This window comes from Pithys albifrons, chromosome 25, assembly GCF_047495875.1.
Source record: "Pithys albifrons albifrons isolate INPA30051 chromosome 25, PitAlb_v1, whole genome shotgun sequence".
NCBI classification, from domain to species: domain Eukaryota; kingdom Metazoa; phylum Chordata; class Aves; order Passeriformes; family Thamnophilidae; genus Pithys; species Pithys albifrons.
Window position 1 is genome coordinate 977211 of NC_092482.1, and position 237412 is coordinate 1214622.

At 61.1% G+C, this 237412-nt stretch overlaps 24 protein-coding genes and 1 long non-coding RNA gene across 37 annotated transcripts; 10 read left to right on the plus strand and 15 right to left on the minus strand.

The window, feature by feature from the left end:
• Positions 1–1562: 1562 nt before the first annotated feature.
• On the plus strand, positions 1563–18896 carry TNS4 (tensin 4). Its single transcript, XM_071577248.1, has 13 exons — positions 1563–1652; positions 7664–8285; positions 11723–12143; positions 12328–12734; positions 13538–13624; positions 14084–14203; positions 14521–14613; positions 14877–14954; positions 15346–15417; positions 16370–16538; positions 16851–16919; positions 17136–17162; positions 17696–18896. Exons 2-13 carry the CDS (start codon positions 7781–7783, stop codon positions 17823–17825), a joined length of 2178 nt encoding a protein of 725 aa, XP_071433349.1. The 5' UTR covers positions 1563–1652; positions 7664–7780; the 3' UTR covers positions 17826–18896.
• Positions 18897–19950: 1054 nt separating this feature from the next.
• IGFBP4 (insulin like growth factor binding protein 4) lies at positions 19951–28833 on the minus strand. The gene is made up of 4 exons (XM_071577249.1): positions 28385–28833; positions 22446–22600; positions 22194–22328; positions 19951–21960 (listed from the first exon to the last, which is right to left on the minus strand). The coding sequence occupies exons 1-4, from the start codon at positions 28755–28757 to the stop codon at positions 21832–21834; spliced, it is 792 nt and encodes a 263-aa protein (XP_071433350.1). The 5' UTR covers positions 28758–28833; the 3' UTR covers positions 19951–21831.
• Positions 28834–31360: 2527 nt separating this feature from the next.
• Positions 31361–35429, plus strand: LOC139682965 (collagen alpha-1(VIII) chain-like). Its single transcript, XM_071577682.1, has 15 exons — positions 31361–31526; positions 31717–31856; positions 32204–32263; positions 32414–32476; positions 32560–32634; positions 32881–33096; positions 33291–33653; positions 33855–33974; positions 34050–34103; positions 34277–34303; positions 34617–34718; positions 34919–34963; positions 35130–35210; positions 35314–35355; positions 35424–35429. The coding sequence occupies exons 1-15, from the start codon at positions 31361–31363 to the stop codon at positions 35427–35429; spliced, it is 1560 nt and encodes a 519-aa protein (XP_071433783.1).
• A 274-nt stretch (positions 35430–35703) lies between these two features.
• LOC139682867 (uncharacterized) lies at positions 35704–36155 on the plus strand. Its single transcript, XR_011699684.1, has 3 exons — positions 35704–35757; positions 35841–35975; positions 36092–36155. It is a non-coding gene; the product is annotated as an uncharacterized lncRNA (long non-coding RNA).
• Positions 36156–36289: 134 nt separating this feature from the next.
• LOC139682966 (collagen alpha-1(XV) chain-like) lies at positions 36290–37737 on the plus strand. Its single transcript, XM_071577683.1, has 4 exons — positions 36290–36355; positions 36496–36564; positions 36700–37217; positions 37356–37737. The coding sequence occupies exons 1-4, from the start codon at positions 36320–36322 to the stop codon at positions 37564–37566; spliced, it is 834 nt and encodes a 277-aa protein (XP_071433784.1). The 5' UTR covers positions 36290–36319; the 3' UTR covers positions 37567–37737.
• A 1123-nt stretch (positions 37738–38860) lies between these two features.
• On the plus strand, positions 38861–56258 carry TOP2A (DNA topoisomerase II alpha). Its single transcript, XM_071577104.1, has 35 exons — positions 38861–38965; positions 39377–39520; positions 39661–39751; positions 40142–40205; positions 40620–40765; positions 40925–41022; positions 41339–41551; positions 41742–41915; positions 42108–42209; positions 42494–42631; positions 42744–42882; positions 43148–43305; positions 43697–43822; positions 44257–44367; positions 44460–44565; positions 44941–45050; positions 45785–45877; positions 46327–46441; positions 46749–46870; positions 47444–47592; positions 47885–48116; positions 48245–48379; positions 48475–48675; positions 49230–49425; positions 50692–50783; positions 50964–51107; positions 51226–51309; positions 51409–51606; positions 52495–52600; positions 52888–53028; positions 53470–53614; positions 53747–53808; positions 53916–54029; positions 55012–55172; positions 55627–56258. The coding sequence occupies exons 1-35, from the start codon at positions 38933–38935 to the stop codon at positions 55765–55767; spliced, it is 4584 nt and encodes a 1527-aa protein (XP_071433205.1). The 5' UTR covers positions 38861–38932; the 3' UTR covers positions 55768–56258.
• Positions 56259–57359: 1101 nt separating this feature from the next.
• GJD3 (gap junction protein delta 3) lies at positions 57360–58502 on the plus strand. Its single transcript, XM_071577517.1, has 2 exons — positions 57360–57465; positions 57766–58502. The coding sequence occupies exon 2, from the start codon at positions 57783–57785 to the stop codon at positions 58500–58502; it is 720 nt and encodes a 239-aa protein (XP_071433618.1). The 5' UTR covers positions 57360–57465; positions 57766–57782.
• A 628-nt stretch (positions 58503–59130) lies between these two features.
• Positions 59131–80406, minus strand: RARA (retinoic acid receptor alpha). Its single transcript, XM_071577105.1, is given in 11 exon segments — positions 59131–59767; positions 59769–59847; positions 59850–59996; positions 60298–60456; positions 60621–60825; positions 60901–61077; positions 61163–61323; positions 62188–62329; positions 62433–62581; positions 73318–73607; positions 80218–80406. Coding segments are annotated over 10 exon segments (1542 nt in total). The 5' UTR covers positions 73496–73607; positions 80218–80406; the 3' UTR covers positions 59131–59622.
• Positions 80407–83647: 3241 nt separating this feature from the next.
• On the minus strand, positions 83648–87334 carry CDC6 (cell division cycle 6). The gene is made up of 11 exons (XM_071577367.1): positions 87102–87334; positions 86768–86986; positions 86205–86404; positions 85958–86121; positions 85712–85818; positions 85433–85572; positions 85161–85261; positions 84979–85043; positions 84640–84839; positions 84391–84531; positions 83648–84267 (listed from the first exon to the last, which is right to left on the minus strand). Exons 1-11 carry the CDS (start codon positions 87328–87330, stop codon positions 84178–84180), a joined length of 1656 nt encoding a protein of 551 aa, XP_071433468.1. The 5' UTR covers positions 87331–87334; the 3' UTR covers positions 83648–84177.
• Positions 87335–89591: 2257 nt separating this feature from the next.
• On the minus strand, positions 89592–99343 carry WIPF2 (WAS/WASL interacting protein family member 2). 3 transcript variants are annotated; one of them, XM_071577370.1, is made up of 9 exons: positions 99273–99343; positions 93703–93826; positions 93392–93524; positions 93134–93253; positions 92063–92719; positions 92026–92027; positions 90645–90855; positions 90433–90534; positions 89592–89718 (listed from the first exon to the last, which is right to left on the minus strand). In XM_071577370.1, the coding sequence occupies exons 2-9, from the start codon at positions 93763–93765 to the stop codon at positions 89678–89680; spliced, it is 1329 nt and encodes a 442-aa protein (XP_071433471.1). In that variant the 5' UTR covers positions 93766–93826; positions 99273–99343; the 3' UTR covers positions 89592–89677. The 3 variants fall into 3 exon arrangements, with proteins under 3 accessions (XP_071433471.1, XP_071433469.1, XP_071433470.1); XM_071577368.1 differs by lacking the exons at positions 89592–89718; positions 92026–92027 and having other exon boundaries at positions 90445–90534; XM_071577369.1 differs by lacking the exons at positions 89592–89718; positions 92026–92027 and having other exon boundaries at positions 90445–90534; positions 99269–99332.
• A 472-nt stretch (positions 99344–99815) lies between these two features.
• RAPGEFL1 (Rap guanine nucleotide exchange factor like 1) lies at positions 99816–107305 on the minus strand. The gene is made up of 15 exons (XM_071577569.1): positions 106745–107305; positions 105098–105176; positions 104405–104555; positions 104238–104335; positions 103730–103842; positions 103420–103587; positions 103241–103338; positions 102852–102974; positions 102587–102765; positions 102284–102374; positions 102100–102150; positions 101827–101914; positions 101670–101734; positions 101347–101401; positions 99816–100529 (listed from the first exon to the last, which is right to left on the minus strand). The coding sequence occupies exons 1-15, from the start codon at positions 107166–107168 to the stop codon at positions 100405–100407; spliced, it is 1908 nt and encodes a 635-aa protein (XP_071433670.1). The 5' UTR covers positions 107169–107305; the 3' UTR covers positions 99816–100404.
• Positions 107306–111193: 3888 nt separating this feature from the next.
• CASC3 (CASC3 exon junction complex subunit) lies at positions 111194–122810 on the minus strand. Of its 7 annotated transcripts, XM_071577506.1 has the most exons (14): positions 122512–122810; positions 120836–120863; positions 120494–120531; positions 118685–118843; positions 118458–118609; positions 117868–118044; positions 116814–117490; positions 115368–115432; positions 115079–115193; positions 114396–114494; positions 113611–113825; positions 112440–112562; positions 112213–112275; positions 111194–111621 (listed from the first exon to the last, which is right to left on the minus strand). In XM_071577506.1, exons 1-13 carry the CDS (start codon positions 122752–122754, stop codon positions 112249–112251), a joined length of 2118 nt encoding a protein of 705 aa, XP_071433607.1. In that variant the 5' UTR covers positions 122755–122810; the 3' UTR covers positions 111194–111621; positions 112213–112248. The 7 variants fall into 7 exon arrangements, 5 of the variants coding, with proteins under 5 accessions (XP_071433607.1, XP_071433606.1, XP_071433608.1 ...); XR_011699683.1 differs by having other exon boundaries at positions 111782–112562; XR_011699682.1 differs by having other exon boundaries at positions 111750–112562.
• A 98-nt stretch (positions 122811–122908) lies between these two features.
• Positions 122909–129565, minus strand: MSL1 (MSL complex subunit 1). Its single transcript, XM_071577258.1, has 8 exons — positions 129329–129565; positions 127094–127317; positions 126408–126790; positions 125730–125794; positions 125481–125548; positions 125132–125256; positions 124647–124719; positions 122909–124524 (listed from the first exon to the last, which is right to left on the minus strand). Exons 1-8 carry the CDS (start codon positions 129470–129472, stop codon positions 124434–124436), a joined length of 1173 nt encoding a protein of 390 aa, XP_071433359.1. The 5' UTR covers positions 129473–129565; the 3' UTR covers positions 122909–124433.
• Positions 129566–136719: 7154 nt separating this feature from the next.
• NR1D1 (nuclear receptor subfamily 1 group D member 1) lies at positions 136720–143230 on the plus strand. The gene is made up of 8 exons (XM_071577280.1): positions 136720–136864; positions 139572–139916; positions 140004–140092; positions 140172–140316; positions 140751–141214; positions 141342–141527; positions 142063–142273; positions 142754–143230. Exons 1-8 carry the CDS (start codon positions 136837–136839, stop codon positions 142951–142953), a joined length of 1668 nt encoding a protein of 555 aa, XP_071433381.1. The 5' UTR covers positions 136720–136836; the 3' UTR covers positions 142954–143230.
• A 41-nt stretch (positions 143231–143271) lies between these two features.
• Positions 143272–158319, minus strand: THRA (thyroid hormone receptor alpha). Of its 2 annotated transcripts, XM_071577282.1 has the most exons (10): positions 158185–158319; positions 152915–152963; positions 151765–151977; positions 150402–150463; positions 148888–149002; positions 148667–148815; positions 148117–148322; positions 147299–147445; positions 146954–147212; positions 143272–146349 (listed from the first exon to the last, which is right to left on the minus strand). In XM_071577282.1, exons 3-10 carry the CDS (start codon positions 151815–151817, stop codon positions 146099–146101), a joined length of 1242 nt encoding a protein of 413 aa, XP_071433383.1. In that variant the 5' UTR covers positions 151818–151977; positions 152915–152963; positions 158185–158319; the 3' UTR covers positions 143272–146098. The 2 variants fall into 2 exon arrangements, with proteins under 2 accessions (XP_071433383.1, XP_071433382.1); XM_071577281.1 differs by lacking the exons at positions 151765–151977; positions 152915–152963; positions 158185–158319 and having other exon boundaries at positions 148902–149002; positions 150402–150458.
• LOC139682968 (collagen, type I, alpha 1a-like) lies at positions 154295–158511 on the plus strand. The gene is made up of 4 exons (XM_071577684.1): positions 154295–154758; positions 156090–156175; positions 156230–157019; positions 157074–158511. Exons 1-4 carry the CDS (start codon positions 154295–154297, stop codon positions 158509–158511), a joined length of 2778 nt encoding a protein of 925 aa, XP_071433785.1.
• Positions 158512–163019: 4508 nt separating this feature from the next.
• MED24 (mediator complex subunit 24) lies at positions 163020–180255 on the plus strand. The gene is made up of 26 exons (XM_071577182.1): positions 163020–163075; positions 163295–163431; positions 165586–165668; positions 166215–166253; positions 167551–167624; positions 168624–168847; positions 169341–169452; positions 169954–170104; positions 170320–170433; positions 171108–171155; positions 171354–171436; positions 171770–171856; positions 172139–172250; positions 172789–172931; positions 173593–173630; positions 174266–174348; positions 175578–175756; positions 175837–175936; positions 176203–176378; positions 176584–176848; positions 177064–177245; positions 177531–177624; positions 177941–178040; positions 179451–179528; positions 179648–179796; positions 179942–180255. The coding sequence occupies exons 2-26, from the start codon at positions 163302–163304 to the stop codon at positions 180056–180058; spliced, it is 2961 nt and encodes a 986-aa protein (XP_071433283.1). The 5' UTR covers positions 163020–163075; positions 163295–163301; the 3' UTR covers positions 180059–180255.
• A 2829-nt stretch (positions 180256–183084) lies between these two features.
• On the minus strand, positions 183085–184884 carry CSF3 (colony stimulating factor 3). Its single transcript, XM_071577559.1, has 5 exons — positions 184869–184884; positions 184287–184453; positions 183886–183993; positions 183630–183776; positions 183085–183255 (listed from the first exon to the last, which is right to left on the minus strand). Exons 1-5 carry the CDS (start codon positions 184882–184884, stop codon positions 183085–183087), a joined length of 609 nt encoding a protein of 202 aa, XP_071433660.1.
• Positions 184885–186786: 1902 nt separating this feature from the next.
• On the minus strand, positions 186787–192568 carry PSMD3 (proteasome 26S subunit, non-ATPase 3). Its single transcript, XM_071577260.1, has 12 exons — positions 192344–192568; positions 191067–191257; positions 190203–190340; positions 189920–190056; positions 189650–189840; positions 189371–189474; positions 188273–188387; positions 187942–188061; positions 187768–187871; positions 187452–187607; positions 187301–187351; positions 186787–187218 (listed from the first exon to the last, which is right to left on the minus strand). The coding sequence occupies exons 1-12, from the start codon at positions 192510–192512 to the stop codon at positions 187141–187143; spliced, it is 1554 nt and encodes a 517-aa protein (XP_071433361.1). The 5' UTR covers positions 192513–192568; the 3' UTR covers positions 186787–187140.
• A 766-nt stretch (positions 192569–193334) lies between these two features.
• GSDMA (gasdermin A) lies at positions 193335–198582 on the minus strand. 2 transcript variants are annotated; one of them, XM_071577302.1, is made up of 10 exons: positions 198525–198582; positions 197210–197475; positions 196834–197044; positions 196427–196592; positions 196249–196342; positions 195799–195852; positions 195420–195613; positions 195080–195230; positions 194348–194421; positions 193335–194210 (listed from the first exon to the last, which is right to left on the minus strand). In XM_071577302.1, the coding sequence occupies exons 2-10, from the start codon at positions 197424–197426 to the stop codon at positions 193974–193976; spliced, it is 1398 nt and encodes a 465-aa protein (XP_071433403.1). In that variant the 5' UTR covers positions 197427–197475; positions 198525–198582; the 3' UTR covers positions 193335–193973. The 2 variants fall into 2 exon arrangements, with proteins under 2 accessions (XP_071433403.1, XP_071433404.1); XM_071577303.1 differs by having other exon boundaries at positions 197210–197432; positions 198525–198542.
• A 704-nt stretch (positions 198583–199286) lies between these two features.
• On the minus strand, positions 199287–204543 carry LOC139682753 (gasdermin-A2-like). 2 transcript variants are annotated; one of them, XM_071577306.1, is made up of 10 exons: positions 204399–204543; positions 203237–203462; positions 202861–203071; positions 202454–202619; positions 202276–202369; positions 201770–201850; positions 201367–201521; positions 201027–201177; positions 200295–200368; positions 199287–200157 (listed from the first exon to the last, which is right to left on the minus strand). In XM_071577306.1, the coding sequence occupies exons 2-10, from the start codon at positions 203454–203456 to the stop codon at positions 199921–199923; spliced, it is 1389 nt and encodes a 462-aa protein (XP_071433407.1). In that variant the 5' UTR covers positions 203457–203462; positions 204399–204543; the 3' UTR covers positions 199287–199920. The 2 variants fall into 2 exon arrangements, with proteins under 2 accessions (XP_071433407.1, XP_071433406.1); XM_071577305.1 differs by having other exon boundaries at positions 203237–203505.
• Positions 204544–205989: 1446 nt separating this feature from the next.
• On the minus strand, positions 205990–215275 carry ORMDL3 (ORMDL sphingolipid biosynthesis regulator 3). Of its 2 annotated transcripts, none has more exons than XM_071577488.1 (4): positions 215195–215275; positions 211297–211494; positions 210096–210247; positions 205990–209975 (listed from the first exon to the last, which is right to left on the minus strand). In XM_071577488.1, the coding sequence occupies exons 2-4, from the start codon at positions 211468–211470 to the stop codon at positions 209840–209842; spliced, it is 462 nt and encodes a 153-aa protein (XP_071433589.1). In that variant the 5' UTR covers positions 211471–211494; positions 215195–215275; the 3' UTR covers positions 205990–209839. The 2 variants fall into 2 exon arrangements, with proteins under 2 accessions (XP_071433589.1, XP_071433588.1); XM_071577487.1 differs by lacking the exon at positions 215195–215275 and adding an exon at positions 212809–213134.
• A 2484-nt stretch (positions 215276–217759) lies between these two features.
• On the minus strand, positions 217760–220162 carry LOC139682969 (basic proline-rich protein-like). Its single transcript, XM_071577685.1, has 2 exons — positions 219534–220162; positions 217760–219239 (listed from the first exon to the last, which is right to left on the minus strand). The coding sequence occupies exons 1-2, from the start codon at positions 220160–220162 to the stop codon at positions 217760–217762; spliced, it is 2109 nt and encodes a 702-aa protein (XP_071433786.1).
• LRRC3C (leucine rich repeat containing 3C) lies at positions 218479–222831 on the plus strand. Its single transcript, XM_071577405.1, has 2 exons — positions 218479–218565; positions 220255–222831. Exon 2 carries the CDS (start codon positions 220307–220309, stop codon positions 221105–221107), a length of 801 nt encoding a protein of 266 aa, XP_071433506.1. The 5' UTR covers positions 218479–218565; positions 220255–220306; the 3' UTR covers positions 221108–222831.
• Positions 222832–228201: 5370 nt separating this feature from the next.
• Positions 228202–234145, minus strand: ZPBP2 (zona pellucida binding protein 2). The gene is made up of 8 exons (XM_071577489.1): positions 234079–234145; positions 232826–232906; positions 232240–232365; positions 231745–231906; positions 230694–230912; positions 229771–229856; positions 228962–229139; positions 228202–228433 (listed from the first exon to the last, which is right to left on the minus strand). Exons 1-8 carry the CDS (start codon positions 234143–234145, stop codon positions 228333–228335), a joined length of 1020 nt encoding a protein of 339 aa, XP_071433590.1. The 3' UTR covers positions 228202–228332.
• Positions 234146–237412: the final 3267 nt, after the last annotated feature.

Consider the following 237412-nt stretch of genomic DNA (forward strand, 5'->3'; position numbering starts at 1 on the left):
CCTCCAGAACAGAGTCAAAGCCTGGGTGTTCTCAGAGCAGACTGCAAACAAAAGGACCTGAGTGTGGAGACACTTTGTTCTACTGCCAAAACCTCCCCTCTCTGGTGTTTCCCCATCCTCTACAACTGCCCAAGAATTCCAGGAGGGAGAAGATGCTCAGCTCGAGGGACCCAACACAGGTCATGGTCCCCCAGTGTTACCTCCCCATCTGCTCCCTCCAGCTGGAGTCAGGCCCCAGTGATGTGTGTGTGACACTGAACATCCTCCAGGTTAGAAATTCCATCTGTCAAGGGTCTCATCCAGGTGAGTTTCACCAGCCAGGAAAAGGAAAGCTTCTGGGAAATCACTGCCACTGCCATCTCACAGCCATCACAGATGGAAAGGGGCTGTGCTGGTGGTGTAAAACTGTTTTCCCAGGGATGTAAGGACAGGAAAAAACAATGGCTGACAGGAAAAAACAGTAAATTAAACATTGGAAAGATTGTAAGGCGACATGAAGGAATTTAAAGGCAGGGAGTTTATATGCCCTATTTCCTGATAAAATCAGATGTTTCAAAGTGTCACTTCATAGTGTGGCAACACAGCAATGAGCCCAAGGCATTTATGGGCAGAATAGGCAGTTTCCTTGTAAAAGAGCATTTCAGGGACACGGTTTCAAAGGTTGCTACATGGCCCTGTGCCCACAGAAACTGGAAGAAACCCTTTGAGCCAAGATGTGCAGCAATCCAGAAGGATGCTTGGGGGTTATTTATTATCCCCCATTCCCAATGAGGAAATGCTGAGTGCAGCAGTCAGGCCTGGACACTGCAAACAAGTGTTAGAGACATGATTGCCTTTAAACACATTTTTCAATCTTCTCCCTGTACTTCACCAGGGATAACACTCCAGTGATGATGGTGAGGGCAGATCAAAGCATCTTGGAAGGTGGTAAAGGTTCTTTAGCCAGACAGAAGATAATTTCTTTCCCTTTGGACCAGTTCCCCTCCTTAATGCAGCAGCACCGTTGCCACGAGGCAGTGACACAGGCCAGACTGTCCCATCTTCAGCTGCTCCTCCCAGCAACGGGTCTGTGGGAGCAGCTGGAACCTCTGGAAAGGAGCAGGAGGAACCACAGCTCTGATGTTCCAGCCAGAGAGGAGTGTGAGCTTGTTGTTCCCTTTCATTTACTGTCACAGCCAACAGCCGAGGTTCGGGGAGGCTCAAGCACAGTCCCCATCAGTTGTCCTCCCACAGACAGTGCCATGCCTGGGGGCAGGGACGGGGCTGCTGCTGGTCCCGGTGGGTGCAGGGGCTGGGCACAATCCTTGGCAGCTGCAGCACCAACCCCTCACCTTCCCCTTGCTGTGCTCCACCTGAGAGCCGTGCCCGGAGCAGCCTGGCCCGTGCCAGGCCCTGCCCCTGCTCTGCCCAAACCCGGCGCCTGGGGCTTCCCTCTTGCATCACACCTGGCCCGGGCCTGGCTGCCCCCGAGGGCACGGAGGGCGGCGAAGCTCAGCCCAGGTGGGAGGGACTGCGCTCCCGTTAAATCGCAGCTCCCGCAGGACCCGCTCCTTGCACAGACCCACCCCTGTGGTTTATGAGCTCAAGGTGCGGTGGAGGTGTTTGAGGAGCTGAGCCGTGCACGGGAGTGGGGACGAGCTGCTGCAGCGCAGGTACCTCCGAGTGCTGATGCCCAGGGCCATCTCTGCCTTTGCCCTGCCTCTTCCAAGTCCTTTCTCCCCTTCACTTCTCATGCTAATGCTACGAGCAGTTCCCATCAGTTCCTCCTTTCAATCACTCCTCTTGCTGCTGCTTTGCATTTCACTGGGATTATCCTGTGCCTTAGGAGGAATCTGCTGCAGGGATCTCGAATGAGCAGAACGTGGTTGTTCCTGCACGGGCAGTCCCACTGGTGGGCACAGACCGAGCAGCCCCGAGCTGGGGAAGGCTGTTGGAAGTGCTGGGGGGAATGGTTGGGATTATGCTTATTGCTCTGGCTAAGATTTTGGGGGGTTCTCAGTAGTCTCCGGGGTTTTTGACATTAGCATTTACCTTTCTTACCGTTTTGAAGCCTATTTAAGATTTCCAGTGGTGTTTGTTGTCTGCTTGTGTGTCCAAGTGAATATTTCCTTCACTGCCTCGAGTGAGCTCTGCCAGGGGGATGCAGCTGGGATCGTGCACTGTGCCAGTGCCTGTGCCAGTGCCAGTGCCAGTGCCTGCTCCAGAGCCTGCTCCAGAGCCTGCTCCAGTGCCTCCTGCCTCCTCGTGGGAGACTGTGGGGCAGGCACTGTGGAGAGTCCCAGGCAATAAAAGTGCCACGTGGGAGCATAAATTGTGAGTGGCTGAGACAGAGGTTCCCGTGGGACTGTGTGAGTTACTCAGGGTGTTGTTTTACTGCTGAACCTTCTCCAGTCGCAGTCAGGGAGGTCAAGGCACTGGGAATCAGGTCAGTAACAGAAATGCTGTGAAACCAAAACCAAACCCAGGTTCTGGGGCTCTGTCCTTGTGTCAGAGGAGAGGGAGCATCAGGAGGATGGTGTGGAAGCTCCAGGCGGGAGCACTGCGGATCCACCAATGGTGTAGGTGGATGTACTGAGAGGAAAAGGGAGGTCTGGGGAGGCAAGGAAGAGAATCTAATCCCACCTTGTGCTGCCTAGGCCCAAGGGAAGAGCCTGAAGCATGTTCTGCTGCTTCACAAGGTTTCAAGCCCTACAGGAGATGTGCCTGGGGGAGTGCAGGGGTACAGGGCTCTTCTGAAACACCTGGAGTGTGCAGAGTCCCCCATGCAGCAACTCCCATCCTCTCCCTTCCCTTGGCACCCCTGAAATACAGGAAAACAGCCTCTTATGCTGCAGCTTCCTTTGTCTAACACTAGTGATTACCTCAAGGGATGAAAGGAGGTGTGCACATGGTCACAGAAGGGAAAAATCCTGGCTGGTGCTCCAAGGAACTTGTTAGTGTGTCTTGAAAGTCTCATGTTCTTGTAATTCATCTCAAATGTTCTTAGGATTTGCTAATTGAGTCTGTTTTTGGACAGACATCCTGTTCTAAAAATGCTGTTGTCCCTGAGCCTCCCACATCCACTGCTCACCCACAAAGAGGGGAAGGGAAACTCCTCCTGGCTATGCTGGGACCTCTCCTGGGTAAAGGGGACCAGGCTCTGTTGCTCATCTCATACCCAGAGCAGCTTTTGCCAAAGGGGAAAGAACCATCCCAGGAGAGGGAAAGGGAGGAAGGCAGTGGGAGGGGGAGATGTCAGAGGAGTGATTTCAACATTACTAATAACCGTCCTCCTCCAAAGCCCTGGAGACCCTTCCAGAAGCCTGAAATGTTGCTAAACAAGCAGTGCACTGGGGGGGTCTGCAGGGGGGTCGCTGGGGGTGGATGGTGTCTGCTGTGGATGCTCTCGGGTTGTGTTGAAGAGCAGAACATCCTCCTCTGGCACCGGACACAGAGATGCTGCCCCGTCGTGCGGCCGCTCCAGGGGCTGGTCAGATACCAAGATGCTGCCCGGGGTTTCACAAACACTTCTGTTTGCTGCTGAGCTTCCTAATTGCTCATGTTTGAGCAAGGAAGGAGGCTCTGACAGCCACTCTTCTCCCCCAGTGAGGGAGGGCAGCCCTTCCTCGGGCATCAGCTGCCCCACGCCCCAGGTGCTGGAACCCCGGAGCTGGGGGGGTATTAATATCTGCCATGTGATACCACAGCTCTCCCTGCTCTGCAGGCAAAACACAGCATAACCATGGGAACTGTTTTCCTCAGCCCCCTCAGCATGTCCTGCTAATCCAGGCAGGTCGCCCGCAGCCCTCGCCGCGATTAAGTTGGGTGTAATGAGCTCTGGAAATCCTGGGTGTCCCTGCAGTCCCCTCTGCCCTTCCTGGCAAGGGGATGCGTAACAGGCTTGTCATCGGGAGGCTCTCAGGGCTCATGTTGCAAGGAAAAACAACCAGACTTGGCAGCTGCCTGAGCTGTTTTGGGGTCTGTGCAGGCAGGGAAGGAGGCTCTGTCCCAGCTCGGATGTCTGAGCTCCAAATATCCGCACTGGGACACCCGGGGCTCTGCTGCAGCTGCTGGGCCACACTCTGCTCTTACCCTGCTCTATCTGATGCCAGGGCAGAGCCAGTGCTTGGCCTGGGGGTCCCTCTGGGCTCCCTGAGCTCCAGCAGATGAAGCAGGAGGGACTTTACTCTGTGTGGATCCTCGGGCTGGGCCCATGAGGTGTCACGGGTATGGCGGGTTTGGGAAGGGTGTTATCACCCAGCCAGGGTGTGCCCACTTAGCCCTGGCCCCAGGGCACCTGGCTGCTCCCACCGCGCCCAGGGGCACCCTGCAGCCCTCCAAATCCACACCCTCCTCCTGCCCCACGTGGGTGCTCCAATTGCAGTCCTCACACCCCGAGCCCTGCTCCTTTCCCTGGCACAGGGCTTGTGTTTTCATGTCAGGGGGCTGCCTGCCAAGCTGGGCTGGAGCTGGAGAGGAGAACTGGAGTTACTGGGCTGAACTGCAGCTCCTGCCCCACAGCTGTGTCTCTTGGTGCAACAGGGATCTGCCTCGCCAAGGGTCTTTCTAAGAGTGTCCATCTGCATCCAAAATGTGTGACTTGTCCCCTTCCTCTTAGGGGGAAATCTGTTCCACAGTCTGCTTCCAGAAGCAGAAACTGTCATTTCCAGTCTGGATGTCTGTGCCAGCTGATTTCCATCTCTCTTTGTGCCACCCTTGTCTTAGTTTAAACAAGAGAGCCCCTTCCCTGGTGTTTCCATGCAGCCAGGAGATCTCCCAGCCCTGGCTGTGGTGCCGGGGTTCCCTCTGCCAGGGCTGCCCTGATTCTGCCACAGCACTCACTCTGCTGCTGCCACAGAGCCCGGGGCACAGTGTGGGGGTGTGTGATATGGGCTCCCTGCCTGTGCCCATGCCTGGCCCCTCTTCCCAGCCTGGGGGGCACAGCCAGACGCTGCCCAGCCCTCACCAGAGGGGCACTGTCATTCCAAATTGCTCTTGGAAAGTCCTGATGCCTGTCCCATGGCTCTGCCACTCTGGTGACCAACAGACCACAGGCCCCCCTGTGATTCCCCTCCTTCTCCTTCTCCTCTGCTCCTCCAAGCAGAAGAGCCCACAGCCGAGGCTCAAAATTCCTGTGAGGAGCCTGGGAGACCTCTCACTCCAACCCAGAGAAGGGAAGGGAGGAAAAATGAGGTTTGGAGGCTAATTCTGGCAGCACCAGGCATAAGAAAGATCAAAAACTCAGGGCAGGAGTACAAGAGAGGAGGGAAGCTGTTGCGTGCATGCTCCTGGAAGCCCCGGCAGCCCCGGTTCATGCATCCTGCACGTTATTTCTGTACCTACTTAAATTAAAACCAGCCTTGTCTTGCGGCCGCTGACTGGAGCCAGGCAGTTCTTCTCCCCAGGGGAGAATCCAATTTTCACTCCATCTCGCTTGCGTTTTTGACCTGGAATGACTCTTCTTTTTATATTTAACCAACGCTCCCTCCGAGCCTTGTACCACTCTGCGCTTCTCACGCAGAGCTGGTGGTGTGATGGCACACAGAGCTCCAGGGCAGGGACCAAGGTGGGCATCCTGATCACCTGGGATCCGACTGCCCCCTGGCAGAGCCGTGCTGTGACCCCACCAGAGGCCACATGTGCTCTGCAGGCAGAGTCCTGGCACAGCCAGGCTGGGTGCTGGTGGGAGAGGGGAGCCAGGGTCCCAGTCTGCTCCTGCATCCTCTGCACCTTGGGATTGGGGTCCAGAAATGCCAAGGAAGAGCCACGTGCTGGTGCCAGCCATGGCATGGCCAGCAGGGAGGACACCGGGGGCTGCTGGGCTGTGACACTGCTGTGGTCACAGAAGGGACCCCAACACCTGCAGCCCCTCACCCATCTGCCTCCCAGTTTCTGACAGATCAATTCACAGCTGGGTCTCCACAGGGATAACCACTCCAGACTCCCTCAGTGCTGGGGCAGACCTGGCCCCAAGAGGGTAGGATTAACTAATTGTCTAAGCCAGGCTCCAGAGGTGTTTCCCTTCCTGCAGCACAGCCCTTGGTGCAGGCACATCCCTGCTCTGAGCCTTTCCTACACACCAACCTGTCAATCCTGTAAGTTAAACCTCTCGGAGGCTCAGGAGACACCGGCAGGGCTGGGCTGGCAGGGAGGTAAATGGGGTTGAGGTATTTATTCACTCCTGCAGCCCTCAGAGCTCTGGAGAGGCCTTTACCTGCCGTGCCAAGCTGTGCTGACAGCAGCAGCCGCCAACAGCAGCAATGCTTCGCTCCTGACTCCCTAACCCTCATGAGTCCAACGTATTCCAGGTGTCTCTCCAGCAAGAAGTGAGGCTTCTCCAGGGTTATATAACTCATCCAGACCAAACCTGGCCTGTTTTGAGCCCCCTGTGTACTAGCTCTCAACACCTGGCATGGCAATGAGTCACCAGTTGCAGAGGTGACTCAGGGCAGGAGCCCAGCCCTGCTGCGCCCGCGGGCGGGAGGGCCCGGCTGCCTCGGAGCAACTGTCTCCTTCCTAATCCTGTGACTCCATCCTTAATCAGGCCGGGATAGGCCAGTCAATAAGTCTACCATTGGAGACTGGTGCAGGGAAGGACAAATATTTTGTGGAGTGTAGCCCACTGCTTGTGTGTGTCACACACCTGATCCTCACAGGGCACGGACAGGGAGCCCTGAGCTGTGGGATTATCTCCTGCCAGCAAACCTTTGGCTCTGGATCTCTGGATACCACGTGGTCCCCCCAGCACAGTCATTCCTGGGGACTGAAGGGGACAGGAATGATCCCATGTGGCTGGTGCAGTGTGGGGACATAGGGAATGTGCTGGGCTTGGATGTCCCCACATGGAGTCTCTGAGCTTGGCTGCTGCAGTGAGTGTGGAGCAGGACAGGGTTGTTGTTCTTACCCTGAGCCAAAGGAGTGAAGGTCCCTCTGTGTTTGGTGGCAGAGGGACAGCTCCTGACAAGCAGGAGGGGAGCAGCAGCCAGAGGGGATCCCACTTGGTGCTGGATGCAGCGGGACAACTTCCCCACCTCCAAACAGTGTCCCAAGACCCTTTTTCCCAGAATCCTGAGACCCACCTCATGCCATGGGGGTTTATAATGGAGAATTAAAAAATACTTTCTGTCTAAAGCAAAGCCCAGGAGTCTTCAAAGTCTATTAACAGTCAGATTCCTCAAGCAGTGCCATGGCTGAGGCAGCAGCCACGTCCTCAGGCTTCCAGGCTTGCCTTGTACCAGGAAAATGAAATCCTGGATTAGCTGTACACCCACTCCAGGACACTGCCCTGGCAGGCAGCTCCGGCTCTGTGCCCGCGGGGCTCTGGGCTCACCAGCTGCCCTCGGGTGGCTTCCGAGGGGCAGGGACCCATGGGAAGGCTGTTAGAGTGAGACTTCATTTCAGTCTTAATCCAGAAAACTAGTAAATAAAGCAGGATGTCATTTTCAGGCCTCTGAATCCTGAAAAGCTGTCGCCAGTGAGTCCTCGGTGCGCTTGCCCAGCTGTGCTGTGGCACCAGGACCAGAGGCTGGAGGGGGTGGAAAAGCACGACAGGGTGACTTGTTTTCTTATTCGCTGAATTCCAGCTTTGCGCTCCAAATCCCCGTTTTTATAGACTTTTCCGCTCAAGTCTGCTCCTGCCCGGGGCATGCCTGTGTAACCGCTCGCTCCTCTCTGCATTCCTCAGATTCTTCTTCTGCTGGAGACTGGACTGGGCTCTGAGGTCCCCGCGCAGGAAGGAGGCGAGGAGCAGCAGGAGGAGGTTTCCCTTGGACTCTAAGCTGTCAAACCAGAAAACCAAACCATGTCACAGGTCATACAAAACCACGTGTTGCGTGTTGGACAGAGTGTGTGTGTTTCCTCCCCCGAGGAGAGCAAGAGCCTGTGCCCGCCGGGGTACCCGGGATGCTCCGCACTGCCCGGCAAGTACGTCTACTACTCCACGGAATCCTGGGCTGGCACAGCCTCCGTGGGGCACCCCAAGGCTCACCTGCTGCCCAGAGGGAGGCTGTATGGAGCCCACCCCGTGCTGGAGCATGTGGGAGCTCACACGCAGGGGAAGGGGCAGCCGGAGTCCTCCTTGGAGAGACCCACTGCCCAGTGCCAGCCAAAGCAGGAGGAGAGCACCAGCACGGATCCTGAGGCTCAGCTGATGTCTCCTTCCCTGGACATATCCATAGAGACTCTCAACCAGCTGATCCTAGAAATCGATCCGACCTTCCAGCCGCTGCCACACAGGCCGGTGAAGGACCCAGCCCAGCCTTCAGGTGACACTGCAGCCACCAAGAAACAGGACCCAGAGGCAATAGGTGAGGAAAGGGCACCAATGGAGCCAGAGCAGCTCCAGCCTGGTGAAAACGTTCTGTCAGGGGCACTGGGAGCCCAGGACAGAGAGGTCAGGGGCACACCTGTCCCCATGGGCAGCACAAGGTCCTGTGCTCCTGGAGAGGCTGGAAATGGGCATCAGGGACATACCACACTGTCCCCAGTGGGATCAGTGTGGGGGATGGTCTTCTGACATCAGGGCTCTGTACTAAGGAGCAGGACAGGCTGTGTGTCCAGATTCTGCCTAATTCTGGTGCTTCCATGGCCTTGGTCTGATCACTGTTGACACATCTCATGCCCAGCCAGCTCAAAGGGATCCAGAAGGGAACAGGGAAAGCAGCCTTTAATTCAATCTCACATTTGTTTCCCTGTGTTTGGAGAAAACATTTCTCATTGGAAACGGGACTTGCAGCTCTCTGAAAACTCCTGATCCCAGTTATCACCACCACTGACAGGCCCTGGGCTCTGGGTGCTCCCCCATTCCCTCAAAGCCTGCAGAGCCTTTCCCAGAGTCACACTTGACCTCTGGGAGCAAAAGGATTTGCAGGCGTATTTCCAGAGCCCTGGGCTAAGGTACCAAGTGTTACACAACCATCCCATTGAAATGTTCCCAATCACTTTGCCAGGGAAATTCTTTTTCCAGGGCTTGTGCACTCCTCGGGCAGCATACCTGGCATAGGCAAGGCAGCAGCAGCACATACCAGCCTGTTCTCAGCTCACGGGTGCCTTACGTGAACCTTGTGCAACACTCCCCTGTCATCCCTGCAATCCAGGCTCTGATCTGGGAGTTGCTCCTGATCCTCTGCTGCTTTCAGCTGTTCAGCACCCTGTGCACAGGGCAGCCCCACAGTGCTGGCACTGCTGGCACTGTCCTGGGGCACCAGGGACAGGGCTGGGGTGGCTCAGGTGCCTGAGGACACAGACTCTCTGCTTCCCAAAAGCCTTATTGCCTGTCCCTGTCTTTACACATGGAAATACCTCGACAATCTGTCCCCAGTCCTCTTGCCCGAGGAAGATGAAATGAGAGGATGTTAAAGGCATGAAAAAAATTCTGTTCTCCCTGAGCCCTCGTGCAAACATGAGGACCACAGGGTCAGGAGAGGATGAGGTACCTGTGAGGGGCAGCAGCACTGCCAGAGCCAGGCAATGCCAGTCCAGAGAGTGTCCCTGCTTCCCTCTGGGATGGACAGAGCAGCCTTGCAGATGAAGTACTGTGACAAAGTGCAAGTTCAGCTCTGGCTGCTCAGTGCCTGAGCCATTCCTCTGCCTCCCTTCAGGCACTGCTCAGGGGCTTGAGCCCCCAGCAGCTCCACAGGTAGTGCTTTGGAAAATCTGGCTCCAAGTGTGGAACTGAACATCTGGAAATCTGGCCACAAATGCAGTGGGGAAAGCCTCACTTTAGCTGTCATTTTCTTTTAGCAGCTTTTGGATTTCACATAAACTTCTTTCCACTGAGCAGGATCCCTGTTCAACCACCCTCTCCCACTCTAGCCCTGTGTCCTGTGCCCTGATGTGAGGGTGGCAGGGACTGGTGGTGATCACAGAGGCGAGAGGGGCTTGGGTTTGGTTATTGGAGCCCCCGAGGAAGGGGGCATGACAAATGCTGCAGCAGCAGGAGACACGTTCATGAGAGTCACAAATCCCTCTGGAATCTGCTCCGGGATCTCAGCCCTCGGCTTGCGTGACTTCTGGGCTCTGTGTTTGTGGCGCTTTTGCCACTCCTTGGTGCTGGAAAACTTGCCAAGGTCTTGAGCAAATATTTGAGGTTTAACCACAGGTGATAAGAAGAGCAAAGGCAGAGAAGTAGGAGGTAAAAGGCCTCCTGAGCCCAGTTCATAGATGCTTTAAAGGACAATTAAAATCCCCATTTCTTTTTCCTTTTGAGGGACCTTGACAAAAAGCATCCGGCCAGGAGCTCTCTGCAAGGGTTTGTGAGCTGATAGCGGCACACGTGTCTGCGGAGCTGCTGGAGGAGCTGCTGCTGGCGGGGGCTGTGCAGGGGGAAGGCTCTGGCTCCCTCCTGGCAGGGGGAAGGCTCTGGCTCCATCCTGGCGAGGTCCAGCTGTGGCCCCGCTGGGGACCAGCCCGCCCGGCTCACCCGGCGCCTCCTCGGCGCTGGCTGTGCCGATCCAACCCTGCGCTGGGGTTGGCATGGACAAGGGGCTCAGGGAGTAACTTTTGTACAGACTTGTGCTTATCCTGCTCATCCAGCTCTATGCCCCAGAGGTCTGCTCGTTCCTTGCAGTAACAGGGGTCAGCAGCACGTGGCTGGAATCGGCTGCTCTGCCTGTCCAGCTCCCACACGGTGGGTCCATCGAGGCCCCTTCCCCAAGGCCAGGGAGCTTGGGGTTGTCAGAGCCGTTTGTCTTTGCTGCAGCAAAAAGCTTTTCCCTCCCCAAGACACACCTTTGAGGAGGGGAATTTTCCTGAACTCCATGGCAGGGGCGAGAATGAGGTGATGAAAGCAAAGCTGGGCAGGTCCAGACTGGAAGGGAGGGGCAAACCTCTGGCACTGCAGTGATTAACCACTGGAGCGGCTGCCCTGGTGGGGGATTCCACCGTCACTGCCAGTGCTTAAATCGAGTCTGAGTGTTCCAGCTCAGCCAGAAATTAGGGCTTTGTCCAGGGAAGCCAAGGCCTGATCTGCAGCAGGCACAAGGGGAACCAGGCACGCTTTGTCCTGGCTGTGAGGCTGCACTGAGGGGCTTGGACAAGAGATGCTCTGTCAGGTGTGTTCCCTGGTGACTAATGCCAAGCAGAGGGGCTGGACATGCCTGGCCTGCTCTCAGCACAAATGGAAGAGCAGGAAGAATCCCACAGCAGGCACAGGCACAGGCACAGAAACTACCTTGGAAGTGACTTCTCTCGAGAGACTTGCACAGGTGGATTCCCTCTGCTTCCTGCCCCACTGCCACTCCAGCAGTACCTGGGGCCAGGTGACATCCCCCTGCTCCTCTGCCCAGCCAGGGGGTGCAGGGCCACCCTTCTGCTGCCCTGGGCACCCTCCAAACCTGGCGTCATCCCCGGGGGGAGCAGCCAGATGTTTTTCTCTTGACTCAGGTACAAACACAGCGGCTGCTGGAGGGAACACCCATCCCTGGCTGCAGGTTTCGACAGGTCCTGGCTGGGTAACACTGGCAAGGGGGGTCTGAGCAGCCAGACATGACCGTGGGTAACCCCCTTCCCTGGGAGCCTGCCAGTGCTGGGGGGTCAATGCACTTCGGGGTCTGTGGAGTCAGCCTTCATTGAACCTCAGCAAAAGGCATGGAGGTGTCCCCTGGGACCCTCCCAGCCCTGCAGGGAGGGAAACCCAGAGCCAAAATTCACAGCAGGAAGAATAGACGTGTGTCCCCCATGGAGCTTTACTGAGGAACCCAGTTAGAACACCAGATTGTTAATAACCTTCTCTCTCTCCCTGCAGACTTCAAGTACATAGAGCTGACACCGGGCAGAGCCACAGGGCCCGAGCAGCCACAGGGCTCCCCCAGCCCTTCAGGCACCCCCTTCTCCAGGTCCCCACAGGCCAACAGCTTCCTGACCCAGAAAGGGGCACTCGGGGGCAAATACAGCACCAGTGACAGTGTGGTCTTCTCGAGCCCACCCAAACCCTCGAGCCCTGGGTCAGCCTCCCCGAGCTGCAGCAAAGCATCACAGAGCATCTCCGTGCCCCAGCAGTGCCCGGCCAGGCACACCGACACCACCCCCTGCGGTACCCTCGGCTCCTCCCCGGCCTCTGACAACCTGCTGAAGCCCATGCATGTGGTGAGGGCCCAGCAGCGGGGCAGTTGGGTGTCCCAGCTCTCCACGAGCCCTGGCTCCGACACCAGTTACATCCTGGGCAGGTAAATGCCATCTGTGTCCCGGGCTCGGGGTGGTGGTGGGGATGGGAGGGGCACAGGGCAGTACCCTGGGTCTCTCAATCCTCATACTGGGAGCTGATGGGTTGGTGGGGCTGGAGCAGTCCCTGGGGTGGGCTTTGCATGTGAACACCCCTCTGATCTTCTCTGCTCTGTCTCCCTCTTGCAGCAGCACTCACTCACTCCACAACGAGGACTCGGATGCTCCCACCGCTGCCTGCCCATCCCCTGCCAGCTCCCTGGGCAGCCCCTGCCCACCTTCCCCTGGCACTGCACCTCACTCCAGAGAAGCTTTTGGCCAGAGCCTCCCCCAGCCCAGGGCAGGCAGCTCCCCCAGCACCAGCACCTCCCTGTGCCAGAAGGGACAGGCCAGCAGCTGCCCACCCTCCATCCTCACGTCGGCAGCCGACATCCCGGTGCTGCTGGTGAACGGGTGCCTGGAAGGAGGGGCTGGGTACCCCCAGCCAGCCCAGGCCACCCCTGGCTGTGCCACACAGCTGCCCCCTCCCACCTGCAGCCCCCCGAGGCTCCTCAACACTGCGCTGTCGGCCCCTGCCCTCGCCTGCATCCCCGACAGTGAGTGCTACGTGGGGTGGGGTGGGAGCTCACCCCCCAACAGCTGCTGGGAGAGGGAGAACAAGCCCCATGTTCCCTCTGGTTTAGCTGTGGGTTATAGGCACGAAGGATGGGAAGGTCTTGCTCGAGCTGGAGCTCCTTGCTGTGTTCCCCCAGGGTTCCATGGTGGTCTCCAGCTCCTGACTGGTGACCCATAGCTATCTACCCACTGGGTGCCAGGGCTCAGCAGGCAGGATCTCCCTGCTCCTTCAAGGAGATGCAGATACACCTATTTATAGAACCTGAGAGTGAGAACCACCATTCTGTCCCATCCTGCTTGTCTGTGGGCCCAGACTGGGTGTGGAGGAGGAGTTTGGGTTCCTGTTTGCTCTGAGGACACCAAAAGGTACCAGAGTTGAGAAGGTCCCTCATTCAAGGGCAAACACTGGGACTATTGTTCTTTGGAGGAGATGAGCAGAGGCAGCTCTCAGGGCAGAGGGTTTTAATTGGGATCCTTATGAGAATAGCAGGAGGGTGTGTGGGTCAGATCCTCAGCTGGTGTAAAGCCCATGGACCAGTGCATTGTGCAGGGCTGGGCAGGCTGGCACTGCCAAGGGATTCCATGTGCCCCTCTCTGCACTGCATCACAGCCTGCCAAGAGAGATAATTACATGGAGAATGAGTTATTTGGAGGAGTGGGGAGGAAAGGATTCAAAAAACCCTCAGCCTTGGCCAGCCTGAAAGAGAAATGACTTTGCTGAGCTCTGTCACCTCTGGAGGTCCTTCAGGTCCTACTGGGCTTGACATCATGGGGTCTCTTCCAGGTGCCCTCAGGGCTGGGCAGCCCACCATGAAGTTTGTGATGGACACATCGAAATACTGGTTCAAGCCAAGCATCAGCAGGGACCGAGGTAAGGCAGTGAGGGGCTCTGCAGGGGTGACCCCACCTCAGACTCCTGCCTGCACCCTGGGACAGAGTCCTCCTGTGTCCCTGGGGGCACTTGGAGGGGGTGATTCAAAACCTTCTGGGGGCTGGTGGGGATGGAGAGACCCTCTTACTCTGAGGGGGATGACTCAGGAACATGGGCTGTACCACAGCCCCTCTGTGATCCCCTCAAGCCCAGAAAAACTTCTGCTGTCCCACAGCATGGCCTGGGCAGGGACTGAGTGTCCTGGGGACCACAGGGACCTGCAGGACCGAGCTGGGGCCCTGCAGGGACACAGCTGGTGCCACACAAGGGATGTGCACATCCTCGGCAAATGCTCCAGCGTCCTTCCTGCTGCTGCCAAGGAGAGACTGCCCACAGAGCGCAGGAGTGGGGAGGTCACACCTGTTGTGTTTGGCTGAGCCCCTGCCTGTGCTCTGACAGCAATCCAGCTCCTGAGGGACAAGGAGCCAGGCACGTTCCTTGTTCGGGACAGCACTTCATTCCGGGGCTCCTTTGGACTGGCCATGAAGGTTCCTGGTTCTCCCTCTGGCAGCCAAACAGGTACAGGGTCTCTTTTGGAAAGGGAGGGCTTTCTTCAATGGTTTAACTGAAACTGGCAAACTAAAGCCAGGTGAGAAGCCACAGGTTTCTGACTGTGTGGGAGGTGCTGACAGGGTCTGCGGGTGCCCATCCCACCCCTCACAGGGGCTGGCACCACACTGGCATCACAGAGAAGCTCTGGTGATGCCCTGAGATGGGCAGGGGTGGGAAGGCACAGGTAGGAGAAGACAGGAGTGGGCAGGGGAGGGCAGGGACACATGGAGGTGAAACAGCAGTGCTGGGGCCGGTGCTGACGCTGTTTTCGGTCCCTCTTGCAGGTCAGGAGAGCAGTGACCTCGTCCGGCACTTCCTCATCGAGTCCTCTACCAAAGGGGTGCACCTGAAGGGGGCCAGCGAGGAGCTGTACTTTGGTAAGGATGGTGCCACCACCCACAGTGGCCCTGGCAGCCCCAGGAGCTGTTTCCCAAACTCCTGGAAGCACTGGGGTGACTGGGTGAGCATCCTGCATGCCCACTGGCACAGGGACCCTCAAACCCCGGTCCTGCCTGCACTTCCCTGTCAGTGAGACCATGATAGTAGGAGCACAACCTCCCTGGGACAGTGTTGCAGGGTGGAGACACTTGGGGGACGTTTCAGGCACCAGCCCCCCCAACTCATGGCTCTTGTGTTTCAGGGAGCCTCTCTGCCTTTGTCTACCAGCACGCCATCACCCCCCTGGCACTGCCCTGCAGGCTCAGCATCCCCACCCGAGGTAGGTGACAGACACAAGGGATACTCTGAGGGTCCCTCCTGCCCTCAGGGGCGCTGGGGAAGGTCCTGTGATGGGCAGGGGCCTGAGCCCTGTGGGTGCCCTGCGAGGGGCTGCTGCCCTGGCTGCAGGGGGAGCAGGGACTGCAGAGCTGACCCAAGGACAGGACAGTGGTGACCCCTCCTGCTGAGGGTGAGGGTGGGCAAGGGAAGGCAGAATGGGCACATCAGAGGTGAACAGAGCCAGGAGAGGGAGGTGGAGTACAATTAAGTTAATTACTGCTCTAAGTCCCTGCAATTAGAGCAGTCCTGGGCCTCTGTGAGATAAGGAATGGCCAAAGAGGTGACGAGCACAGGCCCTGTGTCCTCATTGCTCCTGCTTGTCCTTGGTGCAGATCTCGCTGACGGAGAAGACAGCCCTGACTGTGCTCCCGAATCCGTGCTGTCCCTGGCAAAGAAAACTGCAGGTGAGGGCAGGAGCCAGGTGCTGGCTCTGGGCACAGCCCAGCTGGCCAGAGCTGGAGCCCTGGGCACGCTGTGGCAGCAGCAGGTCACCCCCACACACTGGCAGGGACCTGTGTGACATCCCCCTTCAGATTCCAGGCTACCTGCAGGATTTCTCCACATCCCCAGCTCTTGGGCTCCAAGGGAACCTGATATTTTTAAGGAAAGGAGATTTTGGGTCCTCAAGATACTTGAAAACACAGTTCTTGAGGTCACAAGGCTGATTAAAGACCCCATTTCCCACAGTTTTAAATAGGTCCTGATCTTTAAGCCCCTCCTCTGATGTGCTTCAGTGGGGATTGAACATCTGGAGCTTTAGGAGAGGGATGAGGCAGTTGGGGACTGCTTAAATTGCTGAGGGACCTTGTGGGGGGACACGTGGGCACTGCAGAGCAGGACAGGGAGGGGTCTGTGCACCCCAGCCTGGGTGGGCTCCAGGTGAGAGCAGAGAGGGAAGGGCAGCAGACCACATGGGAGGGTCACAGCACAGGCTGGGGAACCAGGAACTGCTTTGTTTAGCTGGAAATTCTGAAAAATCAGTTGGCAAGCTGGAAAGTTTAGTTTGACCCAGAACAGCCCTTTAAACAGCTCAATCAGCCTGAAATGTCATGTTTTAGGCTGGCCTTCAGCCCTTAGTTGGCTTGGGGTATTTCTGCTTTTCATTAAAGGAAATATGTAATAAACAGGGAAAAAAGCCCCAAATGTGACATTTAGAAACGGGAAATTAAATACTTTGACTTTTACAACAATTAGTGCAAAGAATTAAAGTAAACCAAACTAAATTGGTGAAGAATTTGTGAGTCACCAAATCTTTTAATTTTCATCAAAACAAACCCTGACCCAGGTTCTGTGTGAGGGCTCTGCAGGATGACCCCTGGGACCCAGCCCTGGAGCTCATCTGTGCTGTCCTTGCAGTGTGCAACGTCCTGTACCTCAGCTCAGTGAATGTGGAGACGCTGACAGGAGCCCCTGCCATCCTGAAGGGCATCTCCTGCACCCTGGACCTGGACACGCTGCCCACGCCCACCCTGGTGCACTTCAGGGTGACAGAGCAGGGCGTCACCCTGACCGACATCCAGAGGAAGTAAGAGCCCAGGGGGTGACCAGGGGGGCTCATGGAGACACAGCCCCCTCCCTGCCTCCCAGCCCCAGGGAAAACTGCCCTGCTTGGACAGACCCTTGCCCCGACTCAGGGATGGACTCGCCCCTTGTTCCAGGCAGGGCTGCAGTGGCAGCGCCTCGGGGTGGGACACAGGGGGCAGCTGCACTCAGGGGTGGGATTTTGGGATGCCATTTGGGACACCCGTTTCCCAGCAGCCATGGCAGGGCTTGGATTTGTGAATTGCTGTTCCTGCCTGGGCCTTTCCCTCCCAAACACTTCCCTCTCCTCTTCCAGGGTGTTTTTCAGGCGACACTACCCTTTGGCTGCCATCAGGTTCTGCGGGATGGACCCTGAGAACAGAAAGTGAGTTTTGGGTGGCGGTGCCTGTCAGAGCCACCCTAGCTGTGCTCCCTTCCCTGCAGTTCCCAGCACCTCTGCCCTGCTTCAGATCCCAAATCCCAAAAAACTGCCCTGGGCATAACATGCTGGGGTGGATCTAAACCTAACCCTTGGCTTTGCAGCTGATGGAATGAATTAAACATCAGCCCTTGAGCAACTCCAATTCTGTTCTTCCCTCAGGTGGCAGAAGTACTGCAAGTCCTCCAGGTAAGACCTGTGCAGGGACCTCCCACATGGAGCTGGGGGCTGGAATCTGGGAGGGAGTGATGCTGCTTTGGGAAGCAGCTGTACTGCAGAGCAACAAAGAAGCAGCTTAAAAATGAAGAGGGGATTCACTAGAAATTACCGTGGTGGCCAGATGAGGGGTGGGACTGGTGGGTGAAGTTTTAGGGCAGGTTTGCTCTGGATTTGGGCAAGAGGTTTGGCTGAGCCCTGTTCTCCACATGGCCTCATGCAAAACCCCCACATCCAAATCCCAAAGCCTTCCCAGGGACTCACACTGGGCTCAGGAAGAGAGTTTATATCTGGCTCTACCTTGTGCTCAAGAATCTTTTCACAGCTGGGGAAGCCTTGCCAGAAACGCTCCTCCCAGCTGCTTGGCTTCCACGGAAACGTGATTGGGGAGCGGGCCAAGGTGGAATTGCTGGAACTGGGATTTGGCTTTGTGGCTGGGGCTGGTTTCAGCCTATTCCTTCAGATTCCTGGATGCAAACTGAATAAGCCTCTCTCCTTTTTCAAAGGATCTTTGGGTTCGTGGCCAAAAGCCAGACAGACTCGGAGAACCTCTGTCACCTGTTTGCAGAGTACGACACGGTGCAGCCGGTGTCGCTCGTCATCGACCTGCTCCGCCAGCTCCTGCCTGGCCCCTAAAGATGGCACCTGGGGATGCCCAGGGCTGGCAGCTGCCCACACACTGCCGAGCTTCTCCTGCTCCCCTGCTCCTGCTTCTGGGTTGCATTTTGGCAACACCTCATATTTATACTCTTTTTATTACATACCATCACATCAGAAGTCTCAGATAGAGATTTTCAGCTCTGGTGGGGTGAGCTGCCCACGAGGAACTGTGCTGGTCTGGGACAGAGTGGTGGGATGGGACTTGTGCTCTGTATGCAACCACTGCCCCTCACCTGGCACCCACCATCTGCTTTGAAGGGCCCCAGAGCTCTGGCTGAGGTTCCCACCAGCCAAGGGGGACCCCAGTGCTCTGGTTGAGGGACAAGGGAGACCCCAGTGCTCTGGTTGAGGTTCCCACCAGCCAAGGGGGACCCCTGTGCTCGGGGTGTCTGGGTTGAGGTGGGTCACGGAGCTGAGCTGAGCTCCCACCATCAGGGACTCAGCCTTGACCACCGCAGTGCCACAGGAGGGGAGGTCTGGGGCAGGCAGAGGGGACTCACCCCCTGAGCAGCACCAGGAGGCAGCTTTGCAAGTCAAAGTGTATAAAATCACCAATTCCTGCTGGAAACCTTCTTCCCTCAAGGAGCAAGCAGCACCCGCAGGCAGGAATGTCAGAGCAGCACATTTTTCCCGGTGCTGGGAAATTCTCCTGCCCTTTTTCACAGAGCAGGGTCATGGGCAGGCTCAACCTCCAGCACCGCAGAGAGCTGGGAGAGAAACAGTGACATTTGCATGACAGTGAAACACGGGGTTTTTGGAAATGACTTGCCTGAATTTGGGCCAGCTCCTCGGATGACGTAAATTGGCACAGCCTCGAGGAAGCCGCCGCCGCCACCACGATCTGCAGCAGCTGAAGGGTCAGACTGTGCTGCAGCTCCGAGCAGGGAGCGGCTCCGAGGCCACCACACTCTCAGGTACCTTAGTTCTCGCTTACCTGGAGCCTCTGCATTGGTTTCACTGTGCACTCTGTTATAAACCCACACAGGGGTATTTTCAATAAAGCAGTGGAGCGTTTATCCTGCGCAGACACCGCAGGGATGTCAGCAATGGGGTCCCTCTCTCTACTCTGGAATGGCCAAGCAGATGCTGGACTCTACTGTGGTTATCACGATGCTGGTCAGGATCAGCACAAGGAGAATGGGAACAGGCAAAGGCTTTTGCTCCACATGGTGCTTTGAAGGGATCACTCTGCCCCCCAAGCCCAACCAGCCCTGACAGCCGTGGGCACAGGGCCAGGGTCCAGGAGCACTGACATCTGCCCTGGATGGACAGTTGATGTCCTGGGCCAGCAGATTTCTGGGCAGTCTCTATTGGCTGCGTGTTGGCCCCATCCTGGGGGTGTTTGCACAACCCCAACCCCACAGTAACCCTTAACCACTGCACCTCTGGATGGCACTGCCAGCCCTGGGAGCCACCAGGCAAGGACCTGGTGATCTCCTGTGCCATCACCACGGGCAGCACCAGCTGCAGACATGGGGAGACAGCTGAGCTGCAGTCAGGAGCACTGGGAGGTGACAGCTGTAGCAATTCCTGAGCCTGGGAATCTCCAGCTGCATCCCAACACCTTCCAAAACACCGAGCAGAGCTGGTGGTTGCTGGTGCACCTTGGCACTGGCACCTGTATCTGTGCCATGGGCTGTGCCTCATCAAGGCCAGCAGCACTGCCTGGCCACAAGCCCATTTCCCCAGAGTAGCTGGTGCCTGTCTCTGTCTGCCCCTGAACTTTGAAGCCTGTCCAGGGTCCCCTCCCAGCCTGGCGCCATCTCCGGCCCCGCCGCTGCTCCGTGTCACTGTGTAGGGTCGATGGTGACAATTCTCCCGGTGGCACCACTGGAGGCTGAGCTGGGAGTCATGAGGAGGCAAGAAATCATTTGCTTTCCTGCTTGTGAAGCTCTTCCAGAGGCTTGAGGGCATCTGGGTTTCCAGGGTTGCTGAACCCCAAGCCCAACCACAGGACCAGAAGAGCAGGTCCTTGGGCAAGGGTGGTGAAAGGACTCTGTCCCCACACCAGTGGGATCCCACAGACCTCTCACTCCTGCCCTGCCTCCCCCCAGTCACATAATTTAAAACCATAGAAAATAAACCACACAGTAGAAAAACATCAGATAACAGGAAATTAAATACAGTAATTACCATTTTTCTTTTTGAGGATACAAAGGTTCAAGTGTACTGTAAAAGGGTCGGTGCTACACAGGAGTCCAACAGGACGGGCTTGGCCCAGGAGGGACAGACAGGGACCCCTTGGGTGCAGGGGGACACCGTGGGGGTGGGGGACACTGGTACATGGTCGTGTGTAAATACAGCCCTAAACTACAGGAGAGATGCTATGAAACACTGCAGCCCTCTGAGCAGGACACAGGCTGTGCCCTGGTGCACTGGCATTCCCAGGAACCCCTAAACTGGTATGGGCAGGGAGGGGCCAAGTGGCCAAGGGCACTGGACTAGCACTGCCACCACACCCTGTGCCCCACAATGGGATTGGCTCCATGCCTGTCTGTGGTCCCCAGCAGCACCTCCTGTACCCTGGGAAAACCATCCTTGGCACAGGGGGGACTGGGGGAGAAGCAGAGGCAGGGACCCCCTCCCCTCCAAAGACTGTCCTGGCAAATTGACTCGGTTTAGAAGCTGTGTGTGAGCAGAGCCATGGGGGCAGCTGGGACATCTGGGGGTTTCCAGGGCAGGCAGGGATCTGGCAGGGCAGGGGGACAGGCAGGCGGTCAGGAGGGCAGAGGATGTTTCATTAAAACTGAAACATTTCATTCCCATCAGGGGGCCCTGGCCAGGGCAAATTCACATGAGCTTCCACTGAGGCCGCAGAGCTGGGGTGGGTCAGGAGGGGATCAGGAAAGTCCCTCCATCTTTGGCATGGCATTTGTACATGAAAAATTTTCAGCTTAAGGGAAAAAAGATGAAAAAAGAAGAAAAAAGAATAGCTACAAAACCAGTGACAATTTCTCAGCTGAGAACTTTGTGCTGGTGAAATCTGCAGAACCCATCATGGAGACATTCCAGAATCCATCCTGGTTTTTGTCATGTTGGCCAAGCCCAGAAGACAAGAGCCATTGCCACAGTGCCCTGGTCCCTGGGGTTGGAGAATTCCACCCTCGGGGCCACACGGTCACTTTTGAGATCCCAACAATGACATTTTTTAAAATATTTTTTAAAAATTGGGAAAGAAAGCAAAAAGTGAGACAAAAAACTCTTCCTGCTGGGATGAATTTGCTGGACATCCCTCATGCCCTCCACCCTCCCCGTGGACTCAATGGCTCTGGGGACTGCCCTCACCCCGGGGGATGGGGCAAGGGGGACAGGATGGATGGGAGGCTTTGGCCCTGCACAGGGAACAGGGTGGGGCTGGGCTGTGGGGCAGGGGGACTCCAGTGGGGAGGGGAAGGGCTCCCATTGCTCTATGGGCCGCGCTGCCCATCGCACACACGCGCTCTGGGTGAGATGCAAGCAGGGAGGGTGGGCAGCAGTGGAGAGATCTCTCCGGGCCCCCTGTCCTTGCCTGGGCAGTCTCTCACTGCCAGGAAGGGCAGCATGAGGCACTTCTCCTGCTGCCCATGCAGAGGTCTGGCATGCACAGCACTGCACTGCCACAGCTCCTCACGGTGTCTGGGGCTGCCCAAGGGGCCGGGCTGAAAACTGGGGGGCACCGCAGGGCAATGGCAGCAGTGTGGAGGGTGATGCCCACCAGCTCTACCCAGGCAGCCCAACACCAGCCCCAGGGCAGCATCATCCAGGCTGTGTCCGTGTGGGATGGAGGTGCTGCTGGTGCATGCTGGGCATCCCAGCAGTGGTGGGTAGTGGTCATGGCACAGGTCATGGGCAGCCCGTGGCACAGAGCAGCACAGTCCAGAGTGTATCCTGATGTCCCCTGGCACCAGGGCACTGCTCGGTGGTCACAGCCCCTCTCCTCCTCTCCCGGGCAGCCCCGGCAGGGTCCTGGCTGCTGCTTGGCACGGGGCTGCCGCAGTCACACTCACATGCTGTCTGCCAGCTGGTGACAGTCCAAGTCCCCCTTCAGCTCCAGGAAGCCTGGCAGCTTCACCCCCGTCTTGCGGTCCACACACCAACACTTGCCGCGCTGCCCATCCAGCGCCGGGTGACACTGTGGGGACAGGTTCACTGAGGGACACCCAGCCTGGCTTCACCACCCCCATCCCACCTCGGGGCTTTTGCCAAGGGCCCTCAGCACCCAAGGGGTGATTCCCACAGAAGGTGGGAGCTGGGTGGGCTCTGCCATGCCCTGTCACTGTCTATCCATCCGTTTCTCCCTCCCAGGCTCACTCTGGTTCTACAAAATGCCCCCCAGCCCCCCCCCCCAGGTGAGAGCCCACCTACCTGCTTGGGGTGAAAGTTGCCGTTGCGGTCGCAGTTGGGGATGGGGATGACGTACAGGTCCTCATGGGTGCGGGTCTGTGACGCCGCCAGCCGCTCCAGCGCGCGGTGCAGCTCGCTCTGGCACGAGCCCTGTGCCTGCAGGAAGGGGGGGGCTGAGCCAACCACGGGGCTGGCACGTGCCACCACCCCAGCACCCCGGGACCCCCACCATGGAGCGCCCACCCTGCCCTCCCCAGCCCTGCCGGTGCTCACGATGGGCCGCGCGTCCTCGCGGGGGTGGGGGCTCCCACTGCTGCGCATCTTGTTGCCGTTGTTGACCCTCTTCGCCTGCTGCTTCTGCAGGCACTTGCGGTCGTGGATGCTGCAGGGGCTGAAACTGTTGTTGGGGTGGTCGATCTCCTCCTTCTCTGCAGGGACACAGACCGAGGGGGCTCAGTGCCAGTTGCACCCTCTGGAACAACGAGCAGGGGGTGCTGCCAGACCCCACATCACACTCTTGAGTCCCCACAGATGTCACCCCCAGCCCTGGCTCCCCTCCTGCCCCTGCCACTGCACTGGGCCGACTCTCTGCAGCACTGGAAAGACACTTGGAAGTTCTTCCAACTCATTAGCCATGATTAACAACTTGTCGCCATTCGTCTGTTATTGTAGGGTTGAAAATGCCCGCTGTGAGTGCTGGGCAGTGGCTCCAGAGTGCTGGGCCTGGCTGTGTCCCTGCCAGCCATGTGCCACCAGGCACCTGGTGCTCACCCGCAGCACCGGAGCCACAGGGCTGGAAGGTGACCACGCAGCCAGGGAGACCCAGGAAGCCCCTGGTGCCCCCCAAAGCTGCCTTTGAGGAGCTGCAGTGGGAACGGGGCACTGGGGCGGTGCCGAGCCCCCGCCAGGCCCGGGGCGGCACCGGGCGCCGCAGCCGGGAGTGGAGCCGCGCTCTGCCGCGGGGCACGGCCCCCGCCAAGACATGAAAGGAGAAATTCCTGGAATAAGAAAGTTAATCTCCCGTGGGGCCGATCCCGAAAGGCGGTGCTTGGCATCCCCTCCTGCGCCAGGAGCGCAGCCAAGTTGCCGGCCCAGATGTTGGCAGCTGGACGGAGCGTCATGAGACAAGCGCTTGGTGTGACTTTAACTTTCAAAAAGCTGCCGGTCCCTCCAGCCTGGGGCCCGTTTACATTCTGTGGAGGGAGAACACCCCAGGAACTGAGCCCCACCTGTGCTCAGAGCTGCATCAGGCACAACCCGAGCAGAGTTTTGCCCCCGGCCCGCCTGAGCTGTCCAGGAAAGCAGCCAGGGCTCCCTGCCCGAGGTTATCCTGGGGTTGGACTTAAATGAATCAATATTGCAACTGGCAGCAGTGAAAGGCTTCCCAAACCCAGCCAGGAGTGGTCACCATCAGAGGTGGCACCCAGGAGCTCACAGCACCGGGGCAGAGGCTGCTGGGTGATGTCCAGCACTGGCCCTTCCTGCAGGCAGGCAGTGGGGGCAGAGCCACAGTCCCCTGCCTGCCACATCCCGCAGGACCCGGGCTCTGCTCTGCCCTGAGCACCTCCTGCCATGGCTCCTGCAGCCCAGGGCTCCTGGCCCAGCTCCCGGGGCCTGGGTGAAGTCCACAGCGAAGCCCCAAGCAAAGCCCCCTCCCTTGTGGGTGTTATTTGCTCTTTGTTTAATCTGTCCATTTTTTCCAGGAAATGGCTCATGCCCTTGAAATGTGAAACACGAACCCAAAGGGACCCAGAGGACCCTGCACAGAGCAGTGCCAGCACCAGCCCTGACGGCACCAACCACGGGGCCGTGGCGCAATGCAGGCACTGGTGGCAGAGCCCAGACAGGGGCTCAGGCAGGGATGCTCTTTCCTTCCTCTGCATTTCCATGGGGAGACACACAAGTAAGGGCTGGACAGAAGATTTGGCACCAGTGGGGACCACCATGCTGAATTCCTGGCGCCTCCACACGTTTCTTCCACGCCATGGAAAGGCAGGACCAGGAGGCACCGGCAGTGCCCGCTCTGCCCCTGCAGGGGAAGCCCTCACCGATCCCAGCACAGCCAAACCCCCTCCTCCCTCCACCAGAGGCCTCCAGAGCATCAAATCTCCCAGCTTAAATAAAACCAGATGCCAATAACATTTTCATAAGGTCACATGAAAATCTGGTGCCTCCAGGCAGTGAAACAGCTCCTGCCAGTGCTCGGGACCCGCAGCCCCCACCTCGCAGGCTCCAGCGTCACTCCCTGCCACAGGGAACTCTGCTGTTCTTAGGGTGACTGTTCCCTTGCTAAGTGACACACAGCAGCTCAGGGAACCTCTCTCCTCCCTGGCAATTCATCTGGACCAGAAAACTCCTCACACTCAGCAAAAAAGTATGGGAAAAGAAATTTGTGTGGAGCCCACAGTTGCCACCCGCCACCCTGCCCTGGTGCAGCCCAATCTGCCACCCCATGCATGGCCACCACCACCCTGGAGGGATAGAGGGCAGGTGGCTCCCTGCTTGACTGAGGGAAGCCCCTCTGACAGTCTGGGATGGAAGTGGGTGCCAAGGACTGGGTAGGGGTGCTGCCCTCACCAGCCGAGCAGAGCAGCCACCCATCCCGGCAGGAGGAGCAATCCTGCCCGGCCTCCTGCTCGGCCTGTGGACCAGGGACACAAACGAGTCATTCAGCACTGCCTTCAATTAACGGGAGCTGCAAATGAGGCTGGTCACGTGCCGAACTTGTGATTTACGGCTCTGAGCCCGAGGGAGCGGTGAAGGGCTCCGGCTCCACCGCGCGGATCCTGTGGGAGAAGAGCCTGGGGCAGCCAAAGAAATCCTGGGACTTGCTGTGTGTGTCCCTGGGGAGGGACAAGTGTCAGGGACCCCCAGAGCTCCCACCCTGCTCCCCCCTATGCCACCAGCCCCATAGGAAGGGTCCCATGTGCTTCAAGGGCCAGAAGGGACACATCCATGTGTCTGTGGCCAATGTGACACATGAGCCGTGGTGACCTCAGCATCCTCCACGTCCCTGCAGAATCACCTGAGGGTGGTCCTGGCAGGGCCATGGCAGTGCCAGCTCTTGTGCTCATCTTGCCACACACTGGCCCTGGCAGAGGGTGGGGAGTCAGGTACTGGGGTGCCGAGGGCACAGGCACCAGGCACCTACTGCCCTCTGGCATGGGATACCAGCTGGGAACTGGCCTGTCCCCACCCTGCAGAGACACCATCCTGTGTTCAAACATGGCTGAGCACCTCCTGCCGCAGGGTCCAACATGGGTCCCATGGAGAGGAGGTCGGGATGCAGGAGAGGGAGTGAGGGTTGCAAATGCAGATGACTCCCTGCAGCGACCAGAGCCTTGCCAGGAGCAGCACCCAGCCTGGAGAAACCTAAGCATGGATGAACCCCCATCCCAGGGAACAGATGGGACATGGCAACAGCCTCGCCTGCCTGAACACAGCCTGTCCTCCCTGTCCATGAGCTGTCCAGCCAGGGCTCAGCCACTGCTGTTCTTCCTGGTCACTTCACACAGGAAGGATCTGTCCCAGTTTACAGACCACACGGGATGAACACAGCTCCCATGGGGTCAGGTTATTCCAGACATAACCATTTATCCAGCATTAAATCACTCCTCATGTGTGCTGGGGAGTATGTCCTCACCTCCTCCTGGCTGCCACACGCGGGCTCAGCCACCACCACCCACTGGCTGTGCCGGAAAGCCATGGCTGAGACCTCCTGGAGCCAGCCCCAAGACAGGACTCTGGCCGAGGAGGGGGAGCCCAGAGCCAGACAGGAGCTGGCAGGACTGGGAGCAGGAGGCAGGGACAGGGCCCAGCACAAGGTCCCACAACTGCAGGAGAGGGTCTGGGGTCAGCAGAGCAGCCACCCCCTCCCTCACTTCCTCAGAGTGCTGTGCTGTGGGCGCCGCGGTCCTGGGTGAGCAGAGAGGCTCTTTCCTGGCGCTGGAGCTGGGAGCCATGTCCAACCCTTGGAAAGCCCGGCCTCAGCCCAGCCCCCCGATCCCAGCCTCTTCCCTGGAATGCAGAGCCCCCCGGACAGAGCCCCCAGACAAAGTGTTTACTGTACGAGCTGTGCGTTAACTGCTTCCCGGCCGCCGGCAACGCTCCCCAGCACCCACTCAGCGCCGGGGCCGCGGCACAGCCGGGGGCACCTGCTCCCTGTGCCCCTGCCCCTAAAGAGGCATTTAATGTCCTTCTGCTCATCCAGAGAGTAGCCATCAGAGTCTGGGCTGCCCTCGCTCTGTGGGAGCAATGAAGTCTGCAGCCCCCAGCCCCACTCACCCACTGGCTCTGGGCTGCTGGAGTGGGTCAAGGACCCACAACTGGGTGTCCCACCAGACTGAGCAATGAGATATGGGTCTCCTGCCCTCATCCCACTGGGCTGTCCTGGACACAGGGGCTCGCAGTGCCCTCTCGCCCATCCTGCCACCTGTGACCCTGCTGGCCATGACAGTGTCCGGTGGGTGACCTGGCTCCCACGGCCACCCACCCATCCCCAGCCAGGCCAAAACACCGCGGGAAGGAAGGGAAAAAATGCAAGTCTGTTTCCTAAAGGCTCTGGGAAAAAATGTTGCATTACACGGGGCACAGCCAAAACCAACAGGGCTTGGCAGCTCGGCGCAGCCCCGGGCCAGGGAGCCCAGACAGCTCCTGCAGGATGTGGGATGAGGACAGACAGGCAGGGCAGGGGGGCTCCGCAGTGGACCCCATGCCAAGCACTCCCATAGAGCTCCTGTCCCTGCAGGGGCCCATTCGTGAAGGGCACTTTGCATGGTGGGGATACTGGTGAAGCTGCCATGGACCAGCCATGCGAGGAGAGAATGGAGCTCAGATCCAGCCCTCAGAGTAGACAGGGACAGACACTGCTCCAGTCCCTTTTGCCCCTCAGGGACCTCCAGGTGACCCCACATGGGGACTCAGGGCCAGGTCAACTCATGGACCATCCCATGGTGGGATGCTCCATCCTGGTCACAGCCTATAGGATGGGAAAGGGGGAGCATGGCATCCAGACCCACAGATGGACCAGGTCCCCACCCTCATCCCCCAGGAGAGGCTCCATGCCCACAGTGCAACCTGCACAGCTCTGGGCTGAGCTCCCACTGCCAGCTCCACTCCTGGCTCCCAGAACCTTCCCAGCCACCAGGGGCATGGCAAGACACCTGCAAGAGGGTTCTGGGACAGACAGTTGTAGGCAGAGAGTACAGGAAGCAGCTCCTCCAGCCTGGTGCTGCCTGCACCCCACTGTCCTGCCCAGCACGGGACAGAGACAGCTCCTGGCAGAGTCTGGCACAGCGCCCGGGCAGACTTGCCTGCAAGGGAAGCAGGTGCCCCGCGGCCTCTTTCCTGTTTCCTGCTGGTGGTGCAGGCAGAGCTCCCGGCAGCGTCCCAGGGAAGGGGCAGTGCAGGGGTCACTGTGCAACAGGAGCTTCCCCAGTAGCTGAGACATCTCCCCAGGGCCTGCAGGTGCCCGTGGGACCCCGGGCTTCCCCTCGGTCCAGGGCCATGTTGCAGCCAGGAGGGCACAGCAGGTGACAAGTCCTTGTGATGTTCCCCACTGCAGCACATGCGGTGCCACTTGGCTGTGGCACTGCTGTGCCCACGGTGGGTAAGGATGGCACAAACATCAATCACATGTACCGGGTCTCCTGTAGCCCACTCTGCTCCCTCCCCTGAACACACTCCCTGTATTCCCATCCTTTGGCTGTCCAGTCCCATTCTGCATCTTGGGGTCATTGGGTTGGAAGGGACTTTAAAGACCACCCAGTTTCACTCCCTGCCAGAGGCAGAGACACCTTCCACCAGACCAGGCTGTTCCAAGCCCCATCCCACCTGGCTTTGAACACTTCCAGGATGGGATATCCAGAAATATTCTCGGCAACCTCTGCCAGTGCCTCTCCACCCTCACAGGGAAGAATTTCCTTCTTTGATCTAATTTTAATCTCCACTCTTCAGTTTAAAACCTTCCCCCCGCCTTGTCAAAATCTACCCGTGTAAAAGTCACTTATTATTCTTAAAAGCTTTCTTTAAGTATGGGAAGGTCCCTGACGAGACCCCATCCCACGGCTCCAGCTCATGTGGAGTGAGCGGGGAGCAAATTGGTGCCAACAGGGGGGTGTGCCATTGCCCCTGACAGGGAAAAGAGCCCCCAGGCATCCACCCCGGGTACCGACGCTGGGCACCCACCCACGGCCGCCCCTCCGCCGCCTCACCTGGGGGCTGGAGGCTCTCCTGGATGGCCTCGACGTCGGCCAGGTCGGTGCAAATGCCCTGGCCGTGCATGAGGGTGCGGAGGGGCCGCGGCTCTCCGCGGGGCGGGTAGCAGCGCAGCCCCGCTCCGCAGCGCGCGGTGTAGACGCCGCAGGCGGTGCCGCGGGGCAGAGCGCAGGTCGCGCAGCACCCGCAGCCCGGCTCCCGCACCAGCTCCGCGCAGCCCTGCGGCGCCTTGCACCGCGCCAGCCGCTCCTCCGAGCACGGCGGGCACTGGATCGCCTCCTCGCCGCCGCCCGGCCGCGCTGCCGCCGCCAGCAGCGCCAGCAGCACCGGCAGCACCGGTAGCCCCGGCAGCCCCGGCCCCGGGCGCATGGCGGCCCCGCTCCGGCCCCGGCCCCGCTCCGCGGCGCTCGGCTGGCGGCGGGCGCGGGGCGGCGGCGGCCGCTTTATGCGGCTTTATGCGGCCCCTGGCCACACCTCCCGCCGCCGCCACCGGGGCCACCGGCGGGGCCGCCCCCGCCGCCACCGGGAACCCACCGGACGGCGACGCTCCCCTCGGCGGCGGCCGCATCGCCACCGATGGCGGTTTCGGCAGCGGGGCCACCGGCGGGGCAGCTCCGGCGCCGGGCAAAGCGGAGAGCCGGATCGGAGCCCTTCGGCCCCGCGCCCCCTCAGCAGACCACCCGCCGCCCCGACACCCTGCCCCGTCCCGAGAGCAACCGGGATGAACTGGGGGACACACACACCGTGCGGGTCTTCACCGCGCGGGATGCGGCCAAGACCCCGGGTTGGGCTCCGGGCTCTGGACTCCGGGCGCGGGGGGCCCGGCGGGAGCAAAAGGGCTGCTGGCAATAGATCATCCCGGGCCGTTCGGCCCCGGGCCCCGCCGGCTCCCCGCGCCCACCTGCCCCCGGTTTCCTGCACCCGCGCCCCCTGCGCCCTGCACAGCCCGGGATGGGTTGAAGGCTGCCGGCACCTAGTGGCTGCTCGGGAACAGCGGGAGCGCGGGGAGCACCGGCATCCCCCGGGACCCCGGTCCCTCCAGTCCCGCAGCGCTGGGCAAGGGCGGCACGGCGGGAGACGGCGGGGAATCATAGAATCATGGAATGAACTGGGTTGGAAGAGACTTCCGAGATCATCCAATCCAACCCTTAATCCAACACCACTGTGATTACCAGATCATGGCACTAAGTGCCACATCCAGTCTCATCTTAAAAACCTCCGGAGACAGAGAATCCACCACCTCTCTGGGCAGCCCATTCCAATGCCTGATTACTCTCTCTGCAAAGAATTTCTTTCTAATAGCCAACCTAAACCTCCCCTGGCAGAGCTTAAGCCCGGGAGCAGTGCCTGTGCCAGGGGTGACAGTCCCCGAGCAACACCTGGGGCTGGTGACTTCCAAGCTGTGCCCTGGGGCATCTCACCCAGCACCGGGCTTGGGGCAGTTGGGGGAACCAGTCTGGATGCAGCAAGGGGTTTGTGGGCACTGCAGGGGGACATGACAGGGGGGACACTGTGGGGCCCTGGTGTGGGGGCCAGTCTAGTGGGTGGGACAAGAGGAGCAAAGCCGCCTGTAATGCCAGGCCTGGGCCTAGAACTCCAGACTTGTCTCATGGGTGAGCACAGCTAATACTTAAACTGGCATTTTGAGGTTGGAGTGCCAGCACTGGTGGCACTGGTGGCCCTGCCACAGTTGGTCTCAGGACCATCTTCTCTCTCCTGTGCAGGTCAGCTGGGCAGCACCAAGGGCAAGCAGGACAGGGACAGGCAGGGGCTGTGTCCCCTATGTCCCCCAGCCCCGCTTCTCCCCTCTCAGCCCTGTCAGGGGCCCCATAGGGCATCATCACATGGTGCAGCTCTGAGCCCCTGCCCTGCCTGGCACTGCCACACAATGGCCATGACTTGGGGCAGAGGCACCAGCCTTGACTCGGTGTCCCAGTGGGGACTAAACCCAAACAGGTGCCCAGCCCTGCTCAGGCTGCAGCACCTTATCAGGCCTTGGCAGCTCTGTGTGCCCGTGGGGGAGATTGTTGTGTCTGCGGGCAGAGGCACCACCAGCAGCTAGTGGAGCATGTGGGGGACAGGAACAGGGTCCCCCCCCTCTGCCCAGGCACTGCTCCTCCAGGTCCCTGTTCCAGCACCATCCTGCAACATGGAGTGGGGCTGGGCTGGTGCCCCCCTCAGCCATGCTGCCCCCACCCACCCACAGCCCTGCAGCAGGGAGAGGCCTAAGTGCTGGTTTGGTGCTGCTGTGATGGGACAGCCCTGTGCCCCCCGCCCATGGTGGGGGGTTCTTTGGGGTTCCCAAATCTCTGGAGGCACAGAATGGCTGTAGTTTGCCCCAGTGAGGTCTGGAGCCACCTGAGGCCTGGGGAGATGCTGCAGGTCAGCAGGAGGCAGGAGCAGAAGTGGAGCTGGGCATCAGAGAGGGCTGGAGACCCCCAGCCAAGGGTGGCTGTGAAGGAACCAGTGAGACCCCAAGCCCTTTGCACACACTGTGGGGCACGGTGCCTGCACACGCCACAGGGCACAGGTATTGCAGGGGCTGCAGGTCTCTGTCACCTCCTGGCTCCAGCACCAGCATCTGGGCAGACCCCAGGGAACACCCATGGCTGATGCTCCTTGATCTCAGACAGCCCCTTCCTCCAGTGCATTTACTCCCCATTTCCAGGCAGTTCTCCCCCCCAGCCCTTCCTCACCTCTGTTTTAACAGCAGTTTCTGGCCCTGGCTCCTTTCCGTGGTTCTCGCTGCCCTCTCTCCCTGGCTGGCAGGACAGACGGTGACCCGTGTGGGTGGGTGCTCAGCACCCGCCGGATGCGGTGCGTGGGGTGCGGGTGCCGGGGCGGGCCGGGGGCGTGTCGGGGCCGCCGTGATAACTGCGGGCGCCGTGCCGGGGCCGCGAGAGCAGACGGCACAGGACAGCAGCATGAGCCAAGGCCCCCCATCCTGGGCAGTTGCCCTCCGAGGCAGCGCCATGGGGTCCGGCAGACCCCGGGGCCTCCTCCGCGCCCTTTGCATCCTCCTGGTGCTGGCCGGGCACCTGTGCCCTGTCACGGCCCAGTGGTTCTCGCTGGGCTCGGAGGACACCACCCCGGATCCCAGCACCAGCCTCACGGCCCCCACCCTGGATGGGGGGGAAGGTAGGCAGAGTGGGATGGAGCCATGGAGGGGGCACCTGGAGGGTGGAGGGTGAGGTGTGGGGTGCTGGGGTCTGGGACTGCTGTGGCACTGCTGTGACCATGGCAGGTGCTGGGAACTGAGAGTGCTGTGCCACCCCGATCCCCCTCCAGCCATTCCACCTTTTGCCTCATCACTCCTTCGTTCCTGCAGATGCAGAGACCACCAGGGAGCCCATAAGGAAGGTGCTGCTGAGCAAACCCCCACTGGCAACAGCCCCAAGACGTCGGGACCACCTCGCCAGGGGGGCAGCGAAGGGGCCAGGCCATGCCCCAGCACGCACACGGAGCCAGGTGCCTTTCCCTGGGCAGCATCCCTTCTCTGGCTTCTCCAGCCCTCCCAAAACTCTCCAGATGCTGCTGGGCTCCTTGCCATGTCCTTCCCCTTATCCATTCCCTGCCTGCACACACCAGCCTGGGCACCGTGCCCTGCTCTGGCCCTGAGCATGACTCTGCCCCCTCTGCGCCCTTGGAAAGGAGCCACAGCAGCTCCTGGTGTCCCCCCACATGGCACAGCCCCATGGCAGTGCCGGGGCTGGGCCCCCACCCCGGGCTGGTGGCAGCCACAACTGTGGGAGGGTCGCCCTGTCCCCCGGGATCCCCCCGAACCCTGCACTGAGCACTGCTGTCCATCCCAGCAGCACCGACCCACAGAGATCTTCGAGGGGAGTGCCGTGGAAGAGGAGTTCCTGCAGATCCAGGTGGTGGAGGGGTCCTGGCCACCAGGAGGGTGTGTGGGGCAGCCTGGGATGGGCACCCTGGCAAGGGGCTCTGGAGAAGAGGGGTTAGCAGGGAGGGACAGGGATGGTGCTCAGGGATCTCACATTCAGCCCCTCCTCTCCTCCACACAGACGACAGCGAAGGGGCTGCCCCAGTGGGTGCCCCCGGCCCCAGAGAAGGATCCTGCCCTCCAGGTGAGGGGTGGGCACAGAGCACCCGTGTTGGACCAGGCAGCAGGGGCTGTGGTCTCTCAGCTCACCACTCTCTCCCTGTCCAGGTGCACAACAGCTCCAGCTGCGTCTGCCCTGCACGCCCTGGCCCTCCTGGTCCTCCTGGTTCTCCTGGCATGAAGGTGGGGTGGTCCTCCCCAGGGAGGGGCAGAGATTTGTGGGGGCCCACAAGGACACGCTGGGAGAAATCCTGATGCTCTTTAATCTGTGCAAAACCCTTTTTGCTCGGGATTTGGACTGTCACTTTGGGGTCTGGGTTGGGGGGTGTCTCAAGTGACCACTGACAGGAGGGCCAAAGGTCTCCATGGTGGGCTCCAGCGGAGAGAGGTGCCAGGAGCCCAGAGCCAGGGTCTGTCTTTCCCCTACAGGGAGAGAAAGGTGACCGAGGGTACCCGGGAGAGAGAGGCCAGCCTGGAATCTCTGGGGAGAAGGGGAAGTCTGGCAGCCCAGGACAGCCAGGTCACCAGGGTCCCCGGGGCCCCCCAGGTCCTCCAGGACCACCGGGGCCCCCGGGCCCCCCAGGCACCTGGGGAGCCAGGAGCCCACCTGCGCCTGCCACCCTCCTTGAGGGATCAGAGAATGAGGTGAGCGCTGGGCAGGGACATGGGCAGGTGATGCCAGAGCTGGCTGTGGTGTCAGTCCCAGTGGGACCAGCAGGGATGGGGAGGGTTGGGGTGCAAGGCCGTGTGGGTGGGCAGCCCAGAGAGGGGGACCAGGGGTGGGACATTCCGGTTCACTGACTGCTCTCTTTCCTTTTTTCCTCCAACCTGACAAGCAGCTGGGACCCTCCAGCCCTGTGGGACACCCGGGACCCCCAGGTCCCCCTGGCCTGCCTGGCATGCCTGGACCCCCAGGCTATCCAGGCCATGATGGTCCCCCAGGGATCCCTGGGCGAGAGGGAAAGCCAGGACCCCCCGGCCCTCCCGGGGCTGTGGGACCACCCGGTTTCCCTGGGCCTGAAGGAACTCCAGGATCTCCAGGCTCAGCTGGGCCAGATGGACCCCCAGGGGCACCAGGGCTCCCAGGGCCTCAGGGTCCTCCCGGGGTGCCAGGGCATGAAGGACCCCCTGGTCCCACAGGACCTGCATCACTCCCTGGCAAACCGGGGCTCCGAGGGGAGCCAGGATTCCCAGGACTCAAGGTAAGGGTGGCCCAGCCCAGCCCATCCATGGCCCTGGGTCAGATGGGGCACCTGCACTCACCAGGCTCTCACCCTGCTGTGGGGGGAGCAGCCCCCAGCACCGAACCCTCAGAGGGCTCTGGGGCAGCCCCAGCCCTGCCATTGTGGGGCAATACAGGGGCTCAGCTCCCATGGTCACCACCCCATGCCGTGTGCCCGCAGGGCGAGAAGGGCGAGCACGGACTGCCAGGCATGCCAGGGAACCCTGGCCGGACGGGAGACATGGGGCCTCCGGGCATGCCCGGTCCCATGGGGCCACCAGGACCACCTGGAGACTACAGGGTGAGTAAGGGGTCCTGGACTGGGGGTTCTGGGGAGGGGGCACCCCACGCTCATCCCAATGTCCTCTCCTTGCAGTGCGACTCACGCCATGGAGGACACCACGGATCAGCCGGGACACCGGGCCCCAAGGTGAGCCAGGCAGGGGGCACTGTGAGTGGGGGTCCTGGGGACAGTGCTGGCCAAAACAGCTTCATGGTGGGTGGGACCCCGAAGGGCAGCACAGTGTGGTGGGGCTGGGGGCCTTGGGGGGCCTGGGGACCCTCAGAGCTTGGTGCTGAAAGGATCTCTCTCTTTCCTTCCAGGGAGAAAAGGGTGATCCCGGAGAGCCGGTTTGTAGCAGGAGCAGGGGTGTGGGGGGAACTGGCTGGGGGGTCCTGTCCCCACACCTGAGTGTGCACCCCTGAGTGCCCCGTGCTGCCTCTGCTCCCCCAACACCCTCTACCCCACCCTGGCAGCAGCACCAGAGACCCCAAAGGGGCTGGGGCAGGGGGTGGGGGCAGAGTGACACCAACCCCTGCGGCACATGCAAACACACACATGTGCACACATGTGTGCACACTTGTGCCAGCATGCAATGCACCCACACAGGCACCCAGCACCCAGCTCAGGCTCTAATCCTGCCTCTCTCTGCAACCCACCCAGGGGTGCTGCTACGGAGAACATGGGTGCAAACCGGGCCACCTCCCCTTCCCCAGCACAGGCAGCCAGCCTGGCTCCTGGGGGTCCATCAGCACGTACCAAAGGGTGAGTGCTCAGGGTGAGGGGGGCCCAGGGACCCCAGCCCAGCCTTGGGGACAGAGTTTACCCCACCAGAAATCCCACAGGTGGAGGGATGGAGGATGGAGAGGGGGAGGATGGAGAATGAAAGGATGGAGAATGGAGGTGGGGAGGATGGAGGGATGGAGGGTGAAGATCAGTCTCAATTTTTCCCTCTGTCTCTGCAGGACAGCAAAGAGGAAGCAGAGATTTACGGAGCAATCATCCCCCATGTGAGAGTCACTGCCTGCCTGGGGTCTGCACTGCCCCAACCCCAGGACCTTCAGCCCTGGGAGGGAATAGGAAGGATGAAGGACAGCAACGGGCTGTCTTACAGCTGCCCCCACACAGGGCAACACTGAAAGAGCCCAGTCCAATCTCCACACTGATGTCCTGCAGGGTCTTCGAGGTCCCCCCGGGAACCCTGGCCCTCCTGGGCCCCCAGGCCCCCCTGGCCCACCAGGTCTTCTCTACTTCAATGTAAGGCCCAGGACAGGTGTGCCCACACCTTTGTCAGAGCACAGACATGTGTGAGCGTGCACAGCACCAGGGCCCCCCCAAACCTGCCTGTCTTTGCTTCCAGAGGATGTACCCAACCCGTGCCCAGCCTCCATGCAAGCAGCCAGTAAGCCTTGGGCTCCCTGCCCCTTCCCCATGCACCAGGAAGGGTGTCCCTGTCCCCATGCCCGACAGGAGTAACAAGCCCCGTTTGCCTTCGCAGGCAGCCACAGATCCAGGCTGGGCAGCAGGTGAGGACATTTCCCAGGTGTTTCAGGGGCTCCAGCCTGCTGGCACCACCTTTCCTGAAGTCTTGCCTCCCTTCCTGGGTGATGGGGCCATGTCAGCACAGGTCCTTGGCACTGCTGCTGGCATTCCCATCCTCTCCCACTGCATCCCTGCAGGGCCAGCTCCCACAGGAGCATCCAGGCCCTGTGCTGGGACCCCTTGTGACCCCCGACCCCCTCTGGGCTCTGCAGATGCTGACACCCCTCAGACGGAGCCATCGGACTCCCGCACTGCTCTCCAGGTGTGTCCTGGCTGTGGCCATGGGTGAGCCCCCCTGCCCTCCCCTGCCCCACAGCAGGGCCCTGACCTTCTGTACCCCCCCAGCGCCAGACGTGGGTCTTCAGGTCCAAGGAGCTGATGGTGAAGGCGAGCGGGGCCATGCCCGAGGGCAGCCTGGTCTATGTGCAGGAAGGGAGCAGCGCCTTCCTCCGGACCCCCAGGGGCTGGAGCCGCCTCCTGGTACTGTGAGGGGCTGGAAGGGCAGAATCCAGGGCTGGATTTGGTGCTGGGACAGCAGACCCCCAGGAAGGAGCAGGTTCCCCCTAACCTGTCCCTCTGCTCGTGTCATTGAGCAGCTGGAGGATTCACAGTCGGTCTTTGCTGGTGACGACCCTTCTGCCTCCACCCCACAGTACCAGGTGAGGCCTGTGAGCAGATGTGGGGTCTGCTCATGTCCCTGCAAGGGGACAGAACCCTCCTCTGTCTGCCAGGTGGAATAGACATCACAGGACTGTCCTTTCCCTCATCCTCCTCCTCTTCTCTCCATCCAGGAGGTGAAGCGGGTGCAGACAAGAGGTCCCAGCATGGTGTCACCTGTGCAGTCACCAGTGGGCTCACTGGTGAGCCCTGCTGAGGGAGGGACGTGCCATGGGGATGGGCTGGATGTCAGTGGGGCAGTGCCAGCCTGGCACGTGCAGAGCCTGGGGTTGTGTTGTTCTGGGAACAGGGATGGGCACAGACCTGAGCTGTGTTATTCCAGGTCCAGAAGAAGGAGGAACAAGAGCTGCCCCAAATCCCACCAACCACCATCACCCCACGGATCCCATCCGTAAGGAATGCCTGGCCCTGGGGGTGGGAGAAGGGCAGAGGTGCCCAGGGGACCCCCGATCCTGGCCAGCCCCCCAGAGCCTCACACCCTCTGGGGAGGGGGAGCACAGCCCCAACACCTCCCTGCCGCCCCCAGCTCCGTCTGGCTGCCCTCAATGTGCCCCTGCCCGGCGACATGAGCGGGCTGCGGGGCGCAGACCTGCAGTGCTACCGGCAGTCACAGGAGGCCAAACTCTACGGCACCTTCCGCGCCTTCCTGTCGGGCCCCGCGCAGGACCTGCTCAGCATCGTCAAGCGCACGGACAGGACCCTCCCCATCGTCAACCTGAAGGCAGGTACCCCCGTCCCGGGGGGGCTGCGGGTGGCAGACCCTCCAGCCCTCCTGAGTGGTGGCGGGTGGGGGACCCACCCCAGTCCTGCTCTGCTCGGTGATGGTGTTTTTGGGGAGCTGCTGGAGCTGAGAGCCAGTTATTGCCCACACCTGATGGGGACAAGGGCAACCCCACGGCCCCTGGCTCAGCACCATGGCTCGTGCCCACAGGGCCAGCTGCTGGCCAAGTCCTGGAGCTCACTCTTCGAGGGTCAGTCTGGTGCCACCCTACAGAGCCCCATCTACTCCTTCAACGGGCGCAACATCCTGACGGACCCGCTCTGGTGAGTCCTGAATGGCTCCCCTGGCATGGGACGGGGCTGGGGGGCTGTGGTGGGTCCCTCCCTGCTCCAGTGCAGGAGCAAAGGGCAGGGGGTGCCCCAGAGTGCCCCCAGCCCTGCTGACCCCATGCCCACCCACAGGCCCCACCGGCTGGCCTGGCACGGCTCCACACCGCGGGGCGGCCGTGCCCGCCGGCGGGACTGCCAGGGCTGGCATGGCTCTGGCACAGACGAGGGCATGGCCACCCCCCTGGGCCAGGGCCGGCTGCTGGCCGGGCACCGCCACAACTGCTCCACACCACTGGCCGTGCTCTGCGTCGAGGTGGCCTTTCCCTACCGCCACATGTGGTGACAACGGTGACACCTGGCCATGGTCCTGGGAGCCTTGTGGGCAGTGCTGGAGCTGTGCCAGAGCACTGAGGGGATGCCAGCCCCACAGCCGGGCTGTGCCACCCCTGTTTGTGCCATTCCACAGATCCCTGTGCCATGGGGTGATGCCAGGCTGTGCCCACAGCCTCCCTGCACCCCCAGTGGAGCCAACACTGTCACCACCCCTAAATAAAGATACAAACCCCTTGTTTTTTATGACACCATGACGTGTTCTGGGGGGACATTGCCAGACGCAGGGAGGGGCCACCTGGGAATGGGGAGAGGGGCTGGAGGCACTGGGAACAGGCCCAGTCCCCTTGGCATTGGCAGAAACTGAGAGGGGACACTGGTGGGATGGGGGTGGCACAGGGCTGTGTGGCAGTGAGGTCGGTGCTGAGTCCCCACAAACTGAGTGTATCCCTTTGTGTGTCCATGGGGCTGCTCATTGTACTCCAGTGATGCCCAGTGTGTCCCAGTGATTCCCAGTGCATCCCAGTGATGCTCAGTGTGTGTGAGCGTATCCCAGTGGTGCCCAGTGTGTCCCAGTGATGCCCAGTGTGTCCCAGTGTACCGTGGTGATGCCCAGCGATGCCCAGCGTGTCCCAGTGATTCCCAGCGTGCCTCAGTGATGCTCAATGTGTCCCAGTGATTCCCCAGTGAGTCCCAGTGTGTCCCAGTGATGCTCAGCGTGTCCCCCAGTGATTCCCCAGTGATTCCCAGCATGGCCCAGTGATGCTCAATGTGTCCCCCAGTGATTCCCCAGTGATTCCCAGCGTGTCCCAGTGATGTTCAATGTGTCCCCCAGTGATTCCCCAGTGAGTCCCAGTGTGTCTCAGTGATTCCCAGCGTGTCCCAGTGTCCCCCAGTGATTCCCAGCGTGTCCCAGTGATGCTCAGTGTGTCCCCCAGTGATTCCCAGCGTGTCCCAGTGATGCTCAGTGTGTCCCCCAGTGATTCCCAGCGTGTCCCAGTGATTCCCAGCGTGTCCCAGTGTCCCCCAGTGATTCCCAGCGTGTCCCAGTGATGCTCAGCGTGTCCCACTGTTTCCCACCACCGCAGGACCCGCCGCGCTGTGCCCGCCCTCCCCGCTTTTCTATTGGTCAGTCGCGCTGCCAATCCCATCGCTCTCCCTCTCGAGTGGCCAGTTTGAACGCGCGGAGTGACCTTTGATTGGTCAGAGCCGTGTTGCCGCCCCCCGCGCTGTGATTGGTGGATCGCGGGAGGCCGCGGGCGGGGATTGGCGGAGCGTTTCGGCGGGACGAGCGGAGGTTTGAAGGGGTCGTTGGCGCCGCCATCGCCGCCTCAGCCGCCTCAGCCGCCTCAGCCATCGCCGCCATCGCCGCCATCGCCATGGACATCGCGCAGCCTCCATCGCCTCTCCGGGTGCGTCCGGCGACCGCCGCCAACCCCGCTCCGCGACCCCCGGTCCCGCGGGGCTTCGGGTTCCCCTGCCCCATCATCCCCTCGGTGTTCCGGGCCCCCCTTTAGATCCCACCGGGCCCCCTCAGAGTCTTCCCGGGCCCCCCTCAGGCTCTCCACAGGTCCCCCCCTCAGGCTCTCCACAGGTCCCCCCCTCAGGCTCTCCCCGGGCCCCCTCAGGCTCTCCCTGAGCCCCCCTCAGGCTCTCCCCGGGCCCCTCTCGCCGCTTCCCCCATCTCCCCTCCTCAGCTCCCCGTTTCCTCTGCGGTTTCCCCCATCCAAGGTTCTCTTGGGCCTCTCCCCCGGCCTGACCTGACCTGACCTCTCCGTGCCCTGTCTCTTCCCCGCCCGGTCCCGCCGCCTCTGCCCGCACAGCCCGCGGACGAGAACGCCCGGGTGCGCAAGGCCGATGGCCCCAAGAAGCTCTCGGTGGAGCACATCTACCAGAAGAAGACGCAGCTGGAGCACATCCTGCTCCGGCCGGACACCTACATCGGCTCCGTGGAGCTGGTCACGCAGGTAAGGGCGGACGAGAGGGCTTTAAGAGCTGTTTACAAAGCACAAAACATTTGCTTATCAAGAACAAAACATCTGCTTTACAAACGGATGGCACAGAAGGGCTGTACCAGGGCACTTACAAAGGTCTTCCTTTTTTCCAGCAAATGTGGGTTTTTGATGAAGGCGTTGGCCTCAACTGCAGAGATGTGACCTTCGTGCCTGGCTTGTACAAAATCTTTGATGAGATTCTGGGTAAGGTGACAGATCTGTTGAGTCAGTGAGTGGGGTTGAATGTCTGCAAAACTGGATCTAAACAGAAGAACTTACCAAGAACTCATTAGCCCTACTTAATAGCAAGCCATTCATGGAAACAGAAGAACTCCCCAATTTCAAAAATGCAATTACAAACCTGATTTTATTCAGCCCCAAATTCTCCCTTTCATGTTAACTCCATCCCCTCAGAGGTCATTTCCAACGTTCATAATTCTGTGATAACTTGTAGTTCTTTTAACTCACAAAGTATTTCCATGCCAAGGTGATTATTAGTAACATTGCATTGAATTTTTGTGTTCGTTTGACTGAAACACTTGGTAGTTTTGTCTTGATAGAGAATGTGATAAAATAACAATATTCTCTTTCTAGTTAATGCTGCAGACAACAAGCAGAGGGATAAAAACATGTCGTGCATTAAAGTCACAATCGATGTGTAAGTTTTATTTCATTGTTGTTCGTTGCTGTTCTGCAAAGCTGGGGTGGCACTGGAGGTGCTGATCTGAATTATCCCAAATTTAATTCACCAGTTGTGAAAGCTTTTCCCTTTGCTCAGTCCCCTGATCTCTTACAGAGCTCTGACTGAGAAATGGCTGCTCTTTCCCTGCTGTTTTCCATCTCCTCATCCCTTTTTATCCCGACCGAGCACAGCCAGGGCTCTGTGTGCTGGTCCGTTTCAGAGCAGAGCTGGGGAGTGCTGTGTTGCCTGTCCCCCCTCTGCTGGCAGCTCCTGCACTTGCTGAGCACGGCTTTGCTCCCGATGAAATGGTGCCTTTCTGTGACTTGTTTCACAGCTCAGTCATTTGCAGCCTTAAAAATGGACTTTTTTTGTTGTTGTTTTTTCCCCTAGAGAGAATAACTCAATCAGTGTGTGGAATAACGGGAAGGGTATCCCAGTGGTTGAGCACAAAGTGGAGAAGGTCTATGTGCCTGCTCTGATCTTTGGGCAGCTGCTGACATCCAGCAACTACGATGACAACGAGAAGAAAGTCACAGGTGAGGAAGGAGTTGCATATTGAGCTTGGAGAATGTTGTTGCTTGTTGACAGTTGTCTCTGGGTTGTGCTGAAGTGGCCAAACTCCTGTCAGTTTGGGGTTCTTTCAAATGGTTTTAGACAAAGATAATAACAAAAGTCTGCATTGCTTCTAATTCCAGGGGGGAGAAATGGTTATGGAGCCAAACTGTGCAACATATTCAGCACAAAATTTACTGTGGAAACTGGATGTCGTGAATACAAGAAGTTATTCAAGCAGGTAGGAGCATTTCTCACTTCAGGGAGGTTCTACCTGAGCTTTTCAGATGAGACCCTCAGTTTGTGTTTCAAAAATCCAGTCACACCCTGCATTCTGTGCACCAAGCTTGGAGTGAATGCGACCCACAGTGACTCTGCCATGAGACATAATGCAAAGGAACAATGAAATCAGCAGACAGCATCGAAATGGGGGTTCAACCAGAGTTTTGTTTGATTTGAAAGTATCTAAAACTCCTAAACCAGCTTACTGCTTTTGCAAATGAAGGTTTTCACTTGTGTGTGCTTGACTTGCAACTCACCAAAGCTCCTTTCCTCAGACCTGGACAGACAACATGGGAAAGGCTGGGGAGATGAAGCTGAAGTACTTTGATGGAGATGATTTCACCTGTGTCACCTTCCAACCTGATCTGTCCAAGTTCAAGATGACAGTGCTGGATAAGGACATTGTGGCGCTGATGTCGCGGAGAGCGTACGATATTGCCGGATCCACAAGGGATGTCAAAGTTTTCCTGAATGGACAGAGGCTGCCTGTAAGTGAGCACTGAGAACAAACACAAATATCTGCATTTCTTGTGCCATTTAACCAGTGAGATTCTGTTGGAGCCATTCCTGCCTTCACACCCAGCAAAGGGGGGATTTCTGTACCCGCCTTGCTGCAGGATGTGCATTAAGTGTTTACAGAGCTGCTGTCAAGCATTGCCTGCTCTCCTCCATGTGCAGGTGAAAGGATTCCGCAGCTACGTGGACCTCTATCTGAAGGATAAGGTCGATGAAACTGGGAATGCACTTAAGGTTATCCACGAGGAAGTCAATTCCCGCTGGGAAGTGTGTTTGACTTTGAGTGAGAAAGGCTTCCAGCAAGTCAGCTTTGTCAACAGCATTGCCACCACAAAGGTAACTTCTCAGGCTGTTTAGTCAAGCCAGTGCCATAATCTTCAACATTGCCATTCTTCAATATTTTTAAGTGTATATATTTTAGTGAGAAATACTTAATGTTGCAAAGAGTATGTTAAAAGTTTTAAATAGTTATGTATAATTTGCGGGTTTTAATGGCCTCACCCAATGTCCTTGTCCCTTTCCCCTCAGGGTGGCAGACACGTTGATTATGTAGCTGACCAGCTCGTGACCAAACTCATTGATGTTGTGAAAAAGAAGAACAAAAACGGAGTTGGGGTGAAGCCCTTCCAGGTACACCTTTGGAATTTCCCCTGTGGGAAACACAGTTTAAATCAGTGGAGATGCACTAAAACGCAGTATCTGTTGGATAACACCTTTTAGGCTGAGAGTTGGCAATTCCTCAAGATCCCAAGTCATGTAACATTGTTCATGAAGGTTCATTAGCTGTCCAAAACCTTCAGTGGAACATTTGGGGACATTCCAAGCCCTGCAGTGATAACGGGGTTTCCTCACCATGGGATGGACGGGTGAGCTGAGCCTGGACAGAGTGTGATCCATGTTGTCTTTAACTGCAGGTGAAGAACCACATGTGGATTTTCGTGAATGCCTTAATTGAAAACCCAACCTTTGACTCTCAGACTAAGGAGAACATGACTCTGCAGGCAAAGAGCTTTGGGTCCACCTGTAAGCTGAGTGAAAAATTCATTAAGGGTGTAAGTACTTACACACACAGACAATCAGGGTGTCTACAAATGTTTGTAGCAAAAAATTCTGTTATTGTCGAGGCTTTTCCCACAACTCTTCGGGTTGGTTTTTGTATTGCAGGCAGTTGGCTGTGGCATTGTTGAAAGTATCCTAAACTGGGTAAGATTTAAAGCTCAGAGCCAGCTGAATAAGAAATGTTCAGCTGTGAAACACTGCAAGATTAAGGGTGTCCCTAAGCTGGATGATGCCAACGATGCTGGTAAGTGTTTGACATCCTTTGTCACCAGTTCATTCAAAAACAGTTGAAACTTGTTTGTTAAATGAAAGATTTGTCTCCCAAGGAAAAGTGAGAAAACCTGTAATTATAGTTTTATCCCCATTTTATGGTCCTGTTTATTTATACCCATTTACTGTGTGCAGCACAACCAAACCTGTGGTAGAAGTTATTTACCCTCAGTTGTGAGTGTGCAGGCTTGGATTTCACTTCTTAGTTAGAAAACTGACTCGATTTTCTTCTTTTTTAGGCAGCAAGAATTCTCTGGATTGTACACTGATCCTGACTGAGGGAGATTCAGCCAAAACTCTGGCTGTCTCTGGTCTGGGAGTGGTTGGTAGGGACAAATATGGAGTATTTCCTCTTCGGGGGAAAATCCTCAACGTCAGAGAAGCTTCTCACAAGCAGGTTGGTTGGAAAATGGTTACAGTTCCGTGTTGGAGGGTGTGGTGTGATCTGTGTAACCAGTTGTTGCAGCTGCAGAGCTGGAGCACAGGAACTCCAAGGGGAAGTGTCTTAAACACTTGACTCTCACCTTGAGCCTGCCTTGCTGGTTAAGTGGGAATATTGATTAAGTCCTGTCTGGTGTTTCGCCTGAGGGGATAATGTTTGTGTTGCGAACTGGAAAGTGTTTGGAATGGTCTGGAGTAATTTAACAACTAAAAATGGTACGTTTCTAAACAGCAGAAAAACACTGACAAGACAGAACTCAGCCAATTACTCACAGTTAATTTTATACTTTAATGAGCTACATTTTGAGTCTGAAAGACAAGGTTTTATTCTATGTGATCTCTTTCAGATTATGGAAAATGCTGAAATCAACAACATCATCAAGATTGTTGGTTTGCAGTACAAAAAGGACTATGAAGATCGAGAGTCTTTAAAAACTCTTCGCTATGGAAAGATCATGATCATGACAGATCAGGTTAGATTCATTTAAACTGAAAATTGGGAGAAGATATTAACACTTAGAGAAAGAGAAAAGAAGAAAATACTGCTTTTCTCCCACTACCATTGTTGTCCCTAATTCACTGTGTTTGTTTCTTTTTGTCATTTTATATTTTAGTGGGTCATAATGTCATTTAAGACACAAAGCAAAAAAGTAGAGGAGGTGCTAACATCCCCAAACTGCTAAAGACTGTCTTTCCAGTCTGCTGACTCAAGATCCTTGACCAGTCCTTGTCACTTTTTTCACCAAGAATCTGCCATTTTGGTTTCTCTCAATTTTCATCAGTTACTTTTTTAGAAGGGAGTTAATAGGGTCAGTTTGGTGGAATTACAGGACCATTTGCTATTAAGCCAGCAATTGTCAATCCCATCATGCCCCTGATAAAGTATGGCTTCTCCTTTTTAATTCAGGATCAGGATGGATCACACATCAAAGGTTTGCTGATTAATTTCATCCATCACAACTGGCCATCTCTTCTAAAACACAACTTTTTGGAGGAATTCATTACTCCCATCATAAAGGTAAGGGCTGGGGGATGATCGAGTGAACAAGTGGGGATTCACTGCTCCAAATCTGTTTCTCATTTCACAGTTAAAATATTTGTCTATTGCAGGCCTTCAAAAACAAAGAAGAAATTGCATTCTACAGCATTCCTGAGTTTGAAGAATGGAAAAGCAATACACAGAACCACAACTCGTGGAAAATCAAGTACTACAAAGGTTTGTAAAAATATAGTGAAATTCAATGGTCCAAGTCAGAGCATTGATGATTTGGGTCAGTCCTGCTTTGCAGAAAGGTTTGGATCAGGTGTGCTCTGTGTCTTTTCCCTCCTAAGATATTCCAATAACATTTCACACTTCTACAGGAGTTACAGACAAAATCCCAAAGGACAATGTGCCACTGCTCACTTAATTGCAATTCTTACGATTTTTCTGATACCTCTCAGTCTGAAATAACTGAAGTTTTCAGGAAATCATCTTCATACTGTCCATTCATTTGATGCATCACAGAAACTGGACATAGCAAAATATTTCTTTGAACTGCAATTTAATTCAAGCAAAAAGTCGTTAGGATTAAGTGTCCTGTCCCTGCAGGTTTGGGTACCAGCACATCGAAGGAGGCCAAGGAATACTTTGCAGATATGGCAAAACACCGAATAGGCTTCAAATATTCTGGGCCTGAAGATGATGCTGCGATCACCCTGGTAACTAACACTTGATTTAATTGCTGACTTACTACCTTTGGTATTTCACCTTGTAAAGTGCTCTATATTTTCTCTTAAAATGCTCTTGGAGGCCTTTGGGCTGAGGCAGTCTCTGTGTTGCCAAGGCTACGGCTTTAGTCAAACCGGGAGCAGCAGATCTGCCCCCGACCTCGGGCCAAGAGTACCCTTTTAATGATGGGCTTTGAATATAGCTCGGAACAAACTAATCACTGCAAACCAATTGACATTTCCAAGCACAATAGTAAATATTTCTTTAATGTTTTTCTGCATATTCTTCTGCAGTTTTCTCCAAGTCACATCTCCCTTTTGTCCCTCAGTGCAAAACAATGGATTAAAATAGTCCTTTTTTATGTGAACTTCAGTTTAGGTAGCCCTTAACTCTTAAATATTCAGAGATGTTAGACAATGCCAAAAAAACAAGGTTTTCCCCAAAATATTAACTTTCCCCCAAATCTGCTATATTTTTCTGTTAATATATTAAAAACTTAAAAATTTTAAACTAACTCCCCTGTCTCCTACAGACTGGTGGAAATTATGCTCCTAATATGTTTAGCTACAGAAATCTTTTATTATACTTCTTGGGCTCTTAAGTCAGCCTGTTTAGCATGTTATTCTCCTGGGTAAGCTCTTCCTTTCTTTTTCTCAACTGATCCAATAGTGCACAACCACAGAACATTCTAGAATCAAGTTACTTTTCATTTTGTGACATCCAGGCCTTTAGCAAGAAGAAGATAGAAGAGCGAAAGGAGTGGCTGACTAATTTCATGGAGGATAGAAGACAACGGAAGCTGCATGGTCTGCCAGAGGTAAAGGGTTTATGTTTGTAAGGGAACTGCTTCCCAGTCTCTGCCTGGGGCTGTTCTCAGCTCCATCCCAGCACTGCACAAGGCTGAGTCTCTGAGTCAGGCCCAGAGCAGGGGACGTTCAAAATGTGTCAGGATTTTGCACAGCAGCTTCTTCTCTGCTCTTTTCAGTGTAGCCTCATTGTCAATTATCCAGGGGTTAATTTCAACTCTTATCTTTCAAATTACTGTATCAATAAGGAAATGATAACTCAAGCAGGACTAGATGAAGGCTTTGTTTCCCAAAAAATGGGAATGCATAATGGGAAACATTTCCCTTTACCATGCAAAGAGTGTCAGCACTTGAGCTGTACACAGCTGGTCTTACAGCGAGTTCCCATTTCAGTGAAACTACCCAAGAAACAGATTAGGCCCTGTTAAAATAAAGGCAATCTCCCACCTGTTTTTCTCAGGAATACCTATATGGGAAAGACACTGATTACCTGACGTACAATGACTTCATCAACAAGGAGCTGGTGCTGTTCTCAAACTCAGATAATGAGAGATCAATCCCATCACTGGTTGATGGTAAGTGATTTCTGTGTAGTGACTGCATGGTGTGTCCTCAGAACTTAACAAATGGGTGTTTGATGTCATATCAGAGTCAGGGAACCTGCTGAGGTTTCAGGTCAGTGTCCCAAAGTCTGTTTTCTGCTGTCCAAGGTTTTTCATGTTTGGATTTAATGTCTTGTCCATTTTGTAGTATATTATTGCAAGTATCTTCCTCATCTGGTGCAGAGTCTTTAGGTGTATAAGTAGTTCTGCCTCTAGAGAACAGAAGCCAAGTCAAAGACATCACATGTTCTAACCAGGAGGTCTTTTCTTTTCCATACAGGTTTGAAGCCAGGCCAGAGGAAGGTTTTATTCACCTGCTTCAAACGCAACGATAAGCGGGAGGTGAAGGTTGCTCAGCTGGCTGGCTCGGTGGCGGAGATGTCCGCATACCATCACGGTGAGGTAAGGACCTGCCTGGGGGTGCAAAGCACTTGGAAGGAAAGGCCAAAAGCCCTTCTGTTGGCGTGACAGTGACGATGCCTCTAAAGCAGAATTGGGTGTTTGAGCGTGAACACCAAACTGAAGTGGCTGTTTAGCTGCTATTAGTGTTTCAAAATTAATTTAATGTGAGGTTGGTCACTGTGCCTGCCCTGCCTGGATTTCATGGGAGCACAGTTCATTCCAAAAGCAGAACAAGAAAAACCCGCTTTATTTGGAATGGATTTAGGCAGATGTTAATAACCTTTCTGCCTGGGCCAGGAGAAGTTAAGCACTAAAACAGGATTCTCTGTGGAGACTGACAGATTCTTTCACTGAAGGTTTCAGAGCAGGTAGACAGCAATAGAGCTGTGGGTCACTAGAACATTTTGTGTCACCCAGAATGAATGGTCTTGGGATGCATTTCCCTTGAGTTTCTTCCAGTTTTTCATCAATTGACTTTACCCTCTGTATTAATTAAGTTCTTGGTGTGAGTTTTGCCTTTCTTGTCCATTCCCTGAAGCATTCTGCATGTTCAGCTTTGCACCTTCCTTGCAGGCTGCCCTGATGATGACCATCATTAACTTGGCTCAGAACTTTGTGGGCAGCAACAACCTCAACTTGCTCCAGCCCATCGGTCAGTTTGGCACGCGGCTGCACGGGGGGAAGGACTCTGCCAGCCCTCGATACATCTTCACCATGCTCAGGTTGGCACCCCAAAGTTCTTACTGTCTGAAAGATTCTTAGCAGGGCTCAATTTTACTGCAATTAGAATGAACAATGAATGGACTTTTAAAACTTTGGGCTGCTTGCATGCTGAGAGCAGCAACAACTGAAGTGAGATTTGGGTACTGGATTCAGGTGGCTATCAGAGCAGGGAATTTGGAAATGGAAGCAGAAACAAAGGGAGAAATTTGGGTGGGATAAGGAGTTTTGGGTTTGCATGGTGGTCATGTTCTGTAATGAGAATTTGGCCTCTAATTCCCTTCTCCATTCCAGTCCCCTGGCACGGCTGGTGTTCCCACCGACGGACGACAACATCCTGCGGTTCCTCTATGATGACAACCAGCGTGTGGAGCCAGAGTGGTACATGCCCATCATTCCAATGGTGCTGGTCAACGGGGCTGAAGGGATTGGCACCGGCTGGGCCTGCAAGATCCCCAACTTCGATATCAGGGAGGTTGTGAATAACATCCGTCGGCTGATGGATGGAGAGGAGCTGTTGCCAATGGTAAATAACATAATTAAAAAGCAAATGTCTCGCTTGTTAGTTTATTGAGCTCATATTGAGCATTTTATGGGAATGCTTAAAAACAGAATCATCCACACAAAATTGAATCCAGTGTTTGTTCTGCTCAGCTTCCCAGTTACAAGAATTTCAAAGGCACCATAGATGAGCTGGGGCCCAACCAGTACGTGATAAGTGGTGAAGTGTCCATCCTTGATTCTACAACCATCGAGATCACTGAGCTGCCTGTCAGAACGTGGACACAGGTAGTAAACAGGGAATTTGCCCTGGGGATGTAGTTTGCCCTGCAAAGCAAAAAGGAATTAGTGGGGTTCGAGTCTGACTTCCCTTCTTTTCTCAGACTTACAAAGAGCAGGTTCTGGAGCCGATGTTGAATGGAACTGAGAAGACCCCCCCTCTAATCACAGACTATAAAGAATATCACACAGACACCACAGTGAGGTTCGTGGTGAAGATGACTGAAGAAAAGCTAGCAGAAGCTGAAGCTGTGGGGCTGCATAAGGTCTTCAAACTCCAAACAAGTTTAACATGCAACTCCATGGTATGTGACAGATTTTGCTGAAGGAATTTCTTGGTTTAACTCAGGCTCTGTAGACAGCTGCAGTCATTGCATGGAACAAAAATCCTCTTTGGCAGTAACCTATTCACTTCGATTTTTCTGCTGTTACTGGTTTTAAATCGGCTTTCAAAGGTCAGGAGCCTGGCTTGGGAGTGGGCCCAGAGTGGATGGTTTGCCTGAAGCAAGCAAAGTGATCTGAAATCACAGTTTGCAGAGCCCTTTGAGCCAGCAGCACAGGCACTGAGCGTCTGGCTCCTGACAATGTGTGAAACTGGATGCAAGATGTTAGTCCTGAACAGAGCTTTAAGATTCAAGTAACCTTAACCCTGCTAGGGGTAGTCAAGAACATTGAAATTCTAAAATTGTCTCTGCTGCTGTGCTCACAAACTGAAGGAGTTTCTGGAACAGCCCCAAGGTTTGATAATTTGTTGGTTAATAATTCAGTGGTATCATCATACCTGTGTTACAGGCAATTTTCAGTGAGTTTGGAATCAGTTTTATCATCACAGCACCCACGTTCCTTTGTTTTCTTCCAGGTTCTCTTTGACCATGTGGGCTTTCTCAAGAAGTACGACTCTCCCCAGGACATTCTGAAGGAGTTCTTTGAGCTCCGGCTCCGCTATTACAATTTGAGGAAGGAATGGCTGCTTGGGATGTTGGGGGCTGAGTCTGCAAAGCTGAGCAACCAGGCTCGCTTCATCCTGGAGAAAATAGATGGCAAAATCGTGATTGGTGAGTGTTGTTCTTGGTGACTGGGATTGTGAGCTGGGACAGCTGGGTGCCCCTTGAGCTCTGTCAGCACCTCCTCAGCCTCGGGCTGGCTCTTACAAACCACACCAGAGCTTATCTCTGTTGCAGTGACATCCAAGGGGAAGTGCTGCCCAGAGTATCCTTGGTCTGTGTGTTCTACACACATTAATGACAATGGGATACTCATGCAGCTTTCCTGCTTTGTGTTTGACAGTTTCTGAGTAGATTTTTTTAATAATTTAGCAATAATTCCTCTCTGTTTCTGACTCAGGAGGAGTAAGGGTTTTAATTATGTGTGGTCTTAGAAAGGGGCAGTGTTTGCTATGAAATGTATTCTTAAGAACCCATATCTCTGTCCATTATCTTTGTGAACCTCTGCAAAAATATTCCAAATCATGTTCTCGGTGGATTGGAGGTTCAAACTTAGAAGATACTAAAGCAGCAGCATCTGAGAATCATGAGCTAGAAAAAGAAGCAGATCTTTGTTCCCAACATTCACATTTTTCAATCCACTTTTCCCCCTCGGTGTAAAAGACGGGCTGTGTTTCGCTGCCTTCACGGAGGATGCGGCCAGACAACGTGTCATAAGATGCTTTGTGGTTTGTGTCTGAAGGCAGCCCAGTAATCCCAGCAGCAGAGTCTGTCTGACTGAGCTCAGGAAGAGAAATAATTCCCTTGAAATGCATTTTCTTAGGTTTTTCTAATAAGTAGTTCCAAGGCTGCCGGAGCTGGTTTCATTTGTATTTGTGTCTCATGGTTGATTGCTCCTGATACCTTAAAAAGGAGCAAATTCCAGCTGAAGCATTTCCAGTGGTTGGGCACTTAGAGCATAAATTTCCCAGGTGATGTCTAATGAGGTGCAAGCTATACCAAGCTACCAGGGCTTTTTTCCTCCACCTGCTTGTTATCATGAAACATGTTTTATACCATCACACCTTTTTCTCCCCAAGTTCAAGAACTACTTAAAGCATGGAAAATGCTTATATGGAAACAGAGAAAAGTATTTGCAGTGCTCTGGCAGGTACAGGAGCAATGCTGCCCTGACAAATCACCTGCTAAGCAGGAGCTTTTCAGGTGTTAATCAGGCTCTTCCACAAGTCCCAGCTGTGGTGAGGAGAGGCTGGTTTGGAGTCCTGTAGGATGCTGAGCTGCTACAGCCACAGGATACAAAATGTACATCTGATCTGTGGCTCCTCACAGCGAGTGGCAGTGGTCACTGAGTGACAATCCTGAAATCTCTGTTTGTAGAAAACAAACCCAAGAAGGAGCTGATTCAAATTCTTATCCAGAGAGGGTACGAGTCTGATCCAGTGAAGGCTTGGAAGGAGTCACAAAACAAGGTAATGCCTCAGTTATCCTCTAAATACTCCCAAACTGGCTCTGGAGCTTTATAGTCTGCACAGAGGCCCAGGTTGCTTTTCAATTTGCAGGATTCAAGAGCTTGTGTGTTTGATCAATAGCCCTACCCTTGGGTGTTTCAGGGTATTTGTTGACAATGTTTGTTTCAAATCCATGTTCAGGAGGAAGAGAATGAGGAGGAAGAAGAGAGTGACAAAGAATCAGCTGCATCTTCCGGCCCAGACTTCAACTACCTGCTGAACATGCCCCTGTGGTATCTGACCAAGGAGAAGAAGGATGAGCTCTGCAAGCAGAGGGATAACAAAGTATGTGCCTTCCTGTCCTGGTAGAAGCATCACATTTATGTAATTTATATAATTCTCTTTTTTTTGGTGGGTGGATGGACATATGTGACTAATGATTATTGTCTGTGATTCCCTTTAGGAAAAGGAGCTGGAAAACCTTAAGCGCAAGAGTCCCTGTGACCTGTGGAAGGAAGACCTTGCTGCCTTCATTGAGGAACTCGATGTATGTCGATGCTCAGTGCACGTGCCCTGCTCCCTCTTATCCACCAGCTCTTTATTGACTTTTGTGCTTTTTTGTGTTATTTTATGCTCCCTTCTGCAGGCAGTGGAGGCCAAGCAAGCACAGGATGATGCAGCAGGGATTGCTGGCAAACCTCTGAAGGTGAAAGGAGGGAAAGCAAAGGTGAAGAAGGCCCAGCTGCCAGAAGTAATGCCATCCCCTCATGGCATCAGGGTTGTTCCTCGGATCACTGCCGAGATGAAGGCAGAGGCAGAGAAGAAAACTAAAAAGAAGATAAAGGTACAAAGGAACATTCCAAATGCTCAATCTTTCTCTACATTTTCTTCAACACAGTCCTAAAGAAATGCAAGTCCTTATTAGCTGGACTTGTCCTGCTGAAGCAGCTGTTCAGAGAGAGGGGCAGAATCTTAGGACTTGGGGAACACACTGGGAATGGGGGGTTCAGTCTAAAGGAGAATGATACACTGAGGTATCAGGAGGCTTAGAGGGAATCTTCACACATCACAATGTCAGGGATGGGTTGGTAGCTTAGAAATGGAGAGGCAGATGCAAACAAGGTTGTTCCAGGTGTCTTGGGAATTTGATAAACCCTTTAGCAGGCAGGAAGCACAGCCAGTAAATTCCCTTCTCCATAACAGCCTTTTCATTCCCAGCAATGCTTTCAGCCACTTAATGCCATCATTGTTCTCCATATCAAGGAGATAAAGAAGATTGAACTGTTTTATAGAACTAGTTGAAATTATGCCAAAATTCAGCCATTTCCAGCAGACAAAACTAACCCACCCCCTCACCTGTTTGGCCCTGGAAACCTTTGCTCCACTTGGTTCCACCCAACAGTTTTTCCAAATTACTGTCACTTGTTTTTCTCCCACCCTGCCCAGTTGTGCATCCTCATCCCGCCCAGGGCTGGACTGGAGCGCTCAGGAGCAGGGCCAGAGTTCCTGTTTTTGTTCACGTTGGGTTTTGCTTTTGTAGTCACCTGGTTTGTGGGCAGATCCTGCCTGATTTGCAGACCCTGCCTGTAGTGGATTCTACACAGTTTGTTTCACAGACTCAGATTTCTTGTATCATAACTTTTACACGTCTAAAATAAGCAGCTCCTTCCTCCACTACCCCCTGTGCCTCCTCTCCGGGTGCTGACTCACTGTTTGGTATCTGCATCTGCAGAGTGAAAAAACTGAGTTTGATGAGAATCAGGATGAAAACACATCCGGAGAGAAGGAGTCTGCAGGCCTGAAGAAGAGATTAGCACAGAAGCTGAAGACTGAGCAAGGTAAATGCTGTGATGCTACTCCCTCAGTAGAAAGGGAGGGGAAGGGTTGTCAGTCTGGTTGTCTAACCTCTTCCTGAAGGTGGTGAGCAACACCTGGGATCAGGAGTTTTGGAAAAACTAGGGGAGAACAAGATCCTGGGTAACACTCAAGCAGGACAGATTCCTGTTTCTCTTTGTTTAAGCCAGAATCCTCCAAATTCAGTGTATTTCTAAGCTGAGCTTGAGCTGCTGATCTGCAAGTACACATGAAAGTTTGCTGGCTCATCCTGCCTCCCAATATTTTTCAGGAGCCAAGAGACAGGCCACTCTACCCTTCAAACCAATAAAGAAAAGCAAGAAACAAAACCCTTGGTCTGACTCAGGGTCTGATTCAGCGTCTGATTTTGAAGCACCTCCTCAAAGGGAGCGAGTGGTTCGTCAGGCAGCAGGTGAGTGAGGACACAGCTGCAGGAGAGGGATGGTCTGTGGAGGAGAAAATGGAACAGACTATTTAGGGAGCTCCCAGAGCCTCAGATCACATTCAGAAATCGTTTTTTAAAGGCTTCTTTATTTTACTGTCTAAAACAATTAAATATTTCTACCATTTGTGCACATTTTAAAGGAAAAGCACAAATGGGCATCTAGAGAAATATGGTTATTGGTTTAATTACACAACTGTCTTGGCAAATTAAATGTGTCGTGGGTGAGGTTGGAAGACTCCAAATGACAGAACACACTTGTCATTTGGAGTCTTCTCCCTGGCAGTCTCAGCATCTGCTTGTTTTCATTCAGATCTTTATTTTTTAATAACTGCAGCTAAAATATTGAAAAAGCAACTGAGCTGCATATTGCCAAGTGTGTAAACCAACAAATCTGTGTCCTTCCATCAGCCAAAGTCAAGCCCATGGTCATTTCGGACTCGAATGACTCCAGCTCAGATGACGATCCTGAGTTCCAGGGTGACAGTGGAGGCAGCTCTGAATCAGACAAAGACTCCAAGGAAAAGCCTCCTCCCAAGCCCAGAGCTGCTCCCAAGTGAGTATTTCCCCATAGCCACTAAAGATTAGTTGTACTTAATGGTACACACAATTTCATAGCTCTGCTTTTTTTCAGTGCACCTATTAAGTGCATCATAAATTAAAAAGTACTTGGGGTTTTGTTTTCCAGGGAAACCACTGTAAAAGCAACAGAAGCTCCCAAGAAAAAGGCAGAGCCAAATGCTGTCCCTGGTGAGTGTGAGACCTCTAACCCGTGTGGATTGTCCTGAGAACCCTTGGGGCAGAGCAGAGGGGATGGTTTGGCAGTTTCAGACTGACTTTGTGCTCCCTTTCTCCAGTTCAAGTGCAGGATGTCACTGGTGCCACCCTGGGCCAGGCTCCTGCTGCTCCAGCCGTCCCCAAGGCCGGGCCCAAGAAACCTGCTGTGGCCAAGAAGGCCGGAGCCACCAAGGGTAAGGGCAGCTCAGCAGCACAATTATAATTCCTGTGGGAAATGATCTGAGGGATTTTGCTCGGTGTTCCAGGGCTGGGCAACTGGAGTTTTCATTTCAGCAAAGATCTGAGGTTTGTGGCAGGGGTTCTCTGGTTGTTGTCATGTTTGAGAGGTCTGTTTCCAAACATACCATGTTCTAGTTCATGTTGGACATGCTTGGAGGGAGGGAATCTTAGTTTGGGAACAGGAAAAGTGAATGCTTCCTACAGTGCTATGTAATACTTGGCAGGAATAATCTGGGTGGAATTTATGTCTTGCAGTCTATGTCTTACTTTGTGTCTTTTTGGGAAGAAAGCTGCCTGGGAGCTTCCCAGGAGGCAGGAAAGCTTTTGGGGTAGTTGGATCTGTTCAGTGCTGGCTCCACCTCTGGCATTTGACTTGGATTTTTTAAACTCAACTGCCCAAACTTTGTCAGAATTTGACACTGTTTAGCATATTCCAAATCGAATCAACTGGGTGTTGATCCCAGCAGGAAAACAGTGTGTTACTTCCACTTCTAACTTGAGAAAGCCTGTTATCCCTCAGCAATGGCCTGAACTGGGAGATGTGCTTTCAGATGCTCTTAAAAAGCATCAAAACATAGGTAAGAAAGAATCCCCAAATGAGTGTTTGGGAAATTCCTTCCTCCCTGTGCTGGAGTTTGAAGGTCTCAGGTGGGCTACAGATCCTTGAGAGTTCAGAACTTTTCAATCTGAAATAGTCTGTAAATTGCTTTGGGGACCTTTTAATTTGATCCTCTAAATGTAGCGGAACTGAGCAGATAAACAACCTCATTCCTCATCATCTGGGGAAGGGAGATCTTTCTGGAAAGCCCAGCTTGAAACGGCAGCGACCTGCGCGCTGACCCCGCAGCAGCGCAGCCCTGTTTGTCTTGGAAGCCATTCCCAAACTGGGAACGGGAGAGGAGCAGAGCAGGGATTTAATGCTGCGTTCTCTTCCAGACACCCAGCCCTCCATCATGGATGTCCTGGCCAAGAAAAAGGCTGCACCCAAAGCCAAGCCAGCGGCCAAGGAGGGGAGGAAGGTTGTCAAGAGGCAGCCCAGCACTTCGGATTCGGATTCAGATTTTGGCTCCAAGCCTTCCAAGTCCGTTGCATCAAAGGTTTGTGCTCTGCACCCATCAGTGCCAAGGGAACTGCAGGGATTGGGGTCAGTTCTGGCAGGAAAAGCTGGTGGAGGTCAAACCTCTACCTGGGTGTGGGGAGCAGGGTGGCCATCATGGAATATTCTGAGCCAGAAGGGACCCACAGGGATCATCCAGTCCAGGCCCTGGCCCTGCCCAGGACACCTCAACAATCCCACCCTGTCCCATTGTCCAAACCCTCCTGGAGCTCTGGCAGCCTCGGGGCCGTGCCCACTGCCCTGGGGAGCCTGGTCAGTGCCCACCACCCTCTGGGGGAAGAACCATTTCCTAATAAGTGTCAGACACCCTGGACCCTTGGTTTGGTCCCAGCACCCCGAGCAGCCACCATGCCCATGACACAGCAGGCTCTGCTGCTCGTTGCTGTTCCCTGGGGATGCTCAGATCCATCACTGCTCCGCTGCTTCCCCTGCAGAAATCCAAGCTGCAGGATGACTCCTTCACGGTGGAGCCCAGGGCTGACAGCCCTGTAGCCCAGCCCCGGGCCAGGCCTGGCCGCACCAAGAAGCCCATCCAGTACCTGGAGGATTCCTCAGAGGACGACGATTTGTTCTGAGGTTTTTGGAAAATTTTAAACTCTTGCCCGCACTGAGCCTTCAGCAGAGCTTTGGAGCTCCCACCAGAGACCACCTCAGCCTGGGAAATCTCCCAAAATGTTCATTACGGGTGAACACAGCTCATTTTTTCTTGGTTTTAAATAATATGGGTTTGTTCAAACAGGAACATCCCCTTTTTTGGTAGCGCTGGAGCCACGTGCCCAGTGAGTGCTGCTGCACTTCCCTCTTCCCCATTATTTGACACTTTGTGGTCATTTTAAAGTTGACTTCAGAACATGCCAAATCCTTTTAAATTGATACATCACTCATGAAATATCTTAAAATACTAAAATATAAAACTTTAACATCCACCACCCAACACAGGTGAACTGGAGCCATTTTTCCAGCACTTACTCATGTAAATATTTTCTGTGTTTTTCTTTGTTGTCCTGAGTTTGTCTTTTTTCATATTTGTCTAATAAAAGTGTCCTTACTGATTTTCTTCACTGAATTTGGATGTTTGTTTTTAGGAAAGTTACCACTGCAGAGCTTGTGCTAAGGCCCTCTCTTGCCAGAGCAGAGGGCTTGCCACAAGCTCTGGGGGTGTTGAACTGGTTGGCCACTTCCCCACTGGTTGTGGCCACTGTGGCTCCACAGCCAAATTCCTGTGAACACCCCTGAGGTCCCCCAGCACAGAGGGAGGTGCTGGCCCAGAGCAGATGGGGCTGCCCCGTTCCCGGGAGTGTCCAAGGCCAGGCAGGACGGGGCTTGGAGCCACCTGGTCTATGGAAGGTGTCCCTGCCCATGGCAGGGAGTGGCACTGGATGAGCTTTAAGGTCCCTTCCAACCCAACCCATTCCCTGAAGCCCCAGGGCCCCCCACACTATCGGTGCTTTGCTGGAACCCAGTCAAGTGTGGAAAGCACTGTCAGATTTTCCACTGGCTCTGGAGAGCGTCTCCGGCGCGTCCCCTCCGAGGGCAGGGCTATTTACGGCCGCTCCTGTGGCACAGCCGCTGTCAGGACCTGTGTGGGGCTGCTCCAGAGCCGGCACCACCCCAGTGTGGATGGAGAGCTCTGGGAACAGAGTGCACCAGTGTCCATACCGGGGGTTCTCCATCCCAAAACCTTGAGGTGCCAGCAAAGGCCGGGCAGGGCTGGTGGGAGCCCAGCCCCGCCACAGGGGATTTGCAGGTATCACGTGTGCCAGCACCAGGGACAAGCTGGGAAGATCCACAGGGCCCCTGGCAGCCTGGGCACAGTGTCCTGGGTCAGGGAGAGCCAGTGCCAGACATGAACATCCCCTGGGCACTGCTGGGCAAAGCCCGGACCCCAGCAGGGCCTGTGGCACCACAACTGGGCTCTGATGGGTCAGGGGGGCAAGGCCAGCACTGGCCGGGGAGCCTTCGGGGGGGGTCAAGTCCTGGGGACCCTGAGGCTCTGCAGGTTTGGGGGCGTTTCTGCACTAGGGGAGCCACTGCCCCTGCACCAACCTGTGTCCTGGGCAGCTCCCAGCCCTGGGCAGTGGCAGCCTTTGTCCTTGAGCCACCCACCAGCAGTTCCAAGCCCTTCCCTCCCCTCCAGGCGCCCCTGTGGCTGCTCTGTCCCTTTAAAAGGACTCCAGGCGTGGCTGTGGGACCGTTATTCCAGCCCAGCCGGACAAGGGACCGGACAGCCCTGGACAGCCTGCGCCAGCCGCGCTGGCACACCGTGGACCGCAGGTACCGGGGCGTTGTGGGGAGCTCTGGAAATCTGGGGGGACAAGGCACGGGGAACATGCAGGTCTTGCCCCAGCTGGTGTCTGTCTTTGCACCCATTCCTGGGGAGCGAGTCCTGAGCACAGCCATTGCCTGGGGACACCTGTGACAGGGCTGAGCTGGGCTGGCACTGTCTGTACACCCTCCCATGAGTGGGGACAATGTGGTGCATTTGGGAATGGTGGGAGGATGGAGAGCTGGAGGGGCTGTGCTGCCTCTGGGGCCCGACCTCAGGGTCACGGCATCCCCCCAGCGCTGACCCCGCTCCCGCAGCACGGCCATGGGTGAGTGGGGCTTCCTGAGCTCCCTGCTGGACGCCGTGCAGGAGCACTCGCCCATGGTGGGCCGGTTCTGGCTGGTGGTGATGCTCCTCTTCCGCATCCTGGTCCTGGCCACCGTGGGCAGCGACGTCTTTGAGGACGAGCAGGAGGAGTTTGTGTGTAACACGCAGCAGCCGGGCTGCAAACCCGTGTGCTACGATGCCGCCTTCCCCATCTCCCACTATCGCTTCCTTGTCTTCCACGTCGTCGTGCTCTCGGCGCCCGCCGCCCTCTTCGTCATCTTCGCCGTGCACCAGGCGGCCAAGCCGGGGCACGAGGGTGCCCCTGGGCAGCGCGCCCGTCGCCTCCAGCCCTTCTACGTGGGCAGTGTGGTGGTCCGGATCGCTGCCGAGCTGGGCTTCCTGCTGGGCCAGGCCCTGCTCTATGGCTTCAGGGTGCAGCCGCTCTTCGTGTGCCGCCGCCGGCCCTGCCCGCACCGCGTCGACTGCTTCGTGTCGCGCCCCACCGAGAAAACCGTCTTCATCCACTTCTACTTCGTGGTGGGACTGGTCTCGGCGCTGCTCAGCCTGGCCGAGCTCGCCCACCTCCTGCACAAGGGCCCCCCGGCGCGGCCCGGCTGCTGCCACCGGCCACAGGAGCGGGGCCTGGCACCCGGGCAGCCCGCGGGCACTGCGGGGGAGCCACATTGTCCCCCGGCACGGGGGGACCTCACCGTGTAACCCAGCCCGGGCTGCCACTGCTGCCACAAGCTGTGGCCATTCTCAGCCTGGCTATGCCAGGGAAGCCAGGCTGGGCTGTGCTGGGCCGTGCCCTGTGTCCTCAGTGTCCACAGTTCCTGTTATGGGTGTTGGATGGGCCTCACCCAGCAGCTGCTGGAAAAAAAACTATGGACAAAAGGAAAACAAACAGGTCCCATCCCTGTGCAGGGGCAGGTACATCCCTGACACCTCCAGCCCAGCACGAGGGAGCCAGGGTTGCCCCACACCCTGTGATGGTGGTGTCACGAATGCTCTGGGGCTGGCCCTGGGCAGTGGGGGACACAATTGTGGCATCAGGAATGGGAAGGACAGAGGTCTTGGGATGTTGGGGGGTTCCCAAAGGGTTCTGCCCCGGCCGAGCCTTTGGGGATGGCCAGAGCCAGAGCAGATGGGGGGGTGGGGGGGGAGGGCAGATTCCGGGGGACCCTCCTGCACCAAAGAACCCCCCTCAGGCAGGACTGGGGGTGCCACAGCCTGAGCATCTCCTCCCTCCTCCCCTGGTACCCCACAACAAGAACGAGACAGGCACTAGAATAAATAAACTTTATTCTGGAGCCAGCCCCCACCCGTACCCCCTCCCCGTCCTCCCCGTGCCGGCAGGGCCGGGCCCCCTCCCCGCGAGGCCGGGGCTGGCACCGCCACGTGCCCCCCTGCAGCCCCCTCCCCGCATGGGGGGTCCGGGGCAGGGCCCGCCCGGTGCCCCCCGACTCTAAATCCACTAAAATCTCAACAACAACAAAAAAAAAATTTAATAATAATAAACCGTGTGCCCCCCCACCTCCCCCGGCAGCGCCCGCCGTGCCCCCTCCACCTGCACAGGCCTAAAAACCCCTCCAAACTTTTACAAAGGTTTTAAAACGTATTTATAGATATTTATAGATATTTATATATATATACTTTGCTTTCTTTTCTCTTTTAAATGACTCTGCTTCCTCGGCGTGCGGGGCTGGCCGGGCCCCCCCGTGGCGGCCGGGGCGGGCTGGGGGTGGCTCGGTGGTCGCGGTCCCGCGGGTGCTGGTGCTGGTGGGGCCGGGGCGTCCCCGGGGCCGCGCCCGAGGGGCCCCACGCCCTGAAATGTGACTCAACCAACGCGCTGGGCCCGGGGCTGGGGGGGTCCCCGCGGGGGCCGCTCCGGCGCGGGGGCTGCGAGGAGTCCGCCCCCGGGGGGGCTGCAGCCGGGCCGGGCGCGGGGCCCTCCGTGCTCCGGCCACGCCGGGCTCTGTCCTGCTGCGCCGGGCGCGGGTCACGGCGAGTGCGTGGCCGGGCTGCTGCGGTTGGAGCTGGGCGAGAGGCTGGGGCTGCAGCTGCCCGGGGGGGGCCCCAGGCTGCCCCCACGGGGGCCACCTGCCTGTCCCCCCAGCGTGTCCATGCCCTCCGAATTCTCCAGCATCTCCTGGATGAGAGGTGGCATCGAGCCCGGGATCTCCATCTTCAGAGTGATCACCCGCTCGGCGCCTGCGGGAGGGTCGGGGTCAGCAGGGCACTGCCAGCACCCCCAAACTGGCACCCAAAAACCGGGACACCCAAGCCAACACCCCCAAACTGACACCCCTCACCTGCACTGGTGCATGGATGCTGAGGACAAGGGATATGGTCACATCCCCAGCATCCCTGGAAGATGCAGTGCAGGGGGTGTCCCCCCAGTCTTTATCCCCTGCAGGGGATGCTGAGTTGACCTGGAGCCCCCTCAATGTCCTTGGGATGCTCCCTTGGGACCCAGAGCCACAGGAGTGGCCACTCCCCCCATCAGCCTCACCCTTGGCGCTGATGCTGCGCAGGTCCGTGATCTTCATGAGCATCTTGGGGAACATGTGGGGCTTATTGGGCCTCCTCTTCCTCACATAGATCTTCAGCGCCTCCAGCAGCGGCTCCTGCAGCTTGTCCACCTTGTCGGGCTGCTCCAGGTCCTGGCGGTCTGGGGAGGGGGCACACAGTGGTTGGGGGCAGCAGCACATCCTGGCATTCCCCCTCGCCCCCCAGTTCAGCCCAGCCCCTGCAGGGTCACCATTTGGGCTCCGTTTGGGGTCTCCTTGCTCAGGCACTGGGTGCCCACCCCTGCGCCCCCAGCCCAGCACCCACCTCCGCAGATGAGGCAGATGGCACTGAGCAGCCCCGTCTCGGCATCGTCCATCTCCAGCGGCAGCAGCTGGTTGGCGAAGGCGAAGACCAGGTCGGTGAGGGGCCCGAACCCCGCGTTGTGCATCTGCGTGCGGTTCAGCGTCAGCCCGTCCGAGAAGGTCATGGTGTCCTGCTCCGGTGTGTAGCGCGTGCAGATCCGCAGGATCTGGGGGTGAGGCCAGGGGGGCTCAGTCTGAGGTCCCCTCCCCATCCCTGTCCCCACCCCTGTGCCCACACTCACCAGGATGTCGAGGCAGGCGGCTTTGAGGAGGGTGATCTGGTCAGCGATGGTGAGCGTGGTGAAGCCGGGGAGCTGCTTGGCGAACTCCACCGTCTTGATGATGCACTTGGTGGACAACTCGCTGAACTTGTCCCACAGGTCGATGTCCAGGGACACCCGCTGCTCCGAGCTGTTGTTCTGCAGTGGGAGGGGGCGGTGAGGGCACGGAGGGGGTGCCACCCTCCCCAGCCCCTCAGGACCCCCTGGGGCCCCCACCACTCACCGTAGTGTATTTGCCGAGCTGGCAGAGTGCGGGGAAGGTCTCCTGGTGGGCTTTGCGCACCTTCTCGATGAGCTCCTCCACCTCAGGTGTGATGATGTAGCTCTCCGAGCACTCCGGCTTGGGCACATCCTTCTTCTTCTTGTTCCGGTCATTGCGGACGGCTGTGGGGACAGCAGGGTCAGGGCCACCTGTCCCCAAGGCCACCTAGCCCTGCTGCCACCAATGGGCACACACATGGTGACAAGCATCCAGTGGAGCCACCAGACCCACAGATTCCTTTAAACAACCCCAAAGTCATTAGGAGTAATTAGGGGTGATCCTGCACCCCTGGGGGGGCACCTGCCTTGCCATGGGGACAGTGCTCTGCTCTGCAAGGCCAACACAGTAGAGAAGGACCCCAGGGACAGAAATGGCAGCTGAGCCATCATGCTGGGTGAGGGGCCCATGGAAGGGATCCAGGGGTAGCAGCTGGGAGCAGCCCCCATCCCATGGGGCTCAGCCTCTGTGGCCTGGGGGGGCCAGGACCCCCTTAGGTGCAGGGTGAGCCCCTGAAATGCTGAAACCCCTGGCAGTGCCTGGCCCCCCCAGCTTCTGCCAGCCCCTCTCGGGGGTCCCAGGCCCCCAGGGGCCGGCAGATGGGGCAGGACTCAGGGAGGCAGCTGCGCCCAGCAGCACAGGCCCCCGGGCACCCACGGTGGGGGCACAGCCGGGCACCATGACAACTGCCAGCAGAGCCAGGAGGCCTCATCAGCATCATTTATCTCTGACATTATCAATCACACGTTGCCCGGGCAACTGACGGGCGGTGACACAGTCCCAGGGGGTCCCCATCCCTCCAGGTCCTCATGGGGCACATGGTGGGGGCTGCTGGGATGGCCCATCATACCCAGAGACCCCCTGATGGGGAAACCAGGCAGGGTGCCCCCAACATTGTCCCATTCTGTTCCCATCACTGGCCCCATCCCAGCCCTGGTCTCCATCCTGTCCCCATCCCCATCCCCATCCCCACTCCCATCCCTACTCACACTCCTTGGACATTCCAACCTCGAAGCACTTCTGGAGCCGGCAGTACTGGCACCGGTTGCGCGTCACCTTGTTGATGATGCAGTTCTTGTCCCGGTGGCACGTGTACACCATGTTCTTCTGGATGCTGCGGCGGAAGAAGCCCTGGGGACCCCCCACAGCCTGGTCAGTGCCTGGCACAGGCACCCCAGGGACCCCAGGGAGCTGTGGGGCCTGTGGGGCCGGCAGGGACAGGGGCAGCGCTCACCTTGCAGCCCTCGCAGGCGCTCACCCCGTAGTGGTACCCCGAGGACTTGTCCTGGCACACAAAGCAGGGCTTGTAGATGCGGGGCAGGGGCGGGGGCGAGGGCGGGCTGGGCACGATCTCCTCTGAGCTGGTGCTCTGCGTCTCCACCGCTGTGGGGAAGGGGTTGGCACTCAGGGCACGGAGCCCCCCCAGACAGGGACCCCCCACCCTGCGCCCCAAAGCTCCTCCCTGGCTTTGGGGGTCCCGGCAGCCCCAGCCCAGCACTGCCCACCCCGGCCCTGGCGCCAGGTCGAGTGGGGCCAGCGGGGAGAGGACGTGAGCTGGGAAGATGCAACGTGACATTTCCAGGTCATGGAGACGATGTGGAATTCAGGCAGACAAAAAAACGGGAAAAAAAAGCAAAGAAAAGGGCTGGGATCCCAGGAGACCCCAGTCTGGGCGGCACTGCCAGTGCATGAGGAGACACTGGGGTGCAGAGGCAAAGAGGGCACATCCCTGAGGGCAGCCCCTGCCACCATGTGCTGCAATGGCCCTGCGAGCATGGGGGACACAGCCAGTGCCCCCTGCACCCCAAAACCTGGGGGGGCGTTGCTGTCAATTTTCCTGCACCCCAAAACCTCATGGGGTGTGCCTGTTCCCCTCCAGCACCCCAAACCCTGGTTAGGATGTGCCTGTTCCCCCTGCTGCACCCCAAAACCTCATGGGGCATTCGTGCTCCCTTCCTGCACCTGAAAACCTTGTGGCATGTGCCAGGTCTCTCCTGTCCCACCAGGATCCCCCAGACAAGCCCCAATTCCCATTCCACTGCAGCCCTGGCAGTGGGAGGGCTCTCACAGTTGGAGTACCCCCAGCACTGGGGGGGCTCTCACAGTTGGGGTGCCCCCAGGCCGGGGCACAGCCAGGCAGGGGTTAAAGAGCTCCCCGGCTGCTCCGGGATGTTTGCGAATGTTTTTCTGCAGCGGAGCCAAGCGAACCAGTCAAACAGGATATTAAAGGCCGGGCCCGGCGGGGGGAGCCCAGGTCCCCCTCCCCGCCCCGCCGGCCCCTGCACCCCAAAAGGGGCCCCAGGGCCGCCAGAGTCCCCTGGGCACGGGGAGCCGCAGGGAGCCCCGGCCAGGGACACCCACCCCGCGGGAGGGGTCCCAGGGGGAATCCGGGTGGGATGGATGGGGGTCCCCAGCCCGGCTGTGCCACCGGCCCCTTGCCAAAGGCCACGGGTGCAGATGGGGCCAGGGAGGAGACAACGCGACAAAACCACCCCTGGCACTTGTCCCCAGGCTCCAGCAGGGACGGGCGAGCGTGTGGGGTGTGACAAGAGTGTGCGGGGCACGAGCGGGGTGGGAGGGTGGGATATGGGGAGTGGGACAGGAGGGGAGCGTGTGGGGCTGGATGTGGGTGTGCAGGAAGGGATATGAGTGTGCAGGGTGGGATGTGGGGGTGCAGGGTGGGATGTGGGTGGGTAGGGTGGGATGTGGGTGGGTGTGCAGGGTGGGATGTGGGTGGGTGTGCAGGGTGGGACGCGGGCGCGGGGGCGAGCGTGCCGGGCAGAGCTCCCGGGCGGCGCTGAATAAATCACCGCTGCCACTCGAGGGAGAGGAGCCATTAAAGTGACTGAGCGAACGTCGTCTATAATTTATCGCCTCTTTTATATAATTTAAGAACTTCCTCGTGGAGAGCTGCACTCACAAAACGCGGATTTGACAAGATTCTGATGTGCTCGGTGCAGAGGGGGAGGGGACCGGCTCCCCCCGCGTCCCTGCGCTGGCAGAGCTGCGCCAGCACCCCGGGAATCCCCTGCCACCCCCGGCACCAGCACAGGCTCTGCGGTGCCACCGCGGAGGGCACAGGCACACGGGCACAGCCGCCAGCCCGGCCGGCTGCCCAGGAGCCCCTCATGGTGGCATCAGGCCTGGGTGCCCTTCAGGTCCCTGGGGAGGGCACAGAGCAGCACCCAAAGGCGCTGAGCGGGCAGGATGGGTGCAAACCTCCCACGGGGCTCGGTCAGGGGGTGCAGCTGGGGACACAGGGGACCTCAGGGCCCCGGCTCGCCCCCTCCCCCGCCGGCTGCCCCCGCAGCAGGGGGACCCCCGCGCTCCCCCGGCCGCGGCCGCTCCAGCTGCAGACCAGATGCTGCGGCTCCGCCGCGAACGCGCCGCCCCCGCCCGCGGCCCCACCGGCCGCTTCCTGCCCGCGCCGGGGGACCTCGGGGCACCCCGACACCCGCACCCCCGCCCTGGCGTGGGAAAGCGCCCGCGGGGACACCCCGCGTGCCAGAGCCCGGGGGGACACCCGGGCCGCGCCGCCGCCACCCCCGCCGGCTCCGGGACAAACCCGCCGGGGAGCGGGGACGGGGAGTGGGGATGGGGCACGGCGGGGGGCACCGGGGGTCCCCGCGAGTGGCAGTGCCATGCCAGCGGTCACAGCCCCCACAGGAGGGTGGGCGCCCACCGAGGGCTTCCCTGCGGATGAGGATCCCACGTGCCCCAGATTCCTGAGCCTCTGCAGGAGAAGGGGGAGGGAAGAGGGTCCCGGGAGCCGTGGGGCGCCCCAGTCGCGGGGTGCCCAGCCCTGTCCATGTGCCACCAGTCACTGCCGGGGCCCCATGGGGCATCCTGCCCAGAACTCGGGCTCTGCCCCGTGCCAGCACCGGGGTCTGTGCTCCCCAAAACCCAGACACACCCATCTGTGACCCACAGCTCCTGCCAGGCCATGTGAGGCCACCCTGCACCCAGCAGGGTGGTGGTGCCACACACAATGCAACCCACACAGCCCCCAAAGCCCCCACGGCACCCCAAAACCCTCTCTGCAGCACACAGCCCCACATGGGCAGGGGTGCCCACTCCCTCATGGGCTCCCACAAGCCTTTCTGTACCCCTCGAGGGCTGCCTTGTGCCTCAGTCTCCTTGCCCGTGGTGTGGCAGTGGCCTCAGCCCCACTGCAGGTGTGGGTGGGCTCCCTGTGCCCTCCGGGGCAGCTCTGCCCCCTGTGCCAGTGCAACACTGTCCCCCTGGGCAGGGCAGTGCCGGGCCAGCTGCCAGCACTGCTGGGCCAGCGGGCACAGCCACAGCTGCCCCTGGGGACACTGAGGCACAGCACGGCTGCCCCAGCACCACCAAGCCCTGCCACAGGCTGGCACCCCCAGGCTGGGGAGACATGGGTGACGTCGGGCACGAGGCACCGTGCCAGGGAGTCCCGCCAGCGCCCGCTGCCCACACGCCCGCGGGGTCACGGTCACCATGACCAGGGCCCCGAGGTGCCCCGGCATGGGCAGGGAACGCGCGTCCACCCAGGGCTGTGGCCCACGGGGAGGGGGTCCAAGGGGACACAAAGGGGGACAAACAACCCCCAGCTGCCCAGCTCAGCACAGTCGGAGCCAGGGGACCCTGCGCTAAGGGGTGGCACTGCAGCCCAGGACCCCTGCCCACCCTGCCTCGGGGGCAGCCCACCCCAGGGGCAGCAGGACACTCGCGTGTCCCCAGCACAGACAAAGGCCCCTCGGCCGCGCTCGGTGCCAGCGCAAAGGTCGAGCGGCCCCGAGACAATGAGGGGAGAGAGACGGGGAGGCCACAGCCACACACCCTCCACACAGCGCCCGCCACCCACCCCACGATGGGCCGCCCACGATGGAACCCCTGTCCTTATCGGGGGGGAAGTCCCACGGAGGAGGACCCTCCCCAGGCCCTTGTGGTGGCTCCTGGGTGCCAGGGCACCAGCTGCCCACTGTGGGGGCACAGGACCCCTCCAGCCCTCCCTGAACCTCACTCATCCCCCATGCCGTGGGCACAAAGCACAGCAGGGCTCCACATTCCCCGTGGGAGGGCACTCCTCAGGCTGGCCGGCACTTGGGGGTGCTGCCCGTGCCCCCCGCTGCCCACCCGGGTAACAGCGATGTCCTCGCACCCCCTGTGCTACCCCTCAGCACAGAGCACGGGACGGGGGGGACCCACGGGGGACACCGGGCCGTGACCCCTCAGGGACACACACAGGGCAGGATCCCGCTGGAGGGAACAGGGCTGGCCGGGCCCCACATCCACACCCAGGACCCCCCGGCCCAGGGTGGGGAGGCCAGGCTGGGGCTCCCCCTCGCCCGGGCAGGAGCGGCGGCTCCGTCTGTAGTTAATTGGATTTTCCCGGAGCCTTTATCAGGAGGGAGCGAAATTCCCGGCGGAGACGGCGCTGCCCGGACGGCGCTGCGGGGGCGAGAGGCGACCCCACGGCCCCCCCTCCCCGCGCTCGGCCCGGGGTCCCCCTGCCCCGAAATACGGGCGGGGGCGTTCCAGGGGCCCCGCGATGTGCGCAGGGAGCGAGTGGGGAGGGGGCTCGAGGGGAGATGAGCCCCGCACCCCCGAGCCCAGCACCCAGCTCAGCCTCGTGCCCGAGCCCCCGCACCCAGCCCCGCTCCCCGCACCCAGCCCCGCAGCCCCCCGCGCCCCGCCCGGGTTTGGGGGCCGCTCCCCCGGCCCGATGCGGCGCGAGGGGCCCGTCCGCCCCCGGCCCGGGTACCTACAGCGGCCGGAGCTGCTCCAGGGCGGGGGGCGGCGGGGGGCGCAGCCCCGGGGGCCCGGCCCGTAGAAATCCATGCGGAGGAAGGGGCCGGGGGGCAGCCCCGCCACCGCCGCGCCCTCGTACATGGCCCCGGGGCGGCGGGGGCGGCTCCCCCGGCCGGGGCGGCCCCGGGCGCTCAGTGCCCCCCGCCGCGCCCCCGGGGCGCCCCGCGCCGCGCGTCCATCGCCCCGCGGAGCGGCCCCGCCGCTCGCTCCGCGCCCGGGCGGCGGGAGGAGGAGGAGAACGACGAGAGGGAGGAGGAGGAGGAAAAGGAGGAGGACGAGGAGGAGGAGGCGGGGGGAGGGGAGGAAGGCGCAGCCCCGCCGGCTCTGCGGCTCCGCCAGCCCCGGTCCCTCCCGGCACCCGCCGCCTCCCCGCGCTTAACCCGCTCCGCGCCGCGGGGCCGCCCCGCACCCGCACCCGCACCGGGGGGGACACGGACACGAGACACCGACACGCGGAACGGGGGTGGCGGGGAGCGGGGGAGGGAACATGGACATGCAGGGGGGGCGAGAATGCAGTGCGGGCACGGACACACGGGATGGGACGGACACGCGTGGGGACGCGGGAGGGGACACGGACACGCAGGATGAAAAGGAACACGCAGGGGGACAAGGACACGCGGGGGAGAACTGGACACAGGGAGCGGGTACAGACACGCAAGAGGAAAGGGACACGCAGGGGGACACGGACACGCGAAGGGACACTGACACGCGGGGCAGCGCCACGCGGGAGCAGGAGGAGAAGGGGCTCCCGGCGGGTCGGGGAGGGGCTCGGGGCCTGCCCGGTGGAGAGGGGCGGGGGCTGGGGGTCCCGGGGGGGTCCCGGGGGCTGCCCGGCGGCGCAGCTCATTTGCCTAATGGGATGCGGGTGAACTGCGGGTGAACCCGTGGGAAGGGCTCACCTCGGCCTGACCCCCGGCACCCCCCCGAGGGGATGTGCGTGCCTGTGTACATGCGTGTGCATGTGTGTTCATGCGTGTTCTTGCTGTGTGATGCGTGTTTGCATCCCCACAGCAGTAGGGCCACGTGTGTTCCCAATACACGGCTGCACAGGGAGGTGTGTGTGCATGCACAGGGCTGCCTGTGTGCACACGTGTGTGTGCAACCCCCCTGCACACACATGGACATGTGTGTGACACCGTGTCCCACCGAGCACAGGAGCAGCTGAGCATGTGAACACACATGTGCGTGTCTATCCCTCTGTATCTGTGTGTGTTGCACCACGTGCCACCACTCCCCACCACGCTGCCCCTGCACACAGGTCCCAGCTGGAGGTGACACCCTGAACCAAGGAGCCCCGAGCGGTGACAGCGCTGCCCACGCAGAGCAGGGACAGTCACACGCCAAGGACAGGCCCCGGGGGTGCCACTTCCCGCCGCAGCGGTGACAGTGGTGCCCCCCCTCCCACTCCATGGTGGGCACACGGCCCCTGCCGTGCCACAGCCCCCACACTGCCAACCCCAGGGGTGCCCCTGGAGGGGAGGAGCCCCCCTGAACCCCCACAGGAAGATCACACACGTGGGCACGGCTGGACACAGGAGGGAGGATGTGGGCACTGCCACACACGCCAGCCCTGCACGGGGACATGCAGCAAGCAGGGAGGGCACACGGGATGTGCATGTGTGTGCATGTGTGTGCATGTGCACACCAGCGAGCACACATATGGCATTGTATGCACACACACACCCCCATGACCATGCACACACACTCCTGGTGCCAAGGGCCCTCTCCAACACACCCACAGGCCCCAGCCCTGCACATGCCAACATGAGCAGTCAGGGCCGCCTGCTTTTACTTCCAACTTGCTCCCCAAAGAGAGGGGGAAAGGGGAGGAACTAAAAAAAGCCTTTGGAAAAGGCCAGAGGCATCTGCATCTGCATGTGTGTGTGTGTGTGTTTGTGTGTGCCACACATATGTACATGCATGTGTGTGGTTGTGCATGAGTGTGGCTGTGTGTGTGCATGTGTGTGGCTCTGACTGCATATGTGTGTGCATGTGTGTGGCTGTACATGCATGCGTGTGTAGCTGTGCATGTACATATGTGTGTCCGTCTGTCCGTGTCTGTGTGCCCATGTGTGTGTGCCCGTGTGTGCGTGTCTGTGTGCCCGTGTGTGTGCCCGTGTGTGTGTCCGTCTGTCCGTGTCTGTGTGCCCGTGTGTGTGTCCATGTGTGCGTGTCTGTGTGTCTGTGTGCCCGTGTGTGTGTCCGTGTGTGTGTGTCCGTCTGTCCGTGTCTGTGTGCCCGTGTGTGTGTCCATGTGTGCGTGTCTGTGTGTCTGTGTGCCCGTGTGTGTGTCCGTGTGTGTGTGTCCATCTGTCCGTGTCTGTGTGCCCGTGTGTGTGCCCATGTGTGCGTGTCTGTGTGCCCGTGTGTGCGTGTCTGTGTGTCTGTGTGCCCATGTGTGCGTGTCTGTGTGCCCGTGTGTGCGTGTCTGTGTGTCTGTGTGTCCGTGTGTGCGTGTCTGTGTGTCTGTGTGCCCGTGTGTGTGCCCATGTGTGTGTGTCTGTGTGCCCGTGTGTGTGCCCGTGTGTCCATGTCTGTGTGTCCGTGTGTCCGTGTGTGCGTGTCTGTGTGTCTGTGTGTCCGTGTGTGCGTGCGGGGCCGCGCAGCGCGGCAGCGCCTGTTTAAATAATAATGGCAAGTCGGGCTTTGCTTAGCCAGCAGGTTTCGAACAAAAGCCCAGCGCTGCTCCAACTTCCTGCAGCGAACATGACAAATGTCTGCTCTGACTCATTTACCAGCGCTGGAAAGAATGTGGCTGCGACGGAGGGGACGGTGGAGGGGACCCGGCGGTGGCACCGCGGCCGGGCTGTGCCCGACACCGGCGGCCGCCCCGACCCACAGCGCTTCCCGACCCGCAGCGCTTCCTGCACCGCTTCCCACATCCCTTCCCGTCCCGCATCCCCTCCCGTCCCGCGTCGGCGGCAACAGGAAGAAACAGAGACTAAAAAAAAAAAAAACCGCCTTAATTCCAGAGCCAAGAGGAACTGGGCGAGGGGACACCCCGCACGCAGCCCCGCGGTGTGCGGGGGACGGGGACAGCCATATCACCCCACCATCGGCCTGGCGACACGCAAAGGGGCTCCCTCCAGCCCCGCATCCTCCTGGCGCCACCGCCAGGGCGATGCTCCGGGGGGACACAAGGTGCCCCCAAAGGCTGAATGGAAACATAACCCCTACAGCCCCCGGGGACCGCACAGGGATTCATCCCGCTGTGCCCGGAGGGGGCGGCTTTGGGAGGGCAGCGCCACAGCCCGCACGGCCCATCAGGGATGCCCAGGACCCGCACCAAGCCCCCCAGCCCAGCCTGGGGTACGGGCTGTTGGCCGCGGCCCCTTCCCCCATCGCCACGCCGGCACCTCGGGGCCCCGCAGCCCCCCGGCCCCGCAGCCCCCGCAGCCCCCCTCTCACCCGCCCACTTCAAAAGACCCCATTTATCCCCTTCAGCCGCTTTTGAGCCCGGCGAATTCCCGGCTGGAGCAGCGGCTCCCCCCGGCCCCTGACAGTGATAGAGGAGCCTCCGCCTAATGGGCTTTCCCAGGCCGGGGGCCCAGCGCTCATCAATCTTGCCGGGATCGCGGGGCTGGGGGGGCCGGGCGTGCCCACCCCGCACATCGCACCCGCACGGCTCCCACCCCGAGTGGGCCCCGCGGCCCCCACCCGCGGCCCCCGGCCTGCAGGGAGCACGTTTTGCTCATTAATTTTTAAAAATTAATTAATTATGGGGCGCTGCGGGGGAGCGGCTGCGGCGCGGAGGAAACCGGAGCCAGCGGGTTGGGTGACAGGCCAGCCCGGGCGCGGGGCCCGTCCGGGGCACGGGGGTCCCGCTGCCCAGCCCGGCCTGGGAACCAGGGCGAGGGAGGGCCAGGGGCCAGCACTGGGCAAGGGGAGGGCACCCCGAGGGGCCACTGAGCCCCCAGGGGCAGGGATGAAGGCACAGGGACAGCCCTGGCACTGCCACATGCACTGGCATGTGTGTACACACCTGGCACAGGTGTCCCTGCACTGCATGTGGTATTAACACACAGGCACAGCAGGCACTGACACAGACACACACATGTGGCATGGGCATGCACACCCCACACAGCCACAGCTATGCACAGAGGGGCACAGCAGGCACCAACACACACACACACACACACACACACACACATGACACAGGCGTGCACACCCCACACAGCCACAGCTATGCACAGAGGGGCACAGCAGGCACCAACACACACACACACACACATGACACAGGCATGCACACCCCACACAGCCACAGCTATGCACAGAGGGGCACAGCAGGCACCAACACACACACACACACACATGACACAGGCATGCACACCCCACACAGCCACAGCTATGCCCAGAGGGGCACAGCAGGCACCAACACACACACACACACACACACACACATGACACAGGCATGCACACCCCACACAGCCACAGCTATGCACACAGGGGCACAGCAGGCACCAACACACACACACACACACACACACACACACACACACACACACACATATGACACAGGCGTGCACACCCCACACAGCCACAGCTGTGCACAGAGGGGCACAGCACGCACCAACACACACACACATGACACAGGTGTGCACACCCCACATGACCACGGCTGTGCACACACACACACGCTGGCACTGCCAGCAGCACTGCCACAGACACGCAGCTCCACACGCACACACACACCCCCCACAGCGGGCACAAGCGGGCACACACATGCACACCCATCATGTGAGCACACACCTGCCCACGTGCAGCTCCCAACACACCAGACCCCCATCTCAGCACCCACGGACCCTCTGAGGCATCCAGTCGAACCTTGGGGGGATCTGCACCCCCAGGACAGCCCAGCTGGATCAGTCCTCTGTCTGCACAGCTGCAACACATCTGGCAAGGGTGGGCCAGTGGTGGGGCCGGACATGTGTGAGCAGGGGTGGAGGGACCAGGCCCCCCCACAGCCCTCCCAGAGGGCCACAGACACCAGCACTCCCCTGCCAGCCACAGCGCCAGGAGTGAGAGCAGCGGCACTGTAGGACACCCCAATACTGCAGGGCCTACACAAACAGGTCACCCACCAGGCTCTGTCGGTGCTACAGGAGGGACAGACACAGTGGCCCCACCCCTGGCACCTCCCAGGACCCTGAGCACACAGTGAAGGACAGGAAGAAATTGAGGCACAGTTCACCCATCTGCCAGCAGTCCCAGGGCACCCTCCAGCTGTGCCTACAGTAGCCCTGTCCCCAGTGTCAGGGAAGTGGGGGACACAGGTGGCCTCCTCAGCCTGTTCCCACACGCTGGGAATGGCCCTAGAGCCAGCGCGGGGGAGTGGCCCCACCCGCTGACACCCAGTCGCTGAACTGGTCCCACTGGGTCCCACCGCCGCCGGGGCGGCTCTGGCGGGGGACAGCACCCAGGGCTGGCCCTGCCCGGACCTGCACCAGCCCCTGGGGGCAAGGATGGGCCGGGGGGGGGGCACACCACACCCCGACCCACAGGGTTCTCCCCGACAGCGGGCGCCGCGGGGCACTCAGTGCCACATTGCTTGGGAACAAGCACGGGCACCGACCCACCGTGGGGCCAGGAAGGGAAGGGGTCCCACAGCCACCCCCCTGCACCCAAGGGGACATCCAGGGAAACTGAGGCACACCCAGGGGTGCTGGTTCCGGGGGACCCCGGGTGGGATCCCACCTCCAGAGGCTCCCAGCCACCGTCACGGCAGGCGGTGATTACCAGGGCCGTGATGGACGACCCTGTCAGGGGGAAATGGAATCGGGAGCAGCCGCGATGATGATCGCCTTCATCGCCTTCATCGCCTCCATCGCCTCCATCGCCTCTCCCACGGCGGCCCCCAGTGAACAAAGAGCCACCGCGGGGACATGGCACCCCCCGAGCCCCCGGCACCCAGCCCAGCCACAGTGGGCACAGGGACACCCTCACCAGGGCCCACGGGGCCGTTAATAACCGGGGTATAAAACAGCCACTAATGAAGGTGGCCGTGCCACCACAATTAATAACACACAGCCTGGCGTGGCCACTGCCCGCTGCCTGCCTCGGTGTCCCCAGCAGCACCCACAGGAACATACGGGGAGAAGTACCCAGAGTTTGTGGCACAGAACCAGTGCCCCCCAGACACAGCTCCCCACGGATGTGGCTGAGAGCGCCTTGTCCCCAGTGTCACTGCCCCAGGACAGGTCATGGACCAGTGTTAGAGCAGTAGCCTGGGATTGACACCCACATCTCACGCTGGGGCAGATCCTGGCACGGAGGGGCCCCACACGCCTCCCCAGCCCTGGGGGTCCCACCAACCCCCACGGGGCCATGGTACTCACTGGCAGGTGACGGGGTGCTGTATCCACTGACAGGGAGCTGGTGCTGGATGCCGGCCAAGGTGCTGGGGGGCGAGAGCCCTCCCAGCATGTGTGGGAAGAAGAAGGCATAGGGGGGCACAGGGTAGCCATTGAGGTGCCCCCCGCCCGGCGTGGGGCAGGAGCTGCTGTTGCTGGCCATGGTGGGGGTCTCCAGTGCAGGGGGGCTCTCAGGTGCGGGGGGCGGGTGGCGAGCAGAGCATGGGGCCCGCGGGTGCCCCACGGCCGGGCTGTCCTCGCTGGTGATGCTGGTCCTGTGGGGGGAGCAGACAGGACAGTCAGCAGAGGGGCTGGCACCCCTGACCCCCACCCTGCTGGGCCCCCCACCATCCCTGCCTCAGTTTCCCCAGGCCCACATCCCCTGCTGGCCCCAGGAGGGCGCAGCCGGCCGGGCCCGGGGCTGCCCACGGGATTAACGCCGATCCCTCCGATTAACGACACCGGGACGGCGGCACCGGCAGGCGCAGCTCGCTAATCCTGGCTTAGCAGTGAGGGGGGGACGAGGGGACGGTGTGGGGACGGCCTGGGGACACTGTGGCCCCACAGGGCACCCCCTTGGACCAGGGGCCACATCACAGCCCCAAACCTGCTCCCCCAGGCCTGGCACAGGAGTGGGAGGTCACACGCGGGTCTCGGGGGGCAGCACCCTGTGCCCCATCCCAGGGGTCTGTGAGGCAGCTGGGGGCAGGGGGGGACACGGGCACAGCAGGGTCCCCTGAGGACAGCGGCTCTGCTCCAGCCCAGCTCTGCCGTCATGGCCACTCACCGCCCTGGCTCTGCTGCCCTGACGCCTGCGCTGAGTGAGGGCCTCATCCACCCTGCCTTGGGCAGGAGGGGCTCAGCCACCCTGGCACCAGCACTGGGGGTCTCAGACCCCTGGAACCGGCACCGAGGGGCTCAGCCCAGCCATCCATGCAGGACTGGGCTCTGCCGTCGCGGCACAGCCCCCACCCCGTGCCATGTGCCAGGCCGAGCCGAGTCCTGGCAGCTCCCACGTCAGGCCAGTGGGCACGGACCCCTCGTGCCGGGCCGGTCGGGGGGCGGTGGGGAGGGGGCGCGGGGCTTTCACAATCCCGGGCTGGCTGTTTATTTAAGCGCTGGCGCGGGGCCCGGCGGGGGCTGTTTATTTGCCGAGAGTGCTGGCTCCCGGCCCCGCGGAGGCGGAAAAGGATCCAGAGGAACAAGGCTGGGCCGCCCGGCAAGGCGCTGGGGAGGGGCCGGGATGGGCACGGCCCTGCCCGCCCCCCCAGCACCCAGCTGGGGGCACTCACTGCAGGCAGGACCCCCGTTCTCCCAGCTCACACCAGTACCCACAGTCCCAGCGCTGCCCCCCACCCGTGGGGAGACCCACAGTCCAGCCACCCCAGGGTGGGCACCCAGCAGTGGCTGCGTGGGGGTCACATCCTCTCCAGCTCAGGTTGCCCCAGTGCATGTTGGATTCCCATGGGCACCACCGGGCACGGTGCCAGCCGGACGCTGGGTCAGCATCTGCCCAGGGACAGCCCAAGCGTGGGGTCCCCACATGGCACTGCAGGGACCCCTGCCCGTGGTGTGTGGGGCTGCCCATGGTCCCCCCGGCTAGGCCACGGCCCCCAAGTCGTGCTGCCCGGGGGGAGCCGAGCGAGGGAGGCGCGGGAAGAACTGTTTATGTTTGCCGGTGCCAAGTGCTTGCCGGGCACCGTGCCAGCCACGCCGGGGCCCAATTACTCAACCCACTCCAGCCCCCCCGCACACTGCCGGCCTGGGACAGAGCGAGGCCAACACCACCAGGCTGGTCACTGTGGACCCCAACCCAGCCAGCAGCCCCCCAGCCCCTGCTCCACAGGGCCAGCAGAGCCCAGGAGGCTCCAGGGATCCTGGTCCTGTTCCTGGGGGTTCAGGTGGGCAGGAGAAGCTCCCATGGGACCATGTGCCGGCACAGCCCCTGGCACATGGCTGCTCCCCAGCTTGGGGATCCTGGGCATCCCAAATGTGGGTCCTGGGTGTTCCAAATGGAGGTGTTGGGTGTCCTGGCCAAGCTGTGCTCCCAGAGTGCTGCAGGCAGAGCTGGGGGCCAGGGGCTGTGCAGCCCCTCGGCAGGGCCCACGCTCTCCCGCCCCGATGCCTTTTCCTCCAGTCCCCGCAGGAGCTGGACAGGGCCTGGAGCTTCCTGGAATCCAGCGGCTCGTTCCAGCCCCGTGGAAAACGCTGCCGCGGGGCCCGGGCCAAATCCAGCCACGAGGAACCTCCCGCCCAGGCCGGGGGTGGCCCTCGGGAGCGGACGGACGGACACACGGACACGCAGACCAGAGCTGTTCCCAGGGCTGGCAGCAATGCAGCTGGGGGGGACACAGCCTGGGGAGGACACAGCCAGGGGACATGACTCGGGGGGACACAGTCTGGGGTGATGTAGCTGGGGGGACACAGCTGGGGGGGACATGGCTGCCCAAGCCACCAGCCCACCATGACCCCAAAGAGGGCACAAAGCCCACTATGCACACCCAGACAGGCTATGAAGCACTGGCACAGCTCTTCGAGAGACCCCTTCCAAAAAGGCAGCCCTCCACAGTGACTCCAGGGGACCCCCCAGGCTGTGTTCAGTGCCCACAGCCCCCACCCTGCTCCCCCATGTTCTGGCAAGGCCAACACCAATTGCAGAGGGACTGGGATCAGCACGGCACCATGGCACCCCCTCCCCACTGCCCACCCTGGCCAGCTGCACCCCCGTCCCACCCAGGGGCTACGTGAACCCCCCCCCCCAGTGCAGGCAGCACCCCCAGCCCTGGAGCCCACGTCACACCCCCAAACCCAGCTGCGCTTCCTGCCGGGGCACACGGCGATGGCAGCGGATGTGACACGCCGGTGAGCGGGGGCACCGCCCTGGCCTCCTCAGCAGTGGGGGCAAGCGGGGTTGGGGGTGCTCAAGGGTGCCTGGCAGGGCAGTGGGCAGCAACCCAGCCCTTCCTGTCATGCCGGCGGGCACCGCGCTCCCGACCGCAGCTTCCCCTCGCCACTCTCGATTCCCAGGCAGGCAGGTTTCAGTTCAGCCCTGGCCCAGTTGCCACAGCCCCCTGTCACCCCACAGCCCGTCACTGTTCCCCTGTCAACCCCAGAGCCTGTCACCCCGTTGACCTGCAACCTCATTCCCAGCACCCCAGGCCCTGCCACCCCAGTCCCTTGCCCCTGGTGACACCACCATGTCCACCATCCCAGCACCCTGCACTCCCCAAACCTGGCAGAAGCTGCTGCCCGTGTCCCCCATCCTCACGGGGACAGGCGACGGGGACCTCCCAGTGCCAGACTGCCCCCGTGGTGTGTGGGCAGAGCAGGGGGTGCTGTGCTGGGGTAGGGGGGCACAGAGTGGCAGCCCCCGGCAGGGCAGGAAGCGCCTGAGGAGCCTCTGCGGTCACAGCCTGTGGTTTCCTCGCTGCCGGCAGAGCCAGCCCGGGGTGGCCTCGCACGCGAGGGCAATGGCCTGGCTGGCCCCGCTGCCCCCCACCACCACCGCCCCCCCGGCCCTCCCGGGGCAGCCAGCGCCGTGCAGGGAGGGCGAGGTGCCCCCCTGGCAGGGCCGCTGAGCGAGACCCCCTCCTGTATCCCCAAAGCTCCCGACAGTGAGTCACCGTCACGTTTCTCACGTCCCCGGGCAGGCGTGAATCATGCCCAGCCTGCGGCACGGCCAGAGCCAGCGGCACACGCTCGGCCAGGCAGCCTGTACCACAGTCAGGGCTGCTGGGACCAGCAATGGGGGCGTGCTGGGGCCAGGGCACACCCCTGGACCTGCACCCCACTGCTCCTCAGGGCCAGGGGCACATCCAGGGGCTCACTCAGCCCCACCACAGGTCCCTGGGCAGCACTGGTGACACCCTGCAGCCACCACCCTCAGCGGGCCACCGCCACTCCTCAGGCATGGACACGGGGCCAGGGACCCTGAGACCGCCTGCAGGGACAGCGTTCATGCCAGCAGGGATGGCATCCACTGGCCTCCCCACGCCGTGGGGGCACACAGGACCCCAAGCTGTGGCCACCGGCCTCTGCTGTGGGTCCTTGCCCCAGCACCCCACATCCCACTGCCACCGAGAGCCACAAACTGAAATTCCACCTGTCGCGGCCGCGCCGACTCCGGTTACGCCGGGAACGCGCCGCTCCGGTTACACATCCCGCACCCACCGCCAGACACACCATTCTTCTGCAGGAACAGGTGCCCCGGCCCCCACCATGGCCCCCAGAATGGCCACGGCTGTGCCACACCACCACCGGCACCGCTCCGGCCTGGCTGTGCTATGTGTGCCATGCGAGGCACAGGCCAGTCCCAAAGGCCCAGTGGTGTCTGGGCCACTGTGACCCACCAGCCCCTCAGCCCGTGGGGTGGCCCCACAGCACCCTGGGGACCCTCACCCACACCCACCCTGCCCATACAGAGGACACTCCCCGGCAGGCACAGCCCGATGCCCACCCTGCATCCCAACCCTCAGGAGGAGCACAGGGACCTGCAGACCCAGGGGTGCCCCATCCCAGGGGTCCCGGGGTGTCCCGTTCCGGCTGCCCGTGGGCTCGGGCCGGCAGCGGGATGGATGGATGGTGCCCTGGCAGCCGCTCACGGTTGTTTTTAGCCGAGGCTGCGGCGGCAGCCGGCGCCCTGGGAATGGCGTGCCGGGAACAGCGCGGCCCCAGACAGCCCTCGCTGGCTCGGCGACAGCCGGCAGACAAGTGCAGCTGGCACGGGGCCGCTCGGGACACGGCGCGGGGACCCGGCGGCCGTGCGACACCTCCGGACACCGGGGTTTGGTGGCACCGTGCCCCCGGGCTGGGCAGGCCATGGGGAGCCGGGACCTGGAGCACCTGGGGGGGCAAAACCGCTCTGTGCCGCAGCCACCACGACCCACCGTGTCGCGATCGGGCTGGCTGCGGGCGGCCGTGTGTCACTGCCACGTCCCCTTGCCATGTCCCCTGTCACAGCCTGGCAGCCGGGGCTCAGCGGGGACAGCGGAGGCCACAGCGGGCGCACGCGGCCCCTCGCCGGGCCCTGCCACGAGCCACCCCCCGCTAAGCCGCCTCCAGCCGCAGGGAGATTAACCCATTTTCTGTAATCAGCACATGTGTCGCCGCAGATACGATCGCACCCCCCGCGCCCCCCCTGGGGCTGGCACTGCCAGGGGGCCCCACGGCGTGGGGCACCTCGGGGCTCCCGGCACACACCACAGAGGACACGCAGCTCCACCAGCCCCAACGAGCTGCAGCAGCACCCCAAAAAGGGCTGGGGACCCCCAGAGCCCAGCACCCCCTTGGTGGCAGCGCTGGCATCGGTGCTGGACGCTGCCAGAACGGTGGCTCAGGGCACCAGGCACGGCCAGCGCAGCCGAGTGTGGCACGTTGTCACACCAGAACCTCCTGGCTATAAATAGCCCCGGAGCGGCGGGCTGGTGAATCCCAGCGCCGCAGGGCAGGCGGTGGCACGGCTGTCCCCAAGCGCCGCGGCCGCGACGCCGCTCCTGCCACAGGGACCGACCGCAGGGAGACGGCGGGTGTGTGAGCACAGCTGGGTGATGCCAGGCATCCCTGTGGGATGGGGCAGCCACGGGCACTGCCCCGCTCCTGCCACCCCGCTGGCGGTGCCCGTGTCACCACGTCACCCGGGGGGCTGCGAGCGAAGGGTGACAGGGACAGAATCCCACCGGGGCACCCGCGGGCATCCCTGCTGCGGGCACCCCCGGGAGCAGGCGCGTCCCACACCGGAGCAAGGTCACCCCCAAGGGCAGGGTGGGGGCCCACGGGTGACATATGGCCCGGAGCGGTGGCCGCGGGGCCGCTAAGCCACCACCGAGCCGTCACCCGCTAATCCCGGCGCGGGGCTGGCGGTGGGGCCGCACCCGGAGCCGCCACCGGGACCCGCCCGGCACCCCCGGGGCGGGGAACCCCCCGTGTCCCCCCGGCACCCTCCGTGCTGCGGGGCCGCCACGCCACCACCGGGGTCAAAGGTCGGCGGCACAGATTTGGGGTACACGGGCACAGATTTGGGGGACACAAACAGAGATTTTGGGGACACAAGCAGAGATTTTGGGAGACAAAGACACCGATCTGGGGGACAGGCACGGATTTGGCCCTGCCCGGTGCCCCCGGCCCGGGGCGCTGCTGCCCGTGCCCCGGGGGGGTGTCCCCGCTGTCGGGGCTGCGCACCCCGGGGATGGCACCCCCCGCCCCCGCAGCCCCCGGGGCAGCCGGCGGTGTCCCCCCCGCGCCCTGCCCGGCCCCGCCGCCCCCCGCCCGCTCCCCCGGGCCCCCCGCCCGCCGCCGCCCTGTCAGCCGCGCAGAGCGATGGCTTCCTCCGCCCGCCGGCCAGGAAACGGCGCAGACGCCGCTCCCGCCCCCCGGCCCCGGCCCCCGCCGCCCCCCGCGCTCCCGGCCCCGCTCCCCGCCGGGCCCGGCCCCGCCGCACCCGCACCGGGAAAGGGGAAGCGGCCCCGGCCCCCCCGCCCCGGGGCACGGCGGGGATGTGGCTGCTCCGCGCACCGGCGGCACGGGGGGGCCGGTAATCCCGGGGAAGCACCTCAGCACCGCGCTCTGCCCCGGGCCCGGGGGCACCGGAGCCCCCGCCGGGGTGGGGGCGGCGCGGCCGCTCGGAGCGCCCGGGCGGTCGGTACCGGGAGGGGGGACTCCTGCACCCCGCGCCCGACGTGGGAAGGGGGGCAAAGGCACAACCGCGAACCGGCGGCGGCCCCGGCGCTCCCGGCAGCGCCAGCCCGGCGGGTCCCTCCGCCCCCGCGGGATCCCCGGGATCGCCCGGATCCCCCGGTACCGGACGGGGATCCCCAGAGGCGGTACCGGAGCCGCACCAAGACCCTCCCTCCCCGCCGCCCTACGGGTGGCTCCGGGGCCTCTCATTACCTGCTCAAGGGACGCTCCAACCCCGAGATCCTCAAGCCCGGGTCGCTCCCGGTGGCGGCTGCATGGCGGCGGCACCGGGGGCGGGGGGCGCGGGGGGGCTCAGCGCGGCTCAGAGCGGTGGGGGGGGGCGGGCCGGGGGCTCCCGGGGGGGGTTCACCGAGCGGCGGCCGCGGCCATTGCGAGTCATGTGCTCGCGGGGAAACTTTACCCGGGGCTGGGCCGGGCGGGGCGGCGGCGGCGGCGGCGGCGGCGGCGGCGGCGGAGGGCGGGGGGGGGCGGCGGGAGGCCCCGCCCCTCCGCCTGGGCCACGCCCCCAGACCGCGCGCCAGCCAATGAGACGTCGCCGGGGGCGGGGCGTGGGCGGGGCCGGCGCCGCTTTGTAACCCTTTGAAGTCACCAGAAAGCGGAAGGGGAGAAAGTGGGTGCGCGCGCCGCGGCGGGGGGGGGGGCTCTTAAAGGGGCCGCGCACCGCGAGCTCGGAGCCCCTCGTGCCCCTCCTCCCCCCCCCAAACACAGGAGGGGCTGCTCTGACACCCCCCCAGCCCCCACACCCCTCCCCTCCTTCCCTGCCGCTACACAGCGTGCCCACCCACCCCTGCCCCGTGTGGGTGATTGGGGCACCCATGTGAGGGAAAACACCGGGGTGGGGAAGGGGGGGCAGAGGGATGGGGAGAACAGGGGTGGGGAGTCCCTGGGCTGCCCCTCCAGGCTCAGCGGGGAAGGGGCACCCATGGGGGTGTAGAGTGTCTGCACCCAAGGGGGATCCCCTGGTGGTCTCTCTGTCAGGGATGGGCACGTGGACACGGACCGGGACACGGGCACAGGGTCCAGCCACAGACCCGGGAGGCCAGAGGGGGCACCGAGGGCCCACGGGCACCGCCCGGCCCCTGCGGTACGAGGGCTGTGGGGACACGTGTGAAGGTGCAGCCTCAGCACAGCCCGTGGGGGTCCCGCTGCCCCCACACTGCCCAGGAGCCCTATGGGACCCCCAGGGTGCCCGTCGGGCCCTGCAACACCCACGTGGGAGGGTGGGCCCGGTGGGACCCCCGGTGATGTTCCCACACCTCAGTGTCCCCCATGTGCCCAGCAGGGCAGGTGGGACACGCCGGGCCAGGCCCAGGCTGGCCCCCTCCGGGCACCTCGAGGCCTTGGCGAGGCCCCGGCGCCGCCACCGCGTGCTCAGCCCACAGGAATGTGCCAAATCACTGCCAGATGTGGCTGCGGCCGCCCCGACCCCCCCGTGGGTACCCCCGAGCACCCCCCCCACGGCCCAGCCCTCCCCCAGCCCGGCCCTGCCCGGCCCTGCCACCCAGGCCCGGCCTGTGCCGCGGCGTCGTGGTGCCGACGCCAGGCCATGGGACGGGCAGGGCGGCGGTGCCAGGGCGTGGCAGGAGGTGCCAGGGGATGGCATGGCCGTGTCCCCGACCCGCAGAGGCGTCTCGGCCCTCGCCCAGCATGGCGGGGTCGTGTGGGGTCCTGCCCCGCACCCCCGGCCCCGGTGCCAGGCGGGAGCACCCGAGCGGAAAGGCGCTGTCAGATGGAATCTGGGTGCCGGCGGTGACGGCGCGGCGGGAGGCGGCCGTGCCCGCCACGTGGCCGCTTATGTAAGGAGAGTGCAAGGGAGGACAGCGAGGCGGCCGGGGCACCGGGGACACCGCCGAGGGACGCCGGGGACACCGCCGCGCCCACGGGCGGCTGCGCGGCCGGACACGCGCCCGCGGCGCTGCCACGGCACAGCTGGCACTGCCCAACCCGTGGGCACGGCACGTGTGTGCGGGGATGGGGGACACGGACACACGTGCGGCAGGGCAGGGGGCACGGGGCAGGGCAGCCCCTCGGCCTCCCCATGCCGGTGTCCCCGGGTGTCCCCTGGCCACGCTGTCCCCGCCGTGGCGCTGCCATCCCCGCGGTGACGAACGGCTCCGGCGGCGGCTCCGGCACCCACGCGCCGCATCCAGCTGCGCCATTGATTTTTCATCCACTGCGGCAGAGAGCAGAGCCAGGGCTGGCACTGGCACAGCCAGCGGGCCTCTGTGCCCTGCGCTCTCCTGCTGTCCCTGTCCCCACCTGCACAGCCAGGACGCTCTGGGGACACTGATGGGACTGGGGACCCCCCAACCCCGCCGTGGGGTGCCCACCATGGCCTGTCTGACCCAACCGTGGGAGTGCCACCGTGCTCTGCCTGCACTCGCTGTGCCACTGTCACCTCACTCAGCACCATGGTGGGCACAGGGGTGGCTGGGGCCAGGGTAGCTGGGGCCACACGGGGCAGGGGGGCTCTGTTGTGCCCACTTGCGTCACCACCACAGCCCCACAGCCCCACACACTGCCAGGCACTTCCTTCCTGACACCGTCACCCTGTGCCACGTCCCATGTGCCGTGTCCCCACGCCGTGGGGCTGCGTCACTCCCCGGGGCTGGCACAGGGCAGGGCACAGCTGCCATGGCGTGGGGGGAGCCAGGAACCCCTGGGCAGTCCACGCCCAGCCCAGCTCTGCCCACGGGCAGGAGGATGCCAGCACAGCCCCACGGCCTGGTGGCAGAGCCACGGTGCCTGCTGATCTCACGGCGTGGGCAGGGACAGGGACAGGGTGCCCCCAGCCCTGCCATGGTGAGGGCGCAGGGACACGGCACAGAGCAGGCACAGCCTGGGCTGACCCCACTGCCACCACACACATCCGACACATGGCAGTGCCAGCTATAAATAGTGCCTGGCAGCGTGGGCTGAGCCTGCCCAGGGTTCCCAGACCCCCCCGGGTTCCACTTGCCTCGTTTTCCCCACTGACAGTGGCAGCTGGAGGGCCCTGCATGTCCCCAAGTTGTCCCCTGGCCCCTCAGGGAGTGAGAAAAGGGATGGGAAGGGAGGGCTGCCCAGGGATGCCCCTTTCCATGGTGGGACCTCACCAGGCTTTGTCCGTGTCCTTGTCCTGGACATCCAGTGCCAGTGTCCCCATGGGGATCCCACAGGTCACAGGCAGAGCCAGGATGGGGCTGTGGCACAGCAGGGTCACACCATGGGGCCGGGGGAAACTGGAACACGCTGGGGATTCAGGAACCCCATCCTGCCCTGCCCTCAGCACCCCCTCCCTGTCCAGGAGCTGCTGAGGGGGCAGCTGGGGGTCCTGGGGGCACAGGTGGGATGGTGAGAGGTGAGGTGTGATGGGGGATGTGTGGCACTGCCAGAGCCTCATCCCTCCCCTGCTGCCCAGAGCCCAGCACACCCCTGGGATGGGGAAGCTGCAAAATTAGGTCAAAGCGTCCATTATTTAACAGAAACGGAGGAGCTGGAGCCAGGAGCTGGGGAGGGGGTGCCTGGGGGGCTGCAGGCCAGGAGAGGGGTAGGGGGCTACAGGGATGGGTCCCCACAGCCCTGGGGGAGGGACCAGGGGCACAGTGTGGGGAGGAGAGGGGACAGGAGCCAGAGCTGAACCAGAATGTCTTTATTAAAACGGCAGGAGATAAAGGGGTCCCCACTGTCCCCCCACTCTCAGGGAACCCTCCACCTCCTCTGCCCCAGCCAGTGCTGGACCCCGGGGCAGGGCTGGCTCTGGGATGGTTCTTCCTGCAGCCAGAGGGGCCCAGAAAGTTCCAGGGGGCTCCAGAAGGGTCCAAAGGAGTCAGGAACAGACATGGTCCACGGGTCACAGCAGGAGCAACACCAGATCCCAGATCACATGCCCTGGTGAAAGTGGGGCCAGGACCACCCACCACTCCCATCTGCAAAGGGGCTGGGGGGGCTGCAAAGGGGCCAGAGAGGGTGTTCCAGCTCCCACCACACAGATATCTCAATATATCATTAATAATATTAATATATTAAAAACATTAACAAAAACATCTCAGTCTGAGGGCCCCAGGGCACAACTTGACAAGTGTCCAAGGCTTTGGGAGCAATTTCCCTGCTTCTTCTCCAGCACTGAAATCCTGGGGTCATGGGGAAGGGGCTTGCTGGGGGAGGGCATGGCTAGTGCAGCCCCTGGGCCAGGATGCTGCCCACCAGTGCTGTGTCCTGCAGCCTGTGCTCCAGCGCCGCCTCCTCCAGCTTCAGGGACACCTGGGAGGGAGACAAGGGATGCTCAGCACTGTGCTGCTGGATCCTGCTGTGCTGCCAGGTCCCAGCCCCACCACAGGGCCCCAGCCCCACCACCAGACCCCCTCCCTGCCACCCCTGCAGTACCTTGGCCAGCCGGGCCTCTTTGGCTTTCTTGAGCTCGAGGACACCGTGGGACTCCAGGAGGGTGACAAGGGACAGGCACTCGGCCTGGTCGACAGCAGGGAGCTGCTGCCGCCGGCACACCTGGCTGTAGGTGTCGTGGAGCTGGGGAAGGCAGGGGGGTGTTACAGCATCAAACACACCCAAGGGAGACCCTAGAGAGACCCACCCGCTCCCCAGACCCAGCCCTGAGACGCTCCCACTGCCACTCACCTTGCCCAGGGTGACCTCGCGGGCGCGCAGGTGCCGGGCCAGCAGGAGCAGGGAGCAGAGCAGCACCTTCTGCTGCAGAGGGAAGGTGTCCTGGGCCCCCCGAGGCCCCCCTGCCAGCCGGTCCCCAAACACCTCCGAGAGCACCCGTGAGATGTGCAGGAGCCCCACGCGCTTGGGGACAGGGGACACTGCGGAGTCACCTGTGGGACAGCGAGGGGTGAGAAAGGGAGGTGGTGACAGAGAACAAGTGTCTCAGAAAGGGACCCCAGACCCCGATTAAGGCCAGCCCAGAGGTGGCCCCACCCAGGGTTTTGGCTCTTGGCAGCAGCAACAACTCACCCCCAGGCAGCGGCTTCAGCAGGGTCTGGCCTCGCACCTCCAGCTCCACCACCTCCACGGCACGCCTGGGGAGGGACAGCCCTGAGCACCGGGCAGAGGCAACCCTGGCACAGGGGAGCTGTGGGGGGCTCACAGGGGCCATGCCAGCCCCAGCAATGCCAGGTTTTGGGGCACACACTGACCTACAGACATCCAGGGCCTTGCGAGCGTCACCGGAGACCGCGGAGACCTTGCGGGCACAGAACTGGAGCGCGGCCGCGTCCAGGACGGGGTCACCGCCCACCTGCCGAGGCACCGGGGCCATCAGTGCTGCCCCCCGTGTGGGCAGGGCCCATCATGTGCCCCTGTGTCCCCACTTGCCCCTGCAGGATGGCAGAGCCCCCCATGTCCCATCTGTGTCCCCACCTGCTCCTGCAGGATGGCAGAGCCCCCCATGTCCCCTGTGTGTCCCCACCTGCCCCAGCCGCTCCTGCAGGATGCAGGTGAGCTGCTCCTTGGTGTAGGGTGGGAAGTGCAGCAGCTCAGGTTTGCCAGCCCGGAGGGCTCCCAGCCTGGCCAGGCTCCGAGCCGTCAGGTCCAGGGCGTTGGCCAACCCTGCAAGGTGAGGAGAGCAGGAGAATGAGGGCTCTGAGCTGAGCAAGGAGCAGGAGAGGGGTGCAAAAGCAACCTCCCTACCAGCCCCCCAAAACAGGAAGGATGCCCAGGGGGGCAGTGCCACGCTCCACACACTCACCCATGAGGACGAGCCTGGAGTTGGGCAGCCAGGGCCACTCGAAGAGGGTGTAGAGCACGTCCTGGCCTTTGCTCTCCAGCTGGTCCAGCTCATCCAGCACCAGGAGGCTGCAGGGAGAGCCCCAGATCAGCCCCTGCTCTGCCCACCCTCCCGTCACAGCACCCCAAAAGCAGGGAAAGCTGCTGCCAGGCTGCCTCTCCTGCCATCCAGGGGGACCCCACACCACCCCCAGGGTGAGGAACTCACACCATGGGCCCCTTGGCCGTCAGGTGCTTCTCCAGGCTCCGGACGTGCTCCCGGCCAGTGGCCGTGGGCAGCCCCAGGTGCTGTGCCAGGGCAGGGAAGACGCTGTGGGGGCTGCCCAGGGCCATGCAGTTCAGCACCACAGTCCTGCTCCCCGCCAGCTCATCCTGCAGGAATGGGAATGTTACCCCAGCCCTGAGCCGCTGCCCCCAGAGCAGCCCCCCAGGGCGGCTCCCAGCGTGGCACAGACCTTGCAGTCGAGCAGGACGCGGCTCAGACAGGCGGTTTTGCCGGTGCCGGGCGCTCCGGACACGTAGAGGCTGCCGGGCCGGCGGCCCCGGACGTGCTCCCGCAGGAAGCGGCGCAGGACGCCGATCTCGCGCTCCCGGCCCTGCAGCCGCTCGGGCACGGCCGCGTGCAGCACCTGCTTGGCCTGCTGGTAGCAGGTACCTGCCCAGGGAGGGACAGGGCTCAGAGGGGATATGGTGCTCCCGGGACCCCATCCCATCGCTATCCCCATCCCAGTCCCAGCTGTGACCCCATCCCTGGCTCTATCAACACATCCCTGTCCTCATCCCTGGCTACATCTCCATCCCTATCCCCCTGTCCATGCCCCATCCCATCTCTAACCCTATTCGTGGCTCCATCCCTATTTCATCCCCATCCCCATTCCTGGCTTCCTCCCCATTGCTACCTGTTTCCCTACCCATATTCCCATCCTTATCCCTGTATCCCTATCTGTGCCTGACTCCTATCCCTATTCCCACCCCCATTTCCATGCCCATCCACAGCCCCATCCCTGCCCACACTCACCCTCCTGCCGGAAGAGCCGGGAGCGCGGGTGCTGCCCGTGGACCCCCGAGCTCCGGAGGGTCTCCGGTCCCCCTGCCCGCGGGGAGCGCCCCGAGCTCTTGGGCGGCTCGGGGGAGCCCGAGGGGTCCCCGAAGAGCAGGCGGCGGCCCCGGTTCTCCTTGCTGCGCTTGGCCGGGGAGCCGGTCAGGGCCTGGGGCACGTTGCAGAGGTTCTCGTCACCTGCAGGGGGACAGGAGGTGGTGACTGGGCCGACCCCCCGGGGGCCTTTGTGTTCCATCCCCCCCCGGTGAGACCCCTGCAGGTCCCCAGGGGGGTGGGCAGCGAGGGCACTCACCCAGGCGCTTGCGGGGGCTCAGGGGCAGCGCTGTGGGGCTCGGGGGCAGCGCTGTGGCCCGGGCGGAGCGTGTGCCCGGCTCGGCCAGGCCGGGCTCGGCGGGGCCCGAGGCCTTGGGGCGCGGCGATGGGTCGGGGTCGCTCTTGGCCGCGGGGACGGTGCGGCGGCGAGCGCTCCTGGCGCGGGGGAAGCCGATGGTGGGCTGGCTGTGCGGGCCGCGGCTGCTCATGGCGGGGGCTGCGGGCGGAGCGGAACAGCGGTCAGGGGGCGATCCGGCCAGCGGGGGGACCCGCAGCCCCACAGGCAAGCCCACACCAGCCCCGCAGCCCTGGGCCCCATCTCCGCCCCGGTACCCCCGGCACGACCCTGGTCCCCGGGATCCCCCTCCGTGTCCCCCGCGATGTTCTCCGCCGGTATCCCCCCCAGGTGTCCCCCTCGTTTCTCCTCCCGCTCTTCCCCCCGGTGTTCCACTCCGGTGTCCCCTGCCGCTGTTCCTCCTCGTGTCCCCTCCCGGTGTCCCCCCGTGGTGTCCCCTCCCGGTGTCCCCTCCCGGTGTCCCCCGCGCTGCCCCCACTGACCTTCTCGCGCCAAATGAGCCCCAACTCCGCACTTCCCGCCACCAGGCCAAGCTGGCCCCGCCCCCTTCTCCCCATTGGCTGCTCTCTAACGCCATGACCAATCGCCGCGGTCGGAGGACGGACAGCAACACAGCAGCCAATCAGCGAGCGGTGCGCAGCGCGGCGCGCAAAGCACGCCGGGAAGTGAAGTTCGCTGGGACCGGGACTGGCGCTCCCAGTAAAACCATCCCGCATCCCGCGATCCTGCCTTCCCAAAGGTCCCAGTGCCACCAGTACCCCCCATCCTGCCTTCCCAATGGTCCCAGTGCCACCAGTACCCCCCATCCTGCCTTCCCAATGGTCCCACTGCCACCAGTACCCCCATCCTGCCTTCCCAATGGTCCCAGTGCCACCAGTACCCCCCATCCTGCCTTCCCAATGGTCCCAGTGCCACCAGTACCCCCCATCCTGCCTTCCCAATGGTCCCACTGCCACCAGTACCCCCCATCCTGCCTTCCCAATGGTCCCACTGCCACCAGTACCCCCATCCTGCCTTCCCAATGGTCCCAGTGCCACCAGTACCCCCCATCCTGCCTTCCCAATGGTCCCAGTGCCACCAGTACCCCCCATCCTGCCTTCCCAATGGTCCCAGTGCCACCAGTACCCCCCATCCTGCCTTCCCAATGGTCCCACTGCCACCAGTACCCTCCATCCTGCCTTCCCAATGGTCCCAGTGCCACCAGTACCCCATCCAGCCTCCCAGTACCAGCCTGGCTGCAGGCAGAGTGCCCTGGCCCACAGCCCCCCAGGGCCATCACCAGCCCAAAGAGAGAAAAGGGGTCCCTGGGTACCCCCCTCCACACAGACAATGCCTTTGACGTCATTTATCACTTTATTACTTTTATTTTAATGCAATTTCCAGCTCCTCTGATTCCTTCTGTCCCTCTCAAGAGGGTCCCTCACTCCAGGAGGGGCAGAACCGTGTTGACCCCTTTATTTAACCCAAAGGGCAGCGCTGGGAGGGCTCATCCTGCAGAGAACCCCCCCAAACACCCCTCACCCTTCACCCACATTGCTCCAACCTTGACAGGGAAAGGTCCATCGTCGTAGAAAAACCAACCCAACGACCCCAACCCGCTCGGGGGTGCAGCCCCCCGCCCTCCTCCCACGCACTGACAGGTACAGAGAGCTCAGGAACTACGTTAGTGGGACCCCCCGCGGGCACACGCACAGTCCGGCCGCGCCCACCCGGCGGGCAGGGAGTGTCTAAGGCAAAACGGCCCCCCGGGACCCCCCAGCACATCAGAACCCCCACTGACACCCCCCGGTGCCCCCCAGAGAATTAGTGTTTTCTTGTTAAAATGCTCAGTTTGGGGGTTTAGCAGTGAAAGCCCAGGGGACCCCATGCCCCAGCCCAGCCCAGGGAGGGAAGTGCCAGTTCTAGAGGGGGACAGGGATGGGGGTCCCCCTGACCCAGCACTGTTGGGAGCTCCCCGGATGGTCCCACTAACCCCACGCTCCGCTGGCTCCTGTGCAAAAAAGCAATGGGCTGGGTGGGGATAACAAGGCTCTCCCAGGATAACCAGGTTCCACTGGGAAAAAGAGGCTGTGCAGGGATAACAAGGCTCCCCTGGCCTGCCCCTGGCTCCCCCTCGCTCAGGGGGTCTTGCAGTGTGTCCGTCCCCAGCCCCTCTCCACGAGCCCCTCGGTCCCACCAGCCGGCACACGGCTCAGCCCAGAGTCCCGTGCCCAGCTCCCAGGCTGATCCCGACCCAGGATCCATGAGGAGGAATGAGGGCTGGACCCATCCGGGCTGCCATGAGGTCACTGAGTCCCGGGGGGTGCATAGATGAGGGTGGGCTGGCGGAGGGTGCCGGGCCGGGTGGGTTCGCTGGTCCTGGGAGCAGCAGAGCGGCCGGGAGTGTGCCATGCAGGATCCGGGGGGCTGGGGGGTCCGCTGAGGAAGGGGAGGGAGGTCCGTGTGTCTGCTCCGCAACAATCCACCTGCACAGCCCGGTTTCACCTGGGGATGGGGGGCAAAGGGGGGGCCCCGCGTGTAGCTGCAAGACAAGGAAGGCCGTTGGGAGTGGGAGCTCGGCAGAGCCGGATCCGGCACGTCTGCGCTCCCTCCTGCACACCCCCGCGCCAGCTGCCGGCCCCCCTTCCCTCCCTCCCCTCCCCGCGGAGAGCTGGAGCCTGGGATTTGCGCCTGGCAGCAGCAGCAGCAGCCGCACCGAGCTCGGGGCTTTTCAAACCCGCATTAAACATTCATGGCTCTAAAAATAAACGAGCATCCCATTCTCCCCGGAGTCTCCGCCGGGATCCGCAGCGCTGACGCACGGCACCAAGGGCACTTTGAGCTCTGCCGGGGCTGCTCAGGGCCCAGCCCAGGATATGTGCAGGGGCTGCTCCACCCCCAGGCCCTGTCCAGCCCCAGCTCCAGCCAAAGGTCCTCCAGGATTCCCCTCCAGCACCAAAGGTGCTCAGCGCAGGCAGGAACCAGCCCTGCGGCATTTCCCAGCAGGTGGGATGGGACATCCGCACAGCCCAGATTCCCAAATTCCCAGCCACCCCCGCTGAGCACAGCGAGCTGCCTTCAGGGCTCAGCACCCCAAGGAAAGGGGCTGGGCATCCACAGGAACGTGGCAGTGCCCAGGGCGAGGCCACTGCACCATCCACCCTGCTCGGGAACAAACAGGACCCCAAAGGCACAGGGATAGTGGGACACCCCCTCCCTCCTCCTCCTCACCTCCATCCCCTCCCCTCCTCCTCACCTCTGTTTGTTTTGCTGGGGTAGATTCTCTGGAAGTATTTATATTCCTCTGGGGCTGGGAAGTCTTCGACAGGATGAAAGGAGTATTTGGATTCAAAGTCATCTGTGGAGAAGGGGCAGAACAGGCAGGTGAGGGAAGGGGGGCACTGGGGGAGCCCAGCCAAAGCTGCGGGGCTCGTCTGTGAGGGGGATCCGTGCAGGGGTCCCACTCACCCAGGAATGCTCTGACGGTGGCGATGGAGTCGCGGTGCCCGTTCCGCACGGGCGGCGGTGGCGGTGGGGGCCCGGCCGGGGTTCTGGTGGGCGGCGGGGGGGGCTTGCCCCGGCTGGGGGGCTCGGCGGGGCCGTGCAGTCTGTAGGGGGGCGGGGGCGGGGGGGCATCGCGGCCCCCGTTCCGCAGCATGGGTGGGGGGGGGCGGGGGCGCTGCGGGGAGAGGGGGGTCAGCAATGTGGCACCCCCGGGGGGGGCAAACCCAAACCGCAGCCCAGGGATGTTCCCAGGTGTGCCCCGAGACCTCCCACTCGCTCCAGACATCTGCATTCCTCATCCCTCCATCAGCTGCAGTGCAGGGAGCAGCCAGCCCTGTGCCCCCCCCCAGCTCACCACCCACCCCGGGGCGCTGCTCCAGCCCTGCATGCTCCCAGCCCACGTTGGCCACAGGCCCCTCCACAGCAGTGGGGATCCGAGGAGCAGCTACAAGCCAGCACATCCCAGAGTCTGAGGGCAGCAGCTCCCCATGGAGCCCAGACACCGGCTGCCAGGACTGGAAGCCACATCCTCAGTGCCACTGAGGCGGTGACAGCACCCCCAGCCCCTTCTGACCCACCTCTTGCTCCTGCCCAGCCTCCCGCAGAGGCTCGGTGGCAGTTCGTGCTCCTCATTAGCCTAATTACAGCTGGGCTGACAGCGCAGCTCCCCAGCCGTAGCTCCAAGGAGGGATTCTGGCAGGGCCGGGAGGACGGAGCGGCTTGGCCGGGGCCCAGGCGGGAGCTGCGGTCTGGACACGGAGCCCAGGAGTGCACGGGGGGGCACCGGGGCACAGCCAGCGCCAGCCCCGGCCACGGGGACACACTCCCGAGGGCAGCACCACGCAGGGAAGGCTGCCCCCTGCTCTGCCACAGCTTTTTGTCACCCACCCGGGACATTTAGGGGAGCAGAGACAGACTGTACAGCTCTGCTGTGTTCTCACCTCCCACCCAGGAAAGCACATGGACCTCACGGGCAGGAGCTGCCCAGCCACAACCCACTGTCAACACCAGGCTGGAAGGAGCCGGATGGACTTGGGACATGACCAAGGACATGTGTTAAACATGACACCACAGCTACTGCTCCACTCAGCCCCTACACCACGGGCCGAATCACAGAACCTTTTAGGCTGGAAAACACCTCCAAGATCATCAACTCCAACCTGTGACCAATCCCCACGATGTCAACTAGACCAGAGCACTGAGTGCCACAAACACCTTCAGAGGCAATGACTCCACCACTTCCCTGGGCAGCCCCTTCCAACATACAGTCAACCTTCCTGTGAAACCTCACTGTGCCCCCGTCCACTCTTCCCACCATCTCTCACAACCCCCCAGGGACCCCCACGGCTGTCCCCGGGCACGACAGAGCACACGACTCTTACCTGCTCCGCGGCTCGGGGGGTCTCTGGCCGGCGGGGGGGGGCGGTTGCTCTGCAGGGATGGGGAGGCAGCAGTGGGTGGTGGCGGGGCCAGACCCCGCAACGGGCCCGGCGCCTTCCTGTGCAAGGAGTTGTGTCTCTGCGGCAGCTCCGGGGCCAACTCGCTGCCGGGACTGGAAGGGCCGTTGGGGACACCGGGGGGCTGCCGGTAAGGGGGTGGTGGTGGGGCGAGAGACTGGCCCTGAGCCCCCGACCCCGTGCGGAGACTGACTGGGGAGGGAGGGGGCTTGATGGGCGGCGGGGCGGGGGGTCCGTCCCTGCTGCCGGGCAGGCGCTGTCCCGGGGTGGGCGGCAGCGGCTTCTCCCGGTTGTAGGGCGAGGCCTTGGCGTGCGCCGGAGGGGGTGCCGGGGGCGCGGCGGCGCGGCGGCCGGGCGGCGGGGGCGGCGGGGCCGACGAGCTGTGCTTCATGCCGGTGCCGCCGGCGGGGCCGGGCCGGGACAGGTCGGGCAGGGAGGGTCTCTGCGTGCGCGGCAGCTCCGGCGGGGAGCCCCGGCTGCTGTCGGCATCGTCCTGGGGGCGGCTGTTGCTGGCCGGCACCGGGGGCCTGGGGGCGGCTGCTCGGCAGCCCGGCACTTGCAGGGTTTGTTTGGTGCAGCTGTCTGCGGGGAGGAGAGCTCGGTGAGGGGCCGGGAACGGCACAGCGGCAGCTCCATGCCCTGACCCTGCAAAGAGCAGTGCCTGAGGAGGGCCAGGCCACACAGATGTCTGGCACAGGCAGGAGCTGGCACTGAGCACAGCCACACACACAGCTCCTCTCTCACCACTCTGCTCTCTGATCACCACAGAGAAACACTCAGCAACACATGCTACTCCTGTGCACTCAGAGAGGTCCATGTGTAGGACACCGTGGCACAGGGAGGGCACAGCCGGCCTGTGCCACACATGCAGCGTGATTTGGGGTCCTGCCTCTGAGCAGCTGAAACCCCCAGGGCAACACGGTGAGATCCTCAGCCCCCTCCTGCCTGGGGCCCTCCCTGGGACTCCCGCACTGACCACGGGCAGGGGGCTGTTACCTGAGCTGTCCTTGGCTCCCACGGGTCTGAGCTTGGGAACGCCGCCTTGGAAGAGGCCACCCTTGGGCTGGATGGCAGCAGAGCCGGAGCCGTAGCTGCTGCCGCCGCTGCCCTTGGGCTCTGGAAGGAGGGAGGCAGAGAGGTTAAGCCTGGAATTATCTGCTCCTCCAATGAGGAGCTGCTGGGAACCAGATGGGTGAGCGCCCTGACGGGCACGGCAGTGCCCAGCGTGGGGCCGGGAGCCTGCTGGGGACTCACTCTCGAGGATGGGCGCGCTCCGGTCATTGATTTGGGTCACTTTCCTGAGCTTGGTCCCTTTACAGATGTCCTGCAGGAGGGCCCCGCGGCCCCGCTGCTCCTCCCGGCTCAGCTTCGGCGGCTCCGTGTTCGCCTGGGGACGAGCAGAGCTCAGCACCATCCCTGGGCACCCCGACCCACAGCACAGCCTCAGCCCTGCCCCACATTCCCACCCACGGCGCACCCACAGCCAGCCCTCTCCAGGACCAGCTCCTCTGGCAAGTGGCCCCACGAGGGGACAGGCCATCTCCCGCCCACGAGGTGCCCCCTACCTGACTGAGGGTGGGGGGCGGTGGGGGGCCGGGGGGCGGCGGCGGGGGAGGAGGGATCGGCATCCTGGCCCGGCTCCGGCGGCTCCGGCTGCTCAGTGCTGGGGGCAGGCCTGGGCACTCATGCCTGCGGGAAGGGAGGAAGGGCTCAGGGAAGGGAGGGAAAGCCTTCGGGGAAACAGCCCCGGGGTACTGTGCCCGTGCCACGTGCCCGGAGCTCCTTCGGGACAGCAGCCGGATCTGCGCTCCCAAGTTCTCCCAACACCTGGAGCAGCCGGTCCCAAAGTGGGAGCCAGCACAACCCCCACCCCAAATCCCCAGGGCCCCCACAGAGCCTGGAGACAACACCCAGGATGTGTCCCATACGAGCACCCCACTCAGCAGAGCAAACCCGGCCGAGCTGATCCACACCATCCATCCAGCCCCTCCAGCTGGAGAACGCTCCATGTGGGAATGTGACAGGAGCCCACTGGAGGCACGGCCAGCCCTGGCACACGGCCCCAGGGCCTCTCTGGCCACAGCCAGGGTAAACCTGCCAGGCAGCTCCGTCTGGAGCAGCAGGAGCAGCGTAGGGATGTCCCCAAACTTCCCCAACACTGCATCAATAACCTTCCAACACTGAAGGTTCTCTGTGCCCCACAATTCCAGAGCCCCCCAGAGCTCCCTAAGCAGGCAGGGAAATCAGCTTTCCCAGCATGAATCTGGTGACGCTCCAACCCACCTCACCAGGAGCCCAAAATGAACCTGTCTGGCACCACTGCTCACCTGGAACAGCTCCTGGGGCCCGGCAGCTCTGGCTGGCACTGGAGACAGAGCACAGGGGGAGCAGGGACAGGAAGAGGACCCTGAATCACCGGGATGTCACAGCTCCCTGGCAGGCTCGTGCCACTGACAGCAGCACTCAGGTAGGGCCATCCTGCAGCACCCACTCAGGGAATTGGAATGTGGTGACTGGAGGCCTCACTCACCACATGGAGAGTCCCAGGAGGCAGACCCAGAGGCAGGGGACAAATGTCCCTCTCTGGGCCAGAGACATCTTTCCCTCAGGGAAACCTATTCCATAGTCCCTAACGGGGACCACAGCACCAACAGGAGGCAAGGACAGGGCAGTTTCACACCTGACACTTCCCATTCCTGACCTCAGACCTGGAGGGCAGCGATGGAGGGCACAGAACAGTTCCCACTGCTGTGAAAGTTCCTTTGGGACCCGGGTTTGTACCACGTAGTAACAACCAGATCCCTTCTCAGACACATCTCCTGCTGGATAAACTACAATCTACTGATTCCACGAGACACAGGTCCATCCTCACCTGTCAGACACTCCTGAGGTGTGAGAACAGGAAGCAGCAGCTCCCCTGCCCTCGGGAAGCCATCAGGTCAGGGAAACAAATAAACACAAAAACTGCCTTTCCATGAAAATCAGCTCTTCTACCCAGTGAGAATTCCTCAGCTAGAGCCTTGTTGGGAAGGCCTTCCTCCCTCTGTGTCCTGCCATTTTCCATGTCCCCCAGGGCTCCCCGTTCCCTGGTGGAATGCCCTCCCCTGACACACACACACGTGGTGCTCCCTCACTCCAGCTCCAGGCCTCACATCCACGTCCCCCAGTCCCTCTGGACACTCTGCAGTCGGGATCAACACTGGCAAACACACCCAGCCGGTGCCTTTCCCACCAGAGCAGGACCACAGACGGCTCCCAAGGTGCTGGGCTGGGACGTGTTGGAACAGGAGTGCTTTCCCTGTGCTCATTCCCACCCCTCAGCGGGATCTCAGTGGGCACAGCACGAGCTGCTCCGGGCACAGCCCGGCCGTGCCGGATCAGCTGCCCCAGGGAATTAGAGGGATCCAGCTGAGGAACTGCCAGGTAAGGAGAGACTCCTGACTGGGGCTCGTGTGTCACAGCCCTGAGCCAGCACCGGAGCCGTGCCAGGGCCGTCACCCGCGGCAACGTCACACACCACGTCCCTGCTCCAGCTGCTGACTCCCGGGGTGTGACAATTCCCTCGGTGGCATTTGGGGTCACAGGAGCCACCGTGACAGGGACACATCAGCCCACAGACAGACAGAGAGACAGGGGCTTGTCACAGGGTCACACCTTGTGCCCTGCTGACCCCCACGGACACCCTGCGACAAGCAGAGCAGCTCCAGACAATCCCACAGGGACAATCCCACGGGGACAACCCCACAAGGACAATCCCATGGGGACAATCCCACGGGGACAACCCCCAGGGGGACGATCCTACAAGGACAATCCTACAAGGACAATCCCACAGGGACGATCCTACAAGGACAATCCCACGGGGACAATCCCACAGGGACAATCCCATGGGGACAACCCCACAAGGACAATCCCACAGGGACAATCCCACGGGGACTTGTAGGACGAGGTGGGTATTTCTCCAAACACACCACAAGTCACCATCTCCCCATTTCTAAGCGAAACCTGCACTCGGATCCAGGCTCTGACCTAGAAGAGCAAGAGGAGGGGAGGGAAGAGTTTAAGCTAAAGCAGCTTGAGGATAAACTGGAGCTGAATTCCCGAGAAACAGGTCATTCCGTTTGAGCACACGGCCCCATCAGGCTGGGGATTAACAGCAAAGGTCACTTTGAAAAACCAAAATCGAGAGGCCCCGAACTCAGCACGTGGCTGGGAAAAGCCGAGAGCTCCGGGTGGGAACGCTGCCTTTGAAATACAGCCTGGACCTTTCATGTGCAAGAAGACAGACCCAGCTGACACAGATTAGGGAGACACAAGCTAAATCCTCCAGGAAAAGAGAAGAGGGGGGAGTTCTCCTCCCAGCACTGCTCAGGACCCCTTCCTGCCTGGCAAAGCCATCCCTGGGAACAACACTCCGACTTCTCCTTTGTTCCTCCTGACCAGGATCCTTTCCCCAAGACACATCAGAGCCTCTGAGAGCTCCCTGTGACAGACGGGAAAGTGGTTGGGAAGAGCTGAATCCAGAGACACCAAGGATCAAAGCTGGGCCGAGGCAGGAGGGGCAGCTTTGCACAGTGCCTTTGCTTTTCCAATCCAGACCAAGCCCAGGAGAGCTCTGAGCAAAGGGGGAGGAAAACAAGGTGTGAAAAGCTGTTCCTTGGGAGGAGGGAGAGATCAGGAGACTGAGGCGACCCCGGGGAAAGCTGCTGTGCCCACCAGAGCCACAGACTCCAGAGCAGAGTTTTGGATCAGCACCTCCCTGTCCTCTGGGCTCAAAACACCATTAGACCCCCAGAGTTTGCCACTCAGCGGCCCCTTGTCCCCTAAAACAGCTGGATTAGGCAGATCCGGCCCGGCCAGGGTGACCCCACATTCTCCAGGTGTTTTTCAAGTCCCCCTTTACCACGGAGAGTGCAGGGATCTGGAACTCCTTCCCCAGCAGCAGCCCCGACCCCTCATCCCGGGGATTGCTGCTGGAGCAGCACAGGCAGCCATGACCTTCAGCCGCCCATTTCCTCACTTTTCAGGGGGATTTGGGCTCGGGCCGGATTTGTATTTCTCATTTGCAAGCCCGAGCCGCAGCGCCTCATCCTCAGGGAGGCTTTGAACTGCAGATCAAGAGGAATTTCCAGCCTCTGATGTCGGCGCAGAAATGCGGCCGCACCGGTTTGGGAACGACTTCCAAGGCCGGACTCTCCACCAGCCGCCCCCGCGCCTTTATCTTCCCCCTCTTCCCATCCCAACCCGCAGCTCCCCTTCACCCCCTCCCGAGTTCCGCGCCCGTCCCCGCAGCCCGACATTCCTGCCTCTCCCGCCGCGCTGAAGATGCCACATAAATAATTTATCCTGAGCGACAGCCACCGCAGATTTGAGGTCACTCAGCCTTTTAAAGTCCCCTCAGCACGCTCGGCCAGCTCCGTGTGGAGCATCCCAGCCCTGCGTCAGACAGACAGACACACAGACGGACACACGGACGGACACGCTCCGGCCCGCGGCATCCGGGCGCTCCCTGGGAATTGTTAACGACCCGCGGGCTCTGACGAGGCGTTTTTATCAAAACGCTCAACTCCAGAGTTTCTGAGTCCTCAGGGACGGATTCCACAGCCTCAGTTTCCCCATTCCCAGTTTCCCCATTCCCAGCCTCAGATTCCCCACCTCCAGTTTACAGCCTCTATTTCCTCATCCACAACTTCCAAATCCTGTTTCCCCATTCCCACCTTCCATAGCCTCAGTTTCTCCAATTCCAGCTTCCACAGATCATTCCCAGCTTCCAGCCTGTTTCCCCATTCCAATTTCTCCAGTTCCAGCTGCCACCACCTCAGTTTCCCCATTTCCAGCTTCCACAGCCTGATTTCCCATTCCCAACCTCCAGCCTGTTTCTCTATCCAAAACTTCCACAGCCTCAGTTTCCCCATTCCCACCTCCCAGCCTCAGTTTCTCCCTTCCAAGCTGCTTCCACAGTCTCCATTCCCCATCCCAGCCTTTCCCATTCCCAGAAACAAAACCCCCAGGCCAGGCTTGTCCCTGCCCCGAGCTCATCTCAGGTCACTTGCAAGAGGAAACCTTTAATCAGGAGCAAAGGAACCGTGTCCTGAAATTCGGCTGCACCAAAGGGAAAAGCAGGAAAAGCCCGTCCCGCGAGGCTCAGCCCTGCCCGGCTCTGCCCCTTCCCGGGAAGGGAGAGGTGCCACACCGGGGGCTGGGCAGGAACCGCTGAGTATTCCAGCGGGAGGAAGCGGCGGCAGACACGGCAGGCTGCGATCCCGACAGGGATATCCCGACGGAACGCGATCCGTGGGCGGGAAGGCTGTCAGAGCGTGTGCGGGGAGTCGTGGATGTGTCTCCCTGGCTCCCATCCCTGGAGGTGTCCAAGGCCAGGCTGGAGCAGCCTGGGATAGTGGGAGGTGTCCCTGCCCATGGGGGGGTGGCACTGGGTGGGCTCCGACGTCCCTCCCGCCCAAACCCCTCCGTGGCTCCTGACACTGCCCGCGGTCACCCCCGGCCTGTCACAGCCCACCGACCCCTCCCCACCCTCCTCCTGCGCCCCCAAAGAGGGTCCCCCTCTCCAGACCGGCCCCAGGGTGGGGGTCCCTGAGGTGCCCCCGGGGTCACAGTGGGGGTCCCTGAGGTGCCCCCGGGGTCGGGGCTGAAGAGTCAAGGGCGACATTGTGGGGACACCCACGGGGGGCGCGGCGCGAAGGGGTCCAGGGCTGAGGCCTCAGGGCCGCGTTTCCGCCGGTTCCGGGCACACCCGGGGGGAGTCCCGGAGGGTCCTGGCGAGGGGTCCCTGAGGTGCCCCCGGGGGTCAGTCTGGGGGTCCCACCGGGGTCAGGGTGGGGCGGCACCGGGGATCAGTGTGGGGGCTCCTGCCCCCCAGCCCTGCCGGGTCCTGGCACTCCACAGCCGGCCCCGGGGACCCCTCAGCGCGCTCGGGGACCCCTCGGTGGGCCCGGACACCCCCCGAGCCCCGCGCAGGCCCCGCCGGCCCCGGGCCCCGCACAGGCCCCACACGCCCACCGCGACCCGCCGCACTGCCCACAGCGCCCCGCGGCCCCGAGCCCCGGCACCCCGCGGTCCCCCGAGCCCCGGCCCGGCCCCTCGTCCCCCCCGGTGCCCCCGGGCCCCGCCGCTCACCCACCCGCGGCTCCTCCCGCCGCTTCCGGACCCGGCCCCGGCGCCGCCGAACGAAATGGCGGCCGCGGCCCCTCTGCGCCTGCGCTACACAACAGGATGTGGGCGGGGCACGGCGGCGGCGCGGCGCCATGATGGGGAGGTCAGGCAGCCATGGGGGAAAGGGCAGGGGCAGCCATGTTGGGAGGGTCAGCGCCGCAGGGGATGCTCCCGGTGCCGCCGAGTCCCGGAGACCGCAGGGAGAGCGGCGCCGCAGGAGAGACCTTCCATGCTCCGTGTTGAGCCGCCGCTGCAGCCGCGAGGTGCTGCGACCGAGCGCCGCTACGACGCCACCCGTGCGCCATATTGAGAAGGGCACACGGAACGCCATGTCCGGAAGGTCAGTGGGCAATGCTGTTTGTCGCCATGTTGAGAAGGTCACGCAGTCCGCGTGCTCCGCCATCTTGGGAAGGTCGGATCCGCCCTCGCCCTACCGGGACCGTGACGTCACCGGTAGCGCGGCTGTGACGTCACTCCCCAGAATTACGTCATCCCCTCGTATGACATCAGAGACGGGCGCCGGGACAGACTTTTATTGGGGCTCCTCACCCCTTCCGGCTTGTTTTGGTGGGGGGAGGGGTTGGGGGTTTTTTTTGCCTTTTTTCCTCCTTTTTCTTAAAAAATAAATGTACAATTCCAGGCCGTGCCCGGTACAAAATATACACGTCTGGGGGGGGCTCATACAAAAATAGAGGGGGCGGGGGGGGGGTCCCAGCAGGGGAGGGGCGGGGGATGCGCTGGGGGGCCCCAAACCCACCCACCCCCCAAAGGGCAGGGGCAGCACCCGCGGCCGGGGCTGGCAAAGTGCGTCAGTGCTGGGGGCACCGGCCCGGGGGGGCCTGGGGGGGTCCCGGGGTGGGGATCCCAATTTGGGGTCCCAGGTTGGGGGTCCCAGTTGGCGGTCCCAGGTTGGGGTTCCATTTTGGGGACTCCAGGTGGGTGTCCCAGTTTTGGGGTCCCAGTTGGAGGTCCCAGTTTGGAGTCCCATTTTCTGTGTCCCAGTTGGGGTCCCAGGTTTGGGTCCCAGTTTGGGGGTCTCAGTTTGGGGTTCCAGTTTTGGGTCCCAGTTTGGGGGGTCCCAGTTTGGCTCCCCAGGCCCCTCACTGGCCGCTGGGCTCCAGTTTGTAGGAGAGCTCAAAGAGCAGGTTCTGGTTGTCGATGACCTGGAGCTGCCGCACGTAGGCCTTGGTTTGCAGCTGTGCCGGGGACGCCTCCAGCTCCAGGCCTGGGGTGGGAGGGGATGGATGGGATGGGATGGGGTAGGATGGGGTGGGATGGGGTGGGATGGGGTGGGGTGGGATGGGACGGGATGGGATGGGACGGGGTGGGATGGGAGGGGATGGATGGGATGGGATGGGATGGGATGGGATGGGATGGGGTGGGATGGGACGGGATGGGATGGGATGGGATGGGATGGGGTGGGATGGGGTGGGATGGGGTGGGGTGGGATGGGGTGGGATGGGGTGGGATGGGACGGGATGGGATGGGACGGGGTGGGATGGGATGGGATGGGATGGGACGGGATGGGACGGGACGGGATGGGATGGGAGGGGATGGGAGGGGACGGGATGGGATGGGATGGGATGGGAGGGGATGGGGTGGGATGGGATGGGATGGGATGGGATGGGATGGGATGGGATGGGATGGGATGGGATGGGAGGGGATGGGATGGGAGGGGATGGGAGGGGACGGGATGGGACGGGATGGGATGGGACGGGACGGGATGGGACGGGATGGGACGGGAGGGGATGGGGATGGGGATGGGGATGGGGATGGGGATGGGGATGGATGGGGATGGGGATGGGAACAGGAATGGGAGCAGGAATGGGAACAGGAATGGGAACGGGAATGGGGCAGGAAATGGGAACAGGGATGCAGGAGTGTGGGAGTGAAGGGACACAGGACACGGATAAAGAGGTGTGAGGATGAGGATGGGGGTCCATCCACGTGCCTGTCCCTCAGGACCAGCACTGGGGGTTCAGGGCTGGGTGGGACCCCCTCCCTCCCCCTCCTCGGGACCCCCGTGTGTCCCCCCCACTCACAGAGGGGGCGGCTCCGGTACTTCCTCACAGTCCTCACTTTCTCAGCGATGCAGTGCTGGGGCAAAGAGAGACCCCAGAGTCATCCCTGGTCCCCTGGGACCCCACCCAGACCCCCAGGGACCACTGACCCCCCCAGGACCCTCCTGCACACCTTGCCCCCCCCCCCCCCCCTCAGGGCCCCCACCCCACAGGTCCCGTTCTGCACCCAGGGGATCCTGAACCCCCATCCACCCCCAGGCAGGGGACCCCCAGCTCCTCAGGGGGTGCCCCCTCCCCTGCCCTCACCCTGGGGGTCCCTCAGCCATGTCCCCCCCCACACCCACCAGTTTCTCCACGTTGACCAGCCCATCCAGGAGGGTCTTGCTGCCTTCGTGCAGGAAGGTCAGATCTGGGGGGAAAGAAGGGTGAGGGAGGTCCTGTGGAGTCCCAGCAGGACCCTGACCCCCCTTGGGACACAGGGACCCCCTGAGCCCCCCTCACCTTTGAGGATGAGTGGCACGAAGGGGATCAGGGGGGGCTTCATCTTGGCCAGCACCTCTCGGTAGGTCTTGTGGTTCCTGCAGGGATCCTGAGGGGATTGGGGGGTCAGGGTTTGGGGGGATCCCTGGGGGTGCCCTGGTGGCCACAGGCACAGGGTGGGTAGACTGGGGAGGGTAAGGACACCCCAGGAAGGTGCCCTGCCCACCAGCTCCCCAAATTTCCTGGGGGGCCCTGGGGCCCCCCCAACTCCCACAGAGCCCCGACATCTCTCACCGTGAGGTTCTCAAACTTCCGAAACAGGTTCTTGAATTTCCCTGGGAGCTTCTGGAAGACAAATTGAGGGGGTCCATGAGCATCCACTCACCTGGGGGGAGTCTGGGAAGGCTCAGGAAGGTCTGGAAGTACCCAGGGGAGTCAGGGAGCACCCGAGGGGGGTCAGGGTCCCCCAAGCCCTCACCTCCCAGGTGAGGCGCAGGCGGCTCACGGCGGCGTTGTTGAGGCCGATGACGATGGCATAGAAGGAGAGCATGTCCTGGTTCTGTTTGCAGCTGGGGTGGGGAGAGCGTGAGGGGCGGGCTGAGCACCCCCGGGACCCCCCGAGCCCCTCCCCGGCCCCCGGAGCCCCTCCCGAGCCCCCCGAGCCCCTCCCCGGCCCCTCGAGCCCCTCCCTGGTAAGCCCCGAGCCCCTCCCGGGACCCTCCGAGCCCCTCCCCGGGACCCCCCGAGCCCCTCCCGGGACCCCCCGAGCCCCTCCACTCACATGGCAGCGATCTTGATGAGTTTCTTGAGCAGGTGGGCGCGCTTGCCCAGCCCCTCGCAGAGCAGCAGCTCCGTGCCCACCCAGTGCTGCACTTCACTGCAGCGCTGCAGCAGCAGCTCCAGGTTCGCCGTCTCCCGCCGGCCCCGCTCCCCGTGGAACACGTAATCCACGAATTCCAGCTGCCAGGAGGGGGGAGACAGCGTGGCATCAGAACCCCCACCACCACCACGCCCCCCCCCCCCCGAGCCCCCCACGCCCCCCAGACCTCGTGGATGCAGCGGAAGAGCTCCCAGTGGAAGGCAGTGAGGTGGTTGGCCACGTCCTCGGGCTCGGCGCGGTGGATCTCGGTGTCCCCCGGGACCACCTGGATCTCCTCGGGCAGTGGCACCTGAGAGGGGGCACAGGGATGGGGATGCTCGGGGGGTGCTGCACTTCAAGGGTTGCTGCAGCACGGGGGGGGCACAGGGTGGGAAATCGGGGTGGGAACACGGGAGGGGAACACGGGAGGGGAACACGGGATAGGGGAAAACACGGGATAGGGGAAATGGGGTGGGAGCACAGGGGTCCTCTCTTTTCTGCACAGGGCTGGGGAGGTGAGGGAGGGGGTCCCTGGCAGGGGGTTCCCTCCTGGGGGGTCCCCAGCACGGAGCTCACCAGGGAGTCGAAGGTGTCCCTGGTGCAGGCGAAGAGGTGGCTGTTGATGCCCAGGGTGGTGAACACGCACTCCTCGCTGGGCTGCAGCACGGCTTTCTCTGCCATGGGGCACAGGACGGGGGTCAGCACCTGCCGGCCCCCCGGCCCTGCCCGCAGCCGCCCCGGCCCCCCTCGGGCACCTCCTGACGAGGCCATGGTGACGAGGATCAGGGCGTCCTCGCGGGCACTCTGCTCCTCCGAGTACTGGAGCTTCTCGGTGACCGAGGCCAGGATGTCCTGCACCGAGGCCGAGAGGCGGCTGCGGATCGTGACGTACGAGTGGTCGGGCAGGTACACGCGGCAGAAAACTGGGAAGAGCGGAGGGGTCAGCGCCGGGCACGCCCCGCCCCGCGCCGGGCACTGCCCACCGGGGAAACGGGGGCACGGGGCCCCTGCAGCAGCCAGCGGGTCACACAGAGAGGGGCCCCCGGCCCCACCCTGGTCACTCACTCTCGTCAGAGCCCCGAAACGCCACCCGGGTCTGCAGGCACGAGTCGATGCGGCGGAAGTGCCGGAACAGCGGCTTCACCTGCTTGTTCGGCGGGGGGGTCTCGTCGGCCACCCTGGGGGGACACAGGGCAGGGGTCAGGCAAGGCCCTGGCACCCCTGGGGCTGAGCCCCGAGATCTGCTGGGTGCCCTGGTGGCCCCCACCCAGCGCCTTTTCATGGCAAGGAGGTCGGCCAGGAGGAGGGCACGGGGAGGGGGCATAAGGGTGCAATGGGGACGGGTAGAGGGCTGGGCACGGGCAGGGCATGAGGGTGCGGTCAGGAGGGCACCGAGGTGGGCTCCTAATGAGCCAATAGTCCCCAAGCACCTGGGTGTCCCCAAGGACCACAAATCCTTGTCCTTCCTGGGGACCTCTTGACCCACAGTGAGCCCAGTGCCCCAGGACCCCCTGACCCACAGAGTCCCTCAGGATCCCCTCCCCTTCCCGAGGACCCCCTTTTCCCTCCTCACTTGAGCTCCACAGTCTCCACGAGCTGGTGCAGCTTGAGGATCTCGTCCTCCAGGTCATGGTAGAGGGACGTGTCCTTCATGATGAGCAGGTAGAGCTCCTGGAGGGAGCGACAGGGGTCAGGGCAGGGGCTGAGGGGCCTGCGGGGGCACGGGAAGGAGACACCCACCTTGATGACCTTCCCGGCGCTCTCCTCCTCCTGGAGCAGCCCCTTGTAGGTCTCGAGGAAGTGCAGGAGCACGGCCAGCACCGCCCGCTTGCGCTGCAGCCCGGCCCCCTCCTCCCAGCGCGGCGCGGCGCTGCCCGCCGCCAGCACGAAGGTGGCACCGTTAAGGAGGTGCCACGGCAAGGAGGGACCCCCGGCCACCCCCCAGCACCCGCTGCACTCGGGGACCCCAGTGAGGGTCGTGGTGCCCACCCAGGGGTGCCCGCCTTGTACCCAAACCTGTAGCCCACCCTCATGCACCTCCATGCCCACCTTCATAGCCCCCCACGTGCCCACCCACATGGGCACCCCAATTCCCTCCTTGCTGCTCCTGCGAGCCCCCCATAGCGCCCTGCTGCCCCCCCATGTCCTCCTCTTCCTCATAACCCCAACACCCACTCTCGTGCCCATTCTTGTACCACCCTCATGGCACTCTCCTGCCCACCTTGGTGCCCACCTGGTCCCACCCTCATGTTCACCGTTGTACCACCGTCATGTCCCCTTCATGACACCCTTGTGCCCACCTTCATTGCACCCTGATACCCTTCTGATGCCCAACCTCGGACCACTCCTCACTGCGCCCTCGTGCCCTCCCCGTGCCCAGCACTGTCCCCCTCCCTGTCACACCCTCGTGCCCCCTTTTTGCCCCCAGGATATTGTTGGTGCAGCTGCTGCAGGAACCGCTCCGTGGGCAGGAACAGCGAGTGGGTGAGAACGATGTCGTCCAGCAGCGACTCTGGGGGCGATGGGGGGGCAGGTGTGGGCACCCCACCCCGCACAGCCCCCTGGCACCCCCCGGGCCCCCGGCGGGCGGGAGGGCGATGGCACCGATGCCAATTCCGGGGTGACACCGGGAGAAGCCGAGCCCCACGCGAACCTCCCCGCGCCGGGGCTGACTCAGGGCCCGTCCCAGCCCCGGGGCAGCCGGGCCGGGCAGAGCCGGTGCGGGGGCAGAGCCGGTGCGGGGGCAGAGGCGCCGGCGGGGCGGCACCGGGGCCGAGACTCCCGGCACAGCCGCGGCCCCCGGGAGAGCCGCGGGCACGGCGGGACACGGCGCGGGGCAAACCGAGGCGGGAGCTCGGGGCACAGGGGCCGGTGCCACAGCCGGGCTGTGCGGGCCAGCACCGGCGGCACCACCCTGGGCAGGTGTTTTGGCACGGCCGGGTGAGCCGAGGGGTTGGTGCTGCCGTCGGTGCCCGGTGGAGGCAGCACCAGCCACGCTGGGACCTTCGGACGAGGCACCGCTCGCTCGCCCGGCACCAGCGCAACCCTCGGGCCGAGCAGGGGGTGCCCAGGGGGCTGTGCCCAGTGCCCCGGGGACAGTGTCCCCATCCCTCTGCAGCCCCCAGAGCCACAGGAACACTTTCCCACCGCAGGACCCCCGCGCTGGCTCCTGCCTGCCCCGTTCCCTGCCAGCCTGGGCACTGCCGGGCCTGGCAGCGTGTTGGTGCAGGCAGGGCCTGGCACTGCCAGTCCCAGCTCGCCCCTACCTGAGGGCTCCTCATGTCGGTGTCTATGCCCAACCCCGGCCCTGGCATTGCTGGATCAGGGGCTGGTGGTGGCTGGGGGTCCCTAATAGGGGGTCCCCGATGTCCCCCACTCCCAGCAGCTGAACAAGATTGGCCTGAGTAGGAACCCTCGTGGCGTGGGAACCTCCCACCCACCTGCACCCAGCCTGGCTCCCACCCAGCTCTGGCACCTGGGCACGGGCAGCCACGGTGGGACAGCACTGGGGGGACCTGTGCCAGAGGGAAGGGGTGTCCAACTGACCCTCCCACTGCAGCTCCCGTCGGGACTAATTTTAGCACCGGGAGGATGTTCAGGACCATCCAAGCGGGAGGTGATGCTGCAGTGGCTGCCGGTGCCCAGCAACCCCCAGCCCTCACCGGACTGGCGCTACCACAGGGTCCTCATTCCCCTGCCAGCCCCTCCACCGCAGTGTCCTGCCCTGGAGGACCCCTGCCCACCCCGGGAGCTCCTGCCCACCCGAGGAACTCCCGCCGCCGCCGCCGCCGCGGGTGCCCTGCCCCGGCGGGGACCCGGCCCTGACCTTGTCACCCCAACCCGACACGGCAGGACCACCCGCTGCTCCAGCGGGAACCGGGTAGGGGGAACCGGGGCCCTCCACCCCAGCGCCCACCAGCGCATCCCCCCGCAGGCCGCCCCCGACCTTCCCCCGCGCCGCCGCATCGCCCCCCGCGCTCCCCGCGCCCCTCCCGGGCATCCCCGCAGCCCCTCCCGGGGATCCCGCAGCCCTTCCCGGGCATCCTCGCAGCCCCTCCCGGGGGTCCCGCAGCCCCGTACCTGCCCCGCAGCCCCTCCCGTGCGCAGCCGCCGGCAGCCGGTCGAGGAGCGCGGCCAGGAGCCGCTCGGGGGGCGCGGGCGCGGCGGGGGCGCAGCCGCAGCCGCAGCAGCAGCGGGCGGCGGGCGGCGGCTCCGGGCTCGTCGGCTCCCGGTCCCGGTCCCGGTCGCGATCGCCGCCCGGTGACGGTTCCTCGGGGGAGCGGAGCGGTGCCTCGGGCGGCCGCAGCTCCAGCCAGCGGCCCTCGCCCCCCGGTAGCGGCCCCGCCGGCCCCGCCGGCTCCTCGGGGGAGGCGGCCGGGCACGACAGGCTCTGCCGCCGCGGCCCCGGCCCCGACCCCGGCCCCGGTACCTGCCCCGAGGGGGCGGCGGGGCGGGCGGGCAGGTGCGAGCCCGGCTTCTTCAGTAACTTCTCCAGCGGCTTCATGGCCGCCCGGGCGCGGCGGCGGCGGCGGCGGCTCAGGGGCCCATCGGCGGCAGCGGCGGCTCCGCTCGGGCCCCGGCGCCGCTCCCCGCCCGCCCCGCACCGGCTGCGCTGCTCCCGCCCCGCACCGGCCCCGCCGGCAGCGCAGCCCCGCCCCGGTACGGCCCCGCCGCCGCCGCCCTGGGCACCTGCCCGCCCCTTTCGCCGCACCGCCACCGCCCCCAGCCCCGCCAACGGCACCTGCCCGCCCCCTCCCCGTGCTCCGCACCGAACCCACCCCGGCGCTGCGGTGGCACCGGCTCGCACCGGGGCACGGTCACCGCCCGCCTTCCCCGCAGCCCCGCACAGGTGATGCGTTACACGCACCCGCGTCATCCCCCGTGTCTCCCCCGCGCATCCCCCGGACACGACCACGCGCCCCCCGCCACCGGGGGGACACGGGGCGCACAGCCTGTCACCGCCCTCCTGTCACACACTGCGACCCCCCTGCCATGTGCTGCCTTACCCCCCTGGCACACCCCGTGCCCAGTCCCCCCGCGCACCCACAGCCCCCCATGCCAGCCCAGGGGCACACAGGACTGTCCCCTCCATGCTGTCCCTCGCCAGGGTCCCCATCCTCAGGTGTAGGGTGACCCACCCCCGCCCCCCCTGCTCAGCTCTCTGCACCCACCGCGTCGTGGGAAAAGGACCCCCCCTTTGGCACCCCTGAGGCCGCGTCCCCCCGCGGGCAGGGCGGGCAGGTCGGGCTGCCTGCCAGGCCGGAACGGGCCCGGCGTGCCAGGGCAGGTGTAGGGGCAGGATGGAAGGGCTGCCTGGAACTGAGCAGGATGCTGAGCACCCACCCGCGGGATGCTGAGCACCCATCATGCCCATGCCCTCTGCCCCTGGCCCACCTTGCACTCTCTGGGCACAGCAAGGGAGGGCAGCAACACGGGAACAGCCCCTGAGCCCCCCAGTCCCCACCTGCGGGTCCATCCCCTGCAAACCCGTGGTCCCGCAGCAGACCCGGGGTGGGACGGTGACAGTGGCCAGGGGGGACGCAGTGGGTGACCCGATGGCCTTTGCTGGGCTCTGCTCCCTGGGGCATTCGGGGAGGGACGGAGGGATGGGGTCCTGGCAGCTCCTGCTTTGTTCCCGCTTCGCCTCCACCCGGCAGTTGCCTGGCAACTCCATCCATGCGGCTGCCGGAGAGCGGCAAAACGTCCCCGCGTCCCCATCCGGGGCTGCACGAGGCCCTGTAGGGATGGGATGGCACAGCCTGGCACGGCATGTCCGTCCTCTGTCCCTGCAGGTCCCAGTGCTCAGACCCTCCACACTGCCCCCAACACCCCCAAACAATCCCACGCTGCTGAACTCCTCCATCCCCTCTGCCCGGGACATCCAGACGAGGATTCCCAGCCCCAGACTCAAGTGGTGCTTTTGCCTGGGCTGCAGCCACGGGGAGGGGCTTCTCCCGGCAGCAGGAGGGGAAACTGAGGCACAGAGAGACCCTGCTGGCTGATGGCAGTGGGGCTGCACTGGGCCACACGGGCAGGAGGAACCCGGAGCACTGTGCCTTGCCAAGGGCGATGTTTCTCCTGGGAAAGGTGTCCCACATCCAGCCTGTCCCAGCCCCTCTCCCAGCTCGGCAGGGACGGGGGCACTGCTGGCGCAGAGAGAACTATTGGCTTAATTAATTTGCTGTTATTTCTCCTAACGAGCTGGGATCTGGAGCGGGCGCTTCCCTGGGTTGGCAGCCGCCGCATTCCCCCGCCCCGAGCCGGGGGTGCGAAGCCTCCAGGCACCGCTCAAAACAGACCGTGAGTAGGAGGGAAAAATTACACCCCGGGAAAAATCCCTCCCCGTGCCAGCGCCTTAACCCACTTCCCAGCTGCAGCACTGGGAGAGAGGAGCTGGGTGTTTGGGGAAGGTGAGAGCCCACCATGGCAGCCCCCCTACAAGGGGCTGAGTGGAGCCCTGGATCCCTGGGACCTCTGCCAGGGAGGAGAACTGAGGCAGGACTTGGGAGGGACAGGACAGCATGGCAGCAGGGGGAGGAGGATGATGCCTCCTGCCTCTGCTGCTGGAGGGGCTCTGGGACCCCACCCCACCGCCAGGGTAGGAGCTGAGCACTCCCACCCTGCTGTGGCTGTGAGGGCAGGAGCTGGGGAGAGTTGCAGGGAAGAGGAAAAGGGGGTGGGATGCAAAGGGAGGAGTTGGGGTCTCTCTGGCACTGCCAGCATGGTTCCCCCTGCCCATCCCAGCTGCAGCTGGGCAGAGCCCACCACAGTGCTCCCTCCATAGCATCAGGGTGGGCACAGGAGTGGCATTCAGGCCCCCCCACCCCGTTTGGCGTGGGCAGGCAGGTGGGGGCTGGCGGAGGTGGCGGCAGCCGAGGCGGAGGCAGCGCGGCACAGAAAGGCACGGGCAGCACCTCCCGCACCGCCAACACACCAGTTGGTCCTTTCCCGGGAGCCAGCGAGGCTGGGGGAGAGGAGGGGGCTCTGCAGCCCCCAGGCCTGGGCACAGCAGGGGGCTCTGGCATGGGTGGCAGCTGCTCCCAGGGACGTGGGGGTGGCTGGCGCCAGGAACAGCAGAGCTGCAATTCCAGTCCCACTGGGAGCTCCTGGAAAAGGTAGAGCAGCTCCCAGGAAGAGAAGAGTGACTCCCGGGAAGAGAGCAGCTCCTGGGAAAGGAGAACACCCATGCAGCCATGGGAGCAATCCTTTCTGGGATGGCAGCAGCTGGGAAGGAGGGAGCAGCTCCTGGGATGCAGCAGAGGGGACAATGGCCCTGTCAGAGAAGCTCAGGCGGACTCTGTCCCTGCAGGTCTCAGCCCCAGGAAGGAGAAGCAAGACCTGGCTGCTTCCTACACTGATGGGGATGTGCATCCCACGGGATAGGAATCCAAGTAACACCAACAACCAAACACAGGGGTGTAAGGCCCAGGATTTGGGTCATGTGAGGTATGTCAGTGACACACGTCAGCCTTAAGGCAGAGACCTGGTGACACCAAAAACGTGAGGAGGTTCTGCCTTGGGAATGTGGCTTCGACGGCTGAAACCAGGCACAGAAACGTCACGGAATCACTAACACCAAAGAACGAAGGAATTCCTGCTGGAGAGCCCGGCATAGATGAGGGATCCACCTGGAGAGTGGGTAGGTGGGTGCCAGGTCCCCGTCCTGGCCACAGATGGGGACGGGGTGGCCGAGACGCCGCTCACGCGGTGACATCCCCCTTGCCCAGGGCCTGCGCCGGCAGCTGGCGCGTCCCCACGGCGTCCCGGCACGTGCCTGGGGGAGCAGCAGGAACCGGCAGGAACGGGCAGGAATCGGCAGCCAGTCCTGCCAAGTTTCTAATGCAATCTGCAAAGGGCTGCCAGGACGTGCCAAGCTGGAGCTGGGCCATGGGGCAGTGGGAGGTGGGGGACAGTGCTGTGGCACAGGTGAGCCAGCCTGGCACTGCCTGGCACTGCGGGGACAGGCACCCCGTGGGACCGGCAGTCTGAATGGGGACACGGGGTGGGGGCAGGTGCAGGGCTGAGGCACTTCCTGGCGGGGCCAGAGCCCAGCCCGGCGCGTCGGGGCGGGTCCCAACACCCTGCACAGCCCCAGCAGCAACACCCAACGCTGGGAGCAAACCCGGCCCTGCCGAGCTGGTTTGGGTGCTGGCTGGGCTGCTCGGGCAGCGTCGGGGTGCTGGGCACCCACAAACCTCCCCCTCTCTGCTGAGAGGGCGAGTGGGAATGTCCCCCTGTGCTGCTGGGGCATTCCCAGCTCAGAGCTCACACACTCCAACCAACACCAGTTACCAACAGCTTCTTGGGAAAAGAATCAGGAGCAGCTCCTAAATTGAATGGTTCCTGCCCAGGCAGCACATTCCAAACAGCCTCCCATGGCTCTCCTGCTCTTCCCTTGGCTCTCCTATCCTTCCCTTGGCTCCAAAAGTGGCAGAAATCAAATCAGTAATTGAAAAGAGATTTGCAATGACCGGTCAGGGGGGTCGGGGATGTCACCACTGCTTACCCAGATGAATAAATACAAAATACTCAAAAGAAACAAATCAGCTTTACTGAAGGAACTGCTTCATTCCTTAAATAAAAACAGAAACCACGAACAAGCCAGCAGAGTTTGACATCCCAGGAGGGAGCAGGGAACATTTAGTAACTGGGAGAACTTGGGAGAACGTGTGGCCAAGGACCGACTCGGGGGTGGTTCTTCGGCGGCGCCGGCGCGGGGAGGAGGGGGCTGGGCAGCAGGGGGATGGATTTTGGGAAGGCCCCACTCAGCCCACAGGGGAAGTGCCAGGCCCTGAGCAGGTGCAGGTGTCTCCTCCTGCTGCCTCACCCCTGCCCAGGGAAGGAGCCATTCCAAGGAGCAGCTTCTTCCTCACCGAGGAGCCGAGTCTGGTGCTGGGATTCCCACGGGCACATCCCTACGTGTTGCTCCTCTCCTTTGATTTTTCACCTTTGCTGTCCTGGGAGGGGAAAGAGGCAAGAGCAGCAGAGGGTGAGGATCCCCTCAAGACCTGGCACGGGGGTCAGTGCTATGGCTGAGTCCTGCCAGCAAGCCCCCACACCTGGGTGCCCAACTCCCCCCACCTACCCCGCTGGGCACAACCAGCTCCCTGTGCCGACCTCTCCTGTGGTTCCAGATTTTTCCATCACAAGGCCTTTCTCAGGGCCCCTCCATCAGACAATCAGCTTCCCAGCCCTCCCCGTGTCTGGGAACCCACCGGCACATGCCTGCCCAGGTCTGGGCTTGCTCAGCTTCCACATGTGAGGAAGGTATGGAGAAGGAAACCAAAAATACACACATGGCACTCTGGCACGCTCACACACGCACAGCTCCCAGCACTGGAGCAAGGAGACCATTCACCATGCAGGGAAACCCTCTCATCCCTGAAAAACCTTTAACTCTGCTGCCTGAATTATCTTCTAAAGTCTCAGCATTTATTCTTCCAGAGAATTCCTGCCTTCTATCTTAGGGTTGGGTTTTTCCCTCTCTAAATTGTCCTTTTTTCTACCCTGTGCAAATAAAACAAAAAAAGAGTCAACTTCAGACTTACTTTTTACGTGGTTTTAGTTCTAAAGTTTTAAGTAACTCAAATTAACTGCAGCCCTGCTACCACCTGCAAAGAGAAGCTCAGGTTTGGGACAGGTCAGAGACGAGATGGGTTAGGATTTCCTCAGAACAGGGTTCTTTTTTGGGGATGGGAGAGGGAACTGAAGCCTCACACACACCAGTGGCCCCACAGGAACAGGCACACACAGACCCACAGCGAGGGGACGGTACCTCCGGGGGGGGCGGTTTGATGGTCACGGGCTGGGACGTCCGGCGGGGCGGGGAGGGCTTGGGCTGCACCTGCTGCTGGACAGTGTTGTAGTAGGTGACCCCCCCATACACCTGGGACTGCGCCTGTGGGAGCAGCAGGGTCAGAGCTTCAGGCTGGGGGGGCTGTGAGACCCCTCCAGCACCCACAGGGGTGGGACAGATGCCCCCAGCCAGCGCTGAGGGAGGGGGCTCAGCTGTGCTGTGCCCCCCAAAGATCAGCTCCTGAGGCCCCTCATGTGTCCCCACCCCTCGCTGGGATCCCCCTGCTCTGGGAGGGTGGGAAGGGATGGGACAGCCTGTGGCAGATGGGCTTCCCTCACCCTACAGTTCCACAACTGCCACGGAATGCCTGTGATTCCCACCAGCTTTTCCACAGGGCCACAGCTCCCCTGCACACACAGCCCTGCAGCCCAGGGGTTGGGATCTGCCCCCACAGCAGGGATCACCCGGAGCAGCAGGAAGGGCAGGAAGTGTTTGGAGCTCAGGGATTGTGCAGCTCTCTGTCCTGCCACGGTGTGTCAGCCCTGCCCCGGGACCAGGGAGCTGAGCTGGGCTGGGCTGGGCTGCTCTGCCTCCTCAGAAATCTGATCTGCCTCCTCTCAGGGATCAGATCTGGTCTGATCCTCACACGGATCCGATCCAATCTGCCTCCTCAGGGATCTGATTTGCCTCCTCAGGGACCTGATCCAATCTGCCTCCTGGATGCCCAGCAACGACCCTGGATGTGGAGTTGGGTCATAGAGCAAGAAAATCCAGCCCCATGCTGTGCACAACCCTCCCAGCCTCCATCCCAAACAGACTTCCAAAGCCATTGCAAAGGTGTCCTTGGCTCAGCAGGAACCTGGAGGGGCTGTGCCTGTCCCCAGATTTCTGGTGGGCTGTTTCCTGTTCCACAGGGGAACACGTCAATTCCAGACCCCCCGGCACAGGATTTCACCTACTCCAGCCCACGCTCAGAGAGCTGCACAGCAGCCATGGGAGCAAATCCTTTCTGGGATGGCAGCAGCCTCCTGCATGGAGCAGCCCAGCAGCTCCACATCCTCTCCCAGGAAAACCTCAGAGAACACACCCCACGCTCCACAGGTCCCACCTTCTCCTGCTGGGGAAGGAGCTGTGGCACACCTGGACTTACCTGTGTGTTGGGATAGAGATGAGGAGGGGGCGGAGGGGGCAGAGCTCCGGGGGGGTAGGGGTAGCCAGGATTCCCAAAATTCATCACTCCGGGGCTGGAGAAGTAGGTTGGAGTGAGCAGCTGCTGCGGCGGGGGCTGCCCGGGGGGCATGGACACCGGCGGGGGGTACAGGCCGGGGCTGGCCATGGCGGGCGGTGTCTGGTGCGGGTGTAAACCTGGAGGTGACAGGCACGATAGGGATGTCACCAGAGAAGCCACCGTGTCCCATGGAGGGAGAAGGAAGGAACACGCTCTGCTCCAAGGCTCCCCTGCAGCCCCACACTGGGCAGGGACAGGGCATGGCCCCTCCCCAGTTCTGGGTCTCGATTCACCAGAACTGGACACGGCCCCATCACAACCCACTGCAGGAAACAGTTTCTGTGGCAAGTAGAGAACGTGCCAGTTGAAACAGCTCCCAGTTCTGCTTTTCCCTGAGCTACAGGAACAGGGACCAGCCCAGTGCCCACAGAAGGGAGTGGCTCAGCACAGAGGGGCCCCACAGGGACCCAGAGATCCAGTTGGGAGCTGCCACATGTTCAGATTCCCCCACCCTGCACTGCCTGGAAGCTCCAGCAACACCTATTTTTTATTTCCTTAACATTGATACTGATTCAGCCTCACTGCTGGAAGGAGCAGGTCTCTTCCACGTTGTAAAAAGCAGGAAAATGGATTCCTCCAGTGACAGAGGCTGTGGGACACCAGAGTTCTCCACCCCCCAGCCCAGGGGTGTCCTGCTGGCTCCTCACCTGGATGAGGGAGGTGCATCTCCGGCTGCACGATCATGCCCTGGGGCGGCAGCGGGGCTGGGTTCTCCCCGTGGGTGTAGATTGGTCCCTGGAATTGGACTGCAACACACAACAGCCTGTGAGGAAAAGCTCCACGGATTTTCATTCCCCTACAGTAGGGGACACACAGCCCGGTAGCCCCGAGGGCTCACAGCCAGCTCCCATGGCACATGCAGCTCCCAGGCTCCCAGCTGCCATGTGATCCCAACAGAAAAGCCTCCTATTCCCTTTAGAAAGCAGGAAAATACTCGGGAAATTTCTTCTCTAACACTTTAAATGCCAGAGGGAATTGCTAATCCATCCTCAGCCCCATTTTGTGACTCTCCACACTCTCAAACATCAAAAACCTGATTTAAAGTTCATTTTAAATCCCAGTTCTTGGGAAGAATTGGGGTGTCCTAAGAGCCCTGGCACAGGGAGGGGATAACACTGAGGATAATTCCATGCTTTAAACACAACCAGGGAGGCTCCCAGCAGCCTTTTCATCACCCAATGAGGGGACACAGTGACACCACAACAAAAGAAAGAGAAGACAAAGTCCTCTATGATCTTCCTGACCCCACCAGGAGTGGGAGGATCCCTGCTCCACCTGCCCAGCTCTGAGCACACACAGAGCCTCAGGAACAGAGAGGGGGAACACTCACGTGGGTCGTAGTAGTGCCCCTCCATGATGCTGATGTGCATGGGGGGCGCGGGCTCTGGCACGGGGGGTCTCTGGCGCTGCGAGGAGTAACGTTTGACACGGCCCCCCGGCACGGCCTGCAAGAGTCCCGGCGTCAGGGGGGCTGGGAGGCACCCACCCCCCAAACCTCCCCCCAAACCACCCCCGGGTCACCCCCAAACACCCCCAAAAGGGAAAGGCTGAGGTGTCAGACAGCCTCTAATTACCCCAACCCCAAACAATTAGAGCCTGTCTCCGGGATCACACGTTACCATCTCCTCCATCCGGTTAAACTGCGGCGGTGGCCCCGTTCCCACGTGCATATGGTTGGGAATACCTGAGGAAGGAACAGACTGGTTATTATGGTGGTTTGTGCCTGTTCCCAGGCCGGAGCTGCCTCGCCCAGGGATGTTGTTGTGGCTCAGCTCTCACTCCCATGACGTGGAACCTTCAGACTTCATCACCCTCATGGTAATTTTAAACGTTTTGGGACAAATTAGAGACTGTTTTGTCACTGCACACTCACCCACCTTCTAAATCCTGATTAAAAAATAAATCCCAAGTCCTGCTCTAAACTCTGTGTCTGCTGAGACATGGATCCCTTCCTGGTGGATCAAAGATCCATGTGGGATCTGAAGCTCCAGTTTAAACTCTCTGCAGGCTGTAAATACTTTTATCATGGAAACCTTTGGAATCAAACACTGAAGTGATGGCTTTTAAAACCATGTTTAAACCATGGCACCAAGGGGATCACAGGTGATGCCAGGGGAGAGAAAATGGACTAAATAAATACTGGAAGTGCTCATGAATCACTGACAGTGCAAATACAGGCACAGGGTTACAGAGTGGACTGATGGGAGCCAAATGCTCCCCAGAATTAACTCCTCCCTCATCTGCTGGGGACAAACAAGGGACAGCAGTCACAGGCAGAATGTGGTGCAGCCTAGAGCTATCCAAGCAAATTTGTGAGGATGCTTCAACCCCCCAAAATACACAACTTCAGCCACTTCTGAACTCTCATCCCACTGCCATGTTTACATCCTGTCCAAGGGTCTGTTCACACACACAGACTTCCCAGTTCCACCAGTACAAAATGACCTCTGGTTCCATGACCTCAACCCCACAAATGCTTATGAAAGCAGCAAGTCACTTCCTTCTCCTTGCTCCAGTTTTATTCCCCTTGGGAAGCACTCTAACACTCTCCAGAACACTCTAATTCTGCACAAAGATAATTATACCTGGATGGCCTCTCCATGGATATGCAACTGGAACTGTCCTCAGCTGGCACTGAGGTAACTCTGTCCCAAGTTTGTTCCTCCTCCCAGGCATAAAGGGACTTGCCAATCCCAGCCAGGCCTCAGCTGGTGGCAACCAAGACCCACTTCCAGGAAATGAGCTGATAAACAGGGAAAAGTTCCCTCCTCCTCCAGGCCGGACATCACAGAGCCCAATTATTGATCCTTATCTCCTGCTGTCCTGCAGTGCCACAGGGAGAGGGGAAAGGATCTCCCCGGATCTCTCCTTCCATCATTCCCAGCCCAAATTCCATTCATATCCTGGAATGTTTAACTTCCCCTTTTCCTCTGCAGTTGTGTCCCCACTGCAATTCCTCAGCAGGAACTACCCTGCACCCACCCTGGGACAGCTCAGCTCCAACCAACTGCACGGATCAGGATGGCACTGGGCTGCTGGAAAACCAGGACACCGCTCCCACTTACCCCTCAGCTCCCGAGGTGGGATGAACTGGGATTGCCCCGGGGTCCAGTTCTGCTCTGTCAGGTTCATCTGGGTCATCTCCTGCTCCAGTCCATCCACGGTGGATTCCACCGGTGACTCCCAGTTGCTCTTGGTTGGTGGTGGGGAGGTCTCTGCTGGTGTGGGGTTTGGAATGACAGGCGCCAGCCCCTCGGCAGCGGGCGCTTCCTCCGGCAGCTTCCCCGCGTCCCCAGCCTTCACTCTGGTCCTCCTTGCCCGGGAATAGGATTTCTTCTCCACTGGTCTGTCTGGTGGTGGCTGCACAGCATCAGCAGCCATGGCTTGGTTTTCCAGAGCTCCCTCCTCCTTCCCGGGGCTGCCGTGGCCATGTGGCACCTCCAGCTCGGGGGACGTGTCCCTCGGCGGGCTCTGCTCCGCGCGCTTCCCGCGGTAGCCGCTCTCCTGCTTGGCTTGATCCCCGTTCCGGTGTGGCACAGCCGCTTCCAGGGCCCGGTAGCCCGGACGGGTCTCCTTGTAGCCTCCCATCCTGGGGTAGTTCCTGGGCGGGGGCATCCTGGTGGAGCTGCGGCTGGGGAAGGGGCGTGGGGGGCCCGAGGGGCTCTTGGGGCCCTGGTGCCTCGGGGGCTTTGGGGGCCTCTCATTGGACCAGCTGGGGTCTCTCTGGGGGGAACTCCCAAACCTGGGGGACAGAAATACCACCAATAACTGGAAAGAAACTCCTGGGTGGGAGGAACTGCTGTGTTGGGGAACCCCCCTCCACAATGAACACCTGGAAATCCCAGGAACAAGTGATGGCTTTTAAAACCATGGTTAAACTGCAGTGCCAAGGGGATCACAGGTGATCCCAAAGGAGTGAAAATGTACAAAATAAATACTGGAAGTGCTCGTGGATCACTAACAGTGCAAATACAGGCACAGGAAGACAGAACAGACTGATGGCAGCCAAATGCTTGCAAGAATTAACTCTCTGCCATATGACAGGGCTTCCCCTCTCTGGGGGTGCAGACCCATCTCCTCGTGGGATGGTCCAGGCCCTGGTGTGACTCTGGGGCTCACCGTGGCTTGCGCATCCTCCTGGGCTTGATGTCATCGGGGTTGTGGGCTGACCGGATGTCGTACCCGTACAGAGCAATCAGCTCCTGCCTGGTCTTGGGGGCCTGCTCGTCCTCCCGGAACTTGTCGTGCTCCCAGCGCCCCTCGTCCTTCCACAGCTTCCGCTGACGGCCCTTGGGCCTGGAACAGGGACACAAGAGGAGCTGTGAGGCCAAGGTGTGGCAGCTTTGAGCAGTCCCACACACAGAGCCAAGCACTCCTGGGGCAGGGAATGCACAGGAGGCAGCATCCCTCCTTCCTCCTGCTCTTCCTGCCCAGCAACTGCTGGTGACCCGCTGCTGTTTGGGAGAAGCAGCAGGAAGGATCACTGCTGCTTGGCATGAGGCCTTTTTTGTGGGTTTTTTGCATCTCTCCTTCAAAACAAAAACCTGAAGTGTCCTGGCAAGACAGTGCAGGTAATGGAAGTACAGCTCTTCCCAGCGCATCCCACTGGAGCAAGGAGCTGTGCTGCCACAGGTTGGCCTGGAAGCTGGCCTGGAAGCTGGTCTGGAATGGCCTCCCCCTCCCAGAGCCACTGGGGGACACTCACACACCTGAGCTCCTCCTCCTGTGTCTGCCCTCGGAGGTCGTGCTCGAAGAAGAGCCCCTTGCGCGGGATGTACGCCGGGTTCTTCCGATCCTCATCGTCATCCAGGTGCTTGGGGACCTTTTTCCCAACTTTCTTCTCCACAGGCTCCGTGCTCTCCTGTCAGAACCAGCGAGCTCTCACCACTGCAGCAGTCCTGCTGTCACCCCCAGCCCGTGCCCACAGGACACCCACCTGCCCGTCCCCGCTCTGCCGCTCGCCCGTCACCGCTCCCTTGGGATCCAGCTTCTCACTGCCCTTCTCCGCTCTGGCTGCTGACTCGCAGGAGTCGGTGCTGTCCTGCTTCAGGTCCACCTTGGAGCTTTCTTCCTCACTGTAGTCCTCTTCCTCCGCCTGGGAGACACCAGTGACTCAAATGGGCTCCGTTAGAAACAGATCTCCCAGGAATCTCCCCAAATCTGGAGTCAGATCCCTCAAAAGATCCCCCAGGACTTCCCCCAAATCTGGAGTCAGATCCCTCAAAAGATCCCCCAGGACTTCCCTCAAATCTGGAGTCAGATCCTTCAAGAGATCCCCCAGGACTTCCCCCAAATCTGGAGTCAGATCCTTCAAGAGATCCCCCAGGACTTCCCCCAAATCTGGAGTCAGATTCCTCAAAAGATCCCCCAGGACTTCCCCCAAATCTGGAGTCAGATCCCTCAAAAGATCCCCCAAGACTTCCCCCAAATCTGAAGTGAGACACAGCAACAGATCCCTCAGGAATCTCCCAAATCTGGAGCAAGATCCCTGTTCCAGTTGTTAGACCTGACTCTTGAAATGCAGAGGATTAGCTCTTAAACTTCTTCCTATCCCTGTATTTTGTAGGAAAAGCAAAGGCTAAACCAAACTTCTGCCCAGAAATGGATCCAACAGGTTTTCTGGAATAGAGCTGGATCAGCTCCCCCACAAAGTCCCAGCATTCCACCACTCCAGAAAAGCTGCAGTGGACTGGTGGGACTGGTGATCACGGGCCCTTCATTCCTACAGCGAGGGCCCGGATCCAGCCAGGGCCACGTTTCCAAATTCCCTGGAGTTCCTCAGCTGACTCACTCTGCTCAGGAGCATGACCTGGTTTCACCCTCCAGGAGCCTCCGGAGGCTGGAACTGACCTAAAAATAGCTCGGGGTGATTAACCAAACCCTGCTCCATTTTCCTCTTTCAACACAGCCCTGCACATCTCCCGGTGTTTACGCGGGGGAAGCCCAGGCTGGGCAGTATTTTTAGGCACAGGAACAGAGTCATCCTGGCACGGTGGTGATGCAACAATCCCGCTGCCACCAGGAGCCTCCACACGGGATTCCAGGCTGGAAAAGCTCCGGGAGCTGCCCCGTTCCCTCCCTGCGATGCTGAGCTCCTTGTTTGTTAATGGCAATGTTTAATTCCCAAACTGAGATTAATTCCCCAATTAACAGCTTGGATTTCCTCTGCCTGGTGGCTTGTGTGTTCTCTAACCACTGGACCCCTGAAGGTTCCCACAACAGAGATGGATTTTCCCTAGAAAACTTCCAGTATAATCCTTAGAGACCAAAACTTCTCTAAACTTCCTGCAAATCTTACAGTTCTGAGCTGAAAATCCAGGGAAACTGCAGCCCCAGGCACTGGAGGGGTGGGATTCCCTCAGCACTCCCCAACTCCCAGGATGTGTCGCCCCTCCAGCTGCTCCCCCAGGACACAGGGAAGCTCCTGGGATGTTCCCAAACACCACTCTGCTTTTTAATTTCAACTAATTAAACCCCAATGAGCATCCCACGCTCCTCCCACACCCTCCTTGTCCACACCAAATCCTGTTCCCAGTGTCTGAGGAGCCAGGAGGGCTCTCCCTGGCACGTGCTGGCCCTACACCCTCCCAGCAGCACAGGGACAACTGGTCCCAGTGCCAGGGGCTGGATCCCAGGGGCTGGCACTGGGAGAGGCTGTTTCCTCAGGAGACAGAGGGGTGGGTGGAAGAGCTCTAAGGACACACACAGGGTTTGTGCTGGAATTCCACAAGGATCAGTCTCTTACCTCCGAGTCCTCGGCGCTTTCGTAGTCGGAGAGCACGGCTGGAGGGAGGGAAAAGGGCTGGGGTCAGGGCAGGGCCAGACATGGCTCCTCTCCCAGTGCCACCAAACCCCTTCCAGAGGGAATCTGGGGCCAGCACCACCATGGACCAACCCACAGCCAGCTCAGGAGGGAGCAGGGTGGGTTTGGGGTGCACTGTCCCTGCACTCCACGTCTGCCCCACGTTATGAGTGAGTGTTTGGGATGGCAACAAGCACAGGATGGTCAGGAAAGGCATTTTGTCTGATTTTTACTGGGTTTTTTGGACACAGACAATACTTGCACTGAGCAAAGGTCATCACTCACCATCTCCTTCAATGCCATCCTCGCTTTCCTGCAGAGAGAGGAGAAAGGGGGGAGTTAGAGGAAGGGGAGAGCAGCAAGCAGGTCCCTGCAGCATGGAAACATGGAATTTTGGAACTGTTTAGACTGGAAAAGACACTGAAAATCACCAACTCCAATGATTATCCCAGCACTGCCATGTCCCCACTAATCCATGTCCCCAAGTGCCACATCCACATGGTTTTGAACACTTCAGGGATGGTGATTCCACCACTGCCTAGACAGTTTGGTCCAATATTTTACAATCTTTTCTATAAAGAAATTTCCCCTAAAAACTACTGTAATACTTTTTCTAACATCTACTATTTTATCCCAGCATGTTTTTCTTACTATCCACCATCCCATGATCCCAGACACAACCACAGGAAGGTTTGGCCCCGTTCCTGTTGCATCCACCCTTGGAACTTCAGCTCCAGTGACCACAAAGAAACAAATTCCAGGGTCCCAGTGCCCTTCCCCAAGAACCTTCTGGAGCAGCAATGCTGGGGCAATACTGAGAGCAAAGCACAGCTTGTGTCAGTGCTGGGGGTCTGCAGGGCACACAGGGACAGTGACAGGGGTGCAGGATCCAGCCCTCGCCAGGGAAAGGGCAAGAACAGGGAATAATGAACAGAGGTGCCTGGAACTCAGCTCAGGGAAGGGGCTGGACAGTTCAAAGCAGGAAAAGTGTCCAAGGCCAGGCTGGACAGGGCTTGGAGCACCCTGGGCTGGTGGGAGGTGTCCCTGCCCAGGGTGGAACTGGATGGGCTTTAAGGTCCTTCCAACCCAAACCCTTCCACGATTCCGTGACAAAGGAACAGACTGACCCAACTGTGCAGGAAAAACAACTTCAGAGCACTGAACAACCAGCCAAGGCACGAGATAAACCCAAACACCAAAACAATCACAGAAAAACAGGCTGGGAGCCAGTGGGAGCTGGAAATAACCAGCCCTGCAACCCAAACCAGGAGAGAACTGTCCCTGGATGTGAAGTGTCAGGGCAGAACTGCCCGGTGAGGGAGGGGACACCACCTGCCCCCAGGTCCCAGTACCAGCCTCCCCCTGGCTCTGAGGGCCCTGACTATCCCCCAGCCCCTTCCCTTGTCCCCCCTGTCCCCAATGACCCCACTCACACACCAGAGACCCCCCCAGTCCTTCCCCAGTGTCCCCAGGCTCCCAATCTCCCCTCCTGGACCCCCTATCAGAATCCCCCTCTCTCAGGAGGATCCCAACTGTCCCCAAGGCCCCCAAATTAACCGTACCCCCCCAAGACACAGGACCCCCCCCTGCAGCTCCCCGAAGGGTCTCCAGTGCCCCTCCCAGTGTCTCCAGGGCCCCCAAATTACTCCCTGCCCCCCCAGGGCACAGGACCCCCCTGCAGCGCCCCAAGGGTCCCCAGTGCCCCTCCCAGTGTCCCCAAAGCCCCCGAATTGCCCCCCAGCTCCTCAAGACACAGGACCCCCCTGCCCGAGTGCCCCTCCCAGTGTCCCCAAGGTCCCCAAATTACCCGCGGCCCCCCAGGATACAGGACCCCCCTGCAGCGCCCCAAGGGCCCCCACTGACCCCTCCCAGTGTCCCCAAAGCCCCCAACCTCCCCTCCCGATGCCCCCCCAGCACCGAACCCCTCCCTCTCTCCCTTCCCGAACCAGCCCCTCACTCACACACTCCGACTCGGCCGCGCTCTTCCCCCCGGCCCCCGAGGCGCTCTCGGCCCCGCGGCCGCGCGGCCCAACGCCCAGGGCGGGCCGGGGCGAGCCGGACCGCGACCGGGACCGCGACCCGGAGTTGGATCGGGAGCGTGTGGAGCGCGGGGAGGCCGCGCGGGACGCGTTGCTGTCGGAGGCGGCCGATCCGTCGCTGTCCTCGCTGTCCTGCGAGGCGCGCTGGCGCCTCCGGTCCGCCATCTTGGCCGCGGGGCACGACGGGACCGGCTCCGCGCCGCCCGCCAGGGGGCGCCCGCCCGCCCGCCGCGCCGTGACGTCACGCCGCGCGGAAATGACGTCATGCCGCGAAACGGGCGGGTAAAAGAGGCGTGGGGGGGAAGGTAAACACAGCACGGAGAGGCCTTTTCCTCTTTTATTGTAAAAACCCAACAAACACCCCCAAAACAACGCCCTCCCCCCAAAAAACCCCAACCAAAACACAACGAAAAATAATTAAAATAAAATAAAATAGAAGCAGCGAGCGAGTGCGAACACGCGGGACCCCCCCGACCCTCCTCCTCCTCCTCCTCACCCCCCTCGGTCTGTTTGGAACTCGGGGGGGGGGGGGGGGGGTGTTTAGAACTCTGCGGGTTTTTTTGCGATTTCCGGCTTTGTTTTTTAAGGTGGTGTCGGGTTGTTTTTTTGTAAACGAGTTTTCTGGCGTTCATTAAGCTCAGGGTTAATTAAAGAGGGGGATAAAGTGGGGGGTATGAGGGCAGTTTAAGGAGGGAGGAAATTGGGAGGAAAATGGGGGGGGGGGGGGGGGAAAAAAGGGGGGGAAGGATGGGAAAAAAGGGGGGGAAAGGATGGGAAAAAAGGGGGGGGAAAGGATGGGAAAAAAGGGGGGGGAAAGGATGGGAAAAAAGGGGGGGGAAAGGATGGGAAAAAAGGGGGGGGAAAGGATGGGAAAAAAGGGGGGGGAAAGGATGGGAAAAAAGGGGGGGGAAAGGATGGGAAAAAGGGGGGGGAAAGGATGGGAAAAAAGGGGGGGGAAAGGATGGGAAAAAAGGGGGGGGAAAGGATGGGAAAAAAGGGGGGGAAGGGGAGGAAAAGGACAGGAAAAAAGGAGGGAATGGAAGGGAAAAGAGGAGGAAAAGGATGGGAAAAAGGGGGGGGAAAGAAAGGGAAAAGGGAGGGGAAGCAGGGGAAAAAAGGTTGGGGAAGAGGGAAAAAAGGAGGAAGAAAAAAGGGGACAGATGGAGCCCCCCCCGAGCCCCCTCCCCACCCATCCAGCACCACAGAGTCAGTCCTGGCCCCCAGGGGGGTCCAGCAGCACCCGGGGGGCTCAGCCAGGGACCCCCCTACCCCCTGCCCACCTGAAAACATTGAAATGACATACAAAAAACATTAAAATCCCCCAAATTGTGCGCACAGGGTTTCTATTTCACAAAAAAAAAAAAAAAAAAGATTTTGCTTTTTAACTCCCCCCTCTGCCCCCACCAACACGCTCCAGAGGGGGAAACTCCACAAAGAGGGGGAAAACCCCCCAAAAAAGGCTCCTGGGCTCCAACAAAACCCGCTGTTGCTCCCTCTCTATAACTAAACGCAACACGAAGGCAGCGGCGGGTGAGCCCCAGGGCAACCCCCGGCACCAGGACAGGGCCCTGGTGACCCCCACGGCGAGACCCCAAATGCCAAGGCCACTGTGGAGCCTCAGCCGGTGCCAGCACGGCGGGGACGAGTCCAAGGAACGTTCCAAAACCCAAGAGAACAAAACTGGGATCCCAAAGGAACGAACGAAACCATCCGTGGGCACGGAGCGGGCAGCGGCGCCCTGGTGATGGTGGAGCTTCTGGTGACACACAGAGCTCCCCGAGGTGTTCAGAGCTCCTGGAGGAGTTTGGAGCTCCAGGAGGAGTTTGGAGCTCCAGGAATCTCCGTTATTTCCGACAGGTCCGGTGTGGCGTCTGCTTCTTCTGCACCTCCAGCCGGCAGCGGCTGCGCTCGTCCAGCCACGGCAGCTCGAAGTTCCTGCGGGCACAGCCGGTGTCACTGCGGCCCAGACAGTGCCAGTGCCCTGCCAGGGGTGACACCGAGCACCGAGGCACAGCCCACCCCTGTCCCCTCACCCTGCCCACGCCCCCAGTACTCACTGTGGGGTCAGTTTGGGGAGGGGTCGGCCAAAGGCGACGACGGGCAGGTATGGGGTGATGAGCAAACTTTCCACTGTGGAGAGACACAGGAGCATGAGACACCCCCCTGGCTGCACCCCGACACCCCCCTGCCTGCACCCCGACACCCCCTCTCTGCATCCCAACACCCCCCTGGCTGCACCCCAACACCCCCCTGCCTGCACCCCGACACCCTCCTGCCTGCACCCCGACACCCCCCTGCCTGCACCCCGACACCCCCCTGCCTGCACCCCGACACCCCCTCTCTGCACCCCGACACCCCCTCTCTGCACCCCGACACCCCCTCTCTGCACCCCGACACTCCCTGCCTGCACCCCAACACCCCCTCTCTGCAACCCCTCTCTGCACCCCAACACCCCCTCTCTGCACCCCAACACCCCAACACCCCCTCTCTGCACCCCGACACCCCCTCTCTGCATCCCGACACCCCCCTGCCTCCAGCTCACCATCGTCTGGCTCAGGGAAAAATGAGGTAACTTCAGGTTCCGACTCCTGAATCCCTTTCCTTTTGTACATTCGGAGCTGCAGCCGCTGAAGGATTCGCTGCTCCCTGATCCGCTGGATGTCCCACCTGGAAAACAGGATGGCTGGGGACATGAGGAGCCACAGGCAGTGCCAGACCCTCCCACAGGGATCAGGGAGCTGTGCCAGCAGCCAGTGATGTGGGAGCATCCCTCTTCCCACAGAATTCCTGGTTTCCATCCCAGCTGCACCCTGTCCCATCTCCCTGCTCTGGGTGATGCCCCAAGTCCCTCCCCAGCAGGACCAGGGACCCCAGACCCCCATGGCTCTCACCTTTTCCTTCGTTTCTCATCCAGCTCCAGCTTCGCGTGCCGTTTGGAGAAGACACTGTCGTCCAAGTTCTGCAACGACACCGGGCAGGGATCGGGATGCCAGCCCAGCCCAGCCCTGCTCCCTCCCCCATCCCAGCTCCCCAACACAGCTGAGGTTTATGCTGGATGAGGGATGAGATACCTCGAGCTCTGGGAACATGGAACAGCCCGGAAGGCCCCAGTGGGAGCTGCTGTGGGATGGCTCACATACCTCCAGGAGGTCCGAGGGGTTGGGGTCTCTCAGGGGCTCCACGACATGGTCCCTCCAAGATGGAACTGAGGGACAAGAAGGAGGCTGTTACCCCACACTGGGACCTCCACAGCCCCTACCCCACACTTCCCACCTATCCCTCCTTTGGAGCACAGTTTGGGATCTCCCAAACCCCCATCACAGGCCAGGCTGGGTGATGCTGCTGCGGTGGGAGCTGACAGAGGACCTGGGGTGGGCAGAGCTCATCGCCACCCCCTAAGCCAAGCACACACCAAAACGGAGCCACTTCCAGGTATGTGCTGAGCTCTCCCCAAGCTGGAGCACTTGGGCATCTGGCAGGACAGGCACCGATTTGGGGACAGCAGGTGGCCCCGGTGCTGCGCTGCAGTGGCACAAACCAGAGCACGTATCCCAACTGGCCCTGGGAAGTTGCTTCAGCCCCCACTCCAACAGACACCAGCAAAGCAGGGCCAGGAGCCCTGCCCAGAGCAGGGTGAGCTGGACACAGGATTTGGGAGAGCCCAGAGCCAGCACCCACCATAGTGGCAGCAGCCTGGCACCTCTCCCAGCGCCACAGGCACTCCCTTTGGGAATCCAGGAACCCTTTCCCAGTTTCAGGATGAAGATGCTGAGCCGTGTTCCCAACCAGCTCAGCCCCAGAAGCCTCTCCATCCTTACTTGCTACAGTCTCCTCCTTTTTCGGGGAAGGCTCCCGCAGCGGCAGCGGCGACGGGGGCGGTTGGTGCCAGCGGCAAAGGTACATTTCGGTGGTGGAGAGATAGGGCAGGTCGTCGGCCTCGCTGCCAAAGCCCTTCTCCTTGGGGTGGGCACCGGGGCCCTTCGGCGGGGCCGAGGCTCGGATCGGGGTCTCCAGGAGCGAGCGAGGTTTTTCTGGAGTCTCTTGGCTCCGCAGTTCTCGTTTACAAACAGTTTCAGCCAAGGAGCCACCGGACTCCTCCTTCCCCGGGGAGTGCTTTGGAGTTTTACTCTTCACTTTGGAGAACTCGGACACCAGTTTTTTAACGGGCGTCTTCCTCTCTGTGCTCCCGAACGCCGGCTTCCTGCAGGAGGGACAGGAGCTGAGCCAGGCTCGTGGATCCTCACCCCACATCAGGGCCAGCACCCCCAAAACCCGAGTGTTGCATCAGGGCCAGACAGAGGCAGTTTCCAGAGGGGCTTCCCTGAAATTCTCGGACTCCTCGTTCCCCACACAAGTTTTCACAAGGTTCTCCTGGATACAGGAATGTGTTCCTGGTGCTCAGCAGCCTCTCCCAGCAGCTCAAGGGTCACTGAGCAGTGCCAGCCCCATGGACAGAGGGTGAAGCCATAGGGAATGTCCCCCCTTTCCCCCAAACACCCCATACCTTTTGTGCCCCTTCCCGTTCCTGCCGTAAGGGAAGTGCTTGGGCTGCAGGGTTGGGGGAGGCTCCAGCAGGTCCTGGGGACACTCCAGAGGCAGCTTCTCACAGGCCTCTGCCTCTGGTTTCTCGTCCACCTCGAAGCCCTGGAAGATGCGGTGCTTCTCCCGCTCGCTGTCCTTCTTCACCAGCTGGACCCGCCTTTCCATGCGCTCGATCCGCGCCAGGAGCTGCAAGGCAGGAGGGGGAGGGCTCAGTTTGAGGGGAAATTTCAATACAGTCGTGGAATGGTTTGGGTTGGAAGGGACCTTAAAGCTCAGCCAGTCCCACCCTAGGCATGGACACCTTCCACTATCCCAGATTGCTCCAAGCCCCATCCAACCTAACCTTGGACACTTTCCAGCTTGTAAATGGGGCAGGCACAGCTTCTCTGGGCAACCAGAGAATTTGGGGGTCCCAACCTCTGTGTGTCCTCTTTGATGGTGCAGGAGAGGGGGGCCTGTAACTGCCTGTGGGTTTTACACCTGCTGACACCTGCCCATGGTCACCTGTCCCCAACCCTCCTCAGCCCCTCCCAGACAGGGCTGCACCACATCAAGAGGCCGGTTGATGGACAGCACAGTGGGGGGGTCCCAGCACCCCCCCGGGACATGGCTGGGGGGGATCCCCTCAGGGAATGGAGCCCAACACACCGGGGGTTTGGCAGCCCCGTCTCCCGCCCGGTGCCACCCCACGAACGGGCACACAGCGGGGAGCCCCTGCAGCACCACCACGGCCTCACCACAGCGGCTCCTCCATGTTGGGGGATGCGGCATCGCCTGCGGCGGCACCACGTGGGGTGTCCCTGTCCTTCCCGCCACAGCCTGGGCCACCATCACCGTCACCGTCACCGCCACCGCCACCACGGGGCTGCGGGGCTGGCACGGGTGACGCAGGGCCATGGCGGGGCACAGGCGGGGCACCAAAGGCGGAGCACCAACAGTGCCCGTGGGGTGACACAGGCAGGACACCCACGGGGTGGGCACAGCTCAGCTCGGCCGGGAGGGCTCCACGGTGCCATCACCAAGCGTAGCGGCCTCTCTTGGTCGTGGGGGACCCCCAGGCTGGGGAACAGCCCATGCTCGGTGAGCAGCCCCACGTCCCGCCGGTGCCGGCCGTGTCGCGGCCCCTTTAAGGGCCCCCCCGGGCCCGTCGCCATGGAAACGGGCGGAGCTCGTTAACCCCGGGGGGCGGCCCCGCCCCGGCCCCGCTTTGTGCCCCGCCGCCTTTGTCTGGGGGGGCACCGACCCGGGGGGGGGCACCGGCCACACCGACCCCGGGGGTTATCCAGCCCTGGGGGGGACACCGACCCCCGGGGGAACCCGGCCCAGGGGGTGATGCCCCGATTCCTGGGGGTCTCCCACTCCAGAGGGGTGCCCCGACCCCTGGGGGGTGTTTAACCCCTGGGGAGCGGGGCATGAGCCCCCCCGAGGGGTTTGTACCTCCTGGCTGTCCCCCAAGGAGGGAGGTGCTGACCCCCAGGATGCTGGGGCGGACATCAGCCCCCGGGGGTGTCACCAAGGGTCGGTAACCCCCCAAGGAGGGATTAACTCCTGGTGAACCACGAGGGGAGAGCGGTAACCCCCGATGTGGGGCATTAACCGCCCGGGGGGGGCATTAACCCCTGGGTGCCACAGTGGGCAGAGGTTCACTGCCAAAAGGGGCACCTTCACCCCCGAGGCGGGGGCATTCAGCCCTGGGGCGATATGGGGGGTGGGTGTTTACCCCCATGGGGTGCAGAATTAACCGCTAAAGGACGGGAGGTTAATCCTCAAGGAGGAGAAGTGAATGAACCCCCAAAGAGGGGTGGAATGAACCCCAAAACAGGGGTCAAAGTAACCCCCAAAGAGAGTTGGAGTGAACCCCCAAAGAGGGGTGGAATGAACCCCAAAACAGGGGTCAAATTAACCCCCAAAGAGAGTTGGAGTGAACCCCCAGAGAAGGGTGGAATGAATCCCAAAACAGGGGGGCAATAACCCCAAAGGGGGGGCATTAACCCCTTGGGTATCACGGGGGGGTCATTCCTGTTGGTGGGCACAATCCCACCAGAATCCCTGGGAGGGGCATTACCCATGGGGGGTTTGGGGGTCACCCCACGGGGGGTGGTTACCCGGGGTGGGGGGGTGTTTAACCCTTCCCGTGCCGCGTTCCCGCCACTCGCTCGGTCCCCTCCGGTGTCCCCCCGTCCCTCCCCGGCCGTACCGTGTCGCGCTCGGCCCGGAGCTCCTCGATCTGCCGCTCCTTGGCCTGCAGCTGCTGCTGCTGCTGCTCGATCAGGTCCAGCTGGAGCAGCAGGATCTGCCGCAGGCAGGCGGCCTGCCCGGGCGACCCTCCGCCGGCGCCCATGGCTGCGCGGGCCGCGGGCCGCCTCTTGCCCGGCTCGGCGGGCCCCGCTGCGGGCCCCGGCCCCGCTCCCGGCCCCGCCGCCGCCGCCGCCTCCTCCCCGGGCAGCCCGCCCGCATCCCCCGCCGCGGCCCTGCCCCCGCCGGCCGCCGGCCCTGCCGCGGCCCCGCCGCGCTGCCGCTCCCGCTCCGCCACCCCGCAACCGCGGCCCGTGTGTGCCCCCAGCGGCGGCGGGGCCCGGGGCCGCCGGGCCGGCGGAGCGGGGCCTTCCTCCCCCTCCTCCCCCTCCTCCTCCTCCTCCTCCCCGCCCGCCCCCTCGGGCCGCCGCCGCCCGCCCCCCCGGAACGCCGTGGACCGCATGGCCGGGCCCGGTTACCGCGGGCTGGCGGCGCTGCGGGGCGGCGTTGCGGGGGGCGCGGGGAGCATCGGCGCGGAGCGGCGCCCGGCGCGGGGCAGGCCCGCGGGGGGCCGGGCGGGGGGCGGCGGGGCGGGGGTCGGTACCGGGCACGGGACCCCGGGCACCGGCGGACGGGGCCCGGCGCGCATGCGCCGGCGGCGGTGGGGGCGGCGGGAGCCCCGCGGGTGCGGACGGGGCCGGGCCCCGCACCGGGACCCCCGCACGGAGCCGCGACGCTCCCGCGGGCCGGGGGTGTCGGACACGCGTGGGGCGGGGGGCCCGCGCCGCAGTACCGGGGGCGGCCGCGCGGGGGCTCCCGAGCGCGGCGGTTCCGCCGCTCCGCGCCCGCCCCCCGCCCCCGCCCCGCGCGGAGGGTTCGGGTCACGGCCCGGTCCCGACGCGGGGGCACCCCCGCACCGGGGCACAGCTGGCTGAGACCCACACACGGGCCGGGGCAACCCCGCACCGGGGCACAGCTGGCTGAGACCCACCCGCGGGCACGGGCCGGGGGACCCCCGCACCGGGGCACAGCTGGCTGAGACCCACACACGGGCCGGGGCACCCCCGCACCGGGGCACAGCTGGCTGAGACCCACACACGGGCCGGGGCAACCCCGCACCGGGGCACAGCTGGCTGAGACCCACCCACCGACCGGGGTACCCCCGCACCGGGGCACGACGGGGCTGCGACCCACCCGCGGGCACGGGCCGGGGCACGGCGGGGCGGGGACCCACCGCTGAGAACAGCCGGGGGTCGTTCCGCGGTGACCCGCGGACTGTGCGCCCCCCCAGCCGAGCACCGCACACCCCGGGGGTGCAGCCCCCCGCGCACACACGGACACGCACACACAGCCCTGCAGCTCCTGCTGTGCGTGTGCAAGGACGAGCACACACAACAAACGCGCGCTGCCCCCTCCGCAGAGCCCGCAGCCCCAGCACACGGGTGTGCACGGACATGCATGTATGGACACGCATGCAGCCCCCACTGCAGCACAGGCGGGCACTGCAGCCCCTGCACACGCACACCCCGCACCGCAGCCCCAGAACACACGTGTGGACACGTATGTACACATGTGCACCTGTGGGAACATATAGGCACATGCACCCCCAGACTGCAGCCCCAGAGCACACATATGCACGTGTATTTGCATATATGAACATGTATGTACTCACACCCCCAGACTACAGCCCTAGAGGACACATATGGACATGTGAGCACAGGTATGGACATGTATGTGCATGTATGGACATGTATGTACACACACCCAGACTGCAGCCCCTGCACATGTATGCACACGAACATGTGAACACACTTATGGACATGTATGCACATGTTTGGACATGTGTGCACCCAGACCCCCTGGACTGCAGCCCCAGATTGCACACATGGTTGTGTATTTTCATGTATGAACATGTTTGTACACGTATATCCACACACAGAGGATCATTTCCCGCCCCCCCCGCTGAAACTCCACCCCCCCCAGCACACGGGTCGGTGTCACCGGGGACACACAGGGGACATGCGTGGCACGTGCTGGGGCTGCTCAGGGGACACGTGGGGGACGTATCTCTGTGCAGAGCTGTGTTCAGGGACACACAGGGGGTGTCCCCCTTCACCCAGCCCCTCCGTGAGCCTCGGGGTGCCCCTGTGTGCAATGCCCGGGTCACATCGGCGGTGCCCCCCATGGTGTGGCACAGGGGAAGCCCCTCCGGGGTCACTGCTGTGCCATGGGTGACACCAAACCCTGCCAGCAGCTGTGCCATGGCCTCTGCACACGTGTGGCTGTGGTCAGACACCGGGGGACTGTGGTTGTTCCCCCACAATTTTGCACACACACACACACATGGCTGTGTTCATACACACGTGTGTCGTTGTGCGCAGTGTGGCTGTGCTCACACACACATGGCTGTGTGCACACTGATTGTGCTCACACACACACATGGCTGTGTGCACACTGTGCTCACACACACACATGGCTGTGTGCACACTGATTGTGCTCACACACACACATGGCTGTGTGCACACTGATTGTGCTCACACACACACATGGCCATGGCTGTGTGCACACTGATTGTGCTCACACACACATGGCCATGGCTGTGTGCACACTGATTGTGCTCACACACACACATGGCTGTGTGCACACTGATTGTGCTCACACACACACATGGCTGTGTGCACACTGTGCTCACACACACACGACCATGGCTGTGTGCACACTGATTGTGCTCACACACACACATGGCTGTGTGCACACTGTGCTCACACACACACATGGCCATGGCTGTGTGCACACTGTGCTCACACACACACATGGCCATGGCTGTGTGCACACTGACTGTGCTCACACACACACATGGCTGTGTTTGTACACATACATGGCCGTGGTTGTGCACACGCATGACTGTGCTCACACACACACATTTATGGCCATGTTCACACAGCACACAGCCATGTTCACACATGTACACATGGCCATGTTCATGACTGTACAAACACATACATGTTTATGGCCATGTTTACACATGCACACAGAGCCATGATCACACAGCACACATGACTGTGCTCACACATACACATGGCCATGGTCACACACACACACAGAGCCATGATCACACAGCACACATGACTGTGCTCACACATACACATGGCCATGTTCACACACACACACAGAGCCATGATCACACAGCACACATGACTGTGCTCACACACACACACATGGCCATGGTCACACACACACACAGGGCCATGGTCACACAGCACACATGACTGTGCTCACACACACACACATGGCCATGCTCACACACACACACAGGGCCATGGTCACACAGCACACATGACTGTGCTCACACACACACACATGGCCATGGTCACACAGCACACATGACTGTGCTCACACACACAGCACACAGAGCCATGATCACACAGCACACATGACTGTGCTCACACATACACATGGCCATGGTCACACACACACACACAGGGCCATGGTCACACAGCACACAGCCATGTTCACACATACAAGACTATGCTCACACACCTGGCTCTGCTGACACACCTGGCTCTGCTCACACACACACACACACACAAACACACGCAGGTCCGTGTCTGTGCCACTCGGGTGCCGTGTCCCCGCTGTGCCGGTGCCGGTGCCGGTGCCGGTGCCGGTGCCCGGTGCCCGTCCCTGCTGCGGCAAGGCCCACGTGCCGGCCGGTGCCGCCCGCACATGGCTCTGCAGCAGGGAGGCTGCTGGGGCTAAAAATGGAGCAGGGCGCACATGCCAGCGCCACGTGACGCGCATGGAGAGGGCTCCCCGCGAGGAGGAGGAGGAGGAGGAGGAGGAGGAAGAGGAGGAGGAGGGAGCCCGCTCACATGGGCTGGCACAGATGCCAACCAGGCTGCTGGCCACGACGCCGTGGCCGCTGTGTGACCTGGAGGGGGAGGGGCTGATGGGGTGCCCCCCCCCCCCAACACATTTGACCTTTGGGAAGGTCAAATGTCGGGTGACGGGGGCGTGGGAAAGGGGAGGAGGGTCCCCAGGTGGTGGGTCTGAGGTGGGGGTTCCTTACACCCCTGAACCCTCCTGGGGTCCCTGCACACCCAGACCCTACACCCCTGCACCTTTCTGGGGTCTCTGCACCCCGGAATCCTCTGGGGGTCCCTGCACCCCCAAATGCTGAACCTCTGTACCCTTCTGGGCTCCCTGCACACCCTGATCCTGCATCCCTTTTTGGGTCCCTGCACCCTTCCAGGCTGCATTCACCCCGAAGTCTTGCACCTCCACGAATCTGCACCCCAGACCCTGCACTTTCTGGGGTCTCTGCCCCCCAACCCCAGGCTGCAGCTCTGGGATGCACTGGGGAGCTCCCACCTGCCTTGGGGTGCCCCCACTCGCTGTGGGGTGCCCCTGCCCGGGCCAAGCCTGCCTTGTTTACCCGATTTTTTCCCGTTTCCCGGGGAGGGAAGGCGATTCTGGCAGCAGGAGCTGCTGCCCCAGCCAAGAGCCGGAGGCTGAGCCAGGGCTGATCCCGGCAAGAAAACACCAAAACCACCCCAAACCCCAACCCCCAGACCACCCTCCTGGCCCCTCGCAGCGGCCCCGAGGCTGCTTCCACCCCCCTCCTCACTGCTGTCAGCAGGGACGGAGGAAAGGGGGCTCAGGGGTGCAGGACCTGCAAGTGGGGGCACCTCTGTGTGCCCACCCAAACTCGCAGCCGTGGGTGGGGAAACTGAGGCACGAGGTGCACAGGGTGGCACGGGGACACAGCACGACTCGGTGCCCCCAACCCACGGGGCTCCTGCAGCCCCACGGTGAGTCTGGGGGTGTCCAAGTGGGTCGGGGGGCGCAGGGCTGGGGTGCCGTCCCCTGCCAGTCCCCAGTGCCCGGCCCGGGAGCAGGGGGGGTGGAGGGGGGTGACAGGCAGGAACGAACCCCCGTTCCCTGCGGAGACACCCCCCCTTTTCCTGGAAAAGGTTCAACAAGGTAAACAAGGCTCTAGCCCGGAGTAAAAATAAACCCTCGGCACGCAGGCGCCGGGCGGGAAGCGGGACGAGCGTCACGCGGCACGGCCACGGCACCGGCACCGGCACCGGCACTGGGCACCCCTCACCCCGCACTGGGCACCGGGCACCCAGCAGCCCTCACCCCGCGCCCCGACAGCGGCCCCTCCGCTGCTTCCCGTTCTCCGGGAGCGGTGGCAGAGGAAGGGGATGGGGTCAGCCCTCCAGGGGGGCATCGGGAAGGGGGGCATCGGGAAGGGGGTCCAGCTGGGGGTCCATGGCATGAGAAGGGCAGGGGCACAGCCCGTGGCAGGGACTGGGGTGACATGCGTGTCCCCCCGACATTCCAGGCACCCCAAAACACCCCCCAGCGCTGCGGGTCCGGGCAGACGGGGGGAGGCGGGGTCGTGGAGATGCAGGGACTCCAGGAGGCTGCAGCGGGGCAGGGTCTGGGTTTGCAGGGTGCGGGGGTGCAGGATCTGGGGGGGCAGAGGTGCACAGAGCCTTGGGAGTGCAGGGTGCAGCGTGTGACGACTCTTGGGGGCTTTGAGGTGCCCCCTCTGTGCCATCGACTGCTTGGCACGGCCACTGCCGTGATGAGGTGCACGGGGAATCCCCCCAGAGCACAGACCCGGCCTCCGGGGAGGTCCCAGGTCACCTCAGCTGCTCTCCCCCCGCACTGTCCCGGTGGCATCCCCTCTCCCACCCTGTTTATCCCGTTCCTCACAGGCCGGCTCCCATCCCGGGGATCCCTGAGGGATCAGTGTCCGGGCGAGCATCCCTGGCGCGGTGTCCCGTGTGCCGCAGCGCCGTGTGCGGGGATGTTTCCCAAGCCAGACGTGCGGCTGAGTCACGGATAATCACCGGGAACGTGCCGGGAGGGGAATGGGGCGCTGCGTGGGGCCAAAGGCACCTGCACAGTCCGGACACCCCGGGTACGGCCCCGCCGGGAGCGGGGATGGGGCAGGAGGGTCCCCTCGTCCCAGGATCAGGGTGCCCCCCGGTGTCCCCCGTCCTGTGCCACCCTGGCCCCACACATCCTTCCGGGAGCTGCCGCGGTTCTCGCGGCCGGAGGTGCCACGGCTCTGCTCAACCGCCCGCTGACTCAGGGCAAAGGCATGTCCTGTGGGGTGTCGGGGTGTCCCCCTCTCCCCAGTGCCATGGGGAGCTCCAAAAACCGGGAGCACCCCCAGCTGAGGAACGACCCCGTGCACGGGCTGTTATCAGGAGGTCCTTAGGGCGCAGAGCGCCGGTGTCCCGCACCGGGCACCCCGCACAGCCGGGGCACCGGAGGCCTCCCCTCCCGTGGGATTAGCTCCGAGGATTTCCCGGCTCTGGCACATCCGTGCTCTGCGCCTTCTCCTCCTGGCCGGGAGCCAGGGCAGAGCCCGGCACGTGGCACCCAGGAGGGTGCTGGCACCCCCAAAACCCTCCCCGCGGCTGGGGGAACACGGTTACCCGCGGAGCCCCCGGTGCCACCGGGCTGGGCTGGCCCCGGCGGTGCGACCCAGATATGCCACCGGCTCTGCTCTGGCACCGCATCGCCGCAGCCCCCGCGGCAGCCGGAGCGGGGCCAGGCTGGGACGGGGATGCCAGGCACGTGCCACAGCGGGCACCCGCCGTGGGCAGCGTGGGGACAGCAGGGGCTGGGCAGGGGGACTTTGTGGGGTCCGGCCGCGCCAGGGGCTGTGCCATCCACAGTCCTTCCCGGTGCAGGGGGGGATGCGGTGCTGGAGCCACGCTGGTGGGCACAGGGGACGGTGTCATGAGGGGTGACAGGGGTATCTGGGTGTCCTCAGTTCAGGGGACAGTGCTCTGCGGGGTGACTGGGGGTCCCCAGTGCTGTGCTGGGTGACACAGGAGCCCGGGTGTCCCCAGGGGACGGTACCCCTCATTGTGACAGCGCTGTGCCCGGGTCTCCCCGCTGCAGGGGACAGTGCCACGCTCAGGTGTCCCCAGTGCAGGTGACAGGGCTGTGCAAGGTGACAGGGCTGCCAGTGCCGTGTCTGGGGGTCCCCGGCGCAGGGGACAGTGTCGTGCCAGGTGACAGAGTGCTGCACCCGAGTGTCCGCAGTGCAGGGGACAGTACAGCGCCCGGGGGTCCCCGGCGCACGGACGAGACGAGACGAGGGGTTACCGGCGCCCCCCGTGCCGGTGCCAGTGCGGGTCTCCGCCGCCCGTCAGGCGGCCCCGGGGCGGGGGTCCCCGCCGAGCCCGGGCTCCCCGGAGGCGGCGCGGGGCCGGGGCCGCCGGCGGAAAGTGTGTCACTGGGGCACGAGGCTGTCCCCGGGAATCACATGGGGGAGGCGGCGGCGCCGCGTGCGGCCCAGTGCGCAGCCGCGGCCGGTGCGGGGGGCGGCGGGGCGGGCGGCGGGCGAACAACAGCCCGCACCGGGCGGCGGCGCGGCACGGCTCGGCTCGGCTCGGCTCCGCTCCCTGCGCTCCGGGAGGCTCACGGGGCCCGGACAGGATGGCGGCCCCCGAGGCCGGCAGCACAGGTCAGTGCCCCGCCGGAGCCCCCCACCCCCGGGACCACCGTGCGGGCACCGGCAGCGGCAGCGCTCCCCGCAGCACCGGAGCGGATCGGGGGGCAGCGCCCCGGGACCGCGGCGAGGGGCTGCGCGCTGAGAACGCGAGTTGGAGGGGTCCGGATACCGGGACCGGGGGGTCCCGCACGCCCGACCGGGCAGGATGCGCGCCGGGACCGCGTCCCGAAACGGGGCTCCGTCCTACCAGGACCGAGGGGTCCTGCAGAGCGGGGTAAGGCTCGGACAGAGGGGCCAGGGTGTCCCTGGGAGGAGGGTAGGGAGGGAGTCGTGCCCGCACCGGGAGTCTTGCACACCGGGGCGATCTGGACACCGGCACCGGGGCGCTGCGGTGGCCGGGGCAGGAGGGATAGAGAGCGGCACCAGGAGTCCCGACCGCCGCGGCGCGCTGGACGCGGGGCTAGGAAGAGTGAGAACCGGGATCGGTGTCCCGAAGTGTCCCGGGCGGTCCCGGAGAGCGGGATCGGGTGTTCTTGAATCCCCGGTCGCGCTGGTACGCGGGGGTACGAAGGGTGAGAACCGGCACTGATGTGACCCGGGCAGCGGCACCGGAGAGGAGTGAGGCCGTTCTGGGGCAGCGGGGCCCGGAGCGTCCCGGGAAGGGGGAGCGGACGGGAGCGCGCGGGGATCGCTGAGTCCTGGACAGCGGGACCGGGGTGTCCCTGTGAGCGGCACGGCGGGGACCGGGCAGCCCGCGGGCGGCCGAGGCGGTGCCACGCGTGTCGAGGCTCCCCGCGCACCGGGGAAGGGACGGGGACGGGGGGGGACCGGAGGCGGTGCCCCCCCGTATCCCCCCCGCACGTGTCCCCCTCCCCGCCGCTGCCACGTGCGGAGTTTGTTTTCCCCGCAGCCCCGCCCCGCCCCCTCCCATTGGCCGCCGCATGACATCACCGGTGACGTCACGCGCGGGCCCCGGGACGCCGCCGTTCATTGGGGGGGGGTCCTGTCTCCGGGGCAACGAGAGGAGGCGGGGCGGGGCGTCGGGCCAATGAGGGAGAGGGGGCGGGGCAAAGCGTGAAGGGGCGGGGCCGGGGCGGGCCACGTGCGGGCGGAGCACGTGGGGCGGCGGCGTGAGGCCGCCTGAGCGCGGGGGGGGCGGCGGCGGGGCGGCTGTTTGGGGGGGTGTTCCCGGTGCTTTGGGGTCAGGAAGGGTCTTCCCGTTCTGGGGCAATCCCTGCAGGGGGATCCCCGCACCTCAAAGACGCGGGACGCCCCATTCGGGGCTTTGGGAGTGGAGTTCCCCTCATTATTTTGGTGTCTGCGCAGCTGGAGGTCCCCAGAATCAGCTGTCGCGGGGGTGGGACCTACTGTCCCCAATTCAGTGACCCCCTTTGGAGGTGGCTCAGTGAGGGGGGGTGGTGACAAGCTGGCTCCTGCGCGTGGCATCTGTGCCAGCGGCACCGTGTGCGGCGGGAGACACATGGCCCCGGTGATCCCGTGTGTCCCCGACATCGCTGTCCACGTGTCCCAGCCCGGAGTCGTGTCCTGGTGCTGCTGTCCCTGCCCCGTGAGTGGGGTGACAACGATTGTGACTTCAGCCAGGGGCCATGCATGTGCCCCCCACATACTGCTCCCCACTTTTGGGGGTCCCCACACAACTCCTCAGCCCTGCAGGGAAGACACATCCCCCCAGATGAGTGGGCTGTGCTGGGATCGTCAGACACCATGCGGGGCTGCACTGGGAGCACCCCAATGCTACGGGGGGCTGAACTGAGAGCACCTCAGTGCAATGGAGGGCTGAATTGGTAGCACCCCAATATCACAGGGGGCTGCACTGGGAGCACCCCAGTGCCATGGAGGACTGCACTGGGAGCACCCCAGTGCCACGCAGGGCTTGCACCGTGTGGCTGTAGCAGGAGCTGTGGGGTGGGAGCCCGGCTGTGCCGCGGGCACGGAGCCAGGGACGGCAGGAGTAACTCCTTTGACCTCCTGATTTCACCTCTCCCGAGGGTTCCCAACCCACATTCCTCCTGCAGGCAATTCCGGGGTGCCCTGCCCGTGTCCCCAGCCGGCACGCACCCGGATAAACCCGGCTGTCCCCGTCCCACGTGGGGCCGGCGCCCGTGGCGCCCGCTGGGTGCGGTGCCTGACTCAGGGTGGGCGGCACACGTGCAGCGCTGCGGGATCCCCGTGGCTCCGGGATGCATCCGGGATCCTTCCCTGGGGATCCCACCCCACCTGGGGCTGCCAAGCCCCTCCAGGGGCTTTTCCGTGCCTGGGCTGTGGGAGGCTGAGCCTGGTGTAGCTCTGTACATGAGTGGTCCAGTGGGATGCCCGTGGATCTGGGATGCATCTGGGATCCTTCCCTGTGGATCCCACCCCACCTGGGGCTGCAGTCCCCCTCGTGGGGGTGTCCCCTGTTTCGTGGGGGAGGAGGCTGAGCCTGGGACATCTCAGTATATATGTCTGTGGATTCGGGGTGATTCCCTGGGGATCTCGCCCCTCCCAGGGCTGTGATCCCGCTCACAGTGTGGGGAGGCTGAGCCTGGCACAGCTCGGTGCATGTGTGGCCCCACGGGATGCCCATGGATCCAGGTTGCCGATGGATCTGGGCTGCTTCCCTAGGGATTCCCCCACCCTGCCGGGGTTCCCCCCTCCGTGGCTGGGGAAGGTTGACCCTGGCGCAGCTCAGTGCATGAGTGGCCCCTGCTCTCCACAGGTGGGGTGATCAGCTACGTGGGCTCCAACGGCGCCTCTCCCACCCGCACCAGCCCCGTCTCCCTCTGCAGCGACAGCTCCAACAGCAGCTCCCAGTCGGGCTCCCAGCCCTTCCCCACGTACTTTCCCCCGTCGCCCACCGGCTCCCTCCAGGATTCCCGCGCCTATGGTGGGGGCTCGCTGCCCCCCCATGAGGATGGCTCCCCTTCCTCCTCCTCCTCCTCGTCCTCCACCTCCTCCTCGTCCTCCTCGTACGGGTCCTCAGTGAACTTCCCCGGGGTGCAGCCGGTCCCCGCGGACGAGCGGCGCCGCAGTTCGCCCAGCAAAGCCGGCAGCACCGTCACCAGTGAGTGGGGCCCACGGGGGGCTGTGGGTGGTCCCCCCACCCTGCCGAGGGCACCGCAGGGCCCCGCTGACCGCCGTGCCCCCACAGAGCTCAACGGGATGGTGCTGCTCTGCAAAGTCTGCGGGGACGTCGCCTCCGGCTTCCACTACGGTGTCCACGCCTGCGAGGGCTGCAAGGTACTGGGATGGGGGCCAGAGATGGGGCACTGGCCTCTGTCACTTTGGGGGAACCCCAGTGACACCCCTTGCCCTGCAGGGCTTTTTCCGCCGCAGCATCCAGCAGAACATCCAGTACAAGAAGTGCCTCAAGAATGAGAACTGCTCCATCGTCCGCATCAATCGCAACCGCTGCCAGCAGTGCCGCTTCAAGAAGTGCCTGCTGGTCGGCATGTCCCGCGACGGTGAGCTCGGGGGGCCGTTCCGGGAGGGGGCATTCCCCGTGCCCAGGCTGTGTCCCCCCTCCTGGGATGCAACCCCTGTGCCCAGGGCTGTACATCCCCTCTAGAGTCAGGACCCCCTGGCTGTGCCGGGTGCCCTGCCTGTCTCACGGGATGGGTCGCCCCCAGGGCTGGGGGATCCCGCTGTACGTCCGTCCCTTCCCGGGATGGAACCCCCACGCTCAGGGCTCCCCGCCCCCTCCCGGGATGGGTCCCGCGGTGTCCACGTCTGTGTGTCCCCTTCAGGACCGTGTCCCTCCATGCTCAGGGCAGCGTGTCCCCTCGGAGCTGCGGGCAGGGACGCAGCCCCACTCCCGGCAGCCGCATAGCACAGATCTGGGGGGATCGCCGTGCCCGCCGCCGCCGGTGCCCCCCTAACGCCGCTGTCCCCCCCACAGCCGTGCGCTTCGGGCGCATCCCCAAGCGGGAGAAGCAGCGGATGCTGGCGGAGATGCAGAGCGCCATGGGCGGCATGGCCAGCGCCCCACCGCCGATGCCGGGCCCCGCAGAGGGTCCCGCCGCGGGCGGGGGTCGCGCCCCGCCCCCCGGGCCGCCGCCGCTCGCCCCCCCCGCCTGCTTCTCGCAGTTCCCGCAGCAGCTGACACCGCCCCGCTCGCCCAGCCCCGGGGGGGCCACCGAGGATGTCATCGCGCAGGTGGCCAAGGCCCACAAGGAGATCTTCATCTACGCCCACGACAAGCTGGGACCCCCGCCCGCCTGCGACAGCGGCCTCCTGCGCTGGGACGCGCCCCCCGCCTGGGCCCCCGCGCCCCCCGAGCCCCCGCTCTGCCCCGCCGCCTACCCCGAGCCCCCGGCCCCGCGGGGGTGCCCCTGGCCCCGCGGTCCCAAGGACGTCCTGCCGGTGAGCGCCGGGGGCTCCCGCTCCCCCCGGGGTGTTTTTAGCCGCTTACTGTACTAATGGCCCCCCTGCCCCGTGGCGGTGGGGCCGGGGGAGCCCCCGGTGCCCGCTGACCCCCCGTCGCCCGCAGGCGTGTCCAATGAACAGCCACGTGCCCGGGCGCAGCGGGCGCTCCGTGCAGGAGATCTGGGAGGATTTCTCCCTCAGCTTCACCCCCGCCGTCCGCGAGGTCGTGGAGTTCGCCAAGCACATTCCCGGCTTCCAGGCGCTCTCGCAGCATGACCAGGTCACCCTGCTCAAGGCTGGCACCTTTGAGGTACGTCCTGGGATGGCACAGGCTCGATGGAGGGCTTGGTGCCCAAAAGACTGACATAATCCCCATGGCACAGCACGATGCTCAGGGGAGTGGTCCCAAAGCATGGGCACAGTGGCCCAGAACATGCCACCGCATGAAGCCCTGTGACATGGCATAGTGCCCCACATTTGGGAGCCACGGACTGGAGCATGGCACTGCCACAGTGACCATGGTATTGCCTGGTGGCCCATGGCACTGCAGTGTCCCACATGTGGGAGCCATGATATGGAGCATGATGCATGGCATGGCAGGGCATCCCACATTTTGGAGTCATGGACTAGCACGAAGCCCCCATGGGATTGCCCAGTGTCCCATGGCAGTGCCACACATACAGGAGTTCTGGCATGAAGCACAGCGACCATGGCATGGCACTGGAGCCCCACAGCACTGCAGTGCCCCACGCTTGGGAGCCGTGGCAGGGAGAACGGTGCCCTCGGTGCCCCCATCCTGCCCCAGTGCCCCATCCCAGTGCCCCACACGCTGCCCACCCCCACAGGTGCTGATGGTTCGCTTCGCGTCGCTGTTCGACGTGAAGGAGCAGACGGTGACGTTCATGAGCCGCACGCGGTACGGGCTGGAGGAGCTCTGGGCCATGGGCATGGGGGACCTGCTCGGGGCCATGTTTGACTTCAGCGAGAAGCTCAGCGCCCTCGAGCTCAGCGACGAGGAGCTGGGGCTCTTCACCGCCGTCGTCCTTGTCTCGGCAGGTGGGCACAGGGGCTCAGTGGGTTTCGGGGAGACACTGAGGGGTTTGGGGCTGGGATTGGGCATGTTTGGGAGAAGATCAGGTGGGGCTGGGATGATGGGGTTTGGGGAGTGTTCAGGGCATTCATGGGTGGGATTGGGGGATTTGAGGGAAGAATCAGGGGTTTCAGGTGGGGGATTTGTGGGTTCGGGCTGGGACTGAGGTCATGCTGAAAGAGGGTCAGGGGTTCAGGAGCAAAATCACGGGGATTGGGAGTATGACCAAGGGATTTGGAGGAATTGTGCCTGGGATCAGGGTTCTCAGAGTGGAGTTGGAGGGATTCAGTGGGGATTCAGGGTTTGGGAGTGGGTGGGATGGGGATCAGGGCTGGGATCAGGGTGGGATTGGGGTGATGTGGGGGCAGATACTGGGGGGTGATCAGGAGGTTTTGGGGGTAGAACTGGGGTGTCCCCTCTCCGCCCCTGACACCCTGTCCCCTCAGACCGCTCGGGCATGGAGGACACGGCGTCGGTGGAGCAGCTGCAGGAGACGCTGCTCAGGGCCCTGCGCGCCCTCGTGCTGAAGACGCGCCCGGCAGAGACCTCGCGCTTCACCAAACTGCTGCTGAAGCTGCCGGACCTGCGCACCCTCAACAACCTCCACTCCGAGAAGCTGCTCTCCTTCCGCATCGACGCCCAGTAGTGCCCCATGGACCCCCAGGACCCCCCGCACACCCCTGTACATACACCACAGCGGGGGGGGCACGCAGACCACCCCCCGGGGCAGCACCGACCCCACGGCGCCCACCGGACTCACAGGGATTCACCCCAAGGTGGGCGCCGGGATGCTGGGACCCCCCACCCCAAACGGTGTGCCGGACCCACGGCTCCGCTGGCAGCGCCAGGGGGTGCCCTCACCCTGACCCCCCATTCCAGCGGCCGGGGTGGGACGCAGAGGGTGGATCCAGCTGGGGGGCGGGTTTGGGGTGGGGGGGTGGGGTTTGGTTGTTTGGTTTTTTTCATCATATATTTATTACATAAATATATAGTAAAATAGACCAGCAACAATTACCATAAAAATATCTTTCTTTAAAATCCTGACCAAAACACAAAAGGGTTTAAAATCGCACGTCACAGACTGTGATTGTCACAGGGGCTCCGCGGCCCCCCCGGCCCGCGCCCCTACATTCAGCGACGCCAGCCATGGCCCCCCCGCCACCGCCCCTGCATAGTGGGGGACCCCGGTGGGCGCGCCGGGCCGTGCCGGGCCATGCCAGACCGTGCCGAGCCCCGTGCCAGGCCGCGTGCCGGCCAGGCTCGACGCCCGTGGGCAGGGGCAGCTCCAGGAGCCATGAGGTATGTGCTTGGGGGGGGTGGGGTGTGGGGAGGGGGACACGGGGCAGGGACGGCCCGGGGAGGTGGTGGAGGGGTGGGGGGCACCGGTGTGGCCCCCCAGGACCGACGCTGGGTGCTGGACGTGCGATGGCGACGCGAGACAGAGACGTGGGGGTGGCCCGGGGGGCGCGGGGGGAGTGCAGGGAGTGGGGGGCGTGCGGGGGGCAGTGGGGGGGGGCTGAGCTGAGCCCCCCACCCTGGGACAAGCTGCCCCAGGGCACCGTTTGTGGGGGCCCGACCTGGCTTGGTGGGGTCACGGTGGCTGATTAAGACACGTCCCGCGATGGCACCGCCGTGTCACGACGGGAGCACACGGGGTGTGCGCGGGAACACACGGGCAGCGCGTGGCTACGGCCCCGGCACCGCTCCGGCACGCGTGGGCACGGCACCGGCATTGCACCAACATGAATTGCCATGGCACCGACATGGCACGGCCACGGCACTGTCATGGCACCAACACACACGGCCATGGCACCACCATTGCACCAACATGCATTGCCATGGCACTGACACGGCACGGCCACAGCGCCGGCACAACACCGGCACTCATGGCCACAGCACCAGCACGGGTTCTGCACCAACACACATGGCCATGGCACAAACATGGCATGGCCACGGCACAGTCATGGCCCTGGCATCACGAGGGGCATCTCCTGGGTGCCACAGCCCCGGCCCGAGGGCACATTTGAGGCTGGTGCTGCTGGGGGTGGGGGGTGAACCCCCAAACCCTGTGCCCCCCCCAGCGCGGGTGTTGGTGTTCAGCTCCAACTGCACCACCCGCAGCCGGAGCCATCGGGACCCTCCAGTGCCAGGACCCCCCAGGCCGGGCACCCGGGTGGGGGTTTAAGACATTTTGCACCAAGGTCAAATCCAGCACTGGTACTTGGGGGTGGGGGCATGTACCCCCCCCCCAGGGCACCCCGGGGTGCCATGGCCCCGCTGTGCCCCCCGACCCGGCTGCAGGGGGTCTGGTGGGGCCCCTCGACATGTCCCTCCATGGTGGGGGGGCTCTGGGGTGTTGGGGGGACCCCAGCCTGGCCCCCTGTGCCCAGGGTGGGGGGGACGTGTCTGGTGTTGGGATTTTCTGCTTTTAAACGACCCGTAAAAAGATTTTTTTTTAATTACAAAAATTATATATTTTATATATATTTATATATATATATATATATATATTAGCTTAGGTGGGCCCGGCCTGCCTTGCCGGCCCCCCCGGCCCGCGCCCCCCTCGGCCTCCGCCTGAGGTAAGAAAAAATTCACAAACCTAAATCTGGGGGGGCAAAAAGGTGATAAAACCATTCCCAGGTGCCCCATCGCAGCTGTGCCCTCCCAAACCCCCCATGGGACCCCCCTGCCGGCCCCCCCCCAGCCCAGCCCCCCAGGAGCACTTGGGGGGTGGGTGGGGGGTGCAGCCCCCCCGAAGTGCTGCTGCCAGGGGGCTGGGGCAGTAGTGCAGTGGGGGGTCCTGGGGGGGCACCCGCTGCCCCCCCCGGCGCCTCCAGGGCCTTTGCAACTCCTGACGGACACGACAAAACCCACGAGGACGAGGGAAAACCAACAAAAAAAGGACAACGGAAAAGTTGGGGGGGTTGGGGGGGTGGCCCCCCCCGGCGTCCTGCAGCGCCCACCGTCCGCGGCGCTTGGCACAAAATTGTCTCCTTTCAGCCCAAAAAAGACAGAGAACCCCTAAAACCCCGAATCTGGCCCCGAATTTGGGGATAAGGGTGGGGCACTGGGGGGTCACCCCAGCCGGGGCAGACCCAGTGGGCTGGGGGGGTCCACCAGCCCTGCACCCCGATGGGCTGGGGGGCCCCTGCTGCTGCTGCGCCCCCTGTGCCCCCTGCCCTGCTATGAGGGGGTCCTGGCCCCCACCTCACTATGGGGGGGTCCTGGCCCTCACCCCAGTATGGGGGATGGGGGTCCTGGCCCCTTGCCCTGCTTTTGGGGGGGTCGTGGCCCTCACCCCACTATGGGGATGAGGATCCCAGCCCCTGCCCTGCTATGGGGAGGGGTCCTGGCCCCCACCCCTAGTCCCCCAAAATTGCTGCCCGGCCAAAAGTGCATGTGGCCACGGCCCCCCTGGCCGGGGCAGCCTCTCCCTGTGCAGCCCAGAGCCCCCTGCTCTCCTCCCCTGCTCTTCCTCCTCCTCCTCCTCCTCCTCCTTCCAAAGTGCAGTTAGTTTAATATTTTAGCCTCTCAGGGAGGGAAATAAATGCTTAAAAAATAATAATCTACGAAGAGAAGGACAATAAAGGGAACTCTCGACCGTCGGGGCCCTTCCCTGTGCAAACAAACAAAATTCGTCAAGTCCTGGGGCGGGGGGTGCAGCGGCCGTGGGGGGCACAGCGGGACCCCCGCCCTGGGCACAGCATCCCCTTGTCCTTACAGGGGGACGAGAAAGATTTGGGGGGGGCCAGAGCAGGGTTGGGGGGGGCCCGGGGTGGGGGGTGTCAGCCCTACACCTCCTGGTCCTCGAAGACCTCGAGGAAGAGGGGTGGGAAGAGCTCGGTGGGACACTCCACCTTCATGTGCAGGAAGCGGCTGGCGTGGCAGGCGCCGATCATCCGCAGATCCGTCACCTTCATCAGCAGCTTGGGCCAGAAGTGGGGAATGTTGTGTTTGCGGTAGTTGATGTAGTGCTCGAAGGCCAGCAGGTACGTCTCCTGGCACTTCTCGATCTTCTCCACGCAGATCAGCCCCGTCCGGTCTGCGGGAAGCAGCGAATCACCACGGGATCATCGTGGAGTCACAGCGTGGTTGGGTTGGGAGGGACCTTAAAGCTCAGCCAGTCCCACCCCCTGCCGTGGGCAGGGACACCTTCCACCAGCCCAGGGTTCTCCAAGCCCTTTCCAGCCTGGACTTGGACACTTCCAGGGATGGGGCAACCACAGCTTCTCTGGGCAACCTGTGCCAGGGCCTGCCCACCCTCACAGGGAAGAATTTCTTCCCAATATCCCATCTAAAACTCCCCAAGATCCTGCAGACTCTGGGCATTAGGGTGCTTACCCAACGCATCCCCAAATGCTGGGGGCTCTGGGCACAGCAATGACCACCCAAGATCCACCCACGACAGACTCTGGGCATGGGGGTACCCACCAAATACACCCTGAAAATGCTGGGGAGCTCTGGCATCAGGATGCTCACCTAACACACCCCCAGCACACTGAGGACTCTGGACATGGGGTGCCCACCCAGCACATCCCCAGGACAGACGGGGCATCGGGGTGCCCACCCAACACACCCACTGATTCCCCGGGTGCCGGAGTGCCCACCCCACTCCCCGCCCACCCCGTTCCCACAGACATGGGTACCTGAGGACATGAGCAGCACAGCCTGGAGCAGGGCCACCTCGGTGTCATCCAGGTTGAAGGCAGAGAGGGACTTGCCCAGGTCGAAGATGGCATCGGAGACGACGCCGAGGCCGCCGTTCTTGAGCTGCTCCCGCTTCACGGCCATCTCCCCGCTGAGCGTCAGCGTCTCGCTCTCGGGGTCGTAGCGCACGGCCGCCCGCAGCGACATGATCTCCATGCAGCACCCCTTGAGCAGGATGATCTGGTCCTCGCAAGGCAGCTGGGGGGGCATTTGGGGGGTTTGGTGTGACCCAGGCCTGGATAGTCCGCCCCAGCCACCCCCAGACCACCTGGTCCCCCCGTTACCTCCGAAAACATGGGCAGTTTTTTGGCAAAGTCGACCACGCGGGTGATGGCCGGGGTGATGATTTTTGTAAACTCGCTGAACGCCTCCAGGTCAACTTTGTCCCCGTCGGGCATGGAGGCCATGGGGGACTGGCCGATGTCCTCAGGCTGTGGGGGACACAGTGACATTGGGGTGTTGGGTGAATGAGTGTGCCGCAGGACCCCTGTGGGGTGTCAGGGGTGTCCCCATAAAGACCCCCCTAACGGACAGGGACACGGGGGGCTGTGGTGTCACTGTGTCCCCTCCTGAGACGCCCATGGTGGATGGTGGCACATGGGAGTGCAGTGTGACCATGTGTCCCCTCCAAGACCCCCACGGCAGCACTGGGGGCTGCAGCGTGATTGGGACCACCATGATGGACAGAGGTGTTGCAAGGAGTGGTGTGACCATTTTCCCCCCTCTGGGGGTGCAGTGTGATCCTGTCCCTCAGGACCCCTGTGTCACCAGGGAACACACATGGCAGGACTGGGTGCAGCAGCCAGGAGAGGGAGCTACACGACAGGGACAAGGCTGGTGACATGCCGGGGCCAGGGCCACCCACGGGCACAGCTGTCCCCTTCGGTCACTGCTCACCCCTGAACCCTTTGGGGGTGACCAGCTGAAGGACACCAAGTGACATCCCAACCCCCCAACCCTGCCTGCCCAAGGACACCAGGGACATCCCAAACCCTGGCACTGCCAGTGCTGCTGACACGTGTGTGCTGAGCATGTGGGTGCTCAGGGAAACCCGGCTGGGGGGTCGGGGCGGTGCCGAGGGACCCCCACGGCAGCCCCTCACCAGGAATTTCCGCTTCTGCTTCCAGTGGCTGCCCTGGGCGTTGGTGCTGCGATGGGCTTCCGTCACCACGTGGATCAGCTCCCACTCCTCGGCGCTGGGGTTGGGGCGATGCTGCAGTGACTTGATCATCTCCTCCTTCCGCCGCCGCTCCCGGTTCTCCTCAATCAGCTTCCGCTTCGCTACCCGCTTGGAGTCGTCCAGCACCACTGCCAGGACCCCCGGATCAGCCAGCACCCCTCGTACACCCGTCCCAGGACTGTGGCACAGCACCCCGTGGGACACCCCAGCCTGCTCCCGGGGGTCTCCGGGCACCCCAACCCACCCCACGGCACCAGGACCCCAATCCATGCCCAGGCAGCCCCCCCCTCAGCCGGGATGCCCCCATTCAGCTGGGACTCTCCATCCACACATCCCACCCCACTGATGATCACGGTGCCCTGTGTGACACCTGGGCCTGGGCCTGTGGCTGCTCTGGGTACCCCAGTGTACCCCACGGTGCCAGGACCTCCACCCGCTCCTCCAGCCGAGCCCCCCATGCCCCCTCACTCACAGTCCATGGCCATGCCCACGGAGATGCACTTCTTGAAGCGGCAGAGCTGGCACTGGTTGCGGGTGATCTTGTCGATGACGCAGCACCCATCGTACTTGCAGGAGTAGGTGGGGTGCAGGTTCTTCTGGATGGTCCGACGGAAAAAAACCCTGGGGGGGCGCAGGGGTGACCTGGTGAGCGCTGCTGAGCCCCCCCCCGAGCCCCCTGAGCCCCCCGAGCACCCGCCCCAGCTCACCTTGCAGCCCTCGCAGGTGATGCAGCGATAGTGGTAGCCGGTGGCCTTGTCCCCGCACACCACACACTGTTCATCTTTGTCCAGGTAACTAGGGATGTACCCTGTGGAGACCCCCGGGGCAGGGACCCCTGAGTCAGGGACCCCAGTGGGAGGGACCCCCAGGGTGGTCTGTAACAGGGACTCCCAAGTCAGGGACCCCTGAAGCACCCTGTATCAGGGACCCCCAAATCAGGGATTGCCTGGGCACCCCAGGCCAGAGATCCCCCCTACAATCTGCATCAGGGACACCCCAGCACACCCTTTGCCAGGGACACTCAGTGTGCCCCCCGTCCTGGTGCCTCAGTTCCCCTCCATCAGCACCCACCTGCTGCTGCCCCTCACCCTGGCATGGGAAGGGTTAAAGCTGGGGGGTGTCAGGAGGTGGGGGTGTCTGAGCCCCCCGCACCAATAAAGCCCCCATTATCCCACTCTCCCGCTGGGGACCGGCAGCGGGGGGGTCCCTGTCCCCCTGCCACACAAAGACCCACTGTCCCCACTATTGTCCAGGGTCCCCTCGCCTGGCAGCCTGGGGACAGCCCCCCAGCATGGCCTGCACAGGGAAACTGAGGCAGGAGCACCCACAATGAACAGGGGGGTCCCCAGCAGGGGGGGGACCCACCCTTGTGCTCTGGGGTGCAGGATGTGGGGGTCCCCGGGGGGTGCAAAGAACGAGGGCGGATGAACCCCTGGTTCCCCCTGCACAGAGCACCCACAATCCGGGGGAATGTCCCCAGCACCTCAGGGCTGCTGCACCCCCCTGAAACCCCCCAAACCCAAGAGTGGGGACTCCCCGACCGGCCCTGGCACTCTGAAGGTGCTGGATTTGGGGGTCCCCCGGTGTCCCCTCCCTTCTGGAGCAGGGCGGGTGGAAGGATGGGCGGGATCCCAATGCCAGGTCCCCCTGGCCCCCCCAGCCCCGTCCCACCCATCGGGTCCTGCCGGCGCCGGCCGCTCCCCGCTGGGGAATGGGGCAGGGCGGGGGGCAGCGCCCGCGGGGCCCCCCTTATCACCCACCCCAGGGCGCTGCCGCCCCGCAGGCACCGCCCCGCCCCGGGGGCGCCGAGGGGGACACGGGGACCCCAGGGGACCCTGCGGGGATAGGGGTGGTGGTGGGCACAGGAGAGTGGGGTGTCCAGGGCACCCCGGAAAGGGCAGGCGGTTTCTGGTGTGACCCCAGGGGACAAGGGATGTCCGTGGCACTCTGGGGGACCCAACTGAGACTTGGGGTGTCTGTGTGTCCCTGCGGTGTCTGACAAGGACAGAGGGGACTTGTGGTGCTCCCCAGCGTCAAGGCGTGTCCACGGGTCCCCAGCAAAGAGTTGGGGACCCCAAGGTGCCCCCCCAGGGACACGGGGTGGCCGTGGGATGCAGGTGGGACACGGGGAGCTGCAGGTACCCAGCAAGGACATGGGGTGCTCGTGACCCCCAGGGGTGCCTGGGGGTGCCCGGGGGTCCCCGTACCTGACATGCTGCTCTTCACCAAACATTGGCTGCTCTTTCTTTTGCGCTTCCCATCCAGCCACCTGTGGGGGGAAAGGGACAGGCTGGGATGGTGGCCATGGCCCCCCACTGCCCCCCAAAACTCGCAACACCCCCCAAGGCCCCCCACAGCCTCCTGAAACCCCTCCAGACCCCCTTGGCCGCTGGGAGGTGGGGGCATCCCCCGCCCGCGTGTCCCACTGGGGTGATTTCACAGGTGGGGTGCGGGGGCGGGGGGCGCTGGGGACCCTCCTGGGGACACGCAGACCCCCAGGGGGGGCTGGCACTGGGATTGGGAGGCTGGCACAGGGACTGGGGGGGCGAGAGGAAGGGAAAGGGTGGCGGGTGGGGGAGGGGAAGGAAAGGGTGGGGGGTGGGGGAGGGGCGGGGAAGGGGTGGGGGAGGGGCGGGTGGGGGAGGGGCTCATTCACAGTCAAAGACAAAATGTCCTTTTGGCTGAGCGGGGAAGTGACGTCATCGGGGGCTCAACCAATGGCGGGCGCCGGGGGTCCGCGCGCGCCCGTCCCCACGGGGGGTCCGGGGGGGGTCCGAGTGCCAGCCCAAGGTGACCTCGGGATGGACCCCCCCGGGGACCCGAAACAGCCCCGGGAGGGGCGGCGGGGAGAGCCACCGGCGGGGGACACCGGGGCACGAGTGGGGACACGTGGACATGGGGACAAACCGGGCAAGGGGACACGGGGACACCCGGGCAGGGACACAGCTGGGGGCAAGAGGGGCGCAGGGGGACACCCGGGACACGGGCACATGTGGGGATCGCCAGGGCATGGGGACATGTGGGGCACAGGGGTGCGAGGGGACACCCGGGTGTGGGAATGCACAGGACACGTGGACACCCAGGGACAGACGTGCGTGGGGACACGAAGTGGGCAGGGATGCAGAGGGCACGGGGGCACACAGGGCATGGAGCCATCCACGACCACGCAGGGACACATGGGGACACAAGGAACACCCAGGGCACAGGGGCACACAGGGCATGGACACACACACCACCACACAGGGATGTGTGGTGACATAAGGCACGGGGACACAAGGGACACAGTGGGCACAGGGCCACAGAGGACATCCAGGGCACAGACACATACATGACCATGCAGGGACACATCGGGACACCAGGGCACAGGGACACCAGGGCACAGGGACACAGTGGACACTGGACATGGGGACACTGAACCCAGGGACACACCAAGCACAGGGGTGCAGTGGGCACGGGGACACCTGGGACACTCATGGCACTGGGACACCCCGGGCATGGCCAGGTGCAGCCCCCACAGGGGTGCAGGGGACACGCCAGGCACGGTGCCACACGTGCCACACGGCCACTCACCGGGTGTCCTCTGGCTCCGACAGCGGGTCCAGGGTGCTGGGCTTCTGTTCCATTCACCGCAATTCCATCAAGGAGTGCTCAGCACCGACCGGGGGGGCTCCGGCGCCACGCGGGGCCACGGCGGGGGGGCCACGGCGGGGCCACGGCGGGGGCTACGCCACGCTCCCCATGGTGCCTCAGTGCCCAGCACCGCGCAGCATCCCGGGCACGACCCTGCGGGACAGGGGGGCAGCACCCACCCCCAGGGCATCAGCGGGCGGCAATGGGGGGTTCCAGGAGGGTCGGGGAGGGGGGGCAGAGCTGGGGGACACAGAATGGACCCCTGGGGAGGGGATGCAGCTGTGGGAGAACCCCCGAATGGACCCTTGGGGAGGGGGTGCAGCTGTGGGGGACCCCCAGGAGCTGCTGCCGCCGGGGAGGGCTGGGGGAGTGTCCAAGAACGTGCAAGGACACCGAGGGCTGGGCGAGGGACCTGCAGGAACACCTGGAGGGAGCGACGTGCAGGGTGTGTGCGACAGCCCCGGGGCTGGGCCCGGAGGGCACAGCGGGCTGGGAACCTGCACAGGGTTGGGAATGTGCACGGGTGTGCAAGGTGTGAGAGCAGTAAGGGTGTGCAAGAGTGTGCAGGGCCGTGTGAGAGTGTGCACAGGTGTGGGTGGGAGTGCAGGGTGTGCAAGAGCATGCACAGGTGTGCAGGGCAGGTGGGAGTGCACAGGTGTGTGAGTGCACAGAGGGGTATGAGAGTGGGGATGGGTGTGCAAGGCCGTGAGAGCACCAAGGGCATGCAGGAGCTTGCAGGGTTGTGCAGGAGTGTGCACAGGTGTGCAAGGCTGGGTGGAAGCATGCAGGGTGTGTGAGTGTGCACAGGACAGGTGTGAGTGTGCACAGGTGTGCAGGGCTGGGGGCCTGCAGGGAAGCACAAACACACACAGGGTGGCTGTGGGTGCTGAGTTCACCTGCAGGGCAGGGCTTGGGGTCCCCCCAAACGGTAGGAAGAGCCTGTTGGGGGGGCGACACAGGGCAGCCCCCTCTGCCAGGGGAGCCCCCCGAACTCTGCACTTGGGCCAGGCTGAACCCTGTCAGATTCACCACATGTGTGTGGACAACCCTAAATCTGGGGGTGAGGGGAGACGTAGTGGGGGTGACTTACAGAGTAAGGGGTGCTGGGGGTCCAGGCAATCCCTCCTCTGTGAGCACTCCTGTGGCAAAGATACGAGGGGGGGGTGTGTCAGGGCATGGGCAGCACCGGGGGGCACCCACCACCCCCCTGCGACCCTCTGTGATGGGGAAACTGAGACACGACCGCGGCAGAACCCGCTGCCCCTCGTGGCCCCCCATTCCACATCCCCACGGATACCCAGCGCCCACCAACGCCCACCCACCACCCACCACCATTCACCCAGCACCCACCAACACCCACCCAGCGCCCCAGTGGAACCCCCCCGTGACCTCCCGGTGACCCCGCTGGCACGGGGGGCGCGGGGGGCCCCCAGCCCGCGCCGGGGGCCGGGGGGGCCGCGGTGGGCGCCGTGCCCAGCCCCGGGCTCCTCCGCTCCGCTCCGCGCGGGGACAGCAGAAAGTAGGTCACGTTTGTCTTGGCCGCCGCAGAAATTCCTCCGGCGGATTTAAAACGCAGCGGACGGAGCTGGGGCCCCCCCGACACCCCCAGGCCACGGGGTGCCCTGGCCGGCCCCCCACCCGGCCAGGGACATCCCCGGGCAGCAGCGATGGGGGGCGAGGGATGCGGCCCCCGAGGGTGCACAGGACACCCCGCGCCGCTGCGTCACACGAGGGGTCACACGGGGGATCCCCCAGCCCCTCTGAGCGGGGGGCGTCACCCGCACCAACCCCCGCGGGGCCACTGAGGCACCGCAGCGCGCCCAGCACCTCGAGGGGCACCTCCCGTTTGGGGGGCTCCTGGCGGGCTGGGTGCCCCTCACCGCCCCCCAGGCCACGTTTGGGGCCGGCGGTACCTATAGAGCCGGGGGCTGCAGCAAATGTTTGTTCCATATGGGAAAGGAGCGCGGAGAACTTCCAAGTATAGGCACTGGCAGGGAGCCAGGGCTGCGCGGCCCCCGCCGGGCACGGCCCCCCCGCCGCCCCCTCGCCGGGACCCCGCACGGGCACAGCCCCGACACGCTCGGTGCGGGTGAGGGGCTGCGGGGGCGGCCACACAGCGGGGAAACCGCTGTGCGGTGGGACATGGGTGTCCCCAAAACCGGTGAGGTGGGTGGGCTCAGCCATCCCTGCCTCAGTTTCCCCACCAGGGTGGCCTGGTGGGCGCAGACCCCAGTGAGAGGGGCTCGGTGGTGGCAGCAAACGCCCCAGCGAGACCCCAGCAGCCCCTGCCACCCCCAGAATCAGCGGCACCCCCGGGGTCACCCCGTGCCGCCCGCGGTGTCGCTCCAGGAACTGTCACTCGAGGAATCCTGGGCGCACTGGGGCGGCCCAGACAGACAGACAGGCAGACAGACACGGGAGGCGGCTCTACTCCTCCTCCTCTTCCTCCTCCTCGAGCAGGACACGTGTGATGAGCGCAGCCAGGTCTCAGCCCACCCTGCGCCGCCGGCACCCACCCTGCACGTCCCACCTGCAGGCCCAGGGGCTGGGTGGGAGGGGGTGGCAGCCCCCGCACCCCCCGGCCCAGCCCCACGCCCAGGGGAGCGTTTCTGCTGAGTCGGGCGGTTGCAGGCGGCGGAAAACAACCCGGGGGCAAAGTCCGGGGCTGGGCCTGCAGCGGGAGCCACTGCACCCCACCGGGGGCACCCAGCACCCTGGCCCTATGGACCCCACCCCTGGGGACCCCTGGAATGGGGACCTCAGCCCACCACAGACACCACTCTGCGAAGGCACCAACTGCCTCTGTGCAGCTGGATGCAGGTGCTGGAAACAGGGGCCGCCCCCCGGGGCCACTGTCACGTCCCTGCCCCCCCGGGCCAGATGGGCTCCGGGGGTCCCGGCCCCCCCCACCCAGCTGCCAGCCGGGTCAGGGAGGTGAGGGCCTAAGCGCTTTAGCCACGGTGCCAATTAGTGTGATTAGCACGAGCTGGGGGCAGGGCGCCATGGGCAGACCCGCAGCCACCGGCCAGCGATGTCCGGCCACACCAGCAGTGCCACCGCGGGCACTGCGGTGTCACGGTGGGCACCAGGGCAGTGGCACGGTGGGCACTGGGGCAACATCAGCATGGGCACCAGGGTGGCACAGCTCTGCCCATGCCCGAGGATCCCTGGCTGCACTATCTGGCAGGACAGTGCCGTGGGAGCGTGGCCAGGCACCAGGCACCTGCCATGGCACGGCTGGCAGCACCCGGCACGCACCAGTGCCCGTGTGTGTGGTTGTGCCAGGTGCCACGCGCGTGTCTGTGCCGTGTGCCCACCCCACACCTGTGTCAGTGCAGGGCACACCATCCCTGCAGCCACGCGGTGCCCGGTGCTGTGGGCACGTGTGGCAGTGGGGACAGTGTGCCGGGCCGTGCTGTGTCGTGCCGTGCCGGGAGGCTGCAGGAATCCCAGGCATGCGCAGCAGCTGGGCAGCCTGAGCGAGGGGGATGCCACGGGCCTGACATCAGGGCAGCCCATCCTGTGCCACAGGGGCCTTGCATGGTGCCCCCTCCCCAGGCACACGGGATCTGGGTCGTGCTGTGGGACAGGATGGCTGAGCCGGGTCCGTGCTGTCCCCGCGCCTCGGTGGCTCAGGGAAGCCACCACGAGCGTGAGGGCTGGTGGCTGCAGGGACAGTGACCTGCTCTGATGCTCAGGGGGCACCCATGGAGTGGCCTCGTGTCTCCGATGGCGCCTGTGACCGACGGGTCCTTCATCAGCACTGTGGGGACCTGCACCATGACCCCCACCCAGCCCTGCAGCCCCACGAACCCCTCAGGACACCTGATAATGTCCTGTCTAACCCAGGTCACGCCAGCCACTCCTTCCTGCGGTGTCCGAGTGTCCGGCTGTGCCTGTTTCCCCCCCCCACCTCAGCTCCCCCATCCCACTGGAGCTGCCTGGCAAAGGAAGAGCTACGGTGCCACATCTCCGGCATCCCGCTCCCTGTGCCACCACACAGGACAAGGCCCATCCCTGTGTCACCGCGTCTCCAGGTCACAGAGGTCACCCAGCAGGGACCCCTGGGCTCCCGGTGAGTGCCAAGTGTGCCCGGTGTGGGCTGCGGGAGCTGAGCCCCGCGGGGTGCCCCCGGCCCCGGGAGGTGCGCTGGGACACCGCGAGCTATTCTCAGCCCTTGGCACGGGATGGGACGTTTCTAAATCGGGGGCTCCAATTCACGTGCACCAGGACGGGGCGGGGGGGCCTCTGGGTCCCCTCCCCAGGGGGGCCCGCTTGAAGGGGAGAGGTGGCCACAAGGAGGTGCCCGGGGTGGGCACCTACGTGGGGACACTGGAACGGGCATCGGGACGTGGGAATGGGGACACAACACCAAAACCACTCAGGGATGCCTGACTCCCCCAAGAGGGTAACGCGGGGGACAGTCCAAAGTGTTCCCCCAGCCACTCGACCCTGTCCGAGGGTCCGCAGCGCCGGGGACACCCCAAAAGGCACCACCCTGGGGGGGGCCCAGCCCTGCTGCGCCCCCCGCCAGCATCCAGGCTGAGCGAGGCCCTGGGCGCGCAGCCCGCGCCTGCCTTCGCCTTCACCACATCCCCCCGCTCCTCCTCCTCCTCACTCCCCCCAGCCCGGAGGGGGACCCAGGCGTCCGGCCCCGCCTCCGCGCACCGGCGGCTGCGCGGGGTCCGGCAGGGCCGGGGGGCCGCGGGATGGGACCCCCGGGGCGGCCCCGCCGCTGCTCAATCTCCGCTGCCCCGGGAATGCGTGCGCGGAGCGGAGCAGGGGCGGCGGGGGTCCCGCTTCCTGCAGCCACCGCCCCCTGGGAAGGGTCGGGGGTGCGCCCGCAGCCCCCCTTGCTGCGCGGGGTGCGGGACCACCGGGGCGCACGACCTGGGCTCCCCCTCCCGCACCCCGCGAAGGTCACGGCCGCGGGCGGGTGCGGGGTGTCGGGGGGACCCCCACGCGAGGACCCCCCGCCTCCTGCCCCGCACCACGGGGGGGGCACACGCAGCCGCACGACACCGCCGGGGGGTGGGGGTGCCGCGCCGCGCCCCCACCCTGCGCCAAGACCCCCGGGCGGGGGAGACCCCCCAAACCGGTTCCACCGGGGCTTGCCCGCGCCCCACAGCGGCCCCAGCCCCCCCCGCACCCGGCGGGGCCGCGGGGGTCCCCGGTGCCACCGGGGGTCAGGCGGGGTGAGGCGCAGCTCGGCCTCCCGGTGCCGCTCCCGGTGCCGGTGCCGGTGTCAGTCCCCGGCGGGGCGGTCACGGCGGCTCCGCGGCTGAAGGTCGCGATCCCGGGGTGACCTTGGCCGTGGCGCCCGCCCGCCCCTGCCTCAGTTTCCCCGCATCGCACGGGGGGCACGCGCCGGAGCGCGGCCGGGACCGCATCCCGCGCCCCGACGGCGACACCGGGAGCGGGGGCAGGATCCGCCCCCCGCGGGGCTGGGGCGCGGGACACCCCGCGGGACCGCGGGGCGCCGTGGGGACGGGAGCCCCCGCCACGCCCCGCGCCCCGCTCAGGACCAAGCCCCGGGTGCGGGACTGGAGCCCCCTCCGCCCCGCCGCACCGGGGACGCCCCCCCGCTGCCCCCGCCCCAACCGGGAGCGGCCGAACCGCCCCCCCCCGGCCCCCCCGCGATCCGCTCCCGGCGCAGAAAAAATAATTAAAAAAAATTTTAAAAATTCAAAAATAAAAAGGCAGCATTCCTACCGCCCTGCGGGGAGGCTGAGGGGGGGCGGCCACGGGACCCCCCAAAGCCCCCATGGACACCCCACGGCGCAGTCACGGCCCGGCCGTACACGGTGTCCCCCCCCCGCCGCGACAGGGCCACGGCCTGCCCACGGCCCGGCCCCGCGACCTGCCCACGGCGCGGCCCCGCGCCCATCCCCGCACGGCCACGCCGCGGCCCGGACCCCGCCACGCCGCCACGCCACGGCCACGGGGGGGCCGCGGGGCCGGGGGGCCACGGCCGGGGGGGCGGCTGCGCCCGTGGCGTGGCGGGGCGGGCGGGGGGCAGCGCCGTGCCCCGCATGCAGCAGCAGCGTCGGCGGGTGCGGAGGGCGGTGGGGGGGGGCGCGGTGCCCCCCCCCGCCCCCACGGGGCAACGCGGCCCCCCCGCCCCACGCCAAACGCCCGGATTTTCCAAGGAAAAATCTTTCCCCGTGTTTTTCCCTCGCGGTTCGCGGGCCCCGAGCCCCCCGCGGGTGCGGAGCCCCCCGCCCCGACCACCGCACCCCCCCCATTGCACGCACCGAGCTGCGCCCGTGCCCGGCCGGGGGGGCCCGGGAGGGGGGCGCGGGTAAACAAGCGGGGGGCGGCGGGGCCGTGGCGGGAGCGGCGGGGCCGCTCGGGCCGTACCTGCGGGCGGCGGCGGCGCTGCGGACGCGGTGCGGGGCGCGGAGCGGGGCGCGGAGCGGCGGTGCGGGGCGCGGAGCGGAGCGGGGCGCAGCGGCGGCGGCGGCAGACGAACGGCGCTGGCTCCTCCCTCCCCCGGCCCCGCCGCCCGCCCGCTCCGCTCCGCCGCGGCCGCAGCCCCCTCCGCCGGCCGCAGCCGCTCCCTGCACCCGCCGCGCCCGGCCCCGCGTGGGCACCCACGGGCAGCGCCGGGGACACCCGGACGGGTGGCACTCCCGGAGTGGGGCACGCGGGGCGGGGACGGTGCCCGTGGCCGGGTGCGTGGTGTGAGCGGTGCCCGCGGGGATGTGGTGACAGTGACAACGGGGACGGGGGATGGGAAGCGCTGGGTGGGGGGCTGTGCACAGCGGGGGATGGGCATGGTGCCCGCGGGGGATGGGGTGGCACCCACCGGGAGCTGGGGACGATGCCCACAGGGCCTCGGGGATGGTGCCCGTGGTGGGGTGAAGCTGCAGCCCGCAGGAGTTTGGGACAGTGCCCACGGCGATGTGGTGACAGTGACAGCGAGGACGGGGGATGGTGACCACAGGGTGGGGGGCTGTGCCCAAGGGGGGCCGGTGCCCATGGAGGCCCAGGATGATGCCCGTGGCGGGGTGGGGATGGCGCCTACAGGGACTGGCGACAGCACCCATGGGAATGCTGTGACAGTGACAACGGAGTGCGCACGGGGGATGGGGCAGCACCAACAGCGAGTTGGGGGCAGCATCCACGGGGATGCTGTGACAGTGACAATGGGGACTGGGGACGCTGCCCGCAGGGTTTGGGGACAGCACCCGAGGGACCTGGGGATGTGCCCACGGCGGGTGGCAGTGGGCTGAAGATGATGCTCATGGGGAGCTGGGACGGTGCCCACGGGGGTGGTGACGGTGCCCACGGGGCGGGGGGCAGCTCCGCACCCCGGGGTGCCCAGCCCGGCCCCAAGGGATGGCACACATCGGATACAGGGGTCCCACCGCGCCCCGCGCCTCCCCGGGCAGAATGCGGCCCCGCGGGACACCGCCCGTCGGGGGGCCCTGCCCCTGCGCCCCCCGGGGGATGTGGAGCGCCGGTGGGGCCGCGGGGCCGGACCCCGCTGTGGGGGCGCGGCCGGATCCACCGGGGGGGCCCGGGAGGCGGTGTGCACGGGGGGCGCGGGAGGCTCATGGGAGGGGGCGCTGGGGGTCCCCCCACGGAGCCCCCCGACCCGCACGGCCCACCCCACCTCTTTCCCAGCAGCCCCTGCTCCCAGCCCCCCCTTTTCCCCCCGGACTACAGGTCCCGTCATGCCTGGACTTAAAGTGCCGCTGCCGCGCCCCCCACCCCCGCCCAGCGCTCCGCAGCTCGACCCTTTGACCCCTGGGGGGCTCGGCCTGGCCGCCCCCACCCCGAGCCCCGCGGGTACCCCCGTCCCTGGGCTGCACGGGCGGTGCGCTGGCACCCAGGGAGCGAGGGGGATAGGGGGCCCCTGGGGATGAAGCTTCCAGGAGAGGGGGAGTCCTCAAAGGATGAAGGTTTCCATGGCGGGGAGGGGTCCAGGGGTTGGGGATATCTCGGGGGTGCGCAGGCAGCACCCAGGGGAGGGGGTCCCCTGGGGACAGCAGCTCCCAGGCAACGGCAGTGCTCAGAACGGGGACAACAAGGGGACAGTGCCATCCAGGAAACAGAGACCCCGGGGGATGGTGATCCCCATGTAATGGGGGTCCCCAGGGGATGGGGATCCCCAGGACATGGGGCAGAGTGACACCCTGGGCTGCTGGTGGGTGTCTCCAGGGCCCCCCTGGGGCCCCTGGACCTCCTGCTGACCCTGCTTTCCACAGCGCTGTGGTCCCTGTGGAGCCCATGGGCCCCCCGGTCCTGGTGTCACCCCAGGCCCCCCTGGCAGTCCCAGCGTGGCGGGGCAGAGGCAGCGTGACGGCCCCCCCGGCCCTCCCCGCCTGTTCCGTACACTTTATCCTCGGCAAACACGGCACAGCCACGGCCCCCGACACGCTCTGCCCGCGATAAGGCCATGGCTGAGCCCGCCTGGCCCGGCCAGTGGGGCTCAGCCACCTCAGTCCCATGCCGTGTCCCCAGATCCCCCCACCCTGGGCTGTCCAGCACCCCCTGCTCCAAAGGGGAACTGGCAGGACTGGGGTTCACCCACGGAACCCCTGCAGTGTGGACAGACAACTCTCACACTCATCACCAGCCCCCTGTCCCAGATGAGGTGCCCTCAGTGGCACCCCTGCCTGTCTCTGTGCCCCCTCAGCAGAGTGGGGACCGCCTGCCCAGCTGCAGACCCTGCTCTGGGGGGGTTTGGGATGCAGAGGGGCCGTGCTGTTCTTGGGGCGCAGGCGCTCGGCCGGAACGTGCTCATTAAAATTCATCCTGCTGCTCTGCGGCGGAGACACTAAATATAGCCCTGAGCCGGCAGTGGACCCCCCCCGGACCCCCAGGGTGGGGGTGACACTGGGTACCTCCATCCCCAGTACTGAGGACCCCATAGGGCAGCACCCACCAACAGCTGGGGGTCCAGGTGGCCCCATGGGGGTTTCCCCCGCTCTGGATCAGATCCTTCACACCCTGCCGAACACCGGGAGTTGGCCATGTGCCCCCCAGCAGGACCTGGCACTGGGGGGGCACCCCGCTGACCCCGTGGGAAGGGGAAGCCCCCGGTGCTGGCCCCCACTCGCCCCTGGCCTGCCCCCGGCGCTGGGAGCGGCCCCGGCCCCTTCCGGCCCCCCCGGCCCCGGGCCGGAGGCAGCTGTGCCGGGGCGTCCTGCCAAGGCGCCGAGGCCTCGACGCCTTCCCCCTGCCCGGCCACCCCCACGCTGCTCCGGGGGCTGCGACCCCCCGAGCCCACCCCTGTCCCACCAGGGCCAGCACACACCCCCTCCCAGGGTCTGGGGGTGCCGTGTCTGGGGGGTGCTGAGGGAGCTCCCGTGGTCCCCTCTGCCTGCAGACCCCCGAGCTGTCTGTCCCCTCGCCAGCTGCGGGCAGTGCCCCCCCGGCACAGGAAATCCCTCCTCAGGGCCAGGGCCCCCCCGGACCCCCCGCTGCCGGGGCCCCTCGCCGGCTGGGCAGTCGCTCGCCGTCTAATCCCGGCCCCGGCACGGGGGATTTGCTGCGCCCCGGCCCCATGAATGATTAACCGGGGAATTAAGGGGCTGTGGAGCCCCCCCGGGCATGGCCGGGGGGCAGGAGGGCAGGGGGTGACTGGGCTCCCACACTGGCACCCTGGGGGGCTTCACCCCGCTCCTGAGATGTGTGGGGTTCTCCTGGGGGGTGCTGGGGGTTCTGGGGTGTTGGGGTCTGGGGGTGCTGGGGGCACTGGGGGGCTGCTGGGGGCTTTCTGGGGGGTTTGGGGGTGTTGGGGTGCTGGGAGGACTGGAGGTGTTGGGATTCTGGGGGGGCTGAGGGTTCTGGGGGGCTGCCCCCCACAGCCCTGCTCCCCATCCTCCCGTTGCCATGGTGACAGCTGGCACCATCCCTGAGGATATTTTTAGCTGCTGGTACTGCGGGGAAGGGGTGGGTGGGCAGGCTGAGCCCATGGCTGTGACACGTGTGTGCACACGCGTGTGTCTGCAGTACATGCCTGTGCACACCTGCGTGTGTGTGTGTGTGTGCACCCACCCAGGTGGGTACCTGTGTGCAGGTGTGTGCGCCCTGTCCAGGAGTGTCTGTGTGCACACATGGGAGCACACACGTGTCTGTGCACACCCCTGCACAGGCACACACATGTGCACACCTGTGTGTGCATCCACCCCTGCACAGGTACCTGTGTGCACACCTGCCCATGGGTGTCTGTGTCCTCACATGTGCACACGGGAGCACACATGTGTCTGTACACGCACCTGATCACATTGGTGTGCACACTTGTGTGTGCAACCCCCCTGCACTTTGCCCACGGGTGTCTGTGTCTGCACACAGGAGCACACGTGTGTCTGTGTGGACACACGTGTGCAGGAACACACCCTCTGTGCCCCTACAGACACACACACACCTGCCTGGGTGCACACACAGCCCTGGGTGCACACCTGTGGTTGCACACACACACATGCACAGCTCTGTGCTCACCCCACGTGCCTGGGTGTGCTCCTGAGCTCACACACGCGTGTCTGTGTGTACACCTGTGCACCCGCGTGCTCACTCACCCCTGCACACGCACACACAGCCCCGGGTGTGCACACACAGCCCCGGGTGTGCACACACCTGCACAGGCACACACAGCCCCGGGTGTGCACACACCTGCACACACACACACGGCCCCGGGTGTGCACACACCTGCACATACACACACGGCCCTGGGTGTGCACACACCTGCACACGCACACACAGCCCGGGTGTGCACACACCTGCACGCACACACAGCCCCGGGTGTGCACACACCTGCACACACACACACAGAGTCCGGGTGTGCACACACCTGCACACTCACACAGCCTGGGTGTGCACACACAGCCCCAGGTGTGCACACACAGCCCCGGGTGTGCACACACCTGCACACACACACACAGCCCCGGGTGTGCACACACCTGCACACGCACACACGGCCGTGGTCGGACACCCGTGTTGGCACCCTAGAGCCATTGCACGCTCACCCTGCTTGCACAGCCCGGGTTTTCACCCTCAGTCCCCGTTCCGCCGCCCGTGTTTGCACACCCCATGCGTGTTTGCGCACCCCCCAGTTTGCACACTCACCCCCGCCTATTTGCCCCCCCCGGGTCTCCCCCTGCCCGGGCCATCCGAACTACAACTCCCAGCACCCCCCGCGCTCCGCCGCGCCCCGCCGCCCAATCAGCGCGCAGCTTGTTGGCAGGTGCCGCCATGGCGGTGCCCAGGCGCTGAAGGAGGCGCTCGGCGGCGCCGGGACACGGTGAGGGCGGGGGGGCGGCGGCGGCGGGAGCCGCGGGCACCGGAGGCTCCGGGGGGGCTCTGAAGCGGCTCCGGGCACCCTCCAGCCCCGCAGAGCGGGCGGAGCCCCGGCCGCGCCCCTCGGAGCCGCTCGTCGCCGGGCCCTGCTTCCCCCCGGCCCGCTCTGGCCTGCCCGGGGAGGGGGTCAGGGCTCCGTCCCCCCTGAGCTCTCCGTCCGCAGGGTGACCATGAAGGTGGTGAACCTGAAGCAGGCCATCCTGCAGGCCTGGAGGGAGCGCTGGAGCGACTACCAATGGGCCATAAACATGAAGCGGTTCTTCCCCCGCGGAGCCACCTGGGACATCCTCAACCTGGCAGGTCCGGGGGGCTTCCCCCTCCTCGGTGGGCGCACAGGGGTGTGCTGGGGGTCCCCACGTGCCTTTTGGGGTGTCACTCCCTCTGCGTTCCCCTCTGAGCTGCAGAGGAGGCTGTTCTGGGGCTCCCTGTTGTATCTTGGGGGATCCAGCCTGCATTTTGGGTTGAATATACGGGGAAATTTCTTGATGTAAAGGTTGGTTCGGCTTTGGAACAGGCTGTGGTGGAGTCACCATCCCTGGAAGTGTTCAGAAACATGTGGATGTGGCACCTGGGGTCAGGGTTTAGTAGTGACATGGCAGTGCTGGGTTAAATGCTGGGCTTGGTGAGGTTGGAGGTCTTTCCAGGCTTAATGATTCCCTGATTCCCTGATTCCTTCCCTGCACAGGAGCCAGGTGCTGCTCCCGAGGCCACTTCCCACCCTGGCTGGGGGGGTTTCTTTTCCCTGCCCAACTCAAGGGCATTTCACACAAATCCTGCCAAAGGCTGGGACCAGTTTAAAGATTTGCCAGGCTCTCCTGCTAATTATAGAAACCTGGTGCTGGGATTGTGCCTGTGCAGCACGGCCCTGGATAAACAAACAGAGCCAGGGATCGCTGCTCCAGGGGGTTCAAAGGCAACCAGCCCTGCACAGCAGCAGCTCTCACCCCTCCAAGGGGGCAAGCTTTCCCTACTGGATATTTTCCCGTCTTTCCGTCCTCCTAGTGGATTTTCCAGCAGTGTCTGGGTTTTGTCTCACCCTGTCCCCACCTCTGAGCTGCTCTGGTCAGGTTTGTCCCTCTGATGTGGGGCTGGAGGGGCTGAGCTGGAGCTGTGGCCGTGGGGAGATGGATTTGCTTTGGGTGGATTTTCTGGGTGATTGGCTCGAGGGCCATTCCTGCTGCTGCCCAGGTGGTCCCTGGGGCTCCCTGGTGCCTGTCCCCACCCTGGTGACACCGGCTCCTGGTGGCACCGGCTCCTGGTGACACCGGCTCCTGCTCTGCTGGCAGCGACGCCCGTGGGGTGCTTGGCGTGGGCTCGTCTGTGTATCCCCAAAAACAAGGCCAGAGATGGTAATTCCATATGATTTCTGTAGGAGCAGGTTTCTCCTGGCCCACACTCAGCCAGGGAAAGGCTGTGCTGGGGGCAGCCCATATGCCAGGAGGGGAAGGAGCCACATCCCCTGTTCCTTTGGGGAGCCACAAAGGCAGGATGCCAACCCCGACTCCGGGCACAGGGAGAGCCCATTCCTGAGGCCCTGATGGCTGGAACAGCAGCTCCCTTCCTCACCACAGCCCCCAGAGCTGCCCTTCCCCAGCTCCTGCCTTTCCTTTCAGCTTGGAAGTACAAAGGAAGGAGAGCTGGCACGGGCTGCCGGGCTCACGGCGGGGCGGGCAGATCGCTGCTGACACGTCTGCAGTGGAGCAGCGTGTGGCTGGCTCGTGGTGCCACTCTGGGCTGGGCTGGGGAGGGCACGGCTGCCACCACCTTCTGTCCTCATCCCAGCCGCTCTTGGCCCAGGTCTCAGCCTTGGAGGAGACCCAGGGAGTCTCCTGCTCCCGCGCTGGGGCTGTGCTGGCGGCTCCTCCTCAGCTTTGGGGCGACAACTTCCCACCCGGCTGCTGCTCCCCCTTTTACATCTGGGTGCTCTGACCTACTTGCAGCCTGAGCCACAGCCCGGGGCCTGCTCGGGGAGGTGCTCCCTGCACTCTGCCATGGCTCAAATGGGCAATTAAAGGCTTGGCTGAGCAGATGGGACAGGCAGAGCCCCTTGGGCCACTGAGGGCCAGACGGGCAGGGCCGGCCCAGCACAGGGGACTGGCAGCCCGGGGCTCAGCCCTGGGTGCCCGGGCAAAAGCCACTGGGTGGGGGCTGCAGGGTAGGAAGTGGGAGGGAGGGGAATGTGTTTGGAGAGCAGCAGGCGCAGTTTTGGGGCCAGAGTGCCTGGGGAGAGCTGAGTTAGCAGCAGGCTGCATGCTCTGCCTGAATTATTCACTGGCTTCTGCCACTGGGGATTAGAAAGTTGTGGGATTCAGTGAATTTTAGGAAAAAGCAGTGCAGAGTCACTGCAGTTGGCACAGTTGGGCTTGGCCAGCTTCCCTGTGGGATGAGGGCAGAGCAGTGTGCCTGTGTCCCCGTGTGTTCACCTGGGACCCTCTGACCCCTCTTCCCTTGCAGAGGCTCTGCTGGAACAGGCCATGATTGGGCCATCCCCAAACCCACTCATCTTGTCCTACCTGAAATACGCCATCAGCTCACAGGTAAGGACCTGCCAGCACTGCTGGGGGTCACCTCCAGGCCCCATTGAGGTTGGCAAAGGAACCAGGGTGCTGGTGGTGAACAGACACCCCAAATCTCCCATCTGAGCCTCTCCTGGGCTGGGCTGACACCCCAAATGTCCCATCTGAGCCTGTCCTAGGCTGAGCAGACACCCCAAATCTCCCACTCGAGTCTCTCCAGGGCTGGGGCGGGTGGTGGAGGGCCAGCACGTGCCCTGGGCAGGGATGTTTCCATAAATAGCCTGTGCCATCGCCCGGGGTGGGAATTCTGCCCTCCGAGAGCCTCCGTGCTCGCTGTGAGCTCTGTGCTTTCACATCCCAGTGTTTAATATCGCCCAAAGTTTGTGTGAAACACATCAGCGATCACCTAAAAATGTCTGTTTGGATTTGTGCCGGGTCAGCGCCCCGGCCCGTCTGCGGTGACAGGCAGCGGGGCCATGCCCTGACCTTGCCGTTCCTCGGCAACGAGCGCGGCGCTGGCACAGCCCCGGTGTGACACCGCGCTTGTTTTGGCTTTGTGTGTTGTAGATGGTGTCCTATTCCACGGTGCTGACGGCCATCAGCAAGGTACGGCCCCGGCAGGTGCTCTCCGAGGTTTCACTCTTTATCCACGACCCAGCAATCCCTTTCCCTCCCCACAGCTCCCACCAAATATAGGTCAAGTGGAAGGCGACGTCCTGGGCTGAGTCAGCAGTGGGCAGCCAGCACAGATTAGCACCCAAGCCCTTCTGTGTCCTGCTGGGGATGGGCTGCTGTGGGTCCTGTGGGGTTTTGGGGGTGTCAGCGCCTCATCCCTTTGCCCTGGGGGGTCTGGCAGGCTCTGCCCTGTGTATAACCCCGTCTAGGCCACTGGAAACCACATCCTGCTGCAGCCAGTGGTGCTGGCAGCACTGTGGGGATGGGAGCTGGCCATGGGGGAGCTGCCAGCACTGGGGCCACGCGGCTGCAGCCACAGGCCATGCTCGGCTGTGGCTTCCCATGGGAGTTCAGTGTCCCTGTGCTGCTTCCATGGGGATCAGCCCTCCATGGCTTCCTGTGCTCGGTGTTGGGAAGCCCCTCACAGGTTGTGTCAGACCCCAACTCTCTGCCTTGTCAGGGTGATTCGGAGGATGAACAATTTGAGAGACAATAGTTTCCCCTACCCCCTTGTTGGAAGGGAGAGAGGAAGATAATGGCACTGCCAGCCGGAGTTGTTTTGGGGGGCCATGGGCTGAGCCATGAAGCCCCAGTGAGGTGGGGACCCCTCCACAGGCCCAGCACTGATCCAGGGGTTGGTCCAGGGGAGTGGGTGCGCTCTCAGAGCGGGATAGGGCTGAGCCCACGCACAGCTCTGCTCCAAAGGGCTCGGACTCGTTGCTGTTCCCCCGGTCCCGCATTGCTGCCCGTTTGGAGGGCGGGCACAGCGCTGACCTTGAGAGCCGAGCCGTCCTCCTTCAGCACAGCGTGGGCCCAGCGCAGAGCTGCGGGCAAGCTCCGGCCCGGCGGGGCTCCCCATCTGCTCCGGGAGGAGGGGGGGCTGCGCTTCTGCTGCCCCCAGCCCCGCGGCCAGCCGGGCTGCTGGCACTGCCAGCGCCGCCGGGCCGGGGGCGGGCAGGGGGCTGGCACTGGGCCACCACCGCGGCGTCGGGGCAGTGCAGCCCCAGCCCAGCCCCGACCCCGCCACCCTTGGAGGGCATGACCCGGCCAACAGACAACCCTGACCTACTTCTCATTCAAGTGGCTTCTGGGCAGCTGCCAGGGCGAGTGTCCTGCGGCCGCAGCGCCCGGTCCAGTGCAGCCTCGGAAGAAAGGGTTGAGGATGTTTTGGGAGCTGCTGGAGCCAGGCAGCCCCCAGCTGAAATCCTTTTGTGTTCCCCTGCTCTAGTTCGATGACTTCTCCCGGGATCTGTGTGTCCAGTCGCTGCTGGAGATCATGGACATGTTCTGTGACCGCCTCAGGTACAGTGTGACCGATCCAGTGCTGCCACCTCGATCCTGGCTGTGCCAGGGGCAGCACAGGGAGCTGGCGGGGCCTGGCTGATCCCACGATGCTGCCAGCATGGGGGGAGCAGAGGGAATCCAAATCCCACCAACTTCATGGGAAGCTCTAGGAAATCCTCTCCCTGTTTTGGGATAAACCTCACCATGGTATTCCTGCCCAGCTCAGTTAGATGGGGTGGGTGTAAGCCCTGTGGCTTGAGGGTCTCTGTCCCCTTGGAGTGTTTCCTTTCCCTCTGCTGCTTCCCAGGCCCTGGCTGCATGTCCCTGTCTTGTCCTGTCTGTGCTGCCCCAGGCGCTGCCTTGTTTTGCTTCATGCTCTTCCGCTGGTGTTGCAGGACCCAGGGGAGTCCAGACAATTCAGGCCACAAAAACTTTTTTAGTAAGCTCAGAAATCTTCCTGTTAACCCCTGACAGCCTTTTCTGGGAGGCCAGAGCGAGGGACAGAGGGAGGAGGAGGAGGAGGGAGGCTGAAGGCAGCAGCTCTTCAATGAGATGAAATGAAGCAGCAGCAATGAATATGCATCAGTGGCAGATGTTGACAAGGAGCTGTCGCTGGCCAACTGCAGAGCCAGCCCTTAATCCGCTCCTGCCTGCTCTGATCCTCTTCTTAATTTGATCAAAACTTCTGGCCCCGATGATTTGTGCATCAGGAGGGGAAAGCGTTCACCCCTCACAGAGCGCTGATCGATGCTGAGCCTCTCTTAGCAAGATAATTTGATTAAAAGCTTGGAAAGTTTCCCTGTAGTGGAGTGGCCAGTGAGGAGGTTGCACCAGGAGGGGGTGTTTCCTTCCCCTCTGGCACAGCAGGAATGCTGGTGGGATGAGCACGTTGGGATCTGCAGCAAAGGGGCCGGGTGGGAGTGCGGGACCTGGGTTTGGGTTCCCCAGCCTGCCCTGTGTCTGTGCCTCAGTTTCTCAGCACGCAGTGAGCACGTTGCCGTTTTTCTCCCCTTGCAGCTGCCACGGGAAGGCTGAGGAGTGCATCAGCCTGTGCCGGGCACTGCTGAGTGCCCTCACCTGGCTCCTGCGCTGCGCCGCCTTCTACGCCGAGAAGGTGAAGGAGCCCCTGGAGCAGGCGGCAGCTGAGAACCAGCTGAAGATGTGCCTGGAGCGGCTGGAGAAGGTGCTCAGCAGCACCAAGAACCGTGCCCTGATCCACATCGCCAAGCTGGAGGAGACGTGTATGTCCCTGCCCGGCGTGCTGGCCCTGCAGAGGTGCCATTGCCACCTCTCCCTTCCCCCTGCCCGGCTCCTGCCGCATTGTCCCTGCGGCTCCAAGTCTATCCATCTTCCAGCCCTGTTGCTGTAACCGTCTCTCCTCCCTGGCTCTGTGCCACCCTCTGCCCCCTCCCCTCCGTGCTGCCCTTGGAAAAGGAGCAGAATTAATGTGGAGGCTGCGTGAGCTGTTCCTGGGCGTGTGGCGAGCCCTGTGCTCTGCCAGCCTGGCACAGCCCTGCACCTTCAGCTGTGCCCGTGTCTTGCCAGGAGACTGTGCCAGGCTGGGCCCAAGGCAGGAGCTGTTGGGGGCACGCAGACTCTCAATTTGGGCTCGCAGTGCCAGCAGGGACCCCCAGCCTCTGCAGTCCCTCTGTGCTGCCATGGACTTTGGAGCCTGCCTGCCCAGCTTTTCCATGTGTCCCTGTACCTCCACTGAATCCTGCACTCCCTCCCCAGCCTCCTGGAGCACTGTGGAGCAGTCCCTCGTCAAGCTGGGGGAGAACCTGAACAACCTTGGCACGTCCCCGCTGCGGAGCCAGGCCGACAACTGCGTGTCCCTCATCAAGAGGTGGCTGTGAGCTGCTGATTTGTAGGGTTGGGGGGCAAAATGGGACTGAGCCCCACTCTGAGTCACCCAAACTCCTTACCCTGAGGGCTGAGAGCCTCCTGCTTCTCTCCATGCTGCCTCCCAGCTTCCCTGTCCCAGCTTGTATCCCTGCTCCGATAGCGAGCAGGGGCTGGCAAGGGGAGAGGGGACAGGGCAAGTGGTGACTTGTGGAGGAATCTTACCCAGGGGTTGCTCCTCTAGTGACCTGGGGCCCTTAAGCATCCCTCAGCTGCTCTGGTCACACCAGAGCTGCCATTCCTGCTCCAGATCCCCCTGGAACTGCTCCCAGGGTCTTGGATGTGCCATGGAGATCCCAGGCACAGGTGCTCCAGGCTGTCCTGCCTGGGGAGACACGGGGTAGCAAAGGTCAGGGGCTTGGCCAGGGAATGAGAGTGGGACAGGAGGAGCAGGAATCTGCCCCTGCAGGGCCCCAGTGACCCTGGGCTGTCCCCTCCCACCCAGCATCCCCACCATGCTCTCGGTGCACTCTGAGCAGCTGAACAAGACTGGGTTCCCCACCGTGCACGCCGTGGTGCTGCTGGAGGGGACCATGAACCTCACAGGAGAGACCCAGCCACTGGTGGAGCAGCTCATGATGGTGAAGAGGATGCAGGTACTGAAGTGACAGCGTGTTCTCCTCTTAGGTGGCCTGAGGCCACAGTGATGGCTCCGTGCTGTGCCTCCCTGTCTCCCTGTGCTCATCCTGGTCCAGGGGAGCAGCAGGAGCCCATCAACACCTTTGCAGGGGTTCATGGTTTGGCTGAGGGGGTGTGGGATGTAGTTTGCTGCCAACCCAGCACTGAGGGGGTTTGTGTGTGTGCCCTGCAGCGCATCCCCTCCCCACTCTTCGTGCTGGAGATCTGGAAGGCCTGTTTTGTGGGCCTCATCGAGTGCCCCGAGGGCACAGAGGAGCTCAAGTGGACAGCCTTCACCTTCCTGAAGGTAGGGCTGCCCATCCCAGTGCTGCTCCAAGCCCCGTGCCTGCCACTGCCCTTTCACTGCATGCTGGGCTCCTGCTGAGCCTTGAGCTCTGCCAGAGCAATTAGTTCTCCTCCTCTGCAGTGTGCCCCTCAGGGTGCCCTTCAGAGTGCCCCCCACCCCACCTGAGCCCACACCAGCCCTCCTGCCACCTGCTGAGCACCTACTTCACTGTCCAGGGGCCTCCTTTCAGCCCAGCCCCACTTGGTTTGGCAGAATGGGTTTTCCTGGGATGTTGCAGGGAAAATGAAAATGAATGTCTTTAGATTAGATGTTAGGAGGAAATTCTTCCCTGTGAGAGTGTGAGGCCCTGGCACAGGTTGCCCAGAGAAGCTGTGGCTGCCCCATCCCTGGAAGTGTTTAAAGCCAGGTTGGACAGGGCTTGGAGCAACCTGGGCTGGTGGAAGGTGTCCCTGCCCGTGACAAGGGGTGAGACTGGCTGACCTTTAAGGTCCCTTCCAACCCAAACCATTCCATGGTTCTATGATAAATGTGGCTGTGGGTGGTGGTGGAAGGACTCTGGAGGGGAGCAGGGGCACAAAGTCCTGTGGGTGCACACTCTGGGCCGGTGCTGCCAGGGGGTCCCAGCTGCAGAACAGGGTCTGCCCCAGTGTCACAGCATGCCCTGTGTCTTTCAGATGCCCCAAGTCCTGGTTAAACTCAAGAAGTATCCCCAGGGGGACAAGGTGAGTCTGGAGCCCATCCATGGGGGTTGTGTGTCATGGTATGTGAGCTGTGTCGTGGCGGTGCTGGTGCCTGGCCAGAGCTGTGTGGGAAAATGGTCTGTGTCCCAAAAGCCTTCCCTGTGGAGCAGACAGTGGAAGTGGGGGGTGGGATTGTGTCAGGAGCACTCCAGGCTGAGTGCTTGGCCTTGTGCTCGGCAGGATTTCACCGAGGATGTGAACTGTGCCTTCGAGTTCCTGCTCAAGTTGACTCCTCTGCTCGACAAAGCTGACCAGCGCTGCAAGTGAGTGCTTGCCGTGGCCAGGGTCACGCATGGCCATGTGCCACAACCACCCTGTCCTCAGTGTGGGGTCCTGCCCAGGCTGGTTTAGTTTCTGATCCAGTTCCTCCTTCCTGAGGACCTGGTGTTGCACATGAGCAAGGCAGTGAGCGTCTGTCAGCTGAGTCACGTGTGAGTGATGCTGTGTGACATCCAGAGCAGCTCAGGGCCCTGCAGCATCTTCAGAGGGGTGGGAGTGGGCCCAGGAGGGCAGCTCAGGAGTCCCCCTGCTCTGTGGCACTGCTTGGGGTGACAGGAATGGTGTCCCTCAGACTGGGGCTCTGCTCTCTCTTCCAGCTGCAACTGCATCAGTCTGCTCCTGCAGGAGTGCAGCAAGCAGGGGCTACTCTCCGAGGCCAACAAGACCAACCTGATTGACAAACGGTACTGCCCCTCCAAAGCCTGGGTAACCCCCAAAAATGGGGCTGGGACACCTTGTTTTGGGGGAGAGCATGAGGGAGCAGCTGCTGTGTCCATTGCTGGGACATGGTGGCCTAGGGGGGATGGGAGTTTTGGTGACAAGTTGGGCACAGGCAGAGTCTGTCCCCTCAGAGTGGCAGCTGGTGGTGGCTTGAGGTGGTGACTGTCCTTTGGGGGTGCCAGTAGGTGGGAGGAGGAAGGCAGTGATGGATTCCTGCTCACTGACCCTTCTATGGGATCCTCCAGGACAGCTGACAAGGAAAACTCTCCATGCTTGAAATCGGCTGAGAATGCCAACATCCAGCCAAACCCAGGGCTCATCCTGAGGGCTGAGCCCACTGTCACCAACATCCTGAAGGTGAGTCCCCTCCTGCAGCCATGCTGGGCAGGGTGAGCTTGGCCCCAGATCCCCTTCCCAGCAGCACCAGTGTCACCAGGCAGCCCAGGTGCTTGGGAGGTGCCTGATCTCCCTCTGTGCTGGAGTGATGGAGCAAAAGAATCACTCCCAGCCTTGCTGTTCTGCCATGGATCCCAAGAGCTCCTCTCCTTCCTGGGAAGCTGGAGGAGCTGTCAGGTGGCATGTCATCAGTGCCAGCAGCCCAAGCCCAGCCAGCTCTGCCCATCCCCACGTGCATCTCCCCAGGGACTCCCCATGTCCCTGTGTCACTCTGGTTGTTTTGCTGCTCCTCAGTGACAAGGGATGGTTTCCTGTCAGTACCAGGGGCATGAAGAGCTCCATCCCACCTCCCCCAAATCCTGTGGGTTCCTGCTCCCCAAGGCATCAGGGACAGCTCTGGCAGCTGATCAGCTCTGTACCCCCTACGCAGGAGTTTTATTGCTGCTCTGTAGCACATGTTGCCCATGACTTCTCTTTCCTCTGACTGTTCTGTTTGTAGACCATGGATGCCGATCACTCCAAGTCCCCCGAGGGCTTGCTGGGGGTCCTGGGTCACATGTTGTCTGGGAAGAGCCTGGACTTGCTGCTGGCAGCGGCCGCAGCCACGGGCAAGCTGAAATCCTTTGCTCGCAAGTTCGTCAAGTGAGTCTGCACCTGATGGCTGTCCCTGCTGCCCAGGCTGCCCCTCAGACAGGGCTGGGTGTGCCCCTGACCCAGTGGAGCACTGGGAGGGCTGGGATTGTGGGGAGGCTGTACCCCACAGCACCCCATCTTTGGCTCTGCGTGAGCAGGGCAGAGGATCAGAGCCAGGCTGGTTTGGGGCTGTTCAGAGAACTGAAGGCCCTGGCAGAGCCCTGGATTCAGGGCTGTGTGTCCCTTCTGTCCCCAGACACCCGTGTCCTGGTTACAGCACACGCACAGCACACGTGGGGCTGTGTGAGGGGCTCCCTCAAGAGCTCAACCCATTCCAGCCCCTGTGGGTGCACAGGGGAGCTGTTTGAGGGTCTGTGCTCCAAAAGCCCCACACAGCCAGCTCGGCTGGCTCTAGGAAGAGCCCATGGGTGTGGGGACAAGCAGCGTGGCCAGACCTGTTTGGCTGCAGGAAGTGGAGACAGGGAGGAGGTGGTTTGTCCCTGTGGTGCTGGGGGGTGTCTGTGGAGCTGGGCTCGGCTTCTCCTGCCCCTCTGTGCTGGGATGGAATGCAGGGAGGGGTCTGCAGGCTGGGCAGCCCCCTGTTCGTCTTGGGGATAAGAATTAGCCTGTTGGTCTGATAACACTTGGCTGGCACTCTCTGCCCCTCCAGGCTGAATGAATTCACCAAGCAAATCACTGGAGAAATCTGTAAGTGCGTGTGTGTCCGTGTGTGGGGTGGTCTTTGCTGTGCCCCCACTGCCACATGCTGGGATGCTTTGGGGCCTGGCTGGATTTAACTGACGCTGGTTGTGGGGCCAGAGTGAGCCAAACTGTGCCAGGCCTGGCTGGGGGTGTGTGTGGGGAGGGGGCACAGGGGCACGGGGCCATGTGCCAGCAGAGTCTGGGCTCCTTGGGACCCACTGACCTCACGTGTGTGTCCATCCTGAAGGTGGGGCATTCCCTGCTTGCAGAAAAAGGGTTCCCTCTCCCCAGCCGAGCCTGGGGGGCCTCTTGGCTTCCTCCCTGGAAGGGGTGATGTGTCAGCACAGCCCAGATAAGGACTCTGACTCCGTGTGTGTGTGATGAAACTTGTGGAGTGCTCTGACCTTCCATGGCGAGGGGGTGGCCCAGAGGAGGCCAGAGCTGCTTTGGGGGCTCGAGTGGAGGCAGGCAGGGTGGGGAGAGGCACTTGGCATGTCCCCTCGTTCACACACAAGCACTGGGGGGGTTACAAAAGCTGCCTGGGGGAAGAAGCAGGTCCTGACCCCTGCACTCGTGAGGTCCTGCCTTCATTCTTGTACCGAGGCTGGAGACCCCCAAGGTCCTTGTTTCTCCTCCCTCAGCCAAAAGTGGCTCAGTCCGAGCCCTGCTCTTCGACATCTCCTTCCTCATGCTGTGCCATGTGGCCCAGACCTACGGCTCGGAGGTAAGGATCCTCCCAGGGCATGGATCCTCCCAGGGCAAAGATGGGACTGAGTCCTCCGATGGAGTGGGAGGGGCTGGATCCACCGAAGGGCTCCTGCCATGCCACCCCAGCCCGCTTGGTGCCACAGCCTGCCAGCCTCCTCTAGTGGCCAGCCTGCCACTGTCCCTGCTGTCCTGCTGTCCTCACAGCCACCCCACTGCCTGGGGCATAGCACTCAGTCCTGTCACCTGGAATTCTGTCCCTGGGGCTCCCTGGGTGTCAGGTGGTGGAGCGGAACTGGCTGTTGTCTCCCTGAGGGCTTGGAATGTGCTCCATTTGTGGACAGTGGGATCAGTGGGAATGCTGCTTCCACAGCTTCTCTGAGCTCACTGGGTTTTCCCAGTGTTGCTCCTCCAGTTTGGCACTGGTTGGCTGTGGTGGGGGGTCACACAGCTAGGCAGTGTCAGCCCTACCCTGTCTGAGGAGGAACTCAAAGCCCCGCTCAGGAAACGGCACTTTGGTTGCATGAAAATTTTGCAGGTTTCGACATCTGTGCGTGTCGGGAGGTGAAACGATACCGAAACACCGGGAATGCAGAGAGGGGGAGGGAGGGGCCCTGCCCAGCCGGCCTGGGGGAATGGGGAGGGGGGTCCTGCCTGTGGGGGGACGTGCCCGGGGCTTTCCAATGAAGCCTCATCCCCTTTCCCAGCCCAGTGACTTTCCTGCCCAGCTGCTGCTGAACAGATGTGCAAAACGTTTTTTTGGACAAAGATAGTGTCCCCTGGGTGACACAGGCTGAGAGGAGGAAGTGACATGTGGGATTCCCAGCTCTGGGCCCCCCCAGGACCCTCCCAAGTGGGCTGTGGGACCCCAGCATGGGGGACCCTGAGCACAGTTCAGTGGGGTGGGGGAACACGGGACCCATTTGGGCAGGGCGCAATGACCCCAAGGTTGGTCATGGCCTGGCATCTGCCCTCCTCTGAGCTGGACCTTGGTCTCCTGGAGAGCCCTCTGGTACTGGGGGAACCCACAGCCCACAGACAGGAAACCACTGCCTTACTGGGGGCTGACAGTGCCTGTTTGTCCCTCCAGGCCACAGGGCGGCGCTGTTTCCCCGGCCATGAGCACCCCAGGGTGGGGGTGTCGCAGCCCAGGGTGGGGGGCTCAGCCCAGGGTGGGGGGCTCACCCCACAGTGGGAGTCCCAGCAGGCTCCCTGTGGGATGCAGACCCTGTGCCGGTTCCTTTCCAGGTGATCCTGTCAGATTCGAACCCTCCGGGCGAGGTGCCTTTCTTCGAGACCTGGATGCTGACCTGCATGCCCGAGGAGGGGAAGATCCTCAACCCCGACCACCCCTGCTTCCGCCCTGATTCCACCAAGGTGGAGTCCCTGGTCGCCCTCCTCAACAACTCCTCTGAGATGAAGCTGGTGTAAGAGCCCACCCATGAGCCCCCACCCCACCTTCCTGGCCCTGTGGCTGTGTCTGAACCCCTCACCTCTTCCCTGACAGGCAGATGAAGTGGCACGAGGTGTGTCTGAGCATCTCAGCTGCCATCCTGGAGATCCTCAATGCCTGGGAGAACGGTGTCCTCACCTTCGAGTCCATCCAGGTGGGGCTGGTGGGGGGCAGAGCTGGGCTGGGCTGCGTCCTGAGGATGGGCCAGGGGTCGAGAAGCTCCGGGATCCCCTGAGCTCACTGAGACCTGGCAGGAGGGAGCTGATGTGGCTTCAGCCCTGTGATGCTGCCCTGGCAGTGGGACTGGCAGGGACAATGTCACCCATGGACTCCTCCCATGGAGGGGACCCACAGCCCTGCGAGACGATTCCTGAGCATCCACCTGTGTGTGCTCATCCTCTGCTCTGTCTGCTGTCCTAGAAAATCACAGACAACATCAAGGGGAAGGTGTGCAGCATGGCAGTGTGTGCCGTGGCCTGGCTGGTGGCCCACGTCCGCATGCTGGGCCTGGACGAGCGGGAGAAGTCGCTGCAGATGATCCGGCAGCTGGCGACGCCCCTGTACGGGGAGAACACGCTCCAGTTCTACAACGAGCGGTGAGCTCCGGGCACAGCCTGTGCCTGCCCTGCTCCTGCTTCCTGGCACTTGCCAGGCCTTGCCCCATTTCCACTTCTCAGTGCCACATTTCCTGCCCTGCTCCCGCTTCCAGTGCTGTGCCATTCCCTGCCCTGTTTCCTCTTCCCACTGCTGTGTCTCCTTCCTCCCTTCCCTGTTCTCTCCTGATCCCACCTTTCCCTGCAGTGTGGTGATCATGAGCTCCATCCTGGAGCACATGTGTGCCGATGTCCTGCAGCAAACAGCCACACAGATCAAGTTCCCTTCCACGGGCATGGACACCATTCCCTACTGGAATCTTCTGCCCCCCAAGAAGCCCATCAAGGAGGTGCTGACCAGTGTTTTCACCAAGGTGCTGGAGAAGGGCTGGGTGGACAGCCGCTCCATCCACATCTTCGACACCCTGCTGCACATGGGAGGGGTCTACTGGTTCTGCAACAACCTGGTCAAGGTATTGAGCAGTGGGAGAGACCCCCAGTGCCATGGCAGGGTGCTGAGATTGGGAATAATGGATCTGATCCATGCTCCCAGTATCCTGGGTGTCTCTGGGCTGGCTGCTGGGCACTGGAGGGGAGCAGGGCTGGTTGCTGGGACACTTCTGGGTGCTGAAGGGGAGGGGGCAGGCCCACCCCTGCCCATGCCCTCTCCTCACTGCCCTCCCTGCAGGAGCTGCTGAAGGAGACGCGGAAGGAGCACACACTGCGGGCCGTGGAGCTGCTCTATGCCATCTTCTGCCTGGACATGCAGCAGCTGACGCTGACACTGCTGGGCCACATCCTGCCCAACCTGCTGACTGACTCCTCCAAGTGGCACACCCTCATGGATCCCCCTGGGAAGGCCCTGGCCAAGTAAGACCCCAGACCCACAGGGGCCATCTCCTTGGGAAGCCTGGCTGGGGAGATGTTCTGTGTGGGGTTGGAGGTCCCAACTGCCCGAATCCCAGCCTGGCCCCAGCATGGCACTGGCAGGAACAGACAGACTGGTGTCCTGCACTCCATTCCCTCTGTCTCCCTTTGAGGAGGGTCCTGCTGTGTCCCATCCTGGCGCACACTCTGGGCTGTGCTGCTCCCCTGCTCACACCCTGTCCTCAGGTGGGCTGGCAGCACCTGGCCATGTCCCTGCTCTGTCCCCAGGCTCTCTGTGTGGTGTGCCCTGAGCTCCTACTCCTCCCACAACAAGGGTCAAGCCTCGGCCCGGCAGAAGAAGAGGCACCGGGAGGACATCGAGGTGTGTCCCGTGTGGAGCAAGAGTTGGCTGGGGGTGCTTTGTGCCCAAAAACAGCAGTGTCTGAGGGAGGAGAGGGTGGCAGGAGTGAATGGGTGGGTCTCTGGGCTCTCTGATGTCTTCTGACCTTGAAATCCAGAGCTTTCCCTTCTCCTTCCTGGGGGAGCAGGTGGAATGAGTTTGTCCAGATGTGTCCAGCCCAGGTTAGGATGTTCTGGGTGAACAGAGATCGTAGTCCTGGTCTATGTGGCTGTGCAGAGCCCAGGGTGGGCTGGGACCACCCCCCTCAGGGTGGGGCTGAACCCCCTCCTTCCCCCAGGATTACATCAGCCTGTTCCCGCTGGATGACACACAGCCCTCCAAGCTCATGCGCCTGCTGAGCTCCAACGAGGAGGATTCCAACATCCTCTCCAGCCCCAGTAAGTGTGGGGAGTGGGGAGGTGACTCCCAGGGTGGGCACCATCCTGCCTCGCTGCTCTCTGGGTGTGAAATGTGTATTTGCACAAAACCAAGGGCTGGGTGAGGATTTAGAGCTCTCAAGTGTTTTTTCAGTTATCTCAGAGCTTTTGCACTTGGGAAAGGCCAGACACTTTATTTCTGTGATCAGATCTGAACTGACACCTTCCCTCCATGCCGGTGCCCCACAACCCACACCTGGGGGGCTCAGGGGGGCTTTGAGAGCCATGTCCCCTCAGCCACCCTGCGTGGGACCAGAGCCAGAGGTGACATTCCTGATGTCTGAGGCCGAATCCTGACATTCCAGCGCTGTTAACAGCGGAGCCCCCGCGGTCACAGCTGGGTCCCTGCGGTGCCACAGGTTGCGACAGCTCCGTTGGGCCACGCCGGGGGCTCCGTGTCCTGCCTGGCGGGTGCTGTCATGGCTCCCACATTGTCCACACTCCTGGGCAGTGAGTCAGGACCTGCCCTGGTCGTGTTTCTCCTCTTATCCTAAATTACTCTTCAGTTATTTGTTTTTGACACATCCATTGACCTCTGGTTTCATTACTGTTGAAATACAGGCTTTTCCCTTTATTTCACTTATCTTTTTTTAACTCCTGAGGCAGTCCCACCTCTTTGCAGTGACATTCAGGACTTTTTTGGGCTGTTTTCTGCAGCCCAAAATGTGGAAATGCTGCTTCCTGCAGCGGCCACGTAACTCATGTGATTCCATGAGAAAAGTGTGGGAGTGCTTTCTCTTTGTTTGGTGAGCATCCTCAAGAGCATCACAGGGTTGGTCCTGCTGTTCTGGGCAGGAGCTGTGGACCATGGGGTCTGCCCAAGAACCTTCCTAGGGAATTCCCAGCCTGTTGGAGTGGAGCTGGTGCAGTTCCTCCTACAGAGCACCCAGTTGGGGTCTGCTCAATCCCCCTGGGCTATCCCTAAGATTTGCTGCTGGACTCAAACATGCCTCAGCTCTGGTAGTTCGATTGCACCATGACAGTGAGACTGGAGAGCTGCTGTGCAGCTGTTGAACATCTGGCTCACACACAGGATGTGTGTAACGTGTGTGTTGCTGCTGTTCCTCTCTCCTGATCATGACATCACATGTCACACTCTGAGAGCAGTGTGGGGAACCCCCCCAGGCTCTGGGCTCCATGTGGGCTGGCACAGGGGACGTGGCACATGTGTGCTGTTCCTGAGGTGCCCCAGTGGCACAGACTCTGTTGGGGTACAGGGGGCCCAAACCTCTCCTGCTCCATGGGGTCACTCATGGCAAAGCCCTTCTTGGAGCTGGTGGCCTTAGCTGGCCAGAGCTGGCTGGAATGGGCACCTTGGCATGGCTGAGGAGTCCAAGAGGCCATTCCTGACTCCTGTTCTCCTGCCCACAGATCGCTCCATGAGCAGCTCACTCTCTGCTTCCCAGCTCCACACTGTCAGCATGAGGGACCCGCTCAACCGGGTGCTGGGTAAGGTGGGATGGGTCCATGGGGTCACATCCAGCCAGGCTGGGACTCCAGTGGAAGGTTTGGGCCACCCTTGGCCCCCTAGAACTGACCAGACTGCTGATCTCTCCCTGTCCCCACAGCAAACCTCTTCCTGCTCATCTCTTCCATCCTGGGGGCCAAGACAGCTGGCAGCCACACCCAGTTTGTCCAGTGGTTCATGGAGGAGTGTGTGGAGTGCCTGGAGCAGGGCAGCCGTGGGAGCATCCTCCAGTTCATGCCCTTCACCATGGTGAGCCCTGTGTGGTCATGACACCCCTGTCCCTGTCCAGAGGGCGTGCTGGGGTCCCAGGGGCACATCTGAGGGCCCTGGTGCTTTGCTCGCCTGTCTCCATCCCTGGGGACACTCACTGTGCTCCTCCTGTGTTCCTGGGCAGGTCTCAGAGCTGGTGAAGGTGTCCACCATGTCCAGTCCCAAAATCGTGCTGGCCATCACTGACCTCAGCCTGCCCCTGGGCCGCCGTGTCGCTGCCAAGGCCATCGCCGCGCTGTGAGCGGGGCAGCTCCTGGCCAGGGCACGTCCCTGGGGACCCCAGGGATCTCCCTGGATGCCTGGGATGGTCTCTGTCACTGCAGCTTGGCCTCGCCCTGCCTGGGGGCTGCTCCCTCTGTGCCCAGAGCTATCCCTGATGGCTTTGGGACTGAGACGCCCCCCTGATTTTTTTTATTCTATAAATAATTCAATCCTTTTGTAGAACTGGGTTTTGCCTTGTCTCTCTTTGGGCTCCCTGAAATCCCTTATTTTGGGGAGTGATGGAGGAGTCAGCAGCCAAGGAAAGGGGTTGTGTTGGGAAGGGGGTTGAATCCCACTCTCCCTGTCCCAGCCTCCTGGAGCATTCCATGGAGCTCCTGTCAGGAGCTGCGCTGCCGTGGGTGGAGCAGGGATGCTTCCCTGCTGTGCTGTCAGCCACAAGCGGGCTCTTGTTGGGAGTTCTCCACGTGAGCCTGAGTTCTTGGTGGAATTCCTCCCCGTGAGGCCGCGGTGAGCGTGGCACTGGTGGCCGGTGAGTAACGGCGGCCTCGCCAGCACCGCGCCGGCCTCGTGCCGGGACAGGCTCCCCCGGAACTGTCCCCACGCACCGTCAGCTGCTCCAGCACTGAATCCTCCTGGAGCTGTCACGAACCCCCAGCCCTGAGGGGGTGGCTGTGCCTCTGCTCCTTCCACTCGTGGTGACTCATGAGAAGGAGGTGCAGGGCCAGTGGGCACCAGCCCTTCCCTCAGGGCCCCAGGACTCCAGGACTGGGCTCTGCCCCTGCCCCCCTGGCACTAGTGGGGTTCCCAGCCCTGCTTTAGGGGCTCCCAAGGGAGATGGGGCATGGGGGGGCCCTGGGGTGGTGCCACAGGGGTCAGGTCAGTGCTGGCCAGGAAAGAGGCAGTGGGATGGTGACTCAGGGCTAGGCTGACCACATCTGATCCCGGGATGAGCTCAGCTTCTGGCCGCTCCCGGGCTTTGCTGGACGGAGAGACCCCAATACACTTGGGGGAGCTGAAGGTGTTGGCTGGTCCTTGGGGAGCATCCTCTCCCTTCCTGCTGCTCCCATGGGCCCATCCCGGTGCAGGGCAGATGGAGAGCAGCCGTGGGGCTGGGTGGGGCAGCTAACGGAGCTGTGGCACGCACTGGGATGGGCTGGGATGGCCTCACCGGGCCTGACACTGCCTGAGTCCCGCGCTGAGCTGGCACCGACCCGCCCGGGCCCCGCCGCTCGCCCAGGGGCGGCTCTTTACCGTTAGCCCGGAGCAAAGAGCAGGGCCTGGCGCTCGTGGCCTTCCCGGCTCTGTCAATATTTGCCACAGCAGCCCCATGCCTGGCATTGGCACCCGAGCTTCCCCTTCCAGGAAGGGGCTGGAGCGGGGGAAGGGGGTTTCTGTAAGCACCCGTGAGGTGGGGGAGGAAGGAGGGAGCTGCTACCCGGGGAGGGGGTTGTGCAGCCCAGTGCCTGTGGGTGAGGGCTTCCCACCCCGGCCTTTGGGCTCTGGCCTTGTGCCAGCCCCTTCCCGGGGCTGGGAATGTTGGGGGAGGCAGGAAACCTTCCCACTGGCACTGGGGACTGTCCCTGCAGGGCTGAGATGAGTGGCAGGGGATGCTGGTGGTCACAGGATGTGAGCGTGGGCCTGGTGGGAGGAAATGGATCTGGTGGAGCCCGGGAGTGCAGGGACAGTCCAGGGTGGGCAAACACCCATGGGAGAGAGGCTGGGGGTGGCTGCAGGGGCTTTCTGGGGCAGGGGAGATGCCCGGGAGTCTCCTGGCATCACTTTGCCACTTCCATTTGTCCATTCACCCTGCCTTCCTCACTGCTGGAAGCCTCATCCCACCGTGGTTGCTCTGGGAGGATTCTGGACACATCCCTGGGCAGCTCTGGGGCAGATTCCCTGTGTGGCAGCAGCATCCCCAGTGCCCCCACCCCCAGGATGAGCCCCCAGACCAGCTCCTGGCATGGTGCTGGTGCCCTCAACAGGCCCTGCCAGCCCAGGCAGCTTCCGGAGCTTTCTAGGAATCGGCTCTTGCCCAAGAGGTGCTGCTGGGTGTGGGAGGAAGTGAGTGCCCCACCAGTGCTTCTCTTGGGGGGTTTGGGCCATGGTGTGGGGGCACCAGAGGAGTGAGTTTCAGCAGCACTGTGGACTGCTGAGCCAACACCGGCAGCCACAGCCCGGCCTCGAGTGCCCCAGTCCCTGCCCTCCATCCCTCTGTCCCCGTGTGCCCACGCCCAGGACACTCCACATCACCCCTAAGCAGGCAGGAGGCATCAGGACAGAGCAAAAATAGAGTTTATTTCCATTTTTATCACATATAAAAAAAAGTAGCGTGTGTTTCTTGGGACTCACCCAACTGCAGCATTAAATACAGTACAAAACCCGCCGCCCCCGTGCCCGGAGCTCCCACACAGCCACGGGACTGGGGCTGCGTCAGGCTCAGGGGCTGGGACCAGGGCCAAGCTGCTCCTCCCGGCCTGGAATGGGCACTGAGAGGTTAAACTGCAGTAAATACTCTGAATTTAGCAGGGAAGGGGCACGGAGGTGACACAGCCCCTTGAAGTGCTGCATCTCCCCAGAAAAGCCTCATTCTGGGGCAGCTGCTGCATCCCTACAGCACTTCCATCCTCCCCATCCTACCTAATGGCTAATAAATATTAATTACTAGAAATAACACCCATCAGATGTGTCCCTGCAGGCTGCAGCCCAGGCAGGGAGATGCTGCTCTGGAGCATCCTCATCCTCGGATGAAGGCGGTTTCCGGGGATGCTGCAGCGGCCCCTGCAGCACAAACCGTGGCGCAAACCGAGGCACCGGCGGCGGCTGCGGGGGCTCACCCAGCTCCCGGCCCTCGTAGCAGAGATACGCTTGTGTTTAAATATTAAACAAGGGTGATGCTGCACAGATACCCGTGCACGGATCCACCGCGGGGTCCCGCGGCCCGGGGAGCACCCCCGGCCAGATAAATATTAAATAGCCATAAATAATAAATAAGCAGCAAACGGGCACTCCCAGGATGTCCCTCGGGTGGGACACCCACGAGCAGGGTCAGAGGCGGGCGAGGTGCCGCAGAGCCCGGTACGCCGTCTCCAGGAACCTCTGGAAGTTGGCCAGGATGAAGAAACTGCCAACTTGGTGGTGGAAGTTGGAGGAGAAGGTGGGCAGGGGGTCTGGGTTCTCCGTGGGGTACGTCACCATGGCCAGGCCCAGGTCCTCCATCTGTGGATGGGCAGAGGCAGCGGAATCAGCTCCGGGCTCGGAGACACACCGAGAACGTGGCAGCATCCCAGGGATGTGGAACCTCATGGCCCTGCTGGGCTCTCCCTGTGCCCCAGAAATGCATCCTTCCTGCCCCACTGAGCCCTTCCTGGGGATACAGCCCTGCCATGCCCACCCTTCTCTTGGGATACAGCCCCTGCCATGCCCACCCTTCTCTTGGGATACAGCCCTGCCATGCCCACCCTTCTCTTGGGATACAGCCCTGCCATGCCCACCCATCTCTTGGAATACAACCCCCACCATAACCACCCACCCCTGCGGATGGAGCCCCTGCCGTACCCACTCATATCCCCCCAAATCCGTATCCTTCTTACCTGCTGCTGGATGTTGGAGGACAGGTTGGCCACGTCCAGCTGCAGGGTCTCCACCAGCCCGGCGTGGCCGGGCAGCAGGTCCCGCACAGCGGCCAGGGAGCCGTGGTAGACGCGGAGCCCGGCACGGATCTGGTTGAAGCAGGTCTCCTGTGGTGGGCACAGCACAGTCAGTGGGACCACGGGGGGCTTTGGGGTGCCCCGAGCTGTGGCAGAGCCAGCGGGGCTGAGACCTGGCAGGGGCAGTGCCTGCACTCACCGCCTGGAAGGAGCGGCTGTGACACTGCTCCAGCAGCACCTGCGCCATGTCCAGGTCCTGCCGCACCAGCAGCAGCTCTTCCTCCTTGCACAGCTGGAAGGTGTCACACTGCGGGAGAGGGGAACGGGGTGAGGACAGCCAGGGGACCTCAACACCTCCCGACACCCTGTCCCTGGGGTGTGGGACCCCCCATAGCCCAGCCAGGAGGAGGGAGGGCATGGGGTGGCCCTGCCACCAGTTTTGGCTGCCCTGGCCGGTGTGTGCCCCCAGTGGAGCCCAAGACCCCCGGGCCGAGCCTTGGGGACACCACTGGTTCTCAACCCTGCAGTGCCAGTCAGACCAGTGAGGGGAAGGTCCCCTTATCTGTGACCCTGCGGGTTCCACCATCCCTCAGGACTCACCACCACGCGCTGCAGCGCGGCCACATCCCCGCGGATCTTGCGGGTGAACTCGAGGTTCCTCTGCAGGAAGAGCTGGAAGTCCTGGTCCCCAGAGAGCTCGGGCAGCGGTGCCCCGTGCAGTGCCCACCACGGTGCCCACAGCAGCGCGCCCAGCAGTGCCAGCCCACCTGTGGGGACAACAGCTCAGAGCCCACCTCACACCCCGGGGTGGGATCAGCAACCAGAACCCCCCCCAAAAGAGGTGGGGGCAGCAGTGCTGGCTGGGGAAGGGGCAGAGACCCCCAAAAGGGGAGAGGGATGGGCACTCCCTGCATCCCACTGCTGCCACAGGCCATGGGGGCAGCAGTGGGGGGTTCTGGGTGTGTGAGTGCAGTGGGTGCTGCAGGTAGGGTGGATTTATGGGTGCTGTGGGGGCAGTGAGTTTTGTGGGTACAATGGGATCAGTGGGGGCTGTGGGTGCAGTGGGAGCTGTGGGGGCTGTGGGTACAATGGGATCAGTGGATGCAGTGGGGGCTGTGGGGGCTGTGGGTACAATGGGATCAGTGGATGCAGTGGGGGCTGCAGTGGGTGCCGGGTACTCACGGGTGAGGGAGCACATGGTGTGTGCCCGGCTCGGTGTCTCCTCCTCAGCTGAGTTCAGCGCAGCCCAGCCCAGCCCGTCCCGGCTTCCCTCTCTCCTGCCCCGCTCTGCTCATCGATCGGGCATTTATAGCGCCGGCGCCGGCCCCGGGGATTCTCACTTATGTGGCAACCGCTCTGATTGCTTCATTGCCTTAATCACAGCTTTCGAATCCCGGGAACCAGGAGCTCAACCGGGCCTCTACCGTGGGGCTTTCCTGGGGTTGGTGGGCAGTGGTGTCCCCTGGTGTGGCTGTGGGTGCCCAGCTCAGCCCTGGCACCGAGGTGGGTGCCGGGATGGGGCTGGACGGGGCCTTGGTGACTCATTAACCTGCTCCCAGGGCTGCCACTGCACTGGCTGAACTGGCCAGAGCCCAGAGCAGCAGGGTCACTCGCAGGGTCACTCGCAGGGTCACTCGCAGGGTCACTCACGGGTGACCAGGTGAGGGAACGGTGGCATCTCACTGCCACTCTCACTCCAAGATCATGCCCATCGCTGGCCTGTGTGGGAATCACCAGCTACCCAAGCCCCTCATCCCTCACCCCTGAGTGGGACTCAATGGTCCTTGAAGGAACCCTTTCAACTCGGAGTGTCCTGTGACTCTGACTCCATGACCTTCATGGTGGTGCCACTGGCTGGAAGTGGCCAAGGTGTGACCTTGTCCAGGCACCTCCCCAGGGCTGCAGCTCCCCAGCACAGCACCCCAGGGTCACATTCTGCCCTGCTGGACGCTGTGGGGCTGGATCATGCCCAGCGTCCCCACACCAGTCTGACCTCTCTCCCCTCCAAGGGACCAGCACCTCCTGCCCTTCAGGGAAGAGGCTTCCAGGGCAGCCCCAGACGTGGGGCGGCTGCTCCGACCCTGCCATGCTGACGTGGGTGGGAATTTTGGCTCGTGCTGGTTCCCGCAAGTCCTTTCAGGAGGATACCTTGGGCTGCTGCCAGCTGGACTGGCTCCTGTCCGGCACGGGCTGGATGAGGCACCCGCTCCCCTCCCAGCCCTGGGCAGGGTGACCCTGGGGCAGCACTGAGCTGGGGGGGCTCATTCTGCACCCCTGACCCTGGGCAGGGCCCCATCCCTGTCCTCCTGGAGGCCTTGGGGACAGGGATGGGGTCAGGGAACTCCTTTCCTGCACATTGCAAACCTTGGTGGGCACTGGGATGGGCCACACACCTGGTGTGGTAGAGCCTGTGGGGTGCAGTTTGTGGGGTGCAGTTTGTGGGGTGCAGCCTGTGGGGTGTAGCCCGTGGGGTACAATCACAGCACCAGTCCCTGGAGTTGCTCCTGCTGGAAACAAACCCCCAGGAAGTGCAGCCAATCCATGAGCACCAAGCAGAGCCAGGCGTGACCTCTGAAACCAAAAGCCAACCTCTCTGCAGAACCTCCCTGGGAGCACTGAGTGTTCTGCCCTCAGACTGTGCACAAGGACCTCGGCAGTGGGACCGTTTGTGGGATTTTGGGGAGAAACAGCCACTCCCAGCTTTGCCTGTGCCCTCCCAGGAGTCGGGGGAATCCAGTGGCCATGGAGGGACTGGACCGAGGGCACTGCCAGGACCACACCGGAGCGGATCTGCCCTCTCAGCAGGTTGGTGCTCTCAGGAATTGGAATGGGGGGAGTTGAATCAGCACGTGGTGTGGCCCAAAGCCCCCGTCAGCTTTCCAAGGAAGGAAGTGGTTTCGACCCGAAACTCTGTGGGTGTTGGGGGGCGGAGGGTGGAGCTGGGGCAGCACAACCCCCCACATGGTCTGAGCTGCCCAGCCCAGCCCAGGGGACTGTCCCGGACACTTGCCCTGCTGTTTCTGCCTCCTGGCCACCCTTCCTCTTCACGTGGTCCAACCTGGGAACCTGCCCATCCCAACAAACCCATGGCAGGAGCTGCTCATGCTGGTGTTTTTCCATCTTTTATTTTAAAAGTTGTAATTGAAGCTTAACAAAGTTTGCCCCTGTTGTTGTCACAGGAGCTGGGGGGGCCCTGGCGGAGCCCCTGCTCCTGCCCCCTGCCCACTCCAGCCCTGCAGCCCCCTGGCATCGGCTCCCACACCACCCCAGGGATCCTTCCAAGGGTGTTTACTGGGGAGGGGGTCCCGCTGTGGGTGGGGGGGGTCGGGGGCTGCAGCCCAGGGAACCCCCCGTGTCCCCTCCCACAGTACAGACATGCAGGGATTTATAAAAGGGCGGGCCCTGCTCAGCCACCATCTGCCCAAGGGACAAATACAAAATCCAGGGCACAGGGTCACGGGAAACCGTCGTCATCATCCTCTGCCATCTCCTTGGCAAACTCCAGGTCCTGCTGCTCACGCTCCCGGCGCTCCTGCAAGGCAAGGCAGGGGGTGGTGGCAGGTGGGGACAGGAGCCACGTCCCTCCCGTGGCCACAGGGACTGTGGGATCTCACCTCTGCAGATTCCAAGTCCTTGTTGTACGATTTGGGTGGGAACCTCATGGCCTGGAGAGAGGGAGAAGCAGGAGGAGCTCTGAGCTGAGCCAGGCTGGGGCTGTGCCCCACTGCCCCTGGGGACATGGGGACGGGGCCAGGCTGTGCTCACCTTCACAGACATGTTGTGGATGTCGAGGCAGAAGGAGATGCGCTGGTGGAAGGCCAGCTGGGGCTCCCGTGTGGAGTAGATGTCGATCATCTCCTTGGACTGCACGTAGCCCTTCTCGTGGTTGATGCTGGCCTCGATCACGCCGTCCCGGATGGCCTGTGGGGTGGGGCACGGGGTGGCCCCAGGGCTTGGGACACATCCCCAGGGCTCCCTGCAGAGGCCTCAACCCCAGCCCAGTGCAGGGGGGAGTGTGGGGGGCACAGGGCAGAGCTGGGGGGCTGTGGGACCCCCAGGGACAGGACCCCCGTGCCGGTACCTTGGCGACGATGAACTCGGCGTCCTCGGGGCTGTCCAGCTGCAGCTTCTGGGCGATGTCAGCCAGGGAGATGCGGGAGTAGGAGAGGCTGATCATGCGGACGCCTGCGGGGACAGCGGGATGCAGCTCCCGGAGCACGGCCCCGCCCCGGGGCGGCCCCAAACACCCCCACACCTGTCTTGATGACGTTGTGCCTCAGCCGAATGATGAGGGTGTAGGTGCCATCCGTCTGGAACTTGTCCCCAAACTGGTCAAGGACTTGGTTGAACTTGGCCAGGTTCCCCGTCCTGACGGCTGGAGGGAAAAAGGTGGGAAAGGGTGAGGCAGAGAGGCTGGGGAAAGCAAGGCAGGGCTGACTCCCTTCCTCCTTCTTCTCCTTCTTCCCAAGTGGCACCTGCATCTGAGTCCCATCAAGGGGAGAGAAGAGAAGAGCACTCCCCTCGGGCCCCTTCCCACCCAGGGCCTGCCAAGGTTCTGTGGGACAGGGAGGAGCAGGTGGCCATACCCTGGGTCAGCAGGAAGTAGGGCATGAGCGAGCGCTTGAGCGAGGGCTGCCGGAACTGGAGCCTGTCCGGGATCTCCCCGAGCAGCAGCTCCACCACGATGAGCAGCTTGTGCACCTGGGGTAGAGCAAGACCCTGAGTGAGTCCCAAAAACATCCCAGTCCCTGCAGGGCCCAAACCCAGAAGTCCTGAACCCAATCCCATCCCTATGGGGGCCCGGGAGGTCCCAGATCTGTCCCTGGGAAGTCCCAAACCTGGAAGGTCCTGCACCCACCATCCCTGCAGGACCCAACCTCCTGGGGGGTCCCAAACCTGATGCCAAGAGGCCCCAACCTGAAGGGTTCCAGACCCAACCCCAACTCCAAGGGGTCCCAAACCCAACCTGCACCGAGAGGGGGTTCTCAGCCCCAATCCCAGCCCAGGGGGGTTCTCAGCCCCAACCCCAGCCCAGGGGGGTTCTCAGCCCCAACCCCAGCCCAGGGGGGTTCTCAGCCCCAACCCCAGCCCAGGGGGGTTCTCAGCCCCAACCCCAGCCCAAGGGGGGGTTTCTCAGACCCAACCTCAGCCCAGGGGGCTTTCTCATCCCCAACCCCAGCCCATGGGGCTTTCTCATCCCCAACCCCAGCCTAGGGGGGTTCTCAGACCCGACCCCAGCCCAGGGGGGGGTCTCAGACCCAAGCCCAGCCCAGGGGGGGCTTCTCAGACCCGACCCCAGCCCAGGGGGGTTCTCAGACCCGGCCCCAGCCCAGGGGGGTTCTCAGACCCGGCCCCAGCCCAGGGGGGTTCTCAGACCCGACCCCAACCCACGGGGGGTTCTCAGACCCAAGCCCAGCCCAGAGGGGTTCTCAGACCCAAGCCCAGCCCAGGGGGGTTCTCAGACCCAAGCCCAGCCCAGGGGGGGTTTCTCAGCCCTGACCCCAGCCTAGGGGGGTTCTCAGACCCGACCCCAACCCAAGGGGGGGTTCTCAGACCCAAGCCCAGCCCAGGGGGGTTCTCAGACCCGACCCCAACCCACGGGGGGTTCCCAGACCTGACCCCAACCCAGGGGGGGTTCTCAGACCCAAGCCCAGCCCAGGGGGTCCCTGCCCAGGCCCCCTCACCGTCTGCTTGAAGCCGACGGCCGTGTGCTGCGGGGCCTTGCGCAGGGCGTTGGTCATGGTGCGCCGCGCCTCCGAGTACTCCAGCTGGATGGCCTTGATCCGCCCTGCGCCACACGGGCCGGGAGAGCCCCCCGTGAATCCACCCTGACCCTCGCACACAGGGCTCCAAACCCTGCCTGAAGCCCCCCCTGCAGCTGCCCAAAGGGGTGCCCCGGGAAGGGCAGCCCGGGCTGCAGGGAGCTGACGCGAGGGCGGGTCCCCTGCGTGGGCCACGCTCACCTGTGTAGTACAGGTACCGAGCCCACTCGTTGTTGTTGGCCTGCTCGGGGAACACGGACTTGGAGACGAGCTTCTCGGCCTGGTCGTAGAGGTTGTAGTGGAGGTAATTCCTCAGGAGCAGGTTGAGCAGCGTGGCCTGGCCGTCGGCGTCGTGGCGCAGTGTGGCCGTGCGCAGACGGGCGTGCAGGAAGCTGTGGGGTGGCACAGGGGGTCAGGGACATGGCGGGGGCACCGAGCTCGGGGACAGTCCCCCAGCAGGGCCCATCCCACCTCCGGACCACGTCGAGCTTGTTCAGGAACTCGTAGATCCGGGAGTGGTAATAGTAACACTTGGCCACCACCAGGTCGAGGGCGCGGCGGTTCTGGGAGCTGATCTTCTGCATCAGGTCATCGGACACTTTCTGAGCCTGCAGGATGGGAAGGGAGGTCAGAGATCCCAGTGGGGGCAGAGACCCCCAGGCTGTGGGGCGAGGGGACAGTGTGGGGCACAGCCAGGCGGTCCCTGTGGCTCCTGGGGAGCAGGAGGACAGTGGGAGCAGCTCAGGGGTCTCACCTCGGGGTACCTCTTGCTGTTCATCAGGTAGATGACGAGCAGCAGCTGCAGGTAAGTCTCCACCTCTGGCAGGAGAGGGGCTGAGGCTGCTTTGCCCGTCCGTGGGCGGAACTGCAGCTCAGCCTCCGTGTCCATGGACTGAGGGGACACAGATGTGCTGGGTCACTGTTCCTGCCCAGGCTGTGACAGGAGCCAGCACAGGCTGTCCTCGTGACAGTGCCATCCCTGCCCAGGGCTGAGCACCCTGTCCCCACTCACTCTGGGCTGTGTGTCCCCAGTGCCCCCAGGCCCCCCTGCCCTGCCCTGGAGGCTCCTCGGAGAGGTAAAGAATCATTGAATCCCAGACTACTTCGAGATGGAAGGGACATTAAAGCCCATCCCATCCCACCCCTGTCATGGGCAGGGACACCTCCCACCAGCCCAGGTTGCTCCAAGCCCTGTCCAGCCTGGCCTTGGACACTTCCAGGGATGGGGCAGCCACAGCTTTTCTGGGCAACCTGTGCCAGGGCCTGCCCACCCTCACAGGGAACAATTCCATCCCAATATCCCATCTAATGCTGCCCTCTGTCACTTTGAAGCTGCTGCCCCTTGTCCTGTCACTCCAGGCCCTTGTAAATAGTCTCTCTTCATCTTTCTTGTAGTTCCTTCAGGTACTGGGAGGTCACAGTTAAGTCATCTTCTTCAGGCTGAATTATCCCAACTCTCTCAGCCTTTCCTCGGAGCAGAGCTGCTCCATCCTCACTCCAGCAGCTCCACATCCTTCCCAGCTGGGATCCCGAGCTGGGGGCAGCACTGCAGGGGGGTCTCCCCAGAGCTGGGCAGGGCTGGGGGCAGGTGTGCCCACCTCTGTCCCTGTGTCCCTACCTCCTCCAGGAATCCCAGCAGGAAGTCCCTGAGGGTGCAGTTGGCGGTGAAGAAGCCGTGGATGGCCTTGTGCAGCACGTTGGGGTTGAGGCGGCGGGAGGTGGAGGGCAGAGCGCGCAGGGCGCGCAGGACGTAGCGCGGCTCCTTCCCCGACACCGCCTTCTCCAGCTGCTTCACGTGCTCCTTGATGTCTGCGGGGGGCACCCTCACTCACCCCCATCCTCTGCCAGGGGCGCCCCAGGGCTGGGACCCCCGCCCTGCTGCCCTGGGGGGGGCCCTCTGCCCGCGGCCTTGGTGTCTGACCTGTCCCTGCTCGGGGCAGGGGGCTGGGGAGACCCTTGCACAGCCTCCCCCTCCCCACCAAGGGCTCCACAGACCCTTGCACAGCCTCCCCCTCCCCACCAAGGGCTCCACAGACCCTTGCACAGCCTCCTCCTTCTCCTCAAGGGCTCCAGAGACCCTTGCACAGCCTCCCCCTCCCCACCAAGGGCTCCAGAGACCCTTGCACAGCCTCCTCCTTCTCCCCAAGGGCTCCAGAGACCCTTGCACAGCCTCCCCCTCCCCACCAAGGGCTCCAGAGACCCTTGCACAGCCTCCTCCTTCTCCCCAAGGGCTCCAGAGACCCTTGCACAGCCTCCTCCTTCTCCCCAAGGGCTCCAGAGACCCTTGTACAGCCTCCCCCTCCCCACCAAGGGCTGCAGAGACCCTTGCACAGCCTCCCCCTCCTCCCCAAGGGCTCCAGCCTCCCTCTGCACCCCCGTGCGGTCCCACCACGGCAGGGCAGCAGCCCCCCTGCCCCTCACAGCCCTCCAGGGATGCCCCCAAAACACACCTCCCTCTCCCTTTCCTCCACAGAGACCCCCAAGCCCCCCTACAGAGTGACCCCCCAAAGAACACACCTCCCTCTCCCTTTCCTCACAGTGACTCCCCCCAACCCACCTCCCTTTCCCACCTGGTGCCCCTCAACTCCCCCTCCCCAAAAGGGCCTCCTCCAAACCCACCTCCCCTTCCTTCAGGACCCCCCAAATCCCCTTCCCCACACTGGCAACCCCCCGAGCCCACCTCCCATTTCCCCTCAGCCACCCCAGCACTGAACCTCCCCCAACCCCTCCTGTAGCCCCCACAACCCCCTTCCTCCAACACCCCCTCTCCCAGGCCCTTCCCCGCGGTCCCCTCGAGCTGTCCCAGCCCCCTCCCACCTCCACGACCCCCCAACCTCCCCCTCAGGACCCCCCAACCTCCCTCTCAAGACCCCCATGTAGCGACCCCCTCCTCACCCTCCAACGTGATGGCGTCCAGCTCCCGCTGCGGCTGCCGCTCTGCGCCCACCTCGGGGGCCGCCGGGGCCGCCTCCTCGTGCATCTCGACGTCGGGGGGCGCGGGCGGGGGTCCCTCGGGGGGTGCCTTGGCCTTGTCGCCGCGGCGGCGCGGCCCGTCCTGCTTCATGGCGTGACAGTGCACAACGGGCCGCCAGGCGGGCGCGCCGAGCGCCGAGCCAGCGCCAACGAGCGCCGCCGATCGGCTCTTTCCGCCACTGCTCGGCAATTTCCGCCATCGCTCGGTACTCCATGCGCCGCTCGGCACTTTCCGTCATTCCTCGGCCAGCCAACGTCACTCGGCAGTTTCCGCCATTCTTCGGGACTTTCCGCCATCACTCGGCACTTCACTCCAGTCCGGCTCGGATGTTTCCGTTATCGTTCGGCTGTTCCCGCCGCTCCTGCTCGGGTATTTCCGTCATCGCTCGGCTGTTCCCGCCGCTCCTGCTCGGGTATTTCCGTCATCGCTCGGCTGTTCCCGCCGCTCCTGCTCGGGTATTTCCGCCATCGCTCGGCTCTTCCCGCCGCTCCTGCTCGGGTATTTCCGCCATCACTCGGATATTTCCGTAGAGCGTTCGGGCGTTCCCGCCGTTCGGGGCGCGAGCGCGTTCTCCCTGAGGCGAAGCGCGAGGGCCGTGAGGGAGCCCGTGAGGGGCCGGGACCGAGACCGGGAACGGCACCCGGATCGAGACCGGGAGGGGGTTACGTGGGGGTCCTATGAGGGTCTAGGATGGGGCAGGGACCGGGGATTCCATGAGGGGTCCGGTGGGCCCTGGAGGGGGCCTGGGCTCACTGAAGGCATCCCCGACTCCCCCCGCATGAGGGACCCCCGACCGCCACCCCACCTGCCCCCAGGACTAAGTGCTCTTATTTTTCACTCCCCAGGTTGTTGGTCGTGCTGTGGAACTGAAAACACGTGTGAAGTGAGAAACTGCCTGCAAGAACACCAGGTTGGTCAACAAGAAACCCCTCTTTATTTATAAAGGGATAAGGGGAGTATTTCTAGGGGATCTGAAGTGCTGCCCTGTGTAAGAGGGAGCAATGGCAGCGCTGGGACCAGGGAGGGTCGGTGAAGCCCATGGGATCCTCCCACTTCTGTGCCACCTGCAGCTCCCAGATCCACAGCGGGGACCAGGGAAAGTGGGTCACTGCGGGCATTTTCCTTTGGCTTTTGTTTCCTTTGCATTTGCTTCCCCTTTTCCTTGGCTTTTCCCTTCCTTTCCCTTTGCATTTCCCTTCTTTTTCCCTTGCATTCCCTTTGCCCTTCCCGTTCCCACTCACTGATTGCAGAAGCAGCAGCAGCATTTTTAGGGAAGCAGGAGTACATGGAGCATGGCTGGCAGGCCTGGGGTTAGTTGGGCTCTTGGATTTTCCCGCTGAGCCTCTGCATTCATGGAGGGACAGACAGAACAATCTGCTTTGATATCCAGCCTTGAGCATCCACGAGGAGTTTTCCTGCCTTAAATTTGCGTTTCCCAGCGAAAGCCGCCCTGAGCGTTAAGAGGGATGAAAGTGGCAGAGAGAAGGGGCTGGTGGGCAGAGATTGCCCCGCAGGCTGGGGAGGGGTTCCCTGGGCAGGGCCAAGTGCCCCCTACTCAGAGGCACTGAGGAGGCTGAGCACGTGCAGGGCCACGTACAGGGCAGCCACGGCCTCGAAGGGCTGTTCCATGGGCACAGCTGAGCCGTCTCCCTGCAGCTTCACCCCGCTCAGCCCCACCAGGGCCATGGTTATGTTCTGTTCCTCCTGCCCTGAGAAGGAGAGCAGGCTGGCATCCACACTGAAAGGCTCATTCCCCTTCTCCAGCTCGTGTTCCAGGAGGTTTCCAACCTTTACAGCAACAACAGAAAAAGCCAATCAGTGTTTTAACAAATTGCTGAATTGTGACATCATCACTCAGGTGCTGCTTTAATTAAAAGACTCCCCATTGCCCCTTCAAAGAAGCCAAGTGTGCTGTGTGTTCTCACCAGTTTCAGCTGCTGGGACACAATCTTCCTTTGCAAGGATTCCAGCAGCAGCAGCAGCTGATCGTCCAGTAGCTCTGCAGAATTAAAGCAGGTTTGCATCAAAAGCTTTGCACCGAGGTGTTGGAGACAACTGGTAGGATGGGAATGCTGAGCAGGATGAGAAGGGGGATCACTTCTTGTGGGAAATGCCTCTTTGGTCAAGAGGTCTTTTAATGCAAACAGTTTGTGCTCTGAGAGTGATGTGGGTGTTACTCACAGAATCATGGAATCTCCTGAGTTTGGAGGGACCCCCAAGGATCACTGAGTCCAGGTCCTTGCCCTGCCCAGACATCCCAACATTGCCACCCTGTCCCTGGCCCATTGTCCAAACAGTCCTGCAGCTCTGGCAGCCTGGGGGCCGTGCCCACTGCCCTGGGGAGCCTGGTCAGTGCCCACCAGCCTGTGGGGGAAGGAGCTTGTCCTGAGATCCCCCCTCACCCTCCCTGGCACAGCTCCAGTTGTTCCCTGGGTGCTGTCCCTGCTCCCAGAGCAGAGATGGGAGCAGCCCCTGAGGAGGAAGCTGTGACTGCACAGGGAGGGAGTGGGGAGCCCTGGAGGGGCATCAAGGGGGTTCTCTGCTCTCCTCTCCATGGGATGCAAATTGCACTTGTGGAGGAAGAGGAGCAGGAGGGGATGGACCAGACTGGGAGTCCGCCCTGCCTTGACTCCCCTACTAAAGACCCAAAGCCTCACCAGCCAAAGCATCCAGGGTGTAGTTTATTCCTCCTGCCAGCTGAACACGACGTTTTGCTTCAGAATTCTCTAAGGTGCTCAACAGGTCTTGTAAGGCTGTGCTTTCTGTTTTCAGCTTGTAATTGCCATTTTCCTCAAGAAAGTTGTCCATCTGGGAGGATAAGGAAGAGAAAGGTCAGGATTTGAGGGCCGAGGCTGCTGCTGGTCCAGAGCAGATGGATGTGGTGAGGGAGGGAATTTTGGATGGACTGTTGTGGCACAGGTGCCTTGTGGGGCAGGAGGTGTGATCATGGATGTCTCTGTGTTCATAAATGGTGGCAGTAAGAGAAGCTTTACTCACCTTCTGGCTGAGCTCTTGCAAGAGGTCCCTGTCTCCCATCACAGCTGTGATGGTGTTTAGGAACAAGACCCGCAGGTCAGAAGACAACTCAGAGAAAATGGCACAGTATCGTTTAACTTCTTCTTCCACTATTTCAAGGTTTCTTTGTGGGACATGGAGAATTTCCACACGAGTTGAGGAGCTCAGTAGCAGCCCTGAAGTGTGAGTTTGAAACACTGACATGAGTATTTCAGAAGCAAGATGGAATTTGGGCAGTTGTCATGCCCTGGGGAAGATGCGGACATGCCCCTCTTGGTGGTTTGTTTTATCCTGGGAGATTCCATCTTAGCCAAGGCAGGTAAAAATTGGGGAAATGGAAGCAGACAAATACTTTGCTTACCTTGACCTGAAAATAATGCAGTTCTGGCAGGCAGACGTTGAGCAAAATTCACTTCTGCAAGAGGGAAAAAAGGACATTTATGGTGCTTTACCCCAGCATTCCCCTGAAGGTCACCCACCCTGTTTCTTCCCTGGCTCTTTTCTGCTGAGTACAAAGCAGAAAAGGACCAGACCAAACTCTGCTGTGTGTGCCATTTGTCACCAGGGGCTCTGCAGCTCCACAAATGCCGAGCTGAGGGTTCCAGTGTCCTTCCTGCCTTTCCTTACTCAGCCCTTTGGCCTTCCCTGGGTTGTACAACGTTCCCCAGGTGGTTTGTGTGCCTCCCACTGCCTCCATCTCCTTGCAAAGGAGCTGAGGGCGGTTGTGGGGCTGAGTGATCCTTGAGAAAATGTTCTTCCCCTTCTGCACTGATTCCCAAGTGGAGGAGTTGGTGATTTCTGGGTTACTTACTCCATTCTCCATTGTTGATGTTCAGCTGGATGGCCCTGAAGGCCAGAGTGCAGCCCTTGGGTATGACTATGCATTTTCTGCTGTCTGTGATGGCCTGGTTGAGGAAAACAATGTGTGTTAGAGCACCTGGTGCAGGTGTTGGGGCAGGATTGACACCTGAGCCTGGAGAAAAACAAACCTTTCCGTTGAGGAAGGCGAAAATCTTGGCCATGCAGCCCCCGCTTGCCCTGCTGGATTCCTTGTAGACAGTCTCCTCCATGGCTTCCAGCGTTTCATAAACTACATATAACTTGAGGGCTGCATTCTGGACATGTTGGATGAAGGAGTCATCCATGTCTATTTTTCTAAGAGAAGAAAAGGGTGGGAATGAACGACAGCACAAGTTGTGTGAGGAGCAGCAGAGAGAGCTGGGGGGGCTCCACCTGGAAAGAGGAGGCTCAGAGGGGACCCATCCAGCCTGGCCTGGGTAGGGGGAATTCATTCTCTGAGTTCTTATGCTTGGGTTTGGCTGTTGCAAAGCCACTGTGTGACCTGGCATGGGTTGGATGGGGTTGGAAGGTGTGGGCTGCCTTTGTCATGCCTTACCTTTTCCTGCTCAGAGCCTGCAGGGATTTCAGTGGTCTGACCTTCTTCTGCAGGGTGATGGAAAACTCCTTGGACGAGGAGGCACCTCCTTCCATCCCTACACTTGCAGGGGCAACAGAAATGCTGAACTTCCCATCAACTTGGTCAGAGTTGCATACTGTGAGAGTGAATTGGCTGGAACATTCACCATCTTCCATGGCAAGGGGGGACTCTGAAATGATGGCATGCATGTGCCTAAGCAGGATTACCCAGCCTCAGCACTGTAAGGATTTCACACACAGGAAAGCTGGAACGTGGAGGAGTCGAGAGCCACAAATGACCCCAAAACATTATTTATGGGATTTGTGAACTTCAGATTGATAAATTTGGGCTTTACCTGTGCTTTCACCATCTTCTTCACACAGCAGCACATCGTCCAGGCTGAACCCTGTCTGCTGGTAGTAGGGAGTTGTGTGGAACGTGGCTTCTGGTTTTCTTTCTTTGAGAAGACAGAAGAGGCTGAAGTCCTTGTGGTCTGCAATGCTCTCAACAGGGATCAAAGTATTGCTGGGATCCGCTTGACTTACAATGAATTTGGTGAATTTTTTAAACATTCTGCCCTGTGTGGATGAAGTTTTGAAGCAAAGCCAAGTGGATTTGTGCCTTAGGAAAGAGCAAGTTAAGGCAAATGACTTGAAGTAAGGGCAGGACAGTGTAAAAAATGTTACTTCAATTATTAAGAATTTTGGGAAATAATGACCCAAAGCCCACCACACTATCTGGGGACACACAACTTTCAGAGGATTGTTCTGGCAAGTGTTTGGAGAGGGAGGCACAGGAGCTGTGAGTTCTTTGGACTCTCCCCCTTTGCTGACGAACCCCAGTCAAGGCACAGACAGAGCACAGGTCACAGGCCCAGTGGGTGCTGATTTTGGGGGAAGTTCTCCCCCCAAAACATAAAACAATCAGCCCAGCTCTGGCCCCTGGGCACGGCCTGGTGCTGTGCAGGGGAGAGCTGTCTGAGTGTCAGGAACAAATCCCTGTTTGCTTCCTGACAGCTCGTTGTGCCTAAAGGTTTCAGTTTCTTTTCTGGTGAACTGGGGGGAAGGAAAATGCAAGGGATGCCAGACTGGTTTGGGTTGAAAGGGACATCCAGTCCCATGCCCTGCCATGGGCAGGGACACCTTCGATAGCCCAGGCTGCTCCAAGCCCAGTCCAACCTGTCCTTGGACACTTCCAGGGATGGAGCAGCCACAGCTGCTCTGGGCAGACTGTGCAGGGCCTGCCCACCCTCCCAGGGAGGAATTCCTTCCCAATATCCCATCTAACCCCACCGTCTCTCAGGTTAAATCCATTGCAAAGACAAATAGTCTTGTGTTCCCAGTTTTAGCAGCACTCGCAGGACTCATTGCCTTGGGAGTCTTCAAGACAAGATAAAAGCTGAAAAAAAGCACTTAACAGACAACTTCTGAAGCTCTGGAATAAAGCACTTGCCTATCTGTGGTGTGAATGCCTCTGTGAGTGGGGGGCATGTGGAGCAGACTGGGGGCTGCTGAGGTGACGTGGGCCCTGGGGAGCAGCAGGACCGGGGAGAAGTCCTCTGGCTGCCCCTCTGGTGAGAGGGCGGAGGTGTTTGCGAAATGAGGGAGCTGTGAGTTGGCAGAGGAAGGTGGAACCAGCGCAGAGCCCAAGAGTGAACTGTCTGCCCTTACCTTGCTAACAAGGGCTCCCTGAAGCACCAGCTGGGGCAGCAGCACCGCTCGAGCCGCTCCGTGCCGGAGGATCCCTGGCTGTTCGCTCCGGTTCGTCTGGAGTCACGCTCAGATGTGGGCGATTTCCAGTCCTCTTCATCAATATTCCGCTTTCACAGAATGACCATTGCTAAACTCTTTCTCCGGAAAGCTTTAGTGATTGGGCAGAGATAGACTGATGGTATCTGTTGCAGGGACTTAGAGGAACTCAAACTACAGGGCCTACAAGTGTTACGCGGGGTCTGGGGTGTGAGCATGTTTGGGGTGTGGTGCTTTCTGACCACTGCAGTGTAGGATTTTGTGGGGGTGCAGTTCAGCTGGGAGAAGAGAGGTAGAAAGCCAGGTGTGATATCAGTGACTGGCAGCAGTTGTGGAATCATAAATAGTGTTTTGTAGACTTGTGTGAAAACTAAATCCCCTTTAAGATGTGCCCTGCAGTTCTTGCCTGCCTGTGCCCTCTTTGGCAGCCTGACTGTGTGGACGGACACTGATCCCTGCAGAGCAATGAACATCCAGTCCAGGGAGGCCGCCCCGTGAGTGCATGAGAAAGGTTTGTGTTAGCCCATAACTATTTTAGCTCCTATCTCATTGTATCCACAGGTGCATTAGGAAGTGGATAAGTGCCCTGATTTCTTTTACAACTTGCTCCCGAAGTTGTCGGATGTGCTGTGGGACTGAAAACGTGTGAAGTGAGAAACTGCCTTCAAGAACACCAGGTTGGTCAACAAGAAACCCCTCTTTATTTATAAAGGGATAAGGGGAGTATTTCTAGGGGATCTGAAGTGCTGCCCTGTGTAAGAGGGAGCAATGGCAGCGCTGGGACCAGGGAGGGTCGGTGAAGCCCATGGGATCCTCCCACTTCTGAGCCACCTGCAGCTCCCAGATCCACAGCGGGGACCAGGGAAAGTGGGTCACTGCAGGCACTTTCCTTTGGCTTTTGTTTCCTTTGCATTTGCTTCCCCTTTTCCTTGGCTTTTCCCTTCCTTTCCCTTTGCATTTCCCTTCTTTTCCCCTTGCATTCCCTTTGCCCTTCCCGTTCCCACTCACTGATTGCAGAAGCAGCAGCAGCATTTTTAGGGAAGCAGGAGTACATGGAGCATGGCTGGCAGGCCTGGGGTTAGTTGGGCTCTTGGATTTTCCCGCTGAGCCTCTGCATTCATGGAGGGACAGACAGAACAATCTGCTTTGATATCCAGCCTTGAGCATCCACGAGGAGTTTTCCTGCCTTAAATTTGCATTTCCCAGCGAAAGCCGCCCTGAGCGTTAAGAGGGATGAAAGTGGCAGAGAGAAGGGGCTGGTGGGCAGAGATTGCCCCGCAGGCTGGGGAGGGGTTCCCTGGGCAGGGCCAAGTGCCCCCTACTCAGAGGCACTGAGGAGGCTGAGCACGTGCAGGGCCACGTACAGGGCAGCCACGGCCTCGAAGGGCTGTTCCATGGGCACAGCTGAGCCATCTCCCTGCAGCTTCACCCCGCTCAGCCCCACCAGGGCCATGGTTATGTTCTGTTCCTCCTGCCCTGGGAAGGAGAGCAGGCTGGCATCCACACTGAAAGGCTCATTCCCCTTCTCCAGCTCGTGTTCCAGGAGGTTTCCAACCTTCACAGCAACAACAGAAAAAGCCAATCAGTGTTTTAAAAAATTGCTGAATTGTGACATCATCACTCAGGTGCTGCTTTAATTAAAAGACTCCCCATTGCCCCTTCAAAGAAGCCAAGTGTGCTGTGTGTTCTCACCAGTTTCAGCTGCTGGGACACAATCTTCCTTTGCAAGGGTTCCAGCAGCAGCAGCAGCTGATCGTCCAGTAGCTCTGCAGAATTAAAGCAGGTTTGCATCAAAAGCTTTGCACCGAGGTGTTGGAGACAACTGGTAGGATGGGAATGCTGAGCAGGATGAGAAGGGGGATCACTTCTTGTGGGAAATGCCTCTTTGGTCAAGAGGTCTTTTAATGCAAACAATTTGTGCTCTGAGAGTGATGTGGGTGTTACTCACAGAATCATGGAATCTCCTGAGTTTGGAGGGACCCCCAAGGATCACTGAGTCCAGGTCCTTGCCCTGCCCAGACATCCCAACATTGCCACCCTGTCCCTGGCCCATTGTCCAAACACTCCTGCAGCTCTGGCAGCCTGGGGGCCGTGCCCACTGCCCTGGGGAGCCTGGTCAGTGCCCACCAGCCTGTGGGGGAAGGAGCTTGTCCTGAGATCCCCCCTCACCCTCCCTGGCACAGCTCCAGTTGTTCCCTGGGTGCTGTCCCTGCTCCCAGAGCAGAGATGGGAGCAGCCCCTGAGGAGGAAGCTGTGACTGCACAGGGAGGGAGTGGGGAGCCCTGGAGGGGCATCAAGGGGGTTCTCTGCTCTCCTCTCCATGGGATGCAAATTGCACTTGTGGAGGAAGAGGAGCAGGAGGGGATGGACCAGACTGGGAGTCCGCCCTGCCTTGACTCCCCTACTAAAGACCCAAAGCCTCACCAGCCAAAGCATCCAGGGTGTAGTTTATTCCTCCTGCCAGCTGAACACGACGATTTGCTTCAGAATTCTCTAAGGTGCTCAACAGGTCTTGTAAGGCTGTGCTTTCTGTTTTCAGCTTGTAATTGCCATTTTCCTCAAGAAAGTTGTCCATCTGGGAGGATAAGGAAGAGAAAGGTCAGGATTTGAGGGCCGAGGCTGCTGCTGGTCCAGAGCAGACGGATGTGGTGAGGGAGGGAATTTTGGATGGACTGTTGTGGCACAGGTGCCTTGTGGGGCAGGAGGTGTGATCATGGATGTCTCTGTGTTCATAAATGGTGGCAGTAAGAGAAGCTTTACTCACCTTCTGGCTGAGCTCTTGCAAGAGGTCCCTGTCTCCCATCACAGCTGTGATGGTGTTTAGGAACAAGACCCGCAGGTCAGAAGACAACTCAGAGAAAATGGCACAGTATCGTTTAACTTCTTCTTCCACTATTTCTAATTTTCCTTGTGGGGCACCTGAAAAGCAGAAAGAGTCCCAGTCTGTCACTTCTGAACTAGGAGTTCAGTGGCAGCCCTGAAGTACGAGTTTGAAACACTGGCATGAGTATTTAGGAAGCAAGATGGAATTTGGGCAGTTGTCATGCCCTGGGGAAGATGCAGACATGTCCCTCTTGGTGGTTTGTTTTATCCTGGGAGATTCCGTCTTAGCCAAAGCAGGTAAAACTTGGGGGCAAAAAATGGAAGCAGATAAATGATTTGCTTACCATCACTTTTGTAACCTCCACTTCCAAGGACTATTTTATTATATTTAAAAGTACCACATCCACTGCCAACAAAATCCAGTTCTGCAATACGGAAAAAAGACATTTATGGTGCTTTACCCCAGCATTCTCCCTCAAGGTCACCCATCATGTTTCTTCCTGGCTCTTTTCTGCTGAGTACAAAGCAGAAAAGGACCAGACCAAACTCTGCTGTGTGTGCCATTTGTCACCAGGGGCTCTGCAGCTCCACAAATGCAGAGCTGAGGGTTCCAGTGTCCCTCCTGCCCTTCCTTACTGACCACTCCCCAAACTGCGCCTTTCCCACTCAGCCCTTTGACCTTCCCTGGGTTGTACAACATTCCCCAGGTGGTTTGAGTGCCTCCCACTGCCTCCATCTCCTTGCAAAGGAGCTAAGGGCGGTTGTGGGGCTGAGTGATCCTTGAGAAAATGTTCTTCCCCTTCTGCACTAATTCCCAAATGGAGAAACTGGTGATTTCTGGGTTACTTACTCCATTTTCCCTTCTCGATGTACAGGTGAATGGCCCTGAAGGCCAGAGTGCAGTCCTTGGGTATGACTACACATTGTTTCTTCTCTGTTTTGGCCTGGTTGAGGAAAACAATGTGTGTTAGAGCACCTGGTGCAGGTGTTGGGGCAGGATTGACACCTGAGCCTGGAGAAAAACAAACCTTTGCAGAAAACATGGCATCAATCTTGGCCATGCAGCCCCCGCTTGCCCTGCTGGATTCCTTGTAGACAGTCTCCTCCGAGGCTTCCAGCGTTTCATAGACTACGTACAAGTCAAGGGCTGCCCTCTTGAGCTGTTGGATGCAGTCGAGATCCATGTCTATTTTTCTAAGAGAAGAAAAGGGTGGGAATGAACGACAGCACAAGTTGTGTGAGGAGCAGCAGAGAGAGCTGGGGGGGCTCCACCTGGAAAGAGGAGGCTCAGAGGGGACCCATCCAGCCTGGCCTGGGTAGGGGGAATTCATTCTCTGAGTTCTTATGCTTGGGTTTGGCTGTTGCAAAGCCACTGTGTGACCTGGCATGGGTTGGATGGGGTTGGAAGGTGTGGGCTGCCTTTGTCATGCCTTACCTTTTCCTGCTCAGAGCCTGCAGGGATTTCAGTGGTCTGACCTTCTTCTGCAGGGTGATGGAAAACTCCTTGGACGAGGAGGCACCTCCTTCCATCCCTACACTTGCAGGGGCAACAGAAATGCTGAACTTCCCATCAACTTGGTCAGAGTTGCATACTGTGAGAGTGAATTGGCTGGAACATTCACCATCTTCCATGGCAAGGGGGGACTCTGAAATGATGGCATGCATGTGCCTAAGCAGGATTACCCAGCCTCAGCACTGTAAGGATTTCACACACAGGAAAGCTGGAACGTGGAGGAGTCGAGAGCCACAAATGACCCCAAAACATTATTTATGGGATTTGTGAACTTCAGATTGATAAATTTGGGCTTTACCTGTGCTTTCACCATCTTCTTCACACAGCAGCACATCGTCCAGGCTGAACTCTGTCTGCTGGTAGTAGGGAGCTGTGCGGAATATGGTTGCTGGTTTTCTCTTTTTTTTCAGAAGACGGGAGACCTTGAAGTGCTCCTGGGCTGCGAAGCTCTCGACAGGGATCAAAGTATTGCTGGGATCTGCTTGACTTGCAATGAATTTGGTGAATTTTTTAAACATTCTGCCCTGTGTGGATGAAGTTTTGAAGCAAAGCCAAGTGGATTTGTGCCTTAGGAAAGAGCAAGTTAAGGCAAATGACTTGAAGTAAGGGCAGGACAGTGTAAAAAATGTTACTTCAATTATTAAGAATTTTGGGAAATAATGACCCAAAGCCCACCACACTATCTGGGGACACACAACGTTCAGAGGATTGTTCTGGCAAGTGTTTGGAGAGGGAGGCACAGGAGCTGTGAGTTCTTTGGACTCTCCCCCTTTGCTGACGAACCCCAGTCATGGCACAGACAGAGCACAGGTCACAGGCCCAGTGGGTGCTGATTTTGGGGGAAGTTCCCCCCAAAACATAAAACAATCAGCCCAGCTTTGGCCCCTGGGCACGGCCTGGTGCTGTGCAGGGAGAGCTGTTTGAGAACCAGGAACAAATCCCTGTTTGCTTCCTGACAGCAAGTTGTGCCTAAAGGTTTCAGTTTCTTTTCTGGTGAACTGGGGGGAAGGAAAATCCAAGGGATGCCAGACTGGTTTGGGTTGAAAGGGACATCCAGTCCCACGCCCTGCCATGGGCAGGGACACTTTCCATAGCCCAGGCTGCTCCAAGCCCAGTCCAACCTGTCCTTGGACACTTCCAGGGATGGAGCAGCCACAGCTTCTCTGGGCAGACTGTGCAGGGCTGCGTGTGTCCCTAGAGCTTCCAAGATGCACAAAAAGTTTATATTCGGTATTTCGTCTGTTTCTGTTCAGAAATGCGAATTTTCCCGATGTTCTGATTTTCTCACGGGCCTTAGTTTGGGACTGGGCGCTGCTGGAATTGCGCTGTCGCTGCCCCGGGTGCGCTGGGAGCGGCTCCGCCTCCCTCCCCGCGCTGTGTGCGGGGCTCGGCTCGGGGGTCCCGCTGCCGCTGCCCCTGCCCATTCTTACCAGGTTTACCCACCCTTTCCCCGGACTCACCCAATGGAATGTGTGCTGGTTTAAGTTAAATCCTGTGCCGGTTTTGGGAAGGTTTCCTCTTCCTGTGAGAGCCGCGGAACTGCTAGACAAGGGTAGCGGATTGTCCTGGAGCGACTGTGCTGTGCGGAGAGCTGAGGCAGTTGTGGTTATTATCGGTCATGTCTCGGGGGCGGAAACCTTAAGAGACGTTTCCTATGCCAAAAATACGGGGCTACAATTTTGGATTAAAGTCCCAACTTAGCTGTATGTTAACGGAGCTGGGGACTGTGGGTTCGAGTCCCAGCTAGAAATGATTGTATTTTTGGCATAAATCAGTACATGTGGTTAGAACTGCAACGGGCACAGTACATACATGAGTGGGTGTTCCGAATGGGGGGTGTGTCTGTGTGTGTGTGTGTGTGTGTGTGTCTGTGTGTGTGTCTGTGTGTGTGTCTGTGTGTCTGTGTGTGTGTCTGTGTGCGTGTGTGTGTGTCTGTGTGTGTGTGTGTCTGTGTGTGTGTGTGTGTGTCTGTGTGTGTGTGTCTGTGTGTCTGTGTGTGTGTGTGTCTGTGTCTGTGTGTGTCTGTGTGTCTGTGTGTGTCTGTGTCTGTGTGTGTATGTGTCCGTGTCTGTGTGTGTGTCCGTGTCTGTGTGTGTGTCTCTGTGTCTCTGTCTGTGTGTGTCTGTGTCTGTGTGTGTCTGTGTCTGTGTGTGTCTGTGTGTGTGTGTGTGTGTGTGTCTGTGTGTGTGTGTCTGTCTATGTGTCTGTGTCTGTGTGTGTGTCTGTCTATGTGTCTGTGTCTGTGTGTGTGTCTGTGTGTCTGTCTGTGTGTGTCTGTCTGTGTGTGTGTGTCTCTGTGTGTGTCTGTCTGTGTGTCTGTGTCTCTCTGTCTGTGTGTCTGTGTGAAGGAGCCTGGCTGGAGAAGAGCATAACAGAACACACTGTGGGGTAGATGCTCTACATGCAGAGCTAACCAGAAAAATAGCAGGTTGTAACTTGTACACAGTCATTCAACAGGTCACTGAGCAGTGTGATATTTGTCAAAGAAACAACCCACAGACTGCACAAAATATACAACTGGGAACAACTGAAAAAGGAACTACAACCAGCCAGCAGTGGCAAATCGACTTCTCTGAACTCCCCAGAAAAGGGGGAACAGATACTTGGTGTTGAGAGACAACACGCAAAAACTCACAGCAGATTTGCTGACCTCCCTGCCCAGGCACACCCACGATTTCAAACTGGTCACATCTTTTGCAGGGCAACTGCAGGGCAGTTTCCAGTCCTTCTCACCAATGTTCTGCTTTCACACAATGGCCTTTACTTAACTCTTCCTCTGAAAAGCTTCAGTGATTGGGCAGAGTCTGTTACAGGGGCTGTGGGTGACTCAAACTTCTGCAGGTGCAGAAGATGTAACCCCATCCCTGGAAGTGTCCAAGGCCAGGCTGGATGGGGCTTGGAGTAACCTGGGACAGTGGAAGGTGTCCCTGCCCATGGCAGGGCATGGAGCTGGACCAGCTTTAAGGTTCCTTCCAACCTAAACCATTCCATGATTCATTTGCCATTCCTGTTTAACCCATCCATGTGAAAATTCCAGGACTCAAACACAAGTTTTTACCTGAATACTTAACTTTATTAGTCTCTCTTAGAATACTGTACAAAGGAGTAATAAAAATATTCACACTTTATTTTAGAAAGTTCTCTACATGAGCCTCCTGCATCCACAGCAAAAAGAAGGACTACTGGGGAAAAAAAAACACCTAAAACTTTGTACAGAACATTCCTTTAAAAAACCCTCCCAACTAACTCAGCTCATTAAACTGATCCAGGGAGGATACAGATACACCAACACTCACATGCTTAAAAGATATTATAGGCAATGATAAAGCAACATAAGTCACAATGAGGAATATTAATGTGTTAAACCCTCTCTGTCCCCTCCTCGAGGGCCAGTACCGAGCGTCTGAAAACAACCCAAAATGAAACAGTGACTCAAAAATAAAAGTTCTCGGGAATTAAGTAGCCCTAAATCATTTATTTTAAAGGCTTTTTTCCTGTGAGGGTTTGGACTGTTTGCCATCCTGGTAGCCCTGTTAAATGAATCCCAAGACAGGATCCCTAATTCAGGAGCATCAGGCTGGGAGGACTTGCTGGTTTTCCGACTGTTCCTGCTGTACCCTGTGGATACGTGTGTGGTGCTGGCGTGGCTTAGGAGGCTTTGCCCAGTGCAAGGCTGCTGCCTGTTCCTGAGAAGGGTTCCAGCCTTCCAAAAGCCTTTCTCTTTCATTGCAGAACCGAAAAGAAAAGCCACTGAAGGACCTGCTCACCAGGAATTGTTTCTCTGTCACAGGGTGGAGCCCACCTTGACCTCTCCAGGTAAGATTTGCCCTGGTTGTGATACAGGACAAGTTTCAGAGGAAAATCTATCAAGTGTGATTGATCAGAATCCCATTTAAAATCAGTAATGATCACTGACCTCCTCCACGCAGGTACCTGGGGAAAACTCCACTCTAAAAGGAGTTCTGCTCATGTTTGGGTTCTCCACCTAAAATGTGGCTTCATCCCTGATCTGTGACCTGCAAGGACATGTCTGGCAACCCCTCAGCCTGCCCATGATGTCCTTCCACTTCAGACTCCCTCAGGTACCCCTAACAATGGTGGTTTAATTACAATTAACTTATTGCTTTTCTCTCATTGATTAATCCTGATACCTACCCTAAAGTTGAGATCTGAAGGAAGATTCTACCAGGTGTGTAATAGTTCAAATACTTATTAATTGCATGTAGACACTTAACACACCACAATAGAGCACGAATTCTTTCTTCAACTTCCTTCTTTCCGTAATTCTCCTGGTTCCATTTATCTTTCCCTTGACTGGATTAACTGAGTCCAACTTAACTGCAGTTATTCCATGGAAAAATGATGCCACACCTGTGTTGTAAGGAGTGTCATTGTCACAAAACCCCTGCATTGGCTGTTTTGATCATTTGTGTGAAGGAGAGAGATCAGAAAAGTTTACTTTTGTTGTTAGGCAAAGCCTCAATTCTAAACTTTAACCTTCAGCTTTAAAACATGCTTGTTTGAGAAGTTTATGATCCCATTCTGGTTCACAGTCGTATTTAATTGAGCAAAGCAGAGTCAGATGTGACCAGCCAGTGACCAGCAGGAGTGTTCAAACCCTCAGCTGTTGTAGTGCCTCCAAAGGGCCTGTGGGAATTGCTGTATCTCATCAAGAAAAGCTGATCCCTTCAATTTATAATAATTCTAAAATTATCAAACCTGCCTTCACTCTGTGATGTGCATATGCTTTGAAATACCCAGCATATGTCTGTCTGTGAGGAGTCATGTCTGAAAGCATCTAGAGACTCTTTCTGTTGCAAAAAAAAAAAAAAAAGCTGTTTCTCCCCTTGTTTTCTACCAAAATAATTCATTTTCTTCCCCTCTGGAGATGGAAGTTGTGCCTGGGCAGACACTCAGGGCTGTTCAGCACCACACAGTGTGTGGGTACAGGCTCAGCCACCCTGCCAGGACCTGTCCTGCAGGGATGCTGCTCATTGCTGTGATTTCCAAGCTGATTGATGAAATATCTCTATTTTGATAACAATTATCATTGTCTAGTAGCTTAAAGAGCTGATTAGGGCAGAGAGTACCTTAACTAAAGTAGCAGTGCTTATGTCCTGGGGATTACATTTAAGGTTTAACCTCCCCACCAGGGAAATTGCACATCTGTCAACACCCTGGGGTCTCCAGCCAGACTCTCTTCTCTTTCTACCTTCTTGAAAACATCCTTTTCACTTATATTTCCACTTTTCAAACATATTAGGGAATTATTCTCCCTGTATTCCAGCACAGGTACACGGAATATTTTCCCTTCCCTGCAGCAGCTCCATAGGAAGTCTGAGAGAGAAAAGTGAAGCAGCTTCCCTAAAAATACACACAGAGTAACAGATTTTAGGTGCAAACCTGAAACTCCCCAATCCATTTTCTGTGCTCAGACCATCCAACAACTCAACACTCTCCACTGTGGCCTCTAAAGCCAGAATTGCTACTGCAGAAGCAAAAGTAGCCAATTTAAAAGGTTTTATCCCATCGTCATTGTGGGACAATATAAGCACTAAGACAACAAAAATACAGGTTTTCATGGGGTTTCAGGGAAAGTGTGAGGGAAAACACATTCCATCTGGAACATAACCCAAAAGAAAGGCTGATTATTTTGGACAGTAAAAAGCTGTCTCAGCCAGGAAGCTTAAACCTGGTTTAGGTGGTAATTTCAGGGGGAAAAGGCTCAATTTTGTTCCTCTATGAAAAAATCTGTTATGAGCTACCCATTGAATCCTTCTGATGGTCAATTCACCTGCTGCTGGTGCTGCTCCTCACACAGCCCTTGGGTGTGGAGGGAGGGACAGACTTCCAGGTAAGCCAGAAATCCAACCCTCACTTCCCTCAAGCCCATGGATAACTGGAGAACTGGCAAATCCCAGGCACACAGACTTAAGCAAGGAGCTGACTGAGGAGAAAAATTCCAATTACAGTCAAGGATGGCTTTGTGCTTGATTAGAGCAACCAGCCCTCCACCCCACCTGGCCTGTGCCTGTCCAGTGTCAGCCTCTCCCACACCTCTCCAAGGAGCTCAGGGGCATTTGTTATCCATCACTAAATCACTGGCTCCCAGCCCTGGATCCAAATGCTGCCTGAGCCCTCCTGTGCTTAAAAAGCAGCAGTTTAGGGTGGGGAGAGGAGTCACCTGGACAGATCTGGGTATAAACTGAAAATAACGAGCATGATTTGGGATCTCTCCACCTTTCCCCTGGACCACATGGATGGTGCTGTAGGAAACAGAAAGCTTTGTCAAGCTGCAGGTTGTTCCTTCCCGTGCTGGTTTGAGGAAAACAAATTCCCTTCTCAGGGGTGTCAAAGACTGCAAAACAAAAATCTGCCATTCTCTTCTCCCTCCCACACCTAAAACTGGAACTCAGACCCTGAAACAATCCAGTCCTGGGAAAGTCTGGCTGTATCCCTTTGGATTTCCCCCATGTACTGCTCAAAGCACCCAGCTTCAGGAAGGGAAAGGTATTTTAAAGTGCATTTACCACAGCAATAGTACCAGCACTAAAAGCTTTTCCCCTCATCCCTACCCTTGTCATTCCATGTCTGGGATAGATGAGACTCTTTCAGAATTCATCCTCATTGTACCTCGAAGTCTCAGTGGTTTTGCATCTGTTGATGACACTGGGATAAGAGAAATCCGGTGTCACGAGTCCTGCTCTGCACTAAACTCTACTCTGGAGCTGGTTTGGATCTACTGGGCACGAGGATCCAGCATGTGGAACGTGTCTGTTGGGACCTGCCTTTGAGCAGCCGCTCCGAAATCACATCCCAGTCTGTGTGGGGGGAGGAAACTGGGCTGGAGAGAAGGAATTCCCCTTCCCTGCTCCTCCGCCATCCGCTCCAGCCACGCTGCTCAGTACTTGTTGATGCCAAAGATCCGGACGCCGTGGAACTGGGGCAGTTTGGGGATCAGGACACTCATGAGGGAGATGGTGTTGATGATGAAGTGTATCCGGTCGTACTTGGTGTAAAAGCTGGTTAGCAAATACCTGGAGAGAGAGAGAGAGAGAGAGAGGAACTGAGCTGTGGCATTCCACGTGTGTGTGTCCCAGGACAGAACACCGCTGGGTGCTGGGACCGAGGCAGCCGGGCCACCCTGCAATACTCACAGGACGATGGGCATGATGGTGAGGAACTTGCGGGATGCGGTGAACTGGACCCCATAATCCATCTGCTCCCAGTGCGTGAGCAGCCGGGCCTTGCCCTGGTCCGGGGTCTCGAAGGGGGTTCCCTTCACGGTGTGCAGGAAGATGTACATGCTCTGCGGGACACACAGCGTGATGCTCGCGGGGGCCCCGCATCCCGAAATCCCGGCGCCTGCAGCCCCGCACGGCCCCACTAGAGGGATGCGGCGCTGCTGGAAAACCGGGACCGGCCAGGGAGGCAGGGAAGGAGAATCGGGAGAGGCTGGGGCAGCTCGGCTGCTCCACTGAGGCCTCTCGCTCGGCTCCTGGGTGTGAGCCAAGGAGGTGATGGCAAGATTACAGCCCCGGGATCGCTGGGATGGGCAGATTAGCGCCCGCCTGCAAACGTGCTGGGAGAGAGAGGTCTGTCACCCCCGATTACCAGGGGAGCACAAGTCACACACAGTGTCTGGCTACATCACAGCTCCTCAGTACAGGCACTCCTGGCCTTTGAATTCCTTCTTGTTCCCAGGACCTAAAGCTGCCCAAGAAGGTGGATGAGGAGCCAGCAGCTCCCGAGCCGAGCACTGAGCAGGTCCCATCTGGGGGTTTGTGGAGGTTTCATCCCCTGAGCAGCTCCAGTTTGGGGGTTTATGGCTGGTTTTAGCCCCTACTATTTATACCTTTAGCATGAAGGCCCCCAATCTGTGTAATTTTTGTCTCTGGCATATTCCCAGGCTGAGATGTTATTTAAAATGAAGGATATGGAATCAATTGCTGCATCTGAGAAGCATTTTGTCCCTTGTTTGGGGACCTGAACCTTAGAGGAGATTCAGTTCCTGGACTAATCTTTTCCTTTAAGCAGAACAAAATTTGGGGTTTAATCCTGTTTCCTTAACCCTCATGAGGCCCATTCAAGTTTGACCAACCCAAGTGACACCCTGTCAGTGCCTGGGGCCTGTCCCAGACTCCTCTGGGAAGGGGACACGCAGAAGGCAAATGAATCCCCTCAGAGCAGCCTCACCAGGTGATGCTGCCTCAGCTGGATCTAAACCCATGACCCAGAGGAGCAGGCTCTGAGTCGGGCGACTCCCCCGGTGCCTTTGGGAACACAAAGGAATCGCTCCCACAGGAATCTCAGCCGGCTGCTCGGAGGGTCCCTGTGCCACCCCCCCCTTGCCCTTACCAGGTTGTGGATGATGTTGGTGAGGGTCCACACCACGGGCACGCTGAAGAAGGGGATGCTGAGGAGCACGACGTGCAGCAGCCCGATGCCCAGCACGTAGGACAGCCAGATGCCGCGGCTGTTCATGACGCGCGTGTTGGGGTTCACCTCGCTGTGCGCCGTCCCCACGTTCATCCTGGCCCTGCGCCGCGGGAGCCCCTGCAACGACACCGAGCTCAGCCGGGGCAGCCACACCCAGAGCCGCTGCTGGCTGTGAAAATCCCAGTCCCTCCTCTGCCCCTCGAGAGCCGTCAGGGGCTCACGGCTGGGAGGGATGTGTGGGATGCCTGGCTGTGACAGAAGCTACGTGTGATGGTTTGAGGTGTTTTCCTGGAGCCAAGGTGTTGAGGTTCAATCCCACGACTGCCTGACAAGACTCACACCAATGCTTTAAGCACTTCTAAATCCTCATCACAGTGTTAATCATGGAAACTCGTGGCAGTTCCTGCATCCTTATGGAGTTTCCTGCCTGTTTGTGGAGGCAGCATACCTTGAATTTGGGAAGAGAACACAGTATTTGCAGAGGCTCTGTATCAACAGATCTCCTAATTAATTTCACTAAATTAACAGGGTTCTGCACAGCTCAGGAGGTTTGCTGGTGTGCTCTGGCACACGTGTTTTGCCTTTGGATTTAAGACTCACAGGGAGGGGAAAAAAGAGAACAAAACAATTCCCCCCCAGGGAAGGAATGAGATTCTTCTTGAGGAATGTAAAAAGGGAGAGATAACAGGGCAAAGTGCCTTGGGAGGATATTTCAGGAGGAAGAGCTGTGGAGGAGGTGGCTCTTCCCCTACCTGGAAAGAACAGCTGCCAGGCAGAAGCACAAAGATGGTTTTCTGAACAATGCCAGGAAGGAGAGGAAGCAAGAGAGTGTCACCCTCTTGGAGCAAGTCCTTGGAGTGGTGTCCCACAGAGAGTGAAGGTCTCTGGTGTGTTTTTGGACTGACAGGGCCAGTGGCAGGAGGTATCCATCAGGATTGCTCTGGTTTCCAGGCATTACAGGAAACAGCACAAACCAAACCCCCTGTGAAGCTGAATGTCTTCACATCGAGATCAGGGAAATTCTTATGTAAAATCTCTTTGTCCCGCAGAAGCAGAGTTTGGTGGGATGATCCAGTTCATCCTCCCTGGATACAGGACCCCCAGCAAGGGCTGTTTCCTGTCCTCGTGGCTTTGCTGCTGGTTCCCACAGCTGGAAGTTGTGTTGCTGTTCCCTCCAGCTCTCCAGAGGCAAGCCTGAGCGAGATCCAGCATCACACTCTCCTCGCTGCCAGCTGTTCCAGCTCCCTCCTGGAGCTCCAGGCCTGGCTTGTCTCAGGAGCTGGCGCTGTCCCCGCTCCTGCCCAGGGCTGGGGCTCAGAGCCAACCTCCAATCCACAGCTCCTGGATGCTCCACGTAACTTCCAAACTTCCTCCCACCACACAGGCGGCTGTTGCTGCAAATCCTCACCTCCCTCTGTTGGGGGCTCCTACCTGGAGAAGGATTTTGTTTCCAGGAAAGAGGCTGCAGCTCTGCAGGGTGCTCATTTCCTTGTTGCCCATCTCCTGGATCTCTGGCTTCTGGATATTCCTGGGAACAGCCCAAAGTTTGGTCTGGAAGCAGGACTGGGAGCCAGAGCTCAGCATTTCACCCCTGGCAGGGCAGGGGGAGCAGCTCCATTCTGAACCTGCTACAATTCCCAGGGGCTCTCAGAAGGAAAACTGGGGGTTGTGGTGAAGCATAAGTGAGTCAAAGAGTCAGATTGTTACAACAACAAAAAGCAAAACACCCTGTGGAATGTGTAAACAGAAGGGCTGAGTGCCAGACATGGGAAATAGTTCTCCTGGATGTTGGGAGAACACTGTCCAGTCCTGGAGGGAGCTGGAGAGCATCCAGGGAGAGCAGAGGGAATGAGCAGAGGTGCAGGAAAAACATGACCTGCAAGGACAGCTGGAAGGAAATGGGTTTGTTTAGTCTGGGGGAAGCTGGAGAAAGGCACGAGGAACAGTCTGACTCTCCACAAGAAGCTGTGCCTGTGGGATTCCAGCTGTGCCTGTGGGATTCCAGCTGTGCAGGAGGAGGAACCACATGACTGGGGCTCAGAGTGACATGGGGGTGCAGGAGGGGGGATGCTGGAAGGGACTGCCCATGGAGAGGGATCTGTGCTCTCCATGGAGGCCTTAAAATGTAGTTTCATCAACAGTTAAAGAACTGATTCCTCTTTGGTTGCCCAGGAGGCCTCTCCAGAAGCCTCTCCTGATGCAAAGTCTGTATCCAAAGGCCTTGGACTCTCCCAGCAGCTGGAGGTGCATGTGGCCTGTGCCATGGAATCTCCAACCACGAGTGTAACTTCCATAAACTAAGGACCAACTTGGAACTTGCTGGAACACACGAGGGGTTAATTAATTCATCCTTGCAGGACATAAGGAGATGCCAAGGATTCGGTGGTGCCATGAGGGTGACTCTGTGTCTCCAGCTCTGCCCTTCCCCACCTTAAATGTTTCACCTGCAGATCTCTCCAGCTCTGCCCTGGGCTGTGCAGCCCTTGGCCCAGCTCTCCCAAACTGCAGATTGCACAAGCCTGGCTGAGGGCACACAAGCTCCATCCCTCCCCCATCCCACACTCCCTGTTTGCTTTCTGATTCCACACCAGGGTTTGTTCACCTGAGGGACAACAAGGCACAGCCCCCTGCGGGAAGGGCTCCAGCCCCCCTCCCTGGTGCAGCTGCTGCCAGGCTCTGCTTTCCCACTCTTGTGAGGGACAGAAAGGCCTGAACGCTGCACCAGGCTGAGGGTGAAGGTCAGGGCTGTGCTGACACTGGACAGTGGCCACCCAAGGAGGGGAAAAGTCGGAGCTGTGGCCAGTGGCAAAGGGCACAATGCAATGGCAGAGCTGAGCCCTCCCTCTGCTCCACTTTCCCGTCTCCTGCTCCTTCCCCATATTTGTCCCCAGAGGAGTATGACCACTGTGTTTTCCCATCCCCTTGCTTAGCACTCAGACTTGATCTTAAAGGCCCTTTCCAACCTAAATAACTGATCCTATGATTCAGCAGTGCTGTCACCCTTCCCCAGGGACTGCAGGATCACGCTCCGACCCTGGCACTGCTGCAGGATCTCTGCCTGGCCTGGTGAGGGAAGGAGGGCTCAGGGGCTTATCTTGATCTCTCCAGTGTTCCCAGACTGCTGGTGATGATGATCCCACGGATCAGATCCCGATCTCTGGCAGCAACAGCAATCCCCACCTCCCAAACAAATCCTCTAAGCCCTTCTTTGCTGATGGCATCGGAGTTTGAACCAGAGCACGGAGGGCACGGAGGATGCTGGTGAATTGGGCTGTGCTGGCTGAGAGGTGAGACTGGGAACAAAAGTTCCATGTCCGTCCAGCCCAGCTCGGAGCGCGTTGGACACGGCCGAGCCCCAGCGCTGCCCGGTCCCTCCTCCCTCGGGGGCGCCGGGGCTGGCAGAGCCCGGGGGGGGGGAGGGAACGGGGACGGGGACACGGGGACGGGGACACGGATGAGCCGCCCCGACCGTGCGCGGGGGCTCTGCCCCCCTCTCAGCCTGTTCTCCCGGATTTAACGGGAAATCTTGGACACGCAGGGCAGGCCGAGGTTGGGCTCCTCCGTGTCCCGGACCCCTCTATCCCCCCGTTTCCCCGGGTTCAACGAGGCTGCGGCAGGACCTGCTCCCGGCCGGCCTGTGCCCAGCGCGACCCCCGCGTGGTGACCCGCCGCTCCCTGGCCCCGTCCCGCCACCCGCCTCTCTCTTTCGGGGTGTTTTCCTCTCGGGCCGGGCCCACGCGAGGTATTTCCCCCGGCCCGGCCGCCGCCGCCCCCAGGGCGGGCTGAGCCCCCCGTGCCTCCCCCGGCCCGCACTCACCGCTCCCGCCCGGCCCGGCCCGGCTCGGCTCCGCCGCGCTCCCGGTGCGCTCCCGGTGCGCTCCCGGCGGCCCCTCGGCCCGCCCCGCCGCGGCACGCCGGGAGCTGTAGTCCGGCAGCCCCGGGAGAGGCGGAGCCGCCGCGGGACGGGCGGGAGCGGCCCCGGGACGGGCGCTGCGGGGGCTGCACTGGCCCCGCTCCCGCACGTCAAGTTCCAGCCCCCGGTGGGCAAACACCCCCCGCCCTCAGACCGAGGGTGCGGGGACACTGGAGCCCCTTCCCGGGGGAGCTGTGGCTGCCCCATCCCGGTAATCCACGTAGTGTTTCTTTTCCATCACAGATGGAGAAACGGACTCAGGAGGGGACACTGGGGAGAAATTCTCCCCTGTGAGGATGGGGAGGGGCTGGAATGGGTTTCCCAGAGAAGCTGGGGCTGCTCTATAAGAGTCCAAGGCCAGGTCGGACGGGGCCTGGAGCACCCTGGGCTAGTGGAAGGTGCCCCTGCCCGTGGCAGGGGTGGAAATGGGAGGTTTTTAGGGTCTCTTCCCCCCCAAGCCGCTCTGACCATGGCTCCGTGCAGAGCCCGGCAGCACCAGCGCTGTGCGGGCAGCCCGGGCAGGGACACCCGGCCAAGGTCGGGACTGGGAGCAGCGCAGGATTCCAGCGCTGGAGCGCGGAGGGGACAGACCATCTGGCCCCGCTTTTGTTTACACAACCATCAGAGCTCTTCGGAAGGGGCTGGCACGGCCCGCGGGGCCGCAGCCATCTGTGCAGGGCTCCCTTTGTGCCCGCGGGCTCTGCCAACCCCCTGCCTGGAGCCGCGCTGGGTCCCGGACCGAGCCCCCGAGCAGAGCCTCTGGCTGGGTCCTCCCAGCTGCCCACCCTGCGCATGAGGCTCTGTTGGTGCCACTCGCATGCCCCCAGCCTGGCATGGACACTTGCAGCCCCCCTGCCACTCGGCACAGCCCATGGTGGGGTCTGGGTGTTGATCTGGGGGGGTTTCCAGCAACGCTGTGGTTCTGCGGGTGCCCCTGTGACTCCGTGGGTGTCCCAGAACGAGCTGTGCATCCTGACCAGGTCTGCATCCATCCAGCTGCACATCCAGCTCTCGGCTGGGCACGGGAAGGGCATGGAGACCCTGCCAGCTGCCTGGGTGTCACACGCTGGCACCGGCGCTGCTGACAGAGCATGGGGGCACTTCCTGCAGCCAGAGCTCGGCAGCGTCTGCTTCCCAAGGGCCTTGGGCACAGAGGGACACGCACACGTGGGTAAAGCAGATGAAAGGCCACCGATGGATGCTGTGGCTGCCACCCTGGAGAGCCCTGTCCCTGCCTGGCTCCTCGGGGGTGCCCTCGTGGCAGGGCACGGTGCGGGGATGCCGGTGGTGGAGGCGGGAGATCCCGCGGGATCCGGCCCTGCTTTGCAGGAGATCCACGCAGGCACAGCAGGCTCTATTTTTATCCCTCTCCTGCCTGACTGAGCAGCTCCCTGTGCGGTGACATCTAATTTAGCAGCTTCCCCGCACCCCGCTGGCTCCGCACGTGAGGGGGAAGCACAATGCAGCAGCTATTTTTAAACGGCCATAAATATTCATCCCTCTCGGTGATGCAGCAGCCGCCGCTGCCGGTGCGAGCGCGGGGGAGACGCGCTCCCCGGGATGCCCACGCGCGTTCACCTGCCCAGGGAACGCCGGCCCCGGGGCGGGGGATCCCCGGGGGATCCGAACCCACGCGCTCACCGCGGCTGCACCGCGTTCTTCCCGCGCCCGGGCCGGGCCGTTCCCGCGTGGATTCCCAGGCCTCTCTCGCTCTCTCCCGGTGCCGGGCTGAGCTCAGCACCCGCTCTGCGGCTGCCGGTCCCGCTGCCCGGTAGATGCTGGGTATATTTAGCTCCGTGATGGCAGCGAGGGGCCGGTTTTGGCTATTTTTAGGCATCCTGCGGTGGGAAGGGTCCGCGTGGGTCTTGCTGCACTGCAGGTTTTGGGTTGGTGGGTGCCGTGTCCTCCACGTGGGACCCTCTTGGAGCTGCTCCTGCTCACAGGTCTGACCTGTTCAGGGTCCTGCACTGTCCCAGCTCGAGCCCCACGAGCCCCTGCCTGTCACCTCAGCCCCTCGGCCCTGCCCCACGGTGGGTGGCTGTGTCGTTGGAGCTGGCCCTGTGCTGCCACGTCCCAGCTCTGTGCAGGGCTCCCAGTGGCACTGGGAATGGTGATGTGCAGCACGAGGCTGCCCTGCTCCCCAGTGGAACGGGGAGATGCCAGTGAAGTCCCCAGGAGCACCGACTGTGGCTGCTGCTGCTGCGTGCCAGGCTCAGGCTGTGTCCCGAGACAGCCCTGTCCGGTGACCCAGCACTGAGCCGGCATCAGGCTCGGCTCGGGCCGTGGAATCATCGGAAAGACCTCGAAAATCGTCAGCTCCAAGCGCTAACCCAACACTGTCCCCTTCACCACTAAACCGTGTCCTCGGGTGCCACATTCACATGATTTTTGGGCACTTCCAGGGTCCCAGCCCCAGCACTGCCCTGGCCCGGGGGGCTCCGGGGGGCACCTGCCATCAGGTGCCCTTCCCTAATTGAGCGAGATCCAGGCCAGGCACCTCCTGAACGGTTTATCCTCTCGGAGCAGCGGGAGAACGTCAGTGCTCGGGGCCGGGGCAGCGGGAGCCTCGTCCCGCCCGACGGCCCCGGGGCCCGGTAACGGCGGTCGCTCTCCATGGTCCTGAGCCGGAGCCGCCGGTGCCCCGGGACTGCGGGACCGCGAGCCCCGGCCTAGCCCAGCGACCCCCGGCTCGGGCAGGCCGGGGTTGTGCTGGGGACCTGCTCTGGCTCCCCCGGCTCCCGCCCCCTCCGGTGCCGCCGCCGCGGGTCGGGTTTCTCCGAGTAAGCGATGCCGGTGCCGGGCGCGGGGAGCACCGTGACCCCATCGGGGCGGGAGTGGGGGGTTCCTGCTCCCTCCGAGGAGCTGGGGAGGGGGCGGGAGGTTCTGGGGGGCTGCGGGGGCAGCGCCACGGGGCGGGATGCGTGGAGCGTCCCGGCCGTCTCTGACACCGGCTGTCCCGGGCTCGGGGTCCCGGCAGCTCCTCACCGGGTCTGCCGGTGTGTTCCCCGCCCCTCCCGGTGTGAGGGCCCGGGGCCGCGCTTCTCCCGCGGTCCGAGGAGCTGTGAAGGCTCCGGGCGCGGGGCTGGAGGTGCTCAGCCCTGTACGGCCCCCCCGGCGGGGCGGGCCGGGGGCGGGAGCCCCGGGGAGGCCCGGGCGGAGGATCCCGCCCACCGGCCCCGCCGCCGCCGCCGGCTCCGGGCCCGCCGCGCTGCGCGGGGCGCGGCCGCTCCGGCCCGGGGCGCGGGGCCGCTCCGCCGCCGGGGCTGCGCAGGCAGGTGAGTCCGCACCGGGACCCCCGGCGGGGCGGGAGGCGGTGGGCACGGGGGGCGGCAGCGCCGCGCCGAGCGGAGCTTCCCCCGGGGAAGTACCGGGGCTTCCCTCGCCCGCTACGCCCCCGGGCCGGGGAGATCCCCGGGCATCCCCGGGCGCACGGCCCTGCCTGATCCTGCGCCGCCCCCGGTACCTCAGCTGCCCTCTCCGTGGCCGGCGGCGACCCCCGGCGTAGGGCTGGAGACCCCCGCGCCGTGATGCGGGCTGGGAACCCCGCGGTGGGGAAGGGGCTGGCTGTTCCCGTCCTCGCTGCGGTGCCTGCTCCGCATCCCACCCGCGGGCTGTTCCCGTCCCGTGGAAGAGGCAACCCCGTCCCGGGGCACCAGGTCCCGGCTCAGTCCGGTGGTTTCCCGGGCAGCGGGAGGGGATCCCGGGGGGGCTGCGTTTGCCCAGGATTCCCTCTGGCAGACCTGGTGGGCTGGTGCAGTGTGCGGCTCTGGGATCCCGGTGCCCTTGGGGTGCTCCGAGCTCTGGTCCCCGCTCAGGACCCCCGCGGACCCCGGGGGGCTCCCGCAGCGCAGGAGGCGGCTCTGCACAGGTGTGACCTTGGGGGGTTTTGCTGGGTGACCGTGCCCAGAGCTTGGGGTGCTGTGCTTCGGGGGCACCCTTGGGTGGGCACCTCTGCCCCACACCGGGGAGCCCCAGTCAACACCCCGAAACAGGTTTGCCCGTGTTGGGGTGCTCCGGGGAGCAGAGGGAGGTGGGACCAGCAGCAGCTTTGCCCAGGAGGTGCCTGATGGCACAGCACGGGGCTCCCGCAGCACAAAGCTCTGCCTGACCGGGTGCCACAGGCGCCTGTTTGCGCCGCTGTCTTTGACTGTGGGATGGTGAGAGAGCACCTGGGTCCTCCCTCCGGGGCTCCAGCACTGCGGCCGGCACAGGGACCGGCTGGGGCCCCTGGACGTGGCGCTACCCGGGGCTGGGAGAGCCGGGCAGCGCCCGGAGCGCTCGGACACGGCCCTTATCTGCTGCCACCACCCTGGGAACTCGCTGCACGCTCAGCTCCTGTGAATTTCCTTTTTCTGTTTTTGTTTCTTTCCTGCTGACGTTTTTCCCCTCCGGAATCAAGGGCTGCATGGGGCCCATAGTTACGGGGTGGTGTGGGCAGCCCGACCCCACGGCCGGGCTGGCAGCGGGCAGGGCACGGGGGCACCCAGGACCCACCTGTGCCAGTCCCCTCCAAAGGAGGGAACCCTGCGCGTGTCCGGCGCTGCCGGGGAGCGGAGCCGGGAGCGGGAACCTCCCTGCCCGCACAGGTTTTCCATGGCATTCCCCGGGGGCTGCCGGCAGCGGCCGCCGCAGGATGGATCGGCCTCCAGCGAGCAGCGATCGCAGCGCCGTGACCTTGGCAGGGCGGGAACTCACCCCCGCCTCTGGCTCAGCCCGAGCGCCTCCGGTTGTTACAGCCCAGCTGCCGGAGCAGGAGACGCGCTCAGCCCCTGGGGCTGATCCTCGCTGGAGCCCGGAGCGAGGAGATGGCCGGGGGTGGGGGATGCGTGAGCCGTGACGGCTGTCCCGGTCCCCATCCCTGTCCCTGTCCATGGCCAGGGTCAGGCGCGGTGCCCGCAGCCAGCACAGAGACGGTTCTTCTGTCCCCCCCGGCCTGACACTCTCCCCTTGCTGTCCCCTTTCAGATGTGCCGAGCCCAGCTGAAGCCCCGGTGGGTGTGAGGAAGGCAAAGGCACAATGCCTGCAGTTGAGCGGGTCCTCCACCGCCCGGTCACCATGGGGCTGCTCCTGCAGAGCCTTCTCCTCCTCCTCCTCCTCCTCCTCCTGGGCTGCTGCCTACACCCGGCCACTGCCTTCCCCAAGGGCTGCTACCCCTCGGAAGAGGAGGGGCTGAAGACCTTCCGCTGCAGCAACGCTCGGCTGACCGAGGTCCCCAGAGACATCCCCAATGACACCAACAAGCTCTACCTGGACTCCAACCGAATCCCCTTCCTGCCACGTGACGCCTTCCGGGACCTGCCACTCCTGCTGGAGCTGGATCTGTCCCACAACGCCATCGCTGGCGTCGAGAGCGGGGCTTTCCGGGGCCTGGCAGAGCACCTGCACTCTCTGGACTTGTCTTCCAACAGGCTGGTGTCGGTCAGCAAAGACGCCTTCAGCAACCTGAAGGCCAAGGTGAACCTGTCCAACAACCCGTGGCTGTGTGACTGTCGGCTGCAGGAGCTGGTCCGCACCGTGGAGCTGGTGGCCGGTTCCTCGGGCGGCATCGTGTGCGACTCCTCGGCGCAGGAGGAGCACGTGGGCAAAGCCTTCCTGCAGGTCATCGCCGACACAGACTTCTGCAACGTGTACAAGAAGACCACGGACATCGCCATGCTGGTCACCATGTTCGGCTGGTTCGCCATGGTGATCTCCTACCTGGTGTACTACGTGCGGCAGAACCAGGAGGACGCCCGGAGGCACCTGGAGTACCTCAAGTCGCTGCCCAGCAAACAGCGGCGCTCGGAGGAGTCGTCCACCATCAGCACTGTGGTGTGAGCTCTGGCAGCCCGTGGGACACAGGGACATGGAGAGATGGGCACTGGCTGCAGGAGCTGTCACCAGCCACTGGCACTGCCTACAGGTACTCGTGGATTTGTTCTGTTCTCCTCCTGGCAGTGGGAGCTGTGGCCAGTGAGTCCCTGGCTCTGGTGGCTGTGGCCAGGGATGGATATTGGCCATGAGGATGGAGCATCCACAGTGTCCTCGCACGTTGTGGGGGGCTGGAGTGACCTGGAGCATCCCCCTGGCACGTGGCCAGACCTGGACATTTGGACTTTATCTGAAACTTTTATATTTCCTTTGCAGAGATCCCTTGGGGCATTAATGGAATGGGTGTTTCCATCCCTGGTGGGGTGGCCTGGGCCTGGCTCCCTGCTGGGAGGGCAGTGGGGAGGAGCAGGATGGCTGCAAGGCCCATGCCCTGTGGGGTCACTGGCCCTGGGGGGGTCACGGGGTGTCACTGCAGCCAGCAGGGCCAAAGGATGGGGTGGGAGCTGGGGACACACCAGCTGGGAGAGGTCAGAGGCTCCAGCTCCAGCTCCTGTGCTGGGCAGTGCTGCCCCACCTCCCAGTTCAGCCCCTGCTGCTCCCTGCTCCCTTCCCAGCACCCCCAGGCCAGGTGAGGGGAGGGGTGTGGGGTCCCCACTCGGTGATGGGGACAATGATGGGCAAACTCAGAGCCTTCCCCCTCAGAACGTGGGGAATAAGAACCAAAAGGGGAATGAGTTTCACTGGGCAGAGTCCTCTGGGGCTGCCAAGGAGTTGTGGGTGCTGATGGAGGGGAACTGAGGGGTCCAGAAGTGAGTTCAGCCCTGCTGGGATGTTGGGGGTGAGGGTTTCCCCTCAGTGCTCCCTGGGGATCTCGTGGGTGGGTGTTTGCAGCTCCCTCACCCCCGGCTCCCATCGGCTGCCAGAGGGGAGCTCTCACCTCACAAGCTGCCGACCAGTCACTGTGACAGGAAATGGGATGGAAGGAGCTGCAGAGGCTCCTCTGTCCTCTCCCCACTCCCACACCACTGGCAGAAGCTGAATCTTCCTAAAAGTGCTTCAGAGTCCTTTCTGGACACTTCCAGTATGGGGCTGCAGGTTCCCAGTGGTGGTGGTGGTGGAGGAGAGGCTGGGCATGGGGCTGGTACAGGTGGGGGTCAGTGCCCACCTTTGGGTGTGCAGGTCCAAGTGGCAACTCAGAGGAAACCCAGAGCAGACCCACACTCTTCCACCTGCGTGTCTGGTCCCTGGGAGAGCTGGTTTTGCTGGTTTTGGCCTTTTTTAAACCAACTGAAGCCAAATTGCCTTAATTCACCAGGAGCACCAACCAAAGCTGCTTGAACCTCCTCTGTACTGGGCCAGACTGGGCCCAGCTCCAGCCCCTGGTGTGGGCAGCATGTTTTGGCACAGGCAGGGCCCCGGCCCCAGCCCCTGCCCATCCTCCCGGTGCCATCGGGAGCCGTGGGACACACAGAGCCTGCCGGGAGCGGAGCCCACACCCTTCCACAAGTGCCTCATTCCAGCGCAGACCAGGAGCTCTGCAACGCACAAACACCTCGGCCCAGCTCCCACCCGGGCGTCCCCGCAGCCCCACGGCAGCTCCTCCCCCTCTACAACCAGCTGGGAGAAAAGGGGCAGGGGGGACCCAACCGAGCCCCTGTGCCTGCGGAGTGGGGGGCGCCAGGACCACCCGACCCACCCGCGTTCGGTTTAAGGGACCTTTTACATTCTTACTTTATATGACAATAAAGTTGGTTTCCCTTTGGAGCCAGTGCTGGTGTCCGTGGGTCACTCGTGGCCGCACAGGAAGGACGGAGGTGCCCGTGACAGCCGATGTTGTCCCGCCCTGGCGCTGGCAGAAACAGGACACCTGAGCCAGGTGTAACTCTGTCCCAGCCCTCAGTAATGCACACCCTGGCTCGGCTCAGGTCGCTGGCACGGGGCCGGGCCCTGCATCACCCAGGCCTTGCTCTTCCCTCCCATCCCCACCGGAGCAGAGCCTGGCATTGTGTGGCACTGCCAGGAGGGACAAGCCCTTCCAGACACCACAGTCCCACCAATCCCCACCAGTGGCCTCTCCGGTTTGTCAGTGCCTCTCCCTGTGTGGTCCATGCTGGAATGTTGTGCCGTGGGAGGTGCAGCCCCGGCCCTAACGCAGAGTGACAGCCCCTGCTCGTGGGACATTAACCGTGTTTGTCACTCGCGGTGTCCCCGGGCTCTGGAGCAGATGGCTGCTGTCCCCTGCTCCGGTCACTCCCTGGGGATGCTCCTCCCGCGGCCCGGGAGCAGCTGGGAAGGGCTGGGGGACATGCAGGACACGTGGCCCCAGCTGCCACCTCGTCTCCCTGGAGTCCTGCAGGTGTCCCCCCACGGGGCTGGATGACACCAAATCCCCCAGGGCCAGCCCTGCTCCGGTGCCTGCCATGGATCCTGCCTTGGAATTGTTCGTATGGAAAGCACAGGGCTCGTTACAGCCCATGCTAACGAGTATGGGGGAAAGGAGGTGGATTCCAGGAGTTTGGCTCTTTGTGGGAGAGCCACTGCTCTGTGGGGGTGTATGGGGGGATAAAATATATAAGAAACCTCATAAAAATCTGCAATAAGCTTTGGGAAGGTAACTTGGTCTGGGATGGATGGAATTGTGTTGGATTTAGTCTGTCAGTATTATCGGATATCTAATCAGGTGAGGCAGGGATTGAGGAAGAACTGGGATTAGGAGGATATTTCCAGGTGCCTGTGGCTGAGCCAGGGTGTTGGGGGGTGCTGGGATGGGGGGTGTGGGGCTGCAGCCTGATGGAGGGCTCAGATCCCAAGGAGGGGTTTTTCTCATCCCAGTCTTTCCAGCAGTGACATCCTGTGGGCCAGATCCTGCCGGAGCGGGAGCCGGCGCTCGGTGCATTGAGGGCTCAGCACTAAAGCCAACCCTTCTCCTTCCAGGACGAATTAGAGTCATCCCTGTTAATACCCATCTCTGGGCAATTTGTGTCCTGGTGCAGATTTATCCGCAGGGATCAGCAGCAGGAGCATTAACAGCGTGACCTCCTTCCTCGGTGTTCCAGCGCCGGTAAATCTCCGTTATTGACTTCCAAGGAGCCCGGCGGGTCATTCCCTGCTCTCCTCTCCAGGATGGAGGGAAATGTGTCACTGGGGCAAGAGCTACGACCCAAATCCTCCCAGCAGGGATGACTCTTTGCCTGCCAGGCCCTGGAATGCCCGGGAATACAGGGGTGGAGTGGTGCTCCTGGGAAGTCCATGGGATATCCAACACCCTCCCGTGGGTCTGTCCTGCCAACAGCAGGGCCGGGGGTGCTCTGGGGAGTGTTTTGGGAGAAGGTTCTGGGAGATGCCCTGTTTTCCCCAGCCTGTGAGGAGCGTGTTTCACAGCGGCGGCCCCAGACTGCATCCTGAACTTTGGACTGATTAGATTTCCAAGAGGGAAGGAAGGATGTCTAATTGTTTCATTTCCACAATTAGAAAAATATTTATCAATAATTAGGAGTGATGGCAGTGATTACTCTGGGATTAAAGCTGGGCTACACTTCGCCTTTCACTCCAGAAATATCCATTTACAGCTACTTTGCTGCCAACAATGAATCATCCCCGTTCCCTGCCTGCTCAGGACTCATTAATCCCGGGATGCTGCTGGTTCTAGGAAAGCTGCTGTGCAGAACGTGTGTTTATTGGGCTTGGGCAGGAGGAAATTTAATTCCACTGGGTAGGAAAGTGAAGCAGAGCTAAAAATCACAACAGCACTTCCTGTGCCTGTGGTTCAGAGCTCGGCGGTTCAGCCGCTCTCACACTCCCCTCCGGACTCCCTGGTGAGTTCCCTCTCATCCCATGTCCAAGCCAGCCATTGCTGAGCCCAGGGGTCATTTTCCAACAGTCATTTTCCAATTTGTCCTTTTTAAGACAAAGTTGTGCCTGTTAATAAATTTTGGGACCCTGGAAGTTTTCCCTCTCAGAGGGAAATATCACCTTTCCAGGTATTTTTCCTGCCTCAGGAGACACAGGACCATCAGTACCCACAGGCCAAGGCTTGTGTCCATCCTCCTGTGGGAGCACTCTGGGGCTGTGGCACCTGCAGTGTCACCTGGGGGCTCTTGGGGACAGAAGGGACACTCTCAGCTCTCAGCTGGAAATTCCAAGCCATTTTCCACCAAAGGGGCTCCTGGATGAGTCCTTGGGGGAATTCCTGGGGGATGGATGAGCCAGAGCTGCACCACACCCATCCCAGGAGTGATGCATCCCTGGGAAGTGCCAATCCCAGGGCACCTGGTCTGACTCCTCCTCACAGCCCCTCTCCTTAAAATCTGCTGAGCAGGGGCCATGAGCTGTGTCCTGTTGGTGTCCCAGGTGGCTCTGTGGCCCCTTCAACTCCTTTTGGCTTCAGTTTGGAGGGGAAATCTGGATTGTGGGATAATAGAGCTGCTGCAGGGAGTTACAAGACACCCTTCCTGCTGGAGCAGAGGTGTTGCTGTCATCCAGAGGACACGGCCCATCACCGCTCCAGCCCTGCAGTGAGTCCTTGGACACGTGTTCCTTAAGTGTTTCTCAAGTGGGTCATTCCAGGCAGCTCTGATGGGAAAACAATGGGCTGCAGCTTCCAGCTGGCAGATTATCCCTGTGATTTTCATGATTTGTGGATGTTTCGAAGCTCTCGTGCTGTCGGTACGTGCTGAGATCCTGGAGGCCTGTGTGGAGAGGGGACAGGAAGTTTGAAGTTCTACATTTGTTATTTGGGAGGATTTCTCAGCTCTCCCGAGGTGTTGGGATGGTCCTGGGCACAGGGTGAGGTCGGAGCTGTGGGGCTGGGGCAGGTTCTGGTGGGGGCCCAAAGGGCTGAGCCTCCCAGGGGTAACAGGGATCCCCCAGCTCTCCAAGAGCACCATGTACAGTCCAGGCTTCCAGATTCCTGCTGTGAAGCCAGAGCAGAAGAGGATTTGAGGAGGATTTAAAGAGGTAAGGAAGGATCTCTCAGTCCCTCCAGAGCTTTGCAGCTGTGGGAGGCAAAGAGGGATATGGGAACAGTTAAGGGGAGATGAGAGTTGATCACAGTGCTCTGTAAATCCTGAGGCAGGACAGGGAAGGGAGTGAGGTGTGAGGGGTGGGTGGTGTCAGCAATAAAAGGCTCAGCTGCCATCCCAGGCACAGAGCTCCAGCTGGATGCAGGGGAATTTCATCCGGGAAAGGGCAAAGGGAAGCCACTTCTTGTCACTTTTTCATGAGTCTCCACAGAATTACTGACACAAACTCCTCTGCAATGTAATGCTGAATTATTTGACCTATTTTTCCACTTTTAGAATCATGATTTGGGTGGGAAGGGACTTTAAAGCCCATCCAGTCCCACCCACTGCCACGGGCAGGGACACCTTCTACCAACCCAGGTCACTCCAACACCTCCAGGGATGTTGCCTTGGACACTCCCAGGGATGGGGCAGCCACAGCTTCTCTGCCCAGTCTGTGCCAGGGCCTGCCCACCCTCCCAGGCAGGAATTTCCTCTGTCTGGCCAACCTCTTTCAGTTTGAGTCCCACTGAAGACGTTGAGGTGCTGTAGGATGTTCCTAAGCCTCTGTTTTTTAGGAGGAGGAGGGAGTGTGGCTCATTTGTGGCTCTCCATGGCACTTCGCTCCTACTCACTGCTTTTTTCCCCTCATAACTGATGCATGTGGCGTTTCCTCTGTGCTGAAATGGGCCCAGTCTCGGGCAGCAGTGGCTGCTTCATCTGTGCCAGCCTGAGCCGTGCGGGGTGTCCAGTTGGCAGGGAGGATAATCAGCCCAAGGGCAGAGGAAATGCTCGTTACAGCTCACTTTATTCCTCGCTATTTAATAAGTAATGACTCTGAAAAGCTCCGAGCGGGGTCTGTGCCCCTGCTGTCTCCTGCTGTGATCCTGTCACAGTGGATAAGTTAAAGTGGGTTGAACTGGGTCGATTTTTGGGTGAATACCCACCAAGGAATTTCAAGATGCCGTAAGAAGTTGGGGGTGTTGAGTGGGAGGTGCTTCTTCTGCTTGACTTAGTCCCGCTTTGTGGAAAAAAGGGAAGGAATGGCTCCATGCTGGGAAGCTGGGCACGGATTTCCATGTCTTTGTGTGGAGGGTGAGAGTTCTCTGGTGTCTCTTCACAAAGTGAATCTGGAAGGTAGAAACTCCTGCAGGGAACAGCTTAAGAAGAAGCTCTAAAAGCCCGTGCTCTGGGAGCTCCACTGTGGGAGGCCCAGGCACTCTGTGGGCTGCAAGGCCTGGGCTGGGGAGCAGCTGGAGCTCCTTGTGAAGCCTGTGATACTGGTCAGACACCCTGCACTCCCAGTGCTCTGTGAGCAGGGTGGTGGATCGCGGCACATCCAGCCGCGAACCTTCCCAAGCCGATCGGTGCGGGGGGAGGATTTCTGGGAAGCAAACGTTCCCATTAGCTCAGTGCTTTGGCAATTCCTGTCATCCGGTGAACCCGTCAGGAATTCACAGCTGGTGTAAGAGGATCGTCTGCTGCGGCAGCACCTGGGGCCGGCCCTGCACTGGATCCGCTGCAGCAGAAGGACAGGAGGCAGCAGGAGGAGGTGGAAGAGGCTCCACAGACTCTGCTTCCATCTGGGATGTTCCCTTTTCTTTGTGGGGAGCAGTGGATGAGAGGAGAACCATAACCTGGTCCTTAATCCTCTTGGTATTTGGGCTTTGTAACTTGTTAGTCACCCTCTCTCTTGTCTCAGACTTGATTTCCCTTTCCACTCTGTTGTCCCAGCTGGAACGTGTCAGAAACAGAGAAAGAAACGTGGGAAAACAAGGGGGAGGGAACTTAATGCTTTTAAATATTGAAGACCAAATACTTCTGTTAATATCTGCTAGAAACTGCTCATGGAGGTTTGGCATATGCCAGTCTGGCACATAACTCCATCACAGCCACCTGCTGTCCTGCCTGGAATGGTTTGTAGCTCCTTTGTGTTCCCTGAGCAGCACAAAGCTGTGGCGTGTCTGGTGTCACCACCAAGAAACAGAACCTGCACTAAGCCACATGACAAATTTCCTTCTTTTTCCCCATTTAATTACTTTTCCCTGCATGAATGTGTTTTATGCAGCACTTTCCCAGTCCAAGGGGTCCCTGAATACAGAAAATCTAGGGGTGCATGAATGAGGATGTTCTTTTCCAAAACAAACAGAGGACTCCAGAACAGGCAGCTAAAATGAAGAGAACACCAGGGATTGTTCCACAGCTGCTCTTTGGTTTTCCAGGGTGTCAGTTCAATTGCAGGACTTTGCTCCATACACTCTGACTCGAGCCCACGCACAGGTCCGACACGTCACCTCGTTGTTGGGACTGTAAGTTCCAGGACCACAAACCACTGTGGAGAGAGCAGAGCTGGGGTTCCAGCCAGATCCCCCTGTCTTGGGGGGCTGCCAGACACCCCCACAAACCCTGTGAGAGCTCCTGTCCTTCCCAAGCTCCCTGAGCCCCTGGCTAAATCCCCCCCAACTCCACAACCTGCAGCAGGTGCTGCAAAAGAACTTCAAAAAACAGTGGGGGAGTTTTGTAGCATCTCGTCCATGAAGGGAATTGTTTCCTATGTGCTCTGGATGCTGAGGACAGCCACTCACCAGTGACCTGGAAAGGGAAAAGCCCCACTCCACTGCTTCTGCTTTGCTGTAAATGCAATTACACCTGTGAGCTCGCTGACACGCTCCACAGCTCATCTCCTGTCCCTCTCATTATTCCAAATCCACAGTGTGAGTGTCTTCCCAAAGGATGAACAGAAATATCCCAGCTTTTGACCCCAATATTTCCCAGACCCTCCCCAGGGCTCTGTGACCAGCCCTAGTCAGCTCTGGTGCAATCAGTGAGCTGTTTTCAAGCGGCTGTGTTGGGTATTTACCGCAGCAGCTGGCGCAGTTCTGGTGGCTGTGCTGGTCCTTCCCAAACCCCGGCCGGCAGCTGTCGATGGGAGTCATGGAGAAACTGTTTTCCACGAACTGTATGGCAGGAACAGCCTCAACCTGGTGCTTCAGGGCGTCCCTCAGCTGAAGGAAAAACTTCCCAATCTGCTCTGTTGCCTGAAATTCAGCAACGTTGGGAGAGTGAAAACACAGTCGGTTATTTGAGCTGATTTAAAAGTGTCAGTAAATACTTCATAGCTCTGGTTCCCACACACTGACTTGTCACCTTAACTGGGGCATTCCTTGGTTTCTGGGGGGCCTGGAATCAGACCCAGGACAGGAGCTGATCCCAGAATTTAATATTTACAAGCCAGAGAGAAGAGATGATCCTTGTGGGTCCCTTCCAACTCAGAATACTCTCTGTGTGTGTGATTTTAGAAGCTGGCTATGGTAGACTCACTTCAAATTGCATTTCATTGATCAAATCATAAACTAAAGATTTAGTTTAGAGAACTGGAAATTCATTATATTATTATAATGTTTATCATTCTGTATTAGGAGTGAATATAAAGGAAATATCGAGGAGGGATTTTTTAACTGTTTCTTTTTTAAGCAATTTGTATCAATTTGACTTTTAAACCTATTTTCCATCCGGAATGGAATTATTTGAACTCTTTCAATCATTGTTTTCAAAGAGAATCCCACAGAATGTGGGTGAAGTTGGAGCACTACCAGTCACCTCTGCAGGAGCTGAGGCAGAGGGGGGTGTTAAAGAGGCAGAGAAGGCACGAGGTGACTGACACAGAACCTGCTGGACTCTCATGTTTGTCACATCTTCACAATCATCAGGGACCTTGTGGCAAACTTCTTCCAGTCCTGGTGCAAACGGGTGAACTGTGGGAGTGGGGGGAAAACACATGCAAAAAAGGGAAAAGCTTGATTAGGAGCTGGTGGTTTCTATCCAGTTCCTTGCTTTGTTCCAGCAAGAGTCAGAGGTCAACCAATATAAAACTAAGGGGGGAAAATATGCTGAGAAAATGGAACTGAATTCTCACATAGTGCCCTTGGCTTGCAGAAGGGGCTGAAATTTTATGTAAACTTAAACACTTTGGGCCCTTGGTTTGTTCTTAAAGTTTCTTGACTTTACTGGGGGGAAAATGGCCACAGAACTGCTCCACAACCTGTTGGATGGTCCATGATGAGAACAGGTACAGGGGAGGATGTGATCAGAGCACAAAGACACAACTTCCTTTGCTCACTGATGAACCACCTCTAAATTAGGACTGATTTAACCTGATTGCAACGTTAAACCACCTCAGCATTCCAGGAGGGAGCTGTGAGGCTCTTGCTTTAACTCTGTGCAGTTTCCTGGTAGTCCCAGACTTACTGAAGACCAAACAACAAAACCAAATACAACCACTTTAAAAGGATTTTCATGGGAAAAATCATGGCATCTTATAGGCTGTCTCCTTCCAAGAATCCTCTCTAGCTGCACACCTTGGAAATAACTTTTCTTGAGAAGTTTTTAAGTACAACACTACAAATTTAACATAAAACCTGCGTTTTAGCTCCATCTGTGGGTAACAAAAGAGAATACAGGCACTCCAAAAATAAAGGAACAACTTCCAAAAGTGCTCCTGGCTCTGCTGTGTCTCAGATGTTGTTTTTAGCACTCGTGGGTTGTTCATAAAAATAATCAATCCCTCCCAAAGGTGCAGTGGAATGGGTTACCTTGAAAATTAACAAAGAGCTCGTGCTGGAGGCCCTGCTTTGGTGTCCTGATGGAGTGGCACTTGCAGGACGACTCTGTGATGTGACACTTGAGGTGGGAGATGGTTCTGTTCAGGATCTGCTTCAGCGTCTCAAAGTAGAGTGTGTTGGCCCTCAGCCTGCAGTGGGAGGTGCTGAAGCGAACAAACACCTGGTAGGCGTGGTCGGCTTCCCTGTAGGCTGGGAGGAAACGCTTGGGGTGAGCTCTGGGTGTACTCACAGACTGAAGCCCAGATTATCAGAGCTCCTTGTGTCTGAAAACCAGGCTCCTATTCAAAAGTAAGTGAATAAATAAAGCCTGGTCATTAGTGATGACAGAACAATTTTGTCCTTGCCAGAGCTGACTCAATAGTAAGAGACATTTTAGTCTGAAATGTGCAGGAATTTATGTGATTATTGCAGACTGTGTTCCCAAATATTAAAACAAAAAAGGAGGTAAATAGTTAAATGACACAGAACCAGCTTGTCTGCAAAGCTGTGTGTCTGAAACGAGGTGGGATTGTGCCAATTCTGTGCATTTATGGTGTAGGAGTCAATTTTAAAAACTACTTTAGAAGTGAGTGTTTCTCCAGCCCTTGGGGTTGCTGTGCTGTGGGTGGGGCAGTGATGTTGGGGAGCAGAGGTTCCAAGGGGGGCAAAGAGCCTGGAGTGCAGCCCAAGCAGCAGGGGCACAGGTGGGTCTGCATCAGTGTGGCTGGTGATCTCTCCCATGGCAGACAAGAGCTTCCTTTCCAGATCTTGGATATCCCTGGAATCCTTGTAGTTAATTCTGTCCTTATTAAGGGTAGAGATTATTTTATTGCCATATGTTCTTGGTAGCAGTAATTCTAAACTGTCTCCAAAACTGTGAGAGGGTGCATGTGGGTGTAAGGATAAAAATTTCATCTTATGTTCTGGGATAAAACTTTAACTAATTATTCTATTTTTTTATAATCAAGCCTTGCAGTAAATGTGCACTTTACCAACCCACCAAGCCAAGGCCCTGTGCTTGCTCCTAACTCAGCAATCTCACCATAAACCATGAATTTATAGGCCTCAACAATTTCTGTTTCCTCCTGTGTTGTGGCTTCGATGACTCTGTGGGCCAGAGTGCAGCTGTAGGCCCCAGACATGGACTCCCTGAAAGCCACCAGCACCAGCTTCCCTGGCTCTGCCAGCTCTGCAGAGCTTTGCCCTGGAACACAAACAGTGATTGCTGGAAAAGTTCACTTTCTGATGCATTCAGAACATTAGAAGACAAGATCTTGTTCTTGAACAAAATCACACTGTTTCATGTTAGCCTGAAATGATCTAAGACTTATGACTTTTAGGATTTACTGGAAGTTTTCTTTTATCTCAAGCATTTGGAATCTTTAGAGGGAGAAGAGAAACAGAGTTTAATGTCAGAGCTCAAGGAAAAATCTGGCAAAGGGCCAAGGGACTATTTGGACCCAGCTCCTATTGGAGGTTGGTGTGAATAGAAACAAGGAAAATACATGATTTTTTCAGTCTGAACAAAGGGACTCACCCTTTAAATTTCTTCCATCTGGACCAATCCACAAATACTTGGGATCTATTATTTTTTCTTGAGAAAGAGCTAAATCCATACAGACCAGAAAGGGGCTGTTTGTGGACACCTTGACATACACATTCACTGCAACACACAATAAGGTAAATGGTGTGAAATGCTGATATTGAATGAAAGCACCAAAATACTCATTTTAAAAATGTGTTTAAAGTTGGTTTTTCCCATTTTGGACCTGAGAAGTGTAAGGTAAACCTTCCACCTCTGTGTGTTCTTAATGTCCTGGAACTGTCCACAGCGTGGCTGGTGCTGACTGTGCAGGAGACACTCGTGTCCCACACACAGACTGAGCTCAGGGGCACAAAAAGCACCAGATTTTGGAGAGGGACCCTCATTTAGATGTGAAATTTTCCTTTAGATGTTATATTTTCATCTAGGCTCCAGGAGCACTGTGGGGCAAAGGGATTTCCATCCCCATCCCCTTCCTCTCATTGCTGTGTCACTTCCACAGATGTCACATAACAATCCTTGTGCTTAAAGCTCCAAATTCCAGCAAAACCTAAATATAGATACAAAAAGATAAGTTTACCTTCATGCCTGGTGTCACCATAAACTTCATTCTTTCCAATTAAATCAATAGAAAGTTGCTCTCCCTTTGGTTCTGCTCTCACTGTATGGAAAAGGAAAGGAATAATAGAGAGCAATCTAAGTGTGATTGTTACTAATTTATTTCATGCTGGAGGGGTTTCTGTTTTGTCTCTTTGTCTCACTTTTCCTCTATGCTTCTTTTTCTCAGTAACAAGCAGGAGCCTGTGTTTTCAACTTGCCATTTTGTTGTTTTAGTGGCCAGGTTGCAAACCTGCCTGGCTGTGCTGGGTTCCAAACCAGCTGAGCTTTGCTCTTTACAAAACCCCACTGAAATAGTTATAAAATCTGATCCTAAAGTGGAAGCTCCTCAGAGTCCCCTGAGGAAATCCAGGACAGGGTGGCCATGGAGAGTGTTGGGGCTGCAGGAATTTGTGAGGCTTTGCCTTTGGGGAAACACCAGACCCATGTCCTGTGTGAGGGTTTCTATGATGGGAGCCCCCAGGAGGGGTCAAAGTTGTTGGAATTTGGGTTGATTTTTATTGAGTTGGTTCTTTTCTTTTTCAGGACATGGGCACACTGGGGTGGCCCTGCCACTGTTGTGTCCCAGGGCTGGGGTTGAGGGCAGTGGGTGGCACTGCCCCTCTGTGGGGGGCTTTATTTCCCTCTCCCCTCTACGGGGGCCTTTATTTCTCTGTCCCCTCTATGGGGGGCTTTATTTCTCTGTCCCCTCTATGGGGGCCTTTATTTCTCTCTCCCCTCTATGAGGGGCTTTATTTCTCTCTCCCCTCTGTGGGGGGCTTTATTTCTCTGTCCCCTCTATGGGGGGCTTTATTTCCCTGTCCCCTCTGTGGGGGGCTTTATTTCTCTGTCCCCTCTATGGGGGGCTTTATTTCCCTGTCCCCTCTGTGGGGGGCTTTATTTCCCTGTCCCCTCTATGGGGGGCTTTATTTCTCTCTCCCCTCTATGAGGGGCTTCCCTTCCCCATGCCCTCTGTGGGGGCTTCACTTCCCTGTTCCCACTGTAGGAGCTTCATTTCCCCCTCCCCTCTCTGAGGGGTTTCGCCTCCCTATCCCCTCTGTGGGGGCTTTATCACCCCCTCTAAGGGGAAGGTTGTGGGAAGGGGACACCTGCCCCCCACCGCACAACGGGACCCACCGATGGGGTCTCTCTGGAGCCCATTCCACAGGGCGAGTCCTGTGGCGACTCCCCGCCCCTCCCGCCCCTCCCAGAGGGCACGCCCCTGTCCCCGCACACCCCATGCCGCGGCCGCCAGCAGCGCCGCCATGGCGAGGAGCGCGGGGGCCCCGCCGTGTCCCGCCATGCCCCGCCGTGTCCCGCCGTGTCCCGCCGTGCCCCGCCGTGTCCCTCCGTGTCCCGCCATGTCCCGCCGCCATGTCCGGCCGTCCCTCACAACGGCCGCGCGCGCCGCGAGGGGGCGCTAACGGTCCCCGCGCGCCTCTTCCCGCCCTTTTTGCTCCCTCAGGGAAGGGCCGGGAAGGGGCTCCGGCCCCGCCGGGCCCTGCGCTCCTTGGGAGCCACATCGCCCCCACTCGCTGCTCGTAAAACTGCCTTTAAACCACCCTCCCTCCTCACCCGCCCGCCCCGCTGCTGTCCAAGCACTGTTTTGTTGGGTTTTCCTCTTTTTCAGGCCGCTGGGGCTCTTGGCAGGGAAGGACGGGGCCGGCCCGACCCCCGTGTGGCCCCTCAGCCCCACATCGCTCACACAGTGCGTACCGAGCCTTGGGTTTGAGTGTAAAGTGGTTGTGGGACAAGGAGAGGGCAGCAGAGGAGGGAATGGGCTCCCTCATGGCTGTGTCTGCCTCGGGCTCTGAGAGGAGTCCCTGGATACAGGGAGCCCGCAAGAAAATGGGTTTTATCCCTTCTCCATAAAATCATATGATCTTTACTAATTTTTAATCAGACCTGTACAAACTGTATTTTTTATTTTGGCTTGTAGCCAAGTTTGTCAGTTCTCTTAACCATGCATAGCCATAGGGGAATTTAACCCTGTAGCTGTAAGAAGAACTTTAAGAAATAAACCAAACCCCCTGTTTCGATTAGGGGCTGGACTGTAAGAGGTACATCAGAAACCCTGTCTAGATTGGAGGCCTGAAGCTGTAACATAGTTTAGTTAAAAGGAAATGCAGAGCTGCAGAGATCAGAGCAGCCCATTGGAGCTGTTCAGTCACCCCAAATATCCTGCCTGGCTTTGGGGAGGGGTTTTCACCCTGCCCATGGTGGGCTGTGGGTCATTTTTAAGGCCCATTCCAACCCAGACCGGGCAGGGATTCTGTGACTCTGTCACTTGCTGTGAGAAAGACTGAAAGTAAGAGCAGGGCACGTCCTGTCCCTCCCCTCCCCAGGGGCTGCAGGGGGTTCTCCAGCTGCAGGTTTCTGCACTGACTCATCATGGAACTCTGGGTTTCAGCTCAACGCCAAAAAACATCCCTTTCAAAACCTGAGAGGGCTCCAAGGCAGCTGGTGGGGTGTTTGTGACAAAGGCTTGGAGTGAGAGGACAAGGGGGACAGCTTGAAACTAGAAAGGGGATGTTTAGGTGGGATATTGGGAAGGAATCCTGCCCTGGGAGGGTGGGCAGGCCCTGGCACAGTTTTCCCAGGGAAGCTGAGGCTGCTCCATCCCTGGGAGTGTCCAAGGCCAGGCTGGACAGGGCTTGGAACACCCTGGGATAGGGGAAGGTGTCCCTGCCCATGGCAGGGATGGGACTGGATGGACTTTAAAGTCCTTCCAACCCAAACCCTTCTGGGTTTCCAAGATTCTGCCACTTGGTGTGACTGAAATAAGTGCCAGCCGTGTCCTGTTGCTGTGAAAACAAAGGCAAATGCCACGGTATCACTTTCAAGTCAGTTACATGTTCTAGACAATGTATCAATGACTTTGAAACTCTTAAAAGTGTAAATGTTTTGTTTCTAGTGCAAGTGACACAAAAACACTCAAGAAACCGAGAGGGAGAGGAGGGTCCTTGCCCACACCTCGTATTTGGAGGTGCTGCAGAGCAGGAAGGGTGGCCAAGCCTCTGGTAATTAGATAGTTATATTTATCCCAATCAGCTTAATCATATTTGTCACCCCAGGCCATGCAAGTGTCCAAACTGATGTCACAGGATTTGCATGGCAAATATGGAACCAACCAACACAGGAATGAGAGTTATTTTTGTAGGGAGCTGTAAAAGGTTTAACTCAACACTTCCATGTAAAAAACCCACATAAGTTCTGAGTTTCCTCTAATAAAGAAAAGAAAAATTTGGTAAAACTTCGATACACAAAGAAGTGTGAAAAAGAAGGTATCAAGTTATTGATGGAAAATATTTTTACTCAAACTTTCTTCTTCCTTAGACCAAGAATTAACTCAAGTGGCTGGTTAAGGTGTAAGAACTATGTCAGGGTTTTCATTTTTAATGTCCTTGAGCTGCTGAGCAGGTCAGAACTGGGACCACCTCAGCCCATCCCACGTTCCCATGTGCTGAATGTTCTCAGTTTTACTCAAAGTGAACGTTTTGTGCTGGTGTCGTGCAGGCAAAGTGACTCAGGTTTTAATGTGTCTGCTACAGACAAGTCATTTTTCAGCCTGAACTGCCTCAGTTCCTAAGGATGTTTGTAGCTCCTTTCGTGTCCTACACAGGCCATCAGTTCCCAGCTTGTTAATCATTATAAAATAATATCTTTATAGTAAAGCTTTGGCTGCAGTTTTGAATCTTTATAAACCCCTAGTCTGGGTCTTTAGCCAAATAACTCATTTCTTTTCATATCTAGAATATTTCTAAGTCACAGATTGATAAATTGTCATTTTTGATTTGTAAGCTCAGGGAAAAAAGGTTGGTTACTTTTAAGAACAGGAGGATTTAAATGAACAAAATGTGAATTTGGGTATTTATGTTTGTGTTTAAACCCTGGATCACTGGAGTTTCTTGTTCAGAGAGGCTCTATCAGTAGGAAATGATAGAAGAGGGAAAATCTGGCATAGCCTTGATCGTGGTGTGAGTGGATATTAAAAGGGTGAACATTTTATCCCAGGAAATACTTAGAGAGACTTCCAGGAGTGCAGAGTCAGTGCAGGGCTCTGGAGAGGAGCTGTTGGGCTGCACAGCACCAGCTCTGCCTCTGGCCTTCCAGGTGAGTGACCCAGGGCTGGGGTCACGTGGAGGAGGAGCACAAACAGCACCGGGGTGTTTTTACAGGCTGACAAACCAGGCTCTTTTGATTTCTGCCCTTGTAATAAAAACAGAAGACACAAGTGATTATCTGATGGTAAATGTGGGGAAAGTAAAGATTTAATTTAAAGGACAAATCTGTCAGTAAGAGAGAGTGGCTGTGTGTAATCCTGGGATGGAAACCAGAGGTTTCCAGTTGTCACACAGCAATCCCAGGGTTTCCTCAGAGCTCAGAGGAGCAGGAAACCTTCCTAATTATTAAATGGCTCTGGAGTGAGAGATTGTCTGGAATAGCAAGGAATTGGAGTTGGTTATCCCACATATCTTTTTTTTTTTGACATTTTAATTCTAGAATCTTTTCCAAGTAATGGACAAGCAACAGTTTCAGAAGGAGTCGTTGGCACCACACAGGAAGTGAG

Excerpts from the sequence above, each read along its gene's own strand:
- LOC139682753 (XM_071577306.1), bottom strand. The coding sequence starts at position 203,456 with ATGTTTAAAAAATTCACCAAATTCATTGCAAGTCAAGCAGATCCCAGC. Across the intron at positions 202,370-202,453 it reads ATGCCATGTTTTCTGCAAAG|GCCAAAACAGAGAAGAAACA; the intron begins GTTTGTTTTTCT and ends TTCCTCAACCAG. Across the intron at positions 201,522-201,769 it reads TGGAGGTTACAAAAGTGATG|GTGCCCCACAAGGAAAATTA; the intron begins GTAAGCAAATCA and ends TCTGCTTTTCAG.
- CASC3 (XM_071577503.1), bottom strand. The coding sequence starts at position 122,754 with ATGGCGGACCGGAGGCGCCAGCGCGCCTCGCAGGACAGCGAGGACAGC. Across the intron at positions 114,495-115,078 it reads GGGGCACTACTACGACCCAC|TCCAATTCCAGGGACCAATC; the intron begins GTGAGTGTTCCC and ends TGTGTGTTGCAG. Across the intron at positions 113,826-114,395 it reads GATGCACCTCCCTCATCCAG|GTTTACACCCGCACCAGACA; the intron begins GTGAGGAGCCAG and ends TGTCACCTCCAG.
- TNS4 (XM_071577248.1), top strand. The coding sequence starts at position 7,781 with ATGTCACAGGTCATACAAAACCACGTGTTGCGTGTTGGACAGAGTGTG. Across the intron at positions 12,144-12,327 it reads ACCAGTTACATCCTGGGCAG|CAGCACTCACTCACTCCACA; the intron begins GTAAATGCCATC and ends TCCCTCTTGCAG. Across the intron at positions 16,539-16,850 it reads CTGACCGACATCCAGAGGAA|GGTGTTTTTCAGGCGACACT; the intron begins GTAAGAGCCCAG and ends CTCCTCTTCCAG.
- CSF3 (XM_071577559.1), bottom strand. Across the intron at positions 183,994-184,286 it reads CCGCGCTGCAGCGCGTGGTG|TGTGACACCTTCCAGCTGTG; the intron begins GTGAGTCCTGAG and ends CCTCTCCCGCAG. Across the intron at positions 183,777-183,885 it reads ACAGCCGCTCCTTCCAGGCG|GAGACCTGCTTCAACCAGAT; the intron begins GTGAGTGCAGGC and ends TGCCCACCACAG.
- MSL1 (XM_071577258.1), bottom strand. The coding sequence starts at position 129,472 with ATGGGCGCCGGCGGAGGGTCGCCCGGGCAGGCCGCCTGCCTGCGGCAG. Across the intron at positions 125,549-125,729 it reads ACCCCTCGGACCTCCTGGAG|AACTTGGACGACAGTGTCTT; the intron begins GTATGTGAGCCA and ends GTGTCGTTGCAG. Across the intron at positions 124,720-125,131 it reads TTTCCCTGAGCCAGACGATG|TGGAAAGTTTGCTCATCACC; the intron begins GTGAGCTGGAGG and ends GTCTCTCCACAG.
- MED24 (XM_071577182.1), top strand. The coding sequence starts at position 163,302 with ATGAAGGTGGTGAACCTGAAGCAGGCCATCCTGCAGGCCTGGAGGGAG. Across the intron at positions 178,041-179,450 it reads CAACATCCTCTCCAGCCCCA|ATCGCTCCATGAGCAGCTCA; the intron begins GTAAGTGTGGGG and ends TCCTGCCCACAG. Across the intron at positions 179,797-179,941 it reads AGTTCATGCCCTTCACCATG|GTCTCAGAGCTGGTGAAGGT; the intron begins GTGAGCCCTGTG and ends GTTCCTGGGCAG.
- RAPGEFL1 (XM_071577569.1), bottom strand. The coding sequence starts at position 107,168 with ATGAAGCCGCTGGAGAAGTTACTGAAGAAGCCGGGCTCGCACCTGCCC. Across the intron at positions 102,151-102,283 it reads GCCTGCGCCTCACCTGGGAG|AAGCTCCCAGGGAAATTCAA; the intron begins GTGAGGGCTTGG and ends TTTGTCTTCCAG. Across the intron at positions 101,735-101,826 it reads CGTGCCACTCATCCTCAAAG|ATCTGACCTTCCTGCACGAA; the intron begins GTGAGGGGGGCT and ends CTTTCCCCCCAG.
- PSMD3 (XM_071577260.1), bottom strand. The coding sequence starts at position 192,512 with ATGAAGCAGGACGGGCCGCGCCGCCGCGGCGACAAGGCCAAGGCACCC. Across the intron at positions 191,258-192,343 it reads GGACGCCATCACGTTGGAGG|ACATCAAGGAGCACGTGAAG; the intron begins GTGAGGAGGGGG and ends TGCCCCCCGCAG. Across the intron at positions 189,841-189,919 it reads AAGCTCGACGTGGTCCGGAG|CTTCCTGCACGCCCGTCTGC; the intron begins GTGGGATGGGCC and ends GCCACCCCACAG.
- GJD3 (XM_071577517.1), top strand. The coding sequence starts at position 57,783 with ATGGGTGAGTGGGGCTTCCTGAGCTCCCTGCTGGACGCCGTGCAGGAG.
- LRRC3C (XM_071577405.1), top strand. The coding sequence starts at position 220,307 with ATGCCTGCAGTTGAGCGGGTCCTCCACCGCCCGGTCACCATGGGGCTG.
- THRA (XM_071577282.1), bottom strand. The coding sequence starts at position 151,817 with ATGGAACAGAAGCCCAGCACCCTGGACCCGCTGTCGGAGCCAGAGGAC. Across the intron at positions 148,323-148,666 it reads CGTGGGCATGGCCATGGACT|TGGTGCTGGACGACTCCAAG; the intron begins GTGAGTGAGGGG and ends GGGTCCTGGCAG. Across the intron at positions 147,446-148,116 it reads AGCAGAAGCGGAAATTCCTG|CCTGAGGACATCGGCCAGTC; the intron begins GTGAGGGGCTGC and ends TGTCCCCCACAG.
- CDC6 (XM_071577367.1), bottom strand. The coding sequence starts at position 87,330 with ATGAGCAGCCGCGGCCCGCACAGCCAGCCCACCATCGGCTTCCCCCGC. Across the intron at positions 85,573-85,711 it reads CTCCAGGCTCGTCCTCATGG|GGTTGGCCAACGCCCTGGAC; the intron begins GTGAGTGTGTGG and ends CTCACCTTGCAG. Across the intron at positions 84,268-84,390 it reads AAGAGGCCCGGCTGGCCAAG|GTGTCCCTGAAGCTGGAGGA; the intron begins GTACTGCAGGGG and ends TCTCCCTCCCAG.
- NR1D1 (XM_071577280.1), top strand. The coding sequence starts at position 136,837 with ATGGCGGCCCCCGAGGCCGGCAGCACAG. Across the intron at positions 140,093-140,171 it reads ACGCCTGCGAGGGCTGCAAG|GGCTTTTTCCGCCGCAGCAT; the intron begins GTACTGGGATGG and ends CTTGCCCTGCAG. Across the intron at positions 141,528-142,062 it reads TCAAGGCTGGCACCTTTGAG|GTGCTGATGGTTCGCTTCGC; the intron begins GTACGTCCTGGG and ends CCACCCCCACAG.
- ZPBP2 (XM_071577489.1), bottom strand. The coding sequence starts at position 234,145 with ATGGCGGGACACGGCGGGGCCCCCGCGCTCCTCGCCATGGCGGCGCTG. Across the intron at positions 232,907-234,078 it reads GCTGGCGGCCGCGGCATGGG|TGAGAGCAGAACCAAAGGGA; the intron begins GTGTGCGGGGAC and ends TTTTCCATACAG. Across the intron at positions 230,913-231,744 it reads CTATAAATTCATGGTTTATG|CCTACAGGGAAGCCGACCAC; the intron begins GTGAGATTGCTG and ends GTTTCCTCCCAG.
- LOC139682965 (XM_071577682.1), top strand. The coding sequence starts at position 31,361 with ATGGGGTCCGGCAGACCCCGGGGCCTCCTCCGCGCCCTTTGCATCCTC. Across the intron at positions 32,264-32,413 it reads AGGAGTTCCTGCAGATCCAG|ACGACAGCGAAGGGGCTGCC; the intron begins GTGGTGGAGGGG and ends TCCTCCACACAG. Across the intron at positions 33,654-33,854 it reads CAGGATTCCCAGGACTCAAG|GGCGAGAAGGGCGAGCACGG; the intron begins GTAAGGGTGGCC and ends GTGTGCCCGCAG.
- WIPF2 (XM_071577370.1), bottom strand. The coding sequence starts at position 93,765 with ATGCCGATCCCTCCTCCCCCGCCGCCGCCCCCCGGCCCCCCACCGCCC. Across the intron at positions 93,254-93,391 it reads GAGCGCGCCCATCCTCGAGA|AGCCCAAGGGCAGCGGCGGC; the intron begins GTGAGTCCCCAG and ends CCCTCCTTCCAG. Across the intron at positions 89,719-90,432 it reads CCCCAGCAAAACAAACAGAG|CTACACGCGGGGCCCCCCCT; the intron begins GTGAGGAGGAGG and ends CTTGTCTTGCAG.
- TOP2A (XM_071577104.1), top strand. The coding sequence starts at position 38,933 with ATGGACATCGCGCAGCCTCCATCGCCTCTCCGG. Across the intron at positions 47,593-47,884 it reads TACATCTTCACCATGCTCAG|TCCCCTGGCACGGCTGGTGT; the intron begins GTTGGCACCCCA and ends TCTCCATTCCAG. Across the intron at positions 53,809-53,915 it reads AGAGCCAAATGCTGTCCCTG|TTCAAGTGCAGGATGTCACT; the intron begins GTGAGTGTGAGA and ends CCCTTTCTCCAG.
- IGFBP4 (XM_071577249.1), bottom strand. The coding sequence starts at position 28,757 with ATGCGCCCGGGGCCGGGGCTGCCGGGGCTACCGGTGCTGCCGGTGCTG. Across the intron at positions 22,601-28,384 it reads GGAGAGCCTCCAGCCCCCAG|AGAAGGAGGAGATCGACCAC; the intron begins GTGAGGCGGCGG and ends GTGTCCCTGCAG. Across the intron at positions 21,961-22,193 it reads GCAACTTTCACCCCAAGCAG|TGTCACCCGGCGCTGGATGG; the intron begins GTAGGTGGGCTC and ends CTGTCCCCACAG.
- ORMDL3 (XM_071577487.1), bottom strand. The coding sequence starts at position 212,961 with ATGCTGAGCTCTGGCTCCCAGTCCTGCTTCCAGACCAAACTTTGGGCT. Across the intron at positions 210,248-211,296 it reads CCAACATCATCCACAACCTG|AGCATGTACATCTTCCTGCA; the intron begins GTAAGGGCAAGG and ends TGTGTCCCGCAG. Across the intron at positions 209,976-210,095 it reads ACCATCATGCCCATCGTCCT|GTATTTGCTAACCAGCTTTT; the intron begins GTGAGTATTGCA and ends CTCTCTCTCCAG.
- LOC139682968 (XM_071577684.1), top strand. The coding sequence starts at position 154,295 with ATGAGCGCAGCCAGGTCTCAGCCCACCCTGCGCCGCCGGCACCCACCC. Across the intron at positions 156,176-156,229 it reads ACTGGAACGGGCATCGGGAC|AGGGTAACGCGGGGGACAGT; the intron begins GTGGGAATGGGG and ends GACTCCCCCAAG. Across the intron at positions 157,020-157,073 it reads GCCACCGGGGGTCAGGCGGG|TCCCCGGCGGGGCGGTCACG; the intron begins GTGAGGCGCAGC and ends TGCCGGTGTCAG.
- GSDMA (XM_071577302.1), bottom strand. The coding sequence starts at position 197,426 with ATGTTTAAAAAATTCACCAAATTCATTGTAAGTCAAGCGGATCCCAGC. Across the intron at positions 195,853-196,248 it reads CATCAACAATGGAGAATGGA|AAGTGAATTTTGCTCAACGT; the intron begins GTAAGTAACCCA and ends TCCCTCTTGCAG. Across the intron at positions 194,422-195,079 it reads CACCCTGGATGCTTTGGCTG|AGCTACTGGACGATCAGCTG; the intron begins GTGAGGCTTTGG and ends TTAATTCTGCAG.
- LOC139682969 (XM_071577685.1), bottom strand. The coding sequence starts at position 220,162 with ATGGACAGGGACAGGGATGGGGACCGGGACAGCCGTCACGGCTCACGC. Across the intron at positions 219,240-219,533 it reads CCCGGCTCTCCCAGCCCCGG|GTGCCCACCCAAGGGTGCCC; the intron begins GTAGCGCCACGT and ends TGTGGGGCAGAG.
- LOC139682966 (XM_071577683.1), top strand. The coding sequence starts at position 36,320 with ATGGTGTCACCTGTGCAGTCACCAGTGGGCTCACTG. Across the intron at positions 36,356-36,495 it reads AGTCACCAGTGGGCTCACTG|GTCCAGAAGAAGGAGGAACA; the intron begins GTGAGCCCTGCT and ends GTGTTATTCCAG. Across the intron at positions 36,565-36,699 it reads TCACCCCACGGATCCCATCC|CTCCGTCTGGCTGCCCTCAA; the intron begins GTAAGGAATGCC and ends TGCCGCCCCCAG.